At 40.1% G+C, this 244,044-nt stretch overlaps 2 protein-coding genes across 3 annotated transcripts; one reads left to right on the forward strand and one right to left on the reverse strand.

Annotated features, from left to right (window-relative positions):
• Positions 1–35,998: 35,998 nt before the first annotated feature.
• Positions 35,999–42,596, forward strand: LOC126177147 (ubiquitin-like domain-containing CTD phosphatase 1). Its single transcript, XM_049924420.1, has 5 exons — positions 35,999–36,242; positions 36,384–36,565; positions 36,940–37,128; positions 40,780–40,938; positions 41,023–42,596. Exons 1-5 carry the CDS (start codon positions 36,083–36,085, stop codon positions 41,344–41,346), a joined length of 1,014 nt encoding a protein of 337 aa, XP_049780377.1. The 5' UTR covers positions 35,999–36,082; the 3' UTR covers positions 41,347–42,596.
• A 19,508-nt stretch (positions 42,597–62,104) lies between these two features.
• Positions 62,105–188,309, reverse strand: LOC126177146 (UV-stimulated scaffold protein A-like). Of its 2 annotated transcripts, XM_049924418.1 has the most exons (14): positions 188,029–188,309; positions 187,741–187,839; positions 185,358–185,502; positions 154,915–155,025; positions 154,504–154,723; positions 154,121–154,241; positions 138,386–138,670; positions 115,675–115,803; positions 115,311–115,594; positions 113,439–113,752; positions 102,531–102,723; positions 93,893–94,039; positions 63,151–63,299; positions 62,105–62,355 (listed from the first exon to the last, which is right to left on the reverse strand). In XM_049924418.1, exons 3-14 carry the CDS (start codon positions 185,477–185,479, stop codon positions 62,253–62,255), a joined length of 2,178 nt encoding a protein of 725 aa, XP_049780375.1. In that variant the 5' UTR covers positions 185,480–185,502; positions 187,741–187,839; positions 188,029–188,309; the 3' UTR covers positions 62,105–62,252. The 2 variants fall into 2 exon arrangements, with proteins under 2 accessions (XP_049780375.1, XP_049780376.1); XM_049924419.1 differs by lacking the exons at positions 187,741–187,839; positions 188,029–188,309 and having other exon boundaries at positions 185,358–185,543.
• Between the last annotated feature and the right edge of the window lie 55,735 nt (positions 188,310–244,044).

A 244,044-nucleotide genomic window follows, 5' to 3' on the forward strand; every position in this document is an offset into this window, starting at 1 on the left:
GTGACTCATGAGCAGCTGCCCGACCAAGAAATCCAAGTTTTCTCACTCCCACCTAACTGTCATAGTGCTTGCAATGGATCCTGTTGCAGTTTCGAATCCCTGCGTGATGGTCTGAATAGATGTCTGCCTATTACACATTATGACCCTCTTCAACTGTCGGCGGTCTCTGTCAGTCAACAGATGAGGTCGGCCTGTACGCTTTTGTGCTGTATGGTTTTTTTCTAATTTATTTTTTCTCTCTTCCTATAGTTTCGATATCACTAAACATTTAAGTGTGGTTTTATATGGTGGAAGCATATAAGCAGTCTTCACGTTTCTACTTCACTATCACATCAGAAATAGTGGACATAGGAATGTTTAGGAGTGTGGAAAACTCGTGTGCACACTTATGACACAAATGACACCCAATCACCTGTGACCATGTTCGAAGTCTGAGTTCTGTGGAGTGCCCCATTCTGCTCTCGCAGGATGTCTAATGACCACTGAGGTCACTGATGTGGAATACCTGACAGTAGGTTGTATCACAATGCACCTATTGTAAAAGACGTATGATTTTGGGGGTGTCCGGATACTTTTGATCACATAGTGCAAATACAAACCGTTATTAATTAAACACACCTGCTACTGTCTTTTTCTGTTTCTGGGTCTTCATTGTACTTAAAAGTGTTTTCAGTTGTACATGTTAATGTGTAAGCCGATTCGAAAACACAAAACACTAACGCAATCCTTATGCCCCTGCGTCACTTCTACTTTTGTAGAAGAACAAATATCATTCATATATTGGTTTCCCGCATTGTGTCCGATTAGCGGAGCTTGGTTCTTCATGGCCACACCTGTTCCCGCGAAACTGAATATAGTAAAAGCACAGTCCCTCGAGTGTCATTAAAATATATAGTTGTATTTACATGTTACTTACTTTCACAGCGTTGCAGTGCATATTCGTAAGTAATTCAGGTGAAATGTGGATGTATCAGTGGATGTGAGACAAAACTAATCCTTTCTAGTTGATGGTGAATGTCCTGGAATATTTTTGCAAAACTCCAAATCCTGTAGATATTTCTTAAGCTCTTGACCATCAATGCTGAAACCCCTTGTTTGAAACTTGTGCAGTGAGTGAAGAACCCTACCATTTTTTTTCTTTTTTTTCAGGTTTACATCACTCTGTAACCTGATTAATAGTTTTTCGAGCGGCACGAGGAAGAATCCTGCCTCTAAAGCTTCTAGCTCTATGGGGTATCGTAGGAGGTGACTTCAATGTGCCAACAATGGCTCCTTCGTCACTCTATTTCGTTATTTAAACGCCACACAACAGGACTATTATTCATCACGCAACTATAGTGTCAACTGTTGAATCGCTGTCGTTGGCAGCATTGAGACAAATACCACAGTAGCCAAGAAGTGTTCCGAATGTTGTGGAGATGAAACGATCGATACTTTCCGCACACCACCGATTGGCTCTGTTGGCCAAGAAAATTCCGCGCTTCCAAGATTATTTTGTTTATGTAAGCTCTTTGTGTGATTTGTGGAATTTTTTCAAGAAAGTGGGGGATAATAGTCAGTTTGTAATGTTTATCATCTGCATTAAAGATTATAAACATGATCAGGGAATAGGACTAATTTGAGAGACCACTAAAAGGAAAGCACGGTGGAAAACTAGAGAACCACGGATCAGTATTAGAATTGAAAGGTGAGGGATCAACTTGTGAGCTAGATCAAGTGCAAGAAGTGCAACCAAAACATTCGAGAAGCTCTATGAAAAATTATTTTAACAGAAGACAGTCGTGCTATGCCAGTTCAAAAGTAAGAAAATAACTTGATTTTCATCACTCACAAATTATTGCTATCGATATGCTGCTGTACAGAACTTCCAACGATCAAGGTTTGAAAATACTTATGTCTTAGGCAGCAGATACGAGTTACCATATAAAACCACACTTAAATGTTTAGTGATCTCGAAACTATAGGAAGAGAGAAAAAATAACTTAGAAAAAAACCATACAAAATGTAATTTGTCTACGGACATGTGGAAAAGCAAATCAAATGAAGGCATACTGCCATTGAGTTTCCACTTTATAATGGACGAAAAATTAGTTTCACCCGTTTCAAAAGTGACGAAAACTGCAGGTCATCACAATGCAGAATATATGCACATGTAACTAATATATTTTGAAATGTTACCTTCTTTAACTTGTCAGTGACATGTTGAGTTTCGGTTCATTCTTGTGATCGGTACATGTCGGTTTAGGTCCATTTGGCGTAACTTGGAAGTTTTTTCTTGGCTGTTTCACACCTCCCCTCCCTGCCGTCTCACCCCCCCCTCCCTCGTCCCTCTTGTCGATAGAAATCTGAAGCTGTCGTGTCATATTTGTGTTCTGTTTATGGACACTGCGAACCATAACAAATCATTGAGTAATTGCGTTACAACAGGTTTAATATCTTTTCTCATTCATTAATACAAATAAGCAACGCATTTGAACACGAATGTCTCTATAATGCGCTTTCACAAAACATTGTTACACCCGCGCCCAGTGTTTTCACTGGAGAGTTTGTGTCATTGCAGACTAACAAGAGAGAAACAAACGAGATCCTCGACACCGAGTGAACCAAAATTAATACAAATAGCAAAATCAGCTGGCAGTGGTGTTGCAATTGTTGTGTTGCTGCTTTCCGAGTATATAAACAACGTGTATCAATCGGAGCGCCTGGCGCCGAGTTTCTGTAGTTTAAAAATGGTGCGTAGTCGACCTACACAACATTAGTAATTTTGGTTCCCACTGGCATCAGCTATCCAGGGTTAATATTTCGTGACACAATTTTTCTCCACATTGTGTATCTGCGAGTTATTGTCTTTCCCAGCGACTGTTAGACATGATAATTCATTAGAGCTTGCACCTGCCACCTCTAGCGTTGGCTTCCCTAGCAAGACTCAAATGAGAACTGAACTTTTAAATCCCAAAAACCATACAGAACCAATTTAGACAATTACTTCACAATTCCGTTGCTTTTAACAATTAAATGTAAGTTCTTCAGTGGCCTCCGTCTCGTTGAACAGTGGCTAGCTCGATGTGATGATATCTCTGGCTCAGATGGATGAGGTCTGCTGCTGAGTAATTGCCACAACTTGCTCGCTCTGTCAAACGCGACCAAACGCTCGCTTTCCTACACTACATGCAAGCATAGAGACTTTAGCTAGAGAATATACATACATTTGTAACCATTTATCACGTATTTAATAATTGCCAACCGCTAAGTTAACACGTTGAAGCAATTCAATGTCTGTGACGGCACCCAAAGACTTTGATCTCGTCACACAGGCTATGTGGAAAATGAGCTACAGGTCCTGCATATTAAATGTGCGTGTTTTTAGATCAGAAAGAGTGATCGAGTGGCACTCCTGAAATATTACAATTGTCATCAAAATGATAACATGAAGAACTTGTTGAAGAAACTTAAAATCAATGTAAAAGGTTGTAAGGATGAATTATATCATGGCTGTTCAGTAGAAAAGATCCATCAACTACCATTCAGACAATCAGTAAATCACGCCACAGTTACTGGTGAATTAAGCCACGCAGTTGTCAAAGGACTAATGAGTACAGAGTCGCTTGAGAGTGCTCAATATTATGTGTGTTTTAAAGATGATTTCAATAAATCTCATGAATTTTCTTTTGGAAGGACCAAAGTGAGGTGTGTAATATGCTTGAACATTTTTAATGAAGCTCGAATTAAAGGAGTTGCTGTTAAACAGTTTAGATGTGATGGAGGTAAAGAATTTGATAACAACAGAGTTAAGGGATTGCTCATAACTAAGGGAAAAGAAGTGCCAATTCCTCCACCCTATACTTCACAACAAAATGGTGTGGCCGACCGTGAAAATAGAGCAATTGTTGAAGCTCATGTTCGAAGATGAATGAAATCAAACCACAAAGAGAATCGTGGGGAGAAGATTGCAATACAGGCAATGTAGAACTCTATATTTTAAATCACAGTGGAAGATATTCGGTTCGAGACAAATTTCCATACAAACTATAGCACAATGGAACAGTGGGAAAACTTGATCTGCTCAGAATTTTTGGGATAGGTTGCTATGTTGTTATAAACAAACGTTATCATTCAAAGTTGGATGATAAATCAGTTTTTGGGCATCTTGCTGGGAATGTCATAGACAAATATGGTTTTAAAGTCCAGATTTCTTGCAAAAAGAAAGTGGTCTTGAGTAATTGGTTCAAATGGCTCTGAGAACTATGGGACTTAACTTCTAAGGTCATCAGTCCCCTAGAACTTAGAACTACTTGAACCTAACTAACCTAAGGACATCACACAAATCCATGCCCAAGGCAGGATTCGAACCTGCGACCGTAGCGGCCGCGCGGTTCCAGACTGTAACGCTTAGAACCGCTCGGCCACCTTGGCCGGTGGTCTTGAGTAATTCAAGTCAGAAGTAATTTGTAGTTTCCGTAATGATCATATTAAATTTGACTTTCCTACATCCAGAGGAAGTCAAATTGAAGTATAATTTAACACACTTAACTGGAAGAAGTCTAGCATCAGATGACAATGACATAGAGTCAATGGAATTCCTCAAGGCCAAAGCCTCTAATTTTCTGATGAACATGAATTCGAGAGCAGAAGACAACGAAGAAAACCAGCCTGGACAGAAAGTGGTGAGTTCTCAATGCCAACGAATGATCCAAACTGTTCTTCTGGCGTGCTGCAGTCAAATGGAAAGTAAAAATGGATGAAAGATTTTAGTGAAGAAATAGAAGCCTAAAGATAAACAATTTATGGGCGTTAGTTGAACATCCTGTGAATGCCAAAGTATTGTAGCCTCGCTGGGTTCTGTTAAAGTAAATAAATCAGAGCTGTGTTTCCTCTCCTCTCCTACGGTGGTGATTTGTTTTGTGTCGTGAATTTCTTTCCTCCTAAGAGTTTCTTTTATTTTCCATATTTTTAATCTATGAAGTTTTTTATTACTATAAGTAATCTTTTAGATATTAAAGGAAGAAGATCACTATTCCTAAAAGCGTTGTGTTCTTGCTATAAAATTATATCCTAAGTTCATCCACAACAGGTTATGGACCGAGGTTTGAACACTTCATGTTCTGAGAATTCTTTCCCAGACTATTTTTCCATTTACTAGGATATTAGTGGGACTACAAAATTTTTCAAATGGCAGAGACAGCGTTTCAGTTGAGTGATGACAATAGTCGTACAAACATTCGCAAATCGTCAAGTGAAGATCGGTGGGAAACATGGAAATGGAGATTCAACTTTCTTTAAAGGAACATCTCTTTATTGGATTATAGATGGTACACATCAGTGTCTGTCATTAGCAGAAGGAGACGAACCGTCCGACACATATTGGCGCTACCAAAGGGACAATGCTTGGACACCTCATATCATTTGAACGGCGCTTGATGAGGAGCCTGCTATTCATGAAAGAAAGAAGACAGATGCAATAGAAATTTGGGACACCATTATGTCAGTATATTAACAATCTTCATTGCAGTGACAATATACGTTATTCGATTGTTTCTTTGAAATGTCAAAAGTTGACAACAAAACACATGTCGCTACTTGCGAGGATTTTCCATGACTTGTGCAGTGAACTTAGCAAAATTAATCCAAAAGCAACTGAGCCCTTTCGCTGCTCCTCCGTTATATTCGCAAAACATTAGGACCCGAATGTCAGTTTTACGGGTTGCCCTGGTATCGTGTTCCAGAAACTGAGCAGACGACAAAACTTCTTATTGAGAATTCGTTAGCTACGCTGTCAGTTGTAGAACAACCTATGTAAGGCCCAACTCGGAATCGTTGCCAAATTTATTTAAGGTGGCGGATCCAAGATGGCGCCGAGAGAAGTGGCAACACTGCAATGATGTCATAGTGGAAAGTTCAAATGTGGGCGGGAAAATAGGTCAATTGGGCTACCTCCACTAACCTAACGCCATCCCCACCTCCCCAAGAAAATGATGGAAAGTTCATATTTTGGTGGGCAAATACGTCATTTGGGCCACCTCCACTGGCCTGACACCCTTCCCTCCCTAAGAAAATGGTGGGAAGTTCAAATTTTTGTGGGGAAAAAGGTCACTTGGACCACATCAACTAACCTAAGATGTGACAGGAAAACAGGTCAGTTGGTCTACCTCCACAAATCTAAGTCATCCAACCACCACTTCTTCCTTTGAATTGGTAGGAAAAGGACTCAGCCTGTGCTGGGCTGCTGGATAGGATGGACGTAACTCTTTATTTTGCATGCAGTCTTTATTTAAACAATTTGAGTTGTCATAGGCAGTACCTCCATCCTAGTGTTACTTAAACATCGATAGCTGTTACATCCGATTTTATCAGTAGTATTATCAAAAACTACAGATTTATCGATTAACTATCGATGTTTTGTACAGGCATTTCAAATGGAAAATAGTTTTCTAAAAAATTTTATTGCTTAAAATTACACATAACATTCCATTACATTTTGCACAATATCATAATATACAAGGATGCTTGTCTGTCACAGATTTTGAAAATATTGATGTAGGTCAATTATGGAATGACTGACTAATATAACGACATCGATGTTATGCTGTTGCTTATTGGGCAATAAAAAGTATATCATCAGATTTCAAAGTGTTAGACAGATCAGTAGACATATTAGCACTGCTTATGGATGCTTCTGTGTCAAATATTATTCTTGTAGTTGATTCAATGATAGGAGCATACTCCTTCTGAAGTACTGTTGCAGCATTCTCTGTCTCTTCAAATGTCCTGAAACAAATTTTTTAAACCTAGGATCTAATAATCCCACAAGCATATTAACAGTCAATGTGTTAAATGGTTTCACTCGTTCATTGACTGATTTAGCCAAGGAATCCACAACACTTCATCCTTCATCAGTTGTTAAGATGCTTTCCAGCAATACCTAGTATAAGAGGTATAATTAAGGAAGCAGTGATGTATGACTCCCCTGAGATTGTTGTTGTTGCTACTTCAAAAGGTTCAAAATGATATATTATCTCATGTATAGCCAAGTAATTTTCTACTGTGAAGGCAGGCAGTGCTTTAGAACTTTAATTAATCCTAATCTCAAGCTCACTTCGTACTTCCAAATTCTTCTGGGTGTGGGGCATGAGTTGTTCCATTGGCACCTTTAGTATCAGTCTCAGTTTTTTTTGTTTGTTCTTTTTTGAACATTGTGCAGTTTGTTACTGTCTAGTGTAGAGCTATGAAATTAATTAACAATAATGTTTGTTTTCAATAAAATTTTGGAAAATGTTTCTGGTTTAAACAATCTTGTACTGTTAGTTGGTATCAGCCATCCAGGGTTAAAATTTTTTCTCCACCCAGTAGGTGAGATTGTGAGAAAATCATCAAAACATTTTATTGAATTATTGAGCTAGTATTCGGTCTGTGTTGTAGATCAGATCTTAGTGTGATCGAGTTGTTAGACTTGATTAGTAATGTAGCTCCTTCAACTTATATTGTTCCACGAGAGAAAGTAGAGTACATTAAAGTAACTTATTTGAGTTTATTTTGGGTTGCATTGGTGGAGAGATTTTTGCTACAATTGTATATGTGGATGAATTGGTTAACTGACGCTGCAATAGCGTGGAAAAAGTTTATTAGTGATTACATTGTGTGGGAGTAACGGATTAGCGTGTTGTTATAAAATTACTCCCTAATTTCGGTGAAACTTAGTTCCGTATTTGGAGAAGTTGACTTAGGGTGCGATTCATGATATTCCTGGTGGGCACAAGATTCTAGAAGTCATTTTGGTTTTAGTTGGTGCATTTTGTTTTCACGCGTGCTCTAAAGTAATTGAGCAGTTGCGGTATTTGTGTGATTTTGGACGCTCACTCTAAGGTAAGTAAGTGTTGAGCAGTTTATGTTGGCGTATATTTCGAGTTCCCTGTAGGGGTAGTGGTACAATAATTGTGATTTTGTATACCATTGAGTTTAAATCTCGATTAGTGTTTTATAATGCCAGGATCCAAGATCTGCATGACTTATGTAAAAGAGTACACATTTTTTGTTGCCTGTAAGTTTTGTGACCCTAATATTTGAAGATAGAGTTCGTACCCTGGCGAAATCAATTAATATTATTCGATGACATTCAATTCCATTGCTTGGTAGAGTGACGAGCTGCAAATATAATTTAGGGATGTGACTTCTGAAATTTTCCCGGCGTATTTCTTCTTCTAATAATTTCCGGGTATGCAGCCGGATCCCGTCGACATTCTGCCACGATATTTCGGCCCAGAGACGTCCGGCCATCATCAGGTGAGTACACAACTACTGAAGAGCCCAGGTGCAGGGATTTTTAGAGGGAACATGACTGCCAACACATGAAGTGGATGAACCTTGATTGCTGTGTTAAAATTAGTACAAAAGTCGTGGTGGCATGTAAGATTTTTGTTTGTGTTTTTGTATTGTCTGTCCTATCAAGATTTGTGTGGGGCTTAGATTTTTTAAATGTTACTCGTTTGCATGAAAGTTGTATGTGAGATAGTAATTAGATTGCAATAAACAAAAGTCAGACTTGATTCTAAGCTCAGAAACAAATTTTACAGTGGAAAGGATCGAATCCCCACTGAAAAATACCCAGGTGGCGTAAATAATGAAGACATACATTGATGAAAAGTAGTTTAAAGTCAGTCGGAGGATGCTAAGTTCACCCAACCTGGATATGATGTGACGTCATTATGACGTATATATGCTTTAGTCGATTAACACACCTATCGACTTTTACGAACGTTCGAGATTCTAAACTGTCGTCAGATAGTTGTTTGTTTTGACTCGTGCGATTCTGAAAACAGCTCAGTGTGGCAGCGTATATGTATTTCTCCAAAATAAAAGTAAAAGAGCTGGATATTAATAGAAATATTCCTGACCGCGGTCTTGAAAACACCACAGACAACACGTTTCGTAAAAAAGTGAAGTCTTCTTATGTCCCGACCAGATTAGACTGTGTGATAGTTGTATTGAATGCTTACGCCGAAAATAATATTTATTTATTATCAACATTATAGTATGGTTTCATACAATTGGTCTTGTCAGTACATATTAGATTGTAGCAGTATACTCTTGCTGACTTTTTTTTCTTAATTTATATTGCTGAAAGAGGACTCGTGCAAGTTCGTTAGCTAAGTAATTTATATGTCCATCCCAAGATAGTCTTTTAACAACCATAATTCCAAGTAATTTTGCACTCGGACTGCAGAGACAGGTACCTTAGTGTCCAGTAATGACTGGTGTGTAGAATGACTGAATTTAGAACTTAAAAAGAAAAATGTGAGGCATTGTTGAAGAAAAATCGTCGACCGGAGATGAAATACGAGGGGAAGTGGATTTCTCAATGTAATCTTAACCAAAGGTTAGTGTCTAGTCCTGATTGACGTATGAAATGATTGAATGCAGTGTCAAAGCTTTCCATGGTGGTATGATAAACCAGACGTACTGTATATTATGTCATGTATACAACCACAATAGTTTTAGCATGTACCTGGCCATGTCAATGTGGTTTATGTCAGCAGTATAATTTGCTAAGACAAGATTATGCAAAATACGAATTGCATCACAACATGAGTGGATACTGTGGTGTCACCGCCAGACACCACACTTGCTAGGTGGTAGCTTTAAATCGGCCGCGGTCCATTAGTACATGTCGGACCCGCGTGTCGCCACTGTCAGTAATTGCAGACCGAGCGCCACCACACGGCAGGTCTAGAGAGACGTACTAGCACTCGCCCCAGTTGTACGACGACGTTGCTAGCGACTAGACTGACGAAGCCTTTCTCTCATTTGCCGTGAGACAGTTGGAATAGCCTTCAGCTGGGTCCATGGCTACGACCTAGCAAGGCGCCATTAACCGTATCTAGAGAGAGTCTCACTTGTATCATCAAGAATGCTGTATACAAATGATGGATTAAAGTTAAGTATTACAGCAGCTACGTACTTTTCTTTATAGCATTCATTACGTATCCTGTTTCAGGCCTCACGCCAGCCGGCGTGTGTAACATATGCATTTCGGCTACTTCCGAGTGGCGTGGCTGTCTTGATACGTCACAACAGATACCTTAAAATATGCAGAAGTCTCGTTACTTTTGCTGGATGCAGCTTGCAGAAGACGGCACCAGTAAAGGTCTCTTACTCGGAGAACCAATGTGTTTGGTCATCATATACTCAGTTCAGCTTTGTAGTCTACTGTTCACAAACGAATGGCGCAGAGCACAGCGCTACCCTGTCACAACCTCTCGAAAGTTCATAAAAGTCGAATAGTCGATATACGGTTTCTATCGTTTTCGATGTAGCGTGTACACGTCATAATGACGTCACATCATATCCAAGTCCGGTGAACTTCGCATCCTCCAAGTCAGTCTTCCAAAGATAAGACATTTATTCCAGGTTTCAAGGAGCGAGACTCAAAGAATAAATGTCTTATTGAGATTTTATCACGATTTAAAATCAATAATTATAGAAAAAGGATTTAATTAGATTTCACTTCCGAAAAAGGTAATGGTATTAACTTGTTTATTCACTTAACGGTTATTTCATGGGTTTACAATCAAATTATAGCTTTGGTTGCAACATTTTGAATTATAGTAATAAGAAAGCGTTTATTAAATTTAACTGAACAAGGGTGAACGAAACTGATATTTACTGTACATAAGTGAAATGTTGAGCATATGAAATATTTATTACTCGTTTTAGGTGATTTTGTTTTATAGTAGTGAGTAAAATATTTTTGCATAGTAAACTATGGCAATAGTTAGCGTGAATAAAGTAAATAACCAGCAATAGTTATACAGGGTGAGTCACTAACTATTGCCACCTAGAATAACTCTGAAACTATGATAATAGCTGAATCGTTTGTGGGACAAATTTTGCATGTGACAGTGGGGGCCATGATATGAGTTGGTTTTTTGTTGCTAGATGGGGTTGCGTCAGAGATACGAAGATCAACTTTGTTTTTTAAAAATAGGATTCTTTAGCTTGGTATTTATTTTCTGATAGCAGCTATCGAGACGAATCGAATGAGGTGTAACAGTAAGGTCTTTGAAGGTCAACAAAGGTCAAAAATTTGGCATGAACGTCCATTTACAGAAGGTGTTCGAAGTTATGACCATTGGTATCAATGCAGTGCTGCAATCTTCTTAGCATGGATTGAGTGGTATTCCTTTTCACTTCAGCACATATTGAAGCACATACTCAGACAATTCTCTCTCGTATATCGTGCAAATAGTAAATATTCGCCGAATATGATGTATCCATCTAACGTGCCATTGACATGTAAACACCATTCGACGGTTTCGCAATACAACACTAATAGGAACGGTAAGACTAGTATTGTCGAATCAAGTGAATGTGAATTAGGTACTCCTTCGAAGAACAAGTCGATACGCTTCTCATTTATGGAGAATGCCAACGGAATTCAGTGAGAGCTACAGACTTATACACTGAAAGATAACCTCAATGTACTCACCCTAAACGTCATACACTTAGATATGTGTATGATAAATTGAGAACAACTGGATCTTTAATGCGTCAGCAATGTGTCTGGTAAAGGAAACCGGAAAATGGTACTCTTGTCACTGTTGTTCGAGATCCTTGTGTTAGATCGCATCAAATCTCAAGGGAATCAGGGATGAGCCACAGTAGTGTTGTTCGCGTTCTGCACCGCAGTAAATATCATCCTTACCATATCGGTCTCCACCAGGAATTACCAGCCAGCTTGCGGATTTTCTCTGCCCAGGGACTGGGTGTTTGTGTTGTCAACATCATTGTCATCATCATCATCATCATCATGGGCTGTGCAAAAACAAATAGGGCTGTGGAAAAATTAGGACGTTGTACGGACGTTGATGATGGCGCAGTTGAGCACCCCACAAACCAAACATCAGAATTTACTGGTACGGATTGTACACATTGCATTAAGTTCTGCCGATGGGCTCAACTTCAGATTCAGAGGGATGACATATTTATTAATTTGATTTTATTTACTGACAAGGCTACATTCATGAACCATGGAAATGTTAATTTGAATAACATGCATTATTCGGCAACTGAAAATCCACCCTGGCTGGTCGGTGAATGTGTGGTGTGGGATTCTTGAGGACAGAATTATAGGCTCCTATTTCATCGAAGGCAATCTTAATGGTAGGAAGTACACCACATTCTTGCAAGAAATGTTAGGTCTGTTATTGGAAGAAATACCTTTAGGAACAAGGAACGTTATGTGATATCAATAGGATGGGTGTCTGGCACATTTTTCGCTGATGGCTAGAAATGAGTTGCAGGGACAATTCCCAAATCGGGATTGGACATGGAGATGTGTCGTGGTCAGTTCGTTCACCAGACTTGATGCCTCTGGATTTTCTCTTGAGGGAATTCTAAAAGACATTGTTTATAAAGACATTGCAACTACACCTGAAGATATGCGAGAGAGAATTGTCAAAGCATGTGCTTCGATAAGAGCTGATGTGAAAAAGAATACCACTCAATCCATGCTAAGAAGATTGCAACACTGCATTGATACCAATTGTCATCACTTCGAACACCTTCAGTAAATGGACTTTCATGCCAGCTTTGTGATATTCGTTGACCTTCAAAGACCTACCTGTTACACATCATTGGATTCGTGTCGATAGCTGCTGTTAGAAAATAAGTACCAAATTATAGCATCCCATTAAAAAAAAGTCCTTAATATCTCTGAAGCGACCACATCTAGCAACAAAAACCCAACGTCATATTATGGCCCCGTTGTCCCATGCAACTTTTGTCCCACAAACTTTCCAGCTCCTATGATACTTTCGGAGTTATTCTAGGTGACGAAAGTTAGTGACTCACCCTGTAGCTGCTTTGGGTTATAAAGCTGTTTGTTGTCATTAAGAGGTTTTAATCACTGAAATTATGAATAAGAACATGATAGAGATGCAAGTTATGGGTTTGATCTCTTCCCCCAAACAACCCAACCTCCTAATTGCTATAATGAGAAGGACCGATACTGAAGTACATTAACCATTCACCTCTTCAAATGCATTACAATACTACTGACGAGTGTAGTTGTACTGACAGAGAGTGTATGATGTAATAGGGGCATGTATCTATGTACTTCTGTTTTAGTCAGATGTGTAATTTATGCACAGTTCCTATTATATTCACACAATTAAACACCTTGGACAACAATTTAACGATTTATATTAGGATTGGGACGAGGTGTGTCAAATCTTGAAGATAGGGGTATTCTCACTATACAGGTTAGAGTCACATCTTGCCACGCCACTCTTGATAGATCGTAGTGGCATAACATAGTACACCTGTCATGACGATATCGCCACTGCCTTTTTCCCGAATCCTATCACTTCTACAGTCAAACTTTATATTGTAGTCGCTACATGAGGCCTCTCTGGCTAAATACAAACAGGCATGTGTAAAACATTTTCCATTCTTGCACTGTAGCGTTCACTGTTTCGCCTTATTCCTGTATAGACTGTTCTTTGATCACATTTACGGATGTTAGTATCTTGTTTTTCTAGTGAAACCACGGGAACATCAAATTCACTGCACAAAGTGAAATACTGTTTATTTAGAGTGATATGGTTCATAGCACCACTATTATCATATCATTCATTTACGTTAGTATATTTTCTAATAGGTGATTCTGCTGCCCAGCGAACTAGTTGTTTGCATTTATTGCATGGAAATTTTGGTTTTGCTCGCTATTTTGACATCTTTTCTTTCAGTGCATTACAAACGACAAATGCAGTCACGTTCATTGCATTTTGTTCACACAATTCAGTGGCACAAAGTTTTTCAGAAAGTAATTTTAAACTCTGATTTTCTGCTAGTATTGTGTCTGAGAGATCTTTAGGATTATCAAATATATTCGACCATCTAATATTCTGTCAGACAGCATATTTTCTTTTTTTATTAATTCATCATTTAGATCTACACATAACTTTAGCAGCTTAGCAAAAGGCGTGAAAGGCAAAGGTCCCAAGTTCGATTCTCGGTCTGGCACACAGTTTTAATCTTCAGGAAGTTTCAGCTTAGCAACATGTGTGCTAATAACATTACATTAATATTTGTTCTATAGATCATAAATACAACATTTTGTAATGATGTGGAACATCTCAGTTTAACGTAACTTTTCATTAAATAATATTTTTTTTTTTTTACAATTACAACTTCGTATCTAAAAATTCATCATTTCCTGTTTCACTGCATTTTACCCGAGAAAAGATTTTAATTAAAATGTTCAAGTGTTGCAGGCTGCTACATTCAAATGGCTTATATGATTTGTCCCATATTTCCTTAGCATTTTAACATGTGAATACAAGCACAGAAACTGGTTTGCTTAGTGCACTTGCTTTCATGTCATTCTTTTGTCTTTCTGCATACACTGCCTTCTGTTCACTAGAAATTTTCACATACTGATCATAATGTGTTCAAGTTTATATCAATGGAGCACCATAGAAATGAGCCATTTCTATTTTGTTCAATAGTCAGGCCCTTCAAGTTTATCAACATTCGTTTAACAATCGCCATTTGTAGCCATATTCGTGCTGTACAACTCATTTCAACAAAAAATTCTTGCACCACCATACACTGGATTGAATCAGTTTTTTTTACTCTGTATTTTCTCATTTATACGTGGCCTGGGCCCATAATCTGTCATAAATTATTAAATCTGAACAGAACAGTTTAATTTTTTCTAGCTTTACGTAATAACTAAAAAGAAATTAAAAGAGAGAATATATAACAATAATATTTTAAAAAACACCAAGAAGTAACACTGTACAGTGAACACAAAAACATTTTTTCCTTTTATTACAACAGTTTTCAATACACTGAGGTGACAAACGTTTGGAATAGCGATATGTACATATACACATGGCGATATACTCAAGTTATATAAGGGCAGTGCATAGGCAGAGCTGCCATTTGTCCTCAGGTAATTCGTGTGAAAAGATTTCCAACGTGATGATGGCCACATGACGAAAATTAACAAGACTCATTCAATTTCGGAAATCGTTAGGGAATTCAATATTCCAAGATCCACAGTGTCAAGTGTGTGCGGAGAATACCACATTTCATGTATTACCTCTCACCACAGTCAACGTAGTGGCCAATGGCTTTCACTTAACGACTGAGAGCAGTGGCATTCACATTGAGTTGTCAGTGCTAACAGACAAGCAACTCTGCGAGAAATAACGCAGAAGCCAACATGGGGCGTACGTCGAACGAATCTGCTAGGCCAGTGCGGCGAAATTTGTCGTTAATGGGTTATGGTAGCAGCCGACTAATGCAAGAACCTTTGCTAACAGCACAAAATCGCTTGCAACGCCTCTCCTGGGCTTGTGACCATTTGGGTTGGTCCTCAGACGACTAGAAAACCGTGGCCTGGTCAGATGAGTCCCGATTTCAGTTGGTAAGACATGATGATAGGATTCGAACCCTACAAAGCCATGGACCCAAGTTTTCAACAAGGCACTGTGCAAGCTGGTGTTAGCTCCATAATGGTGCGGTCTGTGTTTATGTGCAATGGGCTGTGTCCTAAGGTCCAACTGAACCTGTCATTAACTGTAAATGGTTATGTTTTGCTACATGGAGACCATTTGCAGCTATGCAAGGGCTTCATATTCCCAAAGAATGATGTCATGTAACCATCATGTCAGTTGTTCGCAGTTTATTCTGTACAATTATAGCAAATGATTTGGCCACCCAGATAGCCCAACATGAACCCCACCGAACATTTGTGAGGCATAATTGAGTGGTCAGTCCTGCACTGGCGACACTTTCGCAATTATGGACAGCTATAGAGGCAGCACAGCTAAATATTTCTGGAGGAGATTTCCAACGACTTGTCGAATATGTGCCATATCGTATTGCTGCACTGTGGTAGACAGAAAAACGTCCAACACCTTTACCCAGTCTGACATGTTCAGCGGATCTCCTTCAAAGTTGCTTGTTCCCTTTCCCTGAGCTTAGTCATGAAATGAAGATGTGACTCTTCCTGTATCTGCACAAGAAGAAGTCAGGAGCAGTTAATGTGGGTGACCGTGCTGACCAATGAATGTTTCCAAATCTCGAAACTGATCTAGCAGGAAAATGATGCTGCAAGGCATTCATGGACTGTTGAGTAGTATGAGCTGTTGCTTTGCCTTTTTGGAACATGTTCACAGTGCATGGATTTCTCATGCTGCTGACGAAGGTTACCCTGGATATATGGCTCTCAGTACCTGTAATTCTGTTTATGTACATCACGGTCTACATGAAAGTGGGCTTCATCCGAGATCAGTATGTTGTTTCACATCTGTGAGTCAGCTACTAAAAGTTCAAGGAAGTGCAAGGCGGAGTTTTACCTGGCCACTTTATTTTGTTCATTCAGTTTCTAAATGATCTGCATTTTATAGAGATGGAAGTGCAGGTTATCACGGATGATGCACCGCAGGGAACGATCTGATACTGTTAGCGCTAAGGCAGGTTTGGCAGCACAACGGTGAGGACTTCGGATGAGCGTCGCCTCACCCACTCCACTCGCTCTGTGGTCCACAGTATTATTCATCGCTTTTCTTCTTTGCACAAAATGCAATGGTGTCGAATATTGTTTCACCCACTGTACTATTGTCTAATGATTTGGGACTTTATCATGTCTTATGAAATCGAAATGGGGACGGAAGAGTTGTTACTCGTGAAATACGTCTTGACAGCGAATGTTCGTTGCTTTGAATTCCATGAAGCCAAAATTACATCGTTCCTCAATGGAGGGCCTCGATACTTCTTTTGCATAGGCACAACTGTGATGCTGTACTACGTGACTCAAATCCTACTATTCATTCTGTCAGTCTCTGTACCTGCTAAACTCTCAAGTTTCAATATTTCTCAAGTGTTGTACAATAGTTCCATTCATACCTTACATCATGCCAATAGTTTGTTACGATCAGAACGAAACCGTCACAGTGGAAGGATGTAGAGTCAGGAACCCCACAATGAACGGTTTTGGATCCATTAATTTTCTCATTATATGTCAGTGATGTTCTGACTACTATTTCCCATTGCAAATAAAGTTTATATGCATCAAACCCGTGCACAGCTATCCAGTATGTAAATGATTATTTAGTAGCCTTGTCATAATAGGCAAAAAACACAGCTTTGAAACTTAACCCTTCTGAAATGTAAGCAGTCTCAGTCTTTCACAAAAGAATAATAACTCCAATTCAGTGTATCTGTTCCACCTTTAATCATAAATACACACATCAAAAAAGTTTTGCATCACCCTGGTTCCCAGAACTCCTGAAGATAGATGTCGACCATGGATATAGTATCAGAGACACAGTCTCTTTGACTGTTCAGAGATGTCACTAAACCTGCACAAAGATGTAAACAGCCATGTGTGAGCAGCGCCTATTAGGCGGAGGGGTCTGACATACGATCAGTTCCAGTCATTCCACCAGGAAGGAGGCACACAGCTCGTGTTGTCTGTAGTTCAACCATGCCTAGACGGCCAATATGGTTCAATCGCGTCCGCCTTGTTACTTTGTGCCAGGAAGAGCTCTCAACAAGGAAAGTGTCCAGGCGTCTCGTAGTGAAACACAGCGATTTTGTTCGTACATGGAGGAGATACAGAGAGAGAGACACGAACTGTCGATGACATGCCTCGCTCAGCCGCCCAAGGACTACTACTGCAGTGGATAACCGCTACCTATGGATTATGGCTCAGAGGAACCCTGAAAGCAACGCCACCATGTTGAATAATGCTTTTCGTGCAGCCACAGGACGTCATGTGCAATAGGCTGCATGATGAACAACTTCATTCCCTCATTCCCGACGTCCATGGCGAGGTCCATCTTCGCAACCACTACACCATGCAGTGAGGTACAGATGGGCCCAACAACATGCCGAATGGACTGCTCAGGATTGGCATCACGTTCTCTTCACCGATGAGTGTCGCATATGCCTTCAACCAGACAGTCATCGGAGACATGTTTAAAGCCAACCCAGTCAGGCTGAGCGCCTTAGACACACTGTCCAGCGAGTGCAGCAGGGTAGAGGTTCCCTGATGTTTTGGGATGGCATTTTGTGGGGCCAACATACATCACTGCTGCTCATGCAGGTACAGTAACGGCTGTATGATACGTGAATGCCATCCTCCAACTGATAGTGCAACCATATCAGCAGCATATTGGCGAGGCATTCGTCTTCATTAACGACAATTCGCGTCCCCATCGTGCACATCTTGTGATGACTTCCTTCAGGATAACACCATCGCTCGACTAGTGTGTCCAGCATGTTCTCCAGACATGAACCCGCCTGGGATAGATTGAAAAGGGCTGTTTATGGACAATGTGACTCACCAACCACCCTGAGGGATCTACACCGAATCGCCATTGAGGAGTGGGACAATCTGGATCAACAGTGCCTTGATGAACTTGTGGATAGTAGGCCACGACGAATACAGGCATGCATCAGTGCAAGACGACGTGCTACTGGGTATTAGGGGTATCGATGTGTACAGCAATCTAGACCACCACCTCTGAAGATCTCGCTGTATGGTGGTACAACATGCAGTGTGTGGTTTTCATGAGTAATAAAAAGGGCGTAAATGATGTTTATGTTGATCTTTATTCCAATTTTCTGTACAGGTTCCGGAACTCTCGGAATCGAAATGATGCAAAACTTTTTTGATGTGTGTAGTACAAAAATAACATTTTTTCATTTTGTGCTAAGAACTTTGGGATAATTTTAAGCTAGAATTTAAATTTGACTGAACACACAACTGCAGTCTGCAAGAGGTAATTGGTGTAACTTTATTTACTGCAGCACTATAAAAAAATATTTCCTCTCGAGTTTATGAAGGAACTTATGGGAATACTGAAGTAGTTATAAACTGAGGTGACAAAAGTCATGGAATAGCGATATGCACATATATGGATGGTGGTAGTATCGCATAGGCTAGGTATAAAAGTGCAATTAATTGGCCAAGCGATCATTTGTACTCAGTTGATTCATGTGGAAAGGTTTCCATCGTGATTATAGCCTCTGGACGGGAATTAACAGACTTGGAACGTTGAATGGTAGTTGGGTTCGCAGTTGGTTTGAAGAATGCTCTGGACGTTTCGAGCAAATGGTTTGTCCACCCAGATCACCTTACATGAATCCCAACGAACATTTAGGGTACATAATCGAGAGGTCAGTTCGTGCACATAATACCACACGGACAACATTTTCGCAATTACGAACATCTGTAGGTGCAGCATGGCACAGTATTTTTGTAGGGGACTTCCAACGACTTGTTGAGTCGATGCCGCATTGAGATGATACACTACGCTGGCAAAAGGTGGTCTGATACGATATTGGGGGTATATCATGACTTTTGTCAGCTCAGTGTACTCATCGATGTATTCACTGATTATGTAATCGATGAGTCATGGGATTTTCCCATCACTATCCCTCCCCCATCCAACAAAGGTCAAGTGCCCTGTGTATAAAAGGCGAAAAATTATTTTGACAAGAAATTCAAAAACTAGTCCAGTTGTGGTAGTGTGTTACCTATGGAAGGAGAGTTGTTGTCCTAAGTATAAATTGCTGGCAAACTCAAAAATGCAAGATGGCGACCAGGACATACTGGGGCAAGCTCTATGATGTCAGAATCCAATACTTCGAATATTGGGACAGGTTCTGTGATGTCATAATCCAACCCAGACCCATCAGGCTATTTATAATAGCATAGAATACCAGTATATTGCTCCAGAGCTGGAATATGAGGACAGTCCAATTACAACACAACAGTCCATCTCAGACCTGTCTAACTAATTTTATAACAGTGGAGACTTCTTGCATACTGCCACATTCCTGGGATACAGGGATGGGCTCTATGACATAATAATCCACGTTCTGGAATACTGGCACTATGATGTCAGAGAAAAAGGATATACACTCCTGGAAATTGAAATAAGAACACCGTGAATTCATTGTCCCAGGAAGGGGAAACTTTATTGACACATTCCTGGGGTCAGATACATCACATGATCACACTGACAGAACCACAGGCACATAGACACAGGCAACAGACCATGCACAATGTCGGCACTAGTACAGTGTATATCCACCTTTCGCAGCAATGCAGGCTGCTATTCTCCCATGGAGACGATCGTAGAGATGCTGGATGTAGTCCTGTGGAACGGCTTGCCATGCCATTTCCACCTGGCGCCTCAGTTGGACCAGCGTTCATGCTGGACGTGCAGACCGCGTGAGACGACGCTTCATCCAGTCCCAAACATGCTCAATGGGGGACAGATCCGGAGATCTTGCTGACCAGGGTAGTTGACTTACACCTTCTAGAGCACGTTGGGTGGCACGGGATACATGCGAACGTGCATTGTCCTGTTGGAACAGCACGTTCCCTTGCCGGTCTAGGAATGGTAGAACGATGGGTTTGATGACGGTTTGGATGTACCGCGCACTATTCAGTGTCCCCTCGACGATCATCAGTGGTGTACGGCCAGTGTAGGAGATCGCTCCCCACACCATGATGCCGGGTGTTGGCCCTGTGTGCCTCGGTCGTATGCAGTCCTGATTGTGGCGCTCACCTGCACGGCGCCAAACACGCATACGACCATCATTGGCACCAAGGCAGAAGCGACTCTCATCGCTGAAGACGACACGTCTCCATTCGTCCCTCCATTCACGCCTGTCGCGACACCACTGGAGGCGGGCTGCACGATGTTGGGGCGTGAGCGGAAGACGGCCTAACGGTGTGCGGGACCGTAGCCCAGCTTCATGGAGACGGTTGCGAATGGTCCTCGCCGATACCCCAGGAGCAACAGTGTCCCTAATTTGCTGGGAAGTGGCGGTGCGGTCCCCTACGGCACTGCGTAGGATCCTACGGTCTTGGCGTGCGTCTGTGCGTCGCTGTGGTCCGGTCCCAGGTCGACGGGCACGTGCACCTTCCGCCGACCACTGGCGACAACATCGATGTACTGTGGAGACCTCACGCCCCACGTGTTGAGCAATTCAGCAGTACGTCCACCCGGCCTCCCGCATGCCCACTATACGCCCTCGCTCAAAGTCCGTCAACTGCACATACAGTTCACGTCCACGCTGTTGTGGCATGCTACCAGTGTTAAAGACTGCGATGGAGCTCCGTATGCCACGGCAAACTGGCTGACACTGACGGTGGCGGTGCACAAATGCTGCGCAGCTAGCGCCATTCGACGGCCAACACCGCGGTTCCTGGTGTGTCCGCTGTGCCGTGCGTGTGATCATTGCTTGTACAGCCCTCTCTCAGTGTCCGGAGCAAGTATGGTGGGTCTGACACACCGGTGTCAATGTGTTCTTTTTTCCATTTCCAGGAGTGTATGTGCAGGTCCTAGGATGTCTGCTGGCCTACTTGACATGTTTTTCCCTCCAAGCTACTATTCACTCACAGATGTATGATCACTGCTGACTCTAAGTTTGGATATCTCCACTTGCATCTTTATTTAAAAAAACACTGGTGAGGTAAGGGGAAAGACTTTACAGCCCTGCCATTTTCGTTTTGCCACCACTGATGCTGCTGCCCAACTGTAACTGATGTGTCCATGCTGGGCTACCAGCACCCTGTGGCCAGCACACACTGCACCGGCTGTGGGAGCGCACCCAATCCAGGACACCATAGCTGGGCTGTAGGCACTGCCGCTGGTGGACAAGTGCTACTCTGTCTGCAGAGTTGTCGCTTTATCCACTCCTTGGTCTGTCTGTCTGATGTTTAGATATACTGTAGGTTATCATATTTCAACAGTTTTAATGTATCACTCATTATAGAAAGGACACATGGCGATGAAGATATCTCTGCCCATTGTCAAAAAAACTAAACGCTGTATTCAGTTGTTTCTGCTTAAACTAAAGTCTATATATATATATATATATATATATATATATATATATATATATATATATATATATATATATATATATATATATATATATGTAGTGTTTGTGTATACATGATACTGCTGGAGGTCCAAGTCCTCCCTTGGGCATGGGTGTGTATGTGTTGTTCTTAGCGTAAGTTAGTTTAAGTAGTGTGTAAGTCTAGGGACCAATGACATCAGCAGTTTGGTCCTTTAGGTATTCGCCTATATTTGAACATTTCTATACATGATATGGTTCAATGAAAGAAAATTAATAACTTTAAGCAGAAGGGGGTTAATTTTTTTCCTTACATCTGTTTCACACAATAATATACTTCTACTGAACACAGGAAACAGAACACTATGATGAAAATAAATTGCAGATAATATGTTTTCTTACAAAAAATATTGATCTAGTTCGCATAGTTTTCACCATAGATAAACAATATGCATCAAATTTTTACATACTACACAGAAAACGAAGTACAAATACTGTATGCCATATTTACGAAAGCAACTTCCTTTGAGCACTATGCAACTTAACTTCGGAGGTCATCAGTCGCCTAGAGCTTAGAACTAATTAAACCTAACTAACGTAAGGACAGCACACACATCCATGCCTGAGGCAGGATTCGAATCTGTGACCATAGCGGTCGCTCGGCTCCAGACTGTAGCGCCTATAACCGCACGGCCACTCTGGCCGGCTCGAAAGCAACTCAACAATTTACATGACTATATACACAAAAAATGTCTCTCAGTGGCTGCATTTACAAACAGCTTCCACAGCTTACAAAGAACTGATGGACTTCTATTCTTCCAACAGCATGGAATACTCATGGCACAGTTGAAAGACATATACATTTAAACCACACTTGACATAATTAGAATACTCATGGCATACTTGATAGACTGTTACATTTTATCTACACTTTTGCATGGATTATTTATTTACAGCTCTACCCTGTAAGACATATCATTGAACTAAACGTGATGTCTTTTGGTATGGCCAGCAGCAGTAGAAATTAACTTACTGTACAGATAATACCCCCATGGTGCGCACAGAACAATGTATCTCTAAAAAAAGGCGCGCAGAAAACGATATAACATGCACACATTTTGTGCAGAAAAACAAAGTACCCTCTCTCCCCTATATACACTATGACAGGCAAGTCATACTATTTCACAACTATACACACATTTTTTCACATATATACAATGCATGCACACACACACACACACACACACACACACACACACAAGCTATTGCCCAAGTGAATAGTGTGCATACAGTATGATTTTGAACTTGTCAGCACAAATGATCTGCTTGTCGTCATGCTGAGACAGATCAAGTCTCAGTTGGAATACAGTGTGCTCCTTATGTCTTTGCAACTGAATGCTGAACTGTTATGCCATGTCTGAAGCAGGTGACAGTGAAAGGGTACAGTACCGCCCGACATTGAATATAGGTACAACATACTTCAGTATTTTTGTCAGAACAACACATTTTTTTTGTAAAATAACTCAATTTCAATTAATACAGCGAAGCCGGATACCAGTGTAGAAATGAATGACAATTTATTTATTTAATTTATCATATGTGCACTCCCACAAAATAAATCCCTACATCCAGTTTGGTGAGATCTGTGAAATGTGAATATATGATCATCTTTGAGTCGATCCTTTGTCCACCTTTGGTGGAACCAAAGAGATGAAATTTACCAGAGCTTTGAGCGCTTGAAATGTGGCTGACCAATAAGGTAGCAAGGTGCTTCTCCCACTTCGACAGAGGTGCGAGAGAACCTGAGAACGGCCATGTTTCAGCACTCTGCCGCTGGATCCTGTGCTGTTAACACCTGTTTTAGTTGTGCTACGTAATGACGAAAGAGTGGAGGCATGGTATGCTTGTGGAATATTTAAGAGTAGTTTGAAATAATAATTTCTCTATTTCAGGAACTTTTGCGGGGAGAATTAAATGTCAGGCAGGTAATATTAATGGGATTGTAGTAATCTTCGGTGGTGACCAACGGTCACAAAGAAATCACGTGTAGCAATAAGTTGAAATACTTCCGTGTGCTTAAGTTAAGCTGAATTACTAGCGTGTGTACAATAAGTTGAAATATTTAAGAAATAGCGTGTGTACGATAAGTTGAAATATTTAAGAAATGGCGTGTGCAGGACTTGAAATTAGAGACGAGTACTTCCACGTGGTGAGTACTGTGTGAGTCTCAATCTGTGTATGAGACAAAGGATAAAGAGAAGTACTCGTCCATGGTATCAGTTGAGGAATCGCGTGTGTGATGAATACATTAATATTACTTTGCGTGTGATGCTAGATTCAAACTCTGAGAGAGGAGCAAGGTGAGTCGGCCGTCTATCCAGCAATGCCACATGGCTTGCATTGCACAGGGAGACGTGCATTTACCTCCAGAGTTCACAGTAGGAAAGTAGAATTACAAAGTGGGGTAGTGTCGTGTGAAACTGGGATCAATATTAATTGAAGTGGGAAAGCTGAAAGTGATAATGTTGTAACCATTCTCTGTGTAGTATTTCATATTGTTGTGTGGTGTATGTCATGTAATTTGGGTATGTGTGGTTTCCATGGGTGTGTAGCGAAGTAGTTTCAAAAGATTAGTGGGTTATGCTTGTTCCTTCTGTACCGCTCGGTCTGGAGGAAAGTTTCGTGATGATGATTGTGAGAGTCGAAGTGTGAGAGATAATAAAAGATCCACCATCCTATCCAGAAAGTGCACTGTTGCGTTAAATAAGTTACGAGACCATAATATAGAGATTCACTAATGTAAAGCCATGCCCACTGGGCGGAATTTCTCATATGTTATTGTTGTAGGTTATAGAATTTGTGTGTTTAGGTTAGAGAATTTATCGGACTAAATCAGATAGTGAAAAGAAAGAGATTGGTAGACTATTCCTTCAAACTGTATGTTGTCATAATGTCCCGAATTTATAATGTGTGCGCCATTCATATTCAGTGGGATGGCCACGTGTTAATAAAAGCCGTCAAATAAAAGACAAAAAGAAAATGTGGTACTGCCAGTGCGTAGTGTACAGTCAGAGTTCTGTAAATCACTGATAGTCAGATATGCGTTTCCGTTGCGTAGTAATCATATAGGAGGATAACTTGTAACTTAAGTGTGAGTACTAGAGCTCATATTACTCGATAACTAAGAATGAATCCACTCGCTTGGCAGACCACTCATCTTGCAGGCCTGACTGCTTGATGCCACAGTATGAGCAAGGCATGTGGGTGCCTCTCAACAGAACACTGTCAAGCAGGTGTTTCAAGTAGTCTTTAACCCTGAGAGACATTGATGCCACATGCTGTAAATCCTTAACTCGTCTGAGGGTTGCGCCTGTGTCTGTACAGTATGTGCGGACACCTATAAGCTCCACAGTCAGCAACCTATTTCCCTCATCTTTAATGAGATCTATTACCATATTGTTGCCATGGGGTTACACCATAAGGATTATTCGCTGCATAACCAGACATGTCGAATATCTCTGGGTGGCACCTTATTATTTTATACGGATCACAACCCTTCACACAACAGATGAAGCTGTCAATATTTACATAAAATAAATTTTAATTTGTGGAGTGAAGTTCTGCAAAATAGTAAAGGAACTGGTACATGTGAAATTTGCATAGGTCCAACAAACACATACTGACTTACACAGGTTTCGTAAACTCTACCAAAACATTATCCATCTGCAGAGTAACGAAATCTTTGTTGAATATTGTGGCCTGTTTAAAATTTGGCCTGGCAATATAATCTGCTGCGCCATAACGCCCCGTCCAATGGGTAATTATGTTAACTTCGCGATATTCTTTAATATTTTGCACAGTTTTGTCGAAAATTGCGTTGCTTATAAGTTTGTAAAAATCTTTCTCAAATGTAAACGTCGCGAGAGCCCTATCCACGGTTTTTAAATCAATGAATTCTTTCAACTAGAGACTTTGCTTGATACAAATAGAGTGGATGAATGGCTGGCTCTGAGCACTATGGGACATAACATCTATGGTCATCAGTCCCCTAGAACTTAGAACTACTTAAACCTAACTAACTTAAGGACATCACACAACACCCAATCATCACAAGGCAGAGAAAATCGCTGACCCCGCCGGGAATCGAACCTGGGAACCCGGGCGCGGGAAGCGAGAACGCTACAGCACGACCACGAGCTGTGGACAATAGAGTGGATGACTCTATCCAGTTGCAACCTCAACCTGAGACACTACTGGAGATTACGATAATGTTGTATGTACCATGTTTTCCCCTCCAGCGTCGTCATTAGCTTGGGATGGGAACAGTTTTCTGGATCTCGGTGCTTTGGACGAATTGGTAAATCAATGGGCTCATCGTGCAAGCTTATAGGGAGCTTCAAATCTACGTCTAGAACGTACAGTTTCGCAATCGGTCCACAAACGTTCAATTTTTCTTACGCAGCCCGATGCATTCCTTGTCATACAGCCATTTAAACTGGTAGAAGTTATTGCATGGCTTGCCCATTTAAGTTGTTTACACCCAAGTACATGATGTAGATTAAATCACCAGAACCATTAAACTGTTCACACATTCATGGGGTGTTTGGATTGGCGTACATATGAGCACACTGATGAAGTCCACTACACCATGAATCCCTCATATGGAAAACAACAGTATATCAGCATCAGTCAAGAGTTCAAAGTTGACAAGTGCCCTTCTCAACATAGTGTCCATGAGAGCCTTGGCGCAGTTTGGCAGTAGGCAGGATTCAGTTCCTGCAGTATCATTGGAAAATATCTGCAAGTAAGTGGACATCTGTATCCATATAAAGTCTCGCATATTCCTTTAAATTAAGGATATCGAACTCCTGTGATACACTTAGCACATGCCTGTAAACTGTATCTGGTGCAACAGGGATGGTGTTGGGGGGGATTAACACGCTGGGGTCGCATTCAGGAGGACGATGGTTCTTCAAACCTGCGTTCAATCACCCTGGTTTAGGTTTTCCGAGATTTCCCTAAATTGCGTAAGGCAAATGCCAGAACGATTCCTTCCAAATGACCCAGACACTTTCCTTCTCCATTCTTCCCTATTCTGAGCTTGTGCTCCATCTCTAATGACCTCATTGTAGACAATATATTAAACTATAATCTCTTCCTCTATCTTCTGCGACCGATGCAGCAATTCGTGAAAATTTGCTGGAGAATATAGTACTGTCAGGCAGTGTGGTTTTGTTGGCTGCTTCCAGGAATCCAGATATTCGTCTGGGAAAACCGCCTTCTTCATTATGAGTTGAAACTATGCATAATCGAGAAATGCAATTCGAGTGAGATGTAAGTGCTCATAACGCTTCGTTTCAGCAAATTTCTGTATTGGTGCCTGCTTGAATTTCAGTGAGTTAAGGAACCTCAGTGTAACTTTCTTGGTAATTCTTTTCGAAAACGAAATGTACTCATATCCGAGTGGTGTCAGGTAGGATGTCTGCTCATTCTGCAATCAGTAAATTGTGAATGAAAACGAGTATGTGTCCTGGGAGTTGGCGATTCAAGTTGCATGCGTTGTGTGCAGCATTGCAGAATTTGTCAATTAGATTGCTACGATCCATTCGTGGTATTTCCACTTCTTTATCTAAAGGCTGCCCACAAATGTATCAGTCAACTGCATTCTCGTACAGAAATTTATCCTCCTGCATTTCGATCATAGAAATGATATTGTCATAAATACCATCAGCTAGGTTTTCAGGCTCAGATAGCAACCAATCTGCAGTTTCATCCCCAAGGTACGAATCACAATTATTGAGACTTGAATCGTATGAGCATAATAATTGACAGGTAGTTGCAAAAGGTATGTGTCGTTCTGTGAGAGTGGTGTGAAAGGCAGTAGGATCACTCTCAGAGCCTGTCACAGGAGCGAGAAGACATTCAAAGGTAGCTTATATAGCAAAGGGTACTCACTCCTTCTAGAGAAAATTCTCAAACTTTGAGACTTTATTCTCCTCTGTATGCATTACAAGACAATCCAGGTCCTTTATTGAGCGGTTTACCTGATACTTTGTTAAGTTCTCATTCATTTTAAATGAGTTCAAGCACCTAGGGCAAAAATGCCTCTTATGACTGTTTTTCCTCATTTGGGAAGAGAGAAGGCGGTACATGCTTCTGATACAGCAGTAATTTTGTCTGTCACACTCAGAGATTAACAACAAATCCGCATGTTTCACTCGCCGACCAGCAGCTTTAGAAAAGTACATAGACCCAACGACAATCTGTGTAGCAAAAACGTCATCTGACTTGCATTCCGTCGGCGCATATACATGAATGGATATGGTGATCCTATACTATAAGTATCCAAAAAATTTACACACACACACACACACACACACACATACACACACGCACACACACACCTTCCCACCCGCACATGAACACACACACGTAAATACTTATTTAGGAATTCTACCTATCCCAACTGATTCAGGGCTGCATATCCTCCCATCGAGTTTCTCCTCCAGTTCCCTCAATAGTTCCCTCATTGTTGTTATTACTCAGAAGTGGTGATAGTATTATGGGGAGTGTTACAGGCAGCAGTGAACTTCGGAGCACACCTCAAGTGCACTAGCATTTCTGTGAAAGAACAATACAACAGTCTATAACTATTAGAAAGATTATACACACTCATGTACACAAACACAAACACACACACACACACACACACACACACACACACACACACAGAAGTAAAAGAGATACTTACATAAAAATTCAATATCCAAGTATTTTTAAAAGTTTCAAGCGTTCTTCATAGGTTACAGAGACATGAAGCACCTCCCAAATTAATTTCTCGAGCACAATCTTGGTCTCTTCTCCATTGGCGCCTTGGATACATGCATTACCGTCTGTTACACTTATTATTAATATAAGATCCTGCTTCACACTAACTAGAATCCTTTTTATAACCTCAAACTACCCCATAAGCATTTTGAGAGATATGCATGCACTAAATCTCTTGTACCCATTCTCTGATGGTGGTTTATCCATGAACCATCTTGCATTTTCTAAACCATTCAAATTCGATTTTGACATGAAACGAATGTTTATAAGGTTGGTTTGATATCTACATTCCTACTGTGGTCAATTTCTTCACCACATCACTTGAGCCAGGAATGTGAATGTGTTACGTGTAAGAGGAGATGCTGTCATGGGAGTCCCATACTTTTCCGCGGCTTCACCTTCCAAGTGCAAGAAACACCAGCTTGAAATGGTCAAAGTATCAATGTGTTGGATCACAATGTGGATCTCACCATTGCCCTCGAAAGTTGCTGATACAAATGGTTTGTGCGAGAAGTGTCCTTGATGAATGATTCGTTCATTATACTCGACTGAAGCGGTTATGTTAAGTGATGGCATTGTTCTTGCGCACTTTAAAGCCTAGCAAATTAAGGAATTGGCGGCTCTTCGGCGTTAACACGTTATGTTTTCGTTGTAAAGTGAAATACTGCTGACTGTGTATGCCAGTTTGTAACATACGCCCATTCTGTTTCAAATGAAAGCGTATCACTATCTTTTCACCTCGAAAAATGACGAGACGCTCGCTGTGGTCCAGTCGTCAACCCACGACGGTCTAACGTCTGAACGGTCAATGGTAGGTAAACTGCCCTACTTAGTACCTCCACAGTTTTGTATCCCAGATCTGCTTAAGGGAAGAACCCGTCGTAGATACTATGAATCAGTTTGTCGCTGAGAAGTGAGTTAGTGGCAACATTGCACTTGACTCGAATTGTGCTAACTGGTAGTATATCTACTGAATGAGCTGACATAACATTTTTTTGAATCTTTTTGCAGAATTTAATCCTTAGAGAAACGTAGTAACGATCCAATTGACTTTTCCTTAGTAAAGTTTATCGTGTGCTCAGTCGTTCTTATTTCTTATTTAAGTGTGCTGACGATCGAGCATATCTCGAAACCTGGTACTTCCTGTTTTAAATATTCGTTTAAATCATCAGTATCGTATGCATCATGATATACACTGGTGTCCAAAATTAAAGTAACAAACGGATATCTTACAAGTTTACGTTTATTTTGCTACGAAACAGTATAAACAGGTGATAGTAAAGAGAAACAATATGAAGAATACAGAACGTAATCAACATACATAATGGTAGAGAAAAACGTTTTTCATTTTTTCCCAACTTAACGGATTTGCACGCATATTCTGGCAACTCGTTAATGTGCTCAGTATGGGTGTGACCACCTCTGGAACCAATACAGGCGTGGCAACGATGGGACATGCTGTGAATGATGTCATCAATCTCATGTTGAGGCAATAACGCCCATTCTTCCTACAGAGATGCTCACAAGTCTTGGAGAATGGGTGATGGATGTTGACGTGATGCAACCCATCTCCCTGGTGCATCCCAGACATACTCTATGGGATTCAAATCGGCAGAGTGAGCATGAAACGCTATGCGTGCATTATCTTCCATTTCCAAAGAAACATTAACCACCTATGCTCTATGAGGTCGAAAGCATTATCGTCCATCAGTACGAAGTCAGGGCGCACAGCACCTCGCAACAAGCGCACACGACATCCCAGGATCTCCTCACGGTACCAGACAGTCTGTTTCCACAACGTTTCGGCCCGAAATCTGGTTCCACGCGCCCTCCAGATGCGAATCCGTCCACAATTACTCTCCAGACCAAAACAGGACTTATCTGTGAAAAGAACAGTGGCCCACTGTTCAGCTGTCCACGTGGCATGTTGAATGTTCCTCTCTAGACGTTCCCTTCTGCAAAGACATGGCAGAGGTAAGCAGACAGCAGGCCTCCAACAATAAAGGCCACTCTGCTGAAGCCATCTGTACACCGTTTGCTTCGATGCAATACGTCCAGGGGATACTGCGAGGTCAGATGCCAGTTGCAGTGCAGTACCAAGGCGGTACTGTCGTGTCCTTACAGCCAAATAACGGTCCTCTTTTTCTGATGTCACACATGGTCAGGTCTGCCGTGATCTCCAGGATACAGTTTTGGCTTCTCGCCTCATCCAAGAAGCAACAGACTGATTCACATTAAGCTGTTGGATCACATCCGTTTGCGACTGTGCTGCTTTTATTCTTCCTATGACCCTCCAAAGCAGAGAGTTTGTACCCATCTTCTCTGTGCCCTACTGCACCATCTCCGACTGTGTACACAGCGACTGTGGATGTGGGTCTACCGCTTGATAGGTGCCCTTACGTCATTGTTGGCGTGGTTGTCCATTGATTGGAATGCAATCTGCCGTACAGAACACGATCTTAACAACATCTCTTGACAATTTGTATGATTATATCGTGAATTAGACACAGGACGGAGAACTAGCAGTTTGTTGCTTTAGTTTTTGACACTAGTGTACTTGCCAGCTTCACTACTGCCCAGATGTAGGTCGCAGTTTGATACAGTGATATTTGGAATTGTGTTGTACGTTTCTAAACCTATGAGCACACTATTGCAACATACTTTGGTTTGTTTGTTTGATGAGATGTAATTTGCGCTTAGTACTGGCGATCAGACATTTAAAGGCAAAGTGTATAACATCGCTTCTCAATATCAACTGACGAACAAACGTAAGTGATTACCGTTTTTATATCTTCCCTGTAGCTGTAAGAGTGAACATGAGACGTAGTTGTCCATAGAGATACGTATTGAAATTTTGTCAGCGCTGAAAATTGTAAAATGTATGGTTACCGGCAAAGTAACGGCGTAATTATTCTGGCGGCTGCAAATCTCCTAATGAGTCGAGATAATAAAAACTGTTTTGAGTTCTTTTTCTAACATATGCAACCCAATGAGTTTCAGGTCCTCCCACAACATTTAAATTTAGAATTCCACACCCATCAGTTTTTGTTGTGGTCTAGTCCAAAGACTGGTTTCATGCAGCTCTCCATGCTACTCTATCCTGTGCAAGCCTCTTCACCTCCGAGTAACTACTGCAACCTACATCCTTCTGAATCTTCGTAATGCAATCATCTCTTGGTCTCCCTCTACGATTTTTACTCCCCACACTTCCCTCCAGTACTAAATTGGTGATCCTTGATGCCTCAGAATGTGTCTAACCAACTGATTCCTTCTTCTAGTCAGGTTGTGCCACAAAGTCTCTTCTCCCCAATTCTACTCAATACCTCCTCATTAGTTAAGCGATCTACCCATCTAATCTTTGCAATATTCTGTAGCACCACATTTCAAAGCTTCTGTTCTTTTCTTGTATAAACTATTTATCATCCATGTTTCACTCTGATACATGGCTAAACTCTGCACAAATACTATCAGAAAGGACTTTGTGACACTTAAATCTATACTCGATGTTGACAAATTTCTCTTCTTCAAAAACAATTTTCTTTCCATTGCTAGTCCACATTTTATATCCTCTCTACTTCGACCATCTTCAGTTATTTTGCTTCCCAAATAGCAAAACTCATCTACTACTTGAAATGTCTCATTTCCTAATCTGATTCCCTCAGCATTACCTGATTTAATTCGACTACATCCCATTATGCTCGTTTTGCTTTTGCTGATGTTTATCTTATATCCTCCTTTCAAGGCACTGTCCATTCACTTTTACTGCTCTTTGTTGTCTCTCACAAAAGTAAAGTACCATCAACAAATATCAGAGTTTTTATTTCTTCTCCCTCCCTGAACTTAAATTCCTACTCCACATTCTCATTTGTTTCCTTTACTGCTTCCTCAATATACAGATTGAATAACATTGGGGATAGGCTACAATGATGTCTCACTCTCTTCTCAACCACTGCTTCCCTTTCATGCCCCTCGACTCTTACAACTGCCATCTGGTTTCTGTACAAATTGTAAATAGCCTTTTGCTCCCTTTATTTTACCCCTGCCACCTTCAGAATTTGAAAGAGAATATTCCAGTCAACATTGTCAAAAGCCTTTTCCGAGTCTACAAATGCTATAAATTCAGGTTTGCCTTTCCTTAATCTATCTTCTATGAGAGGTCGTAGGGTCAGTATTGGTTTGCATAGTCCTACATTTCTCTGGAACTGAAACTGATCTTCTCTGAGGTCGGCTTCTATCAGTTTTTCCATTCTTCTGTAAAGGATTCATATTAAATATATGTTGTGTTACCCAGGGTTTTTCTACAAGCCCTTGTCTTTTTACTTACTTGATCTTCTGTTGCCTTCATTATTTCATCTCTCAAAGCTACCTATTCTTCTTCTATGTATTCCTTTCCCCTGTTCTTGTGAATCGTTCCCTAATGATCCCTCTGAAACTCTCTACAACCTCCGGTTCTTTCAGTGCATCCAGGCCCCATCTCCTTAAATTCCAGCCTTTTTTCAGTTTCTTCAGTTTTAACCGGCATTTCATAATCAATAAATTGTGTTCAGAGTCCACATCTACTCCTGGAAACATCATAAAATTTAAAATCTGGCTCCGAAATCTCCGTGTTAACATTATATAATCGACCTGAAACCGTTTGCTGTCTCCAGGTCTCTTCCTTGTACACAACCTTCTTTCATTATTCTTAAAGCAAGTGTTAGCTATGATCAAATTATGCACTGTCCAAAATTCTACCAGTTAGCTTCCTCTTTCATTCCTTTCCCCCAGTCCATACTCACCCACTACTTTTCCTTTTCTTCCTACTATCGAATTCCAGTCCCTCATGACTATTGAGTTTTTGTTTCCCATAAGTATCTGAATAATTTCTTTTATTTCTTCATACATTTCCTCAACCTCTTTCTCATCTACGGAGCTAGTTGGCATATGAACGCCATTAGATTTTCACGTATTCTAAGATAGTATATTCCACATCAATATTCCACAAAATTTTGGGATAGTGAACATTTTTACGAATTTAAGTAGATCGATACTTGTAAGTCGTCTGTCAGGCAGTTTGGTGTTTCTGTGTTTTTCACTGTTCTGGCGATAGCTGCCGCACTGCCAGCCATGGAACCAACAATTGATAACCCGGACAAGACTGGAATTAAGAACGGAAGGAATCTCCCTGATGAGCTTGGCAGTGGTCGAACTTTGGACGTTTAAATCAGCTGTCCTTTTGAGGATCTTTTAGTTGAAGCCAGTGATAACTGAATACCTTTTTTAGAACACCCTTCTTCTTACTCTTCAGCAGAGGATGAGCGGCATTCATAACACAACTGAAATTTAACCCCATATCAAATTTAACTTTCGTGCTTTGCTTTATCTACTTTAAAGTGCTGTCCAATACTAATATCTCTTCTTGAGTGTATTTCCTTGGCTCAGTCGACTAATATTCTATCTGCAGTGTGATGTCTTGGGAGTTCCTTATTTACCACATATGCGATATTGTGAAATCTCTAAAAGACATATCTCCATATCACTACATGTGAGTCATTTGTCAAGCTTAGTGCCAGGTCCACAATAGTTATTTGTTGGGGTATGAAGTGCAATTCGCAGATTATCAAGGTTACCACTACCTCTGGTGATGTGTTTTCTATCATGCATGTTATGCTAAAGTGCTGTTTGAGATTTTCGCGCCTTGTTATATAGCAAATCAGCGTCATCTGCCCAACTGCTATACCATGAAGGGAATTCTAACCATTTAACAAGAGCCTTTTCCTTCTGTCGCCTTATGATGATCATTGCTTTGTATACCTGTGGAGCCTTTCGCTGCACTTCTTATCAGCCAAAACCAGTCATTTCTGCACCTAAATCTACATTGGCAAAAATTATTAGGCTTTTCCCATTCTATCTACATTTTGAAAGTAGAAAGAATGATTGCTAAAATGCATCCCTAAGGAGCTATACATGGGGATTGTAGGATATTCCCACATTCTGCACCTGGTTCTTGAAACTTTGTAAGTACACTTTCACACTGTCTTCAAGAGTCTGCCAGTTCAGTTTTTCAGCAGCTCCGTGATGCACAACCATGGGTTAAACAAACCTCTGACTCTTTGTTGTAAACGTTCAACGGTGCCAGTCCCACATGCTTGAGCAACATTTTAGGTGGCTTGCATGAATGTTTTGTAAACAGTCTCCTTTGTATGCTGACTGCATTTTGCTAGTATCCTACCAAGTAATTGAAGACTGTCTCCTGCTTTTTTGCGATGGAGCCGATTTTATTGTTCCATTTGACATCCCTGCAAATTATTATGCCCAGATATTTGTATGAGTTGATATTGTAGTCATATGATACTACGTTTCGGAATTTTGTGAAGTACACAGATTTATATTTCTCAGCATTTAAAGCAAAATGCCGACATTTGCACTATTTTTAACTCTTGTCATGATATTACTGAATATTTGTGCAACTTTTTGCAGCCAGTACTTTAGTGTGGATAGCTTCATCATCTGTGAAATGTCTGTGGCTGCTATTAATATTGTCTGCAAGATCATTAATATGGAGAAAAGGTTCCAACACAGTTCGTTGGGGCACACCTGAAGTTGCTTCCACACATGTCCATGACTCGCCACCCACGACAATTTGCTGCTCCCTCCCTACCAAGAAATATTTAATACAGTCACTGATTTCGCTTGATACACCTTTAGATCGGACTTCCGATAGTAAGTGTAGGTGTTGTGAGTCAAATGCTTTTCGAGAGTGAAGAAATACGTCTTCTACCGGATTGTCTGACCTACGACTTTCAAGATGTCACATGTGAAAAGCGGGAGTTAAGTTTCGCTTGATCGGTGTTTTCGGAAACCTTGTTCTCTGGCACAGAGAAAGCCAGCCAGTCTGTTCATGGTACCTCATTAAGTTTAAACCCAGAATAAACTCGCAGTAGTACTTAAGGCTAAATCACAGTCGCCGTCACGTCATGTCACATCAGGATGTATCCAAATTGTCCGTCACTTCACGTCTGCTCGTTTAGCTTAGTACCGATCGATGAAAGTAAGGGTATGACAAATCAGAATATGGTGTCGGAATTGAAGAATTACTAACGATAATTTTTATTAATGGGCAAAGCAAGCTTCATAACTTATGTTCTTGATTATCTGCATATTACAGAATGCTGTCATATGAGGCTTAAGTAAAATTAAAGTGATTAGCTTAGAAATTATGCGGGTTTTATTTATCAATCTAGTACATGATCGATTAAAATTTCTGGAATGTCTTTGATAGCACGAATAAGATCTTTGTATTCAATGTCGGGCACTTTGATGTGTACGTATGTGTTATAGATGGAGGGCGGCATTTTAAATTTGTTTTGCTGAATAGGGAAACGTCATGGAAAACGAAGTTACTATTGTTGTGAAGTGGAGTGGGAAGGAGTACAGTATCAATAATCTTTCGGAGAGTGACACTGTTCAGACTTTAAAGAATGCAATACAAAAGGAAACGGGAGTTCGCCCCGAAAGGCAGAAACTCCTTAATTTGAAATTAAAAGGTAGGAACTATTGTGTGTGTTTCCATGAGCTTGTATAAGTTTTCATGTTCTTTTATAGAGATTCACTGTATTGGTTGTGGTACTTTGGGTGAAGAGAATGTATATATGTATGTGAACTCGCCTGACATTGGATTTCTCCAGGAAAAATTCCTGGCGATGATTGCCAAATAGGGACGCTGAAGCTGAAACCAGGTTTTAAAGTAATGATGATGGGCTCGCTTGAAGAGGATATTGCAGATGCTAGTGTTCCTCCTGAAGACATACCAGAAGTCATTAATGATCTTGACATTGAAGAGGAAGAAGTAGCCATTGAGAATAAAGAGGTATGTAGTTAACAAATATAGTTACGTAATTTTGTGCTATATTGTTATAAGCGAAATATTATTCGCATCGTGATAATTATGTGAAAAGAGTTATTCCGAAGAGGACTGCTATTGATAATTTTGCATTAATTTATATAGATGAGTGCCAGACGTTAAATTTTTAGATATTGCATAGCATAGTTCAAGTGAAGCATTACAATATAATTAGCAAACGAGTTAAGGGGGACTATGTGATGGAAAATTCTGACTGTACTTTGTTTCCTGCAAATATGAAATTATTACTGCCCTCCTTAAAGGATAAAATCATAGCATACTTGATTATATTGAATGGCTTATTCATAGTTTGTACTTATGTTTGTAAAAAATATTAACAGGTGTATCTAGCCAAAATTGACAGACGTATCCGTGAATACAAAGTTAATATTCTCAACTCACCAAGGGCTGGGAAAAAGCTACTTGTCCTAGATATTGACTACACTTTGTTTGATCACCGGTCAACTGCCGAAACTGGATATGAATTGATGAGGCCATTTTTGCATGAATTCCTAACATCAGCGTATCAAGTGAGTAATCAAAATAGTTTGAAGCTGAATTACCTTGAAACATGTGTGAAAAGTAAATGTAATAATGATATGTTTGAGTTTGTTGTAGTTACATGTTGCCTGTCTGTCTGCAATCATAGTGTTAAAATTCATTGAAGAGAGAGAACTTTTCATTTGTACAACTTAGCGTCCATCAAAGTTAGTCGCATTACATCTAAAAGTTGTTTGTCTGTCTACTACTCATGTCCTGGTTCACCCTGTACTTGATACATAAAATGAGCAGTCAACTTCTGGCAGCATAAATGTCGCACTCGTAATAAGATGTTCTCATTTTGAGCAATCAGGGAATTACTGAAAGTTGTGATTTCAACTGTATACAGTATGGCAACCATGATGTCACTCATTGCACAGGCAAACAAATGTAAATAACAAATGGAATATTTATATTGAGCATCAGAATGAAACTAATGTGACAACTGCTGGAAGTGGGGTATTTGGGTGGGTACAAACTACATAAGCAACAGTTAGAATCACAACATTCCAAAACAAATATTAACCAAAAAATAAAGCACATGAAATCCTAAACAATCAACTCAACCAAAAAAAAAAAACGTGCAGCCCACAATACCAGGAACCTGCATACAACTCACACACACACACACACACACACACACACACACACACACACACACACACACTCCAAAATAACCATTCCTAAAACACTCACCTGTCGAACCATATTCCCTAAACACCACCCATCGCAATTGATAGCCTTTTCCAAGAAAATCCTCCCCCCCCCCCCCCCCCCCGCCAAAAAAAAAAAGAAAGGAAAAGAAAAAAACTGTCTCCCAACCACAAAACACATTAAACACCCCTCCCCTCCCCCCTTTCACAAAAACATTTAAAAAATCAAACAACTATCTTCAGTCTATACATTTTATCTACAAGCTTCAAGAAACATTTAAAATTTAAATGTTCAATAATTTTCTGGAACACTTTTCGTTCAACAGTACTCATGAAGATGAAAGTGTAGGGTAGAAGTGCATCACTTCCACCTTCCTATAACAAACTTTACAGCTTCCCAATAACCCAGTATTTGTACTAGCCCCCACTGGATGATTTTTAAACTGTACGTTATTATATACCACTAAATGCTGAAAACCCCTGGTACTCAAATCCCTGTATGAAGAAAATCAGTCAGAAACTATAATTGACTCCTCTTCGGTACACTCTTCTGTTAACTCGATGAAAACTGTTTAGTACACCTACACCTCCAAACATCACCCTAAATCAGGACACCCACCCCAGGAATCAACAGGCCCCTCATACCCATGTTTCCTCAGGATGATCATGCCTCCCATGCTTAGCCTTCCACAACTATGATTCATCAAACCCCCTGTACTTAATAAATTTAATATACACTTCCGGGGGAGGGGGGGAGGGAGGAGAATAATAATAATAATAATACCAGTTCAAGGCACACTCATCGCATGGACACAAAAACTAACAATGGTATGCTACCAGAACAATGTCCTACATGGCCAGACTAGATTGCTCGAACCAGGAACCCCTCCTAATAGACCTCCAAACATTATCCCAATGCCACCACCACATTTTCATGTTCCCAGTTTGAAAGACAGGCGTGGTCATCAATTCACCAGTTCACAACACACTCCTCTATTAGACCACATTACTGTAAAAACACAGCCATATCCTTACGCATCACAGCCACTAACAAATGGTTATTACACTTAATCATTATAACTATAACTGTATTCCCAACAGAAAGATCACTGTAGTGTCCCAATCCTACAGTACGAGGTCAAAGTATGAATATTGCACATTTCCTCCTGCTTAGGCAGATGGAACAAATTGTTTGATTCTTCTTTGCATTTGATGTGGTTTAATGTGGGCCTTAAGGGGCTTATGGAAGCACAAGTAGTTCATGGACATTTCCTTAGAAAAACCCCAAAAACATTGTTTTTTTAACCATGTTTTCGTACAAACACCAAGCCACAGATTCCAAGACTGTTATGAACAGCAAATGACTGAAATTTTTACAGTATATTCCTAAGATCCCCAACTTGAGAAAAACATTGAAAATTATCTTGATATCTTTATCCATTTCCGAGGTACAGAAGTTCAAAGTTACCCAAGTTATCCACATAAAGTCCGGTGTGAGGCAAAAACAAAGTTAATTATCTTGATATCTTTATCCATTTCCGAGGTACAGAAGTTCAAAGTTACCCAAGTTATCCACATAAAGTCCGGTGTGAGGCAAAAACAAAGTTGATAAAAATGATGTACCATGTAGAAGTGTACTGTAAAGTTTCTCTATTAGAAGGTTTATGGGAACCCCGTGTAGCGGTACCAAATCACATCCAAAATTTTTGTGCATGTAAAATCCAGTGTGAGGTGTAAAATTAGTTTTGTGGTATTTTAGAGTCGCCAAAAAACTTTAAAAATTTTACTAGCCCATAATGTATTTTTCCTTGTGGGTGAAATGCAGGGAAAAAATGGGAAGCAATGGAAAAATGCCCCTATCAAAGCATGAAAAAGGTGAATACACTCCTGTGTAAAGACTCTGAAAGGAATCTAATTAGTATATAGTCTGGACGTGAAGACTTGCTTTTATTAAGTGATTTAAGTTGCTTCACTACTCAGAATATATCCTCTTATAAGTGTCATTCTTCCTTCCTTAGCAACTTCAAAAATTTTGGTGAGGTGAAACACACACACACACACACACACACACACACACACACACACACACACACAAAACCTCTATGTTGACAGAGGAGGAGACAGTGCCAGTGGGAAAGAGATGGAAAAGTAACTAAATCCTGGAAGATAGTAGGAGGAGGTCGTGGTGTAGAAAGTGAGAAGGAGGCAATGGTAGCGTGAGAGTAAGATAGGGACACAGTGCCAGTGAAACATAGTTGAAGTGCTAGGAAAAGAGTGAAGGAGACAGTGCTGTTTGGAGAGGAAGAAAGAGGAGAAAGTGGAATAGAGTGAGAGCCAGTGATAACGAGGGACAAGAGTCTAAGACAGGGACGATGATGAAGAGACAGATGTGGCTGTGAGAAGAGACAGCAGTTGTGGGAGTGAATAAATGAGATAGTAGCAGTACGAGAGAGCAAGAGGGAGACAGTGACATTGAGAGGAGACAGTAGTACTAGTAGGACAGGATAAAGGAGACTGACAGTGTCTGTGAGACAGGAGACAGTGACAAGAGTGACACAAAGAGATAATGACAATGAGCTAGGCTGAATGAGTGAGAGAGGGCAAGTGGGAGTGGATGGGTGTGAACGAGTTACAGGTAGGGGAGCTTATGGGAGTGAGAGGTGAGTTGCATTCCGAAAAGAGCACAACAATTTTTTGTAAAATTTTTAAAGTTGCTGAGGAAAGTAGACTTAGGCAGTTGATATCCCACTGTTCAGCCAGTCTTTTAAACAAGAGTATATTTGCCTTTTGTGCTCCGAGAGGAGCATTTTTCCACTGACCTGAATTGTTTCTGTGCTGTTTGTAATTGTAAGGTAGCGGGAACTGTGGAAAAGGTGTTGGTTTTGAAATGGTTACAAAAATACTTTCTGCTGCAGCAGTGCATGGATATAAACAGCTTTGCTTTGAATTTGGACTGAAAAGTAGCTAATTATTCAAATTTAATTACAGGACTATGATATTGTTATATGGTCAGCAACAAGTATGAAGTGGATAGAAGAAAAAATGAAGCTTCTTGGTGTGTCAACTCACCCTGATTACAAAATTGCTTTCTATTTAGATAGTTTAGCAATGATATCAGTACACACTCCAAAATATGGAGTTGTGCAGGTAAATGAGCTATCTTGTGTAACTGTATCCTTTTCTTGTCGTTGAATTGATAATTTTATTTGGTGCAATTTTTTGTGATTCTAGGTGAAACCACTTGGTGTTATTTGGGGAAAGTTTGATCAGTACTCTTCAAAAAATACTATAATGTTTGATGATATACGCCGAAATTTTTTAATGAATCCTCATAATGGATTAAAAATACGGCCGTTCAAGCAAGCTCATTTGAATAGAGATAAGGATCGAGAACTCCTCCGGCTTGCAAAATACCTGCAAGACATAGCACACGAGGAAGATTTATCAAGTTTGGAACATAAACACTGGGAAAAATATAAACGTAGGAAACACAAAGGGGTAACAGCTAAAAAAGATGAATCCTTGGGAAGTGGAGACAGTGCTGATACCAGCTAGCAGTGTCTGTTAGTGGTGTAGATTTTGAGAGGCACAATTCAACAGTGTCCATTGGAATATTGTGCGAAGAAAAGTAGAACTGGACAACAATTCTTAGTAACTGCATGGATTTTAAGTTGTTTCTGTGATGGAATATTGTAATTTTAGTGCAAATGCCAGATGTATATGAAAACAGAGTACACTCAGTCACTGGTTTTTCATACATGCTGTCAGTTTTGTGGAAGAAAAATCCCTAGCCATAAGTGCACTTCAATTTCTTTTCTGAGGCAGTTTTCAGTGTGTGTTATTATTATGATCAGTTCATTTAAGCTGGATGTAGACTGTCACAATTTGAACCTTGGCAAGAAATGAATTGTAAAATTGCTTCTGCCTTTTTAACTTCCTGACAAAACATTTGTGCCTAAGTAATCTTGAATGGTGTTTGTAAGTGAACTTTAATTTCTTTTTGTGCCTGTTTCTCTGAATTGGAATTTGTGTATCTCATTCTGTGCAAATATAATTAAAAAAAAAAGTGTTAGGGCAGGACACTTTAAGCCACTGAATGGATAATGTGCAAATATTAGCTTTAGATGATAGAGATAAATTTGTTATGAATAGTATAAATAAACATCAAAGAAAGTGGAAGTTGTACTTCTACATGGTTGATTTTTGTATAATAGTTCAAACCTCTTTTAAAAAGATATTCTTGGGTCATATTTTTTAAGCACTTTGTGTATACTTTGCTTTCATAATATGTTGCCTTTCCACATAAACGGGTTGTTATACAAAGAAGAATCCAGTCCTTAGTCTACCTGCAAAAGATTTGTACTGCATGGGGAAAAGTCTTTAAGGATAAGCTCCACAAGAGGCATATTAAGACTGTTCCAGATGTGTTTATTACATTTGTCATGTTCAGTTTGACTTGTCACCAGAATTCAAACTGCCAAAAGTTCTTTAATGAAGAACTATATTTGTATAAGCTGTTGATGGCAAAAATCCAAAATCACAAAGGTATAATACGACATGGAAAGGATATCGTTTTAGCTGATGGCATGGGACCAATTCACAATACAGTAAATATTTCCTGGCTTTATAGTTAAAAATTAAGGATGTTAAAGGAGTTTCATTAGCAGTGTTACTGTTACTTAATTTTAATTGTTGATTAATTTTACAGCTGTCCAGATTTTCTAAGTTTATTTTGTAAAGATACTGAAGGAATGTGAAGAGGTGAAATAAATTTAAAAAAAGTAACAAAAATGCATATTATTTCTTACAGGTATGATTAAAAGTTTGGAAGAAGTGTTAGACATTAGAGAAGTTCAGTGAGAGCCTTGGTTAAATACATGTCAGTAGGCTGGTTTCTTAATTTACTTAAATATAAACCAGTCTTCCATTTCGTAATTAGTATCCATTACTGTTACCCTGGAATTCTTTTATTTCAGTTTTAATGAGAGTGAAAGTAACTCTGCCAACTTTGAGGTGCTGGGGAAACCTTGAAATACAAGTATATGTTTGGGTGTGACATTCAGCTTCAATGTTGATGTTCTTTTAATGCATGTAATTAAAAATTTCAATTACGAGGTTTGTTTTTCTTTGGAGAATTGATTAGTGTTTTTATGCAGAAGTGTCACTTGACCCATTCTGTGGATTCGTACATTATTGTGTTTTTCCAGCCTTTAGCAACAAACAAGGTGTGAGTGACATTACCACACATTAATCACCCCTCTCAGAAAAAATCCCCTATGCCCCCAATTCTATAACTTGATCTTTCAGTAGTAATTGAGTGCTGGTCATATACGCTAGTTTTCTTTTATTGGAAATGGAGACTGCTCTGTGCATGCCCATGCACTGAGAGGTGCCTTCCTGCAGGACCAGGGGTAAGAATAGGCCTGAGGTATTCCTGCCTATCATCAGAGGCGACTAAAAGGAGTCATACATTTCGGCCTTTATGTGACGGTCCCCTGTGGGGTTTGACCTCCATTCTTCAAAATTTTTCCGAAGAGTGAGCCAATTGGGGAAGGGCGCCTGAACATGGTGCATGGTGTCCATTGTGCCTAGAGATCTGTAACCTGCTTTCTCATCTCGCATTGCAGTCCCGCTCATTCCCCATCTCTTGGGCAAGGACACTTTCCTGGGTGCGTTTTCCACCATGCACTATGCAGTGTCGCTTTCTGCGCCGACAATGACCATGGACTTGTTTGCACCTGATATCCAGCGCAGTAGCCAGTCCATTGTGGTGGGGCCGCCATCTACCCTGTTGGTTGTAGCCCCCCTGACAACACAGGGATCACTCTGCTGTTGCCTGCACTGTTAACTCCCCACATATGCCAAAGAGTAGTTGTCTGTCACCCTGGGGCATCAGGACTCCCGGCATGGCCATCCTGCCATGTGGCCTATGCTGCGGCTGGGTGGCACCCGTGGGGAGGCCCCCTTGTTGGATGACGTGCACTGAAGCATACCACGTCATCACTTGCTGGTGATTAAACACCAGCGGTCTCTAAGCGTTCTAAGTCTCAGTACAATGCCAGAAAGTAAAACCCTAAATCATTCCTCTCCATGGCCACACCATGGGAGGAACACCAAGCTAATGATGGCAGCGAACCTTATTCATCCTGGTACCTCATATGTACTGATGGAGACTCCTTTGTTTCGATGAAGCCACAGTTTTTTGTAGACCATTTAGAGGACAAGTTTGGGGAGGTGGAGGGCTTGTCCAAAATGCGGTCAGGGTAAGTCTTGATAAAACAGCATCCTAAAACAGCATCCTCTGCCCAGTCACGGGCATTACTTGCTTTTGACATGCTGGGGGATGTCCCGTTACCATCACACCCCATAAGAGCTTAATTGTGGTCCAGGGTATTATGTTCCGCAGGGGCCTTCTTTTGCAGTCTGGCAACGAGCTGCGCACCAACTTAGAGCGACGAGGCGTTTATTTTGTCTGGCGCGTCCATCGGGGTCTGAGGGATAATCGGGTTTCCACTGGTGCCTTCATCTTGGCCTTCGAGGGTGGCACATTGCCCGAGGTCAAGGTGATGGTCTACCGCTGTGATGTAAAGCCATATATCCCTCCTCCTATGCAGTGCTGGAAGTTCGGCCCTATGTCTTCCTGCTGTACTTCCAGCGTCACATTTCGAGATTGTGGACGTCCATCACATCCCAATACTCCATGTGCCCTGCCTCCCATCTGTGTCAAACTGCAGAGAGCCTCGTTCCCCTTGCTCGCCAGACTGCAGAATTTTATAGTGCCATAGTAAAATCAGGGAATACAAGACCCTGGACTGACTGACCTACACTGGGGCTAGGAGGAAATTTTAGTGTCTACATCCTGTGGCTATGACCTCCTCTTACGCTGCTGCTATGAGAACAGTTGTAGCCCTATCGGTTCTGCGAATTCCGGTTGGCTCTCCGAGCCGGAATACTACACCTGCCCCCTTGATGGTGGGGGGCACACTTCCCTCCCTGTTGCTCCCACACCACCTACCTTGGGAGCACTGCTCGCCCCCCCCCAGCCATGGGGGACACCAGTCCCCACTTCACAGCTGGAGAAGCGTAAGTCTTCTTCGGCACCTCTTGCTAGGACCACCACTACCTACAAGCTTTGCTTCTGAGGATGAGGTGGAGATTCTCGCATCCACTGAGGACCTAGATCTCGCCGGACCCTCAGACACCATGGATACAGACTGCTCAGGACATAAATCAGTGGCAGCGGGTGACCCTGAGGTGTAAACTGCCTAATTGAATGTTCCATGCCTTCCCAGCCTCACAATCATGTCATCCTCCAGTGGAATTGAGGCGGTTTTTTTCCACCACGTGGCTGAGCTACGGCGACTGTTGTGCTTTACTCCTGCTTTCTGCATTGCCGTCCAGGAAACCCTGTTCCCAGCAATGCCGAACCCTGCCCTCTGCGGCTATAAGGGATATTACAGGAACCATAACGACTATAATTGAGTTTCAGGTGGAGTTTGCATCTATGTCCTCAACTCAGTATGCAGTGAACCTGTGCCCCTTCAAACCCTTCTCGAAGCTGTGGCTGTCAGGATGAGGACAATGCAGGAAATAACTGTCTGCAACATATATCTTCCTCCAGATGGTGCAGTACCCCTGAACGCATTGGTTGCACTGATTGATCAACTCCCTAAACGCTCATAACCCTTTGTGAGGTGGCACTGTGCTTACTGGCCGAGGCAGAGATGTCGAAACCGACCTCTGCCTCTTAAATAATGGAGCCACCACACATTTCAGTGTGGCACATGGCACATATTCAGCCATTGATCTTTCAGTTTGCAGTTCTGGCCTTCTCCCATCTATCCACTGGAGAGCACATGACAACCTGTGTGGTAGTGACCACTTCCCCATCTTCCTGTCACTGCCTGCCCCAGTGTCAGGCCCACGGACGCCTGCCCAGATGGGCTTTAAACAAGGTGGACTGGGAAACTTTCAAGTCTGCTGTCCCCGTTGGATCTCCCCCATACGGTAACATCAATGTGATGGTTCCGCAGGTGACTACAACTATCATTTCTGCGGCAGAAAACGCGAACTCTTGCTCTTTAGGGTGCCCACGGCGAAAGGCAGTTCCTTGAAGGTCGCTGGAAGTCACTGAAGCAATTAAGGAGCGTCGGTGAGCTCTACAGCAGCATAAGCCCCTGGAGCACCTCATAGTCTTTAAATGGCTCCGTGCCCGCATTCGCCATCTTATCAGACGATGGAAGCAGGAGTATTGGCAGAGATATGTCTCAACCATTGGGTGCCAGAAGTAACCTTCCCAAGTCTGGGCAAAGATTTTCGAGTACCAGACCCCAACAGATGTTCCCGGTGTTAACATAAATGGTGTGTTATCTACTAACACAAACACGACTGCCGAGCAATTTGATGAGCACTACGCTCAAGCCTCTGCATCAGAGAATTATCCCCCAGCCTTTCGCACTCTCAATCGGCGGCTGGAGGGGAAAGTGATTTTGTTCACTACACGCCACTGTGAATCCTATAACATCCCATTTACAGAGTGGGAGCTCCTCAGTGTGCTGGCACATTGCCCCGACACATCTCCTGGGCCAGATTGGATCAACAGTCAGATGATTAAACATCTCCACGTCTGACTTCAAGCGACATCTTGTCATCTACAGCCGGATCTGGTGCGATGGCGTCTTTCCATCGCAGTGGCAGAGAGCAGCATCATTCTGGTGCTCAAATCCGGTAAAAGCTCACTTTATGTGGATAGCTACCAGCCCGTCAGCCTCATTAACGTTCTTTGTAAGCTGCTGGAACATATGGTGTGTCGGCGATTGGGTTGGGTCCTGGAGTCGCGATTGGGTTGGGTCCTGGAGTCACGTGGCCCTACTGGCTTCATGTCAAGGCAGCTTCCGCCAGGGTCACTACCACCAATAATCTTGTCCCTCGAGTATGCCATCCAAACAGCCTTTTTCAGACGCCAACACCTGGTTGCCATCCTTTTGATTTACAAAAAGTGTTTGACATGACCTGGTGACATCATTTCCTCGCCACATTACACGAGAAGGGTCTCCGGGGCCCGTTCCCAATTTTTATCCAAAATTTCCTGTTGCTTCATACTTTCCATGTGCAAGTTGGTGCCTCCCATAGTTCCATCCATATCTAGGAGAATGCAGTCTCGCAGGGCTCTGTATTGAGTGTGTCTCTATTTTCAGTGGCCATTAACGGTCTGGCGGCAGCTGTAGTGCCATCCATCTCACCTCTGTATGTGGATGACTTCTACATTTCTTATTGCTCCTCCAGTACTGGTGTTGCTGAGTGACGCCTTCAGGGAGCCATTTACAAGGTGGAGTCATGGGCTCTAGCCCATGGCTTCCAGTTTTCAACCACGAAGTCGTGTGTCAGACAATTCTGTTGGTGTTGTACCATTCATCCTGAACCAGAACTTTATCTTACTGACAATCCACTCACTGCAGTGGAGGCGTATCGATTCTTAGGACTGGTTTTCGATGCCTGATTGACTTGGCTACCTCACCTTTGTCAGCTTAAGTGGAAATGCTGGCAGCACCTCAATGCCGTCTGCTGCCTGAGCAACACCAACTGGGGTGCAGATCGCTGTACGCTGCAGCAGCTCTACAGAGTCCTTGTTCAATCATGCCTTGACTATGGGAGTGTGGTTTATGGTTCAATGGCGCCCTCAGTGTTGTGTTTACTCATCCGAGTGCACCACTGTGGCGTTCGCCTAGCGACAGGTTCTTTTAGAACGAGTCCGGTGACCAGTGTCATGGTGGAGACCGGAGTCCCTCCATTGAAGGTTAGGCAGGTACAACTGCTCACGAGTTACGTTGCAAACGTTCGTAGTTCATATCCGTATTACCGTCTTCTTTTCCCACCCGCAGCAGCCTGTGTCCCGCATTGGCGGCCCAGGTCAGGGCAACAATTGCGGTTCGCAAGAAATCCCTTCTGTTTGAACTGGAGTCCTTCCCTTTACCACCTATGCTTGAGGTCTATTCACATACACCTCCATGGTGTACACCTAGGCCGCGGCTGCGCGTGGACCTTTCACATGGCCCTAAGGACTCAGTTAACCCTGCGACTCTCCTCTGTCACTTCCTCTCGATTCTCAACATGTACCAGGGCCATGAAGTGGTTTACACTGATGGCTCGATGGTCACGTTGGCTTTGCCTATGTTAATGCAGGATATATAGAACAGCACTCCTTGCCTGATGACTGCAGTGTTTTCACTGCAGACTGGCGGGCATATTTCGTGCTCTTGAGCACATCCGTTCATGCCCAGGCGAGTCATTCCTCCTGTGTACTGACTCCTTGAGCAGCCTACAAGCTATTGACTGGTGCTACCCTCATCATCCTCTGGCAGCGACCATCCTGGAGTCCATCTATACTCTGAAATGGTCCAGTCGTTCAGTGGTGTTTGTCTGGACCACAGGTCACGTCGGAATCCCAGGCAATGAACTTGCCGACAGGCTGGCCAAACAGGCTACGTGGAAACCACTTCTGGAGATGGGCATCTCTGAACCTGACCTGCGTTCTGACTTATACCGCAGGGTTTTTCGGCTTTGAGAGACAGAATGGCATAACAGTACAAACAACAAACTGTGTGTCATTAAGGAGACTACGAATGTGTGGAAATCTTCCATGCGGACCTCTCGCAGGGAATCAAGTGTTCTCTGCCGGCTCCCCATTGGCCATGCTTGGGCGACCCACAGTTACCTCTTGTGCCGTGGAGGCCTGCCCCAGTGTCGGTGTAGCACACGGTTGACAGTGGCCCATCTTCTGGTGCACTGTCCCACTTTGACTGTCCAGTGAGGGAATCTTGGGTTACCGGACTCGTCGCTAATTTTATCTGACAATGGCTCATTGGCTGATTTAGTTTTAAGTTTTATTCATGAGGGTGGATTTTATCATACTATATAAGTTTTAGCGCATGTCCTTTGTCCCTCTATGTCCTCCACCCTAGTGATTTTAGGGTGGAGGTTTTGATGTGTTACAGAGTGGCTGGCCAGCCGGTCATGGTCACCTGCTTTCTTGTTTTACTCTTTTCATCCCCTTTCTTGCGTTTCTGTGGTTTTCCTGTCCCCCTTTTGTCCATTTACGTGTTTTTTGCCCTTCATCGTTCTTGAGATTTTTCCTTTCATTTCATTTTGTGTTGTCAGTCTTGTGTGTTTTACTCTCACACTTGTGGCATTAATTTATTCAGAACAAAGGACTGATGACCTCGTAGTTTGGTCCCTCCCCCCCTCTTTTAATCCAACCAACCACTGAGAGGTGGCATATCTGTAACAAATGAAGAATAAGACTCAATAGCAAGCTGCATTTATGCTAATGTTTATTGATAGGACGATATAGGAAACATTTAAAAATAGTTTCTGCATATGTTCAGAAACTCACTGCCAATTGAAGTACATAAAATCATAGGAAATGTCCTAAGGCATTGTTCAACACAGGAAATAGTGATAACATTTCTATAGCTCGTATTCACAGTAAATACCATGATGTGGAATAAGTCAAACAAAAGTTGCATACTTTTTAACATGCTTTTGTGTGAAATTTGAGTTCTGTTTGGTAATCCTAGTTTCTGCTTGATGATACTGTTCCAGTTAATTGAGGGAGTGTCTTCCATTCTATTATTTTTTGTTGTTCTTTTCTTCATCCTTGTCTCTCTCAGAACTACCAGGAAATTAATTAAGATTTAATTACCATTGTATTGACGAGACAACATCTCCTGTCAGATTAGCAACTCATTCACATATTTTAGCACACTAAAGGCACATATGTGGCCATTGCTCAGGATACATTCTCCATAATTTGAATTTTCTTCTGGTGCCAAAGATTCTTCCATTTCTTACACTCTTTTAAACACTTTAATCTGTACAGACAGCATTATATTTCAGACTTCTTTCATCACTTTCAACTGTGAAGGAATTTAACAACATGCTACTTTCAATTTCATTGTGTTTAGTTGATATTCGGAGACTCATAGTGTTTATCTTAATTACCAACAATTTAAAATTGTAGATTTTACTTTGCATTCTCAGTCAAGGAGATGATGAGCAACAGGAGTCTCTAAATATAATTGGGGACAACAGTGTAGCCTAAATTGAAAGTGAAAGATAGATGATAAACAGTACAGACCCAAAAAGATAGGGTTTTGAAATGTGGTTGTACAGAAGACTGCTGTTGATTATATGGGTATATAGAGTAACTAATGAAGAGGTACTGAACTGAATTGGAAAGACAAGAATTTTATGGCACAACTTGCAAAAAAAAAAAAAAAAAAAAAGAAGAAGAAAAGATTGGTTGACACATTCTGAGGCATCAAGAAATAATTATATTTTAATAGAGGAAGAAAGCAAGTGAGCGCATGTGCTTTGTGTGTGTGGTGGGGATTATAGAGAGAGACCAAGGCTCGAATACAATAAGCAAATTCAAATGGATGTAGGTTGCAATTTATGTTTCCGTTAGTCAGTTGCAACAATACAGCAGACTTTTTGGTGATGCATGCTGTTAATAATAAAAGTCTTTTCATAGAGTGAGCAGAACATTGTTGCCATAAATTGATTCAGGGAAACTACAGGAAATCTAAATGCAGATAGCTAGACAGGAGAGGTCAACCCCAATTTTCCACCACATCCACATTTGTGCCTCAATTGTGAAAACATGGCAACTAGCAGAAATGCAGTACAAATGTTCAGATTATATTAAATATATTATAAATTCAAGTATCAATAATGTAGAAAAGATAGATTGCTACTTAAGTTGCAGACAGGCACAATTAAAAGCCACTTACACAAAGCATTTAGCCAAAGCCTGCATCAGCAAAAGAGAAAAGCACACCTGACCGGCAGCTCGGGCCAGTTGTCGGAGTTGGTGGTCTTGTGTGCATGAGGTGTGCTTGCTGGGGTGTGTTTCTCTTTTGCTGATGAAGGCGGTGGCTGAAAACTTTGTGCAAGTGTCTTTTAAATGTGCTTGTCTGCAACTTAATGTGTCGTCTTTGGAGTAAGTAGCAGTCTATCTTTTCCTACATTGTTGTTATTCGGAAGGACTTAATCATGGCCTTTTTGGATATTGAGAAGGCGCATGACAGTATCTGTAGAGACAAGCTCTGGGATGTGCTGAATGCAAAAGGGATAGATGAAGAGATAACACGAAAAATCAGAAAAATGTATGAGGAAAGTGAGAGTTGTGTGAAAGTGGGGAGGGAACATACTGCATGGTTCAAGCTGGAAAATGGGCTGCGACAGGGAAGTGCACTTTCGCCTTTATTGTTTATTATTGTTATGGATGAAATCCTACAGCAAGTATCAGATGCAATTGGAGATCATAAAATGAAAGCAGTGCTTTTCGCCGATGACCTGATGTTATGGGGAAATTGCGAGGAGGTGGTGCAAGAGCAGTTAGATGCACAGGAGGCAACGACAGCACAATATGGAATGCATTTCTCTGCAAAGAAAAGTGAAATAATCATCACAACCAGGAAGAAGAATAGGCCAAATGTGGATATAACTTGTGGAGGGGAAAAACTACAAGTGGTAGAGAACTTCAAGTACCTGGGAAGCGTGATTGAAAGTAAGGGGGGAAACGCAATGGAAATAAACGAAAGGTGCAGAAAAGCAGGGCAGTTCTACAAATGCATTAGGGGGCTTATTTGGAGCAAGGAGGTGCCACAGAAATCCAAGGGAATTATATACCGAACCTACTTTGTCCCCATATTGGCATACGGAAGTGAGACATGGGTAATGCACAAAAGTGACAAAAGTAGAATACAGGCTAGTGAAATGAAGTTCCAGAGGAGCAGGTCGGGTGTAACAAGACGAGACAGATTGCGAAATGTGTATGTGAGGGAAAGACTAAAGGAGGAACCAGTACAGGACAGGATAGAAAAATCAAGACTGCAGTGGTATGGACACATGAAGAGAATGGATGAGGGAAGAATTCCAAAGAGGATGTTTGATCTGCAACTGGAGGAGAAGAGGCCCAGAGGAAGACCAAAGGATAGATGGGTGAAGGGAGTGAATGAATGTGTGATGAGGAGAGAACTGGACGAAGGTGGAAGAGGGGGAATGGTGGAAAGACAGAACACGATGGAGAGGCTTGTGTTCCCGACAGACCCAGCCAGTGGCTGGAAACTGTCCAAGATGATGATGTTGTTATTCCTACACCGAGTTTCAATTTTTGAAATACAAATGTCTGTTACACTGACACTAAAATAAAAAAAATTATATACAGATAGACTTCACACAAAAATCACCACCTTTTACTATAAGAGAAAAAAAATTAAAGGAAGTTATCCAGAAAACTGCATCATGAGCTATATGGAGGGCTTTGAGGACACCTAAGTGCCTTCTTTTCAAGTCAGTCCATCACAATGTGATTGGCTGTCTGCACAGCATCGTATTTTAATAGCTTATTCTCCTAGGCCCCACTTGTGCTTGCTGTGGTGCACAGGTATTGCTTTAATGGAGCCACAGTTTCCACAGTAGTCAGTCAAAAACACCACCAGGTGCTGGACTTCATATAATTTGTTGATTATGGACCATTTTCTCTCCCGACCAAACCCATCTTTTTACAGTTTCACAGCCTTGTCATACAGTGGTCCTCTTGACCTCAATTACTGGCCAATATCAGCACTTTCCAGCCATTAATTCTTATTCTTAACATTTACTATTCAGAGCTATTGCTGTGTGGAACATGGGAACTAACTAGACAGGCTAAGTGAACTCAACATAGCTATCACAACTACCATACATGAAAGCATGCAGACTATTGTGCAGTCAACTGTTGACATTGTTTTGTAAGAGATTTCGCCACATAAGGGAAAGATGACCCATGTTGTCCACTGCCAAAAAAGGATGGATTCATTACAAAAAAGTGATATTCTTCTGCTTGGAAGAGACAGCCAGAAAAACTTAATATGTAACATTTGTCACAAGCAACAGTCACTACTGCAGTCCAATTCAAGAACAATGGTGGTTTGTACAGGTCCAGGCACTGACAGGGATTGCATTGTTGCTGGGTTCAAGCGACACCTGTGGTATAAGCATGCACATGCTTTGCGCTTGAAGAAAGTGCGTGTCCGGCTAGTTATGTCTCCCACTCACTTATGTATAAGTTTTGCATACCACCACCATCAGTGATAACAACTTGCAACAAATGGAATATAAATGCACTACAGAACTCATACTGCAAAATACTAACGCGAATTCTTTACAGACGAATGGAAAAACTGGTAGAAGACGACCTCGGGGAAGATCAGTTTGGATTCCGTAGAAATATTGGAACATGTGAAGGCAATACTGACTCTACGACTTATCTTAGAAGAAAGAGTAAGGAAAGGGAAACCTACGTTTCTAGCATTTGTAGACTTAGAGAAAGCTTTTGACAATGTTGACTGGAATACTCTCAAATTCTAAAGGTGGCAGGGGTAAAATACAGAGAGCAAAAGGCTATTTACAATTTGCACAGAAACCAGATGGCAGCTATAATAGCCGAGGGGTATGAAAGGGAAGCGGTGGTTGGGAAGGGAGTGAGACAGGGTTGTAGCCTCTCCCCGATGTTATTCAATCTGTATATTGAGCAAGCAGTAAAGGAAACAAAAGGAAAATTCGGAATAGGTATTAAAAATCCATGGAGAAGAAATAAAAACTTTGAGGTTCGCTGATGACATTGTAATTCTGTCGGAGACAGCCAAGGACTTGGAAGAGCAGTTGAACGGAATGGACGGTGTCTTGAAAGGAGGATATAAGATGAACATCAACAAAAGCAAAACGAGGATAATGGAATGAAGTCAAATTAAGTTGGGTGATGCTGAGGGAATTAGATTAGGAAATGAGATACTTAAAGTAGTAAAGGAGTTTTGCTATTTGGGGAGCAAAATAACTGATGATGGTCGAAGTAGAGAGGATATAAAATGTAGACTGGCAATGGCAAGGAAAGCTTTTCTGAAGAAGAGAAATTTTTAACATCGAGTATAGATTAAGTGTCAGGAAGTCGCTTCTGAAAGTATTTGTGTGGAGTGTGGCCATGTATGGAAGTGAAACATGGACGATAAATAGTTTGGACAAGAAGAGAATAGAAGCTTTCGAAATGTGGTGCTACTAAAGAATGCTGAAGATTAGATGCGTAGATCACATAACTAATGAGGAGGTATTGAATAGAATTGGGGAGAAGAGGAGTTTGTGGCACAACTTGGCAAGAAAAAGGGACCGGTTGGTAGGACATGTTCTGAGGCATCAAGGGATCACAAAGTTAGCATTGGAGGGCAGTGTGGAGGGTAAAAATCATAGAGGGAGACCAAGAGAGGAATACACTAAGCAGATTCAGAAGGATGTAGGTTGCAGTAAGTACTGGGAGATGAAGAAGTTTGCACAGGATAGAGTAGCATGGAAAGCTGCATCAAACCAGTTGGACTGAAGACCACGACAACAACGTAACTCATTGCAAGGACATTTAATTTTCACACTGGCTAAGACATTCACACTCAGAATACAACTGCATGCACATTGGCTGTTGGAGAATGCGTGACATAGGTGCACAGAATATGCCTAAACTTGTCCACCATCATTCGTGGCTCCAATTATAAACATATGCATTCTTTCATGACTGGGGCATATCTCTTTTACTGTTGCTTGACTGGCAATACTATGTATTTTTAATAAAACATAAACACCTCAAAAGGCAGCTCTTCAGCAAGAAACAGTGGTTTATTTCTACAAATGTTGAAGTTTCCCCACCAGTTCACAACCATTAGCACAAATATAGAAGTTGTTAGTTCTCATCGGAACACCATATGCAGTATAACATTATTAATTACGGTGTAAGCTGGAACAGTGTGTGCCCCTGTCTGCACTCTTGTATCCCCCTTCAATTTTCCTTTTTTCTTCCACTCTATTTCAAAATAATCTGTATAATGTTGAATTATTGTAGGCAACATATTTTCCTGGAGAATTATCAGGTTACAAGGCTAACACTTAATCTTGCCAAGTGCAGCCCAAATTTTGGTGCTAAGTTTTTCCCACTATAGAAATTAGGTGGCAGCTGAAAGTTATATTGGAGAAAACAAGAATTTATTTTGATTTCTCCAAATTTGTATAAAAATTCTTTACTTGCAAAATCTGAATCAATAAAAGTATGTGTAACATGTCAAGTTTTCATCTGCTTTGTATGAACTCGTGCATTGGATTATAATGATATTAATCCTGTAACTAAGGTCGACTACTGTAAAAGTCCACTATAATTGGTCACACAGACGGTGGACTGCTGTAGAAGTCAGGTGGAAAAATGTTCCCTCTGGTGAACTGCTATCGCACTCCAGTCTACCTTGCTTGTTTACCATTTTGCTAAGCTTAACTTTTGTGGAGCAATGTCCTTGATGTTATCTAGCAGGCTCCCTGGAACCTTGTAGTGCAATGTATTGCTATTATATTTCATGGGCATTCACCTAGCACTGTGGTTGATGCAAAGGATCCTGGGGATTCAGTTAGCAGTGTAGTGTCAGCAGAGGCGCATTGATTGTCGAAATAAACAATCTGTGTTGCCTCCTTCCTAGGCTGTTGACAGATTATTGTTGTGTAAAATTTTATTTTGAAAATGAACAGATGAAGAAACTTTGAATCTGCTATTAGACACTGAATTTGAGGTCAGCAGTGAAAGTGAACCTTGCACTGGTTCATTACCACAACAAAGTGCTTTAGCCAATCAATGATTTCAGATATACCAACGTCTTCAGGCACATCAGAATTTTTTGGCCCTTCAACAGTACCAGACCCAGGAACATAGACAACTCATCAGAAGAAGACGACAATGAAGAAGGAACCAAGCATCAGCATATAAAACAGAATGTGTGTGGTCAAGTAAAATTCATAACACCATAAGAACACCAGTTTTGTCCACAGTATCTGGAATGAAAAGTGCAGTTGATACAAGAAGTTTCTTTAGCTTTTTTGCCCTGATTGTGGCTCATATTTGTAACGAAACCTATAGATATTTTACTCGAAGTTCTTAACATCTGACTAACAGAGCGAAGAAAGAGTCAACATACCTGACACCAAATAAATTACTTACTTTTATAGCTATGTCTTAAATTATGACAAAGGAGAAAGAAATTATCAGTATTGGAGTACTGGTCAAAATGTCCACTTCGGGGAACTCTGATTTTTTTCACAATTTCTTCCACGAGATAGGATATTTTTCTGTCCTATGATTTTTTACTCTTCAGTGATAATAGCATAAAAACAATAGACTATTTGTTCAGACTTCATTCCATTATGGATATGCATGGATGAGTCACTCCTTCCGTTCAAAGGGAGACAAAAGTAAAACAGTTTGTCCCAACAAAGCGAAATCATTTTGGAATCAAATGTTTTTGATTTGAGATGTTCTTTGGATTTCTAACTTTTGTTGCGGAAGTGACACAGATGTCGCCAAACACAATCTGAGTCTCTGGATAAGTCATCGCAACTCTAAGGGAGCCATATTTTCAGAAGGGGCATAAATTATTTTGTGATAATTGGTGCATGAGCCCAACATTCTTCTGTTGACTGTATGATGGGGCAATTGACGTGTGCAGCACATTGCGGGACAACGAAAAGGCATGCCAAAAATGACAGACAAATTGCAAAAAGGAGTAATGGCATTCAGGAATGTTTCAAAGAAAATGTTGGCAATGAAATAGTGTGACAAAAGGTATGTCTACATGCTGTCAAGTTTCCGTTCAGCAGACTAAAACTGTGGAAAGAGTCAAGAAAAGCACCAACTTGTACTGAAAAATTTTCTTCTGTCTAAATGCATTTTGTCTACAAATTGTCATCTGGTAAACTGCCTTATGCAAATTTCCAGTTGGGCTTGATTAATGAAATATTGGAAAAACACAGTTAATGAAATAAGTCCAAGTGGAGGTTGCAGCCGAATTGTCGTCCTGCAACAGGCTGACAGTTGGACTTCATCTTCCTGGATAATTGCCCAAGTACGAAATCAGACAAAAATTTGTTGTAGAGACTGCAAGCAAACGGTGTGAGTTCCTTGTTCAGCTATGTGTAATGAAGTCAAAAACATATCCCTGGTACTGATGTGTAAGTCATATCACCATTGTGTATAAAAATATTATGCCTATATATGCATATAAAAATCAAACATAAGCAGCAGACACTGTGTTTCACATTGACAAGTAATACATAATTTTGTGAACATTGTGCATAATATTACTGCAGAAACGGTTCATTTCTACCATCTCAATTCATGGATAATGTATATAATATACCTATTCTTTGTTTGAAATGGAAACATAAAGAAAACAAAGTTCATTTCTGCAAGTGGCAGGATTTCTTATACGGCATTTTGTACAGTGTGGAAATTATGTTACCTGATGTTGACCCAGCAATAATGATCTTTTTATAGCATGTAATGTAATTGTTGATAGTTTTCAAACAGAAAGCATACAATTAACATAAGAATTATGTTTATTTCTGCGATATCAATGGTTTCACGACAAAACTGAGTGTCATTTCACTACCTTTTTTTCTCTTCCACATTTCTGCTGCGCCAATGTAGGTACAAAAAAAAGTGTGTGTCATTATAATTCAGCAGTTACAATGGTGAATGTAGAGTATAATTCAAATATTAAATGTCAACAAAGTAAAATACCAAAGAATTAGCAAATAGTTAAAATAGTATCAGCATTTATGATGATGCTCTTAACTGGGCAAAATCAAATCAGGCCACATGCAGCTATGAACTGCTTGATCCAGTGGCCCAGCCAACCAGTAGCATCTCCTGTCCACTAGTTACCAGCTAAACGCAAGGTTCCCATCATGAAGGGTTAACAACCACAATGAAAAATAAGATTGAAGTTCAGAATGAATTTCAGAATTTATTTGAAGACAATAGTTCTAACGTAGTTCAAATTAATGGTTTGGTTCCGAGTGTTCTGCTGAGTTCTTGTTTCCATTTTATGCACAATATTTTGATGACTGACACAGCTGTCTTCTTCAGGTGCTGCAAGTTTTGTTGGTATGTGTACCTGCTGCCTGGCTCCAAACAAACTGTAAACTATTGTGCAATTTATAGCCCCGTTTGATTCCTGTTGCCCACCACACCCTTTGATGCTCTTTTGTTTCTCAGAACCCACACTCATTCTGTGAAATGCAAATTCTTTCGGCATTTTCAGCTCTGGTGGATGTGGTGGCCAATACAATCTTAATAAATTGATTGCCAGAACCCAAGCCTTGTTTGAAACCTCTGTCCCTGTTTATTAGGTTTTCTGACATCTTTATTTCGATAGACTCCTTAATTATGTTATCCCAGAAACTTGGTGTTTGTTCCACAATAATAGTTTCATAATATTTCATTTCACAATTATCTTCTAGGCAATACTAGGCAACAGCTGATCTGTTTGGCTTTTTAGTTGAGTTCTTTGCATCTCTCCTTGATTGTTCTGGTTATCTACCCCACATTAGACACTCCACATGTGCAAGGAATGTGATACACATACAGCTTTTGATGACATAGATTGTCTTTAACAGTACAAACATCACTTTCTATCTTAATTGCGGGAATGGAAAAACATTGGATGCCATATATCTGTACTCATCTTTCCGGATACTGGGCCAGCATAAGGCAGATAGGGAAGTCTTGGCTTCCCTTCCTTCGTCTCAATATCAACCTATATCTTACACAAACTTATTTTTGACTGCAACACCCTTCTAATCTGACTTGCTCATACAATGAACATTCTTGCTAAAGGGCTAATTTTGTGCCCATTCCAAAAATATTAGCAATAGCAGATTACAGCAGCTTCACAGAACATGTTGCAGCTTCTCTCCCAATGGAAGAAGCAGATGAGGTTCCCCACAAAACCTGTAGAGCACTCACCAAGATGCCAAAATTAAGCTCCAACATCTCCAAGCGAGAAGGAGTTGCATTGTAAAATCTCGGGAAGACAAGGAAACTACTTATGCCAGCTGACAAACGAAACGATATGATCCTAAAGTCACATGTGGCCTTCAGTAAGGTGATTTTTAATCTTCTGGTGTCGCCTACAGGCAGATGTAGATTCTATGAATAAAATCAAGAGGAAGATGACAACTCTCCTCAATGAGTCTACCTTGCCACATAACATCATTAAGGGTCTTAGAACATGAACAACAGTGCCACCACAACTACATGGCCTTCCTAAGGTACCCAAGGAAGAAATTCTTTTAGATGCAGTAGTAATACTGGTGCACCTACGTACCAGCTGGCAAAATACTTTAAACACATTCTCAGAAAATATGTGGGAAATTGCGAACACCACATTTGCAACTCTCCTATCTTTGTACACTGCCAGTCAGTTACAGCTCTGAGATACAGATATCATGGTCAGTCTCAATGCAGTCTTACTCTTTACAAGAATCCCACTTTTTTAATTCTTCGAACTAACCACAGAAAAGTTTGACGATTCTTTCACAAATTTCTTTTAAACACATTCTGACATCAACTTTTTCTTGTTCAATGGGACTGTTGGAGTAGACACACCAAATAGCTGCTTATAATAAGTAATCTTTATTTAAAACAGACTGTTTCAGCTTAATCGACATTTCCAAGTATGTTTTGATTGATGTAACATCCATATTGCGTCATTAGTGGACTGTTTCGTAACTGTCACTGCTTTATTAAGATTGTAAACGGTATCAAAATGTTGAAATTAAATGTAAGTTACAATGTGAGAGGAGTTTGACAGTTACAATCTTACGACGCTATGTGGAACTGTCAAACTGCAGTCACAATTAACATTTAATTTCAACATTTTGGCAATATTTACGATCTTAATAAAGCAATGACAGTTACAAAACGGTCCACTAATGATGCCATATGGACGTCACATCAATCTAGATGTACTTGAAAATTGTGATTAAGGTCAAACAGTCTGTCGTAAGTAAAGATGATGACTTATTATAAGCAGCTATTTGGTATATCTACTCTAACAATCATGTCGTTTTCAGACATATATTACACTGCTGGGCCTAAAAAAGAAAAATTGTTCAATGGGAGATACAATGTATAAAGCACTGGTGTGGTGATGGGTAGTCCTTTAAGACCCTCATAAAGATCAAATCTGTTTACTGAATGTGTTCTTATCTAACCATGGATTTGTCAAACAAGCCCATGCACATACTGCCACAGTAGGGCAAATTAACCTCACTTTTGAAGCAGACACTCTTTGCGTATGCTGAGTTTTGGAAATGTTACACTCGGAACCTGATGATTACATCAGTTTTCTGTAAATGAACAATGAAACTTTTAATAGCTTGTTTAGAGTTACTATGCCCTCACACTGCAAAAGAAGATGCAAATATGTGAAAATTTAGCCTCTTCTAATTGGTCCTCTAATGACAGTTAATTAAAATTCTGCAATGTGGGGACATACATAGTGTACATTGTCCATGGAATAATTGGAGAACTATTTTTTTTTTTTTTTTTTTTTTTTTTTTTTTTTTTTTTTTTTTTTTTTTTTTTTTTTTTTTGCTCTCCCACTCTGTGTTGTGTTTAGAATATTGATTTCCTTCTTAACCTCTTCTGTATAATATGTAGTTGGGAAAGATGCATCACCTTTACCATTTCAGTACTTGCCAATGCTATTTAGTTTTTATCCTTGACCAGTTTGGCAGGATACTTGGAACCACACCATTTATCATTCATGCCGAGAAAACCTGAGACAGTACATAGTTCAAATTAATTTCATCTGCCAGATCAGAAAAGCTAATTCTACCTTCCTAAAAACAATTTTTCCTTAGTGCTGTTGCCACAGAAGACTCCTTGTAGAGGTGAACTTCAGCAGTGTATGTTTTACTGAGTGATTAAAAAAGAAATAATATATTTCAGTTGTTAATTACAGACAAACTGTAAAAGATAGACACACACCTCGCATGTCACTGGATAAAGGAAGGTTCAAAGTTTTGACACAGCTATGTTGTAGTTTGTTTGTAACAACAAGGTGACTATACCACAACAGAAATCATTTTTTATGTTGGACTTTGAATGAAGTCAATCCATTGTTCATGTGCAACATGTATTCTGCTGTCAATTCAACAAGAAGACACCTCTGCAGAAGCGAATTTATGGCCGGTATACAAAATTATTGGAATTTGGTTGCATGAGAAAGGGAAGAGCACTGTTCAGCCACACACTTCCGATGAAAGTGTTGAGTATATCTGAGATGCGTTCACATGGACACCTCGGAAGTCCAATGGGCAGGCCAGGAACTTCAACTTCCTTGAACAACAGTGTGGTGTTTTCTGAAAAGGCACATCTATATGAAGCCTTACAAATTGCAGTTACTGCAGCAATTGTATCCTGGCGAGCATAACAAGGCATGGATTTTGCTTTTCAGTTCCCCAGGATGTGGCAGACAATACTTTTTCCAAACGACTCATCTTTTGGATGATTCAACTTTTTCATCTATCGGATAAAGTAAACTGCCATAATTTTAATGTAAGAAGTTGGGGGAGGGGGGGGGGGGTGTCACAAAATCCTAGCATCATTGTTGAATATGAAAGGGACTCATGAAACTGAATGTGTTTTGTGCCAGTTTTGTTCACAAAGTTCACGGAGCTTTCTTTTTTGTGGAGGAGACTGTGACAGGTACGTGTCTGAACATTCTACAAAATTGCTTGTTTCCTCAACTTCATAAAAATTCCAATTAGCTCATTTTTACACATGTTAATGCCCCACTTCACTTGCACCTTGAGGTGCAGCATTATTTTAACACCACCATCCCACAACGTAGGATTAGAAGAGGTGGACCGGGTCACCAGATCTCACACCTTGTGATTTTGTTCTGTGTGTACATGAAAGACCGTCTTTGTCCCAAGAGTCGAGAAACATAAATGTTGATGCTGTCAATTCAATAAAAAGGGATTGGTTGATTTGTGTGTGGAATGAAATGGCCTATCATTTTGATGTTTCTCAAGCAACACATGGTGCTCTGGCGAGTGTATAGCAAAGTGTCTGTGTGAACATAAAACTTCAAAACTTCCTCCATCCAGCAACATGTGCAATGTGTTTCCACCTTTCATAGTTCGTCTGGATTAAACAATTGAAATCTGTTCTTCCTTTTCGAATCAACATGTATATGTATGTGTAGTTTGTTGTGTTAACTTTTGATGTGAACAGTAATAGTGGACTATTAAACAGCCAATAAGTAACAACATATGTTTACAGCTATCAAGAAGGTTCAAATTTTGTTAAATTGGTGTATTTTATATCTTGAAGTTTATCAAGAAAGTGATTTATGGAACACGTAAAATATCAGGGATAACAGAGTAAAATGTATGAATATATAGATAGTGGTACATCCAAGCCGTGCTTTAATTTAAACATGTACATCCAAGCTGTGCTTTAAACATACAAAAATACAAATACTAAAATTAAATACAATCTGAAGTTCTAAAACTATTTATTTTCTTCAATAATATGCCATCTTTTTTCAGGCAGTGCCATACATGTAATGAAACTGATCACCATATTTGTCACGAAAACGTTTATGATCCAGCTGATCCAAGGCCTTCGCGACTTTCTTCATTGAAGACCTGCAACACATTTGCGGGAAAAACATAGTATTACTTTCGTTAATTGTGTGTCCAATTTTACTTTCATACATAACATTTGATCATTACAAATGTTTGAGTTTGGATGAAAATATATAATATGGTACGTTCTAAACTTCATAGTCTTGAAAGTAACCTTTAGTTAATGATTTTCTTTTGCATACATAATGACATGCTCATCTTTCTTCTTCTTCCATTGGTTTTCGAAACCCATGGAAGGAAGCAAGAATTTTAGTGTATGCATAATTTGTTAATGTAAAAAGAGGGATCTGGTAACTGAGTGATTCATTAAAGGCCTTCTTATGATTAATATCAACCTGTATGCCTTGTGTACTTTCCTGCATTAAATGTCTGGGGTAGTCACTGACAACAGGATGTGTTGCAACATTTCTGCACAGAATGCAGATATATGTGGCCTTTAGTGTCACTTTTAATTCATTTTCATTATTACCTGTATACATAAAGTAAAGTTCACTGAAACAGACAATAAGTTCTATGGGGGATATTAGACAGCAAATGTCTTACAAGGACTTTTCAATGTTTTCTCCAATACTTTAACAACTAAGTGGGAAGTACAGTTTTTAAACACATCTGAACACACTGAACAATTACTTTTATGTTTCTTAGAGCCAAAAATATACTTAAGGCAAAATGTCCCTTATAGCTTCTGCACTGATAAATATTGTTTTTTGCAGCTCTTATTTGGAACTGTCACAATAAAACCATTGTAATCTTTTCCAAGAGTGTAATTTTAAAGGTTCATCTTAATATACTTACTTCTTAAAAATCTTTCTTGAAAGGCGCTCATATGAAGACTTGCGTTTTTCACTTATATCAGTTAGGCCAGGAAATTTCTTTTTCCTTTCTTTTTTCATGCTCTGTTTTCTTCGCTTCTCTGGCATTTTAAGATCAATCCCTGTTGCCTCCTTAAAAATTTGAAAGAAGAACATTTGGTGTAGATAATACAATACTCAAGAATATTATGAAAAGAATAGTTGCTACTCACCATATAGTGGATATGCTGAGTTGCAGATAGGCACAACAAAAAGAATGTCACACAATAAGGTTTTCGCCAAAAAGGTCTTTGTCAAAAATAGACAACACACACATGCCAAAACTCACATACACATGACCACAGTCTTTGGCAACTGAAGCCAACAACAGTACAATAATCAACAACTGCTACAACAATCATTTCTGTAAATAACAAACAATGATTAATTTAATTCCTTGCTGCAAGTGTTGATTTTAGCAGCAAGACCATTTGTCTTGTGCAAATCTTGCTGCATTGTTTTTTATCTATTCCAGTTACAAGACAGCAAAAATCAAGTACCAATTTAAGAGTCTTTTATAGATGTTTAAAATTTAGCCATATACCATGTCCACTTGCTTCACATGCCATTATCTTAATTTCCTTTTTGTTTATGTGGATGTAAAAGCCATTAGCCAGCACTGAAGCGCCAAAGAAACTGTTATAGGCATGCGTATTCAAATACAGAAATATGTAAACAGGCAGAATATGGTGCTGCGATTGGCAATGCCAATGTAAGACAAGTGTCTGGCACAGTTGTTAGGACCATTACTGCTGCTACAATGGCAGGTTATTGAAATTTAAGTGAGTTTGAACATGGTGTTATAGTCGGCGCACGAGTGATGGGACACAGCATCACCGAGGTAGCGATGAATTGGGGTTTTCCCATACAACCATTTTACAAGTGTACCGTGAATATCAGTAATCTGGTGAAACGTCAAATCTCCAACATTACTGCAGCCAGAAGAAGATATTGCAAGAATAGGACAAACGATGATTGAAGAGAATTGTTCATGATGACAAAGTGGTGCAACCCTTCCGCAAATTGCTGCAGATTTCAATGCTGAGCCATGAAAAAAAGAGTCAGCATGCGAACCATTCAACAAAACATCAATATGGGATTTCGGAGCCAAAGGCCCATTCATGTAGCCTTGATGACCGCACAGCACATAGCTTTACGCCTCGCCTGGGCACACCAACACCAACATTGGACTGTTGATGACTGGAAACATGTTGCCTCGTTGGACGAGTCTCATTTCAAATGTTATCAAGCGGATGGACATATATGGGTATGGAGACAACCTCATGAATCCATGGGCCTGCATGTCAGCAGGGGACTGTTAAAGCTTGTGGAGGCTCTGTAATGGTGTGAGGTGTGTGCAGTTGGAGTGATATGGGACCCTTGATACATCTAGATACTACACTGACAGGTGACACATACCTAAGCATCCTGGTTGATCACCTGCACCCATTTATGTCCATTGTGCATTCCAATGCGACACCTCACCATGTCCAGATTTGCTACATTGTGGCTCCAGGAACACTCTTCTGAGTTTAAACACCTCTGCTGGCGACCGAACTCCCCAGACATGAACACTATTGTGCATATCTGGGATGTCTTGCAATATGCTGTTTGGAACAGATCTCCACCCCCTCAACAGATATCCACCCCCTCGTACTCTTGCGGATTTATATACAGCCCTGCAGGATTCATTGTGTCAGTTTGCTCTAGCACTACTTCAGACATCAGTCTAGTCCATGCTACATCGTGTTGCGGCACTTTTGAGTCCTCGCGGGAGTCCTACACAATATTAGGCCGGTGCACGTTTCTTTGGCTTTCCACCGTATTTCTTGAAGTACCTACCTCAATTTCTGACTTTGGTGATCACTGCTAAGTTTCCATATCATGCCGATTTTCTGTCTATGATTAAAAACTTCCACATCGAGTCACTTCAGTTTGCAAATTAAATATCAGTGTTAGCAATCAACATCCTGGTTTTAACAATTTATACCAATCTGACGGTGTTGACTACTATACTCTGCTTTACACACACACACACACACACACACACACACACACACACACACACAAAAAAAAAAAAGGGTCACCCTTTTATAGCTGTAATTAATTTCATTCTTCAAAAGCATAGTACTTGCATGCTTCTCATAACAGATATCAATTGAATCTCCAGTCATCGTTCTGAACTGTGTCCTCATTTTCAATTGGCCTAATTTCTCCTGGTCAGTTATAAAGATTCTCCAAGTACTATATTCATCTTCTTGCCTTACTTTCTGCTCCCATGACCTAAATACCTTTTTCATTTCTAATGACTGTGCTGCATCAGGTGACTGCTTTCAGTATATGTGCAGCACCTCCATTACCCTGGTACAATTTTATATTTATATATGACATCCATTTTCTATTCATTCTTTTTTATCTATTTTACATTTAAGTTTATTTCGTAAATGAGTAACCTGTACTGTGCTTGTTTACTTTAATCATTTTTTACTTTTTAATAATTTCTTTATCAGTTGTAGTATCTCACGAGTATCAAATGCTGCCTCTTGTTTGCTTTTTTAAAAGTACTAACTTTTCTGTTGCATTTACTATAACAATTTTGCGGTCTTTACATCAGCTTTCCACACTATTATAGTGTGCATCACACAAGAGGTAGCTCTGTGCAGACAAAGAGCAATAAGGAAGTGTGGAGAGGATCAGGTTTGCTTGATGTATGGTAGCAGAGGTGGGGAAGATGCCAACCACATTACCAAACCATGTTGCTGTGATCAGCAATCATGCTCATATGGTTATGGTACATCATATTATATATACAAGAAATGTAACAAATGTTTCATTAGATTTTTATCGAGCTATTATAAGACAATCATATCCTAGAGAAAAATACTTACAATACTGTCCAAATCGCTCTAAAAAGACAAATATCATTGTGAAAAGTTGTACATAAACACCTCACAATTTTGTGTCAGCTGTTGCACAGCTAGAAAGACAGACTGAGCCTGACAAAAGATGCAGCAGAGCTGACATATTTTTGTGAAGATGTTAAGCATAATTTTTTACAATGATATTTGTCATTTTAATATTATTTGTACTGTATTATAAGAGAAACTACCATACATTAACCTATTGTTACGAACTTGAATGGCGTGTTACAGATTGTCTTACATGTTTAAGTAAATCCTATTGGCTGCCAGCAGTTAATGGAAGGAGACTGTACAGAATGGCTAAAACTGTGCTGCTTTCTGATGAGATGTGAAATAGAATTCCTTGGAGTATAATTATTTACTTTGTTGCATTTTACAAAGCAGTCTTGAGTTTTTGGTTCACTGGACGTGCCTAGCCTCCAGCATTCCAGGAGCTTTATCGTTAATCACTCGAATTTTAACTGCCATTTCATAATAACTAGTTTACGATTACCGTATTTACTCGAATCTAAGCCGCACTCGAATCTAAGCCGCACCTGAAAAATGAGACTCGAAATCAAGGAGAAAAAAAAATTCCCGAATCTAGGCCGCACCTGAAATTTGAGACTCGAAATTCAAGGGGAGAGAAAAGTTTTAGGCCACACCTCCAAATCGAAACAAAGTTGGTCCATTGTAATATGAGACACAATTTAGGTCGAATGAATGACAATACAGCTACAGTAGTTTGGTTCGAGTCATAAGCTTAGCAGTTAAGCTTTGCCACGTAGCCATTGCTATGCGTCAGGCGCTCCGTCCGTATTTATACGGGTACCCTTCCTTTTTCACGTGCTTCGTCTGGTTTGAATCGATTGCCTATTTTGCTTTGATCTGATAAGTGCCTTTTTCTTTGTTATAAGTGTTTGCGTCACTCTTAAGCTGAAAATGCATTACTGCACTATGTCATGCATTGTTTGTCACATTCTGATAGTGCGTGTTTAAGGCCTGTCGCGGCTCGCGGCATGGCTTGCTTTTGTGCGCGCTACCGCCGCGTACAATTAAAACAAAAAAGAGAGGAATCGTCTCATTAGCGAAACAATGGCAAGAGACTGCTATTTGTTGTTACTTACACTGCTGCTTTCTTTGATAATGATCAACAAGAATCAAATAATAGACTGCGTATGATAGAACATGTTCTGAACGAGAGTTTGGTGAAAATTTTTCTCCGTTTGAAAATCTTTGCGGCCGCTTCTTTATTAGATCAAATTCTGCACAGAAATTAGAGTCAACTTAGATTTAAAAATCTTGTCACTTGCCGTGCTTCATTTCAGACTGTATCATTATTAGGCATAAGAATAATACGAATATAAACATGACACGATACGTATATTCTTCCGCGTTTGCTGTTGTCTCACTCTAGTTTCGTAGTTTATTAGGCAGACAGAATTTAAATGAGATAGCAGCATAATGGTAAGACAGAGATTTAGGAACCAGGTTTTAAATTGTAAGACATTCCCAGGGGCAGACGTGGACTCTGACCACAATCTATTGGTTATGACCTGTAGATTAAAACTGAAGAAACTGCAAAAAGGTGGGAATTTAAGGAGATGAGACCTGGATAAACTGAAAGAACCAGAGGTTGTACAGAGTTTCAGGGAGAGCATAAGGGAACAATTGACAGGAATGGGGGAAAGAAATACAGTAGAAGAAGAATGGGTAGCTTTGAGGGATGAAGTAGTGAAGGCAGCAGAGGATCAAGTAGGTAAAAAGACGAGGGCTAGTAGAAATCCTTGGGTAACAGAAGAAATATTGAATTTAATTGATGAAAGGAGAAAATATAAAAATGCAGTAAGTGAAGCAGGCAAAAAGGAATACAAACGTCTCAAAAATGAGATCGACAGGAAGTGCAAAATGGCTAAGCAGGCATGGCTAGAGGACAAATGTAAGGATGTAGAGGCTTATCTCACTAGGGGTAAGATAGATTCTGCCTACAGGAAAATTAAAGAGACCTTTGGAGAAAAGAGAACCACTTGTATGAACATCAAGAGCTCAGATGGAAACCCAGTTCTAAGCAAAGAAGGGAAAGCAGAAAGGTGGAAGGAGTATATAGAGGGTCTATACAAGGGCGATGAACTTGAGGACAATATTATGGAAATGGAAGAGGATGTAGATGAAGATGAAATGGGAGATACGATACTGCGTGAAGAGTTTGACAGAGCACTGAAAGACCTGAGTCGAAACAAGGCCCCCGGAGTAGACAACATTCCATTGTAGCTACTGACGGCCTTGGGAGAGCCAGTCCTGACAAAACTCTACCATCTGGTGAGCAAGATGTATGAAACAGGCGAAATACCCTCAGACTTCAAGAAGAATATAATAATTCCAATCCCGAAGAAAGCAGGTGTTGACAGATGTGAAAATTACCGAACAATCAGTTTAATAAGCCACAGCTGCAAAATACTAACACGAATTCTTTGCAGACGAATGGAAAAACTGGTAGAAGCCGACCTCGGGGAAGATCAGTTTGGATTCCGTAGAAATGTTGGAACACGTGAGGCAATACTGACCTTACGACTTATCTTAGAAGAAAGATTAAGGAAAGACAAACCTACGTTTCTAGCATTTGTAGACTTAGAGAAAGCTTTTGACAATGTTGACTGGAATACTCTCTTTCAAATTCTAAAGGTGGCAGGGGTAAAATACAGGGAGCGAAAGGCTATTTACAATTTGTACAGAAACCAGATGGCAGTTATAAGAGTCGAGGGACATGAAAGGGAAGCAGTGGTTGGGAAGGGAGTAAGACAGGGTTGTAGCCTCTCCCCGATGTTATTCAATCTGTATATTGAGCAAGCAGTAAAGGAAACAAAAGAAAAATTCGGAGTAGGTATTAAAATCCATGGAGAAGAAATAAATAACGTTGAGGTTCGCCGATGACATTGTAATTCTGTCAGAGACAGCAAAGGACTTGGAAGAGCAGTTGAACGGAATGGATGGTGTCTTGAAGGGAGGATATAAGATGAACATCAACAAAAGCAAAACGAGGATAATGGAATGTAGTCGAATTAAGTCGGGTGATGTTGAGGGTATTAGATTAGGAAATGAGACACTTAAAGTAGTAAAGGAGTTTAGCTATTTGGGGAGCAAAATAACTGATGATGGTCGAAGTAGAGAGGATATAAAATGTAGACTGGCAATGGCAAGGAAAGCGTTTCTGAAGAAGAGAAATTTGTTAACATCGAGTATAGATTTAAGTGTCAGGAAGTCATTTCTGAAAGTATTTGTATGGAGTGTAGCCATGTATGGAAGTGAAACATGGACGATAAATAGTTTGGACAAGAAGAGAATAGAAGCTTTCGAAATGTGGTGCTACAGAAGAATGCTGAAGATTAGATGGGTAGATCACATAACTAATGAGGAAGTATTGAATAGGATTGGGGAGAAGAGAAGTTTGTGGCACAACTTGACCAGAAGAAGGGATCGGTTGGTAGGACATGTTCTGAGGCATCAAGGGATCACCAATTTAGTATTGGAGGGCAGCGTGGAGGGTAAAAATCGTAGGGGGAGACCAAGAGATGAATACACTAAGCAGATTCAAAAGGATGTAGGTTGCGGTAGGTACTGGGAGATGAAGAAGCTTGCACAGGATAGAGTAGCATGGAGAGCTGCATCAAACCAGTCTCAGGACTGAAGACCACAACAACAACAGCAGCAAACACGAAAGAATACATGGAAAAATGTTTATATTCGTATTATTCTTATGATGAAGAGAATACTGTATGTGATTCAAATTTCATCAGGTTCCTATTAGCAACCATCTCTTCTCACAGATAGGAAAAAATTCAGAACGTGGAGTTGGCCATATTGACAAACATCCCAAACAGTCTTGCCAGTCAGATTTTCGTAGTACACTGAAATTGTGCTACATTCGAAGATGAACAATACGGAATTTGTATTTACTTCGTTGGATAATGTATGAAAATGCAGTGGTCGAAACTCGCGGCGGAGAAAAAAAACTCGTCTTCCACTTTTTTTTAAATTTATTTACTGACTCAGAGGTTTTGGCGCCAGTATTTATCTTTGTGCCTACAAAGTATGCCTGTGTCGCGCTACATATATTCGACGGCAGAAGTTAGTGGTGGCGGCACGTACCAACATCTTTCATAACTTCCGCTTGCTTTGCACTCGATTCTAAGCCGCAGACGGTTTTTTGGATTACGAAAACCGGAAAGAAAGTGCGGCTTAGATTCGAGTAAATACGGTACTGTGTCTGTCAACTCTTGAATAATTATTGCAGTCCTTTACTCGATTCCTCCTTTGTGTTTTAACAAAATATAGTCAATCAGTTATATTCCTTGATCCCATAGCATTGTGTATGCACACTTTCTTCAGGAGGGGCACTCAAAGTGATAATTTTTGACAGCAAACTCGTCTACAATACAGAACTCTTTTTACTCTTCTCTTTTTGCCTGCCTTTAACCAATGACTACATTTCATTCTCCTCCCATTTGTCATATTTTACATGTTTATTAACATTATGACAAATAACTTTAAATACACTGTCATCCACATCAGTGGTTCACACGTATACTTATATGATCACAATGTCTCTTTGATATCCATTCAATTTCATCATCACTATTCTTTTTGGTTACTGCAGATAACACTTGACCACTAATTTTCTTATTCATTATTATGCCTACTCCTGTTCTACAATAGCTCTATTATTCCCACTCAAAATATCTCCTCTTTCAGTCTACAGATGATTGTAGAACAGTACTGTGCATCTCACTGGTTCCTAAAATATTTACCTGCATCCTTTAAATTTCTCCATTTAGATATTCTAGTTTCCCAGACTTACTTAAGATTCTAATAACCCTTGTGACCAGTTTTATTACCATTCTTTGTTTGTCTGATTGCCCTTTCTGAGCAGAGACCTTTATTTGTGTGTTAAACAAACAGATGACTACGTGTTGAAACAAATATAGTAGGAAAGTTCTGTTAGAGTGACCTACGAATGGAGCACGATAGCTCAGTCACTGAAGAACACTATGAACAACATACTAAAATCCTCACCGGTGGGGTGCGAGCATTGGGATGGGGGAGCATTTAAAGGGGAAACTGCCACTTCTAGTGAAAACGTTTCTCCAAACAAAGTTAGTCAATAAATTTTTTCTGGGTTTGTGACTGCACTGTCAATATGTAAAACTAGCAACGTTTCGTTCACTGTTGCAAGTGACCTCCTTCCGCTCGCCGATTTCCACCCGTCACAAGCAGTAATGCAAACACCAATCAAAATGTTGAGTCTCCACCAATGAAAAGAAATAATAAAAACACCAATAAAGAACTTCGAATGCCCTTCCCCTTCATCCTTAACATCCTATCAGAATTAGATAATAGCCACGTCTGCATGTATATAAGAAACAAAGGTTTCTCATTTGGCAGTAAACCAAAACACTCCAAAGGAGTTCACTTGCAATAGTGACCGAAATGTCGGTAGTTTTAATACTGACAATGCGGTCACAAACCCAGAAAAATTTTATTAACTGTGACAATGGCCGTGGAAGTCTATGTTCATATTTAAAATATATATATAAAAAAAAAATACGGTTCATTGTTAGGTGAAATGGGTTAAGAACAAATATTAAATGGGTGAACAATGTCTAAGTGCACTAGGAGCCATCTTAAGGGATAAATTATGTTCTGGGGGTGTAACAGAGTGAAGGGTAGAAGCGAGGGGGAAGATAGATCGCCTGATTGTGGTCGTGCTCTTCTCTTCAACAAACATCTGCAAACTGAAGAATGGCTAGTGATTCCCCACTCTTATCTGAACCACTACATCACGAGAAGGAACAATAGGGTGTTTCACACACTTATACTGATCCTTCATAGTATGCCTTATGAATCACTGGTGACACAGTGCACAGAGATGCCCAGGGGGTGTTTATTTTCCACAAAGTGCATTAACACTACAGGAATGCAGATATGAGCTTCTATAGTGTGTTTCAAATTAGTTGCGACTTTTGATGTTTGGCTCACCGGAGGGGACGTGACACTGTTGCCTAGGTAACACCAATGGTGAGCCGGCTTTTCCTACCACGCCCCCAGTGGTATAGTTAGTAAAGCACCCTTGTTGCCATGCCATGGGTGAACAGAACCATGTGGTGTTGTGTGTTACATGCATATCTGCGTTCATCAGCTCTCGTTGTAAGATGGTTATTTTCTGACTTTGAAGTGTTCTGCAGCCATCAGGTACTGTGAATAAGTGTTTTGTGTTGGCGTTACATTAATAACAATTGTGTAGTACATCTGAACATGAAGTTTGCTTTAAAAGTTGTAGTCCAAAAACTCGTTCACCAGCTATGAAGATAATGTTCTTGTGCAAAATATTCCTCCAAATCTGGCAATAGTAATAGACAATGCACCATACCACTCTGTTGTGATTGATATAGCTCCAAGAATGAAATGTTCACAAAAGAAGCCATTACAAATGTTACACCACAGGACTGGTCTCGAGGGGTGAGTGGTTCGCCATACCAAGACGGTAGTTGAGGAGTGGGATTAATGAAGGTCTGGGGTGAGTTTTGAGTAATACATAACTTCTCTTGTGACCATGTTAAAATCTCCTTCTTTTGCCAAAACACACCAGAGCGTCCCTAACATTCCAATGTAGTTGAAAAAGAAATTGAGACATTGCTGAAACTAGCAATTGAGGTTAAGGACAGGTCAGTAGTTTACGAAAAAGCCCATTCTCAATATAAAAATCAACGAGTAAATTCTTCACTTAGACTGTTGCAAGACCCACAACAATTCTTGCTTCACCAGCTATCAATGGTCTTTAAAAATTAAATTATTTCATCGCAAAAAATCTGTAGATGGGAATTTTCACATATTACTCATATGGCAAAATACTCTCCTCTTTGCATGCTATCATTTGCCAAAAATCTTGTTTTGATATCTCAGACTGTTTGTGGGATATGAGGGATTTGGGAGTATTTCATTCTAGCTTTTTCACTAGATGCATGCATTTGTGACAGAGCACTCTTTACATACATTCCATTTTCTCGAGACTGGAGACAGATATAGATATCCTTCCAAGTTCAAAGAATAGCTCAGTATGTTATCTACATTTCATACACAGCAACATATGTCTTAAAACATGCACCCAATGCAAATTCATAGTGACCCTTGTTTTTGACTGCAAACTTTAAGAATTTAATGCAGTAGGTTATCTGATATCGAAATATCGCACTAACTATGACCTTTAGCGATGTGACAGGTAGTTCATCATTAAGCTGATGAACTAGGCTATAAGATGTGCAAGAATCAGAGTGTTTTACCCAATAGTTTCTTTAACGTTGTTTGAGGAAGATAACAGATCAGCCAGCTTGGGCGGTTTGCTGTTCCCGCAGTCAAGCGAGCCTGACAGGTACTGCACAGAGTAGGCTAGCTGATGTACTGTGGTCAGCAGCTGACGTACTCCCTCAGTGCACGCTGGCAACTGTGCTTCCCTCCACTCGCTCCATACGGAACCGTCAAAAGTCGCAACTAATTTTAAACGCACTATAATAATATTAACACAAGAAATTTATGTGGACAAAATGTAAGCAAACTGTTCTACAGTTACCTGGGTCATCTGGAGTCTCCTGTCTACCACCAGCTTTTCTGAATTACACACATGGAAGTTGGAAGTTATCCTTACAACACATCTTTCATTACCATAATCCTCCTGGCCTCAAATCTCCATTAATCCACTGTACCCACATCTTCCGCCAACGGCTCCCCCTTCCTCTGTCTCGTCAACAACCTCCCAACTCCCATTTTGACGTCACCTTCACCACGTGCTGCACCTCACTGGCTCCGAGACACAGGTGTCACATGCATAACCCATGCACCTGCCACCCCTTTCTCCAGCATTCCTAGCCAGTAAACCTGCTACCTTCCTACTTACATGCAGAATGCACAGGAGTATTACTATCATCAAAATGTTCAAGTTTTTCAAACATGTAACACTCTATCAAACAGTGATTTTAGGTTATCACTGAATTTTCAGCACCCAGAATGGTTTCACTTAATAACAGTTAAATGAAATAAGAAATGATGAAAAGGAATAGGCTCCTAACTGTATTTTTCAGTAGAAAAATTTGAATATCAGTTCTCCATCTAGCTAAACATTACCCGTAATGAGAAACTAATGTTGAATGCTGTAAGAAGAATTGCAAGTCGTCAAAGTTGGTGAAGCTAAATAAAAGAACCAAATAAAGCAAAAAATAGGCACCCATCTGTCTTTCCTTGCCAAATTAGCATTTTGCCATCGCCTGTTGTGGCATCATTACTCAAAAGAAGATATGTACATGAACAGTAGCATCTCTAATTTCATTGCAGTATTGCATTCACATATAGTTAATGGTGCAATATGCGTTGAACCTGATACTTTTTGGCACAAGCTGAAAATCCCCAATAATTTTCTGCTGATAAGTACCACTTATGCAGGTGGAATTTTGCTGCAAAATAAAATATAAAATGTGAAACAATACACTCAGAATATTTTCTGCCAGAGGTCAATCCATGTGAAACTGGCAAGTAAAAAAATAAATACAAATAAATACGGACTTGGTGATGTAGAACTCTGTAATTTTATTCTACCTATCAAAATAGGGTGAAATCCAAAATTAAAATGTTTTGACCTTTTAGTTTGTGGGTTACTCATTTTTAAACTTTCCAAAATTTACAATTTTTGTCACACTTTCAAACCTTGAAATGGTTATATCTCACAAACTATTTAACTTATAGACCTGAAATTTGTATCATTTTATCCAATTTTGTATAAGCTTTAAAAATAGGTGATACTTTACTACTTTTCTCAAACCAAATTAATAAAATATTAAAAACTGAATTTCTTTTTTGTGTTGAAAACATGTACATTAAGACATATAATTTTGTTACACATGCGGGGGCGGAGGGCGAGGAGTCACTGCACATGTGGCTACAGAAGATAACCAAAATAGACTGTTTCTTTCTAGTAATCATCTCATTAATATGGAGATAAAATAGCAGATTCTAGCAAAACAGCATGTAAGTTAATAATGTAATAATATTAATATAATGTCGTATTGTGTAGAAAGTGAAGTAGCGATTGACCAGCAAGCTACCATCCTACACGAAATGACCGTTAATTCATTAGGCCATCTATATAACTCATTATCAAGTGTTTGTATTCTTTAGACTATCCTTTCCTGCTTTTTATTTATTGTATGCAGCCTCACAGTACATGGACAAATCTCCAGTCCAAATGGTATCTATCTATAGATTGTCGGAAGAAAATACCTACAGCTCTGTTGTGCAAAAAAAAGTACAAAAACATTGCAGTAAAAAGGCTTAACCACAGCGTAGAGCATTGTTCGTAGTATGAGTTTTCCACTTTGCACCAGAGTGTGCACCTAAAGCTCCCTGGAAGATTGAAAATGTATGTCATATCAAGTCAAACCCAGAACCTCGCCTTCCCCAGTCTGGCACACAATTTTAATCTGGCAGGAAGTTGCAAAAAAGTACAGACAGTACTGCAGAGCCAAAGACTCATTCTGGAAAGGAAGCAGCTGGTTCCAGCTCTGGTTAAGAACTGCAGTTTAGTCCACAATAAGTGAGTGACGGTTTATTTTTATGCAGATTTCACATTGTTTTGAATGTGTGATTTGCAAATGTGATTTACATGGGCAGAAATCGACCGTATGGAATACTGGTGACTGGGGATCAGACTAAAACTTATATGCACAATGCACCATTAGGAGTTGCCACCAAGCTGACACATGGTTTACCAGCCTCAGCACAGCGGAAATTATGAGTGGAGCTGATCTTGTAGCCAGCCTGGTCTGCTCATGTTTTACCACCAATGATATTCAAATGTTTGTCTCGCTTATCTGTGCACTTGCACCCATAATCAGCTGGGCCCACACAAAAGCCTTCTAAAATCATATTCTACTTGCACTGGAGGACTTGTGCCTAAAACCTTCGACATCAACTGGCTTAAGGCAAATAGTTTTAAATTTTTTGTTAGAACCACAGGGGGAAGAACCTCATTTACGCCGTAATACCATGTTGGTATCCTTTATTTTCAACTTTGGTGGATTAAGTATGCATTGTGTGAGGGTACTGAATTTTTGCATAATGAAATTTAAAGCGAGAGGTTTACTGTTAAACCCTTATAGTGAAATATTATAAATGAGTAATCGTGTGGTTTTTACGGGAAGTTAAAGTGAATGTTTCAAATAGTGCACAGGTCCACATTTATTAATATGATATACGTTAGTACAGTTGTATAATTATCTGCTTGAGGTACTCCTTGGGCAGCATTCGGAGTTCATCAGCAGACATCTACACATCACAACAAATGTGTCGTGAAGCTCCCAACACTGTGTGAAGACTTAGCGTACAACAAAGAGAATTACCTTGGAAGAGTGTGTATACATGAAAATCCCACAGATGTAGCATTTACTTTGTTTCAGTTCACACCTGATATCCTCATAGAAAGCTCATTTGTATACGACTGTGTGATACACAGATATAATTACATAATCCAGTGGAACTAATTGGTAATACATGGAAGAAGAATAATTAACTAAAATTCAAAACTGAATCAAGAATATTTTTTTTAAGAATCTGTCACTCACAAACACTGTCTTGTCATGTCATGACCTTGGAGTCAGACATGAATATGGAGTGCGATAAGTCTGAACTGAATAATGCAACACAAGAGAAAATTTTTTAAAGGTTTTTATCTAGTTTTTAGCTGTTAGAAATTTATTTTGCAGTTGCAATTTTGGCATTAAGCCATTTTCAAGCATCTACAAAACATAATACAACAGAATGAGAACCATTTACAGTGGGATTAGCAATAGGTACGTTCATATGCTGTATTTACAAGATTTTAAACTATGGGGAATCCAGGACGGAATAATGTCAATATAAGGTCTGTTCAAAAAATTCAGAAACTTTGACCACAAAATTTTTCTACACTTATCTTTTACTTATTGTGCATGGTCTCCTCCGAAATTCTCTCCTCCACAATTGATACACCGCTCCCAATGCCATTTCCACTTCCAGAAGCAGTCTTGGTATGAAGTTTGCACAGGATAGAGTAGGATGGAGTGCTGCATCAAACCAGTCTCAGGACTGAAGACCACCACAACAACAAGCAGTCTTGGTATGCCTCTTGCTGGATCGCTTGAAGTGAAGTCGATTAATTTCATTTTATCTTGTCAATCATTGCACATACAGGGGTCAGGTCAGGAGAGTACGGGGAATGCAGCAGCACACCGATTTCGTTTTTTGTTCAACAGTCACACACCAACAATTATGAATGTCCAGGTGCGTTACCACGCTCCAAGAGCCATAAAAGGTCCCCCCTCATTTCAGGCTGTTCCATTCTCACATTTTCTCGCAGGCGTCGCCACACGTCCAGATAGAACCACCGATTAACAGTTTGTCCCTGTAGTATGAATTCATGAACTAATGTTTCAAAGTCAAAGAAAACTGTCAGCATGGCTTTGACATCTGACCTGACCTTTCAAGCTCTTTTTTGTCTTGGAGTACCTTTCCCTACCCGTTGTGAAGATTGAACTTTGGTCTCAACATCATAACCACAGACCCACATCTCATCACCAGTTATTATTCTCCTCAGGAACCCTTCCGGCCATTTTTAAACTGTGTCGACCATTCGTCACACCAAGTACGACTAAAGCACTCATCACCGTAGGCTGCATCATTTGGTGTGTATCTAACAGTTTTCTTGAGTTTCACGCTAAATTTAATGCAGACATGTTGCTCCTCTAACGCTGTCATCTCAAAATTCACAAACTGTGCAACACAACATTCTATTCAATACAGCACTGGACAATAGCTAACAGACACACAACAATGAAACTTATGGCATTTACACATTAAACACAGGCGTGTGCACCAACATTTCATTCCAACACACCAATGGCACAAATTACAAATGTTCTGGAATTTTTTGAACAGACCTCTTATTATGAAAAGGAAAGATTGCTACTCACCACATAGTGCAAAGCACAGGTCACCCACCCACACACACACACACACACACACACACACACGACCACTGTCTCTGGCTGCCGGGGCCAGATACTGATAAGATTAGCGAGATACTGACAAGATTTTTAAAAGGTTTTTACATACCAGTTTGTTATGCACATATAACAATGTAATATGTACAACTGCACATCAAAGAACAAGTAGTTGGCAATACTAGTCAATATGATGATAAAGAATGACAAAGGCGCCCACAAATTTAGAATATTTTGGAAACCAACCTGCACTGTCAACAAAATTCACAACAGATCGTACTGCCCAGAAATGCACAAAAAAGACTTCTTTTCCCTGTATGACTGACAGAATGACTAACCTCCCATTAGAACAGAACAAAATTACTGAAGAGTTGTGTATACTAAAACATCTAGCAATAAATAAAGGCTACAATGCTGATAAGTACCCAGAATGTATACTACCAACATACATTACAAAAGCAACAATATAGATAAAGAAATAACATTAAAAAGGGAAGCACAACCAGAAAAAATGAAATTCATTGCTTTACTTTATTATAATGGCATCTCAGACAGAACAGCCAGTAATTTTTGTAAAATTGAAGTACGAGTCAGGTTCTGCAGGAACACCAAAGTAGGGATAATAATCTCACACACGACCCAGAAAACAAAACCATTTACACAATCAGTGAATTATAAAATCACATGTGGTGAATATGAAAATTTCTATGTGAGGCAAACAGGTTTCAGAAAGCACACAAATGAAAGTGAGAACTATAAATCTTCATTTAGCATCACGAAATCTATAAAGGTGCTACATGGGGTAGAGAAGAGCAGATTAGTAGACACATTATAATAAATTGACACATTTATAAATATAATTTGACACACATAAACAACAAATAGGTATGAATAATATAAAGTTACTACTATATTGTTTGCTCCACTTTCTTTTTTCTTTTTTTTTAATAATTTGCTCATCAATTAGAGTTCATCATAAACACCCAGCTTATGATTTGTATTAAGAGTAAAAATGTTTTCAGAAATATTTTACTGAATTTGCAGTCTTCCCAGTTCTATGTATTTTTTTTTTCAGACAGAGCATCATTAAGTTTTATTTGTGGAAAAATGCTGACTAAAAACCTAGTCTGATGATCTTGGAACACATAGGATGATCTTAGAATCCTTGCCATGTGTCCAGTATGTCACTTCAGACTACCTTTACTCCTCAGACTGGACACTATGCATATAAGTATGGTCATTTTGAACCTCTGGATCTCTGTAACACATATTGATATAGGAAAAAAAATGTTTCAAGGTCCTCCAAGATCATTATCTTAAGAACACATGATAAAAATTTTGGTGATCTGCCATGAACAGAAACACAATTGGTACTTTTGGTACCCATAATCATGGGTTTCTGTGTATATCATGATAACAGATATAGATTTTCAAACAGAGGAAAATGACACTTATAGATGAATGTCTTAAGAATGTACCATTCAAATTGTGCCATTTGCTATGGTTAGTTAATTAGATAATTGTGGTGCACAGCACAAAAACAGCTAAAAACCAGTTTCTGTGATTTTATGCACAAGTGCAGCAATGTTGAACTACCAGATCTTTGTAATGGATAACAATATTGGGGAAAAAAAATCGAAGCCCCCCCCCCCCCCCAAATATCAGCTTTAGAACATATGGCAAAAAAATTGGTGATCTGCCATGAATAAAAATTATAGAAGTCACCAATCTCACAACTGGTAGTTTTCGTACCCAAAAATGATGATCTTTTGGGGTTTTCTGAGGAAGTGCCCATGAACAAATGGTGCTTTTCTAACTTGCCTAGGGGCCAGCCCACATCACACCTAGTTCAAAAGAACTAACTGATTTGCTCAATTTGCTTGGGTTGGAGGAACTGTGTGATGTTTAAATTTCAACCTGTAGCTTAGCTTAGCATAGCTACAGTATACCCATTCTTCCAATAGGTATACAAGTTGTTGCTAAGCCAATAGCTATCCAAAACACTTTATCCTTTATCTCTGTGATCAACAGAGCTTGAGATATGACTCCATGAAAAACTGTACTTTTGTACACGGCTTTTTGCAACATACTGATATTGTGCGGAAGAACAGAAGATATTTAAAAATGATATAAAATATATTTATTGGCTCTAAATGTTATTAATAACTCTATATTGGAACTGAAAATGATTTTTAAATATTTGTTATTATCTAAAAACAAGTGTTTTGCTTGACAATGTAAATCAACAAGCTGTTATCATGGAAATGAAAAAGATGACTAGTACACCACTAAACATAACCAAATGGTATGTAGCAACAAATAATAATTACAAATAAGATTTTGAGCCTTTGTACATCATAAAGAAGAACTTAATGAAACACTGCACGTGAAAATCAAATTCTGAAGATTCACATCCATTATACGTTCATTGAATGTATGCATAAACTGCAATGTAATTAGCTTAAAACATTCGAAGAAGCAGTAGCAGAGTAGCCATGCTCTCTCAAATTTAGCATTGACTGAAAGCCTGCAATCTGCAATAAACTGTTTGCACCCAATGCAGCCAGGTAGCACAGTATGCAGTTGTCATGCAGCAAACAACATGCAATACTATAAGTTACAGCCAGACAGCACAGAGGCAATTCAGCAATGCAGGCAATGCGCAGCAATGACAGCTGGTGGCAGTTGCAGCTGCTGCTCAGCAACAGACTTCCCTGCAGAGCTCACTTTATTAAAATCTGTTGGATTATATTCTTTTACAATACAATATACTGTGAGTGATTTCTCAATTAACTTTGGCAAACAGCGAAGTGAAGTTTGATCAGAAAGAAAAATTGTTGAGAAAATTAAGTTCATTAATGACAAATAAAAAAGAAAACTAAATGTGTGTTATTCAAATGGCTCTGAGCACTATGCGACTTAACTTCTAAGGTCATCAGTCGCCTAGAACTTAGAACTAATTAAACCTAACTAACCTAAGGACATCACACACATCCATGTCCGAGGCAGGATTCGAACCTGCGACCGTAGCGGTCACACGGTTCCAGACTGTAGCGCCTTTAACCGCTTGGCCACCACGGCCGGCTGTGTTTTATTATAAGTAGTTTACGAAACTAATCTTTGTGACTTTTTACATTTGTACTTGTTAAGAGATTGGCACAATGGCTCTCACAGTGGAAAATAGAAACAATTAAGCAGAAAATTGCACAGCAATTAATACAAATTAAAGCCGAAATGATCAACAAATTTCTCAAATGAATAAAAGAAAACTAGACTTAATTTCTCAATTAAATGGAAGGCTGGACATACTACAAAAGAGAATGGAATTAGGATTTTAAAATGCAGAAGAATTAGGAAATCATATAAAGCTGGTGGAAGAAAGGTTGGAAAGCAAACAAATTAAGCAGAGGCTCCAGCTCTCAGCTGATATGCATCTACAGAGCGGCAAGTTACGTATTTATCTTTTCCTGTGTTTTTCTCATGGAATATCTCTTAAATTTTATGCATGTTTTTCTGTTTCAGAGGTTTAACCCTGGTATTTCTGTAAGTGTAAATTCATGCAGTCCATAACATAGTAATTAACACATCTGCAGAGTGGCAAGTTAAGTGTTTCTCTTTTTCTCCGTTTTCCTCTTAGTATATTTCTTAAATTTTGTGTGCAATTTTCTGTTTAACAGGCGTCAACTTACATTTTGTAAGTGTAAATTCATTGCAGGGGTACAGACAGACAGTCATGCAAAGTACTTTTGAATGCATTTTCTGAAAACTGTCCTGAGCAGCTAGTTTGGCAGCCCACAAGCAATGGAAATATCTCAGACCTTGTAGCTACAAATAAACTGGTTCTTATTGACTTCAGTATAGAAACAGGGATTAACGACCGTGATGTTGTTATAGCAACTATGGTTACAAAAGTTAATGAATCAGTTAAGAAGGCTATGAGAGTGTTAAGCAGTTGTTGGTATCCCACTTAGACAGTGAACTGACATCGCTTACTTCCAGTACGATTGGCACAGAGGAATTATGGGCACATTTTAAGCAGACTGTAAAGCATGGTCTGGAGAATTGTGCGCCTAGTAAGTGGATTAAGGACAAAAAAGACCTGCCATGTTTAACAATGAGATTGGAAACAGCTGAGGAAGCAGATGCTGTTGTACTCTTAGATCAAAAGAGAATATGCAAATGACGACAAGCAAATGTTAGAACAGATTTGTACGTCTGTGAAAAGATCTATGCATGAAGCATACCATTACCACCATCATATTTAGAAAAAGATTAGTCAGGGGGGAATCGGTATGTGGGTCTAAGGCTTCCATCCAGTCACTTGTTTATCAATCTGCAGTTGAAGACAGCAAAATGAAAGCTGAAGTCTTAAATTTCACGTTTAAGAAATCATTCATGCAGGAGAATAACACAAACATACCATCATTTGATCATTGAACAAACTCCTGTAAAGTTGACATAATAATAAGCGTCCCTTGTGTAGAGAAACAACTGAAAGAGTTGAAAACAAGTAAGTCACCAGATCTGGATGGAATCCCAATTCAGTTTTTCAAAGAGTACTCTACAGCATTGGTCCCTTTCCTAACTTGCATTTATTGTAAATCTCTCGTCCAGCAAAAGGTCCCAAGTGACTGGAAAATATTGTAGGTTACTCCTGTATATAAGATGGCCAAAGAATGGACCAGCAAAATTACAGACCAGTATCTTTAACACTGGTTTGCTGCAGAATCCTTGACTACATTTTCAGTTCTGATACAATAAATTTTGCTGAGACCAAGAATCTTAGATTCATGAATCAGTATGAAACCAAGCTTGCCCTTCTCTCATGTGATACACTGTGTACTATGGATGAAAGGCAAACAGGCTTGATTCCATATTTCTAGATTTCTGGAAGTGTTTGACACAGTACCCCATTGTAGGCAATTAAAGAAAGTACGAGTATATAGAATAGGTTCATTGATATCTGAGTGACTCAACAACATAGAATCCAGTAAGCTGTCCTTCACAGCAAGTGTTCATCAGAGACAAGGGTGACATCAGCAGTGCCCCACAGAAGTGTGATAGGACTGCTATTATTCTCGATATACATAAATGATTTGGCAGACAGTGTGAGCAGCAATCTGCGGTTGTTTGCTGATGACGCTGTGGTGTGTGGTAAAGTGTCAAAGTTGAGTGACTGAGGAGGAAATAAGATGACTTAGACAAAATTTCTAGTTGGTGTGATGAATGGCAGCTAGCTCTACATGAAGAAGTATGGGAGTTAATGCAGATGAGTAAGAAAAACAAACCTGAAATGTTTGGATACAGCATTAGTAGTGTCTAGCTTGACACAGTCACTTCATTTAAATATTTGGGCATAACGTTGCAAAGCAATATGAAATGGAACAAGTATATGGGAATTGCGGTAGGGAAGGCGAGTGGTCAACTTTGGTTTATTGGGAGAATTCTAGGAAAGTGTGGTTCATCTGTAAAGGTGCCTGCTCATAGGACAATAGTGTGACCTATTCTTGAGTACTGCTTGAATGTTTGGGATCCATAAAAGGTCCAATCAAAGGAAAACATTAAAGCAATTCAGACGCGGCTCCTAGATTTGTTACTGGTGGGTTCGAACAACTTGCAAGTGTTACGGATATGCTTCAGGAACAAAAACGGGAATCCCTGGGAGGAACACAACATTCTTCTTGAGGAACACTATTGAGAAAATCTATAAGACCGGCATTTGGGACTGACTGCAGAGCGATTCTACTGCCTCCAACATACATTACATGTAAGGACTATAAAGAGAAGGTATGAGAAATTAGGGCTCATTGTAGGTGTAGATGTACATGTAGAACATTTCTTTACAATTAAATCTGTACTGGATAATTTTGTGAATAGAGTAGGTATATTAGAATAGAAACTATTAGACACAAATGGTAGTTTGGAAAGAGTAACAAATATGAATGTTGCTATGTCTTCTGTAATTATAAATTAATTGGAACCACAGTTAGAAAAATTATAAGCTAATATAGGACCCTCAAGCAGTGAGGGGAAATCATCAAAACAAAGGTTTACTGAAGGATAAGTTACCGTATTCACATACTAATGCGCAGGCAGATATGGGATCAACATTAAATACTAAAAGGGATAAAAGGTATACTTCAGAGGAATTACGAATTAATACATATTTAAATTTTGAATGAGCAACTCACGTGACAAGAAAAGAATTAGATCTAATAATAGAGGACTAAATTACAGATTTCCAACTTTTACTCCATTGGGCAAGGACACCCATACTGGGGCAAGGGGGAGTTGCACCATTTCCGAGCTATTTGGCATTGAAGTTAACCAATCAGGTCACTGCATGCACAAATTTAAGCACTTGTACGTGCTAAAGCGCAGTAATGCACAAACATCTGTGGGTTCATAAGCTACCATTTGTTGAAATTCTCATTACCAGTTAAAATATGCCTTTCTCCATAAGTGATAAATTTAAGTTAGGTGAGCATACACTACATTCCTTTGGTTTGAGGAAACCAAAAGAAAACATTTGGCAACACTGTCTCTTGACAAGTGCTTGAACTTGTGCCTGCGAAGATCAGACTGACCGGCTTAAATGCTAAATAACACAGAAACGCAATGGCACTTAAATGCTAAATAACACAGAAACGCAATGGCACAATGTATCAAATTTTTTCTTAACAATTATTTCTCAGCATTAACCCCCCCCTCTCCCCTCCCCTCCCCCAGCAACACCTGTACAAGCTTTGCAAACTGTTTCTGACCACCATGTATAATTAATAGATCGTTGCAGTTGTGTATGACAGATACCTTGAAGTAGGATCTAGTTGTATTGGCATTCTTTACATTTCAAAGATCAAATAAGAATAACAATAAATATTGTATTACACCAAAGATGCCGATTTAAGGGAATACTTTGACAATAACAAAGTTGGTTCAATTAGCAGAACTGTTTTGTTGAAACCTATAGGGTTACTTGACAAAAGCAAGGGGGAACTACATACTTACTTGACATAAATGGAACTTGTAACTTTTAAAAAGGAAAGTCTAACAGCTGAGTATTTTAAGTGGCTGGATAATTAATTACTGAAATAAATAAATACAAACAAAGATTTTGTTCAAAGATATAAATGGAGAAGATAATTTCTTAATGTAATATTTGGTGTCTGAATTAAGATTACTTAAGAAATAGGAACATGCTCACTTATTTATATAGGACAGCATATGTGAGGGTGCCAAATTTTTGCATAATTTCATTCAAGATTTTCACTTCAGGTGCAAAATTTAGTGTACTCTTACCATCATATCTAAATGAGCAACCATTTAGTTTATTTATGGGAGGTTAAAGAGAATGTTTAAAATAGTGCACAGATCTACATTTTTTAATATTATATTATATGTTGATACAAATATTTGTTTGCGCTGAACTTTTATGTGTTTGAAGCACTCCTCCGGCAATGTGCGGGATTGCAAGTTCACCAGCGGATGCTTTCAATCACAACAAGTACATTATGGAGCTCTAAACACCACGCCCATGTTGAAGGAGTCCCTTTTGAGCATACAACAACAAAAATTACCATGGAAGGGTGTATATAAATGATCCCGATATCCACACAAAGCACCTTTCTCTACGATTTTGTAATAAACAGATGAAATACATAATCCAGTGGAACTCATTTATAATATAAAGAAGAATAAGTATTGTGTTCAAAATATTATTTTCTTTTATGAATTTGCCACCAATAAACCCTTTCATGTGCCGGCCCTTAAGTTAACTATGAATCTGGATCAAACTGAAATTCAGACTACAAGACGAAAATAACTATGAAGAATGATTAAAGGAATTTAATATGTTACTATATCACGAATTTACTATATTTTCATCACCACAAAGTCTCTCGACTGTGAATGGTGGATGTCAATGAACACTGTTTTCCCTTTTAAGAATGTGAAGTTTTTATTTGCAGTCTTCTCCCCCAAGCCCATTTAACATCACTTGCAACTGGAATGTTGGTAATAGTGTGCTTCCAGGTGTTCTGACGAGTTGTTTCCATTTTATGTACACTATTTCAATGACCATCCCAGCTTTAGTCTCCAGGTGCTGCTTGTTTTGATGTTATGTGCACTCACTACCTGGACTCAAACTAGTCCAGGCATCAAGTACACATATCAGCAAAATTCACAGCACCTTAATAAGACTGCCGGTTCAGCCATCAAAATATTGTGCATAAAATGGAAACAACCAGGTGTAACACCTGGAAGCACTCCATTAATCAACCACTCCATGAAAATCTGAGAGATGACATTTTGTTATTAGAAGGTATGAGGACGAGTGAAATCATCCACAAGTAAGGAACAATATACTGGCATTATTACCATGGACATAATGGTAAGATAAAAATGGTGACTTGGTGGAAAGGGCTTCCCTGACTTTGTATCTTACACAGCAAGTAAGAAGTGCCATATAACAATGTTGGACTTCCCAAAAATGCACTGATGCAGTTTTTCAAAAATAGTATGCCTCGAAGTATTATTATAGTCCTTATGAAGATGGAAAAACACACCTACCTGTAATAGTTTGTGTAGGAAAGTGTGGTGTATAGCTGCTTCCACCTGAGTCAGGTTATCAGTGATAGAACCCAAACCAAAAAACCACTTAGAAGGTGCCTATACTTGACAATGCTGACAAGATAATGATTCAATGTCCACTCCAATATCTTTCTTGTGTATCTAGTGGCTAACACTATGGTCCTTCTCCTGTAACATCTACAGTAATTTTGTCTCCCAAATGGTAGTGATCAGGGCAGGACAAATTTTTTAGTGGCCCTATGTGGTGCTGTGAAAAGTGCCAAATCCAATTCCCTTGTTGTCCAAAAAAAAGTTTCAATTCCTCTCCTCATAGATAGCTTGGCAGTGACAGAAGGATGTATCCAGGTTGGTGATAGCTTTCATCCCAGAGAAACATTCAACCATCATACGCACTATGTCTCTCTGAAGACAACTACTTCTTATTGGGCCTATAATTGGTCACCTTCCTCTCTACTAGAAATCCTTTAGATGGTCTCCCATGCTATAGTGGAATTGTTGGTATAATTTATACAGCATTCACAAGTTAATGCCAGAAATATATTTCACTCTCTTTAACAATGTGGTGACATTTTGATTTCCCTACCAAAACAATTACAAAGGGTCTCTGCAGCTGGTTAGCATCGGAAAAATCGTATAGCGGCAAAAATTGCAGAGCTGCACATCTGTCACTCATAGCAGAGCTCAGCCCATCATGGAAAGGACACACTTCTTCAATGGTGAGAAGAATCTGGTGTTGATATGTCAATGGTTTGGTAGAGCACATTTGGTGATCACCCGTTTCAGATGCTTTCTTTTGAGGATTGCTCAACATTCTGGGTGTAATTAAATCCGTAAGTGCAAATCATTGGCTATTCCTCACTTAACAGTGTGTCCATGCTGACATGAGAGATTAGTAGCAGAAAATGATTGGTGAATGTGAAGTTATTTTATGTGTAACACCCTGCCTTAATGTACTTCACACATAAAACAAACATAGTCTTTGTGAGGTGGGCAGAATTCTGCATCATTTGCCTCTTTAAAAGATTCGATTTGATTATCACCCACATTGAAGTTGGTTCATAAATAAAAATTGACAAAGAAATGTTTTTATGAGTGACCTAGGTACATGGTACGACTGCAGCAGTCTGTGATAGGGAAAACTACTCACTGGGGCGCATAGATGTGTGCATGTACTACACCCACTTAAGGGATGAAAGAAGTTGAAGGTTTTCTAAAATTTAGAGATAATGGAGTAACTACTGAAAGGGTTTTGCTCTTACAGAAATTTGGCTCCTTACAGTCTTAATGAAAGGGTTTCTACAGTATAAGTCTTTCCACAGATTTAGTAGTACCAGATATTCTTTCTAATCACTTTCTGATCACAAAAGGGTGGACCTTGATCAAAGCTACCCTCCTTGCACTGCATACCAAGCAACTGGTTTTAGCACTGTAGTGCCTGTTACAAGTGACTAGTTTTTACTGAAAATTTGATGGCATGATCCTATGCAGATGCCTCCTCTTCAGCAACTTCTCGAACAGTTAAACTACGATTTCTGCGAATCACAGCATGAACGCTGTCCTCATGGCCCCATCATCTGCTGATGTGGAAGGACGTCCAGACATGGAATCATCAGAGACCGATATTCTACCCTGTTGAAAACGTTTAAACCACTCATAGAACTGCATGCGACTCATACATTCCTTTCCATATGCTTGGCCAAGCATTTGAAATCTCTCTCTCTCTCTCTCTCTCTCTCTCTCTCTCTCTCTCTCTCTCACACACACACACACACACACACACACACACACACACACATTGTTCTTCAAGCTCCTTCATTGCACTAATCTGACGAACAGGCTGTACACGTGCTTACTTCAGGAGCTGTGGTTCACTTGCTAATTGTCTGAGCGATATGAGGCAAATGGCAGTTTGTTGTTTCAACATGCAGCTAGGTGCGCTCAGTAACCAAAACACGTGCTCTCTCTGCTGGATGGTGCACTATTTCAAAAGTTCGGTTTATTTTTGAACACCCCTCTCAGGGCGGAAACCTATTGAATTTTAGAAGCATTATATTGCCAAGAAGTATAAACAGACACAATAGTTCATTAATTACAGGTGAGAGCTTCAGTATAAAAAAGTCCCATTTTCTGGTAAAACAATATTTTGTAATGCATAAAAGCAACAGTTTAAGAAGTGTAATTATTTATAACATAATGATACTGTCAAAGTAATTGCTGCACCAAGTAACAAGTAAAATGATTGACAGTGGTATGTGTTAACTGATATGGTTTGTTGTTTGTTTGGTTGTTGGAGTTAAAGGGATCAAACTTTGAGGTCATCAGTCCCTTCATTCTATATGTATTGAACCAGAAGTAACCCTTAAAAGAAGGGTACAAAAGGCAAATCCTGTGAAGCCCAATTGTAAGCAAGATACAATAAGAGAGAGCTAAAATTAAGGAAGTGGGAAGGAAGTTACAGGGATACGGTGGTCGAGCTGCTCGCCCAGAATGCAGCTGGAGGTCCCCAGAGCATGGTATGTGGTGGGAGGCGCACCCTTTGCACCCCACCAGTACTACTCGCTAGCCGGTGCCCCCAAGAAAACGAGCAACAAAGACAAGATGATAAAAGTTTAAGAAAAATTAAAAATGGTAAATATAAAAGAATAAGGAGAATAAAAGAGCGGAAAGGGCCTGACCACTGAACAAGGGCTGCCATGGGGACCTTGGCCACAGCAGGCAAGGGCTGCCTCTCGAAACAATAAGGCAGTCCATGAGGCTAAAGTGCCCCACCTCACAGAGATGAATCACTTTGGCATCGTCCACTAGCACCAGAGGTAGTGTGTCAGGAAGTTTAAGACATCGCCACAATGCAGAAAAATTTGTGCAGTCTACTAGGATGTGGGCCACCATCAGGCGGGCACTACATTAGCAGTAATGTGGGTCCTCAGGTCAGAGAATGTGGCCATGGGTCAGCCAAGTGTGGCCAATGCATGACCGACAAAGGACAGTGGATTCCCTGTGGGAAGCATGAAGAGAGGACTGCCACATGGTCGTGGTCTGCTTTACTGCCCTCAGTTTGTTTGGGGAGTCCAGGACGAATAATTCTGAGTTCCAGACATCCAATAACTGATGGCGTCGAGTTGACCAAAGATCCAGTTCTTGAACCCCCATTTCCAAACTCAGCATCCTGGTAGGAAACCATGCCAAGCAATCAGCATGTTCATTCCCTGAGATCCCAACATGTCCAGGAGTCCAAACGAAAGACAACTGGCCATCCAGCTTGATGGAGGTTAGAGAGAAGGTCCTGGATAGTCGTGACTAATGGGTGACATTGTAGCAGTGGTCTATAGCCTGAAGGCTGCTCAGGGAGTCGCTGCAGATTAGAAGCACCATGCCAGTGCAAGAAAGAGCTTGGCTAAGGGCTCGTTTGATGGCCACCAATTCAGCAGTGAAGACACTGCATCCTCTTGGCAAGGAGTGTAGTTCACTGCACCTTGCATGTGTGTACGCAAAACCAGTTCATCCACTGACTATCAAGCTGTAAGTGTATACCAATTCCGAATCTGGATATACATCGAGGACAGGCAGGAACAGGTGGCAAAACACCTAACTGACAAGAGGAGACAGTGGGGGAATTGGGAGTTCAGAGCAGAGCAATTGAGACCCCAGTTCTAGGTCTCTGTTGTGGGAAGTGGACCTCCCTACTATGGAGAAGGACATGGTAGTTTGAATGCTTAAGGGAGATGTGAACAAGTATAGCATAACTGAATAGCTGTTGTTGGCACCTGATCCAAAGTGGAGGGACCCCAGCCTGCATAAGCATGCTGTTCACAGGGCTAGTTCTAAAGGCTCCTGTTGCAAGTTGGACCACACAGTGATTTATTGGCTCTAGGGACTGCAATGGTGAGGGTGATGCCAACCATATGGCAGACTCACATGATGACGACAGGACATGGATCAGAGCTTTGTAAAGCTGCAGAAGGGTAATGCAGTCTGCATTCCAGCTGAGGCAGTGAAGTGTATTATGGTGTAGACAGCACCTTTGCTTAAACTGACGAAAATGGGGAAGCCAAGTCAGCCAGGCATCAACGACCAGTCCCAAAAAGTGGTAAGTCTCCACCACATTGAGTAACTGGTTATTGAGATGAAGTTCTGGTTGTGGATGAACAGTACGACAGTGACAGAAGTGCACAATCACAAGTCTCAGTAGCAGAAAACTGAAATCCGTAAATAATTGCACATTTTGAATGGCAGGCTGCAGTAAGCATTCAGCAACATCCACACTAGAGGAGAAACAGTAAAAGCAAACATCGTTGACAGACCAGGAGGGTAATACTGAAAACCCCGCAGCTGCTGCTCGACCATTGATGGCCACTAAAAAGAAGGGGACACTTAATATAGAGCGCTGGGGAACAAAATTTCTTTGGATATTGGGAGGATGGGTGGGATACTGTGGGAAGCGTTAACTTGAACGTGGCAAGTATGGTGCAACAAGAAGTTCTGGACAAAAATCTGAAGTGGGTCCCGGAAACCTCACTCACGTAAGGCAGCAAGGATGTTATGTCATCAAGTGATGTCATAAGCGTGCATGTCAAAGAAGACGGCAAGAAAGTATTAATGTCAGTCAAAAGTTGTGTGGATGTCAAACTTCAGACAAACCAAATTATCAGCAGTGGAAAGGACTTCATGAAAACCGCAGTGTTACTGATCCAGAAGGCCCCGAGACTCAAGGAGCCAACACAAGCTCCAGGTCATTATGCATCTGAGCAACTTACAGAGAACATTGGTGAGACTAACTGGGCAATAGCTGTCCATCTCTGGGGGAAGCATCCCAGTTTCAGTACTGGGGCGATGATGCCAGTTTCAGTACTGGGGCGATGATGCTCTCCCGCCATTGAGGAGATGGGAGCTCGCCTTCACTCTGCCATTGAGAGGGGAGCTCACTTTCGCTCTCACTCCATATGCAGTTAAAGATGGTAAGGAGATGACACTGACTATCCACTAAAAGTGTTTGATCATTTGGTTGTGGATGCGGTCTTGTCCTGGGGCTGTATCAGGGCAAAGGGCTAGGGCACTGAATAATTTCCACTCACTGAATGGAGCATTATAGGCTCAAGTGGCCTGTAGTGAAAGATAAGTGCAGTAGCTCAATCTGCTGTTTAAGGACATGAAAGAAAGGTTGATAGTTCTCAGACACAAAGGCTTGAACATAATGCAAAGGAAGATGTTCGCAAAGGAGGCGTACATGGTCCAATGGCTGAACCATACCATTCCCAGCATTCTTGCTTCCTTCATTTTATTAAGTATTGGATCTGGGCATAGAGCCGTTTAAAGGCAATCATGTGCTCGAATGATGGATGCTGCTTATGTCATTGGAGAGACTGCCTATGGTCTCGAATGGCCTCAGCGATTTCCAGATTCCACCAAGGGACAATGACACTCTCCACAGTTGATGCAGATGGGGAGAGGAGCACTAGGAACATTCTGGTGTAACAGTCGTCCTCAATTCCTACAGACTGGGCTGGTGTTGCAACACGAAGACAACATGTGCCAGAATTTAATACATTTTGTAGTACTGCTTGGGGGGAATGGGGGACACATACAGTTTCATGCTACATCAGTATACCATCATCTTGAACTTTCCAGGCAACAAATTGCCCCAATATGCCCAGATGAAGACTAAAGTAGCAACATTATTGTCCTCTGGCCCCCAATGGACACGATGGACGAAGTGTACAGCCCTTTGCTCCAAGTTGGCGTGTAACTCAACATCAGACTGCAGGAGGAGATCACGATGGAAAATTATGCCTTGAACCATGTTTAGACTATTATGGGAAGAGACAGTCATCAGAATGTAGCCCAGTTTGACACAAGCAAGCAACACCAATGACTGGGCAGGGGATGCTGTTTTAATCAAAACTGACGGCGTAGCCTGTGAAGGAAACATTTTGGGGTTCCATACCTCTGTGTTGAATGAGTTCTTTCCTTCTGAAGAGACTGCTGGGGCCATGTGACTACCTGTGGGAGAAAAGCTTGATCTAAAGTCATGTGCCAAGGTGCCATCCATACCAAACAGGAGCTATCCCCATGTGTGTTGCCCAGCCTCAGCAATGGGTACCTGGCCAGTAATCTGTTTTTCAGAGTCTCCAAGCCCCAGTCATGACAGGCACATACTCCTTCGCATACGCTGGGAGGTATCAGCTCAAGCACCAACAGTGTGATCCCTGTGTGGTCAGGTGATTACTATCATGCAGATACGTGAACACCCTCCCACAATGGGATGGCTATCGTGTTGGGTTTTGGGTGTACTAGCTTAATGGAAAGGAAGGGTGCTAAGGTGGAAAGGCACAAAGGTGGGACTCCATATTGGGCGACCTTCCCTGCACAATCTGCACTTCTGGAAAATTTGAAAAAGTGGTGGCATGTCAACCCAACAATGGGGACCATGTATTTATCAAGGAGGAGGCATAGAAAGTGCTGGGAGTGAAATGGGGCACAAGGGTCCTAAATTGTGTACAAGGTCCAAGTGGGGTCTACACTGGAAAGAAAAGACCATCTGACTGAAAGGCAGAGGGGGAAAGGGATAGTACATGTACATGGTTGCAACACAGAAAGAGAAATAGTGCCTCTTGGTAGCCCAGCACATTCTCACAATAAGAGTTGTGAGCCTTCTAGGGTGGCTCATTGACATGCATTGCACTGAAACATTTCAGATATGAATCATAGCTCCTAAACAATACAAAATATTGTTTAAAATTTGTCTTCTGAAGTTTTTGTAGTTATTCCCAATGGAAGCAGCTTTAAAATATACTGAATTCACAGAAATAAGAGTCTAGAGATCCTTTAAATACCTTGATTGGTTTATGAGAGGGGTTGAACACAAGCCAATTGTTGCCCGAAAATCCACAGCTGACAACTGCACACATTACAATTCAATGCTTTTAACAAAGAAAACTCTGACAAATTTTGTGTGTTGCAATATAAGTACTTCTTGCACAAAGAATTGAAATGATAGTCAAAACAGGTTTCTCTGCTATAGTTGAATTTATCTACATTATTCTAATATGATTCCTCCTCCGCCTCCCCTTAAAACATTGCCTCACTGGTAACTTTTATTTGATGCACTGTGCTACCAGTTTACCTTAATGTCTTCAAGAAGCTGCGGGTCTTGCCAATCAGGAACATTCTTATTGGTGTCATCAGTATTAGCTTCTGATTTTTCATCAGGCTGACCATCTGTGCGCTGACCCTTTTCATCCCGAGGCACTATTGGTCCATGGAATGGACACTGAAATGAACGACATTGTTGGGTTAATCAATTATTGGAATAACTGAAATTAACAACTTCAACAATAGTGTATATTAGTACACAGAAATGAATAAAGTTAAATGAGCAATAAATTTACAAATGAATGGAGGTAAGTAAATGGTAAAAAATGCTAAGAGCTCACTGTATTGAGTAGCAAATGTCATTTTATAAATAAAACGGAAAAAAATTAGAATGTATGGACCAAAGTACCACAGATTGGTACCACGTTCAGCTGCTGTCATTCATTCAACAGCAACAAATTCTCTACAAATCGCACTTCAGTAGAACAGCCATTGTGAAATTTTTTGGCTTTTGATGGCGTAAAGTTATGCGAAATTTAGTCATCGGTGCTAACACAGTATGATACACATTAATGAATCGTGATCTTATTCAGGGGATTTTGAATGTTGACATAGTTAAGTTGACCCAACTACTGCCAGTCAAAATGTTGTTTGCAGTCTTTCTATAGGTAAACATTTCAGTCTTTTTTTTCGTTTTGATTGAGAAAACTCAGAGGATAGGCTTAAAAATAAAGTTAAGTATATGATCATTATACAGAATAGAGTTTGGTGAGAAAAAATGTTTTGTTCTTGAAGACAGCATTCGCCTGCACACACCACAATCAACACTCCATACTACAGCAAAATAAGGCTGGAAATTTTAATCATGACTGTGTAACAGTTTGAATATCATACAAAACTACTTTCCTTTCTTGTCCACTCAATGGGACAGAAGGTCTCATGCTTTGCAGAAATGAAGAAATTTGCACAAATTTTTACGGCATATTTGATTAGTAAAGAGGTGATCCAAGTGTGGACATTAACACTTTAAAATGGCTACTGGGAAACTGTGTAACAGATAATAGCTGATAAAATAATTTTATAGTTGGCAAAATAATTTTATTTTGTCAAATACGTGTCACAGATCTTTACATTAAAACTTTAACCATTTAAATTCTCTTTATGAAAGTATTCTCCTCATTTGAACAAAGTGTTCTACACACCCCAATTCAGTTGAGGATGTTCAGCAGTTTAAAATAAGTCACAGAACAGATATATCAAAGAAATTTTATTTATAAGGAAGTTTAATACGCTACATGTATAGAGTATTTGTTACTCTTGACCAATTAGAAAACAACAGTTTTATATATCTGCAATAAATGACAATCCTCATTCAAAACTAAAATAACTGATGATTTTGAAATAACTGTCTTTTTAACATGTGAGGGAGGAGGGGAACTAGAACTCAGAGGTAAATGTGGAGGTTCTCTTTACTCTATTATATTACAAGAATGGAAATTCAATGCTGGCAATAGTGTATAAACATATGGACCACCAAGAACTCATGCACACATGAATTGTGGGTGGCACATTTAATTTAAGATAACCTTCTGTTCGTATGGTTTTAGTACAAAGGCACATGCAATATTCTTTTCCAAGGCAACACTGCCTGTTGATGTGCTGCTGTCTTAATAAATGGATGTTGGGAGTAAAAACAAGTCAGACAATAGGGAGGGAAAGTGACGTTCTTTTCGAGGAACACCACTGAGTAAATCTAGAGAACCGGCATTTGAAGCTGACTGCACAGCGGTTCTACTACCACAAATGCACACTTAATGTAAGGACTGTGAAGCTAAAATAAGAGAAATTAGGGCTCATACAAAGACATATAGACAGTCTTTTTCCTCCCACTCTTAGTGTGGAACAGGAAAGGAAATGATTAGTAGTGACACAAGGTATACTCCACCATGCATCTTAAGTGGCATGTTGATATAGCTGTAACTACATGGATGCAAGAAGTAGGTAGGGAGGCAAGAGGAAGAAGAGAACGTTGAGTTCAGTGGCAGTGGGGGAAGCGTTCAGTGGCAGTGGGGAAGCATGGATTAATTTTGGTACCAATAACAAAACTGAAGTGTGCATGGGAGTGAAAGGGAAGGGGGGGGGGGGGGGTGCGAGGGACAGAGAGAGTGTAAAATATTGGGGCAGGAGAGGATCAGGATTGACAGAGTGTACGGGTAACAGTCAGAATGTGGTGACTGAACACAGAAACCAGCAGAGGTTCATGCTATGGACACGCAATAACATTTTTCAACCATACTGTTCATACATGCTGCATCTGGAGGAGGTGGTGGGAGAAGAACCAAATGCATAGGTGTTGAACCAGCTGTTAAAATCTTCGAAGTGCAGTGTGTTTAGCAACTGCATAGCAACAGTATGGTGATGGCCTTCGATGTAGATAAGCAGCTGCTTAATTGTTACAGACATGTCAACACCTATACGTACATTCTGCAAACCACCATGAAGCACATGGCAGAGGCTACATCACATTGTACCAGTTATAAAACAACAGAAACTCAAAGTAGGAATATCTACAATGTAGGAAAAGATAGTTTGCTACTTACTGTAAAGATAACACGCTAAGTTGCAGACAGCCACAATTAAAAGACACTTACACATTGGCTTTCGGCCACAGCCTTCATTGGAAACAGATAAACACACCGTTCGTTCACCAAGCAAGCACACCTCATGCACACGACTGCGGTCATGTGTGTGTGAGATGTGCTTGTTTGTGTGAATGAATGGTGTGTTCTTCTCTTTTCTTGATGAAGGCTGTGGCCGAAAGCTTATGTGTAAGTCTTTTAATTGTGCCTGTCTCCAACTTAGTGTGTTATTTTTGTGGTAGTTAGCAACCTATAATTTCCTACACTGCTGTACCAGTTATAAAGTTTAATCGAAATCCATTTATGTATGGAGCATGGGAAGAAAGTTTAAAATGCCTGTGTGCAGGCTGTGATTAATCTGATCTTGACCTCACAATTGTAGGGGGACGTGTATATTCCTAGACTCCTCATTTGTAGCCAGTTCTTGAATCTTTGTAAGCAGGTTTTCTTGCGATAGTTTATGTCTATCTTCAAGCGGCGACCAGTTCTTTCAACATCTCTATAACACTCTCCCACAGATCACACACACCTGTGACCATTCATGCTGCCCTTCTCTGTATACAATAAATATCCCCTGTTACTCCTATTTAGTAGGAATCCTATACACTTGAGCAATATTCTAGGATGAATCACAAGAGTGATTTGTAGTAAGCAATCTCCTTTATAGACTAATTGCGTTTACCCAGTTTTCTGTCAATAAACTGAAATTTACCACATGCCTTACCCATGAGGGAGCCTATGTGATTATTTCCATTTCAGGCCCTACGAAGTGTTACACCCTGCTATTTGCATTAGTTAACCGATTCCAACTGTGACTCACTGATACTGTAGTCATAAGATATCATATTGTTTTCATTCTGTGAAGTGCACAATTTAACATTTCTGAACATTTAAAGCAAGTTGCCAATCTTTGCATTGCTTTGCAATCTTATCGAGATCTGACTGAATATTTGTGCAGCTTCTTTTGGATTGTACATCACTGTACTGCACTTCACTGCAAAAAGTCTGCAGTTACTATCAATACTGCCCACAGAAGTCATTAACATACAACAGGAATAGTAGGGGACTACTACACATCCCTGGGGTACACCTGAAGTCATGTCTACATTTGTCAATGACTCTAGTAGGGGACTACTACACATCCCTGGGGTACACCTGAAGTCATGTCTACATTTGTCAATGACTCTCCATCAGAGACAACTAGCTGCATCCTTCCTATGAAAAAAGTTCACAATCCCATCCCAAATTTAATTTGATACCCCATACAACTTTAGTTTTCATAATAAGTGCAGATATGGTACAGAGTCATATGTTTTTCAGAAATTGAGAAATACTGCATCTACTTGACTGCCTTGATCCACTGTTTTCGGTATGTCATGTAAGGAAAATCCAAGTTGGGTTTCACATGATCTATGTTTTTGAAATCCGTGCTGGTTGGCATCGATGATGGAATGTCTGAATGGATGATGGAATGCTACACTGCTGGAGAGGAACAGAAGGCATAATCTTGAATAGGTCATCCCTCATATCAGTGGGCAATGAGATTGAGACAATATATCTGGCAAAGAGCATGGTCAAACAATGGAAAGTCCTAGATGGTATGTAACAATATTATGAAATGGATAGTTGCTACTCACCATATAGTAGAGATTCTCAGTCGCAGATAGGCACAACAAAAAGACTGTCAGAAAGTGAGTTTTCGGCCAACAAGGCCTGTGTCGAAAGTAGACAAAACAAACACACACACACACACACACACACACACACACACACACACACACGACAAAAGTCTCTGGAAGCTGAAGCCAGACTGTGAGCAGCAGCGCTTGATGGGAGAGGCAACTGGATGGGGGTACGGAGGAGTCTGGGGTGGGGAGGGCAAAGGATAGCAGGTTAGGAGTTGGGGATGGTAAAATGCTGCTAGTGGGAGCTTGCAGGGATGAGGCGGAGAGTAAGGTGCTAGATGTAGTGGGGAGGTTAGATGAAGGGAGGGGGAGAGAGGGGGGGTAGCAGAAAATGAGAGAAGTAAGAAGACTGGTTGCATCAGTGGAATGGAGGGCTGTGTAGTGCTGGACTGGGAACAGGGAAGGGGCTAGATGGGTAAAGACAAAGACTAAAAGTTGAGGCCAGGATGGTTATGGGAGCATAGGCTGTATTTCAGGGAGATTCCCACCCGCACAGTTCAGGAAAGCTGGTGTTGTTGGGAAGGATCCAGACAGCACAGGCTGTGAAGTCTCACTGAAATGAAAAACATTGTCTTGAGTGGAATGCCCAGCTCATCATCTGGGAGATTGCTGGTTGCCAGCCTTGAGACCTTTGGATCCCATACCTCAACATTTAGCACCTACAAACTACTGCTACTTCAAGTGATTTTTAAGGTTTGTATGTTATTAAATTGCATGACTTACTTGTTTGCATGGTGAAAAGGGCTTTTACTGGATGAACAATTAACATGCCAACCATCATAATTGGAAATATAGAAATGGAATTTCCTGCCATGTACATTATAAACAGGTTCATTGGCATCTGTTTCAGTGGTCCCAGTGCAAGTTCCCATGACTTTTTAATTATGAGATGGTTCGGATCAGACTCCCTAGTGGCTTCAGTATAAACTTGTCCAGCTGAAGGATTATATCCAGGTGGTGAAGCAAGATCAGAACTTCTCTCCTGTTTGCTCCTGGAACCAGTGTCCAAGGCCCATTTATATTTTCTGTGGTTAACTCGTGCAGTAGCCATACCTCCTGTCAGCTGTACCATTCAACTGCCAACAAAAAATTAACCGGAGTGCCCAGCAATAGGGTCGTCCAGTTGTTTCTTGGCCACTGTTTCTCAGTGGCCATTCATGCGGACAGACAGCTTGTTGGTTTTCATGCCCACGTAGAATGTAGAATAGTGGTTGCAGCTTAGCTTGTAGACCACATGACTGGTTTCACAGGCAGCCCTGCCTTTTGACGGGATAGGTAATGTTTGTGAAAGGGCATGGTTGAGGATATCGACACATGGGCGAAAATCCACGTTAAAGGCAGTACTGATCGGCAGCCTGTCAGCAAAAGAAGTTTTATTTGGATGATGGTAAGAAATGATGTGGAAGATCTTTTTATGCACACGTGGCCACAAATCTGTCTGCGAAAGCTCTGATGAAGTCATTAGTATATTGGATTAACTCCTGTTTACTACTGCAGAAGTGGCTTCCAAAGTTGCATCAGTTGATGGGGAAACACTGTTTGATGTCAAAAAGGTGATAGCTATAAAAATGGAGGTATTATTGGGATAAGTGTCTTTGACACAGGAAAAGAGGTGGCACCGATTTGCATACAGACACAATAAAAGATTGCTAATCGCTTAAATTTTTGTACTAAAAACTCCTCCTTCAGAAATAGAACACACACACACACACACACACACACACACACACACACAGCTACTGGAGACAGAAGTGTACACAGTTCCATTTTCATCACTAAACTTCTTAAGTACCTAGGAGATGTCACTTGTTCTAAGAGCTTTCCTCCCAATGCTAAATACTATCACTTTGGTGTATCATGCATTTTTCTTTGTTCCACATTCTTTTCTCACTTTTACAACCTTTAAAAAATACACTGTAATTCTTCCTCTGATTCTGGCACACCTGCTTCATCACCTGCACACTTACTCATTTTTATCATTTCATCTCCTGCTTTTCTTAACACTTCAAAATTAATTTCTAAGAATACTGATTGAAAAGTATTTGTAATAAACGTTTCCTTATCTAATTCAACTTAAAATACTTTTCTCACCTGGTTGTTCCTTGTCAACCTTGGCACCAGTTTTTGTCTTGTGTATAGTCCTTTTATCAATCTTTTAGCTTTTCATTTGACGTCTCTCAAGGTTTTCAGGAGGATACATGAATACTTTTTCACAACTAATAAGCCAGTTTTACATATTTTTGGTAATTCATACCACCCTTTAACCTACGAGTCTCAAACATCTAATAGTTCCCTCCCACTTCCTGAATCCAAACTAGACCTCAATCAATGTAGTTCAGTTTGTGAAGCTTGGTAAGCACAAAGACAATGGGTGTATGTGGGGGTTCTCAGATTGTTAAGGGAGATGAATTAAGCACATCAGCCTTTGCCAACTATCTTGCAGAAAATAATTACACAGTAGACAATATAGAAAACAATCTACAGATCTTATACCCCACAGTTAAGGGTGGCACAATGAATCTTGTAGAGAAGATTGAAATACATATACATAAGAACACTTTTCCCGATCTCATTTTGAATCAACAAACAGAATCATCCAACACCTCCTTCCTAAATAATATCTGAGAGGTCCTCTCTTCATTTAAACCAGCATAACATTCATATAGTTTGAGATAACTGTAGTACTTTAAAACTGGTTTTATAAAAATATTTTTTACCCATCGTGTATAAACGCAGTTTAAATGATTTATATCTTCATTGTTAAATTAAAACTTAATTATATTCATAGTCAGGTGTACTCAAACATAACTATTTATAATGTAAAGTGCAGCTATAGGTTCAATATTCAAAGCTAGCTTTATCACTATAATAGAAAACTTATCTTATTGTGCCTATGTACTGTAGACAGTACTTGTTACTGTTTATATATAACCTTTGCATATGTAATTCTAACCATTCAGTACATTGCTAGAAAAACATATTTTATTGTACTCATACACTACCACACCACTGGTAACCTAACATCTTCATCACTGTTAATGCCTTTGAAAATACTGTTTATGTTATGTGAAGCTGGATCATGGTCTATAAATGTTTAGGGTGTGTGTTGCCATTAAACAGAGAATGGTGTCGTATAAAGTGTATTCCAGGGAACTGAACAGCATTCACATAGTACACGTCCACAAGCATGTTGATTTTGTAATTCATAACAAAAATACAGTGATTTCATCAATCAGAATCACACACCACATAGGTTTTTGCAACATTTCACACTATAATAAATCTAAAAGCCCTTACATAAATGTTTTGACAGATATCAAAAGATCTAAATCTGTAATAAATTTTACTAAACAGTGAACAAAAACTATCCTATCGCAGCAAACCAATAACAAATGCAAAATGAGGCCCCAGTAAGAAAACAACGAAGCCTGTAACAACCATTTGAAGATGGATTTGTAAGAAATCAAACTGGTCATGGTCGGATTCAAATAAATCTTTTTAAACCATACCTGTAGCTGGTTGCTGTTCCAATTATAAACCTTGCAAGCATTACAGTCATGGTTCTCAAAATGTCAATTTTCAACAAAATAATGTTTCATAATGGAATCTTGAAATCACTGGGATGAGATTTGAGGAAGGAAGGGGAAGCTCAAATGGAACTGTGAAATTTCTGGTAAGAACCAGTGGGTGCTCAGGGACGGGAAACGGGAGGGGGGGGGCGCGTGAGGGGTGGAGAGATATCACATATGAATATGGACTGGAACTGTGTAATACATGGATCAATCTGTGTTTTGGATTGACTATTGTCAGTAGAGTGAGTAGTGCAGAAATATTTTCACTGAAGGAAACAAAGGAAAGAAGAGTCTGAACAGACACACCATGATTAAACTAGGTTTTTGGGACTAAAGATAAGTCTTTTTTTAGAGGATTGAAACTTTTGAAGTGGTCAGCTTTTTAGAGGATAGATTAATTACAGTACTTGGGGTTTGAAGAAGATGTTTTGGAGTTGGGCACTGATGGGAGTGACAGAGGTTTCTAGGTATATGGAAGATAGAGTATGTCATCGAAGGGGGGTCTTGAACATACATGGAATTGGCAAAGAAAGGGGGGTGGGGGGTGGAGGGGGAGGTCGGATGAAGAGAAATGACTGATTCTATTGAGGATGGTGGTATCCTGTGGCAGGAATCAAATACAGAGCAGTTTTGCATTCTACTGTATATTACCATATTGTAATATCACATTAAATTCTTGAAAATCCCAAAGGGAAAATTCAGATTTAGAGATAATGGATTTAACAAAGCTGTGTCAAAATGGGGTTAAATTATAATTTATTGATGAAATTAACCTTGTATCTATCTCTTCTTGGACAGAGCTTTCCACTGGGAAGGGGTGCTCTGCAAGCCCATTTCACAGGTTCATACTTTCCTGTGAACTCTATTACACGTGTACGTAAGGTGGCAGCACCATCTGGCACTGGTATCTCTTCGAGTTCATCAGTTGAAGTTGCTGACCAAAATCTTGCTCCATCTGGTTTCACACTAAACAAAAAAGGTTTCTAATTAATACATACTCACTAACACACACTGAACATATTAATTTGTTTATTTATTTATTTTTATTCTCTTCAATATATCTTTTTAGTGGATTATTTGTACACATGATATTAATTTATAACTACAATAATTATTAAGTGAACTATATGATAAACACAACCAAAATGAATAATTATATATATCTAAAAACAAAGATGATGTGACTTACCAAACGAAAGCGCTGGCAGGTCAATACACACACAAACAAACACAAACATACACACAAAATTCAAGCTTTCGCAACCAACGGTTGCTTCATCAGGAAAGAGGGAAGGAGAGGGAAAGACGAAAGGATGTGGGTTTTAAGGGAGAGGGTAAGGAGACATTCTAATCCCGGGAGTGGAAAGACTTACCTTAGGGGGAAAATCCCGCTCCCGGGATTAGAATGACTCCTTACCCTCTCCCTTAAAACCCACATCCTTTCGTCTTTCCCTCTCCTTCCCTCTTTCCTGATGAAGCAACCATTGGTTGCGAAAGCTTAAATTTTGTGTGTATGTTTGTGTGTCTATCGACCTGCCAGCGCTTTCGTTTGGTAAATCACATCATCTTTGTTTTTAGATATATTTTTCCCAAGTGGAATGTTTCCCTCTATTATATCCACATCATGAATAATTATATAGAGTGACATGACAATTACATAATGAACAAAATTTGGCAAATCAGGCTTACTTGTGAGGCTCCACAAATACAGAGATAATGTCTCTGAAGTACATGCAGGGAAAATTATCTATGGGGAAGGGCTGTTCTGTTTTGGAGTGACAGGAAACATCATCTGTGTAAACTAGGCAGTCACAGTACACACAATGGTGTATGTGCTCTTAATGACACTGCATCAGGCAAAGAACTGACACTGCATCAGGCAAAGAACTGACACTGCATCAGGCAAAGAACTGACACCACCATATCTGTTTCTTTCCACAATATGAAAGGGTTTATAATGCGTTCTAGGGGAATGCCATGTGAACAGATAGTAAGAATCATTATCTATGCTCAATCCGGTCCCAGAGTCATCCATAGTGTGAAAGGCAATGCATTCAACAAATCACGCAGTGGCTTCGTGTAAGAGGAATGTATCTTGCTGGTTGCAGGGCATCAAAAACAGCTCCTCAAAGCTAATAATGGAGCATACACTAATTATAAAACCGTCCACCCCGATAAAAGATGATGACTGGAGAAGGAGGACAGTTCAAATTTAAAGTCGCACTGATGTCATTAAAGACAGAATGAGATCAAGAATGAAGGGAGACAGAAGTAGTCACGACCTCCTTTTAAAACTGTTGTAGCATTTGCCTGAAGTGACTACAGAAACTATGTGACTACAGACTACAGAAACGCCTGGCATTTTGATGGGTATTTTACTATACAGTGAACAAAAACTATCCTATTTGCAGCAAACCAATAACAAATGCAAAATGAGGTCCCAGTAAGAAAACTATAAAGCCTGTAACAACCAGCTTTCTCAAGCTAAGTGGTACCTTTCATTACTGCAGCAGCACATCAAAGTCTATCTATCTATCTATCTACAGTAGCTTCAGCTACTGCCGGGTCTGGGTGCTGACGAGTCCTCTCCATTTGGCTCGGTCCTCCAACCACTTTTCTTCCTCCACTTGCTGCCAGGTCACACCTTTCCTATCTACAGATATTCTCACTCCCATTTTCCACCGTGTTCTTGGGCTCCCTCTAGGTCTTTTCCCATCCATCTTTAGTTCTTCCATAATTTTGGGGAGTCTCTGCCCATGTATCCTCTTAACACATCAAAGTACACCACTTAATTTGTGAGTTGATACAGCATCTCGTAAGTGACTTATCTACATCAACATCCGCAAGCCACCCAACGGTGTGTGGCGGAGGGCACTTTACGTGCCACTGTCATTACCTCCCTTTCCTGTTCCAGTCGCGTATGGTTCGCGGGAAGAACGACTGTCTGAAAGCCTCCGTGCACGCTCTAATCTCTCTAATTTTACATTCGTGATCTCCTCGGGAGGTATAAGTAGGGGGAAGCAATATATTCGATACCTCATCCAGAAACGCACCCTCTCGAAACCTGGCGAGCAAGCTACACCGCGATGCAGAGCGCCTCTCTTGCAGAGTCTGCCACTTGAGTTTGTTAAACATCTCCATAACGCTATCATGGTTACCAAATAAGCCTGTGACGAAACGCGCCGCTCTTCTTTGGATCTTCTCTATCTCCTCCGTCAACCCGATCTGGTACGGATCCCACACTGATGCGCAATACTCAAGTATAGGTCGAACGAGTGTTTTGTAAGCCACCTCCTTTGTTGATGGACTACATTTTCTAAGGACTCTCCCAATGAATCTCAACCTGGTACCCGCCTTACCAACAATTAATTTTATATGATCATTCCACTTCAAATCGTTCCGCACGCATACTCCCAGATATTTTACAAAAGTAACTGCTACCAGTGTTTGTTCTGCTATCATATAATCATACAATAAAGGATCCTTCTTTCTATGTATTTGCAATGCATTACATTTGTCTATGTTAAAGGTCAGTTGCCACTCCCTGCACCAAGTGCCTATCCGCTGCAGATCTTCCTGCATTTCGCTACAATTTTCTAATGCTGCAACTTCTCTGTATATTACAGCATCATCCGCGAAAAGTCGCATGGAACTTCCGACACTATCTACTAGGTCATTTATATGTATTGTGAAAAGCAATGGTCCCATAACACTCCCCTGTGGCACGCCAGAGGTTACTTTAACGTCTGTAGACTTATTATGAATTTCCTCTGTGCTCTTTAAACTCCTAAATTTCATGCACGTTTGTGTACTTATCAGGCACAGTTCTTTTATTTCAATAACCGTCTACGATGTTTCCAACATCTTTACTGTGCATAGGTACCATGACTGCTGTGATCAGATGCAAGCTGATTTGGCAACCCTTCACTCACAGCTCCATATGATACTGGTTTTGGCCAAGCTGCTTGCAGCTGTCGCCAATCAGCATGACTATGAGGGGTGCCACACGCGGGGATCCAAACGATGTCCAGCACATCCCACATGTCCCCCAATTGGTCCACTATTGCGGCCATACTGGGTACTGCCTGCATTAAGGCTGACCCCTCACCCATAATCGAGTGGGATGTCCTCCAAAGACATGGCAGGCAGTGAAAGACTTCCTGGAGGGCTGATAAGAGGGCCTCCCCAGTTTGTCTGACGAAATGGTTTTAGGTGGTGTCTGTGCCTGATCAACATCCTGCACCAGATGCAGTCGCTTGCCCCATTTCAGCAGAAGCCTCTCGGCCTGCAAGATCTAGGCAGTCACAAAGGGTGGGATTACCTATAGTTGGAAGCTCCGACATTTGGCATCTAATGGGGCTTCTTAGGGATATGGCTGCTAAGGAAGAGAAGAAATCCAGTGTGCCTTCAGTATGTATACCTGGAGGAAACATTCTAGGTGTGGAATGTATGTTTCTGAAAACTATAAAGAGGACAGGGTGCAGGTAACTTCAGTTGGGAGCTGATGTTAGTACTAATGATGTGTGTGGCTTTGAATCAGAAGAGATTTGCTTTGAATCAGAAGAGATTCTCTTTGGTCTCTAGCAGCTAACAGAAGAGGTACAGACTATCAGTCTTGCTTGCGAGATGAAAGTGGAGCTCACTATCTACAGCACTGTCAACAGGACCGACTGTGGAGCTTTGATATAGACCCAAGTGGTGGGTCTGAATCAGAGGCTCGGATGGTTCTGTGACCATATAGGCTTCAGGTTCCTTGAGTCGTACCAGGGTTCCACCACAGTTAGGAAGGTGCTAAATGGGTAGTGGGGGCTGTGGGGAGGATCTCAAGAAACTACAGCAAGGAGTCTAAAAGGGTGCAGGATAAACACAGGATGAGTGTAGATCTAGAAACAATCAGTACTGCAGTTGTAAATTGTTGCAGCTATGACGGGAAAGAACCAGAATCCCATATGCTAACAGAAGCGACTGAGGCTCAAATTGTTGTAGGTATGCAAAGATGGCTAAGACCAGAGATAATATCAGCTGAAATTTTTACAAAGAACCCATCAGTGTTTAGAAAGGATAGAGTAACTACAGCTGGTGGTGAAATGTTTACTGCTGTCAGAAGTAGTTCATCTTGTAGTGAAACTGAAGTAGATAGTTCCCCAGCTGAGACAACAAAGTTGCTGAACAGTTAAAAAAAAAAAAAAAAAAAATTAGTCTCATTTCAAACATATCCGCCACTCATACAATATACACTGTGCGATCTAAAGTATACAGACACCCCCAAAAGCATAAGTTTTTCATATTGGGTACATCGTGCTGACACCTACTGCCAGGTACTCCATATCAGCGACCTCAGTAGTCATTAGACATTGTGAGAGAGGAGAATTGGGCCCTCCGTGGAACTCACAGACTTCGAATATGGTCAGGTGATTGGGTGTCACTTGTGTCATTTGTCTGTATGCGAGATTTCCACACTCCAACATATCCCTAGGTCCACTGTTTCTGATGTGATAGTGAAGTGGAAATGTGAAGGGACACATACAGCACAAAAGTGTACAGGCTGACCTCATTTGTTGACTGACAGAGACCACTGACAGTTGAAGAGGGTCGTAATATGTAATAGGCAGACATCTATCCAGACCATCACACAGGATTTCCAAACTGCATCAGGATCCATTGCAAGTACTATGACAAATAGGCAGGAGGTGAGAAAACTTGGATTTCATGGTCGAGTGGCTGTTCATAAGCCTTACATCATGCCGGTAAATGCCAAACGACACCTCACTTGGTGTAAGGAGTGTAAACATTGGATGATTGAACAATGGAAAAACGTTATGTGGAGTGACAAATTACAGTACACAATGTGGCAATACAATGGCAGGGTGTGGGTATGGCGAATGCCCAGTGAACGTCATCTACCAGCTTGTGTAGAGTCAAAAGTAAAATTCAGAGGTAGTGGTGGTGTTACGGCGTGGTCGTGTTTTGTCATGGAGGAGGCTTGCACCCCCTTGTTGTTTTGCATGGCACTACCACAGCACAGGCCTACAATGATGTTTTAAGTACCTTCTTGCTTCCCACTGTTGAAGAGCAATTTGGGGACAGGGACTGCATCTTTCAACATGATCGAGCACCTGTTCATAAAACATAGCCTGTGGCGGAGTGGATACACGATAACATCATCCCTGTAATGGACTGGCCTGCACAGAGTCCTGACCTGAGTCCTGTAGAACACCTTTGGGAAGTTTCGGAACGCCGACTTTGTGCCAGGCCTCACCAGCTGACATCGACACCTCTCCTCAGTGCAGCTCTCTGTGAAGAATGGGCTGCCATTCCCAAGAAACCTTCCAACACCTGCTTGAACGTATGCCTGTGAGAGTAGAAGCTGTCATCAAGGCTAAGGGTGGGCCAACGCCATACTGAATTCCAGCATTACCGATGGAGGGCGCCACAAACTTGCAAGCCATTTTCAGCCAGTGTCCGGATACTGTTGATCACATAGTGTACTTTGTGGTAGCTTCAATCTGTCCTCCATATGTTGGCAAAAATACATGTTTAAAGTCAGTGGCAGACAAAAAACGTTGTCTGAAATTTTACAAAATGGGTTTTGCAAGGATCATTTTGAACAATTAGTTCAGGAGCCCATCTGAAGCATAAATGGCTGCAAAAACATACTTGATCTCTTTACAACAAATAATCTTGAGCAAATAGGGAGCATCATTACTGTAGGGATTAGTGACCACAAGGTCACTGTAACGAGATTGAATATCATAACATGCAAACACGCCAACAATAAATGCAAAATATATCTATTTACAAAAAGTAGATAAAAATTCTGATTGATGCCTTCCTAAAAGACGATCTCCATTCCTTCTGAACTAACAATACAGCATGGACCACATGTGCCTGAATTCAAAGGAATAGTGCTGACAGCAACAGAATTACTTATAACAACGAGATGGTACTGATCCCCCATGGTACACAAAACAGGTCATTACACTGTTGCAGAAGCAATGGAAAAAGCATGCCAAATTTAAAGGAATGGAAAATCCTCAAGATTGGCCAAGTTTTACAGAAGACAAAATTTAGCATGGATTTCAGTGCGAGATGCTTTTAATAGTTTCCACAATGAAACTATGTCTCAAAATCTGGCAGAAGAGCCACAGAGATTCTGATCATGTACACCAGGGCCAAGACACAACCCAGAAGTACATATCCTTGGTGTAAAAAATAGCTTAAGTCACTTAATAATGGCAATTATACCAGTGCAGATTGTATATCAATTAGATTTATTTCAGAGTATCTGATATAATACACAACCACTCACTTTCAAAGGTCCATACCTAAAGACTGGAAAGTTGCACAGGTCACATCAATAGTCAAGAAACAAAATAGGGGTAGTCCGCTGAATTACAGACCCTTATCATTAATGTTGATTTGCAGTAGGATTTAGGAACACACAATGTTTCTAGAATGAAATTTTCACTCTACAGTGGAGAGTGCACTGATATGAAACTTCCTGGCAGATTAAAACTGTGCCAGACCGAGAGTCGAACTCGGGACCTTGGCCTTTCGCGGGCAAGTGCTCTACCAACTGAGCTACCCAAGCATGACTCACGCCCCGTCCTCACAGCTTTAATTCCACCAGTACCTCATCTCCTACCTTCCAAACTTCACAGAAGCTCTCCTGCGAACTCTCCCGAGTTCGACTCTTGGTCCGGCACACAGTTTTAATCTGCCAGGAAGTTTCAACACACAATGTGTTCAAACATTATGAATTACCTCAAAGATAATGATTTATTAACATAGCAAACATGGATTTATAAAATATTGTTCTTCTGAAACACAATGAGCTCTTCATTCTCATGAATGTGGGCTTCAACACAGGATGTCAAACTGATTTCATATTTTTAGATTTCCAGAAAGCTTTTGACACCATTCATCACAAGTGAATTCCAATCAAACTGTGTGCTTGCAAAGTAATATCTCATCAGTTCCTGTAAAAAAGGTCACAGTTCACAGTAAGCAACAGAAAGTCATCAAGTAAAACAGACGTAATATCTGGTGTTCCCCAAGGAAGTGTTATAGGTCCCTGATTTATACAATTGGTTTAGGAGATGATCTGAGCAGCCCTCCTCAGCTGTTTGCAGGTGATATTGTCATTTACCATCTTCTAAAGTCATCATGTGAGAGCCAGCCATGATAAAACTCTTCTATCTGGTGTGCAAAATGTATGAAACAGGTGATATACCCTCAGACTTCACAAAGAATATAGCAACTTCAAATAAAGGAAGCAGGTGCTGGCGTCATGGTTGCAAAATACACAAATTCTTTACAGAAGAATGGAAAATCTGGTAGAAGCCAATCTCAGGGAAGATCACTTTGGATTCCAGAGAAATGTAGGAATACACGAGGCACTACTGACCCTACAACTTCTCTTAGAAGATAGATAAAGGGAAGGAAACCTATGTTTATAGCAGTTTTAGACTTAGAGAAAGCTCAGTTATAAGAATTGAGAGGCATTAAAGGGAAGCAATGGTTGAGGAGGGAGTGAGACAGGATTGTAGCCTACAGCGACATTATTCAATCTTTGCACTGAATAAGCACAAAAGGAAATCTAAGAAAAATTTGGAGTAGGAATTAAAGTTCAGGGAGAAGAAATAAAAACTTTGAGGTTTGCTAATGACATTATAATCCTGTCAGAGACAGGAAAGGTCTTGGATGAGCAGCTGAACAGAATGGATAGTGTCTGAAAGGAGGATATAAGAAGAACATCGACAAAAGCAAAACACAGATACTGGAATGTAGTCAAATTAAATCATGTGATGCTCAGGGAATTAGATTAGGAAATGAAACACTGCAAACAGTAGATAAGTTTTGCTATTTTTTGGCAGCAATAACCGATGATTACCAAAGTAGAAAGGCTATAAAATGCAGACTCGCAGTGGCAAGAAAAGCATTTCTGAAGAAGAGAAATTTATTAACCTCGAATATAGATTGCTGTGTTAGGAAGTCTCTCCTGAAAGTATTTGTATGGAGTGTAGCCAAGTATGGAAGTGAAAAATGAGTGATAAACAGTTTCAATAAGAAGCTAATAGAAGCTTTTGAAAAGTGGTGTTACAGAAGAATGCTGAAGATTAGATGGGTCATCATGTAACTAATGAGGAGATTATGAGCAGAATTGTGGAGAAAAGAAATTTATGGCACAAACTGACTAGAAGAAGGGATTGGTTGACAAGCCACATTCTGAGACATCAAGGGATCACCAGTTTAGTACTGGAGGGAACTTGGGGGGGGGGGGGGGGGGGGTTAAAATCATAGAGGAATACCAAGAGATGTAGATTGCTGTAGTTATTCACAAAAGGAGGCTTGGACAGATAGAATACCATGAAGAGCTGCGTCAAACCAGTCTCAACAAAGTCATCAAATGATCAAAATCAATTGCAAAATGATTTAGACAACAAATCTATATGGTATGAAAAAGTTGCAACTGACTCTACACACAATAAATCATACACATCTAGAAACTGTGAATTTAACTAAGTATTTAGGGATTAAAATCATGAATACCTTAAACTGGAATGATACACAGATAACGTTGTGGGGAAAGCAAACTGAAGACTGGGATTTATTGGCAGAATGCTTAGAAAAAGCAACACGTCTACTAAAGAGACTGCCTACACTACACCTGTCTGTCCTTGTTTGGAGTACTGCTGTGCAGTGTGAGATCCACATGAGATAGGAAAAGTTCAAAGAAGGGCAGCTCGTTTTGTATTATCCTAAAATAGGGGAGAGAGTTCCATGGATACAATATGCGAATTGGGGTGGCAATCGTTAAAACAGCAATATCTCCTCATCAAATTTCAGTAACTAACTTTCTGCTCTGAATCAGAAAATATCTTCTTGGTGCTGACCTACATATGAAGAAATTATCATAATAAGTTACCTGGAAAAAAAATTAGTCATCCCTTGAGGAATCAATACAGGCATCATTTAATACCATGTAATTCTGCCCCTGGGCTTGTCTACCATCTTGATTTGTTTAGGAAATGAGTGCACAAGGTTGTGCACTTATATTACATCCAAGTTAGACCACTCCTTGAGGACTTAATTGAGCACTTCCACCAAATTGCGGGGATAATCATGCCAGAGTTTCACCTGCTGTTCCAACATTTCCCACCAATTTTCTACGGGGTTGTAGTCAGGTGATTTTTGCAGGCCAATCCAGATGTAATAGGGTGGGGGAGTGTTAAGAAAACCATTCACACATTCATGCAGCCCAATGGATTTTGTTGCTGTCATCTTTATGTGCCCATGTGAGCAATGGCCTCTCACGAAGTGACCAACTCCAAATGTTCATTGCATGTAGTTCCCATTGCAATGTTCTCTTGCTAAAAGTTTGGGATGATCTTTACTCACTGCCAGCAGCAGTTCCTTCCAGGTTCGGATGTGATTTTGATTCACAAGCTGTGAAATGCATCTCCGGTTGCTCTCAGTCACCTCTTTTTCCAACTAGAACTCTGACGTCATGTTTTGTAGTCACATGTGTAACATTACTGCTTGTAGACACACTGAACAGTCCACAGAAAAACACCACAAAATCCAGCAACTTCACACATCATATGGCCACAGGTGTGGCCAACACGATTGCAGTTTTTGGTCACTCTGTCACATCCTTTCATTCAGCCACGTTTATGTGCAACATCCATTTGAAATATGAATGTCCACTGGAAACATACATGTTTCACTGGTCACTACCGTACGTGACTCGATCGCTGCACCATCTGTAAAGGCTTGATGATTCTTCTGTGGGTGCACAATCAGGTGATTACTTTTTTTCCCAGTGAACTTTAAGTAAGAGAAATCAGAGCTAGCATGGAAAATTTAGCTGTTCATTTTTCCCGAATGCTGTTTATGAAAACGGAATGGTAGAGAAATAGCTTGAAGATGCTCTGATGAGCCCTCTGCCAGGTTTTTAATTGTGAATTACAGAGTTAATCATTTAGATGCAGATGTAATCTGATTAATGGTGTACAAATTCTAGTGAGAGTGCCTCTTGACTTTTTCCCTTTCAACGGAAATGAAATATTCCTATGGCATTATTGGCCGGACAACCCCGTCTGGGATTATTTGGTCACCTAAGGCAAGTATTTCTATTTGATGCCAATTGAGCGACCTGAGTTTCAATGAGAATGATGAAATGATTAGGACAACACAAATACCCAGTCCCTGAGCTAAGAAATTATCCGACCCAGTCGGGAATTGAACCCTGGATCCCACAATCTAGAAGCAGCAACATTAAAAACTAGTCTAAGAGGTGCATACTAGACTATGGGCTGTGGACCCTCATCAATGGACATAATACTAAAGAGAAATACATTAAAGAACTTTAAGTACAAAACATCATATGATTAAGACAACTACTTTAAAGTAAATACCAGAAAAGTGCAGTCTTCTTTGCACTTAAGCTCAATTGCAAATACCTGTAGTTCTGTAAGATGTTCTTTATCATTTGTTTGTTTTCAGTTGGTTACTAATTTTATTTTCTGTTTGAAATTTGATTTTTAATTATACAAAAGGATTACATGTGCATCATATATGTAACAAAAAAGTACACAATGTTATTAATCGTTTTGTTAACTTCAGTACTGGCAGATGTCACATTAAGTACTACAAAAGTTATACGCTAGAACAATCACCAGAACATGGTTGGTACTGCAACATTCTCATCCTCCCAGTGATACAAGTCAACATCAAAAGGAAGCTTAGGAGCAACTTCTAACAGCCGCTGCTTCCGAGACTGGCTTTCTGTGGCACCACCCGATGTTGATGGTTGTGTAACGTCATGTGAAGTTACAGACTGTGCATTATCTTTTGATGTTGAAGTGCAAGGTTTAGCATCTTGAACAGTGCCACTTTTCTTCTTCTTATTTGCTTGAGGCTTGCCAGCCAGCACGGTATTTCCAGTGGCCTTATTTAATGTAACTAGGGTTGATTTTGCTGTGGTAGGATCCTAGAATAATGTTCACAATTCAATAATAATGCTAAGCTGAGAGAACTAAATCTGGCAGGCATCCACACAGTCTCCTTTTTTAACAACTCAAATGATCACAAATTCTTCCATTCTAATACTGAAAACAAAATGAGTATTTCCAAAATATATCTGAAGTTAACACAGCTGGATAATTTTCTCTCTATTTCATTCCAGTATAGCCACAATTAGACACACGCTATATCACAAAATACACACATCAAAAAAAGTTTTGCATTACGGAAGTTCCAAGAACTCCTGAAGATAGACGTTGTCTGTGGATATTGTATCACAGACACAGTCCCTCTGACTGTTCAGAGATGTCACTAAACCCGCCCAAAGATGTAAACAACCATGCATGAGCAGTGCCTATTAGATGGAGGGGGGGGGGGGGGGGGGGCCAACAGCCGATCAGTTCCAGTCATTCCACCAGGAAGGAGGTACGTGGCTCATGTTGCCTGTAGTTCAACCATGCCTAGACGATCAATACCGCGGTTCGATCGTGTCCCCATTGTTACTTTGTGCCAGGAAGGGCTCTCAACAAGGAAGTGTGCAGCCACAGGAAGTTGTGTTACAACTAAAACTGTGTGCAATAGGCTGCATGATGCGCAACTTCACTCCCGACGTCCCTGGCGAGGTCCACCTTTGCAACCACGACACATGCAGCGCAGTACAGATGGGCCCAACAACAGGCCGAATGGACCGCTCAGGGTTGGCATCACGTTCTCTTCACCGATGAGTGTCGCATATGCCTTCAACCAGACAATCGCAACTCTTGTGAATGACTTCCTTTAGGATAACGACATCGCTCAACTGGAGTGGCCAGCATGTTCTCCAGACATGAACACTATCGAAAAGCCTAGGATAGATTGAAAAGGGCTGTTTATGGACAACGTGACCCACCAACCACACCGAGGGATCTACACCGAATTGCCGTTACGGAGTGGGCAATCTGGACCAACAGTGTCTTGATGAACTTGTGGATAGTATGCCATGACGAATACATGCATGTATCAATGCAAGAGGCTGTGCTACTGGGTATTAGAGGTACCGGTGTGTACAGCAATCTGGACCACCACCTATGAAGGTCTCGCTGTATGGTGGTACAACATGCAATGTGTGGTTTTCATGTTAAAAAGGGCGGAAATGATGTTTATGTTGCTCTCTATTCCAATTTTCTGTACAGATTATGGAACTCTCAGAACCAAGGTGATGCAAAACTTTTTTTTTTAATGTGTGTAAATAATTATGAGAATTTCTAATGATCAGACATTATTTAGGTCTTGAAACATAAGTTGCTTCTCTCAACTGGTTTTGAATGACCTGATATTTGCTTTTATAGTTACTGTATTCTGTTAAACTAGACAAACATATATTTTATGAAGATGGATGTGATAACATACGAAGACAATCTAAAGAAATAAAGTAAATTTCAAGCCTAAACAGTAACTGGTTGTTGAAAATAATTTCATCAGTAACATATAACACAATCACATTTCAGTTATCCATTACAGAAGTAAGTCACAAAAGAGACTAGTACCTCCTCATAGTCCTCTTGTAATATATTCCAGTCTCCAGCCTTCCTTTTAGATATTGTAACAGTACTTTTTACATCATTTTTTAATTCGAAATTTAATTCACTTAGTGTCTGATCCTTTACTGTTTCTTCATAACCTTCTTTCTCTTCAACTTCTTCAAGATCAGAATCACTTTCATCAGTATCACTCAAAGATTTCAAATTTGTTTTAAGTTCTGACCATTTATTAAGTACAGCTTCTAAATGCTGCTTAAGATCTATAATTTCCTTTAACTGCTGAGTACTTCCTGACAAAAAATGAATGTCATGAGTACAGGTAGAAGTAAAAAACTTAAAAAGTAAGAACATTTTGCTGTTACAGTCGTACCTGAGTATTTGGTGATGACTTTTATCCAATTTTTAACAGCAGGCAAGTATCTGTTATTAATAAGCTGCCAGAATCCTTTTGCATTCTCAAAAATTGCTGCATTCTCTGGAGTTTCATTGATTACAATATCTGAAGTATAAACATAATATTCTAAATAAAACGCTAACATAAAAAGTCATCAAATCACAATTACACCTAATCATCCACTTGTACGAGGAAATTAAGTGGTGTTTAACAACCATGTTATATATTTTTCTTGATACAATAGATGTTCTCTAGGGAGCACCAGTTATTCTAGTGGCAGCCACTGATAATATTCTTACAGGATGATAAAATGCAAACAAATATAGTGAAAACACTTGTCTACTGAAATGTAATGTAAATCAACAGCATACTGAGGGCAAGCAAAATTTTCCATCACTGAGGATACCCTTGTCAACATATAAAAAAATTAATGATTTCGCTTTATATGACAAATTATTTTTATTCTTTTCAACACTGTGGAACATATAGTTTCCTGATTCTGGTAAGGATCTGTGGCATCATCAAGAAGTATGTACATAGTGAAATATTTTGCCTAGGAAATTACCCATTTATAGCAACTAAGTCTGTGTGTAAGTAATGGAACAGAAATAAGTTTTATATCAACTTTTTGGCTAGTGGTTAACTGCCTGTCAGAATACAAATACAAGCACTTGGTGGTCAATCCTCAGTTGATCATTGGATTTCGTCTGCCAGTTGTAATTAGTTCCTGTCACCTTTGGGTAATGTCTTGTGCAAGCGAAAATTCTATGTCGTTCCGGATCTATATTAAACAATAAGCTCTTCTATAACTGGTTGGGTAAATCAGGTCAAAGATCAGAAAAAGTCAACAGGGCCATGCAATAAAGATCTCTTGTTAACAATACCTGAAAATATCATTAATTTTGGAAACACGATTCTTTGCTAGAGAAATTTAAATAAAGAACTGCATTCATTAGCCAGCTGACCGCATGAATTACTACCAGTAGGCTATGTGCAGGCATGGAAACTACCAATTTCAATGGTTAACATTTTGATGGAATGGTCATTGTCAGACAAAACAGCAGTTTTGCTGTACAATGGTTTATAAACTTTTTCAAATTTTTTATTCTCCCTTGAAGTTTTTATCTTCAGTGGGGTAATTGGTAAAGATGCATATTGTGACATACTGTTACTTACAATTGCTACTGGGATGTTCCTGTGAATTAAATTTATGGGTTTTGCTACAGTTTGTTCTTGAACTGAGACAGCAAGTGAATTTGCAAAAGAATACTCATATGTGACTATTTCTAAGAGTGCCTCAGTCACCTATCTTTGTGTAGGGAGATCTGTGCTTATAACTGGCTAAGTTGTGATTGACAGAAAATATATTTAAAACACAGGAAGATACAATGACATACCTTTTATTTGCCACAGCATCAGGCAACTATCTCACATGATGGAACTCTCTCTGTTTTTCACCTCTAAAAACACTGGATAGTAAAATAAATCAGTGGACAAAAGCACTTTGTGTCCTGCATGTCACAGGCATTTTGTGCTTTACAAACTAATTTGATATACCTCCACTGGTAACAATTTGTATCGCCTCACCAGATTTGAAAGATATGGTTACATCTTTATGAGAAGATGACAAACTTAATGTGTTCTGACAAAGCTTGGGAGTTATAGGTTAATACTTTCTCTAGTTCACCACTGATGATTTTCAATATAAGTAACTATTTATGGAAAACCCAGAAGGAAATGCAATACGTACTATGAGGATTGATCACTATTCAGAGAGAGAGAGAGAGAGAGAGAGAGAGAGAGAGAGAGAGAGAGAGAGAGGGGGAGGGAGGGAGGGAGGGAGGGAGGCAGGCAGGCAGGCAGGCAGGCAGGCAGGCAGGCTGGCTGGCTAGATCCTCAGTAAGAGAAAGAGACAGGTAACATTGGGTGAGCTAGAGTAAAGTAACAGGTAGCAGTGAGAGTATAAGGTGGCGTGTGTGGAGAGGTGGAATGGGCTAGAGCACAGGAGGGCAAGTTGTGAAGGGAGGTGGATGACACAGTCTATGCTTCAATTAAAATAAGAATATTATTTACAGTTCAGGGAGTTGACTGGTAAGGGACAGTTGTCAGCCAACTACAGCTGTGTTTAAGGCTTTACTTCCCTTACTGTGTTGCCCACTTTGTAGGTACATGCAGACTTGCCAGGCAAGGCAAATATGTAGTGGAGGGGGGCAAAGTAGAAAACACACACACACACACACACACACACGTGACATTTGACGTTAGTCTGATCATTGAGGTAATGGCTTCAGTGGCCAGAGAAGGTGGTAATACATGTGCGAGTTACGCTTGTGTGAATGTGAATGAGTGAGTGTGTGTGTGTGTGTGTGTGTGTTTTTCTAACTTCAGAAGAAGGCCTTTCAGCCAAAATCTTAAATGTATCACATATGTTAAATGCATAGTTTATACATGTGCATAAAACCAGGCGATGGCTTTGTCAACTGCTGATATTTCAACAGGAGCACACCCCATCATTTTGAAAACACAAATGCCACCAGGGACCGCCAGCAAGGAAAATATAAACCCTCCACACGCGCACGCACCCGTACACACACACACACACACACACACACACACACACACACACACACACAGTAAACAACTAGCAACCCATGCTGTTCATGTTGTACATTTATGACATTGTGGACAATATTACTAATACCCTCAGATTTTCTGCTGATGATGGAGTTAGTTACAATGGAGTACCTCGTATAACACTTTGCAAGGATATGAAATGGAATTATCACATAGCCTCAGTCATGGGTAAAGCAGGTGATAAATATCAGTTTCTTGGTAGAATACTGGGGAAATGAAATTAGTTTACAAAGGAGATTGCTAACAAATCACTTGTATGACCCATCCTAGAACACTGCTCCAGTGTGTGGGAACCCTACACAATAGGACTAAAGGGGAGATACTGAACGTATGCAGAGAAGGGCAGCACAAATGATCACAAGTTTGTTTCATTCATGGGAGAGCATGATACTTAAGAAACTGAACTCGCAGACTCTTGATATATGGAAACTATCCTAAGAAAGCTTACTTACAAAGTTTCAAGAGCCAGCTTCAAATGATGACTAGGAATGTACTATAACCCCCTGTGTATCACTCCCACTGGGATCATGAGGTCAACATGAGATTAATTACTTCATGCACAGAGATATTTAAACAGTAATTCTTCCCAAACTCCACACATAAATGGAACAGGAAGACCCTCACAATTGGTGCATTGTGACATACAATCTGCCATGTACTTCACAGTGGTTTTCAGAGTACAGATGTAGATGCTGATGTGGTCATGACAATCAGCTGTTTATCTATTCTGATGGGAACTACCATACTATGGCTACAGCCAACTTGGCCAAGCAGCAGTAAACAATTTAACAGATACTTCAACAACTACACTATTTGGCTCTTCTCTCACCTCCTCGCCCAAATGCAGCATTTGTGAACAGTATGGCTAATAACTGCAGCTCCAGATGATCCTCTGTTCTTGCACGTCATTAGCATATGCAGCATTTGTGAACAGTATGGCTAATAACGGCAGCTCCAGATCTTCCTCTGTTCTTGCATGTCATTAGCATTAACCTCTACTAGTCCCTGTCTTCAGTCATCACCCTCTGACAGTTACCTTTAACCTCAGAGGAACAAGATTATGGCAACTTGTCCATCTGTTGATTACTGTTATTCACCACTTACAACTCTGGTGTTGATCATCTTTGGTAGTATGGTGAAATTAGTTGTTTTTGGTGTGTGTTTGGTTTGGTTTGTTTGGGGGAAGAGACCAAACAGTGAGGTCATTGGTCTCAGTGGATTAGGGAAGGATGGGGAAGGAAGTCGGCCATGCCCTTTCAAAGGAACCATCCAAGCATTTGCCTGGAGCGTTTAGGGAAATCACGGAAAACCTAAATCAGGATGGCCAGACGCGGGATTGAACCGTCGTCCTCCCGAATGCGAGTCCAGTGTGTTACCACTGCGCCACCTCGCTCGGTGTGTGTGTGTGTGTGTGTGTGTGTGTGTGTGTGTGTGTGTGTGTGTGGGCGCGCGCGCGTGTGCGCGTGAGGGGGAAGGGGGAGAGTAGGGAAGAGAGAAGGAGAGTAGGGGTGAGGGGGGAAAGGGGGGAAGAGGGGGACAGAGGGGACGAGGGGACGAGGGGGACAGAGGGGACGAGGGGGACAGAGGGGACGAGGGAGACAGAGGGGACGAGGGGGACAGAGGGGGGGAGGGGACAGAGGGGGGAGGGGACAGAGGGGGGAGGGGACAGAGGGGGGAGGGGACAGAGGGGGGAGGGGACAGAGGGGGAGGGGGACAGAGGGGGGGAGGGGACAGAGGGGGGAGAGGTCAAGGAAAAACACTTAGTAACAGGAATCTCTCACAGAGGTAAACACACCAGTATGGCTCGGAACAGTGAGTTGGAATATGCAAAAGCGGTAGTTTTAAATTCATCCAGGTAGTCTGGAGAATTTATGTTAAGGACTGTTGCAAGTGTGGCATTTGGGCGAATACACAAGCCTCTTTTTGTTTTGCTTGTTATGGTACCCATTGCTTCCCCAGTCTTATTTGACTATTACTCACAAATGGCTTAAATCACCTTGTCTGGAGAAGTAATCGGTAATCCTTCTCCATTCATTCTTTTAAGATTTTCATTCCAATTTCTACTATTTTCTTGCATTTTACTTTATCCTAAGTAAAACTAAGGAGTAAAGGAAATTATGGCACAAGTAATCTACAAGAAGGGGTTGGTTTGTAGGATGTATCCTGAGGGTTGCAAGGAATTGCCAGTTTGGTAATGGAGGAAGTGTGGAAATTAAAAATTGCCGAGGAATACCAAGCCCTGCACGTGATCCAGTTAATTTGTTTCCTTGGGCTGTGGTATAGTCCTACTAGGAAAAGTCTCTCAGATTGCCACTGCCAACTTGTAATGTAATCAACTCATTATAAGCTACCAATTGTGCTGAATTACTGTATTTATGCGAATCTAATGGGCACTTTTTTTATCATATGCAGTATTCAAAATTGGGGTGTGCATTTGATTCAAAGACCCATTACATTCAAGTACAAACTTGAATCCATCGTTCACAGTAGCACTGAAATTTAGGTATTGCTCCTTATGTCACAATGCACTGTTGTGATTCTCAACTTTGTTACATTATTGTTAGCCCATTGCTGTGTAGGTGTGTTTGCATTAGGTAGTCACAAAGTGGAAGGCAAGCAGTAAAGAACATTGTGTGATGCTACATTCATGCATAAAGCAAATCTTTATGCTGAAAAATGTGGTAACAAGAGGGCATGACAAGGGTTTAATGTAGCTGAGAGTAGCATTCACTTATTGAAGAAACAGAAATTGGCATTATTTGTAAGTACCACTGCTAGAAAGAAATTCACTGTCCCTTGCAAAAGAAGACATCCTGACATTAAACTAAAAGTTCTGGAATTTGTCCATGAAAGGAAGAAGAATGGGCAACATGTGACGAGTGACAATAAGAAAGAGTAAAACAGGTGGGTGCAGTTCTTAACTTATCGATGCAAGAGTTTATGGCTTGCCATGGATGGACTGATCGTTTATCTCTACAATGCCGTACAACAGTATGCCAAAAGCTTCCAAAGGCTTGTAAGAAAAATTTCAAGAATTTCAGTGGTATGTCATCACACTTCGTAAAGAGAAGAATTTTCTGATGTGCCAGATAGGCAATGCTGACAAGACGTCAATTTGGTTTGATCCACATAATTACATGATTGAGGAGAAGGGAACAAAAGCAGTTACCATTGAAACGTCAGGGTGTGAAAAACAGCGCATAACTGTCATACTGGCAAACACAGCAGATGGGTGCCAACTTCCCCCTTTCTTATCTTCAAGTGGAAAACAAGCTAAAAACGAAAAGTTGTTCTCTGATGACATCATTGTTTGAAATCAGAAAAATGGGTGGATAACTGAAAGTATAATGCTGGACTGGCTCTGAAATGTAAGGGAACTCCATCTTGGTGGGCTTTCAAAACTACCACCAATGTTTTGTCTTGATGCATTTCATGGTCATCTCACTGATGACACAAAAGAGAAGATCCACAGCCTAGCCAGTGACCAAGTTATTATTCCTGGTGGAATGACTTCTGTATTACAATTGCTGGACATTAGTAGAAGTAAACATTTAAAAGGTTACATTCAGGAACAGTACGAAAAATGCTTTCGCAAACCAAACCGTGAACATATGCATACAGGAAAAATTAAGTGTGTTGCACCACACATTATTGAAAACTGGATTTCGGCTGCCTGGATGAGCATTGAAGCACCAATGATTGTAAAATCATTCAAGAAAGCTATATTTCAAACAGTCTGGGCAGCAGTGAAGATGATGCACTCTGGAACGGCCCTAAGAATGATGAGGAAAGAGGAAATGAATCTGTCTCTGATGTAACTCCTCCAAGGATATCAGTAATGATGACATTAGCGAATAATGATGAGTAACACCTGTAATTTATTATATTTTTGTTTGTACGTCATTTAGGTAATCAAGTTAGGCATCATTTTTTAATAACAACTGCGTCATTTAGCAATGGGTCACTTAAAAATTGTAGTTGTTTTGATAGTTCATGTAAACATCCACTGTCGCTTAAAACAAATTTAACCTATACGTGATACACCAACAAACTACTTTTTGTGATTTTAATTTTTAAAATTGGAATGCACGTTACATTCTACAGCACAATAGATTCGTGTGAATACAGTACTTTGTTCATAACTCTACAATCTGTATCATTATCCAAAGGACATATTAAACTCAGTGGGACACACCCCATCATCAATTCCTTCATGAACCAACAACTAATTATGTATTGTTGACAATGTTAGAAAGCGCTGAAAGTTCTCAAACTGTGTGGGACTGATTAATGATAAAATATCATATTGTAGTGCAATACAAATGGTGTCGTACATATTCTGTGCAAAGGAGCTTTTTCCGCTCATTACAGGTACCATGCAGCCATATGCATGCTGATCAATGTGCATACTAATTTCATATGAAACTATTTTTAATTACTATCTGTCTCAGTCATGCAGGTTAATCAAAAGTATATTCAGTTTTGGCAATCAAGTGATGAATCTACCGTCATATCATTACAGTTGAAATGGAAACGGTAAAACGAATTATTATGGCAACTGTGACCCTATAATACTACATCACTTTTTGATAAGTGGGTTGCTTGTCTAGTTTGCTGTATGGTGAGAGCCAATTTTACCTGGTACTTGCCGTCACAGGATGATGCCTTCATCACAAATGTATGACCTTTTAGTACAAGAAAACTGCCTATAAAGACCATTTGAAAAGCTGGGAAGACCTTTTGGCAAGCTGAGGTACATTTAACTATAACGCATCTGAAAGGTAGTTATAAATAAAGGGTCTCAATACAAACAGAAATAATTTAAAAATGTGATTACAGAGTGATTACATCTTGTGACATAGCACCAAACAGGTTTCGAGTAAAGTTCTGTAGACCCCATAGAATACTGCAAATACTCATCTACATCTAGGTCATATTCTGCAAGCCACCTAATGGTTTGTGGTGGAGGGTACTTTTGGTACCACTATCTGAGCCCTCCAACCCTGTTCCAATGGCAAATAGTGCATGGCAAGAATGATTGTCGTAAGCCACTGTATTGGCTGTAATTTCTCGAAATTTCTTCTCGTGGTCAATATGTGAGCTATATGTTGGGGGAAGTAATATGTTGTCCGACGCCTCCTGAAAAGTGCTGTCCCGAAATTTCAATACTAAATCTCTCCGTGATACACAACACCTCTCTTGTAATGTCTGCCAGAGGAGTTTGTTTAGCATCTCCGTAACACTCTCACCAACTATATGATCCCGTGACAAAATGTGATCTTCTCTATCTCCTCCATCACTCCTACCTGATAGGGACCCCAGATGGATGAATAATACTCGAGAACGGGCAAACAAGCATCTTATAAGCCACTTCTTTCATGGATGAGTTACACTTCTTTAAGATTCTTCCGATGGATCTGAATCGGGTATCTGCTTTTCCCACTATCTGTTTTATGTGGCCATTTCACTTAAGGTCATTCTGGATAGTTACACCTAGATATTTTACAGCAGACACTGTCTCCAGCTGTTTGTCATCTATAGTGTAGCTTACAGTAGTGGATTTCTTTTTCTATGTATGTGCAATATGTTACATTTATTTATGTTATTACTACGCCATCCATATGGGAGTCTCTCCGATGGTCAAATGACGGTGCACGTTTGTACAATTCTCCTATGTGAACGATTTCTTGAACGTGAAATTTAAAATTTCAGCTTTCGTTTTGCCATCTACAACTGCCACACCACACTGGTCAACAAAGGAATGAATGAAAGCCTTAGACCTGCTTAGCGATTTTACTAGCACCAGAATTTTCTCACATTCTCTGCCAGATATTTTGCTATGATATGACAGTGGTAATTGTTGTATACTTCGTGCATAGATCTTTTCACAAACGCATGAGTCTCTACTAATCTTTACTTGTTGTCATTTGAGCATTCCCTTTTGAGCTGATAACGCAACAGCATCTGCTTCCTCAAAATCTTCTGAATTTCGTTATTAAACCATGGTGGGTCTTTCCCATCCTTTACCCACTTACCATGCACAATTTAAAATCTGCTTGAACTTTCCTCAAAATCCATCTACATTCAGCTTACTGGAGCTAAGTGATGTCAATTCATTCTCTAAGTGAGATACTAACAACTGCTAATCTGCTCTATCTAACAGAAATGTTCTCCTAGCCTTCTTCACTGAATTAATAACCTTCATAACCAAAGTTGCTACAATGCCATCATGATAACTAACTTTTGTTTCTAGAGTAGCTACAAGTTCTAAGATACTCCCATTACATGTGGACTGCCAAGTTAGCTGCTCAAGACAGTTCATAAGTATTTTGCACGACTGTCTGTCTGTATCCCATCCCCCCCCCCCCCCCCTCCCGAAAATGAATCCCTAATGACTCTATAACTGTTACGGCAGAATCGGGTGGCCAGTAAAAAAATCCAACAATTAATTCAGTTTCACCTACACCTGTTGTACATGACCAGATAACTTCACTGTCACACTCCAGTTCAACCTCAACAGAGACATTATTTCGTCAACTGCAATGAACACTCCCCCTGCTATGGGCTCTAATTTGTCTTTCGGATATATGCTCCACAGCTCACTAAATATCTCAGAGCTTTCCATTTCGGGTTTCAGCCAGCTCTCGGTCCCAAGAATAATTTGAGAGCAAGGGTTTTTCCGGAGGGCAGTAAATTCAGGAACTTTGTTTCAAATACTTTGACAGTTTACTGATAAAATTTTGACAGGCAAAGTGTCTTTACTCTGAATGCGGTCTGACTTTCCTTGCTGCTTATTGACTGGCAAGTGTTCATCAGAGTATCTTGAACTACCATCTAGTCTAAAAATCCCCATGTGCACTCCACAAATACTCTGCTACCTGAGTAGCTGCTTTCTTTGTATAGTGCACCTCTGAGCTATCAAGGGGAGTCCTATAAATCTCGAATTGATTACGAAGGTCTAGAAATCCGCAACCAAGACTGTCACAGAGTTGGCGAAGCCTTTGGTTGAGACCCTCAACTCAGCTCCAAACCAAAGGACCCCAATTAACTCTGAGAACAATACTGCAAAATGCAAGCTCTTTTGCACCTTGCAGTAGTCTTCACCACATACACCAGCCACATGTGTGAACCAAGGATGACCTTAGAATCCAAGCTGTCATTGGTGCACGTTGCAGAAATAGACAAATGCCTAGAGATTGCAGAAGAAAAACTAGACAGTGCAGAAGAAAAACTAGACAGTAAAAAAGAACATGTACACAAGATTAAAATTTAAGTCCCTGTAATTAAATCATCCTGCTTTAATTTAAAGAGAGAATTACTAGAAACTAAAAATATTTCGCAACAGTCTTCTGATAGGAAAACAGATAAATTTTCATTAATTGTTAATGGAATGCAACCTAGGCTATAAAGACTCTAGTCAGAACAAGAACATCAAAATAAAGAATTATACGGTAAACTTATAGATTTCTTTGATGCAGCACACAGTAAAGCTAAAGATTTGTTTGAGGATAAATCCTTATATCACTTACCACAATAAAGGCATCAACATAGAATGATGTCAATATAAAACTACAAAAGACATTTCACATAGCAACAGTTTAAACCTAGATTATACATGACAAAAAGTAATGAAAGAAGTGGAATGCAACATAATAGTGATGATTTTACTGCTCTATTAAGTAAAGGACTAAAACACAAACTTCTTAACTTTACACCATCAGGAGACAAACAGCCAGTATTATTTCTCAAAACATTCAAAGGAATTTTACGTGAAACAATGACCTATTACAGTGAGATAAGATTTGTATAAGTGAAGATGAAGTACAATGGGGACTGTTGCAATTAGAAGATTTTACCATTTATCATGATTTTGTAATCGGTTTTAAGCCCAGCTACTGGAGCAAGGGCGCACAAAAAAATTACATCCAGAATTACAGGTTCCAAGTCATGTAACAGTAATTATTGGAAAGTATATAGACAGTTTGTGGAGTGGCACTTAAATAAAGCAAAATACTTAAGACCCAACAAGACACTGACATGTTCCACATCCAGGAGAACCTCCTCACTATGGATCAATTGGAATTAAAGTAAATCTAATCTAAGAGAGTAGCAATTACTGAGGTAAATATTAGTAAACTAACATGGAGAGCAATAAAGGATCAACTTTTAGGAAAGGATTGGGGAAAGATTTCCTCACTATTAGAATATTTAGAGCAAATAGACATTGTAAAAAATTATCTTAAATGGTTGAATAATAACAACAGTAGTAGTAATCCCACTGTAACAGTAGCACTAACTGCTCAGAAGATAACAGAAGTGATAATAACCAACATATAGACAGAGGATGAAATGATCATGAGACTTCTAATTTGGGAAAGAAGTGGAGAAATAACATGAACAATAAAGAGCATTCAAATAACACACACACACACACACACACACACACACACACACACACACAATGAAGGAAGCGAAAACTAAAACGCTTCTGGGGAAAGGCTCAGTTTCCAAAAGCATGTGTAGACAAGCCACTTAATAGTGAATTGATTTTATTAAGATTCAACAATAATTCTAATGTACATAACAAGTTATTTGAGAAAAGAGAAGAAGTAACTAATACTGATGTTGAAATGGTACTAGATTGCACTGATCATTTAAATTTAAAGGAAGAAACTGTTTATTTCACTAATGAACATTTTGTTATTGTTGGTGCAGTGCAACGTAGTACAGTGAATAAAGAACACATTTATCAACTGACGACATAAAATCAGTAAATGAGTCTACATCTACATCTACATCTATACTCCGCGAGCCACCTTACGGTGTGTGGCGGAGGGTACTTATTGTACCACTATCTGATCCCCCCTTCCCTGTTCCATTCACGAATTGTGCGTGGGAAGAATGACTGCTTGTAAGTCTCCGTATTTGCTCTAATTTCTCGGATCTTTTCGTTGTGATCATTACGCGAGATATATGTGGGCGGTAGTAATATGTTGCCCATCTCTTCCCGGAATGTGCTCTCTCGTAATTTCGATAATAAACCTCTCCGTATTGCGTAACGCCTTTCTTGAAGTGTCCGCCACTGGAGCTTGTTCAGCATCTCCGTAACGCTCTCGCGCTGACTAAATGTCCCCATGACGAATCGCGCTGCTTTTCGCTGGATCATGTCTATCTCTTCTATTAATCCAACCTGGTAAGGGTCCCATACTGATGAGCAATACTCAAGAATCGGACGAACAAGCGTTTTGTAAGCTACTTCTTTCGTCGATGAGTCACATTTTCTTAGAATTCTTCCTATGAATCTCAACCTGGCGCCTGCTTTTCCCACTATTTGTTTTATGTGATCATTCCACTTCAGATCGCTCCGGATAGTAACTCCTAAGTATTTTACTGTCGTTACCGCTTCCAATGATTTACCACCTATGGCATAATCGTACTGGAATGGATTTCTGCCCCTATGTATGCGCATTATATTACATTTATCTACGTTTAGGGAAAGCTGCCAGCTGTCGCACCATGCATTAATCCTCTGCAGGTCTTCCTGGAGTACGTACGAGTCTTCTGATGTTGCTACTTTCTTGTAGACAACCGTGTCATCTGCAAATAGCCTCACGGAGCTACCGATGTTGTCAACTAAGTCATTTATGTATATTGTAAACAATAAAGGTCCTATCACGCTTCCTTGCGGTACTCCCGAAATTACCTCTACATCTGCAGATTTTGAACTGTTAAGAATGACATGTTGAGTTCTTTCTTCTAGGAAATCCTGAATCCAATCACAAACCTGGTCCGATATTCCGTAAGCTCGTATTTTTTTTCATTAAACGTAAGTGCGGAACCGTATCAAATGCCTTCCTGAAGTCCAGGAATACGGCATCAATCTGCTCGCCAGTGTCTACGGCACTGTGAATTTCTTGGGCAAATAGGGCGAGCTGAGTTTCACATGATCTCTGTTTGCGGAATCCATGTTGGTTATGATGAAGGAGATTTGTATTATCTAAGAACGTCATAATACGAGAACACAAAACATGTTCCATTATTCTACAACAGATTGACGTAAGCGAAATAGGCCTATAATTATTCGCATCTGTTTTATGACCCTTCTTGAAAATGGGAACGACCTGCGCTTTCTTCCAGTCGCTAGGTACTTTACGTTCTTCCAGCGATCTACGATAAATTGCTGATAGAAAGGGGGCAAGTTCTTTAGCATAATCACTGTAGAATCTTAAGGGTATCTCGTCTGGTCCGGATGCTTTTCTTTTTCTAAGTGATAGCAGTTGTTTTTCAATTCCGATATCGTTTATTTCAATATTTTCCATTTTGGCGTCCGTGCGACGGCTGAAGTCAGGGACCGTGTTACGATTTTCCGCAGTGAAACAGTTTCGGAACACTGAATTCAGTATTTCTGCCTTTCTTCGGTCGTCCTCTGTTTCGGTGCCATCGTGGTCAACGAGTGACTGAATAGGGGATTTAGATCCGCTTACCGATTTTACATATGACCAAAACTTTTTAGGGTTCTTGTTTAGATTGTTTGCCAATGTTTTATGTTCGAATTCGTTGAATGCTTCTCTCATTGCTCTCTTTACGCTCTTTTTCGCTTCGTTCAGCTTTTCCTTATCAGCTATGATTCGACTACTCTTAAACCTATGATGAAGCTTTCTTTGTTTCCGTAGTACCTTTCGTACATGATTGTTATACCACGGTGGATCTTTCCCCTCGCTTTGGACCTTAGTCGGTACGAACTTATCTAAGGCGTACTGGACGATGTTTCTGAATTTACTTATTGTGGCACTTTATATGGAAAAGTTAGTCTTTATGAATATCACACAAATTTTACAATTCAATATTATCGGTTTCGGATATTGTCGTTTTCAGATCTATTCTAAACAAAAACCAGTGATGTAACCAATTAAGCTCAATTAGGAGAAGCAAAATCTGCAACAGGCTTGGTGGTATACAGGGTGGTCCATTGATCATGACCGGGTCAAATATCTCACGAAATAAGCATCAAACGAAAAAACTATAAAGAACGAAACTTGTCTAGCCTGAAGGGGGAAACCAGATGGCACTATGGTTGGCCCGCTAGATGGTGTTGCCATAGATCAAACGGATATCAACTGCATTTTTTTTAAAATAGGAGCCACCATTTTTTATTACATATTCGTGTAGTACGTAAATAAATATGAATGTTTTAGTTGGACCACTTTTTTCAATTTGTCACAAACATATGGCTCACAATTTTAGACGAACAGTTGGTAACAGGTAGGTTTTTTAAATTAAAATACAGAATGTAGGTAAGTTTGAACATTTTATTTCGGTTGTTCCAATGTGATAAATGTACCTTTGTGAACTTATTTCTGAGAACGCATGCTGTTACAGCGTGATTACCTGTAAATACCACATTAATGCAATAAATGCTCAAAATGATGTCCATCAACCTCAATGCATTTGGCAATATGTGTAACGACATTCCTCTCAACAGCGAGTAGTTCGCCTTCCGTAATGTTTGCACATGCATTGACAATGCGCTGACGAATGATGTCAGGCGTTGTCGCTGGATCACGATACCAAATATCCTTCAACTTTCCCCACAGAAAGAAATCCTGAGACGTCAGATCCGACGAACGTGCAGGCCATGGTATGGTGCTTCAACGACCAATCCACCTGTTATGAAATATGGTATTCAATATCGCTTCAACTGCACGCGAGCTATGTGCCGGACATCCATCATGTTGGAAGTACATCGCCATTCTGTCATGCACTGAAACATCTTGTAGTAACATCGGTAGAATATTACGTAGCAAATCAGCATACACTGCACCATTTAGATTGCCATCGATAAAATGGGGGCCAATTATCCTTCCTCTCATAATGCCGCACCATACATTAACCCGCCAAGGTCGCTGATGTTCCACTTGTCACAGCCATCATAGATTTTCCATTGCCCAATAGTGCATATTATGCCAGTTTACATTACCGCTGTTGGTGAATGATGCTTCATCGCTAAATAGAACACGTGCAAAAAATCTGTCATCGTCCCGTAATTTTTCTTGTGCTCAGTGGCAGAACTGTACACGACGTTCAAAGTCGTCGCCATGCAATTCCTGGTGCACAGAAATATGGTATGGGTGCAATCGATGTTGATGTAGCATTCTCAGCATCGATGTTTTTGAGATTCCCAATTCTCGCGCAATTTGTCTGCTACTGATGTGCGGATTAGCCGCGACAGCAGCTAAAGCACCTACTTGGGCATCACCATTTGTTGCGGGTCGTGGTTGATGTTTCACATGTGTCTGAACACTTCTTTTTTCCTTAAATAACGTAGCTATCCGGCGAACGGTCCAGACACTTGGATGATGTCGTCTAGGATACCGAGCAGCATACACAGCACACACCCGTTGGGCATTTTGATCACAATAGCCATACATCAACACGATATCGACCTTTTCCGCAATTGGTAAACGGTCCATTTTAACACGGATAATGTATCCAAAGCAAATACCGTTTGTACTGGCGGAATGTTACGTGATACCACGTACTTATACGTTTGTGACTATTACAGCACCATCTATCACAAAGCGAAAAAAGTGGTCCAACTAACACATTCATATTTCTTTACGTACTACACGAATACGTAATAAAAAATGGGGGATCCTATTTAAAAAAACGCAGTTGATATCCGTTTGATCTATGGCAGCGCCATCTAGCGGGCCAGCCATAGCGCCATATGGTTTCTCCCTTCAAGCTAGGCAAGTTTTGTTCATTGTAGTTTTTTCATTTGATGCTTATTTTGTGAGATATTTGACCCGGTCACTATCAATGGACCACCCTGTTAAAAAATTTGTATGTTTAACAGCTATGCAGTCCATGTCGTATATCCTATAAAATATTCTGACATAGATGTAGATATCAACATCAAAATCTATACATGAAGGTATACAGTAAGTGCTGGTGATGATCTGGATGTGACTGGTATTTACACAAATAACTGAGGTCAGCAGAAGGCACTACAGTAGGGCACACAAGTAAGCAGAATCGTAAATTTAATAGTTAAAATGCAGTATGCATAGTCATTAATTAAAATTATTTCACATGGAAAAATGAGTGATAATAAAACTTGAACAGACATACAATATTTGTAATTAAATCCATACTTAAAATACACATAAAACGTCCAGAGAGTAATAGTGGGAAGCTCCTAGCCCGACAAAATAAATAACATACAATTGTGTAAAAGCCAGACTAAAAAGTTTAAAAATAACATCACATCTGTAAATCAAAACCTTCCAGCATGACAAAACAATTGAACCATAACCTTAAGTGTAAGGCAATTATCAAAATAGTGACTATTAATGAAAAACTCTATAGTCAATAACACATTTGGAGTGGGATATCTCAATGGCGCCGACTCAACTTCTCTGTATGAAATTCTTGTTTTCCTGTGGCAGAGCTTGCAGAAGAAGGCACTGCCTCCTCACTAATAATGATTACTCATGCAAACTAGCTACAGTGCCCCCTGCTAGCCTTAGTTATTTGTATAAATACCACACGCATCCTGGTCATCACCAGCACTTACTATGTACCTAATATTCAGATCCTGACATTGATACATACATCAGAATATTTTATGGTATGTACGGCTGGTATATATTACTAATAATTGTAAAAATATTTTTTATATTTAAAAAGAAAGATGATGAGACTTACCCAACAAAAGCGCTGGCAGGTCGATAGACACACAAATAAACACAAACATACACACAAAACTCTAGCTTTCGCAACCAACGGTTGCCTCGTCAGGAAAGAGGGAAGGAGAAGGAAAGACAAAAGGATTGGGTTTTAAGGGAGAGGGTAAGGAGTCATTCCAATCCCGGGAGCGGAAAGACTTACCTTAGGGGGAAAAAAGGACAGGTTTACACTCGCACACACACACATATCCATCCACACATACACAGGCACAAGCAGACATTTTATTTTCTTATGTCTCAGCAGGCCTGTTATAGATTTTGCTTCAGTTAACTGAACTTAGTTGGGTACACCATTGTTTTTTATTTGGAACAGATCTGAAGATGGTAACTGCGGAAATTGTTAAATGTAAACTAAAATTTGTGTAGTCAAGACAGACCTTTACAAATGAAGAACACATCTAAGAAATGAAATTATTTGAAACATCAGATGTCAAGATGCAGAGAGGCACAATTAAAAGACACACACATATAGCTTTTGGCCACAACCTTTGTAAGTGAAACACAAAGAAGGCCTCATGTACATGCGCCCGTCGACTCCAGCTATCAGGCCGGAATGCAACACCATGTGGGAAGCAAGCAGCAATCTGGAGGGGAAGGGGAAGGGATAGTAGTGTACATGTGGGGAGAGTGATGAACGCCTTCCGGTGGAGTGTTCAGGGACTAAGCTACCAACAGGTGTAGCATCAGGAGGTTGTGGCGCATGGAGGTGGGGAAATAAAGGAGCAAAAAAAGGAGATGAGCATTGAAAGACAAGCAGTAGTGTTGGCAGAAGGCCGCAAATAAACAGGGTGGGAGATGCAAATGGGAAGGGGATAATAGGCCAGAGGGAGTGGAAACTGTTGGGTGGAGGGTGAGGAGACAGTATGTTATAGTAGGTTGAGGGTGGGATAATTACAGGATCAGAGAATGTGTTGTAAGGATAACTCCCATTTGCACTGTTCAGAAAAGCTGGTGGTGGAGGGAAGCATCCAGATGGCTCAGCAGGTGAGCAACACCTGGAATTGGGCTGGGGATGCTGCCTGAATGAAGACTGCCCCATTTCTCATTTTCTACAGTGCAGCCACTACAACAAACTTGTCCTGCTTTGTACCCAGAAAGGAGTCTCCATCTGTCCTGCTGCAGACTAAATACCTTGGCAAATAATGCTCTCTCTTTTCCATAGTTCTACTTTCCTCCCATGGTGTAGCTAGGGAAGGGAACGATTTTGGGTCAGCATTAAATTCAACTTTCCCTTTCTTAGAGACTGCTGGGGCCATTCACTCCCCAGCAAAAGATAACTTGATCCACTTCATTGCGGGTCATCCGCCCTGATGCCACCCACTCCAATTAGAGGCTCTCCCCACGGGCACTACCCAGTCACAGCAAAAGCCACCTGGAGCAACGGCTGTTGCCGGAAGTCCCAATGCCCCAAGAAGATGGGCATCTATTCCCTGGCATACATGGAGAATTTGGAGCTCAGGCATCAGCAGTGTGAGCCCTGTGTTGTTGGGGGACTACCAGAAAATGGGTACATGATGACCCCACCACAACGGACTGGTTACTGTGGTGGATGTTGGGTGCGCAGAATTCTATGGCATCAAAGGAAACAGTCTCAGACTATTAAAAGCTTACCTCAACAACCGTAAACAGGTAGTTTGTGTTGGTAAGGAAATGTCAAACATAGAAAATGTTAAAGTAGGTGTGCCTCAGGGATCTGTACTGGGGCCCTTCCTGTTTCTGATAATGATCAATGACCTCCCCTCGTTTATTAGATCCACCACTGTATTGTATGCAGATGATATGACTTTTCTTCATAGCAGTAACAATCTTAATGATCTTAAAACCCGTGCTGAAAATACATTCACTAATGCAGCATATTGATTCAAAACAAATGGTTTCCTGCTAAATGAAAATAAAACTCAGCAGATAATCTTCACTCTAAGAGACAAGCCACTATCTGATGACCCTAGTTCTGTTAAATTCCTGGGAGTTTATTTAGACGAAAAGTTATCCTGGGGCCAACATGTAAACTATATTAGTAGTAAGCTATCTAGAGTAATTTATTTATTAAGACAACTCAGAAATTGTGTACCTGAAACATACATCGGATCATCTTATTTTGCATTTTTCCGAAGTATAATATCCTATGGCATTATCTTGTGGGGTAACTGTAGTCATATACATGACATCCTATTATTGCAGAAGAAAGCCATTAGGATAATTACAAATTCTTCACATAAGGCTCACTGCAAACCCTTATTTATCAAACAAAAAATTATGACTGTAATAAACCTCTATGTATGCAATGTCTTAATCTTTACGAAGAAGAACCTACAAGATGTGAAACATAGAGAAAATGTACATTGTTACAACACAAGAAGCATCAAACACATATACACGCCTTACCACAGACTATCAAAATCAATAAATAGCTATGAAGTCACAGGGCACAAACTATTTAATAAGCTGCCACATACCATACAGGATCTTCCTGAACATACATTCAAAGAAAGACTGCATGAATGGTTTATTGCCCACCCGTTCTATGATATCAATGAATTCTTCAACTGTAAAATGCAGTAATCCAACAGATGAACCACTGTACATTTATTGTAATATAAGCTAAAATATTTCAGTACTCAATACCTTATCACACTGTATTATAAATTGTAACTTCATTTGTCGTTGTCAATTGCTGTAATGGCCTAAAGACAATAAAATCTTTATTATTATTATTATTATTATTATTATTTTAGTATTATTATTATCCAATACTGTCATGGGGGCAAAAGAGGACAGTGGACAACAGAAGAAGATGACATACCCCAGTAGGTAACCTCACCCAAATAGCTGAATTGTGGGTGGAGTTGCAAGCCATGACAATAGTAAGTGCGGAAGATCTAACCATGCAATGGAAATATGTAAGGCATCCTTCCCCAAATGGCCCGAACTTCTGTAGAATTTTGAAAGTGTGAAGTCAAACCCTAAAATGGGACCAGAACTTATTGGGCTGAAAAGCGGGAGACTCCTTTCAGTTGCGTCTTACAACAGGCAGGAATACCTCGACCCTATTCTAACCCTCGGACATGCATTGGGGTTATTCATTAGTGCAATAAGTTTTATAGGAGGAGTTTTTAACCACACATAAGAGGATTTATATAATATTCTACAGGGTAGTAATTGTAATTTGGTTAAGTTTTGTAGAGGAAAGTATTTTTGTGCTTTGTTGGAATACTGACTGATTGATTTGGTTGGATTTATATAAAATTTTCTAGGGGAGTGTAGCTTCACTTAGATGTGTATTATGAATCATCTCTGTTCTGAGCTGAAGTGCAAAAGTTCCTGGTCTGATTGAAGTTACTAGATGTAAATCCCTAGGTTAATTGAAAATTGTAAGTAATAACTTGTCTCGTTGAGATTTGCCCAAGGCAGTGAAGCCCCAAAAAACTTCTGATCTGGTTAGTACAAAACCAGTACATATGAGGTGTGTTCAAAGAGAAACCGAACTTTTGCTGTATCAGCTTTACTGCTTATTGTCTAATTTTTTAAAGTGTTGTCCTCTTCAAAATAATCTTCTCTACATGCATTACACAGTTCCCATCATTTCTCCCAGTTTTGGAAAGCCTCCTGGAACACATTTTGTGGGATGGCACACAGATTTCTCGTCGTGTTGTCCTATAACTCCTCTATGGTTTGGAAACAATGTCCTTTCAACCTGTTTTTCATTTTGGGACACAGGAAAAAGTTTGCTGAGGCTAGGTCCGGAGAATATGGTGAATGGGGCACAACAGGAATGTGGTGTTTTGCTAGATAGCTGTAGACAAGGAGTGACACGTGAGCTGGCGCATTGCCATGATGCAACATCCAACTCTGATTTTCCCACAATTCAGATCTCTTCCTGCGAACAGCATCCCTCATCTGCAAGGGTTCCCTGGTAGACTTCCCTGTTTACCATCTGACCGTGTGGCACAAATTCATGATGGATAATGCCTTTGTAGTCAAAAAACACAACCAACATCACCTTGATCTTTGATCAACTCGTGTGTGTTTTTTCTGGACAAGGTGACCCTTTGCCCACCCAATGCAATGACTGCATCTTCATTTCAGCATCATAGCCATACACCCAAGTCACATCACCTGTTATGAGATCTTAAGAAAGTCTTCACTGTCATTAACAGCGGCCAGCAGTTCCTTGCACCTTTCAACACGGGTCTGTTTCTGATTTTCAGTCAACAAATGTGGTACAAATTTTTCAATGACATGACATATCTCAAGTTTTTATTCAAAATTTAATGGCACGATCCTATGTTGATGCCCTCCTCCTCAGCAACTTCCCAAAAAGTTAAAATGACAATCTCCGTAAATCACAGCATGAACACTACCCACATGGCTATCATCTGTTGATGCTGAATGATGTCCAGACTTGGAATCATCAAAGACCGAAATTCTGCCCTGATGAAAACGTTTAAACCACTTGCAGCACTGCATGCGACTCTTACAGTCCCCTCCCTGAATGCTTGGCTAAGCTTTTGAAATGTCTCTTTTGCTAAGTATGTAGCAAAATTCTCTCTCTCTCTCTCTCTCTCTCTCTCTCTCTCTCTCTCTCACACACACACACACACACACACACACACACACGTTCTTCAAGCTCCTTCATTGCACTAATCAGAAGAGCAGGCTGTACACATGCTTACTTTAGTGGCTGTGGTTCACTTGCTAAATGTCCGAGCAACACGAGGCAAATGGCAGGCAGTTTGTTGACTAAACCTGCCACTAGGTGTGCTCAGTAGTCGCAGTGCACCTTCTCTGCTAGTTGGCGCGCTATTTCAAAAGTTTGGTTCCCTGTTGAACACACCTCATATTTAGGGTAGTATTAATGTTCTATGTATTTATGAAAAAAAAGGAAGGTTTTACGATTCAATGTATTTGCTCTTTCTAGTCCATTCCCAAACAATGGGGCAAATTGATTGTCAGTACCCGTAACTATGACTTTCTTCAAATTTCCTTGTTATGGCTATTTTGTGAGGGAAAGTAATATGTTGCCCGATTCTTCACAGAATGTGAGTCGTCAAAAATTTAATCCTTTAGGCCAGTAGCCTTTGCATATACCCTATAAGTGATGGTTAATATGGCCAGGTAGTTGCAGAATGCAATATTTTATTTAAATTTCTCTGGTGCAGGAATTATTTGTTGAAAATCGATTAAATTTTAAGCCTTATTATCAAAAGACCTTTACTATCTTAAAACATACATATCACTTGAGATGGACTTTCAGTTTAGTATATTTTGAGGAAATCTTTAAAACACAATCCTAAGCTGCAATCACTTCCTGGAAGGTTTAGCAGTTATATAACGAGACACAGGCCTTTGTCATTTCACTGACTTGATAAACAACAAATGCATTGACTTGATAAACAGTAAACACATTGTGCATTCAAATATTTAGTAGCCCTCTAAATTTTTTTTACATACCACTTGTGACATTTTTTTCTTTCCATGAGGACTGTTTGTAATTGTACACTTCTAACCATAGATTTTAACTGTATATCAAGAACAGATATCCTGACACTTAGCTGAAATGCTTGTATTTTGTCAGGTTACCATTAATGCAGTTGCCCATACACACTCAGGTTCTTAAACTTAGTGGTCAAAAGTAATCCCTCCACGACACTGAAGATCTCTCTTATAGAGTTTTCCAGTCAAGTTGGTAAGATACTCTTACATGTTTTAAAGAAACTTTTGATGAAACCAGCTACACGTTTTTGGACATTCTCTATCTCCCCTATTAAAACTACACAGTAAGGATCCGAGACTACTCAAGAAGGAGTCGAATGAGTTTTGTAAGGTTAACTCTTATGGATTACTAAATTTCCTTTGGAGTCTTCCAATGAATGTGTCTGTCATATGGCTTTCCTAAAACTAAATGGGAACATACACTTTCTTCCCCCAAATGACTGAGCAGCTGCAAATGTGTTGAAAGATACCACTGGCCAATTTCATTAAACTGCTTTTCCAAGTTATTTTATTAAGAGCAATTAACTGACAATTTAAATATTAAGAAATAATATGATTCTACTTATTGGGCATACCAGTAATCATACTAAGGAAGGTATTTTCATTACATTATTACACATAAACAAAATTGTGTTCTTTTGTTTTAGCAAGATTATAAAGTGCTTCTTCCCAATTAAGAGGAGTAACAAGCTTACAACCTATAATTGGAAATGCTGTTTGTAAGTGTTCCAAACAATGAGGTTGCGATAGGAGACAAATACTGAGAGTAAAAAAACTGTCCTAAGATTTATTTAATTTAAAGAATACAATACCTGGTTTTAATTCAACTTCTATTTTGTAGTTTCCACTAAGTAGACCATGAGCTCTGTGTTCATTGTTATAGCAACCTTCCTCATCTGTATAGTTTTGTGGCATGATGTTTTTGTCTAAGATTGGTTTCTTCAAATCACTGTTCTTGACGCTTTCTTGTGGTGCCAATGCAAAGCTAGAATCGGTTTCCTTGTCTTCATTTATAAAAAAATTTTCTGGTTCAGGTAAAATCAATGATATGCAGTTGTCTAAAGCTGTTATTGTATCAGAGATATCAGTCTTCATATCTGAAACACAAATAAAATTATAAAGACAATGAAAGCCCCTAAAGTACAAATTAACAGTAACTTCATGCGATACCTAACAAATCACCAAATTGGGTCCTGGACTCCAGCACTAGAGATAGTGGCCATGTGTGTATGTGTATGTGTGTGTGTTTGTGTGGTGTGGGGGGGGGGAGGGGAGGCGGGGGGGTGTTTTCTACTTCGGAAGATGGACTTTGTCCAGAAGCTCAATGTTTTAGCAGCCTTTTTCACTGCACCTTCTGCAACTCAACGTCTCCTCTATGTGGTGAGTGGCAATCCATCTTTTCTACAATGTTGTTATTCCATCCTTACTTTCCATTGTTTATCCTTTTAATTATATTTTGTGTGTTTTAGACTCTCTCATTCTTCAATCTTCCTGTACATCCACAGTCCCCAAGTCCATCAGGTCTCTGTATGTGGCAACACCTTAATGAACTCTGAAACGTGTTGACCTACAATAAGCATTTCTGGAACTTTGTATGTGTACAAAAGGAAACTTTCTCAGATATCTGTAAATTATGCTTTACTGAAACAAGCACATTTTGACACAAAACAAGTGCTTACCTGTTTAAAATTATACTGAAGAGCTTTCCATATAACCCCTATTTCCAAGCTATGTGTTAAAAACCATTGAAATGTTTCATTTTTATCACCTATAATGGTGTTGCTAGATGTAAGAATAGTTATGGTCCACCCATGCAAGAATGTATACCTTAATGGTTCAACTAGTATGATTCAAGTGGAGCAAAAAGTTGCTCTCTTAGTGCTTGGTGACAACGTTCTTCATCCCCTCTGTACGAATATCACCAAGAAGTAAGAGTACAGCTGGCGTAACCCAGCAGCTAACCTGTTATTCTCAGGTTCAACCATTCCACAAGGATGAGTAGCATGGAACATACAAATTACTTTCAGTGTCAATCCATCAAACAGTGACAAATGCTCGTTTTGCTATTATTTCCAGAAACTTCTTCACAAAACTTGAGAGACAATAGTACAACAAGTCTCTACTAACATTTCATTATTATTTTAAAGTAACATTAATGTTTATCTTGAACAATGGAAGTAGTTGGCAGAAGGAACAGCATACCCCCAATTTAGTAACAATTAGCCCAATAATGCTGTCTGTCATATTTTTGAATTCTCCACATGCTGGTAACAAGTACCTACGTACATACTGCTATAAATTCTTTTGTCTAATTGAATCTATCTGCTAGCCTTTGAAAAATTTAACTGAACATATAAAATGCAGTAACCCAAAACACACACTTTTGGGTTAACAGTTTCTTCTGTCAACCCTTTCAATTAAGAACAAGCATTTCCAACAACTTTCAGTTGAGGGCAAAGCTTTGCCAACATCCGTGCAATCTTTGTTTTGTTCTGATCCAAGCCCCAACAAAGAAATATGACAGATATGAGACTTACAGTTTTTCAATGTAACCATAAGTTTGCTCCTTCAGTAATTATTACTCTCATAAAAACTGCTGGCTTATGGCTAACAGTAACTGTAACATCAACAAAATGTTCTGTCATTTCACCAGGTATAGTTTCAAACACACTTGTTTCTTCTATGCCAAACTACCATATGTTTCTGACTTGTCCTCAGGCTGAACATTTAAAGTGTTACTGTTCTTTTGTTCTGATGTAATGTCACATGGCATTCCACAACAAAACAACAGGTGCTAATGGTGTTGCTGCACAAATGCAGAATTGTTCAGACAACCTGTAAATTCTAATTGTCAACTGATTTGATTTTTTCCACAATTTTGTTTTATTTGTAAAACTGAATTTCATGCCTGCAGAGCACCCACAAATGGTTTTGATGAGTACCCCATTTCTCTCTTTGCTACAAATATAATTCTAAGGGATATCACAATTTCTACGCACATCGTAGTAATTGACATCCTGCTGCATTATGTATGGTGGTGGCGAGGGGAGTAAAATGAGAAGCTTATGTTGTGGGATGAATAAGTACTAATGACATATGTATATATGTGTTACACCTATTCTGTCAGGTCATTAAGTCAGTTTACCTGCTCAAAATAAGCATTGCAGACCACGCGCTGTCACTTTCGTTCGCCTTCTTAACACCCACGACATACTTTCCAAATTGTATGTCACTCCTACCCCACCATTGCTACCCAGAGCCCAAGGTCCCTAACCCTATAAATTTCCACATCGTAATACTTGCTCCATGCAGTGACACAATAATAAAAGCAGAGAAAGATGAAAATTTTATTATTAAGCACTTATGTTATGCAACACAAAGATTTTCACTGCATGTCAATGCAATAAATCTTTCTCAGATTACTAGCTGTGCTAATTCGCAGACTGCGCGCAACATTTCAGAGGGTATACACTCGAGGGGACTGTTTCCCTTCTGAAGCTAAGCAAATGCAATGGGAACTGACAGGCAAGAAACCCATGAACATTTTATTATTAATAATGTTATTAAGCACCTGGCATGTGTTTATTGCATGGCTTTCATATAGGGATGACCATTATCAGTCAAAATGACAAATGGATGCAGAAGACCTCCCTGTCTTGGATATGTTCAGTATATAGGTTGCTTAGTGTGCTGTACAGCATATGTCATGGAAACTGACAGTCTGCTATATCACAGTGGTCATTTGTTCCTCCCACCCAGCACCAGTTTTCCTGAAATCTGTAGATGGGAACTTGCTCTTCAAGAAATCCTCTCTTTTGATCACTCTTCTCAACTCCTCCATTACACTAATCTGCAACTTTTTAATATGAAATTCAATAGAATTTTCTTCTATTATTCAGTTTCTTAAGCCCCTCCTTTCCGAGAACCAGAAAGGAAAGCAATATTTGGAAGACACTAATTAGACGATGTCTGATAAGACTGCAGGTAGTAGCTTCCAGGGAACTAGAGGGAGCAAGTAATGTACAGGAAGACAGATTCAAATAATGTACATTGGTAGCAGTACAATCGATCTGCAGTTAGCAGCAAATGTTGGTTCTCCAAATTTCTCAATGATGTTTTGCGAAAAGAATGTCTTATTCCCTTCAGGCCACTCAAGTGCCGATCAAATCTAGCACCTTGATTATGAACCGCTTTGATGACTACCTTCAATCCAACTTTGTAGATTCCATAAACACTCTAGCAGCACTCAAGAATTGGTCACACTAATGTTCTTTACATAGTCTCCTTTATAGATGAGCAGCACTTTACTGAAATTCACCCAATAAAATGAAGTTGACTGTTCACCTACCCTATTAGCTACTACCATTGTTACATGTTCATTCCATTTTATATCAGTTTGTAACATTACATGTAGTTATTTAATCGACATGACTATGTCGATCAGCACAGCAGTAATAACATGTTTGAATATTGCAGGATTGTTTTTCCCACTCATCTGAATTAACTTACACTTTTCTACACAGAGTAATCTGCCACTGAGTAGAAATTCTATCTAAGACATCCCACATCCTTCTACTGTTACTCTACAATGATATTATCCTTTATACCACAGTGTCATTAGCAAATAATCAAAGATAGCTGCTCACTCAATCTGCGAGATAATTTATGTATATAGAGAACAAGAGCAGCCCTATCACACTTCCCTGGGACACTCCAGACAATACCCTTGTCTTTGATGCACATTCGATGTTGAGGACAAACTACTTTTTTCTATTACTTAAAAAGTATTTGAGCCACTCGTGTATCTGGGAACCTATTCCATATGCTTGGACATTGGTTAACAGTCTGCAGTGGTGAAATGTTCATACATTATCTTCAAATCTAGGAATATGAAATCTGCCTGTTGCCCTTCATCCAATGTTCACTGGGTATCATGTGAGAAAACAGCGAGCTGAGTTTTGTAAACATGATGCCTTCTATATTGCTGTGGACTTGTGAACAGAAGCTTTTCTGTCTCAGGGAATTTTACTGTATGTGAATTTAGAATACACTCAATTATTCTGCAGTTAAACTTAGGACTTCATCCTGTGCAAGAGATTCGTGATAAATGTAGGCCACTGCCATATAGTGCTCTCTGTCAAACTAAATTGGGGTTCCATCTGGACCTAACTACTAATTTGTTTTCAACTCTTTCAGTTGATTCTCTACGCCAGGGATCCTTGTTACTCTGCCTTCCATATGGGAGTCTGTGCAACAGTCAAATGACCACATGTCTTTATGATCGCACTGCGTGAATGATTTCTTAAACTCTAAAATTAAGACTATATCTTTCCTTTTGTTATCCTCTATTGCCACACCAAACCAGTTGACTAGCAACTGGATAGAAGTTTTTGACTTGCTTAGTGCTTTTATCTAGCACCAGAACTTGCTCAGGTTTCTGGCAAGATCTTTTGCTAAGGTTTGATGGTGGAAGTTATTGTATGCTTCTCACACAGACCGTTTTATAGATGCATAAATTTCTACAAACTTCTGCCTATCGATAATTCAGCAATTTTTTAATTGACAGTGCAACAATCTCTGTTTTCTCAGCATTTTCAGACATTTTGTCATTAAAGCTCTCAGCACATACTTGTTCAAAGCCTGATTTAAATCTCTTTAAACTTTGCCTGTAATTCCTCAAAGTCTATCATACTGGAACTATAAATTGTGTCCATTATGGACAAGGAGCATACTAACAACTATCTATCTATTCTTTCCAGCATAAATACTCTCCTAGTTTAATTGATGGATTTACTTTTAGTAACCTTCTTCACTAAGGTAACACCATGATCACTAATTTCCATTGCATCTAGGTTATTGAACCAACTACTCGAGATGGTTTCCAGAAAACCTTAGCATATCAGTGACCTGTCACCACCATCATTTATAACCTCCTCCAACCAATTCCTTTTTACTCCCAGGAGAAGTAAGCTGCTAGTGACATATTATACACTTATCAGCCAGAACATTATAACCACTGATCTACTACCGATATAAACCTGTCCATGTGATAGTAGTGTCATCTGGCGAGGCACGATTGCTAGTCAGACACACGCACAGTGCATGTAGTGTCAGTGAGCTTGCTGCTCATGTGCAGAATTTATTTTTATTTACATGTCAAGTTCCGTAAGACGAAATTGAGGAGCAAATCTGCAAGGTCATTGAACATGTCAGTACACGAAATTACAACATAAAAGTAACAACAGATAAAAATAAAATGTTTATGAACAAAAAAAGAAAAGTCAAGCCATAAGTTTAAGTAAATGCAACCAACATTACAACAAGAATCAGCTTAATTTTTTCAAGAAACTCCTTAACAGAATAGGAGTGACCCATGAGGAAACTCTTCAGTTTTGATTTGAAAGTGCATGGATTTCTGCTAAGATTTTTGAATTCTAGTGGTAGCTTATTGAAAATAGATGCAGCAATATACTGCACACCTTTCTGCACAAAGAGTTAAGGAAGTCCGATCCAAATGCAGGTTTGATTTCTGCCAAGTATGAACTGAGTGAAAGCTGCTTATTCTTGGGAATAAGCTAATATTGTTAACAAGAAACAACAGTAAGGAATACATATATTGAGAGGCCAATGTCGAAAATACCCAGATTGGTGAACAAGGGTTGACAAGAGGTTCGTGAACTTACACCATTTATTGCCCGAACCACCCGTTTCTGAGCCAAAAATATCCCTTTTATAATGGGAAGAGTTACCCAAAGATATAATACCACAGGGCATAAGTGAATGAAAATAAGCAAAGTAGACTAATTTTCATGTCGAACGATCACTCACTTCAGATACCATTCGAGTTATATAAATGGCAGCATTAAGTCTCTGAACAAGATCCTGAACGTGGGACAATTTACTGTCTATGTGAACACCCAGAAATTTGAACTGTTCACTTTCGCTAATCATATTCCCATTCTATGAAATTAAAACATCATGTTTTGTTGAACTGTGTGTTAGAAACTGTAAAAACTGAGTCTTACTGTGATTCAGCAATACTTTACTTTCTACAAGCCATGAACTTAAGTCATGAACTGCACTATTTGAAACCGAGCCATTGCTGCACACAACATCCTTTATTACCAAGCTGGTGTCATCAGCAAACAGAAATATTTTAGAATTACCTGTAATACTAGATGATGATGATGTTGTTTTGGTTTGTGGGGTGCTCAACTGCGTTGACAAGAGGTTCGTGAACTTGCACCATTTATTGCCCGAACCACCCGTTTCTGAGCCAAAAATATCCCAGTGCCCATACAAATTCCCAAACTTTGCTCAGTCTAATCTCGCCACTTTCATGAATGATGATGAAATGATGAGGACAACACAGGCAGGTGAAAAACCCTGACCCCTCCGGGAATCGATCCCACGAGACCATGAGCTGTGGACCGTAATACTAGAGGGCATATCATTTATATAAATAAGGAACATGAGTGGCCCCAACATTGATCCCAGGGGCTCCCTCCACTTGACTGTACCCCACCCAGATCCCACATTGCAGCCATTCTCAACATTGTAAATAATGACATTTTGCTGTCTGTTGTTTAAGTAAGAAGTGAACCAATTGTGAGATACTCCCCGTATTCCATAATGGTCCAACTTCTGGAGCAACATTTTGTGATCAACACAATCAAACACCTTAGTTAAATCAAAAAATATGCCTAGCATTCGAAACCATTTGTTTAACCCATCCAGTACCTCACAGAGAAAAGAGAATATAGCACTTTCAGTTGTTAAATGACTTCTTAAGCCGAACTGTACATTGGATAGCAAATCATATGATACAAAATGATGACTTATCCTTACATACACAGCTTTTCCAATAACTTTAGCAAACTCTAATGGCATAGAAATAGGTCTAAAATAGTCTACATTATCCCTTTCTCCCTTTTTATAAAGTGACTTTACTACTGAGCATGTTAATCATTCAGGAAACTGACCATTCCTAAAGGAGAAATTACAAATATGGCTAAATACAGGGCTAACATGTGCAGCACTTCATCATATCCATGAAAGTCCTTGGTCTTCAGTGATTTAATTGTTGACTCAATCTCCCCCTTGTCTGTATCACACAGGAGTATTTCAGACTTCAATCTCAAAAAGGCAATTGCCAAGAGAGTTATACGATTCCCTATTGAAACTAAATTTTTATTTAATTCACCAGCAATGCTCAGAAAATGATTGTTAAATACTGTACATATATGTGATTTATCAGAAACAGAAATATTTTTACTGCGAACTGACTTTATATTGTCGACCTTGTGCTGCTGACCAGACACTTCCTTCGCAACTAACCATAGGTTTTAATTTTATCCTGTGGATTCTATTTGCATACGACATACTCTTTGCCTTCCTAATAACCTTTTTAAACACCTTACAGTGCTGTTTGTAATGGGCTACTGTAGCTCGATTATGACTACTTCTAACATTTTGATATAATTCCCACTTTTTTATACATGATATCCTTATCCCACTAGTCAGCCAGCCAGGCTGACTTTTACTGCTAATACCCCATTTAGAATGTTCTAACGGAAAGAACTCTCAAAGAGCATAAGAAATGTATTAAGGAAAGCATTTGTCATCTATGTTATCAGCACTATAAACATCCTGCCACTCTTGTTCCTTGACGAGGTTTAAAAAACTCTCTATTGCTGTTGGATTAACTTTCCGACATGAAATGAAATTATCAGATGGCATTGTTGGCTGGGAAGCCCCTTTTGGGGGAGTTTGGCCGCCATATTGCAAGTCCTTTTTAGTTTATGCCACTTCGGCAACTTGCGAGATGACGAAAATGATGATGAAGGACACACAACACCCAGTCCCCTGCCGGGAATTGAACCTGGGCCCCCTGCGCGGTAGGTGGTAACGCTACCGCCACACTACAGAGGCAGACAACTTTCTAACATAGTTTGTAATTATAAGTGACATTTGTTTGAGTACAAAAGCCCTTTAGTGTTAAAATTAGTGCATCATGGTCTGAAAGGCCATTCACCCTTTTACTAACTGAATGCTCATCTAGTAAAGAAGACTGAATAAAAATACTGTCTATGTGTGTGCTACTGTTCCCCTGCACCCCAGCTGGTAAAAACACAATCTGCATCAAATCATATGAAATTAGGGGATCTACCAGTATCCTTTTCCTTGCAAAATCATATACGAAAATAATACTGAAGTCACCACATATAACCAATTTCTGGGACTTCCTATAAAGTGAATGAAGAATCCTCTCTGGCTTGAGCAGAAATGCCCTGAAGTCAGAGTTAGGGGACCTATAAACAACAACAATTAGAAGTCTGGTTTCACCAAATTCAACTGCCCCAGCACAACATTCAAATATCAGTTCAGTGCTGTGCCATGATACATCTATGGACTCAAATGGAACACTGTTTTTTTTTTAGGTACATGGCCACTCCCCCATCTCACTAGGAAATCCTTCAAAAACAGGCAGCTAATCTGTATCCTGGAAAAGCAAGCTTCTAAATTGTCAATTTCTTTAAGTGGTGCTCCAATAAACCAATAATTTCAGAGTCAACATCTACATCTACATCTACATCTACATCTACATACTCCGCAAGCCACCTGACGGCGTGTGGCGGAGGGTACCTTGAGTACCTCTTTTCTCCCTTCTATTCCAGTCTCGTATTGTTTGTGGAAAGAAGGATTGTCGGTATGCCTCTGTGTGGGCTCTAATCTCTCTGATTTTATTCTCATGGTCTCTTCGCGAGATATACGTAGGAGGAAGCAATATACAGCTTGACTCTTCGGTGAAGGTATGTTCTCGAAACTTTGACAAAAGCAGTTCACTAACTCTATCTCTAACACCTCTTATATTTTCATGAAATATGCTAATTCCTTCTCTACTTAGAAACATGACGTCCTCTGAAGGTGAGTCCTTAGTTAGAGCGACTTCCTTTAAGCAGGTATACCTATCAGCTGAGTTTGACCAAGGACAGATTGTGATGCCTTGGAGGCGTGGCACGAGCATTTCAGAAACCACACATACTGTCAGGTATTCGAGGAATGCTGTGGTGAGTGTCTTCGACAGATAGTGAAACCAAGGTGAAACCACATCCAGAAATAGTGGAGTGACCCCTCATGACTGATGTCAAACGTCATAGGCTGGGCAGACTGGTAAATCAGGACAGATGGCGAACTGTGTACGAACTAATGTCAGACTTTAATGCTGGATGGAATACAAGTGTGTGTGAACACAAAGTGCACTGAACACCTCCAACAATGAGTCTTTGCAGCCGACAACTTGTACATGTGCCATGTTAACACAACAACATCAACACCTACAAATGAAATGGACATGTGATCATCGGCACTGGACACTGGTGCAGTGGCAGAGCACTGCAGGGACTGATGAATCCCAATACCTTCGTATGAATCACAATATCTTCTTCATCATGTTGATGAGAAAGAGCAAATCCGTCATCTTCCAGGAGAACAGTTCCTGAACACATGTACTGTGGGACGGAGACGAGCTTATGGCAGTTCCATTATGCTCTAGGGAACATCCATCGGCATCCATGAGTCCAGTGGAGCTCATGCAAGGCACCACGGAAACCAATAAGTATGGTACATTGGTTGCAGACCATGTACACCCCTTCACCACGATTATGTTTCCCAATGGCAGTGGCATTTTTCAACAAGATAATGCGCCATGTCACAAGGCCACGAGTACGATGGGAGGGGTTAATGGAAAACAGTGGTGAGGAGCACTTTATGTGCTTCCCCCCCCCCTCCCCACTTGCCAGATCTGAGCCCGATCAAACAGCTGCGACGTGTCTGAATGTGGCTTCAGAGCTCATGGAATCCTTCAGAGTGAAAGAACATTAACCCTTTCACTGCTCCAGACGTAAATATATGCTAATCGTTTCAGTGCTCCAGACGTATATATACTATTTGCTATAAAAAATACTTACAGCGGTTCCCTGCTACAGTCGTATAGTTACATATAACGCCGACAATCGGGCCAGCGAGTCGGAGGCAATTGTTGGCAAGTATGCAGTTTAATTGTTGGAATACTAGGAAATACCTGAATGACTATTGAATGCTGAATTCTCTTTCTGCTGAGTTCATTTGTATCGCTATATTACCTAGTTTGTGTGCACCCGTTTCCGCGTTACCGAATACAATGAAGCGACGTTACCGTCCGTTTACAGATGATGAGCTGCTGAGTATTCTAATCCAAAGTGACGACGAGGACATCATCATGCCCAATCCATCTGACTATGGGTGGACAGATAATGACGACGACGAGCTGGCAGATAAATCTGTCACCACAAATATAAAAAATATTTGTGAATCAACAAACATTGAACCAGTAAATGCAGATCCAGATTTTGATGTTATCGTCGATTCTTTCTCCGATTCCGAAGAAGAGCCTGAGCATATGTCTGAAAAATCTCCTAAGAGACACAAAACAGTTGATTTTAGATGGAAAGACTCTGATTTGGACCCTTAACATTGGTTCCGGTTGCAAAATCGTCAATTTAGATGATTTATGTACTGTATATGACTGCTTCCAAGTGTTTTTTAGCCAAGAAATTGTGAGCTACATAGCTGACCAATGTAATTTATATTATGAACACCTTTGCAATGACGCCAGTGAAAAATCAAGACTGCGACGTTGGAAAAACACAAACAGTGACGAAGTTTACTGTTTCCTTGCTGTAAATTTTCTGATGGCTCAAGTGAGAAAAAATGAAATAAACAATTATTGGACCAATGATCAGTTACTGTCTACTCCAATGTTTGTGCAAATCATGCCAAGAGATACATATCTTCTGTTACTTAGCAAGTTACATTTTGCTGATAACAGTAAGGACCCTGGAGATGACAAAATTTGGAAATTATGTCGAATTGTGGATAACTTAAGAAAAGTATTTGCAGGTGCTTTCTATCCTTTTAAAAATTTGTGCATTGACGAAAGTTTAGTTCTCTTCAAAGGTCGTGTCTTCTTCAAGCAGTAAAATTCTTTGTGTTATGTGATTGTGAAACTGGTTATATTCTTGACTTTATTATTTATGTGGGTGCAGCAACGGACGTAAAAAAAGAAACTGACTTTGGTGTAAATGTTGGAATACCTGGAAGCATTGTCCTCACTTTACTTGAACGTTACCTTGGTAAAGGTCACACATTATATGTTGACAATTGGTACACTAGCCCAACGTTATTTTCTTATTTGCATGACAGAGTGACTAATGTCTGTGGAACTGTGAGAAAAAACCGCAAAGGCATGCCTGCTTTATCAAAGAAACTTAGAAAAGGCGAGATTGAGCTTATGTCAACAGATAAACTTCTTGCTCTGAAGTGGCAGGACAAGTGGGAAGTGAGGATGCTTTCAACTCTTCATACAAGCGAAATTACAGCGACTGACAAAATTGATAGAACCATGAATGAACCAAAAACAAAACCAGCTTGCATCGTAAGCTACACTGAAAATACGGAGGCCGTCAACAGGAGCGACATGATGCTAAGTTCAGTAGAATGTGTACGAAAAACTGTAAAATGGTATAAAGAAGTATTTCTTCATTTGGTGGATCTGTCTCTGCTCAATGCGCATGCATTATATAAAACTCAAATGGGACGAAATATTTCAGTATCTGATTTTCAACAGAAACTTATCAAGGAGATCCTAAAGATTCACCACCAACCGCAAACAGATGGACGTCGTGGAAGGAGATCAGCTGATGGTGACAATCCCTTACGCCTACCCGAGCGCCACTTTATCTCGCTAATCCCAGGAACTTCAAAGAAGAAGGCCGCCCAGAGGTGTATTTTATGTGCAAAACATGATAAACGAAGTTACACAAGATACATTTGTGTAAAATGTAATGTGCCTTTATGTTTGAATTTTTGTTTCGAGAGATATCACACTTTGAAGTATTACTAATGTAATATGTTTCGTATTTTTTTTTCTCCTAATAAAGTACCTTTTTTGAACAAAATCTTTCTGGACAAAGATTTAAAAAAAGGAAACAATTTACACCGACAATACTGGATTTTGCATCTCATTTTTATCTCAATAATAACGGTAGACTGCTACAGTCGTATATATACGAACCAGGTGAAAATAACGCGCACAGGGCGGGAGCCGCTGAGAGTAAATGCGCAGTGAAAGGGTTAAAAATCTAACAATGGAAAATCCAGGATGGAATACGAACAGTATATTACAAAAGGATACATCGCTACACACCGTACAGGGAAGACACTCTGAGTCACAGATAGGCATAACAAAAAGACTGCTATACATTTAAGTTGGTGGCCAAAAGACTTTCTTCTAAACCGAGGGGGTGGCACAGTGGTTAGCATACTGAACATGCATTTGGGAGGACGACTGTTCAAACCCACGTCCGGCCATTCTGATTTAGGTTTTCCATGATTCCATTAAATTGCTTCACGCAAATTCTGGGACGGTTCCTTTGAAGGGGCATGGCCAACTTCCTTCCCCATTCTTGTCTAGTCCGATGGGACTGATGACCTCACTTTTTGGGTTGGGGGTTGGGTTGTTTGGGGGAGGAGACCAGACAGCGAGGTCATCAGTCTCATCGGATTAGGGAAGGACGGGGAAGAAAGTCGGCCGTGCCCTTTCAAAGGGACGATCCTGCTATTTGTCTGGAGTGATTTAGGGAAGTCACGGAAAACCTAAGTCAGGATGGCCGGACGCAGGATTGAACCATCGTCCTCCCAAATGCGAGCCTCACTGTTTGGTCCCCTTCCCCAAATCAATCAACCAACCACCTTCTCCTAAAGTAGAGAACACACGCACATATACCCAGTGGCCAGAGACAGTGGTCATGTGTATGCTTGTGTGAATGTGTGTCTTTTCTACTTCAGAAGGAGGCCTTTTGGCTGAAAGATCAAATGTGTAACAGTCTTTTTGTTGTGCCTGTCTAAGACTCAATGTCTGCTTTATATGGGTAGTAGCAATCTACCCTTTTCACAACAGAGCATTCAAATCTTTCATATGAAGCAGCTGATGAGCCAAATCAGGCTGGATGGCTTTGTCCTTGGCAATAGTGTTTACACCACCTTTCATATTTCAATATAATCGACACCAAATAAAACAGAGGACAGCTTGGGCTCAAATGTTGCATAGATTTTGTTTCTTTTATCCTCATGTGGACTTCCCCATTTCCCTCCTTTATAATCTACACAATCTTGCGTTTACAATATCTGGTTCACAAAAACTGGCCCGGAGAGGAATTGCTGAATTTAAGAATGTGTATGCTCTATCACTCTAAGTAAACTGCATGGGTGTTCTCTTCACTTATGAGGTATTTTCAAGATGTAATTGTAACAGGGCTCACCACTGATGTGACAGATAAAGCACTAAGCACTAAAATATGTCTATAAATTTAGTATGTTGTGTGGCACCTAATACATTTTACAGTAAGACAATCAGGACAACTGAGTGTCATTATGCAATAACATAGATGATGTTTTGGAGGTATCTATGCAACACACATTTTCAAATGGAAGATAAAATACGCTGTTAGCACTGACAAAAGTACTCTGACACTGGAGAGGGACAAAAACCATGATGTCATCAACAGAATACTCAAATAAGTACAAAACAGAAACAATGCCCAAACTTAAACAGATCTGTAACACTAACAGTAATCTTTTTGATAGTTACACGTGTAATAATCTGCATGATTGATGGAGTTTGCTTTAAAACGTTGGTCAACATGGTTTTTAAATGTTGGTACTGTGACAGAACTAAAGGCAATGGGATAACTACAGCTTTTATATTTTTTGAGGACATGCAGCTCTATTGCATGGTTCCTTAGGAAGAAAAATTCGTAGCAAAATAGTCTGCCAGCTGGATCATTGGGTGGTACCACTCAACTGGGTACTGTCATCAGAAGAAAAAAAATCTGGCATTCTTTGATCGAGTAACACATGAAATGTTAAATCTCTCAATGCGGTAGTAGGATAGAGGATTTGAAAAGAGAAATGCCTATGTTAAAATGAGATATAGTGAGAATAATGAAGTGTAGTGGCAGAAAGAAAAGGATTCCTGGTCAAATGAGTGCAAGGCATCAACTCTCAAAATCAAAGAGGGTTAACAACAATATTATGAAAAGGACAGACTGCTACTCATCATAAAGGTGACACTGAGATGCAGACAGGCACAACGAAAAGACTGTTACCTATTGAGCTCTTGTCCAAAGCCTTCTTCAGCAAAGAAAACACACACATGTTCACACAAGCAAGCACACCTCACACAAACATGACCGCTATCTCTGGATGGTTCAACCAGAACTGTTGCATTGAACAAAAGCAGCAATTCGGACCAGGGGGGTGATAGCAGTGTTAGAGTGGGAGGAGAGAAGAACACTGTCTGGTGGAGCATGCAGGAACTAGAAAGTGGCAAAACAAGGCTTGCAGCTGCTGCGTCAGGAAGCTGTGGAGCAGGGAGAGGGATGCAAGTGAAAAAGGAGAGGAACAAATACGGGGAAAATTCCAATGGATGTGTTGGCAGAGAGCAGCATACGGTGAGGGTGAGGGGACGTGAATTGAGAGGCGGTGATAGGAAAGAGGGGGTAGAAACTGTTTGGTGTAGGGTTTGTGGACAGTTGGCTACCACAGATTGATGACAGGATTTGGAAGACCTCTGAAGGCATCAGGTGGATTCAGATACATTATGTAACAGTAAGACGTGTAACTTCCTGAAAGATTAAAACTTTGTGCCACATCAAGACTAACTAGGGACAGAGGCCTCGAGTCCAAGTCTCGGTCTGGCACATAGTTTTAATCTGCCAGGAAGTTTCATAACAGCACACACTCCACAACAGAGTAAGGATATCATCTCCCCAAATGGGGCCTCCCAGCCAACAATGCCATACGATCATTTCCAGTAAGAGAGATATTTTAAAGCCGATTTTAAACTACTACAATTCCACTAGCAGATGTAAATTCTGACCATAATTTACAGGTTATGAACTACAGATTAAACCTGAGGAAATTTTAGAAAAATAAAAAAATTAAGTAGATGGGACCTGGATAAGCTGAAAGAACCAGGGATGCAAAGCGAACATTACACAACTACTGACTAAAAGAGGGAAAAAGGAACAGAGTAGAAGATGAATGGCTAGCTTTGTTCAATAAAACTGCAGATGACCTATGAAAGGCTTACTTTTCACACAAAAACTTTAGCATGCTTATGACCCTTTGTTGAGTTGCAATGCCAAAAAGTCTGCATCCTCCACAAGTTTTCAAATAGGAATAGGACAGTACAGTACGGAACCGAAAGAAACTACAAACATTAATATGTCCCAAACACATCTCATAAAGTGGTTCGTAACAAAGAACTATTTCTTTTCCATATTAACTGTGCACAACAATACTACATTCTTAACACAAAGGGAGAAAAGCTAACAACAATATGACTCCCATATGCATCACATGGCAATATCAAAACAAATCTCTGCAGGAGTGTCCAATTCTCTGCTCTTGCTTCTTAAATGTTACAGAAATTACACTATACAAACCAGAGTATTCCTGAGCAACAGCTTTCAGTTTTTTGTTACTTTGAACATTTTTTCGGCGTTCTTCTTCTTCCTGCCGCAACCTTTCTGCATTGCTTTGAGCCTCCAATGTATCAAAATCAACCTGAAATACACAATACATACTTATCTCCAGACAATACATAATTTTAATAGTGTATGATGTGAAAAGTCCTGGCAAGATCCATTCCAGTCTTCTACATTAAAGACACCTTCATCCTACTACAGCAAACCATAAATTTGTCGTCAGCAAAACATAAAGACTATGAATGTATTCTCCAGATAACAAATTTATAACAACAGAACCATGCACTATGCTGAGGGTGGGTTCATTATGCTTCTAGCTATTAAATGGAACACTAATTTACCTTCTTACAATTTTTTAAGAAATTGAATCCAAGCTGCAACTTCTTGTAACCACTCCCAAATTCCTTATTCCATTGTTGGATTGTTCTCAATGCAAAAAGCTTTAAATCTTTGGCTACAGTTTTTGGCATTGGCAAAGGCTTGTCAGGATTTGTTTCAGCAGCAAGCTCCAAGACACGCTGCATTTCTGACACAAGCAGTTCCCGAAAGCAGTGAGACCTCCTTAAAGAAGGGGATAAAAAATATGATGACAATTTTTACTTTAAAATATCACAGAGCAATAAATATAACTACTGATTTGTCAACTTTAGACAGATTCTGCAACAGTGAGGTATGCTTCTTAACATTATTTGAGAGAGAGGAAAATATAGATGGACAGACATATAGGGCACATTAAAAATGGAGTTGCTTACCTGAAAAGTACATCACAAATTTGGAATGCACTAAACCGAACCTCTGAATGCTGCTTCTCAAGCTGGCACAACAGTAAATGGTATGTATGTTTCACATAGCCATTTGATAACCTGAATAACAGAAAAAGCAAATAAAGAATGTAGTCATTTCAGGGATTTGAATACAATCTTAATTTCAGGGATGACAGTATACCCAAAAACATGACTTGTAGTGGCTGGATACAGTGTTTGGCGAGAGAAAGAGAGAGAGAGAGAGAGAGAGAGAGAGAGAGAGAAGGGGTATTTTTGTTTACTACCTTTACTTCACCAAAGACACTAAAAAAGTAGAAAGCTCAACATCCACTTCCTTCTCATTTTTATGTCCATAAGTGCTGCATCAGTTAAGTCATTGAAACTTCCTGGCAGATTAAAACTGTGTGCCGGACCGAGACTCGAACTCTGGACCTTTACCTTTCGCGGGCAAGTGCTCTACCAATTGAGTTACCCAGCACAACTTACGCCCCATCCTCACAACTTTAATTCCGCCAGTACCTCGTCTCCTACCTTCCAAACTTCACAGAAGCTCTCCTGCAAAACCTTCTTTGAGGTAATTCATAATGTTTGAACACATTGTGTGTTGAAACTTCCTGGCAGATTAAAACTGTGTGCCGGACAAAGAGTCGAACTCGGGAGAGTTCGCAGGAGAGCTTCTGTGAAGTTTGGAAGGTAGGAGACGAGGTACTGGCGGAATTAAAGCTGTGAGGACGGGGCGTGAGTCGTGCTTGGGTAGCTCCATTGGTAGAGCACTTACATGCGAAAGGCAAAGGTCTTGAGTTTGAGTCTAGGTCCAGCACACAGTTTTAATCTGCCAGGAAGTTTCATATCAGCGCACACTCCGCTGCAGAGTGAAAATTTCATTCTAGAAACATCCCCTAGGCTGTGGCTACCTTTGGAGTCACCCCTCTTATAGAAAACCTACCAATGACACATTTTAAGCTGTCTTAGAAAATATTCTCAGTTTATGATGTATTACATATGTGACAAAGGAACATTACACATTAAAAGGCCTCACTTTTTTGTGTCATGTTGGGGGTATTAGATTAGCTCATATGAATCTCAACTTTTGACGGTCATGATGTTTTTCTTTACTTTGAATGGGGATGTGTGAGAAAATACGATTTCACTAATTTTCCTTTGTCTTGCCTCTTCAGTACAGAGCTACTGTTTGCTTTCTCTTCTCAATTTCTTGAACTAATTTTCTTAAGGAACTTTTAAAAAGTAATTATTAAAAATATCTGAGTCATGTGAACTGTCTTTTACAATGTTCCCATTCTCTTAAATACTAACAGCATCATCTTCTATGGCTTTTTCCCTATTTCTCTTTTAACAATATTCCACACTGATTTATTGTTATTGTCTGGTAGTATGTGCAAATTCTTGTTTCTTACGATTTTACATTACTGTTTATAATATGTAAATGCTTCTGGCTCTTTTTTTAACACCCCCTTTTGTTCTGAGGATGCTCTGATACATGCAGGAATCCAATGTTTTTAATTGCTTGATCAAAATGGATACAAATTTATTCATAACTAAATTATTCAATTAATATATTTCAGTCTTTCTCCAATACAATTATGCTTTGTAACACAAGAAAATGTCCACCACCATCTGACAATCCATTTACTGCAAGATAGGCATAGGTCCGTTTACCTTTTGCTAGTAGTATGAACTCAACATCTATCAGGACACTACCTCTGGAGCTATTCGAATAGGAAAACTTATGTCTATTACCAAATTCTAAGTAAAAGCATGTCTGGATCAATTTTCCTGTCAGATTCCTTTAAGAAAGATACAGTAAAGATAATAAAAAATTAATGCTACCTTCTTTCTGTCCAGTAGATAGCACACTGAGGCATCAAAACTTCTCATAAAAATTTGCCAGTTACCTGGAGTGAGGGGGTCCAATATACCATATCAATAACAGATATTTGAACATCCAATGTTAAATCATAAGCATCTGCTATTGTATCTCAATCTACATTGATATCATTATTTTCCACAAATTACCTATTTAATTTATTGTCCTAATAAATGTGATGACTTCTCCTCAATCAATATTTGATTTACAAGAGTAGGTAGCCAATTTATAAGCACTTCCTAAAAATTTTCTATCTCTGTGTTGTACAGTGCTCAGACAAATGAATGAAATCAATTCCTTTACATTACTGAGGCCCTTCAAATAAACTGCCAACTCACTTTATGTGTTACCCTGTGGGAATAACTGATTCAGCAATCGATTGTAGGATGTCTTGCCTTTGTTGGTTTGTTGTTGCTTTAGAATTCAAAACAGCTGAGGTCATTAGCGCCCATGTCATAACTTAAAATGGTCAATTCCCAAATGAATTTGATGTCAATAATATTCAGAGCCTAATCGACTGGAGTAGAGGGGATAGTTTAACAAGATCACTTCCCCTTTGAGGAGGTTACTCAAATGGTTGAAAATTAAATTTTCTTTGCCATATTACTACGGTGAATAAAAATTAAAACATGATCTACAGCTAATGCTGTATCTGCGAGAAATCTGATAATTCAGATGGCAAACATACATTAAAATATAAATGGTTATAAAATAGGCATTGGGTCAGAAAATAAGAGGACTGTCAAAGGTTGGTTGCTGTACACAAAGAGTGGTGCAGAGTCTCCGCTTAACAAATGGCGTAGACTGAAATGACAGTGCCCAATATGCAGCCTAGCTAAAAGTATCTCCTCACAACAAAAGAGGCCAAGAGGAAGTCATCCAAGCTGTTGGGAGGTGTTTAATTTCCCATGCAGCAAAGCACAAAGATCATCTGAAGGTACATAATAGCCAAAAGGCCTAGGTAGTCAGATTACGAACTTAGCAGCAGCTTCATTCCTCAACACCCCAAGGTGACCAGGGACCCACAAGAACATCACATTAGCTCCATCATAAGCAAGTGAATGGATGCATTCTTGGATTCATTATACTATGGAGTGATACATATATAGCAGACAGTGGCTCTTGAGGGCACTAAGTGTATCAGAACATAAGACACAACTGAGAAGCCTGTGTGTCAGATGTACTGAGTGGCCTGATAGAGGCAGAAAATTCTGCAACAGAAATCAAGCACTGTTCTAGAAGCCAGTATCTAAACTGTTTGTTGCCAAAGACAAAGGTGCATCCAACACCACAGCTGATCTTAGAGCCATCAGTGTAGACAAAGGTGCTGTCTCCCAGCTGCGTACAAAGTTCAACTTAGAGGTAATTTGAACCTAGAACAGCGTCCTTGGGAAGCGTTCAAGAAACTTACAGGTAATTTGAACCTAGAACAGCATCCTTGGGAAGCGAACTAAGTCCAAGATGAACGCAGCAGACCTCTACACGACTCTCACCCATCGGTTAAGCTTCTGATGCAGTGTACAAAAGCCAACTCCAGGAGGCAACAAAGGAGTTACACTTACCCTGTATTGGCGGTTAACAGACTCATAAAAAAAAAAAGAACACACAGGATGGATGGTTGGTCATAGAAGAGAGACAGTATTCGTATCTGCTGAGGAGAACATCCATGCTGATACAACGGCGGTAGTTTGGCAGCAACTGACCTAGTGTAGAAAGCTCCAATAGCCAAGCGTGTGCCACAATGATGAATTGTGTTGAGATGGCATAAAGCAGACAGTCATGCAGATGAGTTAACAAAACACCCATAGTCCATTTTTGATCAGGCGACGGATTGGTGTAAAATGAACATTTTACGATCTGTTCCCCACAATGTACCATTCAAAAAACTTAGGATATTTAGAGACTGGGTACAGCATGCTGCCAGATAAGGTATGTGGGAGGACCACCAAAGTTTCCTACCATGTGTGACACCCACGAATTTCACGGTTTCAACAAACAGCACCAAGATTCAAGGGTGGTGGAAAAAACTCCTTATACTGCCACCAGGAGTTCAGACAGAGTTTTTCTAGTGAAAAGTGGAAGCCATTGTTGACACTCCATGAGTACAGTAAGTGAAGACATAGCTAAAGTCATTGCTGAAGTAAACATGTCCACTGTGAGCTGCAGTAGATCGCGAAGATATCAACAAAAAGAACACCTGAGATGCCTGGTGGGAGACAGTCCACAATAGGGTTAATTGCTAAGGAAAATAGGGCTATACTAAGCACAGAGCCCTGAGGCACCTCATTCTCCCGGATAAAAGCGTTTGACAAAATGGAACCCACATGTACCTTGAAAACCCGGTCTTTTAAAAACTCCTGAATAAAATGGGACAGGTGACCTCGGAAGCCCCATGTGAGCATTGTATCGAAGTTGTACGTCCTCAAGCAAGTATCGTAAGTCTTTTCCAAATCGAAAAACACAGCTACAATCTGGCATTTCCACAGAAAATTGTTCATGATATGGATTGACAGGGTGATGAGATGATCAAGCACAGAGCAGTGCTTCTGAAATCCATACTGTGCATTTGTTAGCAAATTCCAAGACTCAAGCCACCACACCAGCCAACCATTGATCATCTACATCTACTTTGACACTCTGCAAATCACATTCAACTGCCTGGCAGAGGGTTCAACGAGCCACCTTCATAATTCTCTATTATTCCAGTCTCGTATAGCGGGCGGAAAGAATAAACACCTTTCTTTTGGTATGAGTTCTGATTTCCCTTATTTTATCGTGGTGATCGTTCCTACCTATGTAGGTCAGTCTCAACAAAATATTTTCGCATTCAGAGGAGAAGTTGGTGATTGGAATTTCATGAGAAGATTCCGTCGCAACGAAAAACGCCTTTCTTTTAATGATTTCCAGCCCAAATTCTGTATCATTTCTGTGACACTCTCTCCCATATTTCACGATAATACAAAACGTGCTGCCTTTCTTTGAACTTTTTCGATGTACTCTGTCAGTCCTAGCTGGTAAGGATCCCACACCGTGCAGCAGTATTCTAAAAGAGGATGGACAAGTGTAGTGTAGGCAGTCTCCTTAGTAGGTCTGTTACATTTTCTAAGTGTCCTGCCAATAAAATGCAGTCTTTGGTTAGCCTTCCTCACAACATTTTCTATGTGTTCCTTCAAATTTAAGTTGTTCATAATTGTAATACCTAGGTATTTAGTTGACTTTACGGCTTTTAGATTAGACTGATTTATCGTGTAACCAAAGTGTAACGACTCCCTTTTAGCACTCATGTGGATGACCTCACACTTTTCGTTATTTAGGGTCAACTGCCACTTTTCGCACCATTCAGATATCTTTTCTAAATCGTTTTGCAGTTTGTTTTGATCTTTTGATGACTTTATTAGTAGATAAACGACAAAATCATCTGCAAACAACCGAAGACGGCTGCTCAGATTGTCTCCAAAATCGTTTACCGGTACCGTATATAGATAAGGAACAGCAACGGGCCTGTAACACTACCTTGGGGAATGCCAGAAATCACTTCTGTTTTACTCGATGACTTTCCGTCAATTACTACGAAGTGTGACCCCTCTGACAGGAAATCACAAATCCAGTCACATAACTGAGAAGATATTCCATAAGCACGCAATTTCACTACAAGCCGCTTGTGCAATACAGTGTCAAAAGCCTTCCAGAAATACAGAATCAATCTGAAATCCCTTGTCAATAGCACTCAACACTTCATGTGAATAAAGAGCTAGTTGTGTTTCACAGGAATGATGTTTTCTAAACCCTTGTTGACTGTGTCAACAGACCGTTTTCTTCGAGGTAATTCATAATGTTCGGATACAATATATGTTCTAAAATCCTGCTGCATATCGACGTTAACAATATGGGCCTTAATTTAGTGGATTACTCCTACTACCTTTCTTGAATATTGGTGTGACCTGTGGAACTTTCCAGTCTTTGGGTACAGATCTTTCGTTGAACGAACGGTTGTATATGATTGTTAAGTATGGAGTTAATTCATCAGCATACTCTGAAAGGAACCTAATTGGTATAAAGTTTGGACCAGAAGACTTGCTTTTATTAAGCGATTTGAGTTGCTTCACTACTCTGAGGATATTTACTTCTGCGTTACTCATGTTGGCAGCTGCTCTCTATTCGAATTCTGGAATATTTACTTCGTCTTCTTTTGTGAAGGCATTTCGGAAGGCTGTGTTTAGTAACTCTGCTTTGGCAGCACTGTCTTCGATAGTATCTCCATTGTTATCGTGCAGAGAAGGCACTGATTGTTTCTTGCTGCTAACATACTTCACACACGACCAGAATCTCTTTGGATTTTCTGCCAGGTTTTGAGACAAAGTTTCGTTGTGGAAACTGTTATAACCATTTAGCATTGAAGTCCGCGCTAAATTTCAAGCTTCTGTAAAAGATCGCCAATCTTGGGGATTTTGCATCTGTTTAAATTTGGCATGTTTGTTTCATTGTCTCTGCAACATTGTTCTAACCAGTTTTGTGTACCAAGGAGGATCAGCTCCAGCATTTGTTAATTTATTTGGTATAAATCTCTCAATTGCTGCCAACTATCTCTTTGAATTTAAGCCACATCTGGTCTACACTTATATTATTAATGTGGAATGAGTGGAGATTGTCTCTTAGGAAGGCACCAAGTGAATTTTTATCTGCTTTTTTGAATAGGTATATTTTTTGCTTATTTTTCGAGGATTTGGGGATTACAATATTCAATCTCGCTACGACAACTCTGTGTTCACAAATCCCTGAATCGGTTTTGGTGCTCGTTATTAAGTCAGGATTATTTGTTGCTAAGAGGTCAAGTGTGTTTTCACAACCATTTACTATTCGCGTGGGCTCATGAACTAACTGCTCGAAATAATTTTCAGAGAATGAGTTTAGCACAATTTCTGATGATATTTTATGTGTACCTCCGGAATTAAAAATGTATTTTCACCAACATATTGAGGGTAAATTAAAGTCACCACCAATTATTATTGTACAAGTCGGGTAAGTGTTTGAAATCAAACTCAAGTTTTCATTAACCTTTCAGCAACTGTATCATCTGACCTGGGAGGTCGGTAAAAGGATCCAATTATTATTTTATTCCAGTTGCCAACAATGACCTCTGCCCATACTAACTCACAGGAGTATCTACTTCAATTTCACGACAAGATAAACTACTTCTGACAGCAACAAACAAGCCACCGCCAACCGTGTTTAGCCTATCCTTTCGGAACACCGTTAGGTTCTTCGCAAAAATTTCAGCTGAGCTTATATCCGGCTTTTGCCAGCTTTCAGTGCCTATAACTATTTGAGCATCAGTGCGTTCCATCATCTTGCAGACACTGCTGGTGAGGGAAATTGAGTGGTAGCTGAATGCAATATGTTTGTCCTTATCAGCCTTGGGTATGGGCAATACAGTGGCTTCACGCTAATGTCTGGGAAACACCGTCTGCCCAGATGCGATTATATGTAGGAAGGAGAAAGTGCTTGCTGTCAAGAGAGAGATGCTGCAACATCTAAATGTCTATTGTCTGATCCTGGAGAGGGTGATCGTGATGAAGTGAGAAGCATGTTCGAGCTCCTTCAAAGTAAAAACAGTATTGTAGCATCCTCGATTCTGAGAGGAAAAAGTTATCTCCTGTGCCTCCTTCATCACTTGTTTCCAAAGCAAGAAGGCGGGATGGTAATCGAGATCTCTGCAAAGTACTGACCCACGGTGTTGGGAATATCAATAGGGTCCACAATGGCATCATTTGCTACACTCACGGCAGGAACTGGGAGACACACCTTGATTCCAATAATCTGATCTAGGTTATCCCCAACAACAGAAGAGGGAGTAAAACTGTTAAAAGAAGTAGTAAAAGAGCTCTAACTAGCTTTTTTGCTATCTCCGATAATGCGATGGCACTTTACATGTAACTGTTTATAACGAACACAGTTCTCCTTTGTGGGATGGCGTAGAAAGACACAGAGAGCACATCTCTGCACAAGAACCACAGCATGGAATTCCTCAGTTCACCAGAGGACTGAGACATGTTAAAGCAGGGTAGAGGTTCGAGGGATGGAATAATCTGCAGCGGTAAGGATAACTTTCAGAAGGTACACTACCTGATCATCATTGCTGTGGAAATTTTGTCTGTTAAAGGTTGCCAGTGATGTGTAGAGCCTCCAGTCAGCTTTGTAAGGCTGCCATTTGGTCTTGACACACACACACACACACACACACACACACACACACACACACACACACGGGGCAAGAGTTAGTAAGTGAACTATGAACAGAAGATGGTTGCTTGAGTATACGTCAGAGAGATGAACCACTCTAGATGGTGGGCAAACTGCACATTAAAGAACGAGACATCCAGGTGTGAGAACATTACGTGTAGAATCTAAAAGAAATGTGGGTTCACCGGTGTTGACAGAAATGAGAGCAAGCTAGTAGAGATTATCTGCCATGAGAGAGTGTCTTGGGCAGGTCATCAGAGAGACCCAAATGGGACTGTGGGCACTAAAGTTGGCAAGTAGCAAAAAGGATTGAGGGAGCTGAGCGGCAGGCTGCAGTATGTCTGCCCTGGTGAGATGAGATGACAGGGGTACGTAGATATTACAAAGCGAAAAGTTATAACTGGGGAGATAAAGATAGACAGCAACAGCTTGTAGGTGGGTATTCAATGAAATAGTTTGGCTATGGATGCTGTTCCGAATAAGCGTCATAACTCTCCCTGAGCTGGAGTTCCTTCCTCGGAAGGAAGTTTGAAACATACCGGAGTGAAATGTAAAAGGTCAAAGTGGTCCTGAGGGCATAATTTCATTTCTTGGAGACATAAGACAACAGGGCATTGTGATCCCATTAGCAGCTGTTAAGTCTGCCCCATTGATTTGATGCCATGAAAGTTCCATTGGAGAAAAGCCACATTAGATGATAGAAGATATTCCTCTTATAAGAGGCAATTACTATGGTGGCTGGTGGCTGCTGAGTGCCAGATTTCGGCTGAGTACTACTACAGGGTACTGAGGTTGGAGGATCCTGTTCCATTATTTCTTCAAAGGTGCCAGTAATCTCCCTGGGTCAATCAGCTGACTCCAGGGTGGAGAATCAGTGGGTGATTCACACTGATGAAATGGAGGCAGCTGGACTGAGGTGTGTCAGGTGGTGTCACTGTTGTAGAGGATCTCTGAGTTGGAGAAGGGGAAGAACATTGGTCTCTGGTCGGCTTCTTAGCACCTTTGCATTTGTCAGGTGCGGACCCAGATGCTTGCTGACTTAAGGTGTGCAAGAAGTCATCTCTGGAGAATTCCTTTTTAAATCTCCATTGTCAGTGTGGGCGAATGGTTTTTGGTGTGATGAGCAACTGCAGTGGGCAGAGATGAGGATGTCACCGCAGCACTGCATAACTTCACAACCATAGCACTGAACTGGAGGTTGCAGGTCTACACGGCCATATCTTTTATAGGTCGTGACGTAGCGACAATGGTACTGTTACTGCCAGATATTGCTATGTAAGAATTTTTTCTAGCTAACATTTTGCGAGCAACATTGAGGGGTACCTTTTCCTTCACCCAGATCTCCCGACTGGCTAGCTCATCAAGGTACACAGGGCAGTCGCAGGTTGAAGTGGTATGGTTGTCAGTGCATTAGACGCAGCAAGGAGGAACTGGGCAATCTCCCTCATGCACATCCTTGTCACAAGTTACACATCTGGCGGTGTTTTTCCAGGACATGCGAGTACGGTTATAATGCTGACATTGATAGCAATGCACTGGGTTCGGTATGAAGGGTCTGACATCGATAACTTCATAGCCTGCCTCGATTATCGACAGGAGCTTCAGTCGATCAAACATAACAAAAAGGGTGCGAGTAGGCAGTAACTTTGCAACAACCCTCTCCAAAACCTGATGGACTGTGGTTATGCCCTGATAAGATGGATAATGTTGCATATCTTCTTCAGTCATACTATCAAGCAGACGAGTGTATATGACACCACATGAAGAAGTCGGTGTTTGATGAGCTTCTACACGAACAGGGTATCCATGGAGAAGTGTAGCTTAAAGCAGTTTTTGGGCTTGAAAGGCACTGTCTGTCTCAAAAAGAAAAGATCCACTGTGTAAGTGAATGCAGGACTTTAGTGAGCCTGCAATTGTACCCATACCTTTAAGAATGATTAACGGGTTCGCTGTAGGAAAGTTCTTGTCTCCTCCTGTGCATGATAATATGAGGTAGCGGGGTGCAACTGGAAGATTCATCATTTCTTTGAGCTCATTCCATTTCTGTTTATTAGACAGAGGTTGCCTTGGTGGAGCTATTGTACTCATTATGGGCGAATCCCCCATGATTGCCAACATCTAAAATGGCGTGCTCTTTCCTTCTGAGGGACCCCCACAAATGGTAGCACACCTGCCATGGCGATTTTTCACAACTCAGACCATACCTTCTGAACTCCACACAGAGGGACCAATAGCAATTGGGAAGGAATCAGTTCAAACAATCACCCCTCCATAGGGCTGGCCTTTACCTCGGGAGTAACGCATTACTCAGTCGCTCTTTATCCGTCAAATGCATGAGCTGGTCTTCTGGCACACACAGGCTGGAAGAAAGGCAAAAAGGGGGGCCTTAAATGCTGAAGCACAGGAAGGACAGGAGAAGTCGGAACAAGAAATGAGGAAAAGACAAAACAAAATCCACCCAAGTCTTCTAATTCTTTCACACATTTTGATTTCCCAACTGTACACAACACTTGGTCCCCAAGGGAGGAGAGAAAGAATAGGAGGGCAGACATGCAGGACAGAAAAGAAAGGAGTACTGCAAGGGCAGAGGCCCCCTATATGCCAAGCATATATTCACAAAAGACTTGCAAGTCCCCTGCGTCAGGGGGGTGGGGGGGTGGGGGATTGGAGCGTGTGTTATCACTTGTACAAAGTTCATCTCTGAAGCTAATAAGTGACCCACATGATGAGTTGACCAACCATTATAATATATAAAATGGTATACTATTCCATCAAAAAAAGTACTGGGTGACAACTGATGTATTTGTGTATTGTCACAGTCGTTTTTACAATCTGATCTAGTACACCCACAATAGATGAGGGCAGTTTGGAATTTAAAAGTGCACCAGGAAAATTTCCAATTACTATTATTACCCTAACCTCAAAAAGAGGGTGTGTAATTTGGTAAGGAAATGTGTTACATGTCATAAGGCCAAACATACTAATGTATCCACGAAAACTGAACCTCATCCAATAATTCCCATAAAACCATTAGAATTAACATCATCAACAGACATCTGTGGGCCCCTCCCGGCCACTTGCTGGGGTGTAAAGCACTTAACAGCAGTCCATGTAGTGTTCTCCAAATACTTAAAATTATTTACAAGTAAAACTACCACTTTCACCCTGATTATCAGGAGAATAATGACTGATTATATAGCAAATGATGGAAAACCAAAGGCTTACTGTCTGATAACGCATCACATTTTGTCAGCGCAAAATGGAAGCAATTTCTACAAGAACAAGAGATAACTCAAGTATTGACTTCTCGATTCCATCCATAAAGTAGCCCAGTTGAAAGGGTGTTCAAGTAGCTTAATAAATTCATCAGAATTTATGCTCACAGGCAACATACAAAATGGGGCAAGTACGTTCAGCCGTTTGAAGAAGTGTTTAATAATTTACCACACACTTCAACAGGTTATACCCCACAAGAGAAGACGGTCGGGCCAACCCAATTCCAAAGTTACATCAACTGGAACCAGATGTAAGTACAAAAATAAATAGTACATTAGTGCACCTCACCAAGGAGGCTGACACTTGAAAAGCCAAATACAATTACAAAAACTGACTTAAGTTCAAACCTATGCCATAGGTGAATGAACTAGTCTTGTTGAGGACTCTTCCGAAGTTGTCCAGCATAAATGGCCAAACTAAGAAATGGCAATTGCTTCATTCTGGGCTTTACCAGCTAACAGGGGTAATCTTGTGGGAGGGGGGCAGCTACAGACTAACTTTTACCATAACAGTGAACATGAAAGGGTTATGTCCTTCTAAGGATTTGAAAAAGTATATTGAATAATGTTGTTTGTCTTTAATACACAGATATATGGTTTTAATATTTTCTTTTAGTTCTCATGTCTCATGATGTTTGGTACTTCTTATCCTAGTTAGCCCATAGTAGTACCTAGTAACCACTAATAATTTGTAATAGTAAGAATATTAATGTACTCAAGATTAAATCTCATTTGACCATTAGGAAAATTCTGATAAAGATTCTAAGCAACAAGATGTTGCACATTAAGCTTATTTGACATCAGTAGTAATAATAAAGTAATGTTTGCTATCCTCAAACCTAGTAGATGTAGCAGAATTAATATTTATCCATTGGATCCAAACATTTGTATAATAATGTACCCAGGTACGGACTGTACTGTCTGAATGCATTTTAGTGTAAACGGAAATGTACTGTGGACTGTTAAAGTACAACTTATTATCAGTGAATAGCTCTGTAACTGCATGAAGCACTTTTTTCTAATTTGAATAAAGTTAGGTCAATGTAAACCCAAAAGCAGTATTTGTGGCATTTTTAAAAAAAAAAAAGAAAAAAAGGGAACACGCACATGTGCCCTGAGTAATTCAGTAAACGAATGCAAAATACATTAAATGGAACATTTGCTACAACACACACAGTCTTTGTGAAATCAGGCCAGAGCTATGCATAAGTAATTCCAAGTCAATAGGAGTGAAGTGTACAAGCAAACAGGCTAAGAAGCCAAACTTCTAACATCCCATAACGTTCATGGTTGAAAGAAAAGCACAATTCAACTGAAAATGTGAAGATAAATAGGATGCTATGTTAAAATGCATTGTTTGAAATTGTGAATCCCGAGTCTCAGCCTGTGTCTAATGTGAAAACTGTGGTTATTTCCCATAGAGCAACGCATCAACGGACAGAAATTAGCTGATGTGGTGCGACTCTTGTGTCAGACTGTTCCAGTGAGCGAATGAACTGACATTATGGATTCTGGGCATTTTGTTGCACAGTGAATCGTGGTGCAAGCATAAAAAATATGCCCGTGGGAAAGTGTGGGATGCATGATGGACCAAATACAGTTTTTTGCTTGGCATCCGTAAATTAAACCATCTATGGCCAGTTGGTGAAATGTATGAACATTGTGTGGCAACATTACATGAAAGCGGAATGAACTGACAAGATTAGCAAAAGACAACCATGGACAACACACAGAGTTGAAACGACACAAACAGTGAACGTCCTCATAGTGTACTAATGTGATTATGTGCCATGTTTCTTACAGCTATAAACCATTTGCATTTTAGTAGAATGCTGATACTGCCAACATTATTTGCATGTACTCAATCCAGGTGAAGTGAAGGACATAGCTGACTACTGCATTGCCAGCCTTCATGTACAAGCACAACCAGTGAATCGTGGTGCAAGCATAAAAAATATGCCCGTGGGAAAGTGTGGGATGCATGATGGACCAAATACAGTTTTTTGCTTGGCATCCGTAAATTAAACCATCTATGGCCAGTTGGTGAAATGTATGAACATTGTGTGGCAACATTACATGAAAGCGGAATGAACTGACAAGATTAGCAAAAGACAACCATGGACAACACACAGAGTTGAAACGACACAAATAGTGAACGTCCTCATAGTGTACTAATGTGATTATGTGCCATGTTTCTTACAGCTATAAACCATTTGCATTTTAGTAGAATGCTGATACTGCCAACGTTATTTGCATGTACTCAATCCAGGTGAAGTGAAGGACATAGCTGACTACTGCATTGCCAGCCTTCATGTACAAGCACAACCAGTCAATCCTCCACCATATGTAACCTCACCCGCCAAACTCACCACTGCGACTACGCGTGCCATCATGGGCATGTGATCATTGAGCTGGAGGAGGAGGCATTGCAGCCTGCTGTTTACATAGCAAGCATTGTAGCAGCATAACCATGAATACAAACTGTCAAACTATTTCAATGTATTAGATGTTTGGTGATGTTCAAAACATGAAAGGGTAGTTGTACAAATCTAGATTCTCCATACATGTCTCCGTGTTTTTCTGTTTAGTATGTAAAGAATATGACTGATTTCATTTGTTTCCAATTGTAACGTACTGATGTAGCATGTCAAGTAACCAGAAAAAGGATGCAATGAGCACATCAACAACTGACCTGTAATGTCAACCTCGTGAAATTAAAAACAAGCGAAACACAGATATTGACAGTCTGAAGTCTTCCGTCCAGGTTTTTGACTGCTGGAGGTTTTTTCCTCTGGCCATGCCAAATGGGAAAACTTAATAACTTTCGTCCCTAGCAAATGTGACACGTACCAGACTAAAAGTATTGATTAATAATAATAATAATAATAATAATAATAATAAATAATAATAATAATAATAATAATAATAATAATAATAATAGTTCATTTACAAACTTAGTGAATTATTATTCTGTATAATGTAACCACAAGGGTGGTTTGAAAAGTTCTCGAAACAGAATAGAAAAAAGAACTTACATCACTAAAACTTTTTTTATTTATTTATTTTTTTTTTCAATGTAGATTAATGCACTTGGTCCAACAATGTCCCTGTGCCTTGACCCCATCTCAAAAATGAGTTTCCTCCATGCCTGCAAAATAGTTGTCAACTCTGGCTATCAATTCTTTGTTTGAAGTGAATCTTCATCCATAAAAAAAAAATTTCAGTTTTGGGAAGAGATGGAAGTCTGGCGGAGCCATATCACATGAATAAGGCAGCTGTGTCAACAATTCAATTCATACCTTAGTGTAATTGTGCCATGGCAATGGCACATGTGCAGGCGCGCATTGTTTGATGGAAGATGACTTTCTTCCTTGCTAAATCCGGCCTCTTTTCGTGTATCCTTTGTTGCAATTTGTCCAAGAGGTTAGCATAGTATTCTCCAGTAATTGTTTGCCCAGTGGGGAGGTAATCTACAAACAGAATCCCCTTTGCATCTCAGAACACTGATGCCATGACCTTTCCCGCAGAAGGAACTGTCTTTGCTTTCTATGGTGGTGGAGAATCAGCATGTTTCCACTGCTCTGGCTGTTGTTTTGTCTCTGGGTTATAGTAGTGCACCCAAGTTTCATCTGTGGTCACAAACCAGTGCTAAACATCTTGTTCGTTTCTCCCAAAACAGGACAATCATTGTTCTGATATGTCCATTCTCATTAGTTTTTGATCCAGTGTCAAGAGTTATGGCATCCTTCTTGCAGATAATTTTTTTTCATTTCTAATTCTTCAGTTAAAATGTGATGTACCTTTCAGATGGCATCTGGCAAGCATGAGCAATTTCACGCACTTTCAATCAGTAATCCTCCACGACCACTTTGTGCACTTTTGCAATGATTTCTGGATTAGTGAAACATCTTATCCGACCACTGTGCGGATCATCATCTAAGCTCTCCCGACCAAATTTAAGTTCAGGAGCAGAGTCCCCCAGTGTATTCCGGAAATCGGCATGAATGTCCTTTGCTTTCATACCTTTCTTTACAAAGTACTTAATCACTGCTCAAATCTCAATTTTTTTTCTCGAATATCAATTTACTTCCATCTTCACAAATCACTACACGGGAACAACAATAGAGCAACATCACCGCCACAGCTTTGTTCCAAGAGCACTGACGTGGCACAACTTGTGTTATGCTAAACAACGGCGTGTGACAGTGACAGAACATTGTTGAAAGTAATGTGGGCAAAGATTCTTATAAACCTTCTATTTTATGTTAACTTTTGTTCATTCTGATTCAGCTACTGTGCTTAGAGAGAGAGAGAGAGAGAGAGAGAGAGAGAGAGAGCACATCTCTGTATCAGAATATCTGATTAAACGATGGGATTATCATCTTGTTGAAGCTGTATGTATCTTGTAAGTGTATTTGATGCAGTCAAATACTATATCAATTGTTAATTTCAAGTTGTTATGGTTTCCTTTACGTTCACTTCCTCCTGTAATATGGAATCGAATGATAAGAAACCGTCTAGCTTTGCGGTTAAAGCATTGTTGGTTAGCGGACACTAGCGCCATTACACCAGAACAACTTAATTTATAATACTATGGACGTCACCTGATAAATGTAGAAGCTCTATTTATATTATTTAAGAGAGAAAGCTATACTGATGGTTTTTGATGAATAGAGTATTAACTGAAATAGTTTCTTTGATGAGAACATGTACTGCTCCAATTTGGTTAGTCTTGCCATGAAATAAATTTGTAAAATAATCTCTGAACAAATCTATATGATAAGCTAATGAATTAATGACCCATTTGAAAGCATAACATGATATTTTCAAAGGCCAGCATTTCCTATAAATTTATATGTAGTGCTGGTGGCTTCTCCCATAGCACAAAAGTAGGGCAAAGTGTAGTGCTTAAAATGCACTGCGATTTAATAGTACTGGGCATGCGACTTACTTGCAAATAGTGTCACAACATATAAACAACTTTAAGAAATTTTCTTTACCTATGTAATGAATGATTACTATTTTTTGCTGTGGCTAACTGCCCATTGCTACTAATACTTTTACGCATAACATGACACAACCAATAATATCAAGCCGGGCAATGGCTGCATGTGTGAAATCGCATATTCTTGCACAATAAGCTATTTGTCAACATCAATAAAGAGAAAAGGGAAGCAGTCAGTAAACTCTCTTCTTCCAGTATCATGACTATGATACACACTATTAGGATTAAAAAGCAGCCTTCTTTCCCTTATGAAACTCATCAGGGAGAACATATATTCTGCAGTGGATATGAGGATTTCGAGTTCCTTAAATAGATATCTACAAGTGACTCTAGAGTGGACTCCACTCATGATACTTACGTCTTTTGTCTGCGCATATAGCACTTTTCTAGCTAATCTCCCCAAAATAAGTTTCCATATGCCGTAATGGTATGAAAATAACCATCAGCTGACTTAATATTTCCCACACTGCTATAAGAACAAACAATGCATAAATATGTTGCAGAACAGAGTTTTCTTTAGAGTTTTCTTTACACAGATCCCAAATGTCCAGGAAGGCTCGTATGAAGTTGATGTACCTTTCCTACTCATGGCGTGCATCATTTCACAGATAGCAAATGCATACCATTCACAGGACCACTGAAACGGCCCCCTGGTGCACTCTGGTGAGCCGCAAAGGAAAAAATATTATTTAAGCGATCACAAACAAGTGCTCAGCCTATACTGTATCCCCTATTACTGTTGTCCAGCCATGTTGCTCTATAGAGTACTACGTTTGTTCCTGCTATAGCAAACCTGGGAACGAGAGAGGGTTATGTTTTTTCTGCCTGTTAGTGTCAGTGCAAAATCACCCAACAAACATCTTGATGGAAGAAGTACTCCAACATATCACTGACCGGCAGCTAGCTTTCGCAGAACGGCAGGCTCTCACCACTGCTCGCAGTCAGGTGGCCTCTGTGTGTTCACATCAGCTTACTCTCCCATCAGTGCAACTGTCGCCCTTTCCGGCATATGATGAAACGGCTGAAGATTGGGGCTCCTACAAGACATGGTTACACCAGCATTTCCAGGTTTCTTGTGTGGTTGATGCAAACCTGCTTAATGCTTCCTTTCTTTCCTGGCTTTTGCAGCACATTGATCAATCTTTGTGCCAACTTGCGCCTTTACAAGATCCAGCCAGCTTATCATTTGATGACATGTGCAAGCTTCTCTCAACTTATTACTGCGACAGAAAGCATGTCATTGCAACATGTGTAGAATTTTACTGTTGTCAGAAATGCCCAAACCAATCATACAAAGCCTAGACTGCAGAGTTACATGGGTTGAGCTGTCATTGTAAATTTGTCTCTAGAACCAATTATGAATCTTATGCTGATCACATGGTGTGTGACGTTATCATTCGTCTGGCCCTGGATACGGAAGTCCACGAAAAAGCACTTCATCTGAGAATCTGATGCTTGTGGATGTGCTCAATTTAGCACAGTCCTTTGAAGTGTCATAGGTCACAGCCACACAGATTGCTGTGTGGGAGGAGGTATCTGAAGTTGCTCAGTCAACCCCTGTTAGGCACACTGCAAGTGTTCAGGATGATGGTGAAACCGTTGCAGCAGTACAAGCTCCTACTCAGTGTCACATGGGGCAGCATCGGTTACGGCCACAGCACAACAGGCCACGTCACAGCAGCAGATGCATGACCTCCCCTCCCCCTTCTGTCTCGCCCATACTGCTTTGTCCAACAGGCATGCTGCATGCCCTAAGTGTTGGGCTGTTTGCAACAAGGGTTAAAAGAAAGGCCAAATTGCATCAGTGTGTTACTCCTCTTCAAACATGGTGAACACAGTGGTACCGATTGACATAAATTCTCTCTACAATGGCTGTCTCCCCAAACACATTGTTTACCGACTTGATAGTTTTAAATAGACTGCTAAAAATGCAAGTGGTCACAGGAGTTGCAGTGACTTCAGTAAATGCACAAACATATGTGGGCCTGGGCTCCCTCCCCTCACACAGGTGTCAAGGAAGTTGGTTAGCTACAATAAACAACAGATTCCAATCCTAGGTCAATTTTCCGCTCCTGTCTCTTACAAATCTGTTGTCTGCCTTCTCACCTCCATTGCTGTGGATCACTCCCATACTGCAGATGTGTTTGGGTTAGATGTGTTTATCGCTTACGGTTTCTCCACTGTCGATGAGGTAAATTTATTGTCATATCATGTTCTGTATCAGCAATTGGAGTCCCTCTACTCTGAGTTTTCATTTCTGTTTCCCCTGGGCTTGGTAGTGCTACCAGTTTTCAGGCCTCATTACCACAAAACAGTCCACCCGCCCTCATTTTTTTCAGGCACGACAAGTACCTGTCACACTGCGCAACTGTGTCAAGGGTAAATTAGGCCATCTGGCGCCGCTCAATGTCATCCAGTCTATTTCTTCCAGGTAACTGGCTACACCAATGGTCACTGAGAGACTAATGAGTCAGCTTCGCCTCTACGGTGACTTCAGTATCGCGATTAATGCACAGTCCATGTAAGATACATATCTTTTGCTCCACTCTGATGAGTTGCTTGCAAAATTATGAGGCAGGCAATACTTTTCCCAAGATTTATTTGTTAGAAGCACACCTCCAGCTCTCCCTGGACAAGGCCACTAGGTGCCTTCTTGATGTCAATATACTATTCAGTCTATAGCAATATAAGCACCCGCCTTTTTACATCACTAGCGCATCCACAATTTTTCACTTTTTTTTAGAAGGGCTGACAGTCTCTGTGCATCACATCACATCATTGTTTTGGGTTCTTCCACCAACAATTACCTTAGCAATCTCCAATCGCTTTTCTCCGTTATGCAGTCTGTGGGCATCAAGTGCAATCTTCACAAATCTCAATTTTTTCAGCCGTCAATTGAGTACCCAGGTTTGAGGTTTCTTGCACAGGGGTCAAGCCATTGTGTCATCATTTCCCACCCCCTAGAAGGGGTGATGTGCATGATTTCAGAGATTGTGCATCCACAAAGTGTACAGGCTCACTTAAAGAGGCCACCTGGGTCAGCCCCCTGTTGTGCTCCGCTTAATTGTCAAGTAAACAGTTTCATTTATGCGATCGCAAGCAAGTGCTCGGCCTGTTCTCTACCCTGTATTACCATTGTCCAGACAATGTGTTCGGTGCCGCCCGCAATCTGTATATTACATGTTGCTCTACAAAGTACTATGTCCCATAAATCGTGTTTGGTCTTGCTTTGGCTTATATGTCAAAGGGACTTGTAATGTACCCTCCAGCTGTGTAAGGCATTAAGAGTTCAGTTACACTCTTGGGGAAGCAAGTGACAAGTCCCCTAGTTTCTAGAGCCAACACACAATGCTTCACGAATATGAAACAGCAATTGACGAAATTACCCCTTTTTGCAGATGATGGTAGTGTTATAATCAATTCAAGCATACATACAGCTACAGAAGAAATGGTAAACAAAGTTCTTAAAAGTATTATTGATTGGTTTTTCTCGTGATTTTCTCACCCTCAATTTTAAAAAGACACAACCTATTTATTTCAGAACATGTAGGGGTACTAAACAAATGATATTTGTTAACACTTTGTGAGGAAATAATAAAAAGGGCAGAAATTCAAATTCTTAGGTGACCATAGTGACAAGAACTTAAACTGGAAAAAAATATTTTGGAACTCCAAAAACAACTTAGTTTAGCAACATTTGCACTGCGAATTATTGTGAATCTTGGCGATAGACAAATTGGTAGGTTGACATGTTTTGCATATTTTCACTCGATAATGTCATATGGAATAATGTTTTGGGGTAACTCATTTTAAGAAAGATAGTCTTTGTTGCTCAAAAACACGCTGTAAGAATAATATGTGGCACTCACCCACCATCATCTTGTAGACAACTGTTTAAGGAGTTGGGTATTCTGATTACTGTTTCATAGCTCAACTTAAAAAATTCCTTCATGAAGTCTGTTGTAAATAATGCACTGCAGTTTAAAAGGTACAATGATCTACATAATTGCAATAACAGAAGAAAAAATGACATTCATTGCCCCACATCAAGGTGTTGTCTTTAGCACAAAGAGATTTGCACAACACCGCAATAAAATTTTTTGATATTTTACCAAGTAATATAAAATGTCTGACAGACAACAAAGCAAAATTTGTAAACAAAGTCAAAAAGTTTTTCCTTGACAACATCTTTTATTCGACAGAAGAATTGTAGGTAGGTAGGAATTACTAATTCACATCTGTATATTTAATAATAATAATAATAATAATAATAATAATAATAACAGATCAAAATCATAATAATAAAAAAAACCTATGCATTTTTCAGCATTTGGCCATATTTATCCTGTGATATGAATGTAAAATGGCTCCTTTTACATCATTACAATTTATCATACGAATGACCCATGGAACATGAAACAACTAACTAATTAACTAACAGAGCAGGTTCAATGTATACCTTGGACAAAGTGCCTCCAGATCTCTGAAACTGAAAAAGAAATCATTCTCTCCCAACATTCTCTTTATGATTCCAGAATTTGGGCTCCTGCATATTGCTAACAAGTTTCCTGGGCCACTTAATTAACACAAGTTAACAGCACCCCCATCCTAGCTAAATATCCTTGTGGTTGACCTTCATACTATAGTGGGGTGAATAAGAGGTAAAAGTCTAGATCAGAGCCAGTGGTGTACTCAAGTGTTGCATGCACTAATGATATTGGCATTCACCGTGAGGTATAATGGAAAGAAAAGATGGTGCGTCTGCTGCTGGGTCTACATAGTCAATGAGAGAGCAGCAGGCAGATGATATGTTTGAAGGAATACTGTCACAGTGTCACGTCAATTTATCACAAACTCTGAAATTGTAATACATTCAGAATAAACCAGCAAATATTTTGACAGTGAAGATTATTAATTTAATTTAATTTAAGCTGTGCTATTAGTTGTCAACCTAACCAAACCTGATAATTCACAATCATTTTTCACAATCATTGGTTTCACTTCTCATAACAAAACTATCACATTCCAATCCAACCTAAACCTTGCACTAAGCGACAGATCAATTTGTCACCACCACCAGCCTTTTTAGCTTTCTTGTTCATTGGTTTCATTAACTCACAACAAAAGTGTAACACTCCAACTTAACCATAACTACATAGTCCATTATGACCTTGGAAAAAAAGGAGTCAAATATTTGTGACAATGATGATTTAAAATTTAACTGTGGTGCATTTCACTCACAGCAATAAGCTGTGCTATTAGGTCCCAGCCAAACCATGATCTCATAATTCATGTCATATTGGGGGTGAAAAACAGTCAAATACTTTTGACAACAGCAAAGAAGAGAACGGTTTCTGTTTCAGCGCTACAAATTCATTTTCTTGCCTTTCATTGGTTACATGAAAGTAACATCCAAATGGCTCGGAAAAACTGACAGGTTACCAACCTATCACGCAAAAATAGACTGAATTCATTAACTCCTATCCCACCCATCTCCTACTTTCTCCAGTTACTGTATATGTTTTTGCTCTTCCAACAAGAAAGACTGTAAATTTTTCCAGTGATGGTTTAGAGCTGCCGTCGTCAACTTATTCTTAATTGCAGAGTAATGTTCCTCAGTCAGTCATGATATTGAATATCTTTAAAAGTGACATAATTATTTTGAGATTGTGGCTATCACATTGGTAACATGATTCACCATGTTCCACACATTGTTGTGGTGTCCTAAAATGACCAGCTGTCTATAGAGCATCCAATTTGCTTTACTGACCCTCCATCGATACAACATCCTTTTAGACACCGAGTTTTCAGCTAAATAATTCCATATTGGGAAGTGATCATTTGAATGCATACTGGTATCACCTTCAAACAAGATATACAACCAGGTGAGCAAAAGAAGAGGTCAAAAGCTGAAAGCAACGGTGTCAGTTCAACCAGGGGCTCCAGCTCATAGTCTCAGATTTGACTGAAATTCAGTACACTAATTCTACCATGTGTGGAACACTTGTGTACAAAGTATTAGTTTCCCCTGCCAATTAGTTCCAGAATTATGTCTTGTGAAAGAAAGTGGCGTGACCCGGAAATTGCAACCCGCATCTGGCAATCTATCTTTAGACCCAACTTCAGGTCTTAATAACTTTGGAACTATTCCACACAGTCCAGTGAAATTTTTACAACCCAGTAACATCCATTTAGAGAACACACTCCATGAATCAAAACACCAACAACATATTTCTGAGGGAAATTAAAAAATTCCAAAATGTGACTAAAAAAATGGAATACTTTAAAAAGTACATATTGCAGGTGCCCTCTATGCCAAATATAATTCACTCAAAAAGGGTATAATTTTTTTTGTGGTAAGCTTAATGTGGCCTAAACACACATAGAACTCATCTTGCCCATATCAGTCACACAAACAGAGTTACATGCACACGAAAATACAAAAATTTGAAAAATTACCTGAAAAACGTGGATTTTCTAAGTGTGGTAGCACAAAAGGGACATGTGATATCCAAGTCAAATTTCAAACACTGCGCATGTAGACCATAATGATATATATCTCAAAATTTCAGCATGTTATTACAAGACATTTGTGTACAATGGAAGTTGACAGATGTATTTGGTGATGTGGCCATTGTACCACAACACAATTTTGTAAAAACATACCGTAAACTGTTCTGCCTCTTCTTATCCTCTCCCACAACTGTGCAAACTAAGCAAAAACATATAGACAGATTAACACAACCTATCATTAATGTTTACTGCATCTTAACTGCTAAAAACCAGTCGATTGTGCTTCGAACAGAAGTTCTCCCACACTTTAGTTACTGTACTCTGTACATTGAGTGGCAAATTGTACTATGATCCTGACATTGTGGTAGGAACTGGAACTGTCATAAGAATATGTTCAAAAGGAATCCAACACCTGTCTGCCAAATGTGGCCAATGAAATGATCTTGCTGGTCCTGCTGGTGCCATGAAGTTCACAAATACATCACCTTCTGCTTCACATCACTCTGCAACACATCCTAAGTACCATTTGTCATCATAAACAGGAATAACATAGCATCCTGGTTGTATGTTGCTGCTTTTGCTTCTGAATCCTGAGTCAGACACACTGTGAAGACACATGTTGTGCATGAACCTATAGTTATAACCGGACAGTCTGCTCATCTGCACATTGTCAGAGTCCGCTGGAGAGAAGTGATGATGGCTCCTTGTTCCTGCAACAGGTTTAACATGTTCTAGTCTGCTTTTTAGCAACTCTTTGACTGATTTCACCTCATCTTTCGAAACAGAGAATGATTGTATGCCAGAGATATTTTTCTGTACCCAGGTAAATAATTGACGAGGTGTTAGAATGTGAACCTTCTGTAGGGTGCTGCAGACTAGCTCATGATGCCATGCGCTTAATGGTAGCACCAATACATCACATACATTTTTACCACGACTTGTTGCGAAAAAACTCCATTCTGTGCGAATTTGAAAATCATGGTAATGCATGCATAAATTTTTGAGATTTTTACAGTTTTTGTACTGACTAGCTGCCCCATCACTGAAGTGTTTCGCAAAATGTATGTGAGGCAGCTTGTTTTTCACATATGCCATGACAGTGCGAATGTGGGCATGAACTGCAATGGCATCATGAATTAAACAGTCACTAAAAATGCACAGGTTCATGACAAACACATCACCTGATTCACCTCTATAGTAAATCGCAAATGGCTGGAGAGTTGCTTGACTGTTGTCCCAATGATATCCTTGGATGGCATCTTGAACTATAAATGCATAATTTTCAGAAAAGTCTAGTATTACTATAATTTCATCTAGTTTCACATGATCCTTACAAAACTGGAGATAAGTCGATTGTACTGTTGCTGTGAAGCTGTGTGTGGTCAGTTTGTCCGGTTTTTGATAATGCATTTCAACAAAATCTTCCACTGTACTTTGGTTTGTTTCAAGACTGGTGCGATCCACGTGTGTCCATTGTTTACAAGAAACAAGTTCATCGTCATCCATAAGGAGTTCACCATACAGTTTGTTATTCATGTGTTCTGCAAGATTTGCCTTACCAGGACACTTTTCACACCTGTGTATCATGCACTGGTAGGAACTGATGTCACACACTAGCAGCTTCATTGCACCTATGTAATCCAGACCAGAATCCTTTATAGCAGCAAACATCAGCTTAGCATTTTTATGGGTCTCACATACACAAACATTGTGTGTGCCCCTTGCACTTACAGGCACAACCCATTTTGGCTGAAGATTGGAAAAAGATGATAAACCTACTTTGGAACTGGGATACTTTTCCTTGAATTCTACATATAGTTCTGATATGTTGCATAGCAACAGTCTTTTTTGCATCTGTACACATACATTTCCCATTTTCACCATTACATAGTCTTTTTTTCCAGGAATTATTCGGCTGTAGTCATTATTTTCATAAAACTCCAACACTATCACCTTCATTTCTGAACTCAATTGCTTACCCTGAGCCTGCTGAAGTTGTGGAAGCACTCCTTGGGTTGCTTTTATTTTCCTAGCTTGCTTTATCATATATGTAAAAACATTGAATTCCTTTATAGTGTTGTCAATAGACCAGCTGGAAAGTGCAAGGGAAAGAATAGCTACTTTTTTCTGGCATGTGGATAAGGCACATTTTTCTTTCATATGATGCACAATTTTGTCCAAATAGAGCATTTCTGACACGATTTCTGTTCCTTTGGAGCAGATAGTTCTTCCTCTTCCACCATTAGTGTGTCAGCTATTTTGTGTTTTAATTCCATTTGAGCTTCTTGTAGTTTTCTTCTACCATAGCTGGGCCTGTCTCTTTTCCCAACTTTGTGTGTCTTCATGGGAGACAAACCAAGAGCAGTCACTGAAGTATTTAATTACTCATCCGCTGTCGTTGTAGGTGGCTAATACTCTTCGTCACTGTCATGTAAATTATCAGAATATTCTTCATTTTTTAGCAGTGTTACACACCTGGAACATAACTTTTGTCCTGGTTTCATGTTAAGTCCCATGCACTGATTCACTTTCAATACTGATTTTATATCAATTTCTCTGAGGCTACACTTCACAGTCTTCTTATGAATCGAAAATGGATCAAAACAACTTCTTTGTAGGTAAGAATACTTATCCAGAAACACTTTCATATGATGATAACAAACACTAAAGTTTCCTGGAACTGTACTTCTTGTGCCCACAGGGTGTATCCCAGATCTCCATAGCAACAAATCTTGGTCCGATTCATCCAGATCATACAGTACAAAACGGATGCCACATGTTGTTCCATATGTTGTTTTATGTCATTCAGATGCTTGTGCTCTACAAATACTGCAACTTGTTTGAACAAAAGCACCACTAGTACACTCATCTGCCTCCATATTGACTTTCCACAACAGTTCTGACCAGTCTGAACTAGAATCTTAAAAACATGAGTAACCTGTAATTGTTGCTTGTTTCCTTTGTTGTTCCTGCCCAACATTGACTCATTATGTCCCTGAAAAATAACGTTGTTTAACTTTCTGTTGCTTAATGGTTCCAAACAATTGCTGCAGCTTTATCTGAAACAAGCTGTCTGCATCATCACTATTAATTGCTATCGTGTTAAAAGAAACGTAACCAAATACATCTCTGTCAACTTTTATTGTACACAAATGCCTAGCAATAACAAGTTGAAATTTTGCCATATATTATATTATGGTCTACATATGCAGTGTTTGAAATTTGACTTGGATATCACTTGTCCCTTTTGTGCTACCACACTTGGAAAACCAATGTTTTTCAGGTAATTTTTCAAAATTTTTGTATTTTCGTGTGCATGTAACTCTGTTTGTGTGACTGCTATGGGCAAGATGAGTTCTGTGTGTGTTTAGGCTACGTTAAGCTTACCACAAAAAAAATTATACCCTTTTTGAGTGAATTATATTTGGCATAGAGGGCACCTACAATATGTACCTTTTAAAGTATTACATTTTTATAATCACATTTTGGAATTTTTTATTTTCCCTCAGAAATATGTTGTTGGTGTTTTGATTCATAGAGTGTGTTCTCTAAGTGGATGTTACTGGGTTGTAAAAATTTCACTGGACTGTGCGGAATAGTTCCAGAGTTATTAAGACCTGAAGTTGGGTCTGAAGATAGATTGCCAGTTGCAATTTCCAGGTCACGCCACCTTCTTTCACAAGCCATAATTCTGAAACTAATTGGCAGGGGGACTTAAAATATTGTACATGAGTGTTCCACACGTGGTAGCATTGGTGTGCTAAATTTCAGCGAAATCTGCGACTATCAGCTGGAACATTGTATGATTCATATTCCATGACCAGCTACTGTTCTTAACTGATAAATGGGTCTGGTGAGAGTGCAAGTGTTCAGTAACATATATATTCTACAGGCACTTCCTGTAATTTAGTGATGAATAAGTTTGGCAAGAAGTGAATTATTTGGCACAATACAGCCCATATTCATCCACATCACTGGATCATCATCTGTGCAGCTTACAGCTCACATTGTGCGGGTGAAATGCAATTTCTTAATTCAGTCTCCTTGGGGTTCCTTTGGGCAAAGAATTTTTTCCTCCTGCAAAGAGGTTTTTATTCTCAAAAACAATGAATCCTTTCATATTCCACAAAATTTTGTCATCATCTTAGCAGAGTGTTTTATCTTCAGTCAAGCCTTGATTATGAGCCAAGTTGGTGGAAGGAGCTCTCTCAGAAACAGAGTTCCTTAGTTGTATGTGAGGCCCCATTTCTGGCCTAGTTGATGTAGAATTTTTATACAGCCACAGAGCTTTTCTTCATCTAAGATTGCTCCTTTTTGTGTATCTTTGCAAATGTGAGTATAGACAGAGACAAAAATGCCTCCATATGATGGAAATTTCTAGCCAAATGCTTTTGGCCCTTGTTCTTGTCTCTGGTTTTGTTGAAGGCTCCTACAAATACATTCACTGGAATTGTGAGCATTACTTTTCAATATCCCTGATATTTGCAGCAATGCTACCCTGTGTATGTACTGCATTGTGTACTTTTGGAATAGCTCCAAAGGCACAATACACACAACTGTGGGTCACCCCACACAGAGCAAGTAAGAACAACCCACGTTCACAGGCATGTGAGCTACATTGGTGTCATACTTCATAAACCACTTCCAACACATACAAGAGGTTGGAGAACTTTTAGATTAAAGCTAAAAACCGCCTCTACTTCAGAATTATTTCTACATTGTAAGTCAATTTCTGCTGTTGGTTTTCCATTTAATCTTTTTCTGACAAAGTTACAACACATAATTTCAGTGAAGGGAATCAGTTACAAGAATGGGTGCAAAGGAAGTAATGTCGGTATGTGTTCATGTATTTATCTTTTTCGCAAAAAGTTACAATAATAGCTTCAAAGGAAGTAATGTTGGTATGTGTTCATCTTTTTAGCAACAAAGTTCCATACGCCAGTAACATTAGTTGTACTCCTGCATGATGTAAGCTAGCTGCAGGCTCTATGTTTGTAGTTAAATTGAAGGTTTGCTCTCCAAATAAAATACAGAGCAAAGTAGTGCAGAGTTTTGGCACTGGACTCTCATTCAGGGGAGCGAGTTTCAAACTCCCATCTATCTATCCTGACTTGGGTTTTCAATGGTTCCCTGAAGCAGCACAAGTGGACCCTGGGAAGCTTTCACCAAAAAGACCACAGCCGACTTTCTGCCCCATCCCCGCCTAATCCAAATACAAGTTTGTACAAGTTTTGTATACACCAATGAGCCAAAACATTATAGCCACTGTCCACTACAAGTGTGAATGCCACATAGTTGCAGGTGACACACTAAGTAAAATATATAAGGGAAGTAGAGACGAATGGAGAAGCAGACTAGTGACAATATGGTCACAAACAATGAAATCCAATGGCATAAAGGACTTTCAAAAAGGGCAAATTGTTATGATGCAGCACTTTAGAAGAAACATCTTTGAAACAGTGAAGATGGTCACCTCTTCACATGATACTGTTGTGACCATTTCTCTAAACAGGTTAAACATTGATGAAACCATAAGTATGTGTAAAGTGATGGATCTTCACAACTCATCACAGCAGAATACGTCAGCTGGCCCACACTGTAGCAAGAGAGGCAGTGATCTGATACCAAGGTACAGTGCTGATGCAGGCACAATCAGAATTCACACAATTCAGTGTACACAGTAAAATATGAGGTTCTGCAGTAGACAACCCCCTATCAGTTCAACCCCCTACGTGTTCCCACGGTGACCCAATGTAATCATCAATTAAGTTTGCAATGGGCATGGGATCATCAAGATTGGACTGTAGGTCAATGGAAAAACATAACCTGGTTGGATGAATCAGGTTTCTTGTTACACCAGGTCAATAGATGAGAACATTATTGAGGACCACATGCATCCCTTTGTGCTTTTTGTCTTCCCTGATGGTGAGGACATCTGCTATCAGATAACTGTCCTTCTCACAAGGCAAGAATCACACTAAAGTGATTTGAGGAACATGACAGAGAATTCATGCAGATGTCTTGGCCAACAACTTCATCTGAAATGAAACCAATGGAACGCATCAGATCTGTGCTCACAAATTGCTGCGATTTATTGGAATTAAATGACATCTGGCATCACATACCTCCGAAATACTACCAAAAACTTGTTGAATCCATGCCATGCCAAATCACTGATTCATTGTGTTCCAAAGGAGGTCCGACACCCTATTAATCAATGGTCATAATATTTTGGCTCAGCAGTATATGTGTACAATATACCTGTAATGTATCTGACACATCTGGGTACTATTGTGATGAATGATCAAAGCAAAATAAATAAAATAAAACATTCATTTTTTTTTTAAGATAGGCAATATGGAAATTATATAGCAACCACTATGGGCTATGTTACTTTACACACCACCTTTGCTTCATCACAAAATCCTAAAATCCTACTGCTAACCCCAGCTTCTTTTCATTCCCTCTATGGCAGACATGTCTGGAGTCTATTCTTCACACCTAGTACACCAGTTGCCAAGGCATGTCATCCAAACCAGCAACAAAGATTCTGACAATTGCAGTTTGTATACAGCTAATCCACATTTTCTACAAGTTGCCACTTCATTTCCCTTGATGATGAAAAATATGTCATTTTACTAGGGCACCTTTGAATTATGTTACAACAGTCTGTAGTTTTTGTGGACAGTGGTGGATACCTGTCTTTCTTGTCCTCATAACTGAACATGTGTTATATGCCCATCACAAACAGGTCAACCCCCTCCAATCAATGTTATTTTGGTGAGTGTGCCCAGTACACAAGCACAACTGGAAATATAAGCAATTTTCTGGGCGTCACTGAGATTGCTCGCTATCAGCAAGTTACCAAACTGGTGCGCCAACAATCTTGGTGTTGAGGTTGGCCCAGATCCCTATTCTCTAAAACACTAAATATTCCACCACAGTTAACACCCTGATATGTTCAGAGAGCATATGAATCTTAATAATGCTCTTGGTGCATCAAAAAGGCTCTCTCCCCCGAAAAATTGAGTGGTATGATACGCAAAGTTCAAACAAATTGTTCTAGTACATTCACTCCCACATAGTGCCTAACGTCACGCTGTCTGTTACGAGACAGAACAAAATTTTCCAAGAAAGCAACAAGAAACATATAAAATCATTTGAAGAAAACCATCTCTATACGAGACGTAAACCGCACTTCTAGCAAGAGGTCAAAAATTAATTCACACAGCTGGAGCGCGGATTATTACAGCCTTGCACGGAAAAAATGATAGGTCTAATTATAAGTCTTTTGCTGTACGTCGATGCAAAAAGAAATCTTAATCATCTTCTACATTCGAACTCACTATGAGGGCACGTCATAAAACAGTACAAGTGTGTAGCCCATTCTTTACATTTTGTGTGCATAGACCTAAAATTGCTATCACTTAATGACACGACTGGTGGTATTGTTGCCATACATTCCCTAGTCTTAAACAAACAAATGATTGACATAAAACTTAACAATACTCACTTGCATATCTGTTTAATTTTCTTAAGCTTTGATTCGTCCAATGTTTTCTGACCACTGTGGGTTAATATTTCAACATTCTCGGCCAACTGTCCACACATATCACTGTCCAAGCGTTCTGCCATTGCACATATAATTTTGTTAGTAACTGTTAGTCAACAGAAACCTTCGATCTTACTCGTCGGCTTTGACCCGTGACGTAAGCGTGTTGTGGTGTGTGACGTCATTACGGCGCGGAGTTTGTTTTGCGATAGTGGCGTGTTTGTAGATGGCTTGTTTTTGTTTGTGGTGCTCTCTGGTGGTGTGTTCATGGTTTTCGTTTGTTTTAATTTAATGCTCATTGCTGTACGTCGGGTGAGTTTGTTATTGAGTGTATTTGGTTGTGGTTTTTTGTTTACGAATGGATATGAAAGACCGCCTTAATAGTGTTCGGTTGAGGGCGATGATGGGCGACACAGCGTTAGAACTTATCAAGTTCTTACAACTATTCGGTTTAATCGCCGAAGTTGTTAAGTGTTCTCTTTGCCTTGAGGCGATGAAATTGGTTAAAGTTCCGGCCTCTCGGACCAGCGACGGATACATGTGGTGTTGCCGGAAAGATGGCGTATGGCGTTCTATAAGGCGTGGTACCTGGTTCGAGAAGTCTAGATTGGGCATGCGTGAGATTGTGCTTATTACATATTATTTTTGTTATAGATGCCCACAGAGTTTTTGCGCGTTTGAGACTGGTGTGAGTGAGAGGACTGTTTTAGACTGGTATTCCTTTTGTCGTGAAGTGTGTTCGGAATTTATTAAGTACAGGGGTAAGTTGGGTGGGCATGGGGTGCTTGTGGAGGTCGCAGTTTGGTAAAAGGAAGTATGGAAGGGGGAAGTCTGTGGCTGGTCTTTGGGTGTGGGGGGCTGTTGTTCACGGGGGTGGGGGTACTGAATGTGTTTTTAGGGTTGTGGAGGGGAGGTCAAAGGCTGAATTAGTGGGGTTAATTGAGGAGTATGTAGAGCCCGGGTCCACAATAGTTTCTGATGCTTTTTCTTCTTATAGGGGGTTGGGTGACAGGGGATTTAATCATTTAGTAGTGAACCACAGTCTAGAATTTAAGAATTATGATACTGGGGCTTGCACTAACACAATTGAGGGGATGTGGGGGGCGGTTAAGTCAGTTCTTGGGAGGGGGAAGAGGCGCTCTTCCAACCTTCAGTCTCATTTAGATGAGTACTGTTGGCGGAAGAGTGTCCCAGAGGCCTATTGCATTTTTCGGGTTTTTTTAAGGGCTGTGGGTAAAATGTATAGGCCGAAAGTGGTTAGTTAGGGTGCATTTGTGTGTGATTGTGGTGGCCAATCTAGTTTCTGGGGCTGGAACTTTTTTGAGGTAAGTTCCGTTTTTTTTGTTTTTGATGTATGTTTTGTGTCAACAGAAATATCTGATCTCACGCGTCGGCTTTGACCCGTGACGTTAGGGACCTACACATTGATCTGTAGCGTAGCACTGAATACGAGGTTCGGTTGGGAGTTTTTTTTTTGGCAGGGGGGGGGGGGTCAGGGGGGGGCGCAGCCCCCCCCTGCCTGGCTTCGAGTACCACTTGTTTATTATTATCTTTGTTTGCTATCAATGTTAGCAGATTGTTCTTGTGAAACCTTTGTGTCGTTTATGGTCAGGTCAACGGAATTGTTCGATCGTAATTTATGTGATCGCAAGCTGTTGTAGATGTATGTAGGTGTAAGGGAAGTGTTGGTTTTTTAGGTTGGTGTTGGGGGATGTGATCGGTAGGTTCTGTTGAGCTATATAGGTCAATGGAAGTGTTCGATCGTAATTTATGTGATCGGGAGCTGTTGTAGATGTATGTAGGTGTAAGGGAAGTGTTGGTTTTTAAGTTTTGTATTGGGGGATGTGATCGGTAGGTTGTGTTGAGCTACATAGGTCAACGGAAGTGTTCGATCGTAATTTATGTGATCGGGAGCTGTTGTAGATGTATGTAGGTGTAAGGGAAGTGTTGGTTTTTTAGTTTTGTATTGGGGGATGTGATCGGTAGGTTCTGTTGAGCTATATAGGTCAAGGGAAGTGTCCGATTCTGGATAGGAATGTGTTTTTTTGTATTTGGTCAGTTTTGTAATGTTGATTTATTTCGTTGTATTGCGTGGTTTTGTATGGCGGTCAGTGGCTACATTTGTGTATATTTAGTTTGTCCCCATCCAAAAACCCCTAATTTCCCACGCTTGTCCCGTTAGAGTCATTAGGCTTTTTGTGAAACTTGTGTATTTCAGTGTTTATAATACGTATGCGATGTTTTTATATCCGCCATATTGGAATTGTTGTTTATGGTCGTTTCCGCTACATTTGTGACGTCATGGGTCAAAGCTGACGGGTTAGATCAGACGCTTCTGTATTTCCTATTAATGTTAGGCGCTTTCATTTCTAACTATCTGACTGGTTGGTCATGGTTTTCTTTTAAGCAGGTTCCACTCGATTTGTCTTATCTGTGATGTAATCTGAAAAATTGAGCACTCTTGAAGATGTACTTATCCAGCAATTCCGTGTACATATGCAACAGCAATGTTGTAGTTGACAGTTCTTATACACATCTCAAATACAGAAAACTTGACTCTACGGTGGAACGAAACCGCAATTATTCGTCTCCTTCTCAAAATGCGAAACAGTCATAAATTATATATACATACATTGACAAAAAACCAACGATCAGTTTCGCCCACTGTTATTGTTGTCATTTGCTACGTAGAAAAAAAAATCATGACATATCTTAGAGGTCGATTAACACAGAACGGAACGGAATACACTGTCACCATTAAAGTGGTGTATTCACACTAGAAATAGTGAAGTGAAGTGAACGTCAGAATATATCACACTTATGGAACTAGCAATGATAAAGTTTATTAATAGCCCATAGAACGGATGCTCTTCATCAGTTTTGCATGGTAAACTGCTGAGAAGTGAAACATTTCAAAACATCGACATTTCTTTGCTAAAGCAAATATGCACATTCACAAACGTCAAACAATGTTTATAAGGGAATACAAACAGCCAATCTTTTACCCTATCCATTGTTTTTCCCTACATAGCATATTATGACAGAAACAACACTTTTATACTGCAGTTTTTTCACCTAAACAGGTTATTTGACGAATTGTGTTCTGTTAGTGTAAAACCTAAATTATTTTTCGCTTTCAGGTATGCGGTGCACACAGTGTTTCTTAGTGGCTAACGTGGATCGCCATTTAAAGCCCAACCACCCGCAGTTATTTGTTATTTGAAATTTATCATTTCTGGGAGGTTCGTGAAATATGTTTATAATGTTAGTATATTCTGGAATATTCGATGTTCGTATAAATACAGCATTCTGTATATTCAGTGTCTGTATAAATCACTGACGACCCTGCTTTTGAGTTTCGACTTGTGGTTACGATGTGACATTGTTTAATAAGTGCTTCATAACATCTACATCACCGGGATTCCAATTAAGCAACGTAAAAGCCGCCGCCTACATGGACAGGAACCGAAGTACAAGCAGTACATCGTTCCTACGATCTGTATATTCAGAAAACCAATGGATTCCTAGTCAACAGTAAGTCAGCTGCATCTCAGGCCTCAATCAGTGTTTTCTGGAGATGCTTGTCAGGACCCAACGAAATGACTGAAAAAAATTCAATCTAATTGTCAAATACAACAGGTGGAATGAAATGATATGTTTGGCAAATGTGTACTTTTAATTGGACGGCAAGCCCAGCAATGGTTTACAACGAAAGGAGAAATTCAATAGCTGGGATAATTTCAGTCCAAACTGAAGGAAACTTTTGGCGACAATCGGCAGAAAGTCCACTTAGCGGAGGAACAATTGAAGAATAGGAGGACCCATCGTCATGGGGAAATGACACTGTCTTACATACAGAATGGGGAACATAGAAGGAGCCGCCCCAAGGAATGTGTTAATGATACATTCAGGCTCTCCTGGGCAACAGCTTCAGCTGGATGATCCTTTCACTCCAAAAGCGAAACAAAAGGAATATGTATTTAACGCAAAGGACCTTTTCAAGTCCAAATAAGGCTATTATCTCTATAAATATCGAGGGCATACATGCATACAAGGAAAAACTGTTGCAGGAACTATGTCAACAAAATGACTGTGATGTTCTATGCATACAGGAGACTGCAGAGATAGTTACCCAAACGGACCCAGAATTCAAAGCATGGGGCTTATTGCCAAAAGGCCACATTAACAATATGGGAGTTCAGTTTCTGTTAAGTATGAAATCCAGGTCCAGTTAACTAATATAGCTAAGGAGAATGAAACTGAGATACTAAGAATTGAACTGAACAGCTACACTATTACGTCTGTGTATAAATCGGGACCCACTGAAATTAAGACCAATGAGGTCTGATCACTTGACATTGGAAAGATATATTTTGTGGCTGGGGATTTCAGTGGCCACAGCAGAGTCTGGGGTACCCTGACAATGACAAGAGTGGGGAGGCAGTGATCCTGTGGGGAGATGCAATTAGTCTAGTTCTCTTACATGATAATAAATTACCAGACCCCTTCAATAGTGCTAGAGGGCACAGAGGTTATAACCAAGATCTGATACTTGTGAGTAATCAGATAAACCACCAATGTGTGAAGTGAGTATGTCAACCTATCCCAAACATCCAACACTGGTCAGTTATGTGTCAGGTTACTGCTTAGCCAGACTCCATAGCATCCTCCTGCAAATGCGAATACAAGTTTAAAAATGCTGACTAGTTCAAGTTTCAGATATTACTGGATAATACTTTGGATACACTTATAACCAACCCAAGCTCATATGACAGATTTGTGGAAATTGTTAAAAAATGGTCATGACTGTCCATCCCCAGACATTGCAACACCATATCGAAGTCTAACAACAACAATGAAAGCTCAACTGTAAAACTACCTAACACTCTCCTAGGTCAATCCCCTGGGAGAAGGCACAGTAGAGACAGGGAATCAACTGATCACTTGTATATCAGAGTCCAAGAGAGAGAACTGGATCAAACTAGTGGAGAAAATCGATATAAGCAAAAGCAATTATCAAATGTGGAGACTACCGAAACATCCCAACAGTGATCCAACTCACTCAAGAGCCTATGCCAATGTAACCATAGACCAAATAGCAACTCATCTCCTAAAGAATGGCAAGGCAATCAAATTCCCCCTAGAAATGGAACCAATATTAATCAAATAGAGGGCAATGAAACGACCAACTGTCCTACCCTTTTACCACATAAGAGTTGAATTATGTCATAAAGAAATGCAAACCATGGAGGGGTGCTGGACTAGATGACATCCTCACTGAGCAGATCAAACATTTCGACCTGAAAGCAAAATAGCAGCTAATGGACATCTTTAACACCTGTCTACAACAGTGCAAAATTCCTAACATCTGGCGAAAAGCGAAGATCATAGCTATTCTTAAACTGGGTAAAGAAACCAGCAACCCAAAGAGCTATTGCCCAATCTTCTTGCTATCACATACAAACAAAATTTTCGGAAGACTGATACAAAACTGCCTCACACTGGCCATGGAACCTGTCCTTATGCCATAACAGGCTGGATTCCATCCTGAAAAAAGTTGTACTGCACAATTGCTCTATATAACTAAGCAAACTGAGGATGGTTTCGAAGGGGGCTTTGTAATGGATGTCATTTTCATGACCTTATGTCTGCATACAACACCATCAATCTTCGACTCCTGATGTAGAAGGTATATGCTACAACTAAAGACATTAATCTTAAAAACACAATTAGAAACCTGCTCCACAATCGGAGGTTCCTAGTGGACTTACAGGGAAAATGAAGCAGATAGAGAAACCACAGGTCTGGCCTGCCACAGGCATCACTACTCTTCAACATCTACACCAATAATCAGCCCCTCCCTTCAGGTATAAATAGCTACATCTACACAGATGACAGGGCAAACGTTCAAGGAGGTGGAACACTGTCTTTTCATGGCCCTAGTAAAGCTATATCTGCATTATCAAAACAATCAGTTGAAGCCAAAGCCAGAGAAAATACGAACATGTGCCTTCCACCTTTGGTACAAGCAGTCTGACAGAAAACTACAGATTGAATGGGAGGGGAAGCTATTACAGCATTGCCCCAAATCCAAATACATGGGTATAACACTAGATAGGGCCCTAACATAAAAAAGGCTACCTTAACACCAAACTAAAAGTTAGCGGAAGAAATAACATCATTAACAAGCTGATAAGCTCTAAATGGGGAGCCAAACCTACAGTCCTCAAAACCTCAGCAGACGCCATCTGTCCCTCCATCAGTGAATATTTGTGCCTGCTTACGCAAAGCAAGTTGATGTCGTCCTGAACGAGACAAGCAGGATCATCACTGGATGTCTGAAACCCACACTTCTGGACAAGATCCAGCACCTAACTGGCATCACCCCTCCAACCATCTGTAGAGAGACAGCAGCATTTAAAGAGCGACTGAAATTAGCAGAACTGGAATTCCACCACCTTTATAGTCTCCAACCAGCTCACATGTAATTAAAATCATGGCAAAGTTTCCTGATATCGACAGAAGATTATGCAGAACCTAAAACAAGAGTGAACCTTTGGAGGAAGACCTCAAATCAAGACCAGATGGAGCCGAAAGAGGAACTATCACCATGATGCGACGAAAACTGCAGAACCTGGAAAGCACTGAACAGACTACATACGACCACCATAAGATTGAGAGATACTCTCAATAAGTGGGGCTACCCCATAGACTCTAACTTCTCTGAATGCAGAGTACTAGAAACCACGCTTCATATGTACACCTGTCTACTGTGCCCCACCAAATGCACACAGAGAACCTTATGGCAGCGAAGCCACATGCAATTGATGTCTCCCATTTCTGCACACGAAATCTTAGCTTAAAATCATGACATGTATTTCCTAATTTTATACCTGATACACTGTAATCTTTACATAGCTTTGTATCTACTATTCTATATTGGGTTTCATTGCATACATTTTATGTAACTTGGTGATGCTTTTGACACACATACAGAAAGTTTTGTACCTATGTCACGTAATGAATACAGATATGACAAAAGCTGACAAAATCTCACGCTTGATAAAATGAGGTGCGGAAAATATGTATCAATCTGTTTGGGTAAAGGATGTCACAACAAGCAAGAAATTCATCAAGTAGTTCCAGCACAGAAAAGAATCGATGAAATTAGTATCATCGAATGCCAAATATCGTCTCTATGGCATTTGTGGAAGACCCCATGACCTCACCTCCTTCATACACCAGGTAGTGAGAGAATTGATACAACACTTTATGGCATCCAGGAGTGTCAGACTGAGGAAGCACTCTATTCATGCTACTCAACTACGGACTATTACAGTCGGCTTAGCGGGACAAAGGCCTTCACCGTACCCTGGACCAGGTCGCTCTCCAACAGTCCACAACTGTTCCCCATCACCACGCAGAGGTACCAGTCGCTCGTCTAGCTGCCGACTTCAGGAAGATTAAATGAGACGACCATCTATGGTCCTGAGACCAACACAGGTGCAAATCCTCCTTGGGCAGTCACCAAGGATTCTAGAAATTTCATTGAGGGTGTCATTGAAGGACAACCTGTCTGAGTGCTAGTTAACTCATTGGCTTTCTTTTCTGTAATGACAGATCATTATCAGCTAAAGAAGACTATGTTCCATGATATGAAAGCGATTGTGCTGAAAGTTGCAAATGGGAAATACATCCAGCTGACAGGAATATATATTGTAAGAATAACTGTCGATGACCGAACATAGCCCTTGGAATTTGTCATTTTAACAGAATGTAATCATAATGGCGAAGAGTTCTCGGGCTTCCAGCCGGGTGGCGGTGTCTTCAAACTGCGACGTTTCGACGAGTGACATACTCATCATCTTCTGGCGAAGTCGCAGTTTGAAGACACCGCCACCCGGCTGGAAGCCCGAGAACTCTTCGCCAACTGTATACGCCAGGAAAGCATACATTCACATTTGTAATCATAATGTTATTCTCGGATTGGATTCTTGCAGGCATTGCAAGCAATCATAGAACGTGGTAGATCAGAGCTCCAGACTGACAAAACTATTCCAACAAGCACATATAATAAACAAAAAAGACTGCTCTGACAGAAACGTAAGAAGCACTAGGCAGAAAATACATGCGAGAGGGATGAGGAAAATGATGGTAGTCATTGCACTACACAGACACTCAAGACAAATGATTGCAACAAAGAAAATATCAAAGAGGAAACTGTATGCAGAGAATATATAGACATACAGAAAATTAGTTATTTTTCAGAGCAGTCCGGTAACCTTTACCCAAAAATCTGGATCAACCACTTCGACAGCATATTGTCATCATCATAGTAGCATGCTCAAACAATTAGTTACATATGTGCACACCTTAATGGAGAACCAGCTACAATTATGAGAATTAGGGCAAATGCATGCCGTATTTATGATGTATTTTGTTAGGACTACTTGGAAGAATACTGGCTGCAGGTAGAGCATGATGGAGGGAACAGGGACCTACTCATGCTACCAAAGTACCTAAACAACGAATGTAACAGTCCAGGAGCGTATTTTAAAAGTATGTTTTTGAGAAACGACACCGTTTACGAATCGTTGATCGCAAAGGATATTATACAGCTCTGTTTTGTGTATCAGCCATAATGAGTGAGGAGAGAAATCTTATTAGCCGGCATAGGCGTGTATGAGGAACGTATATTTCATCGACTAATGGGGAAATTAGGATTAGAGGAGTGAATGAGAAAATGTGATCTTCCATGCGCAAATTATTAAGTGTTTAGAGCTTCTGAAGCAGACATCTGTATGAAGGAAGGGGCAATTTAGTGATAAATGTATAAGAGATTTGGAAAATTTGTTAGTTGCGAGTGATATCAAAATGCATGTGTTGAATGTATTAGCTGGGGTATTAGATATACAAGCTACATGTGCTGTATAAAGGTTTCTGTATCAGGAATGTGGGTGTTTTACATGATGAAGTAGAGTGGTGCTGAAGTGAGGTTCTGCATACTTTGTCTTTGTGGAATTATGGACAGTCTAACATATAATTAAAACACAAGATCGGGTGATGTACTGAAGAAAGTTACAATTTTTGAGCATCAAAAAGTTCGACAAAGTGATTGTGCCAAGGTCGCACTGCAATGGGAAATGTAAAATACAGATGTGAGGTAGCAATCCTCCAATCGAAATTTGTGTTATAAGTAACAGTTGCGACGTCGCACTGTGTAAAGAAGATTTGTTTCATTCTTTTTCGTGATTTGTCGGACACAAAGTAGCGCCATAAACAAGAAATGTAGCAGAGTCGCTCTGTGCCATAATCATAGGTCAAATGATTTACCAGACGCGAGATCATACCATATGCAAATGAAGTTACTAGAAACGAAGTAACTATTAAGTATGGTTAGTGATTAGGAGAGTTACCCAGATGTGAAGTCATGCCAAGCTAGGAACTTTTAATATCGAGATGGTAGATGTGATAATTCATGAGAAAGTGCATACATACAAAATTCAGAGTGTGCAAGACTCTTCTGTGTTTTGATTATACTGTCCGTAGTGGATGCGACTTTCATCTGGAGGAAGTTCTTAATTATAATACTGAAAAGCACAGAAAATGAGAAGTACAACCCATGAAGGAAACAAAGTAGAAACAAATAACAAAACTTGAAAGTAGAGGGGAGGGAAGGTTGTGAGCTCACATATGGAAACAAATTTACGAAATATAAAGTTGTTGTATTGAATATCATAATAGAGTGTTCTGTGTTCTTTTGCATTGTCTATCACGTGTTATTCTTGTACATCTTGCGTGTTTCAGAGTAGTTATCTGAGAATTAGAGTGGACAGCTTGCATTCAGAATTCCAGGAAAGTAAAAGATTCAAATGTAATTGTAAAAAGGACTGGTTCCTACTATTGTGTGACTCACAGTCAATCACTGGCCAACATCACATCAAGAGATTACTATCTGCTAACCCCATTTTGAACAGCCATGTTGATGGCTGACAACGACAAGAAGCTGTGGTTTGGAGGTCAACTTATCCATGTCCACAACATTAAGTACTAGGGAGGCTTTGAGTAGATCTGGGACATCAGTGGGCCTGTGTGAGGTCTGCAGTAAAATTGGAACTGAATTTATTATTGTTGCTCACAAAAATACATGTTGCACCAATGAACATTATGTTACTCACTAAAGTGTTCGGTCACTGGTCATAAGTTAGACCTGGGAGTTATGGCTTCATGTTGACAATCACTGAACGTAGTAGAGATGAGATTGATTCAATCGTTGATAGCGAGAAGGCTATGGACATGAACATTTATGCTAGCCAGCCTGCTGACTAAAATCGAGGTGTGCTACAAGTTAATAGAAGGAACTCTTAATTTTAGCTTATAAATGGCACTGCACATCTGCGAGAAGAACTGTAAAACCTCTGGGAACATTAATCATTCTGCAAATATGTCATTTCATGTGTTGAACTACTGATCAAAACAATTCACGTGATGAACATTCTGTTTGTCTGACAACAGTAAAGTGTATTAATTTTGTTTTATGTTTCTGTTTCCGCATTTATAGCTATTGCTGTGATATGTAAAATGTATGCTCTTCTCAACAACTGTTCGTTTTTTTTTTCAGAAAATGCCCTGTAGGCCAATTCAGACATTAATTAACATAATGATACTGACATGCACCATTAGCAGTGTTGTATTTTTATGAAATTCTGTTATGCATGATCTAATATGTCATATCTTGTTCACTTCAATGTAACAACTTTGAAACTAATTCACAATTTTGACCCTGAAACTGTTCAACAAGTGACAAGTACTGTTACATGAGTATTTTTCTCATGTTCTCAAATTCAACATTGTTATCTATGTGGATACATATTCAATTGAAGCCATGACTGTGTGATTAAACATATTTGACAGTTTATAAATTTATATTTCCATTTGGTCAACAGTGTCAGAATTGTTGTACAGACTTGTCTTCTAACATTTTGAATGTCAACTGTATGTGCTTATATAGGTCAGTGTATTTATAAGTGGCTAAATGTTCAGTGTATTTGTCATGACCCATGTTGTTAGGATAATTTTCCAAAATGGTGACTGATTTGCAATTTGTAATAATATGTGTGTGAGTATGTAAAAAGTAACTGTCCAGTTGAGTCTAATTATGAGTGTATTTGAGCAGCAAGCCATACACATGTGTGTGAGTTTTCAAGGCACTGCCTTCTCTTATGAATATTATAAAAAGATTAGTAAATGTGTGTGGAATTTTCTTAGCCTGTGTTCCTCTTACTTAAAAGTAATCCAAATAAATTTATCTGTACACCAGCAAACATAAATGAGTGTGGTTAAGTATGTATGTGAATTTCATTGTTTGCCATCTTGGCACTCAGTCAACTATTTCCACCCATATCATGTGGTGTGAAGCACATCAGTGGATGATTATGCAAAATAAAATGAAAAATAATACCTCTACCTTAACTATAAGTGTTCGATGTACCTGTAGTACAGATTAGTCTCAGCACAATTGTATTAGCATACATTTCAGATACAGAGAAGGGGTAATGTTATGTTGAAGCAAACCAAGCGCTGTATCATGTGTGAGATACAGAGACGAGCGAGTGCGCCGGGACTTACCCCAGTTCACTGCTAGTAGCGCCACGTCACCTTAACGCATCTGCATGTAGCGCACAAGTATTGCACCACAATTTAGTATGAAATTAAAAATCAAAATTTATGTTTAAAACTTTGTTAAATTATAGTTTAGTGTAACAATGTTCCAAATACCAAGTCTTGATGTTCTAAACTTAATAGTTTATGGAAAAATGCCATTTTAGGAGAAAAATCAGAGGCGCTAAATAATGAGGCTAGGAAGCCAGAATTTGGTCAGAAGGTGCATTTAGAAGTTATAAATAAGTGATGCTGGTTTCCAAAAGCATAAAACAAAAATTAACGCCAGAATCCACGTTTTTTGGAAAAATCAGAGGTGCTAAATAATGGACTTAGAAACTTGAAAATTTGTTTTATGCTTCAGTACACCCCAAAAATAATAACAGAGTGTCCACGTAATCTACCTCTTATAGTTTTTGAGAAAAAAAAATTAATTTTGTAGCGAAAATGTACCTTAGTGTTGTAGATTAAGTACTTGAAATTTTAATGCTAGACGGTTTTGGTTAAACCAGATGATCAAATATATCAAATGATAGAGCTACACCAAGTTTAAGACTTGTAACATAAATAGTAACTGATATAAGTCTTAGCTAAGTTATGGTTCGGAGGTAACAATCTACCATTAATTCCACTAAATAAAGTTTTCATTCTAGCGAGCTGAAACTTTCTACGTGCTTTCAAACTGCCTATCTTCATACCAGAAGAAATTAATAAGTTTCTGAAGTAATTGGTAACTATATTATTAAAGATTATGTGCCCGAGATAGCGGTCGTTTGTAGACTGCCACCGTATGCAAATAGACAGAGACAACAAATGTTTTCTTGGCAGTCCGCACCGGCACCTTATAAATACAGCCCCTGAAGCAGTAGGAAGGTTCAACAAACACCATCCCAATACCAGAAAGATGCCGCTTCCAGATAGCAAACTATGGATCGCAAAGACTTATAACAGATGGACCTATAAAGGACATACTAACAAGTAAACACTGGAAATTTAGGTACTCCCACTTCCAATACCCACTCCCAGCTTACACAATAGCCAAATGTATACAAGAAAACATACCAGAGCATATCACACCAGTCCGACACCTCATACAAGAAATAGAAGGCTAAGATATCAGAGACACGAAAAAGAAAAGGACAAAACTACACTTAAGGAGCACCAAATAGACAAAATTACGTAGAATAAGACAAGCAAGCCAGGATAGGATAAGAGACTAGGACCGTAAACTATAGAAAGATCTTAAAATAGTTAGAATTGCGATAGTAAATTAGGTTAGTAAATCAGATTATAGACAAAATCAGATTACATACAAAATTACGTAGAACAAGACAAGTAAACTAGGATAGGATAAGAGACTCGGACCGTAAGCTATAGAAAGACCTCAAAATAGTTAGAATTGCGATAGTAAACTAGGCTAGTAAATCATGTTAAGAACATAACTTGCAAGAACAGAATATAATTTATCACATAGCTGAATATTCGTTCCGCCCTAGCTGAGGTTTTGGTGGTTTTCCTCAAGCTGTAAGGCGAATGCCAGGGCGAGTATTCCCACCAAAAAATAAAATAAAATAAGGTATTGAATATTCAGAAAAGCAAGAATACACCCAAGAGGAAAAGGAATGAATCCAAACAAAAGGAAAAACAATCCCCATTTAATGAAATAAACTGTGACAAAACAGCATTACATTCCAACCTCCATGGCTGAAAAGCGGATTACATCGCGCAACAACAGCAACAGCAACAACACACGTTCTCCATCCCAGAGACGTGGGGAAAAAAAAAAAACTCGCTCTCAGACACTGTGAGGTCCACGCCAATTAAACGCCTGGTCGCGCTCTGCCTCGAATGACGTCAGAGCCGAGCTGTGACAAGCGTGTATTTGGCAGTGGAAACGGATAGTTAACTCGCGAGGACTGTACACCATCCTGGATCGTTTAGAATTCGGTAAAATAACTGTTAGTGGACCGTCCGTGTGAAATTCAATTCCGCATGGTCAGTGGTGAATTTATTTCCACTTTTATGGCATGCATTAATTTTATTGCGAACTTTAGTGATGTTAGTCAGGGCGAAAAACAATCTGGTAGGAAGTTACCATATAGGTCGCCTCCGAACTGCTAAAGGTGCTGTTAGGTTAGAAAGACTTGTTTTCAATTGAACATAACGCAATTTTAAGTGTTGTTTGTGAGAAACTTTAATTAAATTAAATATTGATTGGAACTTTAAACTTTTACTGGAGTCATAGTCCTGATCCCGCAAAGAAATGGGAAACAGACACTTTTCTTTCAGTGGACTGGACCAGAATGTGGCCATCCAAACTGGAAACTAAGGTCAGTATGTTTCCCTTCGCTTTCTGACTGACCACCAAATTAGTTGCCAGGCTCACGTGATCAAACACGGTATCAAAACTTTAAACCAGAGTGTGTTAACTTACTCGCCGCCTCACAATGTGGCCATGTATAACAGACTAGTAAATCAAATTACTGCTGCATGAGAACTAAAAGTAATAATAACTGCCAAATGTTGCCATTCTAATAAGCTATATCTCTTCTCCTTTTAGTATGATGAAGGAGTCTTCAAGCTTTTAGCTAATTGGTGAAAGGGAAGAGTTACTAGGGGGAACCACGTAAGATATTTCTGCTGAAAGCCAGAGTCTCAGGCAGGTAATTGCAGGAAACAATGCTCTGACAACTGAGCACAACAGGAGCGATTGGCGAAGGTAGCCAGAACGTCATAAACTTCACTGTGCATGAAGTGAAAAGAATCTCTTTTGGCAAAGATAAAAACCTAAAGAACCAGCCATTAGGCCCAGAGGAGGGTGGCTGGAATGTTTGTTCAAAATTTTGGCTTGAAGTAAATTGGGTGGAAAGATTCTGATGCTGGGAGAACCAGCTAAATTTGGTAGAGGCGAGTAAGAACACACTTTATTCTGGAACATCATAGAATACACATGCTTCAGCGACATCGTAGAACACAACACTCTGCATATGTTGAGACAGTATGCATGGTCTTAGAGTGGTCTTGCACATGCATCCACCAAGACGAGGCCAGCAGAAAGTCATTTATCTTGCATCAGGGTTTCGTTTTGCTGCTCTATTTTTCGCAGCCATGTACCTGCACCCACTATGCATTTAGGCGTGAGTACAGGTGGTTGTTCATGGTTTTCCAATACCTTTCTTTAACTCATTAACTTACTCCACAAGCATTGATCATATTCGTGACACAGTTTTATGTTGTTTCTATCATGTATCCACCCACCTGTTTGGCTTAATAATTGGCTGTATTCTTGAGTCAATGGATAACACATTTTTACTTTTTTTGTTAATAAATCAGACTGTAACAGTGATCTTTACTTTCCTTCCATAGTTTGATGGATCCCATTATCAGTATGTCTGTGTGAGGTGTGGTACCCATACTTTTGAGCTTAATTGGGCTACCCCTTGTGATTTCATTAGACAAGCTGTTATCCATTGTACAACCTTGTTCTCGTTTCATTTGTGTGCTCTTATGGGGACGTTTTTATAAACATATCACCTGCAATAGAATTAGATGCATCTCAGGAGTATACTAAATTGCTCAGGGCAGACAGGAAGATCATTCGCGATCCGGTATAAAGAACATAAAGATGCGCTCAGGTTAGGAAATTATGACAAATCAGCTGTTGCGAACCATATATATGAAACAGGCCATCCCCTTAAGAGCACAGAAGACAACGTAGAAATATTGCATGTAGAAAAGAAAGGGAGGAAACTTGATTTACTAGAGGAATTCGAGATAGCTATCCATGAAAAGAAACAAAGCAATATTCTAAATGCACAAGATAATTTTAAAGAAATGAGATTTTTTAGCGGGTTTTTAGAATTATTTTAGGGTAGGTATACGACTTTAAACTTGTAGCATGTCACTGACAGAGTGGCGAGAGGCTAACAATAGCAGACCAATGCAATAAGGAAATTAGGCGCCCAATAGCATAGCGTTACCGTCAAGCACACGGCTGTAACCACGCCACAAACACCTAGGCACGTCAGTCCACAACAGCTCCCGAGACGGCACAGTGCGACAGCATATTTGGTAGCTATGGGATGGCCATCGACTGGTGTCAACAACTTCAATGTAAGACGAGGACCCACAGTCCAATATACTTTTAATTCTGTTTTATTCTATGGACTTCCCAACTATTTGTGATGGTATTTTGTCTTTTTAGTCCGTTCAATTTCATGACATAGATTTTACAACCTGATGATGGGAGCATTGTCTCTTGAAACGCGTTGTTAAAATATATGCATAAGAATCGCGGTTGAATGCTAACAGTGATAACCAGTTAAACTGGTTCATTTTTTGAACAATTTTCCCTGCGACTATTTAGATTATCTTCTGAACTAAAGTGTTCCATTTTCCAGAATGTATGATATACTGAGATTGAGATAAGGGGGACAAATTTTTAACCTTTTATTGCTAAACGTGTGCTTTTCACTGGCTGTACTGAGTCCTTGTCATTATCAGCTAAGCCTTCCTGAATACTGAATTCTCCTAGCTAGATTCCCGGCGCTGTGCTGAATATACGGAATGTAGCTTGCAAGCTAAACGCTGTTCAGTCTATACATCCAAGTCATTCACAAACAATTCTCAATGGAAATTAATCCTTGCTGGAAAAAACTTCTGATGTATCTGAATACATTTCTATTACATGAATAAAAGTAGTTGTTCTGAGGCAAACGTCAAAGCCAGAAATCACGTTTTCCAATACAAAGTCTTTCCTTTATATTTGAATGATTTGATCACAGTAATGAGATGAATCAGTGTAATTGATATCTACATCATACGCCGCAAGCCACCAAACGGTTTGTGGCGAAGGGTACTTTGGGTACCACTAATTGATCCCCCCTACCCTATTCCAGTCGCGAATGGTGAATATCAGTAAGCCTCTGTATTAGCTCTAATTTCTCGAATTTTCTCATCGTGATCATTTCGCGAGATGTATGTGGGAGAAAGTACTACGTTGTCTGACTCTTCCCGGAGACTGTTCTCTCGAAATTTCAGTAGCAAACCTCTCTGTGACGCACAACATCTCTGTTGTAACGTTACCACTGGAGTTCGTTGAGCATCTCTGTAATGCTGTCACACCGACTAAATGACGGTTACTAGCAGGGGGGTGAAACTCATATAGGGATTTCCGGTAACACGACGTTGGTTTGCTCCCAGGCCACTTGGAGCGCTGCAAGTTTAGCAATTTATAGTCTCGTGTTCCTATTGAATGACGTAGTCTTCCACAATTGTTTTGGTATCGTAGCAACGTGATAGTGATTTTTTGTTTAAATTGCAGTGTAAGTATGTTGCTATTATTCTGCTTAATTTTGGGATGTATTCGTAATATTTGATGGTGTGATGATTCAGTATTTACTTTTTTACTTTTGTTTCATATAGAATACGAGGTTGTATCATCACATTACGTTCTGTGGACTCTTGTATATTTGTTCCTGCAAAGAAATACAATTTCCATTGCTCAGTTCACTTAAAGGGTAAGTATATTTCTTATTTCTGTTCATATTTCCTTGTATTTCATAGAGAATCCCATGCTAGCAGATTTTGACAGTGTTGGTATTCAACTTTCCGAATCCTGTAATGGAATATAATTCTGGCTTTGATTCATCTTCCTTTTTGCCACGAAGTACTCTTAGTGACATAATAAGTACCATTTATTGTGCCGTACACACCAAATATTGGATGTGTTACAATTGATTCGTAATGCCTCGAGTGTGTTCTATTTCCCGTTTTCGACAGTAAATATTCTGTACAGTACATAACACTCTATCCAGATAGAAAGTGTTTGTTGCTGTTGTATCGACAAAGGTTGTGTTCTCACATAATAAGACATTTGTTTTGAAGTCACACAAAGCAGGTCCTTCAACCAGTTGGACGTTTACATGTATTATTGTGGCAATATCCAATACAGTAGAAATCTTCTCGCACTTTAATGCTCAACACAATGTAATACAGATTTACAGCTGTAACTGTTACTGATAATGTACAGTTGAATTTGGTATCTGCCATGGTATCTAGATGCTGAAATATACTGGAATGGTACAATATGCAGTGTTTCTACTGCTTGATAGCACTGTTTAACGAAGTAGTGTTGAATATAGAATATAGTGCAACTACGCTCACACAGTTATATATAGTGATGTGCATATCCGTAGTAGAAATGAGAATTTGTTTCGTTTTTTCACTATTTTGTAGCAATACCACATCAGATTACAAGCCATGATAACAGTTATCAATACTTCAGTACAGGATAGCTGCATTTAGTCATAAGCTAATATGATTTTTGATAGGGAAATTAATTTTACATTGAGTTTTCTTTAACATTAATCAATGTAAACCATACCTGATCTTTTTTCTCGTTCCTAATTTTTGGTTTGAATAACATTTCAGACACATGAGGATGGATCATACAAGAAGAGAAGAATCCAGTTTGAGATTGAAATTGAAATACTTGTGCAAGTTTCCCGGATGCAGGAGTAGTTATTATGTAAAAACAAATTCCAAGCACAAGAATAAACATTTCTATAAATTTCCAGCTACATCAAAAAGTGAGAAAAAAAATGTTATGTGTTGCAGTTCATTTTCTTTGTATGTATCATTGGCAAAAACATTTTGGCTACATTCATGGAGTGTCTACCTGCTCTGCTCCCAATTTGTTTTTCAGTTGATGTAAAGTAGTATTTTGTGTGTTTCATAAATTTATTTGAGCTGTGCAGAAGTTCAGTTTCGGATGACTGAATATCCATAAATAACAATCAACAGAAAAAATAATTAATCGGATTTTGTAGACTTTACAGTACATCCTTGGTTTGTAGCACAGATTTTTTTTGTAAATGACCTCTTGGTTATCCTTTAGCTGTGTAGTTATGTATTTGTGTAACCTACTATTCCACTTTCGATCATACGAGTGGACATAATGTGCTTTAGGATATGTGGAAACGTAAAAATCATTTATATATGCATGCAATGTCAGATGATTTTTTAGTGTGACATGTGCTAAAGCTCGTTTATTTCCACATGATAATGGCCACATGGCCAAAATCGCAATATTGAGTTTTACAAAAAAAATTCACAGTCAAAAGGTGACGTAATTTATTAAAATTTTCACAATGTAAACTGCAGCTACGAGCAGTTAATTTTTGTTTTTGATTGAGATTTCTTTTATACATTACTTTGCAAGATCTCAAAAACATTTATTACTGCACTAAGCGGCCCACTTTCAAAGATTAAATGAAAAATGTTGTCATCTAATTCGCGTATTTAGAAATAAACATAAGAGATTTTCGCGCCATATTTTTTCGTATTGAAGTTCACAGCCAGGCCACAAGTAGCGCTGGTGTCGTTCTGTGTTGCCGTATAATAACGTGATCTTTGCACTTCTACTATATTGGTGTTCTGTGGTTACTAGAATAAAATGTAATGATCACGAGGTGTATGTGCAGTAGCAAGACGCGTCGCTGTCGATAGAGTGCAACCAACCAGCATTCAGTAGCCCGCAGTTGTGATAACGTATTGTGCTGTAATTGCATTTACGAGCGGAAAGAAGGTTGTTTACGGCAGTGTGAAATTTTATTAGTGACTAGCGATTGAATTAGGAGTTAAGCCGTAATTATCAGTGTGCTAGGAGATTTTTAGAGTAAGTTTTAAGTGAAAAATGATGGTTTGGTGTGCGATTAGCAGTCGTACTAACCACAGCAGACAACTAAGTAATTTAGGAACGAAGTTTCATATATTCACTAAAAACAATGACACTAAACGAAAATGGATAAATGCTTGTAAATGTGCAGATTCGCTTTCAGTTGAAAATGCTTGTGTCTGCTCAGTATATTTTACTGATTCGGATTATGAAAAGGATTTGGAGAGTGAACCGCTGAATATTCATTCTAAACGCAAGTTGAAAACTCATGCTCTTCTAATTCTATATCTACCATCCTCCGGTGCTGATTTAGGGCTTAGTAATGGCCCTAATAATTAAAGAAATATATGGGCGCAAAAACGAAGCTACCGGTACCATAAAGAAGTAGAAGATATTTAATAAGTGAATATATAACCAACTAATGAAGAAATTACTACTAGACAAAACATTAACCATGAAAACAAACACTGCTGTAAATGCGACAGGGCGTGCTTACGCCGACAGTTAGAAATTATGGAACCAGAAACAAAATACCATATTTACACGATCGTCTCTCTATCTCGATGCGGCGCTGAGTTACATGAAATTAAAACAAGTTCAAGAAGTGGTTCAGGGCACTTTATCTATCAATAACAAGTGGTTATGAAATGACAGTGTACTAAGTGGTCAAAAAAAATGGTTCAAATGGCTCTGTGCACAGGTCATCAGTCCCCTAGAACACAGAACTACTTAAACCTAACTAACTTAAGGACATCACACTAAGTGGTCATCTGAAGGTACTGCAACGGCTGTGATCTTACGTTGCCTATCTTATAAAATGTTGTCAGAGAGGTATTGAAACATCTTCTTCCTAGTGAAGTCACTATTAAAAAGAAGACTCAGGAAATTTAGCGTCCTACCAAGTTTCATTGATTTAAGCCTCAGTGTTTTGAAAACTCGAAGTTATTAACAAAATTCGAAAAAGATCATGGAAAAAGTAGTATGGCTAACATAAAGCTCAACAATAATACTACACTAAAACCTGGAAAATCTCAATACACTCGTACCTGGGTATCAGTTACACACGTGTGCATCATGTGCCTATAAGCTTCAACTCAGTTACGCGTGATGGGAGCGTTCACAGTGACATTACAGCTCACAGCCCACCTGCACATGACCCTTACCATGTGTTCTAGTATCTGAGGACTAACCGATCACGTGATGAAATGCACCGTTCATTGCTGGATCCTTTCTAGCTCTTCATATTAGTCATATCTGGTAAGGATCCCATATTAATCAACATTATTCAATAACCGACCGAACAAATGCCTTATAAGCAGCTTCCTTCATGGATGAGTTAATTTCCTTAAGATTCTTCCTATTAATCTCAGTCTGGCATCTGCTTTCCCAACTGTTTGTTTTATGTGGTAATTCCACTTAAGATCGCTCTAATTAGTTACTTCTAGATATTTTACAGTAGATAATATTTCCAGCAGTTTATCATCCATAGGGTAGTTATACAATATTGGGCTTCTTTTTCTGTCTATGCGCAATTTGTTACATCTGTTCACATTCAAGGTCAGCTGCTACAGCCTGCACCATTCATCAGTCCTCTGCAGGTCATTCACAAACTGATACTGTCTTCTAGCATTGCTATTTTCTTATACAGAACCGCATCGTCTATGAACAGTCTTAAAGAGCTTCCGACGCTTTCCACTAAATCATTTACATGTATTGTAAATAGTATTGGTCCTGTCACACTTTCTTGCGATACTTGGAAAATTGACTTTACATCTGACGATCCCTTAAGGACGACGTGTTGAGTTCTATCTGTAAGGAAGTCTTGAATCCACTCCCAACTCTGGTCCAGTACTTGATGAGCGCACATTTCTTTCACTAATTTGCAGCGAGGGATGGTGTCAAATGCTTTCCTGAAGTCAAGGAAAACGGAATCAGCCAGAGTGCCGTTGTCTACATCGCTATGGTAATTATGGAGGAACAGAGCGAGCTGAGTTTCGCAAGTTCTCTGTTTGCGGAATCCATGTTGATTTTTAAAGAGGAGATTTTTCCAAAAACGTCATATTTTTTTAAACTTAAAGCTTGATCCATAATTCTACAACAGATTGACGTCAGCGATATAGACATATAATTACGTGCATATGGCCTACAGCGCTTCTTGGAAATGGGAATGCCATGTGCTTTTTTCCAGTAGCTAGCTACCCTTCATTGGTGCCCGCCCGGCTAGTCGTGTGGTCTAACGCACTGCTTTCCTAGCGGGAAGGCGTGCCGGTCCCCGGCTCGAATCCGCCAGGCGGATTAGTGTCGAGGGCCGGTGCGCCAGCCACCCTGTGGATGGCTTTTAAGGCGGTTTTCCATCTGCCTTGGCGGGGACGAAGCCTCTCCGTCGTTTCTAGATCCCCAGTTCAATATATACATACATACCTACCCTTCATTGGTCCAGTAATCTATGATAAACTGGTGCTAGAAGGGAAGCAAGTTCTTTCGCAAAATCTTTGTAAAATCTTACAGGTATGTCATCTTGGTCCTGATGTATTTCACCACTAAACGATTGTAGTTGCTTTTCTATTTCGTGATCATACAATAATTGAAAGGAAGAACTGTGTTACGACATTCCGCGGTGAAACAATTTCGAAAGATCGAATTCATTATTTTAATCTTCGTTCTGTTATCTTCCGTTTCGGTGCCCGTATGGTCACTGAGTGATTAAATAACAGATTTCGACCCGCTTACTGGTTTTTCAGAAGACTAAAACTCTTAGGTTTCGTACCGAGATCGGCTGATAAAATTTCATTTTGAAAGCCATTGATCAGTCTTTCATTGCTCTCCACACTATCATTTTTGCTGCGTTCAGTTTTTGTTTGTCAGCTAGGTTTTGACTTCTCTTGAATCTGTGCTGAAGTTCTCTTTGTTTACATAGCATTTTTTCTAACATGGCTGTTAAACCGCGGTGGGTCTTTCCCAAACGTTGAGACCATGCTCAGAGCACACCTGTCTAATACATATTGAACGATGCTTTTGAATGTTTTCCATTTGCGCTCTTCATCTTCGTCCTCGACGCTGAATATTTGATGTTGACTACTCAAATATTCTGTAGGTTTCCAACCTGTCACTCTTGCTAACCAAATATATCTTCCTATCTTTCTTAACATTCCTTGTAAAACCCATAGTCATATATCACAGCCTTATAATCACTGTTACCTTCCTCTACTTTAACCGATTCGATAAGCTCAGGTCTGTTTGTTGCTAGGAGGTCTATAACACAATGGTTTCTTTAAATGAATCGGTCTTCGAAAACCAAATTTTGAAAAAAGGTGGGTTCTTTTTATTGGCCATGGAATATGCATTTCAGGTTGCAGCAACAGCGGCCGATCAACAGTGTCACTGAATAGTACCACCAAGGTCGTTTTCGCTCCCCGATTACAGCCCTGTAAAATACAGCCAAAACAAGTTCAGGGCAGGAATAGTAGTATTGTTCAACCAAGACCACCTACAATAAATCAGACCTTAAGGCAGATATCGATAGTTGACAATATGGCGGCAATCGTGGGGGAAACAAACCAGCGTGCTTGTGTTTCCATAACATGTGTGTAACATTGTATACATGACGTTCAAGAGAAGCGAAATCATTTATTACTGCCTGTTATTTATGTTATATGCTGTGAATGTCGTCACAAGTGCTAATCTAGTATTTATTTTCTAGATTCTGTAGTAGGTTCAGCATAATTTAAAGTGTAAACTGTTTTTGCGATGGATTGTAGCTGTTGTAGGCCTATACCAGGATGTAAATCCAATTACGGCAAAACATACGATACGACAACATTTAAGTTTCCCAAAGAAACAGCATTGAGGAACAAATGGATTAAACTAATTCATAGAGATAATTTTGAAGTGAACGATAAAACTGTGGTATGCATTAAGCATTTTGAACCTAAGTTTGTGGTTAGGAAAGACATTTTTCCTGTGGAAAATAGTGAACCAATACGTGTGCCACGAAAAATACCAAAACTGACAAATGATGCAATTCCAACTATCTTTCCTAATCAACCTTCTTATCACACAGTACCAGTTCCTAAGGAAAAGAAGAATCCTGAAGATCGTGTTCAACAGCTACTGGAACTTGATGAATGTAGTTTCAGTAATTGGTGAGAAAATGACAATATACCTGACTTTCAGCACTTCAAAAGCGAAGTGCAGAAAAGGAATGTTTGTCCATTTACACTTTTAGTAAAGGATGACTATGTATCTTTCATTAAATTATAGGATGATTCTTCAGTGATGTTCTTCAAGATATCAAGTTCCTTGGAAGTAAAAGTTTTTCACAAAAATGTGTGTTTGTTTACAGAAACCTTGATATGGATATTACAGTCTGGGGAGAAAGAGAACTTGAAATGTGACAAGTAGACGAAATTTGACAATCTAGTGAGTCACCTAAATGATTTCACAGATAACTCTATTGGCACCATTGACAAGATTGTAATTTTAGTCAATGTTCTCAAACAAGCACTGAAAGCTGGTAGTGATTTTGATGCTGAAATAGCACCTAAAATAGAATTTGTTTTGGAGCAATTACAACTTGCAATAACAAAGCAAAGTAGATATTCTCCTGAGTGTTTGATATGGGCGGCAACCATTTGCTTTTCATTTCCTGGTGCCCACCATCACTTGAGAAAAACAAATGTGTTAACATTATCTCATCCTGTCTATTTAAGGCAGTTTCTATGCAAAATGGATCCAAATAAACCTTGTATTGGTCCATCACAGGTAGCTTTTTTGAGGAAAAAAATAAAATTCTTCAGGAAAGTGACAAGGTAATTTCAGTGATGCTAGATGAAGTTTATGTTCATTCAAAATTCTCTTATAAGGAAGGAAAGGTACTTGGTGTTGCTGAGAATACTTCAGATACTACAACAGCAGGTACAATGCAGGTTTTCATGGCATCATCTTTACATTCTGATTATAAAGAAGTAATAGCTCTCTTTCCTGTAAACATTCCCATGATGGATGAAGATTTGAGAGTCTTGGTTTGTACTGCTAGCTACACCAGCAAAACAGTGCTTGAAAAGCTGCGAAAAGGTGGAAAATGTTCAGTTTGTGAAGAAATGTTACAGAAAGAGGATGAAATTTTGTTGCAGTGTGAAACCAAAGAACTCCTTTCCTATTTCAACCAACTGAATCGTGGGGGACTGAAGTGCCCTGCTTCTATAATGATTTCCTTGCGTTGTAATCTATATAAACTTTCTCAGGTTCTGATTAGCAGCACATATGAACCAGAATTTCGCAAACTTGAAAATCAAAGAGACGCTGTAATTCCCTTTAGGAGCTGAATTGTGTGAAAATGCCATTAGTGACGTCAGCGATGTGTGTAAATGTGGCATTCCTTTAAAGACAATAATCAGTAAAGTATTAAAGTCCTTTCAAATACTTTTATTAATAATTACACAATATTATTGAATGAAAAGTGTGTTTCAATGGTAATTGGTCAAACACAAGTAAAACAAAAAAGAGGAACTCGTGAAGACATTGCAGCAAAAATAACAAAATGCAGAGTGGCCAAGCTGAGCAGCAAATAAATCCAACAGGTATTCAAAATCAAACCACTTCTAGCATATTACATAATGACAGTGACTAGAATTAACTGCATATTGGTTAATACAATTTTGAGCTTGAGTTACATGCTTCACTTATTGTTGCTATGTAGCTTCTATTTTGCAAATTATCATTAGTGTCAAAAAATGCCATTTACATTCGTTGTGTAGTAGTTGTTTGAATTTGATTTTGAATTGCATCTCCAAATTTTACTTCGTCAAAGTACTTATTACGTAATTTTTGACGTTAGTAACAACTTTTTATTGAAGTTTGAATATAGAAAAATGCATAACAATACGTCATTTCTTACGGAATTTAGAATCTACTTTCCATTTATAATGGTTGGTTCAAATGGCTCTGAGCACTATGGGACTTAACATCTATGGTCATCAGTCCCCTAGAACTTAGAACTACTTAAACCTAACTAACCTAAGGACAGCACACAACACCCAGTCATCACGAGGCAGAGAAAATCCCTGACCCCGCCGGGAATCGAACCCGGGAACCCGGGCGCGGGAAGCGAGAACGCTACCGCACGACCACGAGCTGCGGACCTCCATTTATGAAGTTTGTAAATAATTCGTATTAGGGTACCACTCAAATACTTGGCCTAAGACTGCCGCCATCTTGGTTTCTGTGTTGTGGTCTGATGTATTGTAGGTGATCTTGGTTCAACCAAGTATATTAAGGTTTGAATTACGTGTAATTAATGTGAGTTGCACATCGACGAATGCTTTCACCTTCTGCTTTCCATGCAAACAAGAGAGACGGCAGGAAGTAAGTGATAAAAAATAATGTCAGTGAGAGCTGTTCACTGTTTTAGAACAAAAACAAAGCGCAAATATTTCACAGAGGCTTTAATTTCTACTTCACTTTAGATCTCGGGAATCTATAGATTTTCTTCCATAATGTTCGGTTGTATAGCTCCCTCGAACGGCGTTGGTACAGTTTTTTGTAATCTATTTGACAACGCTGTTCAACGAATCATCACTCTGCATATACACTTACCTGAGAGAATTCATTACTTTTCATAGCCTACTACCATCATAGTTCATTCGTATTCGTAAGTAGAGTCATTTCGAGCCCCATTCAAAGGCACGTAGAATGTTACTCTGATCTGTTTCTTTTACACAAACCATTTCACAAAAGATTTGGCCGATTACTGTCATTTTTTATTTTCAAGTTTTATTCAGAATGCAATATCTTACTCACACCTCATTTGCCTTCCTAACATCTTCTGTTCTCGAAAATACTAACTTTGGTACTTGATTCGAAGGAAGCCATTTTGACATTTAATAGCTAGGTCTCCAACAGATGAATTTTTTGACGCTTCATATACAAAGCTTGGCAGTAGCCTTTCGTGGAATATTTCCATTTTTCCTCGACTCATTAAGTTTGATTTAATTACCCTCATTACTTTTAAGCCGTTAAATATTTTCATGCAAAACTAGACATGCTGGTAACTTTGATACCCCATTTGCCAGTTTCTCTCTCTTTGTTTGGCTTTGAAAATTCGGACAAAACTTCATGGTGTAATTTATGAGTCCTGTTTTCGCCCTGCTTTAATGAAATTACATTAAAAAAAATCAGTTACCTTTTTTAAAATTGTTTTTAGTTAATTTGCCTTTCTTTCCTTCTGTACGTACGAACAACCTCTTATTTATGTGTGGTAATAAAAATTCTCCCCCCATGAACCATGGACCTTGCCGTTGGTGGGGAGGCTTGTGTGCCTCAGCGATACAGATAGCCGTACCGTAGGTACAACCACAATGGAGGGGTATCTGTTGAAAGACCAGACAAATGTGTGGTTCCTGAAGAGGGGCAGCAGCCTTTTCAGTAGTTGCAAGGGCAACAGCCTGGATGATTGACTGATCTGGCCTTGTAACAATAACCAAAACGGCCTTGCTGTTCTGTTACTGCGAACGGCTGAAAGCAAGGGGAAACTATGGCCGTAATTTTTCCCGAGGGCATGCAGCTTTACTGTAACCAGAGGTTGTACAGAGTTTCAGGGAGAGCATAAGGGAACAATTGACAGGAATGGGGGAGAGAAATACAGTAGAAGAAGAATGGGTACCTTTGAGGGATGAAGTAGTGAAAGCAGCAGAGGATCAAGTAGGTAAAAGGACGAGGGCTAGTAGAAATCCTTGGGTAACAGAAGAAATATTGAATTTAATTGATGAAAGGATAAAATATAAAAATGCAGTAAATGAAGCAGGCACAAAGGAATACAAGCGTCTCAAAAATGAGATCTACAGGAAGTGCAAAATTGCTAAGCAGGGATGGCTAGAGGACAAATGTAAGGATGTAGAGGCGTATCTCACTAGGGGTAAGATAGATACTGCCTACAGGAAAATTAAAGAGGCTTTTGGAGATAAGAGAACCACTTGTATGAACATCAAGAGCTCAGATGGAAACCCAGTTCTAAGCAAAGAAGGGAAAGCAGAAAGGTGGAAGGAGTATATAGAGGGTCTATACAAGGGCGATGCAGTTGAGGACAATATTATGGAAATGGAAGAGGATGTAGATGAAGATGAAATGGGAGATACAGCGTTAGCTATGGAACACAAGACTGTCTCTATTAGCAGAAAATGTTTAGATATTGCCAAGCCGACGTTTAATTATCATTGGTAAAACACACTTCACTATACATTTAAGTTATTTGAAAAAACCAAAATTGTTAAATTTCAACGTTAACTATCCACCTATGAATGCACAAATGTGAAACTAGTAATAAATTCCGTCAGTCTCAGGATCGCTGTAAAAGAAAAACATTTTCTTAATTCACTGCTAATTTTTATCTGCTCCCGATTGACGGGTTTGGTTAATTTTTCTTAGCGGAACAATTTTTTAAATGTGCTGCCGCTCCAAATCGTTCGGTCGCGGCACAGCCCAGCAACACCGCTAAAAATGCTGAAAATTCTTTAAAGAAATATTATAGATGACATGGGCAAGCTAATTTACATTAGTAATACACACTTTTGTTAAATTATAATGTATTTAGACCACAACAATAATTCAACTTACATTAGTTTGTAGTTTCTCCTCTAATGGCGGCTAAATCTAGATACAGACAAAAGAAGTCTACCCATTCATAAAATGCTATGTCACAGGTTCCTCTCACTTTCAGCTCTCCAGGGAGACGACAAAGAATACACACTGCGTGGTGCTTTTTATACTACTGCTGACCATTAACATCTCTTTGTAATCTTACAACATTATTTTCCTCTGTGGCTGAATTTTACATTTTTGTTATCGCAGATATTGACACATTTCGCAACTGCATTATGAGTATAGAAATATTACAATCACAAGTACATCGAGAATATTACTACAGAAAATATTACAATAATAACGAATGTCCTTTACACCAAAATTAAATAATATTTTTTGTTACATAATTACAGTATACACAAATTGCTTCATAGCGGCGTATATAGTACAATCAAATTTTAGTTTATTAATAGTGTGAGTGTTGCCAGGGAACGTTACATTGCCCCCTGGCAGCATTTGGCAAAGAGTTTCTATACTTTGACACAATGGTGCCAGTAACGTTCTTTACAATTCTGTATTTTTTTATGGAATGGCTCTTTTAATTAGTCCCAGGGTTATATATGTTCATGGCTCCCCCTTTTGGGCGAAGGCAGACAGGAAACCTGGGCAAAACTGTGCCGGAGCCCAGCCATCCCAGTTGGTTCATGATTAATCTTGTCTCTTTAACAGTCATTCTTTTGAATTGATTTAGCAGTTTGTCATCAATGGTTACATAATATCACAGTCACATACAGTTCAACGAAAGTTTGTTGTGTGTGATTAACAACTCGTTATTATTATTTTTGCGATATACTGCAAGATCACTTGTCCTAGGATATATCACTTAGTTTTTTGAAATCATTTAGCACAACGTCACTTTTCATAATGTTCCCACTACCTACGTGTTACAAATCCATCTCCTACACTTGTTAATGTTCATTTTCTCTTGTCAATTTACGGGTATACATAATAAATGTTCAATGTTTATCAAAAATCGAGTTCATTGACATGTTATGCAGTTTGTGTAAATATTTTGGAATATGTCAATAATGCTGTAGTTGGTGAGCGGTGCGGAGTGATTGTTGAGCGGCGCTCGGCGCGGCGCGTCGGCTCCGTGTAGGTCACCGCCCCCGGTGCTGACAGCTAAGGCGCGGAGAGGCGTGTGGCTGTCAGGTCTGCTACGGGCTGTTGCGGCCGCTGCATGGCTGAGGTAGCCGGATGCGAGTTGTATATCAGCTCGCCCGTGTGACATCTTCTTGCAGTGCTCCAGCAAACATGCAACAACTTCACAAACAGTGTACTGTCTACCATCTGAGCTACCGAAGCACGACTCACGCCCGGTACTCACAGCTTTACTTCTGCCAGTCCTCGTCTCCTACCTTCCGTGAGTCGTGCTTCGGTAGCTCAGATGGTAGAGCACTTGCCCGCGAAAGGCAAAGGTCCCGGGTTCGAGTCTCGGTCGGGCACACAGTTTTAATCTGCCAGGAAGTTTCATATCAGCGCACACTCCGCTGCAGAGTGAAAATCTCATTCTAGTGTACTATCCTTATGGGCATTTTTCCTACTGAGGGAAAAAAAACGCACACAGTTATTGGCAGTTATTATTCAGTAGGCCTCCACTAGTCTGGTTTGCACAATGTTTCGTTGTCACAGTAACACGTTCTATGGGCACACAATATTTTTTCACCATGTCATGACTTGTCATTAGTCACACGCAAGTTTTCACCTTAGGACAAAATGTATCTCTGTAGTCAATGCGCTTTCCTAACGTCCCTTGACACACAAAGAGTTATAGTTTGACGGTCCACCATCTGTTATCGGCTCACTGTTCGTGTCGTGCTAGTTCCTTGTCCACTTGCACACACGGCGATGATACAGTTTCACATTGCTTGTTCAAAACAACCTCGTGACGTATTGCTGCAGGTTTAACACTGTCTGTCTCTGCCACACAATACTGCAGTTTTGTTTAAGTTTTTTTCATTTACAAAGTCCGTTGTGCAATTTTTGTAGCAGAACATTCGTAACTTCTTTGTTTGCTCTTTACCAAGGTGTGTGATATTTGCGTACATGGTAACAAATATTAAAATTTGGTATTAGTTTGCCCAAAAATCATCTATATTTATGTTCGAGTAGATTTTATTTGTGCATTCCAGCCGGATTCAGGCATATTGTTCAATAACTCCTTTGAAATTATGTCTCACTTTACTTGCAAGGTCCTACGTAGTCTCTGTAGGCTAAAATTGACTTGGACTGTATCAGGCTAGCTCCTTTTTACTGATTGGATCTGCACATGCTTCAATTGAAGCTTCTTTGTGCGTAACTTTGCGCTACTTAAATTTGCAATACGTTTGCCTCCCATGGTGCCCTCGGGTCACTACTGGGTGCATTATTCTCTTTGATAACACTGGTTTGAAAATAAAGTTCTCAGGATCTCATATTATTGATATTATTCTGGGTTCGAATCTGTCAATCTGACAGCTACACACACACTCACACACACACACACACACACACACACACACACACACATATATATATATATATATATATATATATATATATATATATATATATATATATAATAGAAAAGATTGTACCAAGAAATATTTCAAGTTTGACACACATATAGAATATTATGCAGTACACAAACTAATCACTACTAAAATGTTCCTCCTGACTGATCCCTGTCTCAATTTGACACTATAAATAATTGCACGAATCAGGTTATCTGTGCAGACATTTAGAGCATGTTTAAGCTAACACTAATTAAAAGAAGACATAACACAAATATTCTTAAACAAAAGAGAAAGTCAATCATATTCTTATAACTAAATACTTCTACACTAGTACATTATCTCTACAGATCACACATCATTAATGTTCATTCATTTTCAAAAGAATGGTGTCCCTTTTTTTACACATAACACATAGGACTATTAGTCATTTACTGTAGGAATATTTTCACATTCTTACGCAGATACAGTCCCCGTACTCTCCCTGAATGGGGATCTGCTAAGAGATAGCTACACTCATGTGGCACACTTACTATTCTAAAAGGTCCATTGTACACCAATTGCCACTTGCTATTCTGTTTCAAGGATGCTGAGGACTTAGGATGATTGCGTAAGAGCAGCAAGGACCCAACACTAAGTTTTTGATTATTCATCACATGTCGATTATATTTTTCTTTCATTTTCTGAGCGCACCTGGTAAGGTTGCACCCTGCTTTCCTTATCCTCTCTTCCTTAGGCTCAGGAATGACTGGGACCTTAGGCAAGGTGCCAGCCACTCATTCAGAATTCTAATATTATTCATTATAATCTCGTTTGGTGGATACCCCGTAGAAGCATGCGGGGTTTTGTTGTGAATTTCCAAAAACTTAGGTATCAGATCTGGCCATCTTGTGTGCTTACATGCAATGTATAACCTGAAAAATTTATTTAACTCTCCAAATGTTCTCTCTACTAAACTTGATTGTGGGTGAAAACAGGATATTAGTATGTGCTTTATATCTTGTTCATGTAAATAGTTCTTCCAGGTATGACCTGTAAAATAGGAAGCATTATCCGATATTATCGCTTCAGCCTTACCCACCTGTGTAAAATATTTTCTCCCTAACCATTTAACTATTCCACGAGCGGTGGCTGATTTAAGGCAGTATATTTTTAAGTATTTAGAGAAAAGTTCATATACCGCTAAAATGTACTTTAATCCACCCCTGGCTCGAGGGTAGGGTCCTGCTATGTCTATAGATACTAACTGAAGTGGCCGATGAGGCACTATAGGATACAGTTCAAACCTTGTGGACTTATTTTGAAACTTAGCTTTTTGGCACAGAGGACAGGTCCTGATAATGGTGCGAGTCTGCTGGGTTATTCCCTTAAAGTAACAGTATCTGGATAAAATCCTTATTGTTTTGTCTATCCCAGCGTGACCCCATGCTAAATGCGTGTGCCACACTACAGCTGGGATAGCCTGTTGTGGTATACACACGACTCCATGGTCATTTGACACACCTGTTTTATAAAACAGAATATTATCTACTATTTTGAAATTCTGAACACTTTTAAGATTGGTTCCTTCTTTAATTTTGCTAATGACATCTCGCCAAATCGGATCAGTTTCCTGCAATATAGACATATTCTTACACATATGTAAAAAGTCCCTCCTATGTACCTTATCTTGTACTAAGAGTATGCGATATTCCTCCGATTGTTCCAAAATCTTTGACACTGAGGATTGCCCTAGTGGGAGCCTCGACGAGGCGTCAGCTACAACATTATCTTCTCCTTTTAGGTACATAATCTTAATTTTATTTTCCTGCAATGCTAACCTCCATCTTAGCAAGCGGGTATGGTATAATTTGCAAGACATTAAATAGCTCAGAGCCTGGTGGTCACTGGATACTTTGATTTCTTTGCTATAGATGTAATAATTGAATTTCTTTACCGCCCAAACCACTGCAAGAGCCTCTAACTCGGTAGCGGAATATGCTCTCTCACAGCTGTTTAGTGTGCGGCTGGCAAATCCGATTACATTGATTGTTGTGGGGTCGTTGCTCCTGTCCCACTGAAACAAACAAGCGCCCAGACCGTATGAACACGAATCTGTCGCTATGCAAAAATCTTTTGCCATGTCTGGGTGTCGCAGTATGTTTGCATTCACCAAGGCGTTTTTGATAGCGTCAAATGCGCGTTGACATTCTTCTGTCCACACCCAGTGCGCATTTTTACGCAACAGGCTCAATAATGACTCGTTATTCATTAATTGGTTTGAAACAAACCGTCTAAAAAAAGATGCAAGACCTATAAACGCTTTGAGTTGTCTCTTAGTTCTCGGGCTAGGAAACCCACGAATTGCGTCAAGTTTTTTGCTGTCAGGTTTGATGCCTTGTGGTGTTATTATGTGACCTAGAAATTTAATCTGATTACGTCCAAATTTGGATTTCTCAAGATTCGCTGTTACTCCCGCTTGCTTAAACCTTTCTAAGACTCTACCCAGTAGTTCTACGTGCTCCTCCCAGGTGGCAGTAGCAATCACCAGATCGTCAACAGACACTGTTACCCTTTGCAGCAAATCCGGACCTAAAACCGCGTCGAGGGCTGTTATGAAAACTCCTGCACTTACATTTAGGCCAAAAGGTAGTACCCTAAATTGGTAGCTCCTTCCCCCAAATATAAATGCAGTATATTTCCTCGATTCGGGTGTGAGCAGGATTTGCCAGAATGAACTTTTCATATCAACAGATGTCAAATATTGCACTCCATGGAATTTTTGAATTTGCTCATCTAAGTTTTCCGGATGAGTCCTCACAGGTACAATAATTTCATTTATGTCTCTCGCATCTAATACTAACCGTACCTGTCCGTCTGCTTTTGCTACCGCCACCAAAGGACTACTATAAGGGGACAGAGGCGGTTCTATTATTCCCCACTCGATCAGTTTTCTAATTTCTTTAGCTACTATTTCCTTCTTGGACTAACAATTCCTGGTCGTTCTGAAAATACATCTGCATAGTTAGATAATAACTGTACCGAATCCTGCTGTTGCATTGAATTCAAAATTTCGGACTGTGATACTTTGTTCACAAGTGCGTCCACATTTGCTTTTAATTGATCACTTTGTACGTCTGGATAATAGAGATTTTGCCCTAGAGAATGATTGTCTAAATGTAGTATCCACTGATTCCTACATTTTATGTTAATAGCATTACAATTAGGCACAGTTACCTCTTCAAATCTGAGCATGGACAATTCTATCCTCCTACCCGCGTTCATCAAACTTAATTTTCCCCGAGAAAAGTCGATTACTACGTCCCTTTCTCTCAAAACATCAACCCCCAAAATGCAGGCTACCTTCAAACCCTTTACTACCAGGAATGAGCACGCTATGGCTTCTCCCCTTATATACATCTCTACCCGCACTTGGAGTTTAATTATTTGTCGCTGTGCACTGATGGCTCCAGTGACTTTGCAATTGTTCACAGGAAAAGTCAGCATACGCTTTTCTTTCCCCAGTACTCTGAATAAGTCCATACTCATGACACTGACAGTAGCACCTGTATCCACGATTGCTTGCACATCAATATTGTTAATTTTGATCTCTATTATCGCTTGTACTTTGTCTTTGTGCTCCTTTATGCACGTGGGTATTTCAGTTATTAATTCATGTCCCTTCTGTACCCCGTCATTATACCTGAGGATACAGATTTCCGATGTTTTATTCTGTGTCGGGCTGCTCTCACTCCATACCTCAGCCGACGATGGAGAGCGTATCTCGGCTGAATCTAGTTTGTTGGATTATTACTGGTGGATGGGTGTGGCTGCTCTGTGTCGCTGACCTCCACTATGTGTAAGTTGTGTTGCGTCGGCCGCCACGGTTGCGCAATTGGCGCATTTTGTGGTGGCGGTCGGTTATTGTCATATCTTTCACTGTTTTGCCGGTCCGGACTGGACCTCTGGTTCATTGGCCAAGTTCGGTTTGCATCGTTATAGGTATTAGTAGTGTTCCACGGCCCCCTGGCATTTTTCCATCTACTATTGCTTGGTGGGCCTGTTTCATATCGGCCCTCTGACCTCCTTTTCCGGTCATTATTCACCGGCGGACTATTGCCGTTCCGGTCTCTACCTCTATTCCCGTTTTGTACATAATCTTGTCTCCTATTGTTACCTCCGCCGTTTCCATTATTTGGTGGAGGCGTGTTATTTCGACAATTTCTATAACCGTTTCCGTTACTTCTAGCCTGTTCAGAGGCTGCCTAACATCCTCCTGAATCAGGTCAATTGAGTCCAGAACAGACAAGAAATGTTCCATGTCGTTCTCCGGTACGTGTATAAGTTTTTCCTTTACGTGTATCGGCAAGTGTGATTTCAAAAGTCTGATCAAATCCCGGGATGAAATCTGCTCGTCCCAGTAACGGATCTTATTAATGTATTTCTCAAAATATTTTCGCAAATTGCCTAATCGTGGAGAATACGGCTCTGGATTATATACCTCTTTCCGTAATCTCTCCTGAATACATGTTGACCAATATTTGGCCAAGAATGCCTTTTCAAATTGCTCATATGTGTCGCATTTGTCAGCTGCTTCGGTTGCCCATAATGCAGCATCTCCTTGTATGTAAGACATAACGAACTGTATTTTCTGTGTATGACTCCAAACGCCAGGCAAAATGTTTCTAAATCCCTTGATAAATACTACAGGGTGAACAGATTTCTTCTCCGTTGTAAAGATCTGAAACTGTCGGTTTTTAATCAGGCTTTCTTCAATCACTATTTTGGAGTGACATTTGTTTGTTTCGCTAACATTGGTTGCCTGTTCTGTCTCGCAGTCGCAATTTTTTACTGCTGTATTTATATGCCTATCGCCTGTGCGTCGCCGTGCAGCAAGCTGTTATCCAGCTCCGCAAGACGACGGTTGACATTCTGCTGTCACAGCGGAATGTCAGTGTGGCATTTCCGCATTGGAGCCCACGTCTTCGGCCTCAATCGCGGCGTGCACCTTCTCGTCTATTTTTTTTTAATAAATTCGTTTTCAATTTTGTGCACTTGTTCGGACATTTTCTGATGAATTACTTGACTTGTGTCAATTTCTAATTGTTCCATCCTGTTAGCCAGTACACTGATTTCACCCACGATACTGGCGTTAGCCACTTGGATATTATCTACACTTTCACTCAATTCTTGCACCACTTTGGGTATGGTTTCATAGTTTTGTTTCAAACTAGCAATCTCACTTTGCATAGCATCCAAAGACTGCAGTAACTGCAAATCTCTCTCATGCTGGCGTCGATCACGCTCTGCTTGTTCATGCATAAACGTAGCTTGGAAATTGAGCATGCGCTCGAACATAACTCTTAATGATTGCACTTCTGACACCTCACCACTCTCTGGTCCGTGTCTAGTGCTTGTGGGTGGTACAGTATTTCTACTTTCAACTGAATCACTGGCTGGCAGTGGCAACATTTCTTGCCCTTCTGCCCCCAGATTCTCACATTGTACTTCCTGAACTACACCACTAACATTACTTTGTGCCCCACTTTCTAACTCGGTATCACTGCTTGCTAACTGTTGTTCATTATCCATGTTTATATCTTTCTGACTACGCAATCTAACCATAGTCAACAAAAGAAACAAAATCTGAACTAAATATCCTAACACTCAGGTTTCACTGACATAATCACACAAGAAATGGTCATTTGTTGAAACACACTTATTATATACTACAATGACTAACTACTCAAATGTACTATTATTTTTAAAAAAGAACACTAACAACAAGCACACCACTAATGATCCGAGAACACTGCACTGAGGCTACTTTACTACCCACAGGACAACTACACTGTAGCTTTACCTTATGATGATCTATCTTGGGTGCAGCTGCCCCCTGGTATTGTGGTAGGTAATTAATTTTTCGATATAATGAGCTCTCTTCGTCAGCTTGCCTCTGGGTATATAGTGTTCTCATGCAAAAAATTATATACAGGTATTACCACACAATATTGGTTAGGTAATACGTACAATACATGAAAAAAAATATTAGTTGTTCTCCAACAAAGTTCGACTACAATAATTCCCTAGTTATCTCATGGGTGTTTTGTGGCCACTGCATATTCGTGCCCCACGTTGGGCGCCAATTTAATGAAATTACATTAAAAAAATCAGTTACCTTTTTTAAAATTACTTTTAGTTAATTTGCCTTTCTTTCCTTCTGTACGTACGAACTTTGTTGTAGAACCTCTTATTTACGTGTGGTAATAAAAATTCATTTACACAGAATTAAGTACATTTAAAATTACGTGAATTCATATTAACTGATTAAGAATATTTAGTTGAGAAGTAACTCCTTTACATAATTCGGTCTTGGCACACATTTTCTAAATGCAGTGGTTTTTTTAAAAATATTTACTGAATTCTTTCCCGGCGTTAGCTATGGAACACAAGACTGTCTCTATTAGCAGAAAATGGTTAAATATTTCCAAGCCGATATTTAATTATCATTGATAAAACACACATCACTATACATTTAAGTTATTTGAAAGAACCAAAATTGTTAAATTTCAACGTTAACTATCCGCCTATGAATGCACAAATGTGAAACTAGTAATAAATTCCGTCAGTCTCAGGATCGCTGTAAAAGAAAAACATTTTCTTAATTCACTGCTAATTTTTATCTGCTCCCGATTGACGGGTTTGGTTAATTTTTCTTAGCGGAACAATTTTTTAAATGTGCCGCCGCTCCAAATCGTTCGGTCGCGGCACAGCCCAGCAACACCGCTAAAAATGCTGAAAATTCTTTAAAGAAATATTATAGATGACATGGGCAAGCTAATTTACATTAGTAATACACACTTTTGTTAAATTATAATGTATTTAGACCACAACAATAATTCAACTTACATTAGTTTGTAGTTTCTCCTCTAATGGCGGCTAAATCTAGATACAGACAAAAGAAGTCTACCCATTCATAAAATGCTACGTCACAGGTTCCTCTCACTTTCAGCTCTCCAGGGAGACGACAAAGAATACACACTACGTGGTGCTTTTTATACTACTGCTGACCATTAACATCTCTTTGTAATCTTACAACATTATTTTCCTCTGTGGCTGAATTTTACATTTTTGTTATTGCAGATATTGACACATTTCGCAACTGCATTATGAGTATAGAAATATTACCATCACAAGTACATCGAGAATATTACTACAGAAAATATTACAATAATAACGAATGTCCTTTACACCAAAATTAAATAATATTTTTTGTTACATAATTACAGTATACACAAATTGCTTCATAGCGGCGTATATAGTACATTCAAATTTTAGTTTATTAATAGTGTGAGTGTTGCCAGGGAACGTTACATTGCCCCCTGGCAGCATTTGGCAAAGAGTTTCTATACTTTGACACAATGGTGCCAGTAACGTTCTTTACAATTCTGTATTTTTTTATGGAATGGCTCTTAATTAGTCCCAGGGTTATATATGTTCATGGCTCCCCCATTTGGGCGAAGGCAGACAGGAAACCTGGGCAAAACTGTGCCGGAGCCCAGCCATCCCAGTTGGTTCATGATTAATCTTGTCTCTTTAACAGTCATTCTTTTGAATTGATTTAGCAGTTTGTCATCAATGGTTACATAATATCACAGTCACATACAGTTCAACGAAAGTTTGTTGTGTGTGATTAACAACTCCTTATTATTATTTTTGCGATATACTGCAAGATCACTTGTCCTAGGATATATCACTTAGTTTTTTGAAATCATTTAGCACAACGTCACTTTTCATAATGTTCCCACTACCTACGTGTTACAAATCCATCTCCTACACTTGTTAATGTTCATTTTCTCTTGTCAATTTACGGGTATACATAATAAATGTTCAATGTTTATCAAAAATCGAGTTCATTGACATGTTATGCAGTTTGTGTAAATATTTTGGAATATGTCAATAATGCTGTAGTTGGTGAGCGGTGCGGAGTGATTGTTGAGCGGCGCTCGGCGCGGCGCGTCGGCTCCGTGTAGGTCACCGCCCCCGGTGCTGACAGCTAAGGCGCGGAGAGGCGTGTGGCTGTCAGGTCTGCTACGGGCTGTTGCGGCCGCTGCATGGCTGAGGTAGCCGGATGCGAGTTGTATATCAGCTCGCCCGTGTGACATCTTCTTGCAGTGCTCCAGCAAACATGCAACAACTTCACAAACAGTGTACTATCCTTATGGGCATTTTTACTGCTGTGGGAAAAGAAAACGCACACAGTTATTGGCAGTTATTATTCAGTAGTCCTTCACTAGTCTGGTTCGCACAATGTTTCGTTGTCACAGTAACACGTTTTATGGGCACACAATATTTTTTCACCATGTCATGACTTGTCATTAGTCACACGCAAGTTTTCACCTTAGGACAAAATGTATCTCTGTAGTCAATGCGCTTTCCTAGCGTCCCTTGACACACAAAGAGTTATAGTTTGACGGTCCACCGTCTGTTATCGGCTCACTGTTCGTGTCGTGCTAGTTTCTTGTCCACCTGCACACACGGCGATGATACAGTTTCATATTGCTTGTTCAAAACAACCTCGTGACGTATTGCTGCAGGTTTAACACTGTCTGTCTCTGCCACACAATACTGCAGTTTTGTTTAAGTTTTTTTCATTTACAAAGTCCGTTGTGCAATTTTTGTAGCAGAACATTCGTAACTTCTTTGTTTGCTCTTTACCAAGGTGTGTGATATTTGCGTACATGGTAACAAATATTAAAATTTGGTATTAGTTTGCCCAAAAATCATCTATATTTATGTTCGAGTAGATTTTATTTGTGCATTCCAGCCGGATTCAGGCATATTGTTCAATAACTCCTTTGAAATTATGTCTCACTTTACTTGCAAGGTCCTACGTAGTCTCTGTAGGCTAAAATTGACTTGGACTGTATCAGGCTTGCTCCTTTTTACTGATTGGATCTGCACATGCTTCAATTGAAGCTTCTTTGTGCGTAACTTTGCGCTACTTAAATTTGCAATACGTTTGCCTCCCATGGTGCCCTCGGGTCACTACTGGGTGCATTATTCTCTTTGATAACACTGGTTTGAAAATAAAGTTCTCAGGATCTCATATTATTGATATTATTCTGGGTTCGAATCTGTCAATCTGACAGCTACACACACACTCACACACACACACACACACACACACACACACACACACACACACACACACATATATATATATATATATATATATATATATATATAATAGAAAAGATTGTACCAAGAAATATTTCAAGTTTGACACACATATAGAATATTATGCAGTACACAAACTAATCACTACTAAAATGTTCCTCCTGACTGATCCCTGTCTCAATTTGACACTATAAATAATTGCACGAATCAGGTTATCTGTGCAGACATTTAGAGCATGTTTAAGCTAACACTAATTAAAAGAAGACATAACACAAATATTCTTACACAAAAGAGAAAGTCAATCATATTCTTATAACTAAATACTTCTACACTAGTCCATTATCTCTACAGATCACACATCATTAATGTTCATTCATTTTCAAAAGAATACCACAATCTCTACCAGGACTACAGTGGGTCTACTCTGTGATAACGTACCTACCAATATTCATCAACTTCGACTGACTCTGCTGTGGGTTTGCTCTGTTGTGGCCCATTACCTGTCAGCATGTCAAGAGTCAGCACTGTCTTTCCGTTGGAAGGACAACACTACTTCTTCAAGACTGCATGGAAATCCACTACTTCCCTGTGCATTGTCTTTTACTGCTCAGACTTTGAGAAAAGAAACGGCAGTTTTACTGTGATGAATGATCAGGACTGTCTTTATTGACTGTGAGAAATTTTTGCTTTTGACCAACATTGTATTAATAATTGTGTGCATTTGATATCTTTGTTATTGTAATTATGAAAAAATTTATCAAATCATTATTGGCCACTGCCCAAAACAATTTGTAAATTTTTTTGTGGGGAGCATGGGGGCTATGTAAGTAGGCTGTTTATGTTTTCTTATTGGCAACGTTACGTAGCGCTCTGTATGAAAATCACTGGCTGTGCTGTGTGCAGTCTGTGGCTAGTTTGCATTGTTGTCTGCCATTGTAGTGTTGGGCAGCTGGATGTGAACAGCGCGTAGCGTGCGCAGTTGGAGGTGAGCCGCCAGCAGTGGTGGATGTGAGGAGAGAGATGGCGGAGTTTTGATAATTTGTAATACTGGATATTATGAACTACTATATATATTATGACTGTTAAGGTAAATACATTGTTTGTTCTCTATTATCATCTTTCAATTGCTAACTATGCCTACTAGTAGTTAGTGCCTTCCGTAGTTTGAATCTTTTATTTAGCTGGCAGTAGTGGCGCTCGCTGTATTGCAGTAGTTTGAGTAACGAAGATTTTTGTGAGGTAAGTGATTTGTGAAAGGTACAGGTTAATGTTAGGCGCAACGCTACGCGCTGTTCACATCCAGCTGCCGCTGCGGAACACTACAATGGCAGACAACAATGCAAACTATCCACAGACTGCACACAGCACAGCCAGTGATTTTCATACAGAGAGCGCTACGTGGCGGCGGCGTTACCAATATAAGAACCTCAACAGCCTACTTACATAAAGAAAACATAAACAGCCTACTTACACAGTACCATCGGCACTACCCAGCGAAGGTACTGACTGCGTTTTGCCGCTTGTGTACATTACATACGGCCAGAATTTCTTCGGATTTTCTACCAAATTTCGAGACAATGTTTCGTTGTGTAACCTATTAAAGGCATCTCGCATTGCAGTCCGTGCCAAATTTCGCGCGTCTGTAAATTTTAGCCAATCTTCGGCATTTTGCGTTCTCTGAACTTCGCATGCTTTTTCCGTTGCCTCTGCAACAGCGTTCGGACCTATTTTGTGTACCATGGGGGATCAGTTCCGTATCTTACCAATTTATGAGGTATGAATCTCTCAATTGCTGTTGCTACTATATCTTTGAATTTGAGCCACATCTCGTCTACATTTGCATAGTCAGTTCGGAAGGAATGGAGATTGTCTCTTAGGAAGGCTTCTAGTGACACTGTATCTGCTTTTTTAAATACAATTATTTTGCGTTTGTTTCTGGTGGATTAGGAAGAAACGGTATTGAGCCTAGCTACAACGATCTTGTGATCACTAATCCCTGTATCAGTCATGATGCTCTCTATTAGCTCTGGATTGTTTGTGGGTAAGAGGTCAAGCGTGTTTTCGCAACCATTTACAATTCGCGTGGGTTCGTGGACTAACTGCTCGAAATATTTTTCGGAGAAAGCATTTAGGACAATCGCAATGTTTTCTGCCTACCACCGGTTATGCGATAAGTGTTAAAGCCATTTGTAAAAGACATGGTACGACTTTTTCAACTGAATACATGTAACATGTGTGCTGTAATGCATTATGTACTAAATGAAAAGTAAATAAACATTATGTAAAAATGTGTAACATAACTGAGTTTCTCTGTAACGTTGTTTTCAAGAATATCACGCTATGTTCCAGTTGTATTGCATATAAGTTCACATTGTGCACATCAGTTTTGCAGAATTACAGTTCCTTTCAGTGCCCATAAGTATTGGGGCAAAGAGTTTATGGGAACACTCTGCATTGTTGCCAGATGTATCCAAGATGGCGGCAATGACATTATCCAATGGGGCATGTAGACTTGGCAGAAGCGCATGGGCCGATTTTGGCAGGAAGTTTGGTGGGAAAGTGCCACACCCCACTCCCCAAGAAAAATGGCAGGAATTTCAAATTTCAACAGGATAATGCATCACACCCTGGTTACCTCTACTAAGCAAAGAAAACTGCTGGAAGATTGCTCACTTGGCTTACCTCCACTAACCTAAGTCACCTGACCGCCATTTCCTCCTACAAACTGGTGCCAAGTTTGAATTTTGGCACTAAGAAAGGTCATTTGGGGTTTCGCTACCAACCTAAGAATATTGCAGGAAGATAGGTCCCTTGTACTAACCTAAGTCATCCCACCACCACCTTCCTAAGAACTGGCACCAAGTTTGAATTTTTGTCATAAACAAAAGTCAGTTCGCATATCCCTAACAAAATGGCATGAAAGAAAAGACACTGGTACTAACCTCAGCCACCCGACCGCCACCTCCTCCTAAATATTGGTGGGAAAAAGGACATAAGTCTTTATTTAAACAATTGCATGCAGGTGTGTTCACCATGAGGTCTGGACTCCAACTGACATAGTACACATCGGCACCACCAGAGGGCGCTCTCATCTGTGACGTAATCCAAGATGGCGACACCCAGTGTATTCACCAAGAGCTCCAGACTCTAACTGACTTAGTACAGAGGGCGCTACTGTGACGTCAGGTTATGACACAAGTACCGTTATTCAAGAGCGTGGCATACAATGTGTTCACCACAAGGCCTAGTACATATTGACACCACCAGAGTGCGCTACCGTGGACTTGGAATGAATTTTCGCGAATGCCACGCCCACCTGTCGCCACGATCCTCAACCTACCGCCACGTCCCCTTACCAACCGATGTTGTGCATGACATGCACAGTGCATGTCGTCATCCAAGATGGTGGGGCGAAATGGCGGGAAAACGACTCTGCCTATGCTTTTATTTTTTTTTATTTTTTAAATTTTTTTATTATTTTGCAGGCAATGTCTCCACCACGAAATCTAGACTCCAACTGACCTAGTACACATTACTGGCACCAGAGGGTACTGTCATCATTCCTGTGACTTCATACCAAATGGTGATCTGTAGGGGGAAAACGGCTCGAAAATGACTCAGTCTGCGCTGGGCTGCTGGGGAGAGTAAGGAAGGAGTGCACTCTATTTATTTTGGAACATTTTATTTAGGGATGCATTATATTTATCACACTGATACAAATCGCATGCTTGGTCTCACGCCATACAGCCCACTGATCTGTAAACTACTTCTAAATAACGCTCTCCAGACATGCAAACAACTCCTCATTTACCCAAATAATTTAAGTACAGAAATACAGACTCCTCTTAAACAGTGCAGCACAGTGATGTGTAACACGCACAGTACTCGTAAACTGTCCAAATAACACATAGCACAGCCTACAGACCTGCTCACAAAATAATGCAACAGACATGCGAACAACATACGCAGACGTCGCCCCCTGTCCACTAGAGCCCATAGGAGGTTAGCAGTAACCCCTGCCAAGTGATGCGGCCGTCAGTTGTCAAACCACACACAGGTGCCCTCAGGCATTAGGCAGCCACATCCCTTTCATACTTGATTTCTGAGAAATTCCTATCTAAATACATGTCCACCTAGACACGCATGTTGACATGATTGGGTGGGAGCGCAGCTGTGAGCCGCCGAACGCAGGTGAAAGTTGCATCTAAGCGCCGTTGATAAAGCAATCAGACAGGAGCGAAGACTTATTTACAGAGCGCAGACGCTTCAAACTTGGCTGTGCGCATGGGTTAGTAGCTACATTCGCTCTAACAGCGGTCCGGCAAATACGCTGCAGAAATCCATTCCAGAATAGCACAAGCTGCTTTCTCCTTAGCCATCCTACCAGACCATGCATGACGTGTGGTTGACGCTTCGCCATGCATATCTACTTACCATTGCAAGCACATCTAGCAACATTCACAATGTTATATTGAAGCCACGCTGCTATCTAAAATAATAGCCAAGTCGAACTCTAGTAAATTGCACAGTCCCCCCCCCCCCCCCAGCAAAAAATACTTAACGTGCACTTTTGTAGGAGTTTTCGTGTCGTCTCAGCTTGTATGCATGGAAATTATTGCCCTAACAGAACCTCTTTGCGAAAATAATGCACATTAACATCGAATGCAGTCTTCCTCATGGACCTAACATGGTTACCTAACGTCATCGCCGCCATCTTGGATACATCTGGCAACAATGCAGTTGTTTCCATACTCTCTTTGCTCCAATACAGTATTGGGACAACATTCATTGTTGGTCACTCTGCATGTATCCAAGATGGCGGCGATGACGTCATCCAAGATGGCAGTGTGTAGAACTGGCAGCAGCATATGGCGTCATCCAAGATGGCGACAATGACGTCAGCTGATGACGCAAGTACCGTTATCCAAGATGGCGGCTTTCTGGTGGGAAAGAGCCACACGCCCCTCCCCCCAGAAAAATGGCGGGAAGTTCAAATTCCAACACAATAATTCGTCACACCCCGGTTATCTCTATTAAGCAAAGAAAATCTCGGGAAGATAGCTCACTTGGCCTACCTCCACTAACCTATGTCACCCGACCACCACCTCTTCCCACGAACTGGCACCAAGTTTGAATTTTGGCCATAAGAAAAGGTCAATTCGTGTATCTCTACTAAGCTAAGAAAATGGGGTGAAAGAAAGTACACTGCCACCTTCTCCTAGGATTCGTGGGAAAAAGGACTTGAACGTAAGTCTTTATTATTTAACCAATTTCATGCAAGTGTGTTTGCCACTGGGCCCAGAGTCCAACTGACTTAGTTCACATCACCACCATCAGAGGGCGCTCCCATGACGTCAGGTGATGACACAAGCACTGTAATCCAAGATGACGGCACCCAATATGTTCACCACGAGATCCAGACTCCAGCTGACTTAGTACATATCACCACCGCCAGAGGGCGCTGTCGTGACGCCAGTGATGACACAAGTACCGTTATGGAAGATGGTGGCATACAATGTGTTCACCACGAGGCCTAGTACTCAGTACCACCAGCAAAGGATGCTGTCATCCGTAATCCAAGATGGTGGGAGGGGGGGGGGAATGGCGGGACAAACAACTCTGGACACAAGTCTTTATTTTGCAGGCAGTTTCTCCACCACGAGATCTAGACTCCAACTGACCTAGTGCACAGCACTGCCACCAGATGGTGCTGTCTTCTCACATGTGATGTAACCCAAGATGGTGGTCTGGAGGGGGAAAATGGTGCGAAAATGACACAGCCTGCTCTGGGTTGCTGTATAGAGTTAGGAAGGGCCGCACTCTATTTATTTTGAAACAATTTATTTAGGGATGGAGTATATTTATCACACTGACACAAAACACATGCTCTGACATGCTTGGGGCCATTTCACACTGCCCACAGACCTGTAAACTACTTCTAAATAACGCTCTCCAGACACGCAAACAACTCCTAATTTTCCGAAATAATTTCAGTACAGACCTGCAAATTACTCCTAAATAATGCAGCACACTGATGTGTAGACACACTCAGTACTCGTTCAAATGGTTCAAATGGCTCTGAGCACTATGGGACTTAACATCTGAGGTCATCAGTCCCCTAGAATTTAGAACAACTTAAACCTAACTAACGTAAGGACATCACACACATCCATGCCAGAGGCAGGATTCGAACCTGCGACCGTAGCAGTCCCGCAGTTCCAGACTGAAGTGCATAGAATCGCTCGGCCACTGCGGCCGGCGCTCAGTACTCGTAAACTGTCCAAATAGTGCATGGCACAGCCTAGAGGCCAGCTCGCAAAATAATGCAATCAATGCGTGCAAGCACCATCCCCTCACACCCTGTCAACTAGAGAGTCAAGTGACGTGGCCGTCAGCTGTCAAACCGCGCACAGTCCCCCGATCGGGTCCAGCAAGCATGAGACGGCGACATCTGATTCATACTTGACACCTCAGAAATTCGTATTTAAATACGTATTCAATTAGAAACCGAGTGGGAGCGCAGATGCTCCAAGGGGCGCACACAGCTGCGAGCCGCCGCCGAACACAGGTGAAAGTCATCTGCCTGTATTTTCGTGTATACAGTCACGCTTATACTGACGTCACAGAATTCCAACACTTGCTCACACGAGACACCTCCGATCAGCAGATGTCTTTACCACAGATGACAGAATAGCACTGGTCGCATTGCGCTCCTAGTGTGACATGACACACCCGTTTAACCATACTTAACTATCCAGCGTGACTCTAGCCTCGCTGCGAAACGTCTGAGTAGCGACTCGCCGTCTAAAATATTCTCAATGTTATTCTTACATCACATGGCTCACTGTCCCAGAAATAGTTAACGCTCGCTTTCTTCATGTCTCAGTTGTATGCATGGAAATTCTTTTTACGAAAATAACATCCAATTCACTCGTCCCAGCGCACCTAACGTGATACGCTTCCTGCTCTCAACATACGAAAACGTCCTCAACGCTATTTAGAGGCTCCTACGAGGTGTGACAATAAAGCAATGAGACTGATGTGAAAAAAAAATGTTGCTTACCATTTTAGTCAAGTTTAGTGTTGTCTCGTTCAAAGTAATTCCCTTCTGATTGCACATACTTTTTCCAGCGCTTCTGCCACTGATGGTAACATTTCTGGAACTCATCTTTTGTAATATCCTCCAAGACCTTCGTCACAGCTTTTTGGACATCTTGTGTTGTTTGAAAATTGTGTCCCATGACCGCCATTTTGACTCTTGGAAAAATAAAAAAGTCGCACGGAGCGATATCTGGTGAAAAGGTGGCTGTGGTAGTACTGAAATTTGTTGTGAGGTTAAAATTGCTGTACTGACAGAGCAGAATCGGATGGCGCATTATCGTGATGCAGAACCCAATTATCAGCAATGTTGACACAGACACGAAGAACTCTTTTGCGAAATCTTTCTAAAATTTCTTTGTAGTAATATTTTTAACTGTTTGTCCAGGAGGCACCCACTCTTTATGAACAACTCCCTTGGAATCAAAGCAGCACACAAGCATGCATTTCACTTCTGACTTTGACATGCGAGCTTTTTTTGGTCTGGATGATCCCTTTGAGCACCACTGCGAACTTTAGCGTTTTGTCTCTGGATCGTACTGAAAAAAGCAACTTTCATCGCCAGTGGTAACATGGCTCAACAATTCTGGATTGAATTCCGTTTGCTCTAACAGATCAGCTACAACATTTTTCCGTGTTTCTCGCTGTTGTGGTGTGAGATTTTTGGGGGCCATTTTTGCACAAATCTTTCTCATACCAAGACGTTCAGTTATTATTAGATAAACCTTTCTCGACTGATGTTTAGTTCTTCTGCAATTATTTTCAGGGATAATCTTCGATCAGATCATACGAATTCACACACCCCGATCAAGTTGACATCCGTCCGTGAGGTTGATGGTTGTCCAATGCAGTCTTCATCTTCAACATTCGTTCTGCCTTCACTAAACATTTTATGCCAACGAAAAACTTGAGCTCTTGACATAAACTCCTCTCCAAAAGCCTTCTGAAGCTTACCGTAAGTTGTCGTCACGTTTTCACCCAATTTAATGCAAAAAGAAATGGCATACCATTGCGCAATATTATGCGGTTCCATTTCCGTGACAAGAGACACAAACATGTGTTAACTTATTACAGTACAACTCACGACTGAGCAACTGCATCGATGTGCCGCCTGGACTAGAAGCAGCTTATAGACCAAGGTCAAAGACATTGTGCCTACGCAAGCTTGCAGTGTTGCCACATCTTGCAAAGAAAATCAGTCTCATTACTTTATTGTCGCACCACATATACCCCAACACAAAGGATGTGAATGAATCGAGCATTATCATTGGATCTTATCGAATTTACACGCTGAATTACTGATACCGCCAATATCAAAGCACTGTCTGCCTTTTCTTTTTCCTTCTGCAGATGAGGCTTTCAGCGGTTATTTTACACAGATCGCCATATTGCACTGACAATTAAATCATACAAACTGCCATACTATATCGTTAAATACGGAAAGACTCTTACCGTAGGACACACAGTCATCCTCTCTACTCATGCCATAAAATAAACCATAGTAACTTTACAATGCAATATATACACATTTTACACAAAGTGAGCTACAGTAACTTAACAATACAATATATAAACATTTTACACAAACAGTGCATTTATCTTGTATATCTGTACAGCACGTGAAAAAATTGTGGTATGCCTACACTCACACAGACTATATTTCACGATGCTTCCCAGTCCTAGGGAAGCACCATCAGCCTTTTCTTTCTTTCTACAGACGTGACATTCAGCACAATACAAAATCATCCCTTTTACATCAGAGCACCGTAAGTGGAACAAAGTCGATGTCAGAACTCTTCTGCAAATTCGTGATCGTTTCCCCTCGGCACAAACGCGTTACTGTTTCTGCTCCGAACCTGCTTGCTTTTCTACAGACATCCCCAGACTAGAGGATTACAAGAACACATGTATTTTCGCATGGTTCATCACAATATTTTACGATTTTTGCGGTATTTCTCGATATCCAGCACTAGGCGGCCTCCTACCGATCGCTAACGCAATATAATTCCCAAGATATAAACAGGAAATTACACTCCTGGAAATGGAAAAAAGAACACATTGACACCGGTGTGTCAGACCCACCATACTTGCTTCGGACACTGCGAGAGGGCTGTACAAGCAATGATCACACGCACGGCACAGCGGACACACCAGGAACCGCGGTGTTGGCCGTCGAATGGCGCTAGCTGCGCAGCATTTGTGCACCGCCGCCGTCAGTGTCAGCCAGTTTGCCGTGGCCTACGGAGCTCCATCGCAGTCTTTAACACTGGTAGCATGCCGCGACAGCGTGGACGTGAACCGTATGTGCAGTTGACGGACTTTGAGCGAGGGCGTATAGTGGGCATGCGGGAGGCCGGGTGGACGTACCGCCGAATTGCTCAACACGTGGGGCGTGAGGTCTCCACAGTACATCGATGTTGTCGCCAGTGGTCGGCGGAAGGTGCACGTGCCCGTCGACCTGGGACCGGACCGCAGCGACGCACGGATGCACGCCAAGACCGTAGGATCCTACGCAGTGCCGTAGGGGACCGCACCGCCACTTCCCAGCAAATTAGGGACACTGTTGCTCCTGGGGTATCGGCGAGGACCATTCGCAACCGTCTTCATGAAGCTGGGCTACGGTCCCGCACACCGTTAGGCCGTCTTCCGCTCACGCCCCAACATCGTGCAGCCCGCCTCCAGTGGTGTCGCGACAGGTGTGAATGGAGGGACGAATGGAGACGTGTCGTCTTCAGCGATGAGAGTCGCTTCTGCCTTGGTGCCAATGATGGTCGTATGCGTGTTTGGCGCCGTGCAGGTGAGCGCCACAATCAGGACTGCATACGACCGAGGCACACAGGGCCAACACCCGGCATCATGGTGTGGGGAGCGATCTCCTACACTGGCCGTACACCACTGGTGATCGTCGAGGGGACACTGAATAGTGCACGGTACATCCAAACCGTCATCGAACCCATCGTTCTACCATTCCTAGACCGGCAAGGGAACTTGCTGTTCCAACAGGACAATGCACGTCCGCATGTATCCCGTGCCACTCAACGTGCTCTAGAAGGTGTAAGTCAACTACCCTGGCCAGCAAGATCTCCGGATCTGTCCCCCATTGAGCATGTTTGGGACTGGATGAAGCGTCGTCTCACACGGTCTGCACGTCCAGCACGGACGCTGGTCCAACTGAGGCGCCAGGTGGAAATGGCATGGCAAGCCGTTCCACAGGACTACATCCAGCATCTCTACGATCGTCTCCATGGGAGAATAGCAGCCTGCATTGCTGCGAAAGGTGGATATACACTGTACTATTGGCCGACATTGTGCTTGCTCTGTTGCCTGTGTCTATGTGCCTGTGGTTCTGTCAGTGTGATCATGTGATGTATCTGACCCCAGGAATGTGTCAATAAAGTTTCCCCTTCCTGGGACAATGAATTCACGGTGTTCTTATTTCAATTTCCAGGAGTGTATTTCTCTACAAACCCCAAACTTTAGCGAGGTGCAGCGTGTTGTAAACCACTGAGTAACAAGAAACAAATAGAGAAAACTCATATTTTCACTCTTGAATACCGAAGTCGGTGATGTAACACAGCCCAAATCATCCCTATAATTTACAAGCCAACTAAGGTCTTTCCCATGTCTAGAGAACAGGCAAATGTGTCTTTCACACACCACAATCGATCTTCTCTCAACTAAATAAAGGCACGAAATGTGCAGAAGCAGTCAACCGAACAATTTACATGGGAGGGAATAACGGTCCAGGGCAAATGCACCATTTTCTCAAATTTCCACTTGGTCAGGAAAGCCGCCCAACACGTACTAAGTATTAGTTCACTATTCGGTCGTCTAGAGGACTGCAAAGTTAACTCAGATACATTCCTACACTCCAACAGGCCTAATTATTCGGACAGGTGCTGCCGTTAATGGCAAATGTTAATTGTTTCCACCACAAGCAATGCATACATGGAATCATTCTGGAAAACCCGTCACATATATGTTTTATCATTATACTTACAGTGAAATGTTACGATCGCAGTCTCAATTGAACAGCATTCGACAATGAGTGAAGTATCGGAAATACACCCTGCTATCACAGTACTCCAAGTCAAATCCATACTCTCCTTACGACTGGACATAATCATTTCCTTCCCACAAACACATACTTTATAGAACCTGATGCTCAAATGTGAACATATGACGCATCCCTACTAGTAAGTATAATACTTCATCAATAACTCATTGCCTACAATACGAAATAATACTGACCGAAAATCAATGACAGGTGCGCATGTCTCTTATGTTTTTCTTGCAAGTGCGACCACTGTGTCTTAGAAAGAGAGATGTAATCGGGCATATATTAAAGAAAAACCCGATCGCAACAACTACTGCATGTTACTGTCACAAGCGATCTTGGCTCTACAAGTGCATACAGGTATCAATGTTAAAAGCTATACCCGCTTTACGAATCGAGGTACGACATTACCTCGGATTGAGGTGGTTTTCTCCGGACAAATACCGTGACTGTGATCGTAGGAATGTGTATTATAAGCCTACGATGCAACATCGTGATAAAATTACCGCATTTTCAAAGTGATTCCGCTAAGGAACGTGGTATGTAAGCGGTATTTGCGACTCCCTCACACCGCCCAAGCTAGATAATTCTGTAGTACTTCTAGCGCATTCTGTCTCTATACCATATCAGAGGTCCTGCGATATATCCACTGAGTTATAGGCTATGTCTGATTGAGAAAGAACACAAACAGTAGTAGTAGATGATGTGCCGATTGAGGTCATAAGAAGAAAAATCTACATTAGCTTCCCAGATCTCTAGTGTTACGCTATCCGCTATCCCAGGAGCCGTCCGTGAGGCATGCATATACACAGACATACAGAAAAAAGAGCAAACGCTCTCTGAATGTGGAGTTGACTGGATACAGCCGAGTACAGTGCTATATTATGCCTCCCGATCAGTGCATTTGGGCTATGTGTTGGCAGCTGAACTACATTTACATGCAATTTTAGAACACAGAACGAGATGTTATGTCGTGATTGCATGGATAGGCTTGCCCTAAAATGGATACAATTGCGAAAAATGACGAGGTAATAGGTGTAAATTGGCGGAATATACACCGAAATGCTGGGAAATTGAGGAAGTACTTGCATATCTTCTGGTTCGCGCAGAACAATTTGTACATGGGAACAAGTATGAGGCAACAGGAGGAATCCGGGAAAACGGTGACATAGAAGCGAAGGGAATCAGGGAGGTAGTTCATTTTTTTCCGTCTAGGCAGTATTATACTGTATGTCTGTTGAGCCACCAGTGATACTTGCGAGTTGACTACTGTATTTGATGCTTTTCAGGAGGATAGAGAACCATTCACCTCTAAACTTACATGTATGTGTGTTAAAGGATAGCAGAGAGTGGACGGGGTGATCGATTGAGACAGAGCTGTAACGAGGTACGATTTAATTGTTGACTGATTCATTCTAGAGAGTTTTTTTCCAGTGTTCTATCCGGATGCATCAGTCACGTGACATAGCCTGCATTCTACTCGTATACAGCCATGTGTTCTGATGCAGTTTAAAGCACTGTCTACTTGCGATCGTTAACTGTAAACCTGGTGGTCATCAGAGGACTTCCAACTCATGTTTGATGAAACTTGACACAGTCCTCTAAACGAACTTAGATTTATGTGATGTATTCCATCCCCCCTATCGCATGTAGGGTGTGAAATCGAGACTTCAGCATCATAACTAAGTTAGTGATAGGAGTTTGTGTTGCGTTGCAATCCCCATGTACACATTTGTCCGACAGATGTGCTGTTTACAGAGTTAGTGATGGAGTGACTTGTAATTTTCATATAGGTAAGAAAAGGGGGTTACTATACTTTCAACAACCTAGTTTCAACTACTTTTCAAGGTCATTCTACTTTCTTCATTCAAAATACAAATGACCTTGAAAAGTGGTTGAAACTAGATAGTTGAAAGTATAGTAACCCCCTTTTCTTACCTATATGAACTTCCCGCATTTTTTCGGGGGGAGGGGGATCGTGGCACTTTCCCACCAAAATTCAAACTTCCCGCCAAAATCCGCCACCTTGAGTTACTTCGCGGCCGCCATCTTGGATGACGTCATGCGCTATTGCCAAGTCTACACGACGCCAACTTTGATGACGTCATTGCCGCCATCTTGGATACATCTCATAACAATGCACAGTGTCCCAGTACCCCTGTTGTCCCAATACTCCCATACCTCTCTAATGAAGCATTTGCAGACCTATGTTCATATAACATAACTGTGTAAAATATTGATCTTTCCATGCCGATCACCCTGCATATGGTCCATGTGCCGGCCGGAGTGGCCGAGCGGTTCTGGGCGCAGGTTCGAATCCTGCCTCGGGCATGGATGTGTGTGATGTCATTAGGTTAGTTAGGTTTAAGTAGTTCTATGTTCTAGGGGACTGATGACCTCAGACGTTAAGTCCCATAGTTTTCAGAGCCATTTGGTCCATGTGCTTATGCTGTCTGTCTTAGCGGCGTATGTACGACTGTCTGATGGTTGATAGCTAAACGCAAGATGCAGAAGTGGTGATTTTGTATGGTGCAGGACACGAATTGTGTGTTTACTACATTGAAACGGTATGTGGTGATATATAGCTGGGTTGGAGATTAGTTTCACACTGAAATATTCAAATTTTCTCTGCCTCGTGATGGCTGGGTGTTGTGTGCCGTCCTTATGTTAGTTAGGTTTAAGTAGTTCTAAGTTCTAGGGGACTTATGACCACAGCAGTTGAGTCCCATAGTGCTCAGAGCCATTTTTTTGAAATATTCAAGCTTCTGTCATCAGTGGCAGAGCAGTGTAATTTAGGAAGTGTCTTTTCGTATCTGAGGATCCGTAGACCACTTTTGTGAGGTTTAACTGTCAGTGCAATATGGCGATCTGTGCAAAACACTCTTGCCACTGAAAGTCTTGTCTGCAGGAAAAAAGGCATACGGTGCTACCACACCAGTAGCATCAGTAATTTTGCAGGTAAATTCAGTAAGAGCCAATCAGAATGCTCTATTCATTCACAAGACATCCTTTGTTCTGGGTCACAGGAGCCTCTACATACTGGTGAGAACGTTTACCATTTCAGAGACGTTTATTGAAAGCATGATGTCACGATTTCCAGGAAGGGTAACCTGTGATGGATGGGATGCCTCGCTAGGACCATCAGGAAGAATGCATTTGGTGTTATTCTGGGCTATTTTCGTAGACAGGTTCTGTTTGAACAAGAATTTCCTTGTAGACAAGCAGTGACATCGGGAAAGCTCCTACAACAACAACAAAAACGACCGTTAACTATTTCTGTGACACTCACGATTTCCGGGAAGGGGCTGATATGTAATGGATTGGCTGTCCCATTAGGGCCGCTAGGAAGAATGCGACCTGTGTTATTCTGGGCTATTTTTGTATACAGTTTCTGAAAGCATTGAGAAAGATTTTTTATGGCATGTCCAGAGGGAGACTTCGTTCTTACTTACATAGACATGTGACGTCAGTATAACACTGATAACCTTTTAGCTGCGCTTCAGATGGTGAGTCACTAGTCTGACATCTCTGCATTATCATGCTAGCAATGGTGGTTAGGTAAACACGTGTGCAGCTGGAGGCATCTCACAGGCCAGACTGACTTGTTCACATCGCCCAGGCATGTGCACCTTGGGCCCTCTGTAGGGAACAGTTTGCTGCTATGTCACGGTTGATTTTCTTAACAATGGTTCCACAGCGTTTTTACATGCAGTGAGTGTTTGTGCACTGTATTATTTTGGCTGTTTAAGCGTTGTGAACATGTTTGCAGAGCATTATACATGCATTATTTCGCCAATTTTATGATTAGTTAATATGTCTGTGGGTTGTGCAGTGCATTATTTCGACAGTTTATAATTAGTGCACGTGTTTGCATAGAGTTGTACAAGCATTATTTTAACAATTTATGAGTTGTTTTCGTGTCTGTACATTAGTGTACTGCATTATTTCAGCGATTTGCGAGTAGTTTGCAAGTCTGTAGACTATATGCTGTGACTCCAGACACGTCAGGGTGAGTGTTTTGTATTAGCATAATAAAAAATAAATAAACTATATGAAATTCACTCCTAAATAAGTTGTTCCAAAATAAATGAAGTACTCTCCTTCCTCTCCCTAGCTGCTGGACATAGACTGAGTCCTTTTCCCGCCATTTTTCCCCAGACTGCCATGGGATGACAATGTTCTCTGGTGGCGGTACTGTGTACTAGATTAGTAGGACTCTGGACATGATGCTGAACACATTGGATGGAGCTACTGCCTATGACATCTCGAATTGTTTAAATAAACACTGCATGAAAAATAAAGATTTACATCCATCCTACCCAGCAGCCCAGCACAGGCTGAGTCCTTTGCCCGCCAACTACAAGGAAGAGGTGGTGGTCGGATGACTTAGATTAGTGGATGTAGCCCAAGTGACTTACTTTCGTGCCAATTTCTTAGGTTAGTGAAGGTTGCCCAATTGAACATTTTTCCCACCAAAATTTTAACTTCCAGCCCTTTTCATGGGAAGGGAGAGAAAGGGAGGGTTGAGGGGAGTGGGTTAGGTTAGTGTAGGTAACCTAACTGACCTATTTGAACTTTCTGCCATGACGTCATAGCGACATTGCCACATCTATCACCGTCATCTTGGATCCGCCATTTTGAATAAATTTGGCAACAATATAACGTGGGGTGGCGGCAGCTTTGTTCCCCTACTCCAGGTGACTGCACAAAGAATGACAGTACAACAGAGATTATTGGCAGTTATGGCCATAGTTCAAGGCACACAGTCAAAGGCTGATAAAGTATCTGATAGTCACAGCAGTCCTGCCGCATATCATGTGATTTATAGTAATGGAATTAATTCCAATGATTTACCAACAAGCTATATACCGTATAAGTCAGAGTAGTGCCTATATTATTTTCAGTAATGCTAGAAGAAAGTTTAAGGACAGACAATTCCAAGTATCTCTCCTAGATAAACTTGTACCAAATCCTACTGTCTTCATAAAAGCTTTAAAACATGTGCTACACCCAGGGCCAGCACAAGGCACATGCGAAACGTATGGCCTCACGGGGTGGCACTCCCCAGGGGGGGGGGGGGGGGGGGGCAAATCTGACTCCCCCCTTTTTTTAGGACAAACTCAACATTTATCCCCAAGAGGGGACTTGAAACCAAACCTCGGAGGGAGGGGCTTCGGGAACTGTGCCGTGGTGCCTCAACTACCTGCCGGCTGCCCTGTTCAACAAGGGGAGGGAGGAGGACTAATTTCTTCCTCGCCACTATGGCAGCACCGTCGTGTTTATGCCGGGGGGACAGAGAGGGTGAAGCAGTCTGGCTTACACACCAGTATTCTTATGAGTGGAGCGCTGCCAGCCTGTTATCCGCCATGCGTTTACTCACAACTAATTTTGCAGAAGACGAAATCTCATTTGGAAATTCGAATGCAATGTTCGATACTGCGGTTACATGTTAAGCCTGAAGCAATTTTGCTAAGCCCTTCAGTGGCAGCTTATGAGTGTTTTATTCTTCCCACATTATGGAAAAAAAAATGGCTGAACATTACTACAGTCAAACACGTCCTACACCTACAATGGCTAGAAGTATTCCGAATAGGTAAATGCGCTGCAAGTAATTATAAGGCAAAAAAGGCACTGCTAATAAGCCTGGCATAAGTTGTGTCTCGACGTATTTTTGAAAATTTTTGCTATCCGTTTCTGAGTGATAGTCGGACGTTTTGGTTTATGAGCCATGAAACACCTGTCACCGCCTGCATTAACAACAATTAAACTCTGACCGGCACTTTTGTTTGACAATACTACTCGCACACTATCACTTTGCCAACATTTATTTACTGTATAATGCGTGTGAATCCATGTTTCATCTTAGTAAACTACTGGTCGCTCTGATTCTGGTCGTATGTAAAGTACACAAGCGGCAAAACGCAGTCAATACCTTCGCTGCGCAGTGCCGATGGTACGGTTACCGATGACTGTGCCGCTAAAGCGGAGTTATTGAACGCAGTTTTTCGAAATTCCTTCACCAGGGAAGACGAATGGAATATTCCAGAATTTGAAACACGAACAGCTGCTAGCATGAGTTTCTTAGAAGTAGATACCTTAGGGGTTGCGAAGCAACTCAAATCGCTTGATACGGGCAAGTCTTCAGGTCCAGATTGTATACCGATTAGGTTCCTTTCAGATTTCGCTGATACAATAGCTCCCTACTTAGCAATCATATACAACCGCTCGCTCCCTGATAGATCTGTACCTGCAGATTGGAAAATTGCGCAGGTCGCACCAGTGTTTAAGAAGGGTAGTAGGAGTAATCCATCGAACTACAGACCTATATCATTGACGTCGGTTTGCAGTAGGGTTTTGGAGCATATACTGTATTCAAACATTATGAATCACCTAGAAGGGAACGATCTATTGATACGTAATCAGCATGGTTTCAGAAAACATCGTTCTTGTGCAACGCAGCTAGCTCTTTATTCGCACGAAGTAATGGCCGCTATCGACAGGGGATCTCAAGTTGATTCCATATTTCTAGATTTCCGGAAAGCTTTTGACACCGTTCCTCACAAGCGACTTCTAATCAAGCTGCGGGCCTATGGGGTATCGTCTCAGTTGTGCGACTGGATTCGTGATTTCCTGTCAGGAAGGTCGCAGTTCGTAGTAATAGAGGGCAAATCATCGAGTAAAACTGAAGTGATATCAGGTGTTCCCCAGGGAAGCGTCCTGGGACCTCTGCTGTTCCTGATCTATATAAATGACCTGGGTGACAATCTGAGCAGTTCTCTTAGGTTGTTCGCAGATGATGCTGTAATTTACCATCTAGTAAGGTCATCTGAAAACCAGTATCAGTTGCAAAGCGTTTTAGAAAAGATTACTGTATGGTGTGGCAGGTGGCAGTTGACGCTAAATAACGAAAAGTGTGAGGTGATCCACATGAGTTTCAAAAGAATTCCGTTGGAATTCGATTACTCGATAAACAGTACAATTCTCAAGGCTGTCAATTCAACTAAGTACCTGGGTGTTAAAATTACGAACAACTTCAGTTGGAAAGACCACAAAGATAATATTGTGGGGAAGGCGAGCCAGAGGTTGCGTTTCATTGGCAGGACACAATGCAACAAGTCCACTAAAGAGGCAGCTTACACTACACTCGTTCGTCCTCTATTAGAATATTGCTGTGCGGTGTGGGATCCTTACCAGGTGGGATTGACGGAGGACATCTAAAGGGTGCAAAAAAGGGCAGCTCGTTTTGTATTATCACGTAATGGGGGAGAGAGTGTGGCAGATATGATACGCGAATTGAGATGGAAGTCATTACAGCAAAGACGTTTTTCGTCGCGGCGAGATCTATTTACGAAATTTCAGTCACCAACTTTCTCTTCCGAATGCGAAAATATTTTGTTGAGCCCAACCTACATAGGTAGGAGTGATCATCAAAATAAAATAATTGAAATCAGAGCTCGAACAGAAAGGTTTAGGAGTTCGTTTTTCCCGCGCTGTTCGGGAGTGGAATGGTAGAGAGATAGTATGATTGTGGTTCGATGAACCCTCTGCCAAGCACTAAAATGTGAATTGCAGAGTAATCATGTAGATGTAGATGTAGATGTAGAAAACCTGTGAAAGTACGGCCTTTTAGCGACAATGGCTTCTCGTCCGCACAAAACAAAACGTTAATTTTGACACCTGGGGTTTCCTTGCTAGCTTTGAAACTCATTTCTGTCTGACAAAAGTTGTGCAGTTTTCGCAAGTTCGTATTTGTTTCTATTGTTCGCAATGCCATAGAAATTACTGCCTGACAATACATTTATCCATATGATCGGTCACATACTTACTGTGAGCTTCTTGCTTCTTCTCCTTGGGCGCTAGTTTAAC

This window comes from Schistocerca cancellata, chromosome 3, assembly GCF_023864275.1.
Source record: "Schistocerca cancellata isolate TAMUIC-IGC-003103 chromosome 3, iqSchCanc2.1, whole genome shotgun sequence".
NCBI classification, from domain to species: domain Eukaryota; kingdom Metazoa; phylum Arthropoda; class Insecta; order Orthoptera; family Acrididae; genus Schistocerca; species Schistocerca cancellata.

Excerpts from the sequence above, each read along its gene's own strand:
- LOC126177147 (XM_049924420.1), top strand. The coding sequence starts at position 36,083 with ATGGAAAACGAAGTTACTATTGTTGTGAAGTGGAGTGGGAAGGAGTAC. Across the intron at positions 36,566-36,939 it reads TAGCCATTGAGAATAAAGAG|GTGTATCTAGCCAAAATTGA; the intron begins GTATGTAGTTAA and ends AAATATTAACAG. Across the intron at positions 37,129-40,779 it reads TCCTAACATCAGCGTATCAA|GACTATGATATTGTTATATG; the intron begins GTGAGTAATCAA and ends ATTTAATTACAG.
- LOC126177146 (XM_049924418.1), bottom strand. The coding sequence starts at position 185,479 with ATGGCAGAACGCTTGGACAGTGATATGTGTGGACAGTTGGCCGAGAAT. Across the intron at positions 154,242-154,503 it reads TCTTAAAAAATTGTAAGAAG|GTTGATTTTGATACATTGGA; the intron begins GTAAATTAGTGT and ends TGTGTATTTCAG. Across the intron at positions 115,595-115,674 it reads AGTCATCACCAAATACTCAG|GAAGTACTCAGCAGTTAAAG; the intron begins GTACGACTGTAA and ends ATTTTTTGTCAG.